General features: G+C 45.5%; 4 protein-coding genes across 10 annotated transcripts; 3 read left to right on the forward strand and 1 right to left on the reverse strand.

The window, feature by feature from the left end:
* The first annotated feature begins 17,482 nt into the window (after positions 1–17,482).
* btk (Bruton agammaglobulinemia tyrosine kinase) lies at positions 17,483–141,905 on the forward strand. Of its 3 annotated transcripts, none has more exons than XM_063060555.1 (18): positions 17,483–17,541; positions 59,663–59,812; positions 61,610–61,714; positions 69,692–69,773; positions 73,669–73,797; positions 74,721–74,788; positions 76,049–76,221; positions 77,400–77,462; positions 78,658–78,712; positions 79,689–79,768; positions 101,475–101,602; positions 102,557–102,631; positions 115,501–115,672; positions 129,834–130,050; positions 130,986–131,050; positions 131,766–131,884; positions 133,963–134,120; positions 141,610–141,905. In XM_063060555.1, the coding sequence occupies exons 2-18, from the start codon at positions 59,687–59,689 to the stop codon at positions 141,679–141,681; spliced, it is 1,887 nt and encodes a 628-aa protein (XP_062916625.1). In that variant the 5' UTR covers positions 17,483–17,541; positions 59,663–59,686; the 3' UTR covers positions 141,682–141,905. The 3 variants fall into 3 exon arrangements, with proteins under 3 accessions (XP_062916625.1, XP_062916627.1, XP_062916626.1); XM_063060556.1 differs by lacking the exon at positions 17,483–17,541 and adding an exon at positions 18,280–18,380; XM_063060557.1 differs by lacking the exon at positions 73,669–73,797.
* Positions 141,906–144,961: 3,056 nt separating this feature from the next.
* On the forward strand, positions 144,962–154,647 carry timm8a (translocase of inner mitochondrial membrane 8 homolog A (yeast)). 5 transcript variants are annotated; one of them, XM_063060563.1, is made up of 3 exons: positions 144,962–145,795; positions 146,909–147,086; positions 151,218–152,293. In XM_063060563.1, exons 1-2 carry the CDS (start codon positions 145,685–145,687, stop codon positions 147,077–147,079), a joined length of 282 nt encoding a protein of 93 aa, XP_062916633.1. In that variant the 5' UTR covers positions 144,962–145,684; the 3' UTR covers positions 147,080–147,086; positions 151,218–152,293. The 5 variants fall into 5 exon arrangements, with proteins under 5 accessions (XP_062916633.1, XP_062916631.1, XP_062916632.1 ...); XM_063060561.1 differs by having other exon boundaries at positions 146,949–147,086; XM_063060562.1 differs by lacking the exon at positions 151,218–152,293 and adding an exon at positions 152,303–152,400 and having other exon boundaries at positions 144,964–145,795.
* A 2,728-nt stretch (positions 154,648–157,375) lies between these two features.
* zgc:101583 (uncharacterized protein LOC494104 homolog) lies at positions 157,376–176,951 on the reverse strand. The gene is made up of 7 exons (XM_063060558.1): positions 176,919–176,951; positions 176,142–176,208; positions 172,027–172,174; positions 171,096–171,152; positions 170,504–170,594; positions 162,972–163,132; positions 157,376–162,156 (listed from the first exon to the last, which is right to left on the reverse strand). The coding sequence occupies exons 1-7, from the start codon at positions 176,936–176,938 to the stop codon at positions 161,585–161,587; spliced, it is 1,116 nt and encodes a 371-aa protein (XP_062916628.1). The 5' UTR covers positions 176,939–176,951; the 3' UTR covers positions 157,376–161,584.
* Positions 176,952–176,989: 38 nt separating this feature from the next.
* Positions 176,990–217,170, forward strand: taf7 (TAF7 RNA polymerase II, TATA box binding protein (TBP)-associated factor). Its single transcript, XM_063060559.1, has 12 exons — positions 176,990–177,101; positions 181,124–181,206; positions 185,820–185,898; positions 188,690–188,823; positions 189,510–189,630; positions 209,905–209,963; positions 211,076–211,148; positions 213,410–213,526; positions 213,627–213,827; positions 214,508–214,620; positions 216,065–216,124; positions 216,967–217,170. The coding sequence occupies exons 1-12, from the start codon at positions 177,095–177,097 to the stop codon at positions 217,009–217,011; spliced, it is 1,092 nt and encodes a 363-aa protein (XP_062916629.1). The 5' UTR covers positions 176,990–177,094; the 3' UTR covers positions 217,012–217,170.
* Positions 217,171–288,358: the final 71,188 nt, after the last annotated feature.

Here is a 288,358-nt window from a genome sequence, read left to right on the forward strand (position 1 = left end):
GGAGACATTGAGTTGGGGATCACTTTAAGAGCGAGGACTGACGTGATGATGTAATTATGTGAAATTTTTTTTACCGCATTTCATATTCTTTGTTTGCAGACAATAAAGCAGTTGAAAAAGGACCTAGTGTTTTCCTGGCGTATAGGACAAATAAACTCTTTGAAGGCTTCCATACCTGTATGATACCTGTACCCGGCTGGAAGCCTGAGAAGACACACACAAAAAATGTTGGTGAACGCAGCAGGCCAGGCAGCATCTATAGGAAGAGGTACAGTCGACGTTTTGGGCCGAGGGGTGCCTGGCCTGCTGCATTCACCAGCATTTTTTGTGTGTGTTGCTTGAATTTCCAGTATCTGCAGATTTCCTCGTGTGAGCTGAGAAGAGTTTATTTGTCAGAAAGCAGTTGTTACAGTTCCCCTTAAACTTAAAATGCAGCTGCCATTTTATTTCTGAAAACCTAGATTGGTGACCCGGATGATCTAGGACGATTCGAGAGTTATTCAACATGTTGGCCAACGCAGTAGCTTTGAAACTGACAGAGTTTTGGAACCAAAATTCTGTTGCTTGGTTTGTGCAAGCTGAGGCCCAATTCACGCTGAGAGAAATAGCTGCAGACGATACCAGATATTGGTACGTAGTGGTGTCGCACAGTAGTTCCACAGCAGCGAGAGTGGTGAGTCTGCTTGAACAAACACCTGCACACGATAAATACCAATCTCTGTAAACTCACCTTTTACAGACTTCTGGACAATCAGAGTCTAGGAACACCAAACGGTCACTCTCCTTGCCCAGCCTGGGGGATGCTAGGTCTTCAGAGCTGATGGACCACATGCTGCCTCTCCTGGGAAATCACCATCCTTGCTTTATTTTCAAACAACTCTTCATGCAGCAAATGCCTGATGGAGTTCACATAGCTCTCACCAGTGATCCCGTGAAGGACTGTAGGGAGCTTGCTAAAATGGCTGAGAGTCCACACTCAGCCAGGCAGCTGTGCATCATTCCTCCTTTCTCTATCTCAATAAACCTGGTTAGAGAGGCTCCCAACATAAGGACACCTGGGGCTGTGAAACAGAAAATGCCGGGTCTGTGTTTTTACCACACTCGCTTTGGTGAGAATGTAAGGAAGTGCTGACCACCTTGCAGCTTCGACAGTGCCAGCGCATTGGGACATCAGAGGTCTGTGAACATCAGAGGTATTAAACAGGAAATTAGAAATGTGTGCAATAAAGGAACAGCAGTTATAATGGGTGACTTCAATCTACATGTAGACTGGGTGAACCAAATTGGTAGAGGTGCTGAGGAAGAGGATTTCTTGGAATGTATGTGGGATGGTTTTTTGAACCAACATGTTGAGGAACCAACTAGAGAGCAGGCTATTCTGGACTGGGTTTTGAGCAATGAAGAAGGGTTAATTAGCAATCTTGTCGTGAGAGGCCCCTTGGGTAAGAGTGACCATAATATAGTGGAATTCTTCATTAAGATGGAGAGTGACATAGTTAATTCAGAAACATAGGTTCTGAACTTAAAGAGGGGTAACTTTGAAGGTATGTGTCGTGAATTAGCTAAGATAGACTGGCAAATGACACTTAAAGGATTGACGGTGGATATGCAATGGCAAGCATTTAAAGGTTGCATGGATGAACTACAACAATTGTTCATCCCAGTTTGGCAAAAGAATAAATCAAGGAAGGTAGTGCACCCGTGGCTGACAAGAGAAATTAGGGATAGTATCAATTCCAAAGAAGAAGCATACAAATTAGCCAGAGAAAGTGGCTCACCTGAGGACTGGGAGAAATTCAGAGTTCAGCAGAGGAGGACAAAGGGCTTAATTAGGAAGGGGAAAAAAGATTATGAGAGAAAACTGGCAGGGAACATAAAAACGGACTGTAAAAGCTTTTATAGATATGTAAAAAGGAAAAGACTGGTAAAGACAAATGTAGATCCCCTGCAGACAGAAACAGGTGAATTGATTATGGGGAGCAAGGACATGGCAGACCAATTGAATAATTACTTTGGTTCTGTCTTCACTAAGGAGGACGTAAATAATCTTCCAGAAATAGTAGGGGACAGAGGGTCCAGTGAGATGGAGGAACTGAGCGAAATACATGTTAGTAGGGAAGTGGTGTTAGGTAAATTGAAGGGATTGAAGGCAGATAAAACCCCAGGGCCAGATGGTCTGCATCCTAGAGTGCTTAAGGAAGAAGCCCACGAAATAGTGGATGCATTAGTGATAATTTTTCAAAACTTGTTTAGATTCTGGACTAGTTCCTGAGGATTGGAGGGTGGCTAATGTAACTCCACTTTTTAAAAAAGGAGGGAGAGAGAAACCGGGGAATTATAGACCGGTTAGCCTAACGTCGGTCGTGGGGAAACTGCTGGAGTCAGTTATCAAGGATGTGATAACAGCACATTTGGAAAGCGGTGAAATGATCGGACAAAGTCAGCATGGATTAGTGAAAGGAAAATCATGTCTGACGAATCTCATAGAATTTTTTGAGGATGTAACTAGTAGAGTGGATAGGGGAGAGCCAGTGGATGTGGTATATTTGGATTTTCAAAAGGCTTTTGACAAGGTCCCACACAGGAGATTAGTGTGCAAACTTAAAACACACGGTATTGGGGGTAAGCTATTGGTGTGGGTGGAGAATTGGTTAGCAGACAGGAAGCAAAGAGTGGGAATAAACGGGACCTTTTCAGAATGGCAGGCGGTGACTAGTGGGGTACCGCAAGGCTCAGTGCTGGGACCCCAGTTGTTTACAATATATATTAATGACTTGGATGAGGGAATTAAATGCAGCATCTCCAAGATTGCGGATGACACGAAGCTGGGTGGCAGTGTTAGCAGTGAGGAGGATGCTAAGAGGATGCAGGGTGACTTGGATAGGTTGGGTGAGTGGGCAAATTCATGGCAGATGCAATTTAATGTGGATAAATGTGAAGTTATCCACTTTGGTGGCAAAAATAGGAAAACAGATTATTATCTGAATGGTGGCCGATTAGGAAAAGGGGAGGTGCAACGAGATCTGGGTGTCATTATACACCAGTCATTGAAAGTGGGCATGCAGGTACAGCAGGCGGTGAAAAAGGCGAATGGTATGCTGGCATTTATAGCGAGAGGATTCGAGTACAGGAGCAGGGAGGTACTACTGCAGTTGTACAAAGCCTTGGTGAGACCACACCTGGAGTATTGTGTGCAGTTTTGGTCCCCTAATCTGAGGAAAGACATCCTTGCCATAGAGGGAGTACAAAGAAGGTTCACCAGGTTGATTCCTGGGATGGCAGGACTTTCATATGAAGAAAGACTGGATGAACTGGGCTTGTACTCGTTGGAATTTAGAAGATTGAGGGGGGATCTGATTGAAACGTATAAGATCCTAAAGGGATTGGACAGGCTAGATGCAGGAAGATTGTTCCCGATGTTGGGGAAGTCCAGAACGAGGGGCAACAGTTTGAGGATAGAGGGGAAGCCTCTTAGGACCGAGATTAGGAAAAACTTCTTCACACAGAGAGTGGTGAATCTGTGGAATTCTCTGCCACAGGAAACAGTTGAGGCCAGTTCATTGGCTATATTTAAGAGGGAGTTAGATATGGCCCTTGTGGCTACGGGGGTCAGGGGGTATGGAGGGAAGGCTGGGGCAGGGTTCTGAGTTGGATGATCAGCCATGCTCATAATAAATGGCGGTGCAGGCTCGAAGGGCCAAATGGCCTACTCCTGCACCTATTTTCTATGTTTCTATGTAACACCGTGGGTTCCAGCTGCCAGGTAATTTACTGTTCATTACAGACACCATTTCAGAGCAACCTCACTGGAGGCCACCAATGGCAGCAGGATTCAGACCTATGGGACATGACGGGTGACACTCTGCTTCAGTGGGTGATGTTACACATGGGTCTTCGTCCTGCCTGACATTGCTAGACCTTTGCTTGGCGCAGATTTCCTGTGTGCCCAAGAACTGTTAGTTGATCTTAAGAACTGCCAGCTTGTGGATGTCAAGGACTTTTGGGTCATTACCCTGCTCCCCCAGTAAGTTCCTCACAATGACTCTTTCAAGCGCATGTACCATCTCATGTGAGTTTCCTCGACTGCTGGGCGAATTCCCAAACCTCACCAAACCCACATTCTCCACTACAGTCACAAAACATGGGGTCACGCACCCCATTTCTTCTACTGGCCTATCAGTCCATGCCCTGCGTGCGTAGACTGGACCCAGAAAAGCTGGCAACCGTGAAGACTGAGTTCGCCAACTTCGAAAGGCTTGGCATTGTACACCAACTGAATAGCCCCTGGGTTTCGCCCCTCCATATGGTCCCTAAGGCTACCACCCCTGATCGTTACCCGGTCCCACACATCCAAGATTTTTCGGCATGTTTAGCCGGAAATTTAATTTCTTTTTCTAAAGTTGACTTAATTAGGGGCTAGCATCAGAGGGCATTCCCAAAATGGCTGTGATAACCCTGTTTGGCCTCCTTGAGTTTCTGCCCATGCTGTTTGAGCTGAAAAATGCAGCACAGACTTTCCAACAGCTGATGGACTCTGTATTAAAAGACTTCGATTTCCTTTTTGTTTACCTGCTGTCACGACATGGCCATGAGCGTGTCCATTCAGCTCTGGGTGAAGCAGAGGCACCTGCTGTCACTCCACCATGGAACACAGGACTCGAGCCGGGCTCCAGACAGACTCACAATGCCCGTTTTAGTGAATTCTGGGGGGGGAGAGGTATGGGGGCTGTATAGGGTAATGTAATTGGTGGAAACATACAGCATTCACAACTGCTGACATTGAGTTGGGGGTCACTTTAAGAGGCTGGTCTGTCGTGATGATGTCATTCTATTTTTTTTCACTGCGCTCTGTGTTCTGTGCTTGTTCGACAATAATTGAACTGTTACGATTTCCCTTAAACTTAAAATGCCTCTGCATTTTATTTATGAAAACCTACATTATGAGAGCCTCTGCCTCCACCACCCATTCAGCTCATTCCTGTATGTGAAAGGAATCCCCCACCAGATCCTTTAAAAGCCTCTCTCATCTGCCTCCTCTTCATCCCCTCCCACTGAACAGCATTCTCCCCTATCTACCCTCACCAGTCCTGAATAGTCTCAACCCAAAATGTCAACTGCACCTTCTCTGTAGCTGTTACACTTTACTCTGCAGATCGTTTTACCTTGTTCTACCTCAGGGCATGTTGTGATGATTCGATCTGTATGAACAGTGTGAACAATAAGATTTTAGACTTATCTCAGTGTATGTGACAATAGTAAACCAATTTCAATTCCAATTCCCTCCACAAATGCTGCCTGACTCATTGAGTTTTTCCAGTATTTTGTGTGTGTCCCTTCTCATAATTTGGTACACCTCTATCAAGTCATCCCACAGCCTATTCTACTCCAGAAAAATCAAACACAGTCTATCCAGTAAAACTCTGCAATCGAGGTAAAGGTCTTGTGAATTTTTCTTTATCTCCTCCAACAAATGTCCCTCAGTCCCTTTAATAGTCAGAAATATACAGATGAGCAAAGTCAGTGGCTGAGCCTCCACTCCCTTTGGGGTAGAGTATTCCAAAGAGTGAAGATCACATGCCTAATCATAAGTTTGCCGCAGAAGCCATTCACCGGGCCTGGGGAGTCGTTACTCCTGCCACCCTGTCGTGTGCTATATCCTGTGAACCTCAGGACTGAATATTGCCCACTTCTTGCTGCACCGAGTCTGTTCTGTACCAGAATGTAGCTGAAAATTGCATCAGCTGCTCCTGACGTTATGAGATATAACAGCGAAAGATAGCGGAGTGTGGTGCATTGCCCTTTGGAATCCCTGCAGTGATACCCTGGGTCTGTGATGGCTGACTTCCAATGGCCACAGCCATCTTCCTTTGTTCCAGGTATAACTCATGCCAAGAGTGGTTTCCCAATCATTCTTATTTCATGTTTTTCTTATCAGGGCTCCTTCACCCCACTTGCCTTGCAATGCTGTGTAATGTCAAGGGCTTTCACTCTCACTGCCCCTCTGAGATTCACTCACCCCTTGGATTCATATTTGGATTAAGGCTATGGTGAACTCTGAAACTACAGTATGTAGAAATCAGAAACACTCAGCAGGCCAGGCAGCTTCTGTGGGGAGAGAGACAGTTAAAGTCTTAGGCCATGGATGTTTTCAGCAGAACTATCTAATACAGGGTCTTTGACCTGAAAAATGAACCATTTCTCTTCTCAATGTTGCTGTTTGACCTACTGAGTTACCAGCATTTTTCAGTTTTTATTTCCAATTTCCAACACCTGCAGCTTTCTGGATTTTCGTGGAACTGTGCGGTTCTGGTAATTTCCCCGCTGTTGATGAACAGGAGCTGATCGACAGCACTCTCAATGATACCTTCCATCATTTAGCTGATGATTAAGATCGGCCTTGATGGTAGATATCAGAAAGAATGCAATGCCCTGCCCTTTGTAGAAGGGCCTGTCCACATTCTCTGGGGGTCGGGGGGGGGGGTGATAATGTTGCAAACTCGCTGAGACAGTTGTCTGGAGGGTCTTCTGGTTCTGGTTCTGGAATGTTGACTGCTCTCATAGCCTTTGCCACATGCAGAAGCCTTAGGCCTTTCTGACAGCTGTGACAATGATGGCTAGGACCTCATGAGGAAGCTGAGATGGATACCTCACCTAACATAAACATCAAAGATTTGGCAGATGCTGGAAATCCAGAGTGACACATACAAAAGTGCTGGAGAAGCTCATCAGGTCAGGAAGCTTCTATGAAAGGGAATAACCAGTCAACGTTTTGGGCTGAGACCCTTCACTCTTCTGGGATGAAGTTCTTTCATCTTGCCTTTGACAGTCACATGATAGAGAACAGTACCACTGAGAAAGGGACGTCCGTGAACAGCCCTCTTCCTGTTAGCTGCTTAACTATCTGCCACCATTCACGAATGGATGTAGCAGGACTTCAGAGGTTCAGTCTGATCCGGGGCTGCTTGCCTTTGTCTATTGCTTGCCATTTTGTTGCGTTGTTTATTACAGGTAAACAACAGCTTGCCGTCCATATCATACTGCCTGGCTTGCATATCTAGACAGCTAGGATGTAATATCCATGGTCAACCCTGACCGACAGAGGCCTTTCATACTATGTGCACAACCCTGCGTTGCCTGAAGACCCACACTCAATGTTTTAACGACAGCTTCTTCTACTCCATCATTGGATGTCTGAATGGTCCATGGACCCATAAAAATCATCTCATAATTCATTTATTGGTCAGGAACAATTATTATCCCTCAACCATCAGACACTGGAACCAAAGGGGATAACTTCACTCAACTTCACTTGCCCCATCATTGAAATGTTCCCACAACCTATTGTCTCACTTTCAAGGACTCTTCATCTCATGTTCTCGATATTTATTGCTTATTTATTTACTATTATTTCTTTGTTTTTGCATTTGCACAGTTTATTGTCTTTAGTACACTGATTGAACACCGAAGTTGGTGTGGTCTTTCATTGATTCTGTTATGGTTATTATTCTATAGATTTATTGATTATGTCTGCAAGAAAATAAATCTCAGGGTTTTATATGGTGACATATATGTACTTTGATATATGTGGGCACGTGGCCAAGTGGTTAAGGCATTGGACTAGCGACCTGAAGGTCGTGAGCTCGAGCCGCAGCCGAGGGAACGTGTTGTGTCCTTGAGCAAGGCACTTAATCACACATTGCTCTGTGGCGACACTGGTGCCAAGCTGTATGGGTCCTAATGCCCTTCCCTTGGACAACATTGGTGTCGTGGAGAGGGGAGACTTGCAGCATGGGCAACTGCTGGTCTTCCATACAACCTTGCCCAGGCCTGCGCCCTGGAGAGTGAAGACTTTCCAGGTGCAGATCCATGGTCTCGCAAGACTAACAGATGCCTTTATTTTACTTTATGTACTTTGATAATAAAATTACTTTGAATTATTATTTATTTATTTTTAAAACTTATGGTAATTTTTATGCCTTGTGCTATACTGTTGGCCAAAAACAACAAATTTCATGACTTATAAAGCTTTGGATGCAAGGAAGATGGAGGATATAGACATGGTATAGGTAGAAGGGATTCGTGTTTCAGAGTTTTTGATTTGCTGTATAGCTGGTTCAGCACAATGCTGTGGGCAGAATGGCCTGTTCCTGAGCTGTACTGTTTTATGTTCCATATGTCAGTGCTAATAAACCTGATTCTGATTCTCATTCATTCTTGGATACATCTGCCTTGACTCTCAGCATGCCTTTCCGCAGACTGTATTCAGTCTGGGTTGTTTTCCTGGAATAACAGTACTTGGGCCACAAGGTTACTGCTGCTGATGACAGAGCTTTGTGGGTGCTGCGTGATCCATGCCAACTGGGTAATCGGTATTCACTCTCTCCCGGGACCCCTCCATCCCCATTCTGCACACTGCACCCGGACCCCAAAGAGTTTCAACCAGTGTAGATTAGGAGCTCTGTTCCTGTCAGAGGGTCAGTGTTCGGGGGCAGAAATAGCTGGGAAGGAGGCTGAGACTGGGTCACAGAGTAAGTTATTGAGAGCGATAATGCACAGCATGAAAGGGTGATGGATGCTGATTCAGTATTAACTTCCAAACCAGAAGTAGGGTATTACCTAAAAGAGGAAAAACTGTTGCCAGACCCAGGAAGGTGGAACCAACTGGAATGACTGAGTGAGCTGCTGGATAGATTATAAACTGACTCATCTGTACTATATATTCAAATGTGCAGGATGTTAGAGTGGCTCTGGATTCCAGCCTGATAGGAATCTGATTCCAATTATGCTTATTCACATCACGCTAGGATCTAGCACAGCCCCACCATTCAGTTACTGGAAGAACTTTTGACCATTACAGCCCTAAACCCTGAAAATCTCTCCTTGCCTCATGACCTATCTCACACACCTTTGACTACGCAATCTCCTTATTCCAACTGTTGTGAGTCACCTTGAGAGGCTATAGTATATGCTATTAACCTTCTATGATTATAAAAGTCTTATTTTTAAAATTTTACTAATGTACATACAGCCACTTCCATTGCAAAGAATAATGCACTCCCAGAATGGCTAAAATGTTCGAAGGTTCATTTATTATCAAAGTATTCAACTCTGAAGTTCTTCAATTCGCTAGGTGTCCATGAAACCAAGAATGAAAAGAAAGGTGGCATGATCACTAACCCCCAAATCCTCCCTCCCCACAAAAAAACGAACAAAATGGACAGGCACATCAACACCCAAATCCCTTCTGAACAAAAACCCAGCAAGACACGTCAGGTACATTGACCCCCCCCCCCAAAATCCCTCCTCTTGCTCAAAAAAAATTTAAGAAAATGGATGAGGCACACTGACCCCCAAGTATCTCCTCCTGCACAAGAAAAACGAGAAGATTGAGTGAAAAACACAGAATATAAAAACTATAAGACTGAAAAGACAGTCTCTAGTCCAAGTCCACATCCAAAATGCAGAAACAACCTGGCAATACCCTCCAGGCACAGCGACAGGCTCTTTAGAGCAACCAATCAAAAGGCAAACAGACACTTATTGAGAAAAAAAAGCATAATTATGGAAATGTAAATCTTCCTACAGAATAACAATTTGCTGTTGGTTGGTTAATTTGGGTTCATTTGCATAGATAAAATATTTACTGTTTCTTTACTAGTGCTGTTGTTACTTTCTTTGCCTTGTGGCTTATCGGCTGGCAACCTTGCGTTTCTTTAGCATTTTTGTCTGTTTTTTATGAGGTCGAGATGCTACTCGATGCTCAACCCAGCATGGATGGAAAGCGTGCAAGGAGCTGGCTGGATTCGAACCCGAGACCATTTGCCTCTAAGTCCAGTGTGGATGGCTGGCTTTTACTGGTGTAGATCTGTTGAAACACTGGAATGTTGATACCATAAAGTATTAAAATTTCTTGTATTATAATCCAATCATATCATGTAGAAGCCACAATTCTTAACCTTAATGAATTGAGGAAAAAAGGCAGATTACTTTTCTAGTTTGGTTAGGCCCTTCCAGTATGTAATTAGTTATTATGATACTGTATTATATTTGACTTAAGTTTACAAATAGCGATCTGTAGTCAGAAACACTCAAAGTAGAATTTTGCCCCAGGCAAGATAAGGCACTATCGCAGGAAACAAATGTTCTGACCAGAATTTTTTCTCGGCTTTTATGCACAAATTTATCATGTCAAAACTAACCAAAGAGCTTTAGACTCAGTTCTGTACTTCTGTGCTGTGGTATTAGGGCAGCTGCAAGTTGCAGTGCTGTTGTTTGTGAAACAATTACAAATTAGTTTTACAATTTTTAAAAAACTGCAGACGTTGGAAATATGGAACAAAAATAGAAAATGTTGGAGACTTGCAATAAATCCTGCAGCATTGTGGAGAGAGACTGAGTTAAGTTACAGGTTGAAAATTTTTTATCGGAAGATAACATCTGAATTGTGCACAGCAAGCTCACGGGACCAGCAATGTGATAATAATCTGTTTATGTGTCATCGTCTGAGGAGCAAATAATGGCGAGCGAATATCATGAGAAACTCTACTGCTCTTCCACGAGGCAGGCCATTAACAACAGAAGAATCTCAAGAAAGTCAACAAGTACTGCAACTACTCTGCAGATCAGGCAGCATCTGTGGAGAATCAAATCTTTAGTGGATTGAAAAGTCAGCACACTCAAGGAAAGGGAGAGAGTTGGTACCTTCAGGGAAAAGATGAGAGAGTTGGTGCCTTCAGCGGAAGATGGTGGAGGCAGAATCTTCAGGGGAGGGGCAGTGAAAAGACATCAACATCTGGAGTCAATGGGCTTTCTTCCACACCAGATATAGAGGTGTAAACAGACAGGATCATTGAGAGGAAACAACAAGCAGAGATGTGATAGGAAGGCAAGAGGGAAAAACAATAAAAGGGATTATGAAAGGTAACAGTGAATGGTAATGGGTCAACTGAAACTATGAATATAAATAGCAGAATTACCATCCCAGGCTAATATCCAAAAATGGAAACACTACCTTGAAATCTTTGAACACAGCATGTAAAGTTCAAAGTAAATTTTATTATCTAAGTACATATGTGTTTACAGTTAATACAAAGAAACAAACAAAATCAAGCAAGATAATAATAAGTGATAGATATCAAGAACATGAGATGAAGAGTCCTTGAAATTGAGTCTGTAGGCTGTGGGAGCAGTTCAGTGATTGACCCTTTGGTTCAAGAGCCTGATGGTTGATGGGGTAATAACTGTTCCTGAACCTGGTTGTATGGGTCTTGAGGCTTCTGTGCCTCCTTCCTGATGGCAGCAGTGAGAAGAGAGCATGTCCTGGGTGTTGGGGCCTCTGATGATGGGTGCGGCTTTCCTATGTCAGATGTAGATTTACCTACTTATTTAATTATTGAGATACAGAGCAGAATAGATCCTTCTGGCTCCCTCGAGCCACGCCGTCCACCGATCCCCCGATTTAATCACAGGACAATTTACAATGACCAATTAACCTACCAACCGATAGATTTTGGACTCTGGGAAGAAACTGGAGCACCCAAAGGAAACCCACACGGACACAGGGAGAACATGCAAACTCCTTACAGACAGCGGCAGGAATTGAACCTGGGTCACCTGTACTGTAAAGCGTTGTGCTAGCTATTACGCTACCATGCCAGTACTCAGTGGTGGGGAGGGCTTTGCCCGTGATGGACTGGGCTATATCCATGGCTTTTTGTTGGCTCTTCCATTCAAGGGCATTGGTGTTTCTACAGCAGGCTGTGATGCAGCCAGCAAATATACTCTCCACCAAAAACCTATAGAAGCTTGTCAAAAATTTGGATGGCACACCGGTGACATAATCATCAGAACCAGCATCAGGTTTATTATCATTGGCTTATTCATTTTGCATTGAGATGTATTGGAACAGCAAGAGGAAGCCATAACCAAAACCCCAATACTAACACAAATTAAAAAGAAACAGGCTGCAAAAAGTGAACATCGGAAGTAAAACAGGAAGAGACAGAGAGGGAGAACATTCCACATCAAAGACCTACCATCAGAACAATCACCACCCGTAATTCATTCACTTGCCACTGTAATCCATACTCGAGAATGACGACTTAAAGGATGTCCTGACATCGGCTTCCAAGACAGAGATCACGGGGTCACCAGATGCTGCAGCGATTCGCACAGATGTAGTTTTATTCTCTCTTCCAGAGAATGCATGAAAGGAGTTGAGCTCATCTGGGAGTGAAGCATCACAGCCATTTATGTTATCAGGTTTTGCTGGAGAAAGTAATGGCCTGCAAGTTCTGACAGAGCTGATGTGCATCTGATTTGGTCTCTAGCCTCAACTGGGAACATTTTTTCACTCTTAAAATATCCTTCCATAAGTTGTACCTGGACTTCTTGTATAGTTCTGCATCACCAGTCTTGAATACTACAGATTTAGCCCTCAGCAGACTGTGAATCTCTTGGTTCATCCATGGCTTTTGGTCTGGGTATGTCCAGTATGTTCTCAGAGGCATACATTCAGTCCACACAGGTCTGGATGAAGTTGGTGACAACTATGGCATATCCTTTCAGATTTGAAGATGAAGCCCTGAATGTTGTCCAGTCTACTAACTCGAAGCATTTCCGTTAGTGCTCCTCTGCCTCCCCTGACCATACCTTTTTGGTCCTCATCACTGGTACTGACATCTTTATTCTCTGCCTATACTGGGAGTAGAAGTACTGCCAGGTGATCAGACTTTCCGAAGTGTCGATGTAGGACGCCCCCGGTAAGCATCTTATTGCTGGTATAACAGTGGGCAAGTGTGGTTCCACAGGTGATATGTTACTGTTTGTTCTTCAAACACTTCTTCAAGCTGGCCTGGTTGAAATCCCCCGCAATGATAGGGAAGACATTAGGGAGCAGTTTTGTGACTGCTGATCGCAGTGTCTAGCTCCTGCAGTGCCTGCCTGACGTTGGCCCAAGGTGGAATGTACACTGCAGCCAGGATGATGGCAGAAATCTCCCTCAGAAGATAAAAAGGATGACATTTGACCACTAGATCTTTTAGGTCAGGTGAGCAGAACCGAGAAACACCAGGTCCGTGCACTACAATGAGTAAATCATAGAGCATACTTCCACTTCCTCTACCTGTGAAAGACTGAACTGTCCTGTTTTTGTGGAGCATAGTGAAGCCATCGAGCTGCAGCACTGCATCCAAAATGGTGGGAGTGAGTCTTGTTTCTGTGAAGCAAAGTTCACAGCAGTCCCTGATGTCCCTCTGGTACTGCAATCTTGCTCTGAGTTCTTCAATTTTATTTTCCAGAGACTGTACACTTGCCAGCAGGTTAGTCAGGAGTGGGGATTGGGGGGTGGGGGGGGTCTGAAACCTCTGAATTTCAGTCGTACCTGTAGATCGGCATGCCTTCCCTGCTTCCGTTTTCTTAAAGAGGAACTGCACTCGCGACCTGAGTCTGCAGTCTGGGACTTTTTGATTTTGAGGATCAATAGATTTTTTAAACATGGTTATTAATGTGAATTTCAGCTGTAGTAATCTTAAACAGGATTATTTTATGATTCCCATTGGAGCTGCAAGCAAAGAGTCGCCATTTACTGGCACTCTCTTAAGATCCCTTTAGACCCAGTTACTTTAACCCTGCAGTAATCACATGTTCTCATCAACTCCTCCCCAGACGTACCACTTGAGGGTCATTTACTGTGGTCTATTAACCAACCACTTTAACAGTCTTTGGGGTGCTAAAACCAACACAGTCATAGGGAGAAAATGCAAACTTCAGACAAAGATCAGGATTGAACTAGATGACTCAGCTGTCAGGCAATGGTATGACTAGCCACATCATTACTGCCCATTATTGATTAAGGGAACAGCAGAAAGACTAGAACTTACACCTATTACTAATGTTATCCATTAATTCCATTGGCAGTTTAGGCTGAGACAACAACTTGAACTGAGTGAAGTTCAGTGTCCTGTCTCCTGTATGTTGGTTAAGCGAACACATCAGCTCCAGGCCCTTGATACAGTAGTTTTGTTCAATTCTGTTTGAAGGTTTTTATGTTCATAGATGTATAGTGTACCTCATGGCCAATCCCACTGTTAACAACCAATGTGTTTTTCTCTCAGTTTCACAGACATCTCCTCCTAATTCTGAATTCTGAGTGGCCTTCCTCCCTCCTAAACTACATCCTTTTTATTATGATTAATAAAGTGTAATTAAGGTCCCATCTCTCCAAAGCATGTTCCTGCTGGTCTGTTTTCCACCACCTTAAGGTAAAAGCTCATGCCCTAGCCTCTATGTAGATGTTAATGTGTGGGTCTTGAACCAAAACATTGATTGTCAATTTCCCTCCACAGATGCTACCTGTCTGTCTCTCTGTGTTTCTGCAGAATTTTTTTTTGCTCAAGATTCCAGTATTTGCAAATATTTATGTCTCCTGCATTTATTGTTCTCAGTTTGGTCTGCCCTATGCTGAAGAAACCAAACACAGGCTGTGCAATCACTTTACAGAACGCCTATGTTCAGTGTGCAGTGTTGATCATGAGCTTCTTGTTCCATGTCACGCCATCTAGAAATTTGCTGACAACACAACTAAGGGACTGGTTATGTCCAAGTATTTGGATAGCCAAGGACTGATTAGGATAGTCAACGTGGCCTTGTGAGTGATAGATCATGTTTAACCAATTTTATTGAGATTTTTGTGGAAGTTACCAAGAAAGTTGATGAAGGAAATGTAGTGGATGTTGTCTACATGGTTTTCAGCAAAGCATTTGACAAAGTCCTGCATGGGAGGTTGGTCAAGAATGTTCATATGCTTGGCATTCAAGATGAGGTAGTAAATTGGATGAGACATTGCCTTGTCGGGAGAAGCCAGAGAGTGGTAGTAGGTGGTTGCCTCTCTGATTGAAGGCCTGTGACCAGTGGTGTGCTGAAGGGATCGGTGGTGGATCCATTGCTGTTTGTCATTTATATCAATGATCTGGATGATTATGTGGTTAACTGGATCAGCAAATTTGAGGATGATACCAAGGTTGGGGGTGTTGTGGACAGTGGACAGAAGGATCTGGACCGGCTGGAAAAATGGGCTGAAAAATGGCAGATGGAACTTAATTCTGGCAAGTGTGAGGTGTTGCACTTAGGGAGGACAAACCAGGGTGGGACTTAGTGGTTGGGCTGACAGAAGTGAGTGGTTATGGCCCAAGTGTAGAGGCAGAGACACTGAAGCAGATGAACAGTTTACTGAGTTTAATAAGAACTATTCAGGAAAAAGGAAAAACAATAAACACTAGGGCCGTTAACTAAAACTCTCAAACTGAAAGCTAACATCAACACTGTGGCTAGGAAGCAGTAACTTATTACTAAAGGAATACTAGTCCATTACAGCATCAGTCAAAATGATAGTCTTCTTTCCTGGAACAAGGATGAAGGGAAGCAGGGAGTGTAGATGTTGCTGTGCTTTTGGCCAAGTCCTAACAAGACTGAAACAACAGGAAGGAAGTTAAATACTGCCACAATGAAACACTATTTGACTAGAATGTGCATACTCACAAGCAGGATTGCTAAACCTATTCCACCCTACCTGAGAGGGTGTGCAGACCCTGTGGCGGAATCTGTGGTTGTGACGAAGGCACTGAGGAGCGTGGTAGAACAGAAGGATCTGGGAATACAGATCCATAATTCCTTGGATGTGACATTCCAGGGGGAAAGGGTTGTAAAGTAAGCTTTTTTTTTGCATTGGCCTTCATAAACTGAAATATTGTGTACAGGAATTAGAATGTTATGTTGAAATTGGTGAGGCCTAATTTGGAGTATTCTGCACAGTTTTGGTCACCTACTGACAGGAAAGGTGTCAATAAGAATGAAAGAGTGCAGAGAAAATTTACAAGGATGTTACTGGGACATGACCTGAGTTATAGGGAAAGGTTGAATAGGTTAAGACTTTATCCCCAGAGTGTGAAGGAGATTGAGGGGAGATTTGATAGAAGTGTACAAAATTATGAGGGGTCTCGATAGGTTGGGCTGGCCAATGGTGTAGTGGCATCAACACTGGACTCTGAAACAGATGGTCCTGAGTTCGAAGCCAGGTGCCAACCTGGGTAGTACCTGTGCAGAAGAAAGGCCTGGAAATCTACTTCCCTATCTTGCCACTAAAACTCTTTGGACAACTACACTCTCCATAGGGTCGCCATGAATCGACGGCACTCTACAACAACAACATAAATGCAAGCAGGCTTTTTTTCCACTGCAGTTTGGTGAGACAAGAACTGGAGGTCATGGGTTAAGGGTGAAAGGTGAAATGTTTAAGGGGAACATAAGCGGGAACTACCTCATTCAGAGGGAGGTGAGAGTGTGGAATGAACTTCCAGTTGAAGTGGTGGATGTGTATTTGATTTCAGCACTAAAGAGAAATTTGTGTAAGTATAAGGATGGGAGAGGTATGAAGGACTGTGGGGTCCGGCTGCAGGACACTGGGACTAGGTAGATTAATAATTCAGCATGGTCTAAGTATTATTAAAATTAAATAATCTAGTCTATTGTCAAGTACATCTCTCCTCCCCCAGCTCTGCGCGGAAAACTGATTCCTTGCCCTCCATTTCCCCTAGTTCTGAGGCAGGGTCTCTCACCTGAAATATCAGCTGGTTTTTCTCTCCCTACAGATGCTGCTGGACAGGCTAATTTTTCCTGGTGTTTCTTGAGCCTGATGGCATGAACATCGAGTTCTGCCCCTTCTGGTAAATTCTTCCCCTTCCCTCCTTCTCTCCTTTACCATTCCTCATTCCTCACCCTCTCATCCTTTCTCTTCTCCTCGCCTGCCCATCACTTCCCCCTTCTCCTTCGCTTTCTTCCATGGTCTACTGCCCTCCTTTATTAGATTCCTTCTTCTTCAGCCCTTTTCATCGTCCACCTATCCCATCCCAGCCTCTTACTTCACCACCCTTTTCCCACCCACCTTCCCCCTCACTCGGTCTCTCCGATTGCTTGTACTCCTTCCCCCTACCCAGTTTCTTACTCTAGCTTCTGCCTCCTTCCTTACCAGTCCTTATGGAGGTCCTGACCCGAGACGTCAACTGTTTATCCCCTCCATAGCTGCTGCCTGACCAGTTGAGTTCCTCCAGCAGTTTGTTTGTGTTGCTCAAGATTTCCAGCATCAGCAGAATTCCTTGTGTCCCAGTGTTTCTGGTTTTGTCTCAGATACTTGTGACTGGAGTTCTATTTGTTTTCCCTTCTCTTGGGCTTAGCTGAATCCCTAAACCAACGATGCCTAGGAAATTGGGATTCACCTGTTATGGAAGCATAGTTAAAGCAATCCCTCGGCTCAGAGTAAGGACTTTGACCTGTTGTAATAAACACACCACATGCATAATATCAAACTGGAGGGGGCAGTAAGGGAATGTTCATTAAAAATATAATTTAAATGAATGAGGAACTTAGCTGGCTATGAGGTGGAGCTTAGTTGCTTAGTTTGAGAAACTAAATTAGTTACAGAGAGAGAGGGGAGAGCGAGAGAAGGAGTGCAGCTGATCATAGAAGTTGTTCATGGGCGGTCTGTAGGTAAGAGAAAGATTAAGGATTGGTGATTCTTTCTGGGATTGGGAAGGCTCACAACCTGTGTGCTACATTTCAATCAAGTGTGTCCGCTCATTGGTGGTGTTTTTGTGAATTAATTTTTGGTAATTGGCTCATTTTCCTCTCAGTTTGCATTTGGGGAACTGCAGAACTCAGAATGCATTTGCAATGTATTTCTGCCACTCAGCCATGTTGAGTGAATAGTGGAGAGGGTGTCCTGGTATTCTCTCGGTTCCCCTGTCTAATCTGAGAGTACGTCGTGAAGCATGTATTTCTGTTTAACCCTTTGTGGTCTCTCTTGCCTGTGCAACCTCGTCATCAATTCACTGCCTCTGCCTGAATTGTGTGCACCCTGGATAGAGTGAGCTGCTTAAATGTGTTGGATGTTTTCGGGACCATCAGCAAATGTGCAAACAAAACCCCCATTCTTTGGCATGGTTATTCAAACAGGGGCTGCAGGACTGTGCTTTCAACACTGTCGTCTCTCTTACTTTGGAGACGCTTCACCCTGAGTACATTATTTCCTTCCCAAGTATAAAGTAAGCCTTCTTTCAGTTAGTGCAAGGAATGACTACAGTGACAGAGCCATTAAACTAAAATACCAGCTTATCCTTGCAGGTTTATACAAGTGTAAGAAATGAGGGAAGGGGAAGGCATTGAGTTACTTAGATAAACCATGGCTAATCCTTGATCCAAACAACACCTTCTTCCCCATTCTCCTAGATTCCCTTAAAGTCTAATCTACAATCGTATTCTCAGGGATTGTTCCCACAGCCCTCAACAGCAGAGTTGAGAGATCTAAGAACTAATGCTCTGCAGCAGACGTGAGTGTTCCCTCTCTTAACCAACATCTTTAGCAAACTGTTTACCATGTCAATAGCACATTGGAGTTTGTGCAGATTTTTTTGTGCACAACCTGGTATTTTCTCGTATACAGTAACAATGATTAGAAATTCAAAAGTATAGCCCTGGGACATACTGAAGTTGGAGCGGTCCTAAAACCAGGAAAACTCTGCTCCACTTTTCCTGATTAAAAATCAGAGGACTCATAAACCAAATCTTCTGTCTGGAAATGCTGCTTGGTTTGGGTCAGGCAATCAATAGGTTCTATTAACCATCCCATGGGCTGGAATACATATGTCATCAGGCAGGGATCCTTGCTGAATGAATGGGCAATAGCGAACTTTGGTTTAAGCACAAGAGCTGAGGATCTCCGAGTAAGTTTGTGGATCTCATACACACAGAGTATGTAGAAAGACTAACTTTGTAAGGCATTAACGGAGAGCATTGTGAAACTGTTTATCTTCATGCCTGACCCCAGTGACTGTCAGCAGACGGTTACAGGTTATTGCAGCCAAAGAGAATTGCATTTGCTCTCAATAGCATTGGAGCTAGTATTAGAATTAGTTTCTTATTGCCACATAAACCAAGATTCAGTGAAAGGATTGTCTTGCTTACTCTACTCTTCATTCAGGTCAAATCATTACAGAATACATTGAGGTAAAATAAGATAAAATGATAAGAATGCAGATAAAGTGCAACAGCTACCGAAAATGGTTCCCTAGTACGATAAGACGGACTCGTGACCTTACAATCTGCCTCAGTCCGATCTCCACTTCATTGTTTTCCTGCACTGCACTTGCTCTGTAGCTGCTACGTGGCAATAATAACCGATTCCAATATTCTGCACAGAAGTTGCTCCTCTGGAACAGCAGTGAAATCAGGAACAAGAAACTTGTTATATTCCTGCCACAACTGCAGCTTCATCACGGTCAGCAAATTCAACAGGATTTCAAGTCTATTGAACCCCGTTGCCCTGGGACACAAGATGCTGCCCTTACTCACAGAGTGTATAGACATATAACGCTCTGAATTGCCTCGGGATATTTTGATTTGCTCTTTGCCCGAGAAATTACCCAGTATCTTAGTCCTCCTCTTGCCTCATATACACTCCCCTCTAACTTTGATAAATGCCCAGAATTTTGATCATATGCCACTTACTGCTTTTCAGTTAAAACAACAGTACGCGAAGATTAAAAGTAAGGGTGTGTAGAAATTTTTTCCCTCTGAGCTTGGTGAATCTCTGGAACTCTCTGCCCCGGAGGGTAATGGATATATTAGACATATATAACATTAGATATGCTTAAGGTGGAGATAGATAAATATGTGAAAGATTGAGGTTAAGGGGAAATAGCAGCGAAGAGCAGTTGGGGCTGGCGCATATCAGCCTTGAATGGCTGAGCAGGTGAGTGGACGACTCCTACTCATGCCTTCTTGTGTTTTTGTGTGTGGGTGTGACTGTGTCTAGTCAGGATCCTCTCTAGCCAGTCTAATTTTTTTTTCCAGCACCAGGTACATACGTAGTGGCATATATCTTTGTGTAACACCTCTTGGCACTGTTTCCAACATAAACTGGAGTTTACTGGTCCAGAAATGTCTGTCGACAGCCATCATGAATAAAGACATCCCAATCTGGTATCTGGTGTGTTGGCCATTTAGAGGGTAACTTAGCTAATCGTGGGAATCTTCACAACACAGCACCAAATTTCACTGGTGGCTGTGCCAAAACATTTCACATGCTTGCCTTTTGATAGAACTAACAGCCTATGCATTTTGGACCAATAAACCCTACTTAGCTATTTTAAAGGATGTGTGTGTGTTTCAGCTGCTGGCAATACTGCAGAACAGGAGTTTCAGTCTAAGCATTGCTTGTGGGGAAGGCAGCATTGAGGACCCAGGGGAGAAAGCAGAAGGATGCACGTGTGTGAAGACTCTATCCCCAGGGAATTTTCAAAGCCACGTGGTTTAATCTTAACTTTTCCGAAGAGCAGTGTCTCTGAAAGCTCCCTTTTGACATGGTGACCATTAGTGAGCTACGTGGCAATCTGGCAGGGAGACTCCAGCTGCTTACAGTACATGACCTGGGCTGGTCTAGATGTGGTGATGAAGTGATTAGGGGCTTTCCCAATATCCAGGCTACCAAGATCAGGAGAGGGAAGAGGAGCTGGAGGAAGGGGTAGAGATTAAATCTGGTTGGGAGGGACACCAACAAAAGACAAGACACAGAGGTTGAAAGCTGGACTGCACTCTCGTGTCTAAGCAAGGAACTCAGATTTTTTTATTCATAGATAGATACTTTATTGATTCCAGATGGAATTACAGTGTCACAGTGGCATTACAAGTGCACAGATATAAATATTAGGAGAGAAGTAGAAATAATAAAAAATAAGTTACCACAAGCAGTCTAACAGCAGGGGGTCATCACTTCCCTAGCTATAGAATAACTCTTTATAGAGACTAATGGCCTCATATAGCGCTCTTTGGAGCAGCGCAGTTGTCTTAGTCTAGTACTAAAAGTGCTCCTCTGTTCAGTTAAGGTGGCATGAACAAGGTGAGAAACACTGTCCAGAATTGCCAGGATTTTCCGTATGGTCCTTTGTTCTACCATAGCCTCCAGTGCGTCCAGTTTGACTCCTATAACAGAGCCAGCCTTTCTAATCAGATTATTGAGTTAAATGGTCTCTCTTCATTCAAGATCCAAGTAGCTGTTGTTTGTGACACACATTCCACCTTAGGTATGTCTGATGATCCAGACTGCGTGCCAGATTTTCAATTTAAGGAGTCTACAGTAACAGGCAACTTCAGCAGACAGCATTGCTCTGATGAATAAACATTGGGACTTGAACCACCAAGACGTGGAAGGCTGTGGGCCTAATGGAATTAGTACAGTTGGGTTCAATGGTTAGTGTGGACTGCCCTATCTAGTTACATATTACTACAAGACCTACACTACCAGACTCACGTCACCAGAAAGTGGAGACTACTGTCTACACCAAGCCAGGTTCTGTGCACTACCCTAGTCCAGCAGGCGTGGAGCCATTGTGACTCTTTGCTGTAGGCTGTCTGATTTCAGCAGTGCAGCCACAAGAGGAAGGTCAACAGGAACACAAGGAAGGGGAGGTGGATGAGTCTGCTTGAGAAGGTCACTATCATTGAAAGAGCCACAGAAGGACAGGAGCTGGGTCATATTGCTCAGCACAAACCACATCTGGCTGTACAGTCAGGGATCTTTCAGTAGCTAGGAGACTGCGTAAGAGAGCCAACCAATCAGCTATTATTTCCTTGTAAAGGACCATCCTCTGCACCAAACATGATCACCCAATGAGACCTCAGAAAGTCTGCACATTGCTGGGCAGGAATGTATTTCCTATAGAGCTGCAGATCTGGAGGGTCTGTGTAGTAGGAGATCATGGAGTGAGTTGGAGAGAGTTCCTTGTGGACTTTATACACCAGGTTTAAAAGGCGACTGGGACCTGTTGGAAATTGTCTGCACATTGGGAGATCACGGAGTGAGTTGGAGACAGTTCCTTGTGGATTTTACATGCAAGGTTTAAAAACAAGCTCGAGGCCTTTCAGAACTTTTTAGGAGACTGCAATCATAACAATCTCTTGGCACTTGGCAGTGGCCAATAAAAAAAAGCAGGGTGCAGGGGACAGGGTTTCAGATATATAGATAATTGAGATCTCTTCTGGAGAAGGTACGACCTGTACAAAAGGAATAGGTTACATCTAAACCCAAGAGAGATCAATATCCTTGCGGGAAGGTTTGTTAGAGCTATTGGGGAGGGTTTAGACTAATTTGGCAGGTGAATGGGAACCAGAGTGTTAGGATGAGGATGGGTTAGTTGGTATACAATTCAATGCAATGTGTATTAAGACCGTGAGGGTGGACAGGCTGATAATAGGGCAAAATTGCTGTCAGTGAGATGAGTTGAAGTGTAATATGCAGGCAAAATTGAAAAGGGTGATGAATACAGTACTGAAGGTGTTATATTTGAATGTATGCAGTGTGCGGAATAAGGTAGATGATTTTGTAGCACAGTTAGAGACCGGCAGGTATGATGTAGTCATCTCTAGGTCATGGCTGAAAGAAGGACATAATTGGGATCTTACAATCCAATGATAAACATTGTATCAAAAGGACAGGCAGGTAGACAGAGGAGATGGGGTGGCTCTGCTGGAACAAAATGAAAATAAATGCATAGGAACAGCTGACATAGGAATGGAAGACGTAGAATCCTTGTGGGCAGAGTTAAGAAACCTTAAGTGCAAGAAGACCCTGATGGGAGTTATATACAGCCCCTCCCCTCCGCCAAACAGCAGATCGGATGTGAGATACGAATTACAACGGGAGATAGAAAAGTCATGTAATAAAGGCAATATTACAATAGTCATGGGGAATTTCAATATGCAGGTAGATTGGGAAAATTAGGTTGGTGCTCGATCCCAAGAGAGAGGAATTTGTAGAATGCCTACAAGATGGCTTTTTAGAGCAGCTTGTGGCTGAGCCCACTAGGGGAAAGGCAATTCTGGACTGGATGTTCTGTAATATGCAGATTTGTTTCGAGAGCTTGAAGTAAAGGAACCCTTAGGAGGCAGTGATCATAATATGATAGAATTCACCCTGCAGTTTGAGAGGGAGAAAATAAGATCAGATGTATCAGTATGACAGTGGGTTAAAGGAAAATACAGAGGCATCAGAAAGGAACTGGACAAAGATGTTTGCAAGGGGACACTAGCAGGGGTAATGGCAGAGCAGCAATTGCTGGAGTTTCTGGGGCAATTAGGAAGGCGCAGTATTCCAAAGGTGAAGAAATATTCTAAAGGGAGGATGAGGCAATCGTGGTGACAAGGGAAGTCAAAGGGCAGCATTAAAGCAAATGAGAGGGCATACAATATAGCAAAAATTAGAAGTAAGAGGATTAGGAAGCTTTTAAAAACAACAGAAAGTAACTAAAAAAGCCATAAGCAGAGAAAAGATGGAATATGAAGATATGCTAGTCAACAATGTAAAAGAGGATACCTAACTTTTTTTTTAGGTATATAAAGAGTGACTCGGCTGGTGACGTAGTGGCTTCAGCACTGGACTTCGGGACGAAAGGTCCTGAGTTTGAATCCAGCCGGCTCCCCTGCACGCTTTCCATCATTGCTGGGTTATGATCTGGTGATCTCTTTGGAAACTCACCCAGCAGAAGGCAATGGCAAACCACTGCTGTTACTTGCCTCATATGTGATTCCCCACTATGGAGGGAAATCATCCGCTAACCGGAGAAAATCCGGATGTACCTTTCCTTTTTTATATAAAGAGTAAAAGAGAGGTGAGAGTAGATAACGGACTGAAGAATAATGATGCTGGAGAGGTAGTAATGGGGGGAGGGGCAAGGAAATGGCAGGTGAACTCAATAAGTATTTTGTATCAATCTTCACTGTGGAAGACACTAACAGTATGCCGGAAATTCAAGAGTGTCAGGGAACAGAACTGATCCTAGTTGCTATTACACAGGTGAAGGTTCTTGGGAAACTGAAAGGTGTGAAGATACATAAGTCACCTGGACCAGATGGTGTACACTCCAGTGTCCTGAAAGAGGTTGTTGAAGAGATTGTGGAGGTATTGGTAATGATCTTTCAAGAATCACTAGATTCTGGAATAGTTCCAGAGGACTGAAAAATTTTAAATGTCACTCTACTCTTTAAAAAGGAAGAGAGACAGAAGAAAGAAAATGATTGACCAGCTAGCCTGACTTCAATGATCGGGAAGCTGTTGGGTCCATTATAAAGAATGACGTTTTAGGGTACTTGGAGGCACCATCATATCATAAGTCAGCATGGTTTCCATAAGGGGATTTCTTGCCTGACAAAACTAGTAGGAAAGACAAAGGTTAGACAGTGGATGGCGTTTACTTGGATTTTCAGAAGGCCTTTGACAGGTCCTCAAATGAGCAAGATAAGAGCCCATAATATTAACAGGAAAAATACTAGTATAGTTAGAAGATTGGCTGACTGGAAGGAAGCAAAGAATGGGAATAAAGTAGATCTTTTCTGGTTGGCTGCCAATGACTAGTGGTGTTCCACAGGATCAGTATTGGGAATGCTTCTTTTCACATTCAAAACCATAAAATTTGGAAGACGTAATTGAGGGTTTTGTGGCCAAGTTTGCAGATGATATGAAGTTAGGTGGAGAAGCAGGTAGTTTTGTTGAATCAGAGAGTCTGTACAAGGACTCGGACTGATTGTGATAAGGGGAAGCGAAGTGGAATATAGTGTAGGGAAGTGTATGATCCTGCTTTTTGGTGGAAGGAATAAAGGCATAGACTATTTTCTAAATAGAGAGAAAATTCAAAAATCATAAGTGCAAAGGGACTTAGTTGAGAGTCCTTGTGCAGGATTCCCTGAAGGTTAACTTGCAGGTTGAGTTGGTGGTAAACAAGACAAATGCAATGTTAGCTTTTATTTCGAGAGGACTAGAATATAAGAACAAGGATGTAAAGCTGAGGTTTTATAAGGCATTGGTCAGACTGCACTTGGAGTATTGTGAGCAGTGTGGGCCCCTTATCTGAGAAAAGATGTTCTGGCATTGGAGACAGTCCAGAGGAGCTTCTTGAGAATGATTCTAGGTATGAAAGGGTTAATACATGAGAAAAGTGTAATTGCTCTGGGGTTGTACTCACTGGAGTTTAGAAGAATAAGGGGGTATCTCATTGAAACAAATTGGATATTGAAAGGCTTAGATAGAGAGGATGTGGAGAGGATGGGGGAGTCTAAGGCCAGAGGACACAACCTTGGAATAGAGGGATGTCCATTTAGAACGGAGATGAGAAAGAATTTCTTTAGTCAGAGGGAGGTGTATGTGGAAATCGTTGCTATGGACTTGCCCTGTGGAGGCCAAGGTATTGAGTATTTAAAAAACGGAGGCTGATAGATTACTGATTAGCCAGGGCATCAAGGGTTACTGGGAGTAGGCAGGAGAACGGGGTTGAATAACTCAGCCATGATGGAATGGCAAAGCAGACTCAATGGGTCCTATCTGCTCCTATCCTTATCATCTTATCATCCTATCCCTGACACTTGCACTTCACTCATTGTGATGTGATAGTGAACTCTCACAATGGATTCCAATGGTCAAGCGACTGTGACCACTGGCCAAATGCCTTCAAATACTGACCTAATGAACAGCACCCACGCTGGTCTCTTAATGCAGGAGTCATGGTAACCAAGAATAATGGTATGTCTAGTTGAATAGCCACAATGGGTAAGGGTCTACAATGTGAAGTTACCATTGTAAACCACTGCTCAACCAGCCATGGGAGAACCCTCATGGAAATTAACTTCATTCAGGAGATCAGGTTGAAATTATTAATGTAATTGAAACTTCTAAGAAGCCCAATGGAATCTAATGATCTCCAGAGCAGAAATCTCATTCTCTTCATACATTCAAATGTTAGTCTACGCTCAGGGTTGTTGCCAGAGACACCCAGCGTAGAGCATGGGGACCACACAAGGCTGAGGCTTACCAAAGGTGGTGCAGTAGTGAGGAGTGAGGAGCTATCCTTGCTGCTGCAGCCTTGCCCGCTGCCATCAGTCTTCGTGGATCACAGAAGGGTCAGAAATGATTTTTATTTCTGTAAGTTGTAGAATGAGGAATAGAGGTCCATTGTCTGTGGTCTGAGTGATCCTTGTTCGGGCCTGCATTTCTTGGAAGTCAGAAGAATGACCTTATTAAAATATATATGATTGCAACTAGCTTGACAGGATAGGTGTTGAGATCTTCCACTCATGAGAGTGTAACAAACATGGAACCATAATTACAGGACAGGAACTAGTACTTTAAAATTGAAGGGTGTAGAAATTTCTCTCAGAGGTATTCGTACTCAAAATTGTTTAATTCAAAATTCACGATCCAATATTGTTTAATGTAATTCCAATACACAAGTGTAAAGGAGAACAAAATAATTATTACTATAACTTTGATGCAGCACAAAAAACACAATAAGATAAAGAACATAATAATAATTTAAAAGCACAATAAATATAAATGCATTGGTTTATTGTCATATGAATCATGAAGCAGTGAAAAGCTTCTGTTTATACAGATCAAATCATTACACAGTGCATTGAGCTAGAATAAGGTAAAACAATAACAATGCAGGGTAAGTGTAAAAGCTACTGCAGTAAATGAAGTTCAAGATCATAACTAGGTAGATTGTTGGGCCAAGTGTCTATCTTGTGGTACAAGAGATCCATTCAAGAGTTTGATAACAGTTGGATAGAAGTTCTCCTTGAGACTGCATTCCGAGTTTTGTATCTTCTGTCCAATTGGAAAGGGGAGAAGGGAGAACGTCTGGGGTGGGTGGGCTCTTTGACCATGCTGGCTGATTTACTGGTACTGTGAGAAGTATACACTGAGTCCATAGACAGGAAGCTGGTTCCTGTGATGTGCTGATCAGTGTCCAGAAGTCTCTGCAGTTTCTTGTGGTGACATACAGAGCAGTTGCCATAACTAGCTGATATACATCCAGATTTATTGGACTTCTCTGTTCCCAAAGGCAGTGGAGGCCAGCTCATCAAGGCAGAGATTGACACATACTTGAAAAATCAAGGAATGCGGAGTGGCAGAGAAGAGGAGTTGAGGCTCGTGTAAACCAGCCTTGCTCCTACTGAGTGGGTTTGAGAGGCTGAATGGTCTACTCCCACTCTGGCTTACTTGTATTTTTCTGTGTGGATGTGACCGTGTCTAGTCAGGATCCTCGCTAGCTAACCTGATGATCTTCCAGCACCCGTTGCTTATGGAACAGCATAAATCTTTGTGTAACACCTCTCTGACAACAGACTGGATTGAGATTGGTTTAGTCAGATTAGGTGACACAGAACTTGAGAAGTGACTGTTAAAGAGGCTTTCTATAGAGATGGGGTGAGAACAGAACACCATCACAAAAACGGGAAATGATGAGAGAGTAGTTTATCTGAAGTTGGAGAATTCAATGTTCATTCTAGTAGCTTGAAAAGTGTTCTGTTGATAAGATGTTGTTCCTCGAGCTTATGTTAGACCTCACTGTGTGAGCACGTGGCCAGGTGGTTAAGGCATTGGACTAGCTACCTGAAGGTCGTGAGTTCGAGCCCCAGCCAAGGGAACATGTTGTGTCCTTGAGCAAGGCACTTAATCACACATTGCTCTGAGACGACACTGGTGCCAAGCTGTATGGGTCCTAATGCCCTTCCCTTGGACAACATTGGCGTCATGGAGAGGGGAGACTTGCAGCATGGGCAACTGCTGGTCTTCCATACAACCTTGCCCAGGCCCTGTAGCCTGGAGAGTGAAGACTTTCCAGGTGCAGATCCATGGTCTCGCAAGACTAACGGATGCCTTTACTGTGGCTGTAGGGGAAGCTGCAGACAGGTTGGAGTGCGAATGAAGTGAGGATTGAGAATGAAGTGGGATGGAACAGAAAGCTGAAAGTTTCCACCTTGGAGGATTACCCCTGAGGTGTGTTGGCTTTGCGGTTGCTTTACTCAGCCTGGTTACGGGTGCCGGCTTTTGAGAGTAGTGTTCTTTGGATTAGTCCTGGTGCCATGGGCTTGCAAGGTCAGAAATGGACGGGATGAAAGGTGGGTATGCGGATGAGGCAAGGATTCCAGTTCTTGGACTACTGGGATCTCCTCTGGGGTAGAAGTGGCCTGTACAAGAGGGATGAGATGCACTTGAACCAGAGAGTGACCAATATCCTTGCAGGGAGATTTGCTAGCGCTATAGAAAGGGTTTAACTTAGGTCAGCAAATGGTAGGACTCTGAGCAGGAGCAAGTCATGGGATGAAGCATTAGGGAGTGATAGCAAGTCTAGAAATCAGGAACGCAAACCAAACATTAAAGGAAGGAAAGGAATACTCAGGAATGCATTTACGTCAATGGTTGGGGTTTAGCAGGTAAGGCAGATAAACTCAGAGTGTGAATTGGCTTTGAAAACCAGGAAGTCACATTCAGAAGCATGTCTGCGAGGAAGGCAGGACTGGTAGTTCAATATTCCAGTGCTACAGGTATGACAGGTACAGGTAAGCAAGAAGGGGTGTCGTCTTTTTGATCACAGGGTACATAACAGCAATACTTAGAATTACATTGTCCACTGAGTCCCTACAGGTAAAACATAGAATTAAGAAGGGGATGTTCATTCCAGTGGGGCTGTATTGTAGACCCCCAATATTCAACTGGAACTTGAGACACAGGTGTGCAGAGAAATTGCTCATAGTTGTCAGAATAGAAGGGTTGTATTAATGGAAGATGTTAATTTCCCTGGAGCTGACTGGGCCACCAAGAGTGTCAAGGGCCTAGGTGGGGTGGAATTTGCAAAGTGTGGCCATGGAAGTTTCCGGAGCCAGTTATCGAGGACCCATCAAGGGAGGGTGCAATGATAGAGCTTCTTTTAGGGAACAGGAAAAGGCAAACAACTGAATTGGTAGTCATGGAGCAGTTTGGCTGTAGTGGCCAAAATTCTGTTAGTTTTCAGATAGTGATGGAAAAGGACAGGACAGGTCCACAAGCTAGGGGCCTAAACCTGGACAGGGCTAACTTTGAGGGAATTAGACAGGATCTCGCAGAGGTCAATTTAGTGAGCCTGTTTGAAGAGAAAGAGATGAATAGCAAGTGGGAGGGTCTAAGAGTGTGATATCAGGTTCCAGGAGCAGCCTGTTCCTGTGAGGCTGTAGGGTAAACCTGGCAAGTTTAGTGAACCTTGATTGACAAGAAAAAGAAAGAAGCATACCTTTGGTTTAGGTTGTTGGGGTTGAGCAAATCCATAATGACTGTAAAATTATTCAAAATACTATAAAGGGAAAATCAGAAAAGTGAAGAAAGGACCTGAGATGGTTGAGAAAAATCCCAAGAGGATCTTAGGAAGGATTTTTAATTAATATTTCCAGTGTCTAATGAGGAGAAAATCATGGTTGCTCAAGAAATACAAGAAACAAGTGGAGATGATTTGGTTTTTTAAGGTTGTTATAGCCGGGGAGGTAGTGGGGATAAGCTCCCACTACCTATTTGATGTTGCTGAAGGCGTGCATAGCAAATAGCCTCTGACAACCAAGTCCAGCTCCTGGGCTTCACATGAGGTTTTGCAATTAACCCTGGCGGAAACACCTCTACTGACAGGAAAAGGGGCAAAGGTGGGTTACTGCGTCTTAAAACCAGTTGCTTCAGGCAGATAGGGCTCATCAGCTGTGGTTGGCAGCTCACCCAGGAGAAGGAAAACTCTGATCTTATACCTCTGCTGCCTTACGGCAATACCCACTCATGGGGAAGGCTTTGGGAGTCAAGCCTGAGGAAGAATCTGGAGCAGGAGTCCCTAAGGCAGTCTTACGTTGAGTTCAATGCTGTCTGGCAACTCCTGCAGCACTGCTGGTACCAAACTGTATCGGTCTCTGCCTTTCCTTTTGATTCATCAGCTGCATAGAGAGGGAGAGCCTGCTACTGGGAAACAGCTTGCTCTTCGTGTCGTACTGCCTTCCCCTGTCTACTGGCTTGCGAATTACGTAGACAGCTGGGACGTAACATCCATGGTCTCAAAATTTGGAGGACATTCATGTTACTAGGGAGGAGGTATTTGTAGTCTTACAGTACATTAAAGATAGAGATCTTTTTTAAAAATAAAGATTAGCTTTTTTTGTCACGTGTACATCAAAACATTCAGTGAAATGCGTTGTTTGTGTCAAATCAAATCAGCAAGGGTTGTGCTGTGTCACCAGGCTTCTGGCACCAGCATAGCATGCCCATGACTAATTAATCCTAAAAGTTCAAAATAAATTTATTATCAAAGAAAATAGCTGCACCAGATACAACCCTGAGATTCAATTTCTTGTGGGCGTACTCAATAAATCCAATAACTGTAATAGAATCAATGAAAGGATACACCAACTGGGTGAACGACCAATGTGCAAGAGACAATAGATTGTGCAAATACAAAAAGAAAGAAAGAAAGAAATAATATTAATATAATAATAATAATAATAATAACATCCAAAGTCACTACACATTAAACAAATAGGCCTACACAGCAATATCTAAGTACATCTTCAGAAAGCCACAGTACTAAACACCACTAGAATAGTCCAAAGGTTTCTAGCAATTGAGAAATGAGTGTGATGGCTATGCCTGCACCTCAGGTTTTACCAGCTTGAGATGAGAAAAAAATACATAATAATAAATAGATCATAATGTGATAAAGGAAAAACTTTTGACAGAATATATTTCAAGGCTTCAAGAAATCTGTCACAGCTCAACAGTAAAAATGTAACAAAGGCAATAAACATTTTCACTGTACCCATATTAACGTATTCTTTTGGCATAATATCTTGGTCTGAAACCGATCTGGCAAATTTACTGCACTGAGATTAACACTACCTAGGACAGAAGGAGAAGGTGAGTACCAGACTTAAAAATCTACACAACCGTCAGATAAAACTTATGAGGATATACTTTCATCAACAGAAACAGGAATCAAGCACTGCACACGAGCATATGCAATTCTGATAAGAAGTACACACCACTAAACTTAAATGAGACCACAACCCAGAAAAAATGAAGACAGTATCACTATTGAAGAAAAGGTTAACCAATGGAAGAGCATGACTCTCCACTGAAGGCACCCCCATAATCTGAACAAACTAGATGTCAACAGGGAACCGTCGAGCACCTGGCTCAGAGTTAGAGACCTCTTCCCAGAACCAGAGGGGTTCCTTGTAGCAATTAAGGGCCATGTGGTTAACACAAAAAATGATCAAAAATACATAATAAAAGACCAACAAATTCAAGATGATAAATGTAGAAAGTGATAAAAAAAAAGCAGAAGCAATCCAACACCATACAGCATCCTGTAGCAGTTCACACAGGCACAATCAAGTGGCAAACATCCTTCACCAAAATCTTGCTTTAAAATACACCTGCACTGATGGAGATTGTGGAGGAGGTGTTGTTGTCAATCCGATCTGACTGGAGTCCCTGATTGCACAAGGAGGTACTGAGACCAAGGTTTTGAGGCTTATTGATTAGTTTTGAAGGGATGATGGTACTGAATGCCAAGCTGCAGTCGATAACGCGCATCCTGAGTTATGCATCTTTGTACCTTAACCATTACGCTGCCGCGCTGCCCCATGTGGATAAATCCTCAGACTTTGTGGGAGGCTAGGGAGGAAACTATCAAGGCTGTTGCAGAAATATTCTTTCGTCATTAGCCACTGGAGAATTTCCCTATGATTGGAAATTGATGAATGGAAAATGATTGGATAATGTTCTCACCTTGATTAAAAAGGGGGAAGGACAAGCCAGTGAGTTACAGGGTGGTCAGCCTGACATCAATAGTGGATAAGTTATTGGCGGGAACTCTGAGCATTTGGACAGACAGAGTCTGATTAGGAGGAGTCAGCAAGGCTTTGTGGGTTAGAAGTCTTGCTTGATGAACCCTTTAGAGCAGTGGTCCCCAACCACCGGGCCGCGGACTGGTACCAGGCTGCAAAACATGTGCTACCGGGCCGCGAATAAGCGATATGATTTGGCAATATGAAACGATATGAGTCAGCTGCACCTTTCCTCATTCCCTGTCACGCACTTTTGAACTTGAACATAAGGTTGCCAACTGTTCTGTATTAGCCGGGACTTCCCGTATATTGGGCTAAATTGGTTTGTCCCATACGGGACCGCCCTTGTCCCGTATGTCCCCTGCTAAGGTAGAGCATCGCTATGAAACCGTTCGTGCCGAAATGGCGTAAGCGAAGAAGCAATCACCATTAATTTATGTGGGAAAAAATTTTGAGCGTTCCTAAACCCAAAAAATAACCTACCAAATCATACCAAATAACACATAAAACCTAAAATAACACTAACATATAGTAAAAGCAGGAATGATATGATAAATGCACAGCCTATATAAAGTAGAAAAAGTGTATCTACAGTGTAGTTTCACTTAACAGAATCGGGAAGATTAAGCCAAAACCGATTTGTAGAAAACAAAATCGACATGTACACGTATGCGCACATAGGTGTCCACGCAAGGCTTCATGGTCACGGTAGTCTTTCTCAGGGTCAACACAAGTGTCCTGTATTTGACTGCTACTTTTGTCCTTTATTTGGCCCCTTCCACCCCGTCGGCCGGTCTGCAAGAATATGGTCAATAATAAACCGATCTGCGGTGCAAAAAAGGTTGGGGACCCCTGTTTTAGAGGTTTTTGAAGAGTTAACCAAAAAGGTAGATGAGGGTAGGGTATTGCTCAGAATGGAGGCCAGTGACCAGTGCAGGGGATGGAGTTGGGACCCCTGATATTCATTAATTATATAACTATGTTCACAAGGATTGATCAGTGAGAAATTAGGAGATGTTGCCAACAGTGAAGAAGGTTGTTGTAGAATACAGGAAGGGATATTGATCAATTAGAAGAGCACAAGAGTGGAAAATGATTTTCAGTACAGATAGCTGTGAGGAATAGAGTTTGGAAAGTCAAACCAGTGTAGAACTTACACCATCAATAGTAGGACACTGATGAGTGTAAGGGAGCAGAGGGACTTTGGGGTGTAAGTGCACAGTTTGTTGAAAGCAGCATCACAGATGAAAAAAGACACTTAGCATGTTGGCCTTCGTCAGTCAGTGCATCGAGTACGGGAGTTGGGACATTGTGTTGCTCCTGTATAAGTCATTGGAGGCTGCGCTTGGAGAACCATATACAGTTTAGCTCACTCTGTTAAAGGAAAAATGTGGTTAAACTGGAAAGAGTGGAGAAAAAATTTACGAGGATTTTGCCAGGTCTAGAGGGCCTGAGTGGTAGGGAAAGGTTGGCCAAGTTAGTTCTTTTTTCGTGCAATTTTGAAGAAAGAGGGGTGACTTTAAGAAAGGTTTAAAATTACGAGAGGCATAGATAAGGTAAGTCTTTTACTCAGGGCGGGGGAGTCCAAAACCAGGTGGCATAGAATTAGGGTCAGTTTGGGGTGAGTATACAGAACAAGCTGCCAAAAGAATTGAGACAAGTTCAATAGCTTCTCTTAAGAACCACTTGGACAGGTGCATGGTGGGGCGGGGCTTAGAGTGATATGATCCGAATGCAGGACTGGCTGAGTAAGTGCTGTGGTTAGCACACAGCAGTGGGGCCGAAGGGCCTGTTTCCTTGCCGTATTGTTTTATGATTTGATACTTTGTCCTGACACATGAATGCATGTAGGAATCCTATGATTGTTCTGCCAACCACACTCTGCATATGTTGATTGGATTTCTTCTGCTTTTCACGAACAGGCTGATGAACATTTATTACCCAATAGTCATTGTCCTTAAGGTTCTGCGTGATTGGTCTTGAGCAGCCTTTCTCCACCTTTCTGCCCTGGAGGAACCATTCAAATAATTTTCGGGTCTCAGGGAACCCCTGCATAAAAAAAAACATTCTATCTGCAGCTCACAGTATGTTAACGAGATCCATAAGTTGTAGATATAATAATCCAAAAATAATTGCCAATGCTCTTCTGAGTAGAGAATGAATTTTTACCCAACCCTTTCTTGAAAAAAAAACAGGGGGTTAAGCTTAGCTTTCCTTTCTTTAAATTAATCTTTCATAAATTTTAAAAGCTCATAAAGCAAACATAATAAATTTCTGTTAAATAACTGGCTGAAGCCAAAATGGGATTTAATATTTCCAAAGGTAGGCTCAGTAGATTTAATTGAAATAAAGGTTGTAATTGATTTTAGTTAGTGCTATTTGTAACATGAAAATTTGATGACAATGTTGAATAGTAAAGTTCCTAAAAACCATAAGCCAAAGCAATATGAATAAAAATATAGCCTAAGACACAATTTTATAAAAGACTTTGAAAAGACATTTTCTCACTAAGTGACATGATCAAGCTCAAGTATAGGTCTAGCATGTGAAACCTGTGCTTGTTGTTTGCTGCACAATTACTCATCTCTGGGTCGAACTTGAGATACGTGCTCAGAGGCTCGGGAGACTCTAGGGGATCCAGGGCAAGTGACAAATTGGATCAAAAGTTGGTTCGGCAAGGGTGGTGCCAGAGGTTGTTCTTGTGATTGAAACACTGATCCGTGGCAACCACAGGGATTGCTGATACATTTGGATGTGAACGTAGAGGTGTTGTGCTATTGCGGATCATGAGGAAGTTAACCAAGGCCACAGCAAAATGAAGGATTCTTGCCTTCATCAGCTGTAGCATTGAATATTTAAACTGGGGTAGCATATTAAACTTTAGAAAGCATTGTCCAGACCTCATGGAATTTCCTGTGCAGTTTTAGTTGTCTCACCAAATGAAGAATATAATTTCATCAAAGAAGGTGCAGCAGAGATTTACCAGGGTGTTTCCTGGACTGCAGCATTGTGGTTATGAAGGAAGATTGGATTTGTTTTTCCTGGAGTGAAGGAGGCTGAGTGATGACCTGATTGAAGTATATAAAGTCACGAGGGGGATGAATAGGGTAGGGGGTTAGAATCTGCTTCCTATGGTGGGGATGTCCAAGACAAAAGTCTATCGATTCAAGGTGAGAGGGAGGAGACTTAGAAAGAATCTGGGGGAGAATTTTTTCACTCAGAGGGTAGTTGGATTCTGGAGAGGTGGTGAAGTCAGAGAGTCACGATACTGGAGAAGCATTAGGCAAGTTGGCAAGGCATGAAAAGCAGTGGCACCAATGTAGGTAAATGGGCTGAGTGTAGATGAGCACAAAGGTCAGTATGGACGCAATGGGCCAAAGGGCTTGCTTCTATGTTGTAAAACTCTTTGACCCTATTTCAACGCAAACAACAGGAATTCTGCAGATGCTGGAAATTCAAGCAACATACATCAAAGTTGCTGGTGAACGCAGCAGGCCAAGCAGCATCTGTAGGAAGAGGTGCAGTCGACGTTTCAGGCCGAGACCCTGCGTCAGGGTCTCGGCCTGAAACGTCGACTGCACCTCTTCCTATAGATGCTGCTTGGCCTGCAGCGTTCACCAGCAACTTTGATGTATGTTGCTTGACCCTATTTCAAGGTGGAGTTTAGATGATATTTTGAGCTGCTGCAACCCTTCTAGTGTAGATACTGTTGAGCACATAGACTCAGTGATGAGAGCAGTGGTATATTTCAAAGACAGGTGGTAAAGAGCTTGCAGGTGTGGTGCAAAAGGCTTGCCCTTGGTGGTAGGGGTCTTGCGAATTGGAACAGCTTGGCTGGAGTCACGGTTTATCGTATAGCGCAGGTCTTTAGAACCACAGCTGGCATGATGTCTGGTCTCCGACTCATTGCTGCATCCAGTGCCCTCAGCCAGTTCCTAAGGTGATGTTGGATGCGTCGAACCTACCAAAGATTGGCTGCTGTGGAGATGCAGTCCTCATAAGTGAACCAAGATGGCTTAATCCACTCAGCTTCTAAAATGATTAGAGAATATTAAAGCTTGCCAAGTTGGAACAGGAAATGAGCTCTTAAAAATGACTTCTATCTGAAACAGGAAGAAACAACAAATAATTGCTTTGTAGGAATTTTTAAATAGTCATCTGTAATATCCAAATACTACTTCATGCAAATTCTACACACACCCTCATAGTCCCTCTATTAATGCAGTATTTGATATACAAAATGATTAGTTGTAAGTAAATTAATGATCGTCGGTATGAGAAATGCTGAGTTGTAAGGAGCTTATCAGTGTTTTAACAGATGGCTTAGTGATAATGTAATCTAGTGAGAGTAATCAGTTGAAGATGGTTTTGGACAGAGTTTTTCTATTAGCTGAGATGAGGGTGCCCTTGGAGCCTCGTCCTCCTGCTAGACTACCGTTTACAGATGGATCAGGGAGGACCCCAGAGGGATTTGACCCATTAGTCATGCAATTGTTTGGCTCAGTCTGTTTATACGATTTATCACCTATGGTGTCCTTTGGAGCTCCAGCAAACTTCACAATGGGGTTCCATGGTGTTGCCATCTGCAGCCATTGAAACAGGCTTGAAAATGATAGGAGGTCATCTTCTCCGTGAATTTACAGATGCTAGTAGAATTCTACCATATCACACAACCCAGCACTCTGTCTGGGCTTCCAGTCTTGTTCTGAAATGGTCCCACTGGGTCTAGGAGTAAGCTGTGCTCACACCTTCTACCCAGAGAAAAGAAGTTTAGTGGGGACAGCTCAACACTAGACTAAGTATTGGGATTACAAATGTTGGTCTTGCATAGTGCTGACCAATGGCAAATATCTTCCAGAGCTTTTCTTCCAACAATATTTGGTAACTTTGGGAAACCTCTTTCTTGTAGTGGATAAACACAGGAGACTGTGGCTCTGCAGATCCTGGCATCACAGGCAAGTGTGTGTCTGCAGATCCTGGTCTCACAGGAAAGTGTGTGTCTGCAGATCCTGGCGTCACAGGGAAGTGTGTGTCTGCAGATCCTGGCGTCACAGGGAAGTGTGTGTCTGCAGATCCTGGCGTCACAGGGAGGTGTGTGTCTGCAGATCCTGGCGTCACAGGGAGGTGTGTGTCTGCAGATCCTGGCGTCACAGGGAAGTGTGGGTCTGCAGATCCTGGTCTCACAGGGAAGTGTGTGTCTGCAGATCCTGGAGTCACAGGCAAGTGTGTGTCTGCAGATCCTGGCGTCACAGGGAGGTGTGTGTCTGCAGATCCTGGCGTCACAGGGAAGTGTGGGTCTGCAGATCCTGGTCTCACAGGGAAGTGTGTGTCTGCAGATCCTGGAGTCACAGGGAAGTGTGTGTCTGCAGATCCTGGCGTCACAGGGAGGTGTGTGTCTGCAGATCCTGGCGTCACAGGGAAGTGTAACTCTGCAGATCCTGGCGTCACAGGGAAGTGTGTGTCTGCAGATCCTGGCGTCACAGGGAAGTGTGTGTCTGCAGATCCTGGCGTCACAGGGAAGTGTGGGTCTGCAGATCCTGGTCTCACAGGGAAGTGTGTGTCTGCAGATCCTGGCGTCACAGGGAAGTGTAACTCTGCAGATCCTGGCGTCACAGGGAAGTGTGTGTCTGCAGATCCTGGCGTCACAGGGAAGTGTGTGTCTGCAGATCCTGGCGTCACAGGGAGGTGTGTGTCTGCAGATCCTGGCGTCACAGGGAAGTGTGGGTCTGCAGATCCTGGTCTCACAGGGAAGTGTGGGTCTGCAGATCCTGGCATCACAGGGAAGTGTGGGTCTGCAGATCCTGGTCTCACAGGGAAGTGTGTGTCTGCAGATCCTGGAGTCACAGGGAAGTGTGTGTCTGCAGATCCTGGCGTCACAGGGAAGTGTAACTCTGCAGATCCTGGCGTCACAGGGAAGTGTGTGTCTGCAGATCCTGGCGTCACAGGGAGGTGTGTGTCTGCAGATCCTGGCGTCACAGGGAAGTGTGTGTCTGCAGATCCTGGCGTCACAGGGAAGTGTGTGTCTGCAGATCCTGGCGTCACAGGGAAGTGTGTGTCTGCAGATCCTGGCGTCACAGGGAAGTGTGTGTCTGCAGATCCTGGCGTCACAGGGAAGTGTGTGTCTGCAGATCCTGGCGTCACAGGGAAGTGTTGGTCTGCAGATCCTGGCGTCACAGGGAAGTGTAACTCTGCAGATCCTGGCGTCACAGGGAAGTGTGTGTCTGCAGATCCTGGCGTCACAGGGAAGTGTGTGTCTGTGGAGTCTGGCAGCAGTCGGGATTTTGCTAATTTTGTCACTTTAAACAAATAACTGAAGTCAAAATGTCCCAGCGTAGTCTGCATCTACTTCCTACTCTGCAAGGGCTGAAACTTGAGTTGCAGCCCAGCAGCAACTCACACAGCTCCAGAACATACCATAGCTTCCAGCCAGCCCTGAGTATAAGAATAAAAGCAGGGACAAAAGAAATCTATTGACATCTCTCAAACCTCACACATCTCAACACATCCTAGGGCCAATAAATTGGTCCCTCCATTCATCAGTGCTGAACCTGTGGTCAGTATTTGGGCCCATTGGGGCAGTGTTAAACCAATGTTTCATATTAAACCAGTGCCGCATATGAATCAAATATTAAGTAAAAAAAAAGTGTTGCCTGTTAAACAAGTGCTTCACATTAAACTAGTGTTTTGCATTAAGCCAGGACAATGTGTAAAATAATGTTTCACATTAAACCAGCACTCTGCATTAAACTTTACGTTGTACTAAACACTACTGTGTTAAACCAGAGCTGACTATTAAGCCAATAGTATATATTGAAGCCATGCTGCATATTAAATCATTACTGTATGTTCATTCAGTGCAATGTACAATACATCTTTCTCATTTTTTTCTACCTCCCTCAAAAAATCGACTCCTTCCTGCATCCTAGGATTACTCCCAGAGCATTGAATAGGCTCCATGTTTTGCTGGCCACTCTCTGGGAAAATGCTGCTCAGTAAACAGGCAGCTGATGGTGTTGTTGATGCCTGGTTGTTACTGTTTCTCAAGGAAACACGACAGCCAGCCTGAACTCAGCCAGACATCCAAATTGTCTCTTCCCTCTATCTGTCAAAGGCAAATACGAACTGTTACACACACCAACCTGGACCTGGCCATTCTACTGAGCCTAAAGAAGCCTATTAAACTTGTGTAACAATTCAAACCAGGGCTGTGCATTGAATCAAACTGCAATGGGAACCAACACTGCTTGTTTGTGAGAGCACCCCTAAACCACATGGGACTCCTTCCCTTGCAAATGGCGGAGTGAGATTGACCCATGTCATACGAGTTGTGCTTTACGGGATCTTTTTAATGCCCCCATGGTCCACACATGAAGAAACTGCATGCATTTAGTGTTTGGAGTTTGTGTAGAGTTTCGTCATGGTGCATTGGTGAGCTGGACTTCATTAAAACCTGTGTGGATGAGAGTGTGCCTATGAAGACTTACCCTGCATTCCCAAACCAAAAGCCGTGGATGAACCAGGAGGTATGTTGTCTGCTGAAGGCTGGATCTGTGGCATTCAAATCTGGCAACCCAGAGAACCAGGTATGATTTGCAGAGGGGTATTTCAAAGGCGAAGAGACAATTTCAAACGAGTTTGGAGGTGACATCAGATGCACAGCAACTCTGGCAGGGTCTGCAAGACATTACTTCCTACAAAGTGAAACCCAATAGCATGAATGGCAGCGAAGCTTCACTACCAGATGAACTCATCACCTACTATGCACACTTTGAAAGGAAGAACACAACTACAGCTGTGAAGATCCCTGCTGCACCTAATGACCCTGTGATCTCCGTCACAGAGGCCGATGTTAGACTGTCTTTAAAGAGAGTGAACCCTCGCAAGGTGGAAGGTCCCGATGGAGTACCTGGTAAGGCTCTGAAAACCTGTGCCAACCAACTAGTCAGAGTATTCAAGGATATTTTCAACCTCTCACTGCTATGGGCAGAAGTTCCCACCTACTTCAAAAAGGCAACAATTATGCCAGTGCCCAAGAAGAATAATGTGGGCTGCCTTAATGACTATCGCCCGGTAGCACTCACATCGACAGTGATGAAATGCTTTGAGAGGTTGGTCATGACTAGACTGAACTGCCTCAGCAAGGACCTGGACCCATTGCAATTTGCCTATCACCACAATGGGTCAACGGCAGACACAATCTCAATGGCTCTTCACATCGCTTTAGACCACCTAGACAACACAAACACCTACGTCAGGAAGCAGTTCATCGACTATAGCTCAGCATTTAATACCATCATTCCCACAATCCTGATTGAAAAGTTGCAGAACCTGGGCTTCTGTACCTCCCTCTGCAATTGGATCCTTGACTTCCTAACCGGAAGACCATAATCTGTGCGGATTGGTAATAACACATCTTTTCGCTGACGATCAACACTGGCGCGCCTCGGGGGTGTGTGCTTAGTCCACTGCTCTACTCTCTATATACCCATGACTGTGTGGCTAGGCATAGCTCAAATACTATCTATAAATTTGCTGATGATACAACCATTGTTGGTAGAATCTCACGTGGTGACAAGAGGGCATACAGGAGTGAGATATGCCAACTAGTGGAATGGTGCCACAGCAACAACCTGGCACTCAATGTCAGTAAGACGGAAGAGCTGATTGTGGACTTCAGCAAGGGTAAGACGAAGGAGCACATATCAATCCTCATAGAGGGATCAGAAGTGGAGAGAGTGAGCAGCTTCAAGTTCCTGGGTGTCAAAATCTCTGAGGATCTAATCTGGTCCCAATATATCGATGTAGTTTTAAAGAAGGCAAGACAGTGGCTATACTTTAATAGGAGTTTGAAGAGATTTGGCATGTCAACAAATACACTCAAAACTTCTATAGTTGTACTGTGGAGAGCATTCTGACAGGCTGCATCACTGTCTGGTATGGAGGGACTACTGCACAGGACCAAAAGAAGCTGCAGAAGATTGTAAATCTAGTCAGCTCCATCTTGGGTACTAGCCTACAAAGTACCCAGGACATCTTTAGGGAGCCGTGTCTCAGAAAGGCAGCGTCCATTTTTAAGGACCTCTAGCACCCAGGCCATGGCCTTTTCTCTCTGTTACCATCAGGTAGGAGATACAGAAGCCTGAAGACACACACTCAGCGATTCAGGAACAGCTTCTTCCCCTCTGCCATCCGATTCCTAAATGGACATTGAATCTTTGGACACTACCTCTTTTTTTTTGATATACAGTATTTCTGTTTTTGCACATTTTTAATAATCTATTCAATATATGTTAATTGTTTTACTTATTTATTATTATTATTATTATTATTATTTTTTTTTTTTTTTTCCTCTGCTAGGTTATGTATTGCATTGAACTGCTGCTGCTAAGTTAACAAATTTCACGTCACATGCCGGTGAGAATAAACCTGATTCTGATTCCGATTGTGGGATAATGAACTCTGGAAGTATGGTCTACTGATCAGACTGTTCATGTGATAAGAATACTCCTGTAGACCACACTAAACCTTTCACATTTAGTGTCATAACAAGGTGCCCTCAAGGAGGGAAAGAGTCACTTCACCCAACCTCCAATAACCTTAAACTCTTAACTGAATCCTGAATCTCTGCTCATCAAACAAATCAAAACTACACCCTCCCCCCTGCACTTCGGGTGTCCCGAGTTTGAGTGGTATTGTCCTCAACATTCTCTCTCCAGTTTGGAGTCCAAAACTGTATCAAATAACCTGACCCCAGGTTTATCATAACTTTTTATTATTTAAAATAAATGTATTTTATAGAAAATATATATAGGAAATACAATACAAAAAGTAAATGTCTTTTTTTTAACTTTCAATGTTGCATTAGGCTGATACATTTTACGTACAAATCCTTATATTCCTTTCTTAAATAACACACCCTGCCAGTGTCTGTTACACTGGACCCAGACATTCAGTGTACAATGATGGCAGACTACCGACTTCCCTGAAAAGCCTTTGTGATGATTGCAACGAGCTTCCATGCATCTCCAGCACGCCTGGAATGTATGTGGCAGCCAGCGGTATTCCCTCTCCCAGACATCTTCTGCTCCTTCATGCAAACCAAAGTGTGTCTTTTGCCAACTTGATGGCCTTCCAGAACTTGGAGATTTGTCATGGTGTGCCTCCCTGGGGACAGCTCATACAGTAGATCAACAAGTCCTCTGTTACGCAGCTGCTGAGGATGCGCTTTGATAAGGATTCTTGCATCCTTTCCCAGATATTCATTACATTCACATGGTCCACCAAGAGGTAACCATAGTCCCATCCTCAGGGGAGCTGTCCTGAGGACAACGTGCTTTGGGAGTGGGACTCTGAATATGCAGGAGAGATCTGACAAGGCAGGCACTGTTTCACCACAACTTGGCTTGTGCTTTCTGCCCTGGTGTTTTATGGAGTATTATATGTTGATTGGTGAGGTCAAGAAGCACCTTGGCTCCAATACAGATCTATGACCAGAAAACCCGGGAAGGCAACTCAAGGCAGGGAATGTTGAGGGACCTGAGGATGTGATGTTTAGGATGAGGGAAAAGGCATTGACACCTCCTCTGTCCACAGTCCTCCTCCCCTTGAACCCCTCATCCTAGCACCCCCTCCCACTTCTCCCCTACCCAGACCCCTCCTCCTCATTCTGCAAGGGAAATGCTGCCTGCGCACATTATGTGTATTTTAACCTGCAGCTGCAACCCCGCAGTCTGAGAAGCACAAATGTAAACGTGTTGTTCATGTTTCAGGGAATGTAGTATTTGCAGGATTTCCTGCGGTAAGTGTTATCATAAACCCAAAGAGAATGCTTCTGCTGCAGATCTCATGACCTCAGATGCCTTGACCAATGAAGTTCCTTTTGAAATGTACATGTTCTGAATGAGGAAGTTGTCAATGCAGGATGAAGTGTCTCCCCAGTCAGACGTGACAGTAACTGGAGAGCACATACTTTGCCCCAGCCTCTGGGCCTAGGTGCTCAATAGCACTTAATATCGAAAGGCACCATTGGAAGCATATCCCAAGGAAACATTTTTTTCTATTTTTTTAAACTGAAAGACCAAAATATGCATATGTTCGTGCACAAATACAAATGCACATAGAACACACCATCTCTCTCTCTCTCTTGCACACACACACACACACACACACACACACACACACATCCCTACACGAACATACTGACTGTTAAACTTTTAAATGAATTTCATTAAGTTAAAACGAAGTTCTACTTCCCATTGTCCAACTACCCATGTTTTCCTGCAAGAAGCTGGCCCTAGAGTTGGGAAGTATGTAGAGGTCACCTTTTTCCTGTTAGATACTTTGTGTTTTGTGCTTCAGCCTGCGCTGGTGAAAGCCCAGTTAGCGACTAAAATCCTTCAGCATGGAGCCAGACCCTTTGAACCACCACCCCATCCCCCCGAAGTCTGCACTGAATCATCAACCACCATTTAAACTCTCCCATTATTTCATTATTTTCATAGTCTCATCAAGACTACCATTCTCTTTAAACAGCAAGGATAATTTAGAGCAGCCAATTAAACCATTGACTTCTACGCCTCTGGGATGTGGGAGAAAACTAGAGCTTTTAGAGGAAGTGACATGGCCACAGGGAGAATATGAAAACTCCACAGAGACAGAATCCGAGCAACACCCTCAAGTCGGGATGAAACCTGGGTCATTCATGCTGTGAGGCACTCTGATAGCTAAACTGCCCTCCTGCCTGTTTATTGGAAGGAGCCATGAAAAGCATGCATGGGAAAGGATAAACACAGCAGGGCTCTGGGAAAAAGCACCAGTCTGGGTCTGATTGGCACTTTGCTCATTGTACTGTGTATAGACTTCGATCTGCAAGCTTCATCAAGTATAGCGGAACACGGCAAAGAACGGGGCAAATGTTTTACACCATCTCCAAGTGGTAACGTGACAAAGCACTGGATAATTTCCCTTTAATTGTGTTACCTTGATTGGGGTGACACGTTAGCACAATGCTTTACAGTACAGGTGACCCGGGTGCATGTCCCGCCACGGTCTATAAGGAGTTTGAAAGTTTTCCCCATGACCGCGTGGGTTTCCTCCCAGTGCTCCAGTTTCCTCCTACTCTGCTTAGGCTTGGTCCACAGCACCTCCAAGAGTACTGTACTACCTCTGTGCTGTGGGTTTGGCTCGTGCATTTCCAGGATAACTGAGTCCCTGATGCTCTGACCTGGGAAAGCCTGACATCTGTCTGAGGCCCAGTTGACATGGAGCAGTTCTCTAATTTCTGCAAAACCTTTTCATCAGGCAGTGTGAAGGGCCAAGGGGGAAGTTACCCAGACCTTCTGAGAATGGCAGTGGTGTTCTGCACCAAGGCAGAGTTGCAGGCATAATAAAGTTGTCCAGCTAGACATGAACGTTTGGACTTGCTGCCCAGAGAGATTTCAGTCACAAACATCTTTAGCAGGAATAGTGGTGAAACTGGCTCCAACACTGTGGGTTTTCAATGCCTAAGGCAAAGCACACTGCCTGTGGTGTATTCACCCTTACAGGCAGATAACTCGCAGATGTTAACCCATTGATTGCCTTTTCCAACTGTCTGCCAACCTTACCCTGCTTTGACCAGCAGAGAATGAGGGAAACTTTGTCAGGACTAAACAGAGCAAGAGAAGATCAAATGTTTCTCCAGGGCACACGTGTGGAGAACACTCTCCCTGTAAAGCCTCAGTGTTGAAATCCTTGGCTCCATGCAGAAGTTTTTTAAGCCAAGGAAATGCTTCCTCTTCATTTTCCCTTTTAAACAATGTCCATTTAAACCACATCCTACTCACAAATCATTTTAGGAATCGTCAATTTGATCGCTATTTAATCTTATGGACTGAAGAGAATGCAAGACCATGTAGAGAAACCAGTCCACAGGTTCCTTGTTCCAACATTATTATGGGAAGCCTGCAGTGTAGTCCTGCAGAAGATAGACCTGTCCAGCAATGATGATGAAAGTACATTTATTATCAAAGTATGTATACATTGTACAACCTTGAGATTTGTCTCCTTACAGGCAGTCACCAAACAATGAAATCCAACAGAACCCAATAAAAAAAAAGACTGACAAACACCCTGTGTGTAGAGAGAGAAAAACAAATCATGCAAACAATAGAAGCAGGCAAATAACTTTCAGAACTAAAGTTCATGAAAGTGAGGAGTCCACCGCCATGAGGACGGTCTAGAAACCTGTTAGCCTCAGTTCAGCGCAGAGATGAGTAAACCTCACAAGCAGTGAGCTGAACATGGCTTGTCCCTCGTCTCAGGCCCTGACACCCTGACCTTTTCAATCTGGCCCGGCACTTAAATCGGTCAAACATCGGCTTGTTCCTCTTGGGCCCAGCCCTGCTGCCTCGCCTTAGTCCTGCTGCTTCAAATTGGCTCCAAGTCCGCTCCAGCAATGGCCATTCCCCGCTCTTGGTTCCAGGCCGTGCCGCCTCGACTTGGCCTGTACACACCACTCTGCAACCATCCTGCACCTTTCAGACTTCAGTTCACACTGCGAAAATGAGAGATTGTTCTAGTGGTTCAAAAGCTTAGCTCCAAAAGGGAAGTTACAGGTTATTAATTGCAGAGAGCAATTTTGAGAAAAAGTGTGATTAATAGAGTACTTAGTAGTTCTGTTTGCTGCCAGTAAGTCATCGCTGTGCTTCACCAGCACGATCTTAAACCGGAGTGACCAGAGACAGCTCCAGCAGAGTAGATGCAGAGTGATCAAGATGCTGGACAATTGAAGTGGGACACATAAAGCCACAGAGCGGTAATGTCTGGCCTGCACAGCAAGCACCTCCCGGCTTCCACTCAGCTAACAGGAGTCATTTCCAAATCATAACCTGCAGCCTATTTAAACCCAGCTCTCAACCACAGTCCTTTGTTCACTCATGGAACCAGCCAGCCTCAACCAGTTTCTCCTAGCCGTCCGTTACCTTGTTGCCTTATCAAGTACCTGTCCTCTTTTGTTTTGTGGCCCCTCGTAGCTTGTTATTTTGCAGTTCATTATTAAAATGGAGACCCATGTGTCGTTGGGGAGTCGGAACATCTGCTGTGTGCCCTAGGGACCTGGGATTTTTGCGATCTTCAGGCACATAGCTTGAAAAAAGCAATGTAATGGACTTTTAACATTGTAAACCAGCGAGTTGTTTGTTATGTATCCCCACTTATTGGAAAATGGAGTCACCTCTTTCTCCCTTATTAGGAGAGAGAGAGCCTGCAGCATATCGAATTATCGGGTGAACAATATAGTCTTTGGTGTAACTGCAAGTCTTGTGTCTTTGCTATTGCTTTGCTCACGCTTCAGTGCTGGTAGCAGGTACGCTTATTTTTGCCGTGGGGGGAGGGGGATTGTTGCTCACTGCTCGAGGGGGCGGAGCTGGGGGGGTGACTTTGAGGTTCTAACACTTAACTGTCGTTCATTCTTGGGGTATTCTTCTGTTTTCATGGATGTTTGTGAAGAAAAAGCATTTCAGGATGTATATTGTATACATTTTTCTGACATTAAATTTCACCTTTGAACCTTTGAAATGATCACTCTCCACAAAATCGTCTCCACTGCTTTGTGTTTGGGCCAAGCCTCCTCTACATTGCCTGGCACAGGTAAGGCCTGGGAGCAGCTCCTTTGGGCCAAGAACCATGGGGAGAATGAGAAATCGTGTGTGTAAGTGAGAGTGGTTGATGGTCTGAAGGACTTTTTAATCGGGTATTTAGCTTGGCCCAGTGGCCTAGAGAGCCAAACCACCGACTCATAGTCCAGGGCTCGATTCTGGCTTCAGGTGCAATAGATGTGGAATCTGTACATTCTCCTTGTGTCATGGGTTTTCCACTTTCCCCTCACATCCTCAAGGCATGAGGGTCGGTGGACTAATAGTCCACTGTGAATTGTCCCCTATGTATGGGTGAAAGAATTGATGAGCATGTGGGGAAAATGAAAAAAATCCAAAAAGAAGGAGAATCCTATCTGCAGGCTGAGAATAAACGGGGAAGACATAAAACAAGTACAGAACTTCTGCTGCTTAGGAAGCTGGGTGACATCAGATGGCAGGTGCGACATGGACATCAAAAGAAGAATAGGGATGGCAAAAGACACCTTTACGAGAACAAAGAGTATACTGACCAACACTAAACTAGGCATGATAACACGCCTCAGAGTACTGAAATGTTATGTTTATCCAGTTATGTTATATGGCTCAGAATGTTGGGCAATATCTAGGAACATGAGGAATCTAATTGAAGCAGCAGAGATGTAGTTTTTGAGGAGAATGCAAAGAATATCATGGACGAAACGAATATCTAACGAGGATGTCATGAACAGAGCAAACACAAAAAGAGAAATAATGTGTGAGATCATGAAAAGGCAACGTAACTTTGTTGGACGTGATTAGGAAAGAGGAGTTAGAATGCACGGTAATTATGGGAAAGATTGAAGGGAAGAAAGCAAGAGGAAGACAAAGACAAATGATGATGGAGACAGCAGCCAGAGAACTGGAAATGAATACAAATGAATTGATCCACTTGACCCGAAACAGGAGTGTGTGGGCCATGGCAGTCAAAGCTCACCTGCTGATGATGATGATGTGGGGAAAATGAAACGGGTTAGAGTAGGATTAGTGTAAATGGATGATTGATGGTTGGTGTAAATGCACAGATTCACAAAGAGGTACTGTAAGGTAGCAAGGTCATTTGGCCCACTGCATCTGTGCTAACCAACAATCACTAGTTACATTCATCCTCAGATAAAAATGGGATGAATGGAACTAGTGATTGTTGGAAACAGGTCATTTAGTCCATGTTGCCTCTCTCCATATCTCTATGTGTCCTGCTGAGTACTCTCAGCCCTTCACTGTGGCTGTCCTACAAATCATTTTTGGGCTCCTGGATTTCAGTTCTTGTGCCTCTGCCTCTTCCTTAGAGTTTCCAGTCTTGTCGACTTCACCTTCCTGGGTGATCTCAGGAAACGGCGTTCTCTGCACGGCCATCGGTGCTAAGCCTTATTTTGTCTGTGGGGAGCTGGAGGGGAAGGAATGGAGTAGAAAGGCAAGCTAAGGAAACAGTCTCACTCACCCTATCTGCCCTTGCAGCAGATAGAGTAGGGAAGTGAACTGGATTCAACTGCTCTGACTGAGGGGCACCGATGATGGTTTTGATCATCCAACAGCTGAGACTAGGAAAGAAAGCAGATTATGAGTTATCAGGGACCTAAAGTGGGTAAGTGGGAATAGTGTAGGAGTGACAAGTCTCTAGTGTTCCTCGAGCCGGAGTCATACAGCACTGAGCCCTACCTGTTGCCTCTTTGTCCATCTACTGTAATCTCATTTGCCCACATTAGGACCATACCCTTGTGTACTTGGACCCTTAGCTCCTAAATAGAGCATAGGTCATCGATGACCTTCCATCTCCATCATCCTCTGAAGTCAATGGTATGTTTGGAATTCATCAATGTTTGTGTGATCCGCTGCATCCCCTTATACAGGGGTAGGCCTATACAGCTCCTGTATCCGATCCCGTCAACATCCAGGTCGGAAAGTTCCAGATGTCAACCATTCTTTACATGAAGAAAACTTGCCATTCAGATCCCTCTTAAATCTTCTTCCTTTCACCTTAAACTTTGTTTTTGATAACTTTACCAAGGGGAAACTTTCTGACTTTTCTAATTGTGCTTTTTGTAATTTTATCTACCTCTGTCCGGTCACTTCTCTCCGTCCTTCGCTCAGGGAAAACAAACCTAGTCTACCCTATGTTTCCCCATAAACATTTCCCCAAAATTTCCCCACAACTGCATCCTCAATCCCGGTGCATCCTGACTATAAGAAGAATATGGTGCCGCAGAAGAGGTTTACCAGCATGTTTAGATTAGACAGCATGTGTGATAAGCAGAGTTTGGACAAGCTTAGTTTGTTTTCTCTGGAGAGGCAAAGGCTGAGAGGAGACCAGATAGGAGTTTGTGAGATTATGAAAGGAATAGAAAAAGTAGACTGTCAGTGTATTTTCCCATGAATGAAATATCTAATACAAGAGGGCATGCGTTTAAGTTGTTCAACAGAAATGAGCTTTTTCACACAGAGTAGCAGGTGCCTGGGATGTACTGCCAGGGTTGGCAGTAGGAAGCAAATCCAACAGGGGCACTTAGGAAACTCTTAGATAAATACATTGCCGGCCGGTGGTGTAGCGGCATCAGCACCGGACTTTGAGACAAGTGGTCCCAGGTTCGAGTCCGGCCGGCCCCTTGCACGCTTTTCATTGAGCATTGGGCCAGTGACTTGGCCTCGTTAAAAAGCAGACAAAATGATAAGGAAGCGGCAAAGTTGCCGCCCGATCCACAACAAGGCGTGGAGAGGAACAACAACGACAAGGTAGGCGCATGGGTGTTGCGGAGAATTCGGGGATATGCACATTCTGTAGGCAAGAGAGATTAGTTTAAATACGAGTTTATTTAGTTTGGTTCAACACCGTAGGCCAAAGGGCCTGTTCCAGTGCGGTGATATTTTTGGATCTACAGTATGTATCCCGGTGAATCTCCTTTGAACCCTTCTACTGTACCCTTTTTACTGTAAAGCTCCCGAGTTCTGAGTTGAGGAAGTCTAGCAGTCAGCAGGTTTGGGAAGCTGTCTGTTTTGATACTGAAGTTACTTCCTCTTCAGAAACTCCTGCTTTGAGTAAATTGGTGCATCAATTAGAATCAACTGCTGCTTGCAAGCGAACAGATGGAGGTGTGAAAGGGGACATCAATTACTACTCTGTACACTTAGAGGAATCTTCATTGCATTCAACATGATTGTGGCTAATAATTAAACTGAAACTGTTTGAAACAAGAAAAACTTTATATTATGTCTTTCCTGTTTTCCATTCATGCTAAAGAGATGAGATACCTGCCATTGGTATCATTAAACTCGGGCAGCTGGCTTGTGCACTGCAAGCTTGCACTAGGAACAGTGTGAAAGTGAGTGGAGAGCCCGTTTTTGGTCTAAGTTTGGATCAGTTGTTGGCCAGGGCACTGGGGCAATCTGACTTCTTGACAGAAGGTGGCCATTAGATCTACATCCCCCACTCTCCTCCCAGCCATCTGAGAGAGCTTTGTAATGCAGACAGGGAGCATGCTGTCAGTGTTTCAATGGTTCAATTTAATATCAGAGAATATATACGGCATAAAACCTAAAATTCTTACTCTCCACAGACATCCACAAAACAAAAAAACCCCTAAAGAATGAACGACAGAAACATCAGAACCTAAGACTCCCCTCTCCCTTCACACACACCAAAGCATTGACACCCTCTCCCCGCTTGCCCCAGCAAAAGTACCAACCCTCCTCCCCCACCATACGAGCAGTAGCAAAATCCCCCAAAGGGCACATTGATCCAGACTGTATCAAGAACTACCGTCCATCCCAACACTTTGGTATCTCAGACAGGCTCTCCCTCACGAGCGAAGGAGAGAGAGATGGCTCCTGCAACAATGTTCCGAGGTTAGCATCTTCTGCGTCACTTTTCCGACTCCCCCATCAGAGAGAGAGAGAGGATCGCTCGAGTACTGGGGCCTTCTTCTGACAGCAGCGCAAACCACCATGTTTCAGTCTCCTGCGACACTTCAGTTGGCGACATGGGTGAGGAACCAGGTCATCTACAGGGCTGCACACATGTGGTTTACATGAGAGATCAGAGAATATGACCTTAATGCTGTGACTGCCTCTAGAGGGACACGAACGGCAAACTGGATAATGTAACTTATGGTAAAGAAGCTATTTATTTTAAGGAGTAACAAATGATCAGCTGAAGAACCGGGACAAGCTGTATGGGAGGAAAGAAGCCCCTGTACGACAGCGCCTCTATTTCCTCCGGAGTCTGCGGAGGTTTGGCATGATTGTAAACCTTGGCAAACTTCTATAGATGTGTGGTGGAAAGTGTGCTGACTGGCTGCATCATAGCCTGGTATGCTTTTGGATGGAAAATCTTACAGGAGGTAGTGGATTTGGCCAGAACCTCACGGGTAAACCCCTCCCCATCATTGAGCACATCTACATCTCACTTTAAGGTCTCTTCATTTTGTGTTTGTTGTTTTTTGATATTTATTTATATTTGCCTTTGCACAGTTTGTTGTCTTCTATGGTCTTGCTCTTTCACTGATCCTGTTTACAGTTACTATTCTATAGATTTGCTGAGTATGCCCACAGGAAAAAGAATCTCTGGGTTGTATGTGGTGACATGTATGTACTCTGATAATAAATTTTACTTTGAACTCTGAGCTGTCGACGTTTTGGTTTGAAATCCCGCATGGTGACAGAATCTTTTAAAGAGTTATTTCGTTGACAAGAATTTCCACTGCACTCCAAGAATGGGATGTGGGAATAGAATTGTGATGTGGATGGGGGAAGTAGTGTACTTCAGCATGTCAACAGGGGTGAAGGAACCAAGAACTGAGATGGCTGCTAACCTCTCTACTTGACATTGGGGAATTAAGTCCATGTTGCCCTGGTAACTCCTGAGGGGTGGCACTCCCAATCCAAAGGACAATGAGGAAAGGTGTTATCACTCACAGAACCCCTACTTTATAGACAAGAGAAAATCTGCAGATGCTGGCAATCCGAGCAACACACACAAAATGCTGGAGGAACTCAGCAGGCCAGGCAGCATCTATGAGAAAGAGTACAGTTGATGTTTTGGGCCAACACCCTGCAGGCAAGACTAGAGAAAAATAGATGAGGAGTAGATTTAAAAGGTGGGGGGAGGGAAGGGAGAAGTACAAGGTGGCAGGTGAAACTGGGAGGGGAGGGGTGAAGTAAAGAGCTGGGAAGTTGATTGGTGAAGGAGATACAGGGCTGGAGAAGGGGGAGTCCTATAGGAGAGAACAGAAGGCCATGGAAGAAAGAAAAGCGGGTAAGGGCACCAGAGGGAGGCAATGGGTAGGCAAGAAGATGTGGTGAGAGAGGGAAAGTGGGGGGAATGGTGAAGAAGGGGCATTACCTGAAGTTCAAGAAATCTAAGTTCATGCCAACAGGTTGGAGGCTACCCAGACGAAATATAAGGTGTTGTTCCTCCAACCTGAGCGTGGCCTCATCACCACAGTAGAGGAGGCCATGGATTGACGTACTGGAATGAGAACAGGAAGTGGAATTAAAATGGCTGGTCACTGGGAGATCCCACCTCTTCTGGGGGATGAAGTGTAGATGCTTGATGAATCTGCTCTCATTCCAGAATGAAGATGTCCTCCATTTTCAAAGAAAGGGGTTTCCCTTCCTCCACCATCTACACTGCCCTTAACCGCATCTTTTCCATTTCATGTATGTCTGCCCTCACCTCATTTTCCTGCCAGCCCACCAGGGACAGGGTTCCTTTTGTCCTCACCTACCACCTCACCAGCCTCCGCATCCAGCACATAATTCTCCAGAACTTCTGCCACCTCCACCAGGCACATCTTTCCCTCTCCCCACTTTCTGCTTTCTGCAGGGATTGCTCCCTACACCACTCCCTTGTCCATTCGTCCCTCCCCACTGATCTCCCTCCTGGCACTTACCCTTGCAAGTGGAGCAAGTGCTATACCTGCCCCTACATCTCCTCCCTCACTACCATCCAGGGCCTTAAACAGTCTTTCCAGGTGAGGCGACACTTCACCTTTGAGTCTGTTGGGGTTATATACTGTGTCCGGTGCTCCCAGTATGGCCTCCTGTAAATTGGTGAGACCCGATGCAGATTGGGAGATCGCTTCGCTGAGCATCTATGCTCTGCCTGCCGGAAAAAGCGAGATCTCCCAGTGGCCACCCTTTTTAATACCACTTCCCATTCCCAATCGGATATGTCCAGCCATGGCCTCCTCCACTGTCACAATGGAGGAGCAACACGTTATATTCTGTCTGGGTAGCCTCCAACCAGATGGCATGAACATTGATTTCTTGAACTTCTGGTTATGGCCCCCCTTCATTATTCCCATCCCCTTTTCCCTCTCTCACCTTATCTCCTGACCGGCCCATCACCTCCTTCTGGTGCTCCTCCCCCTTTCCTTTCCTCCATGGCCTTCTGTCCTGTCCTATCAGACTCCCCCTTCTCCAGCCCTGTATCTCTTTCACCAATCAACTTCCCAGCTCTGTACCACCCTTCCCCCTCCAGGTTTCACCTATCACCTTGTGTCTCTCCCTCCCCTCCTCCACCTTTTAAGTCTACTCCCCTGTCCTGCCGAAGGCTGTCAGCCTGAAACTCTTTTCTGTAGATGCTGCCCTGGCCTGCTGAGTTCCTGCAGCATTTTGTGTGTGTTGCTCGCTTTTTGGAGACGCTGAGTTTCTGACATGGCTTACTTGGGCTTTAGTTAACTTTACTTTGAGTACTACTGATGGGATCAGGATGATGCAATCCAGTTCCTTGGCGTGTAAGGCTCATAAAGGAGAAGGCAGTGTGCTAAACAGGACAATCTTATCTCAGTGTAAGTGTAAAAAGTGGCTTCCATGCCTTGTCATTGTTAGAATTGAACAGAATAAAACTGTTCGTGGCAGGGGTGTCTAAGTATCACTCGTCATACGGAAGACAGTTTCAAATCCTCACCAGTGAGGAACGGTGACACTGCTGTTGGAGTCACTTCCTCACAGTGTCAGAGAGTCGAGTATGTTCCCGACCCCGCGTGCTGCCTGTGTGCAGTTTGTTCTTCCTGTGACTGGGTGGGCCTCTCCTGGGAGCTCGAGTTTCATCTCACACCCCAAAGATGTGCAGCTTTGTGGGTTAATTTGCCCCTCGTGTGCCTGAGGGTGGTGGAATGGTACCAGTGTGGATTTGAGTCGGTGCGTGGCTGATGTTCAGTGTGGACTGCATTCTGTGCTGTATTTCTCGAGACAGTGGAACCGGCCTTCAGTGCAGCGAGGAGTGGGAGAAAGCAAAAGCAGTGGCTCTGTTTCCAGTCTACATGCTGGCTTCCAGAATATGTTGCAGATGAGTTCAGGTTTGAGGACTTGGCAGGGACTGTTCTCGAATTGGGGATCTGACTCTGATTCTAAGCTGAGCAGGCCGTTGAGTTCACCATCATGACACCGATAACAACCTCCACGTCAGGAGCAGGGGAAGGCCACCCGGCCCATCGCTGCTACTCCACCATTTGTTGGCGTCATGGCTGACCTGCTTTGTAAATTCAGCTCGGATTCCATCCCCCCCCACCCCCACCGCCAATCACCCTATCCCTAGTAACATTTCACCCAGCCCTCCCACTACCCCATTCACCAAACATCACCTCTCACTGCTTCAAAATTATCCAAAGACTCTGTTTCCACGGCCATGTGAGAAGAGAATTCCAAAGACTCACAGCCTCGGGAGAGGGAAAAGTTGCTCAAGTTGGATTAGCGTTATATGGAATGGTAGATTCCAGATCTGATAGTTGTAGGAAAGTGGTTGTTCCTTTCTCTACAACCTAAAATCAAGTATTCTCTAATATTAACTGGTTCCTCTCTCCACGGATGTTACTTGACTGGCTGAGTTCTTCCAGCAATCCTCTTTGTGTTTGAAGTGCTCCCTCACTCATCTAAACTCCTCCAACTCCTCAGAATTTTCCCGAGTGCTCTGTTAGAGGGAGCACCCCACTGCCTTGGGCAAGGCATGTTGGAGTGTAGAGAGGAGGAAGTGAGGAAGATCAGCACACTTGGAGGGAGGTTCTGAGAAAATCAGGCAGTTTTGAAGATGCGGCAAAGGGGCCAGTTGAGATGCAAAGAAAAGATGCAGATACTGGAAATCTGAGATAAAGATAAGAAAATGCTGGAAACACTCAGCAGGTCAAACAGCATCTGTGGAGAGGGAAACACTAAAAGTTTCAAGTCAATGTTACAATGTAAGTGTGTCATAAGTAGTGGAGAAGGGCGAGGGGCAGAGAGAACAGGGGGACTGTCCGTGCGAGGGTGGGAATCCTGAGAGGCTGAATAATGCAGGGGCAGGGAGAGAGTTTTAACCATGGCCGTTCTGTCAGGGGGACACGGATAGGGAGAGAGAAATGAGTACCATGAGAGGGGGAACAACTTTGGAGCCATGAACAAGAGTCACATAGAATGGCAGGTTATCTGAAATACACAAGTAAGCTAGGAATAACCAGAGGTCAGGCAGTGTCTGTGGAGAGAGAAAGTCACAGAGAGTGCTGCACTGTGGGAGGGGTGGTATTGAGAGAGTTCTGATCTCCCAGTGGCCACACATTTTAATCCCACATCCCATTCCCATTCTGATATGTCTATCCGCGGCCTCCCCTACTGTAAAGATGAAGCCACACTCAGGTTGGAGAAACAACACCTTATATTCCGTCTGGGTAGCCACCAATCTGATGGCATGAACATCGACTTCTCTAACTTCCGCTAATGCCCCACCTCCCCCTCATATCCCATCCGTTATTTATTTATATACACACATTCTTTCTCTCTGTCTCCTTTTTCTCCCTCTGTCCCTCTGACTATACCTCTTGCCCATCCTCTGGGTTTTCCCCCCTCCCCCTTTTCCTTCTCCCCGGACCTCCTGTCCCAGGACCCTCTCATATCCCTTTTGCCTATCACCTGTCCAGCTCTTGGCTCCATCCCTCCCCCTCCTGTCTTCTCCTATCATTTTGGATCTCCCCCTCCCCCTCCCACTTTCTACTAGGTCTTCTTTCAGTTAGTCCTGACGAAGGGTCTCGGCCTGAAATGTCGACTGTACCTCTTCCTAGAGATGCTGCCTGGCCTGCTGCGTTCACCAGCAACTTTGATGTGTGTTGCTTGAAATTCCAGCATTTGCAGAATTCCTCGTGTTTGAGTTCTGCATTGTTGGTGGAGCAGCACTGAGGGAATAGAGACAAACATCCGGTGCTGCTGGTAGATCATCAACTCGGTGAAAGATGCTCTTTGGTCGGCCCGAAACTTGATGATCTACCAGCACATGGAGATGTTCGTGGGAGAATGCTGCTGACTGGCACATTCTGGCTGCAGGAGTACGTGCTGAGGGACGCACTGAAACTCGGTGCAGCCACCGCAAGGGCCCGGTGGGGAAGGACCACAGTATCGGTTTCTCCACCCGTGGGAGTGGGAGGGGTCAGGAGGGCGGGGAGTATACCCCTCAACAATGATATGGTAAACTGAACTACTGGAGCGCCACGTGGGTGGCTATAAATACGGATATGTACTGACTATAATGGAAACGTATGTAAAGGATGGAAAGTTATTGAATGGTTTATTGTATATATTTATTTTTGAATAAAGTATATTTTGAAATAAAAAAAATACTGCACTGTGGGAGGGACGGTACTGAGGGAGTGGTGTTCTCCTGGAGGGACGGTACTGAGGGAACGGTGTTGGAGTCATGCATCGCAGAATCTCAGACATGTCAGAGTGGCAGTGTGGTGCTGAAAACACTCCCTCCAAGTATAAGTGACAGTGCAGGTTTAGGGTCAACTTCATCCGGAGTGAAATAATTGTCGAAAATGTGTACTTATGGAAAGGCACCGCATTTCTTCCATCCCTCCATCTCTGTCTCTCTATCTCCCCCTCCCTTTCTCTCTCACTCCCACTCTTTCTTGCTTTCTCCTTTTCACTTTCTCTCTCTCTCTCAGTCAGCACCTTGTTTTCCTCCCTGTTTTTCTCGCATTGTAACCACCTGTGCAAATGAGTGTCAAGTAGCTTATTTTAATATTTTGGTATTCTGATTTGGGCCAAGTGTTATTACATGGAAGCATATAAAGCCTCTGGAAACAAAGTGCTGATTTGAATAGTTTCTGTTGAACTACAGTAGTACTGAGAATTTGTAACCAGGAGTCTGTTGCAAACTGTCACCTCATTGTTTCTGATACTAATCGATGTGAAGACTGCTAGAAATTAACTGAGTGATTAGAATCAAAATGCAGAAGCTCTAACCACAGCAGCACAGAGCTCACAGTGAGGGCACTAAATGCGCTGTGAGGCAGAGGCTCTGTCACAGAAGTGGGTGTGGGCCTCTTTCACAGAGGCCTGGGGGCAGGGGCCCTGACTACTCTGAGGGTCTTTCTTCCCCCTTCCCTCCCATCATTCTCCCCTGCCTCCCCCTCCTCCTCTCCAGCTTTCTCTCTGACTGTTCTCTTTCTTTCGCTAGCTTTCATCTGTTCCATCCCATTCCCCCTTCTCCTCCTATCTCCATGCGATTTCTTCACCTGCTCTAGTTCCCTCATCCTTCTGCCTCCTGTCTTCCTCTCCCTGCAGCTTCCTCCCACGCTGGTCAACCTGTCCTGATAGGTGCAGAGTGGCAGCGGTGTACAGGACGGCTCTGCAAGGGCGCTGCATGTGTGCGAAAGGCCCCGGAGCCCCCCCGCCCGCCCCGTCGGTGTGGTGACTCGCTCTGCAGGTGCTCCCACCGACAGCTGGGATCTTGTTACCCCGAGGCCCAGAGGAAGTAGCTCAACGTAAAGGGCTGTGTGCACTTTTGTAAAATCAGGAAGGTCCTCGGCTGAGCACTGAGCGATTTTACATGGATGCATTCAAAGGGGAAGCAGACTTGAACTTGAGCAGATTTGGTTTCCGAGACCTTTGTTAGTTCACCAGTTCAGTGCAAGCCAAGCCCAGTGAGGGGAGCATGTACCCTGCTGAAATCAGGAGGTGTTTGGTTGGAATCTCTGGTTGTGATCCTACTAGCAAGACAAGAGGCAATGTAGACAATAGACAATAGGTGCTGGAATAGGCCATTCAGCCCTTCGAGCCAGCACCGCCATTCACTGTGATCATGGCTGATCATCCACAATCAGTATCCAGTTCCTGCCTTATCCACATAATCTTTGATTCCGTTATCTTTAAGAGCTCTATCCATCTCTTTCTTGAAAGCATCCAGAGACTTGGCCTCCACAGCCTTCTGGGGCAGAGCATTCCATATATCCACCACTCTCTGGGTGAAAAAGTTTTTCCTCAACTCTGTTCTTAATGGCCTACCCCTTATTCTTAAACTGTGGCCTCTGGTTCTGGACTCACCCATCAGCGGGAACATGCTTCCTGCCTCCAGTGTGTCCAATCCCTTAATAACCTTATATGTTTCAATCAGATCCCCTCTCATCCTTCTAAATTCCAGTGTATATAAGCCCAGTCGCTCCAATCTTTCAACATATGACAGTCCCGCCATCCTGGGAATTAACCTTGTGAACCTACGCTGCACTCCCTCAATAGCAAGAATGTCCTTCCTCAAATTTGGAGACCAAAACTGTACACAATGTTCCAGGTGTGGTCTCACCAGGGCCCTGTACAGCTGCAGAAGGACCTCTTTGCTCCTATACTCAATTCCCCTTGTTATGAAGGCCAGCATGCCATTAGCTTTCTGCACTGCCTGCTGTACCTGCATGCTTGCTTTCAGTGACTGATGTACAAGAACATCTTCGACCCGCATAACTCTTTGTAATACTGAAGCACCATCTGCTTTCTAATACTGTATCGTCATTCCGATATTGCCTTTCACTTTAATGGTATGTGTTACTCACTGACGTACTTACATTTGGAGTGGTCTATCAGGACGGCATCCAAAACAAAGCTTTTCACTTTATCTTGGTACATGTGCCAACAATAAGCCAATTACCAAATACCAGTTACCGCCAGGGTACCGTTCGACACAACAGAGAGCCCAAAATTGTTTCACACTGACTGATGTGCTTTTGGAGGGTGATGTCGGGAGCAGAGACCAATCAGAGAGCTGCAAGGTCACAGTCGAAGTTTGTTACCTTCTGCACAAGAACGTGTCTGCAGACTTGCTTGCCACCATATTAGAAGCATGTTGCATCATATCAGTGTTTGGAATGAACATATAGCTGGGGTGAGTGGGTGGGGGAATTCCTGGTCGGGAGCACCAGGTTCAAATTGGACTGGACTTTGTGATATTATGGAGAAACACAGAGGGCTTCACCCAGAGAAAGGTTCCTGTGGTAGTGTGGCCCTCTTGCAGTGGGGTGGTCTAGATCAGGCACAATGACTGAGCTTTGGGCCGAGTAGTGCTCACACTGCCTGAACCGAGACCTGAGGGCACTGTGTGAAACTGTCTGTGGACCAAAGAAACGTGTGGGGCCAGAGCCAGATCAATTCTTCAATCAGAAATGGGAGGGCTGCGTATCCAGTGAAGGCAGGTCAGGGACTTGAGGGCCATCTGCGACACAGAGCTCAGGGTGTACAGGATATGAGCACCATTAGTTCAGCTGTGAGGTTCATTGCTGGCCTCCCCAACAGTTGTTCACAGTCACTGAACAACAATGACCTGAGCACGGTAACTGAAAGATGTCTCAACCTGGAGACTGTGACAAGAGGAAAGAGAATAATCCATGGCTGGGTTATAGGGCAAGAATGGACAGGCTAGAACTTTATTGCTTAGTGTGTATGAGACTGAGAGGTGATCTTATAGAGTCATATGAAGCCATGAGGGGCCTAGATTGCGTGATTGTATTCAGTTCTCTTTCACAGAATTGGGGAATCAAGAACTATAGGGCATGGGCTGAGGTGAAAGGGCAATGACTTAGTAGGGATCTGAGTGGCAACTTTTTCAACGAATGGTGATGTGCATGGAACGATCCACCAGAGGCAGTGGTTGAAGCAGGTGCAAAAGTCATTTGGACAGGTACATGGACAGGAAAGGTTTAGAAGGTTATTGGCCAAATACAGGCAAATGGATTAGCTTGGGTGGAGCATCTTGGCTAGCAAGGACCAGCTGGGCTGAAAGGCCTCCTTGCTGAATGACCAGAGGAGAGAAAGTTGGTACCTTCAGGGGATAAAGGAGAGTCTCAGCACCTTCAAGAGAGGGGAAAGTCAGAAGCTTCAAGGGAGGGGGGGAGAGGGAGAGGGAGACTGCAACTTCAAAGGAGGAGAGAAAGGATCCCCTCCCGGGCTTTGGGAGGAGGCCTGGTGAGCGGGTGTGTTTCTGTTTCTACTTGAGATGCATTTCCTGTGTATTTGGGGTTAATGTGTTTTGGTGGTTTCTCTCTGAGCAGACCTACCCCCCTTCAGACAGAGTCATGGAGGAAGTGTTCATTAAAAGGTCGCAGCAGAAGAAGAAGACCTCCCCACTAAACTACAAGGAGAGACTGTTCATTCTGACTGACACCAAGATCTCGTACTATGAGTATTTCAGTGAGCGGATGGTAAGTGAAAACTTTTTAGGAGTTGACTCTGGCACCAATCAGTCGAATCACTAAACAACAGTTCGTTCAAAGATCAGCTTCCATAGGATCTCTCAACAACATTCAGTCTGCACCATTTGACCTCTCTGTCTATGACTTCCCGCCCGGTTACAACAGGGCCCAATGTAAGCTTGAGAAACAACTTCTTATCCTCTGTCAGGGCACGTTACATAACCCTGCAGGGGCCAATAATGAATTTTCCAGCTACAGATAAATTGCCACGTGTTGTCAATCTTCTCCCTCCTTTCTCTTCCATTTGTATGTCCTGACCCGGCCAGCACCTCCAAGAGGGCTGGGCTGTACAGCTTCACCCAGGCTTCCCAACATTAGCACCTTGCTACCCAGAGAAAGGAGTTAACTGTCTGTGTACTGGGTGTTTATTATTTCACCCCCTCACATTCCATTCCACTCACATTCCACCCACTCCCCTCTGCCAACTTCTCTACCACCTAGATTAACTCAGTTTCTTTCTTTCCCAGTTCTGGTGAAGAGTCCCAACTTGAAATGTGAACCGTTCCTCTTTCTGTAGATATTGCCTGATCTGCCAAGTGTTTCAGACAGTTTCTGTGTTTATTTCGGGATTCCGGCATCTGTGTTTTGATTTGCTTTGCCTTGTTTGACATTCAGTCCCACCTTCTTTTAATAATAATAGATAATAATAACTTTATTTATATAGCACCTTTAAGACGCTGGCTCAAAATGGTTTACACAGATTGTAGAGATAAATCAATATAGTGATAAAAACGGAAGACAAAGTTAGAAGCATTATATAGAATAAAATATAATCGAATATACCATATAAATGTATTCAGTGTTAAAAGGCATTAAGTGATCCTATAAGTAAGCTGAATTAAAAAGGTAGGCTTTTAGACAGCACACATAAAAAATGCTGGTGAACGCAGCGGGCCGAAGTGTTTTGAAATGACCCTTTTGTTGCTTATCCGGTTCCTTATCTCCTCCCAGCTCAGGACTGGCTCGTGCTGTGCAGGGTTACCCCTCCATCACTGAGCAAGAGCCCTGGCATCTCAGAAACCATGGAGAAAGGAGTACCTTCTTCAAGCACTGGAGATCTTAGGGGGCTTCACCGGTCAGATGTTGAGATGTTTCCACTTGTGGGACAGAGTTACCCGATCAGGGGCTGGTCAGTGGAAATTGAGCTGAGGAGAAATGTCTTCACTCAGAGGGGCTTAGCATTGGAACTCTGTCCCCAGAGGCCAGATTATTAAATAAATTTAAGTGGCGATGGAGAACTATTTGAGGAATAGAGGATTTGAGGTTATGGGGAACAGGCAGAGAAGAGGAGTTGAAGACAGCACAGACTAGCCATGATCAGATTGAGTGGTGGAACTGACTTGAGGGGCTGAGTGGCCTCCACCTGCTCTTACTGTCTCCTGTTCTTGTTTTGGTTCCAGGCGGCCTGAAGGAGGTGGGTTTGGGTTCCAGTTAATCTGCTGCTGGCACCACTGTCTCTGTATTGGCTTCAACACCACCTGTGGGTGTTATGTATAACCGTGACAAAGGCAGGGAGGGGCTGTGATACTGCCTGCGACGACAGATCAGATGCAGAGCAACCGCTCAAAAATGAACTGAGGTTTCGGCAGTGTCACAACTTTATGAAGAGGCAACCTGTGACCGGCATCTTTATGGAGAGTGGTCAGTGCTGAGGCAGCCTGTGAGCGAGCTGTACAACTCACAGAGAACTGAGCAACAGCCCAGGAGCAGGTGCAGTCACTAAAGCTTCATCTGTTTTCCCTCCAGAAACGGGGAGGCAAGAAAGGTTCGATTGAGCTGGACAAGATCAAGTGCGTAGAGGTGGTGAGGGCTGAGGAGAACTGCCCGATCGAAAGGCAGTACCCATTCCAGGTCAGTCAGCATCTATCAGCTTCCTGAAGAATCACTCTCATGATACTGGGATACAGTATTGGAAAGGCACACCTCCCTCCCCCACCAAAAGGTCATAGCTGATCCACCCTCGCTTTTGTCTATATCACTCAATATTCCAGCGATCTCTCTATCATCTCCTGGGATCCACAGCCTCTGGGGAGATACTGTTTCATTTCAACCTGGAAACGTGCTCTGTGACATTAACACTTAGTGCTTGACCAGGCCCTTTGTGTAGGCTTATCCAGAGGATTAAGATGAATGGGCCCACAGGCAACTGGTTATTTGCTTATTTATTGCCATACAGAGCGAAATAGGCCCTCCCGGCCCTTTCAACCATGCTGCCCAGCAATTTAACCCCCACCTAATTACAGCACAATTTACAATGACCAATTCATCTATCAACTGGCACGTCTTCAGACGGTGGGGGGAAACCAGAGCTCCTGGAGGAAACCCCCGTGGTCACAGCGAGAACGTACAAACTCTTTACAGACAAAATTCAGAATTGACAGATGGTAGCGGTTAATGGGACTTACTCTGGCTGGAAGTCCATGACTAATGGTGTTTCGCAGGGACCTCTGTCGTTTGCGATTTATGTAAATGACTTGGATGAGAACATGGACGGGCGGGTTAGTAAGCTTCGCAGTTGGTGGTGTTGTGGCTCGCGGGCAATATGGTGGGATATAGATCAGTTGCAGATATAGGGGGAGAGATGGCATCTGGAGTTGAACCTGGCCGAGTGTGAGGTGTTGCACTTTGAGAAGTTCAAGGAGCAGTACACAGTTAATCAAGTTTGTTGTCATACACATGCATCCTGCCAGATGAGACGGGACCCTTAACAGTGTTGATACACTGAAGTCCAAATCCATACCTCCCTTAAAGTGGCTGCACGGGTTGATAGGATGGTAAGGAGAAGGCACATGGCATACTTGCTGTTATTAGTTGAAACATTCAGTTCAAAATTAAGCTGTGTTGCATCTTTATCAAGCCCTGGTTAGGCTGCATCTGGAGGACAGCTTTCAGTTCTTGTCCTAGTATTGAGAGTATGTGGAACCTTTGGAGAGGCTGCAGAAGAGATATACCAGGACGTTGCCTGGATCAGAGGGCATCTGCTACAGAAAACTTGGGTTGTTTTCTCTGGAGTGGCAGAGACTGAGGAGAGACCTGACAGAAGTTTATATTATGAGAGACATTGATACGGTTGTCTCGTCGTTGTGGCTATCCCTCGAGGTCAAGGATGATGGTCTTCATTTTGAAGAAGTGGCCCACAGAGTGAAGATGCCTGTGCGTGTATTTGTTTAACATGTACTTGATGTTGCACTCCAAGAAGCACACGATACTTTACAAATCAACCAACTGATTCCAATGGCAAGGAAACCACGACGATCAGAGCTGATAGATTTGTTGCAGCCTTCATTCACCTTCACAGCCGTTGAGTTCGAAGTAACTTTGTCCGCCTGTTCCATCGTTGAGGTCTTGGTTGGATTGTTCTTTGTCAGAGACCTCACCCTCGACCTTACCACCATGGGCGACCCTACCAGGAACATAGCTCCAGATGGCATTGCTCTCGGGATCACAGGACCACACAAGCTTCTCCACCACGACAAGGTGACAATCCACGGAGAAGACTGATACGGTAAACAGCTGGTATCGGTCCAATATATCAAAATGTTTAATTCCAGAGGATGTGCATTTCAGGTGTCTGCCTGTTCAAAGGAGATGTATGGGGCAGGTTTTTAACATAGAGACTGGTGAAATGCACTGGTGTTAGTGATAGTTAAGGCAAATATAATAGAGGCATTTTGCTAGGCACATGAATGTGTAGAGCATGAAGGGATATGTGTTGGAGACTAGTTTAGTTTCTAGTTTAATTAGTTTAGCACAACATCGGCCTGTTCCTGTTCAGTGATAGCCCTGTGCCATTTCTATCTTGTCCTCTGAATTCTAGCAGAAGAATTCGCTTTTCAGTAAACAGACGATCATGCCTGGTTAATGAATAAATCAGATTCTGTTTGTCTTGTGAGCAACTCAGGGGACATTGGAACATTAGGGTTCAACATTGCCAATTATTGGCAGCTACATCAAGCAATTGTGAAGGTACCATCATCAGAGTCTAGGATTGACTGAGTTAAAATATTTATTGATCTCATGTTGTCACAGCCGGGGGTGGTAGTGGGGATAAGCTCCCACTACCTATAAAGTGCTCCAAGTGGCGGGCGACTCTAACAGCCTCTGACAACCAAGTCCAGCTCTTGGCCGTCACATGTGGCTTAGCTACCAGGCCTGGAGGAACAGTTTCTACTGACAAGAGAAGGGGCACTGGCGCCTCAAAACCAGTTGTTTCGGGCATGTGGGGCTCGTCAGCCTTGGACGGCAGCCAGCCTAGGAGAAGGAAAATTCTGATTTCAAACCTCCGCTGCCTTGCAGCCATACCCACCCATGGGAAAGGCTTCAGGAGTAATCCCCGAGGAAGAAATCTGGAGCCAGGGTCCCTAAGGCAGTTTGATGTTGTTTACAACTTCACTCTGGCAACCTCTATGACGACGCTGGTGCCAAGCTGTATTGGCGCTTGCCCTTCCCTTGGACTACATCAGTGACGTGGAGAGGGGGAACTTGATGCATGGGCAACAGCCGGTTCTTCAAATCTTCCGGCCCTGGAGAGGACACAGTCCACCAGAGGCCCATGATGCCCTGGGATCGACGGCTGCCTGTTACTGATCCCGCTAGGACACGCCCAGGCCCTGTCTAAACAGTAGCACGTGTCCTGGGTATTTGACTAAAACAACCTTGTCCTTGTCCAGCCTTGAAGTATCTGGTCCATTTTCACCCAGCCCCTGAGTGTTGTGAGGGCTGAAACACACCCATCGGAGCGGTAGTTCACCTGAGATTTTGTGTTCGAACTGATGGGGGGGAGAAACACTGCAGAAGCTGGGAACATGAAATCAAACCAGCACCCAGAAACACTCAGTGGGTCTGCATCTGGGATGAAAGGGACAGAGCTAATAATTCAGACTGATGATCTTTCATTAATACCAGACAGTATCAGCAATGAGTTCTGCCTCAGAGAAGTGGTGTGGTGGAGAGAGGGGAGGGTGGGGACTCAGAGACGGGGGGGGGCATGGGTTGTTCATTGTGGGTGGTGTAATGAAGAGTGGAGAGAGAAAAAATAACCATGTCAGTGAGGGTCAGGGTACTTGCTGGAAATCAGAAAAGGATAGGCCAACCCACCTCAGACAGATTAAATACCAATTGCAAGTGTGGGATGATGGCATTGCGGAACTGCTCAGCAGGAAGGGTAACATCCATCACTGAGCAGGCCAGATCTGACAGAAACTGGAAAAGATGCTTACCTGAAGTTGTAGAGTTCCTTGTTGGGTTCCGACAGGTCCAATGGAAGATAAGATGTAGAAACTTCAGCTTGCACGGGGTTGCAGTTGGTCAGACTAGGTTTACTGGGCCTCACCTAGTACGTGGAACGGCTTACTGCTCTACACCTGGCTCACACCTGACAGGCAGACCACAGTTTGCGTGGCTTCAGAGCTGTGTGTCAGACATGGCTATAAGCAGCATTGGGACCCCACAGGGGACTGTATTGGCTCCCTTCCTGTTCACCCGGACTTCAGATACAACACTGAGTCATGTCATCTGCAGAAATTCTCTGATGACTTACCAGTAGTTGAGTGTATAAAGGGAGGATGGGAGGATGAATACAGGGCCCTGGTGGAGGACTTTGTCTATTGGTGCAAGCTGAATCATCTGTAGCTCAACATCAGTAAGACAAAGGAGATGGTGATGGACTTTAGGAAGACCAAGCCTGCACTGCTCCCTGTTACTATTGATGGTGAGGACGTGGATGTGGTGAGGACCTACAAGTACCTGGGGGTGCACCTGGATGACAGATTTGAGTGGAGCACCAACGCAGAGACAGTGTACCAGAAGGTCCAGAGTCACCTCTACTTCCTGAGGAGACTGAGGTCCTTTGGAGTTTGCAGGCCTCTCCTTCACATGTCCTACCAGTCTATTGTCACCTGTACAATCTTCTATGCGGTGGTGTGCTAGGGCAATGACATCAACATGGATGATGCCAACAGGCTCAATAAACTGATTAGAAAGGCTGGAATCAAACTGGACACACTGGAGGCTGTGGTAGAACAAAGGACCCTACAGAAAATCCTGGCAATTCTGGACAATGTTTCTCACCCTCTGCATGCCACCTTGGCTGAACAGAGGAGCACTTTCAGTAATAGACTAAGACAACTGTGCTGCCCCAAAGAGCGCTCTATGAGGTCATTCTTACCCTCGACCTATATAATGAGTCAACTTATAGCAGGGGAAGTGATGACCTCCTCCTGTTAGACTGATTGAGGTAACTTATTTTTTATTCTTTCTTACTTCTCTTCTAATATTTGTATATCTGTGCACTTGTAATGCTACTGTGACACTGTAATTTCCTTTGGTATTGAAAGAGTATCTGTCTATCTATGATTGGGCACTGTTCTGGATTTGGAGGCTGGGACTGGACCCTGAGTTTTGAGATCCCCATACTTAATCTGCTGTTCCTTGTAAGGGAGAGGCCTGTAATCCCACTCAGAGCCCCTGGAAAGGGATTGATTCAGCTCTGACACCATGCCTCTCCAATTCAGAACCTCCTCTGAAAGGAAGCAACACATTCTCTCCAATCTAGTGTTGATGGAGGAGATTGTTTTACTTTCCTAATGTGGATACTGTCCTGGGGATCAACTTGAACGATGCTGTACCTCAGAATGGTGAAGGATCAAGGGCACAGACTCTCTTCCTTGAAGTCCAGTTGTAAGGGGGTGATTAACTAACCTGCAGTAAATATGCGTTCTTGGAATGTAATATTTTCCTGGATATTCTAAGGGAGTATCTCACCACCTTGCACTTGGATCTGGTGCCCCTGATAAGGATTCAGAACTCTCATCTGGGCGGAATTGAGCTAGGACGGGGGGGATAATGCAGTGTTTAATGTGTGAGGTGATGAGCTGATGGAAGGCTGAATGGTCTTCACAGGGTCCTCAGTTGGACGAGGAGGACCGTGCAACCACAAGGAGCCACCAGCTGATATCCCATACAGTGAGGGGACACCACAGCGGGATTACGTGCTTGGCTTGAGTGGGGAGGGAGTCATGAAGGTGATGACCTTTCTGTTGGGCTGAGCTGACCCAGAGGCCCCCTGACCCAATCCGAGAGCCTAGGGCAGGCCTATAGACACGGGAAGACACACAGGCATACCATTCTAAACTGATCCAAGCAAACTACCCTCAAGCCTTCCCTCTCTCCTCCTGATCCACCCAATTCCTCAAAGATCCGCTACACCCCATTACTTTGCCTTTCTTCTTATTTCCCCTCCTCCACCCACTTTATCTGCCTATCACTCACACACTCTTCCCCTAGGTCCCCTCCCTCAAGCGTTCCATACACTCACTCCACTTCCCTTGTTTCATTCCACGCTCCACCTTCCTCTCCTTTCAGGCTCTATCATCGGCAGCCGTTTGGCTGGTTGAGCAGCATCTGAGTGAGAAAAGGAATTGTTGATGTTCTATGTCAAAAATCTGCATCAGGACTGGTCTATTCTTTCAGTCCAGGTGAAGGGACTTAACTGGAAACATTGACTGCCCATTCCGTCCACAGATGCTGCCTGAGCCTCCGAGATCCTCCAGCAACCCCCTTGTTGCCCTTCTTTCAGGGAAGAGAGATGGAAGCCAGAAGGGTTGCCCAGAAACACAAGAGATTCTGCAGATGCCGGAAATCCAGAGCAACGCACACAAAATGCTGGAGGAACTCAGCAGGCCAGGCAACATCTGTGGAAATGAATAAACAAGCTGAGACTCTTCATCAGTACTGGAAAGGAAGGGGGATGAAGCCAAAGTAGGAACGTGGTGGGTGGGAAGCACGAAAACTAGAAGGCGATTGTGAAGGCAGGTGAGTGAGGGTGGGGGGGGGTGAAGTAACAAGCAGGGAGGTGTTAGTTGGAAAAGATAATGGCTGAAGAAGAAGGAATCAGATAGGAGGGGGAGTGGACCATGGGAGAAAGGGGAAAAGGAGGGGCACCACGAGAAAGTGGTATGCAGGTGAGGAGAAGAGATAAGAGGCCAGATTGGGGAATTGAAGAAGGAAACGGGAGGGGAAAATAGAAATAAATTACTGGAATTTGGAGAAATCGATGTTCATGCCATTAGGTTGGAGGCTACCTGGACAGAATTGAGGTGATATTCCTCCACTCTGAGAGTGGCCTTGTTGTGGCAGAAGGAAAGGCCATGGACTAACATGTCAGAATGGGAATGGGGATAGAAATGAACCTCATAGAAATGAAGCTCATCAACCTCATCAGCTGTGCCTTCAATGTCCACCCTGTCCTCAAATTTACTAGCAGCTCTCTCCCCTTTATCAATCTCTCTGACTTCATCTCTCACTACCGATATCTTTTATAAACCTTCTGTCCCTCACAGCTATGATAACTGTACCTCTTCCCACCCTGTCAAAATGTACTCCCTCATAAAAATGCGATTCCCTTTTCTCAGTTCCTCTGTCTCCACGGCATCAGGTCTCAGGATGAGGCTTTTCTTTCTAGAACATCTGAAACGTCTTTCTTCAAACCATAGGGTCTCCCTCCCTCTGCCGTCGACACTGCCCTTACCTGAATTTCCTCCATTTTCCACTCACTCCATCCTCTCGACCGGCATAGCAGGGGTAGGGCTTACCTATCACCCCGCAAGCCTTCGTAACCAGCATATAATTCTCTGTAACTTCGGCCATCTATGATGGGATCTTACTACTAAGCTGATCTTTCCCTCCCCCACCCTCACTCTCCACTTTCGCCAGGGATCGCTCTCCATGAGACTCCCTCGTCCACTTGTCTTTCCCGACTGACCTCCCTCCTGGCTCCTCTCCCTGCAAGCTGCACTTCCCCCCTCACCACCACTCAGGTTCCCAAACACTGCTTCCAGCTGAGGCGACACTTCACTTGCAAGTCTACTGTATTTGGTGCTCCCGGTGACACCCGGGGTAGATTGGGCAGTAGCCTTGTCAAGCTCCTTCACTCGGTCCACCACAAAAGGCTGGATTTCTCAGTGGACACCCGTTTTAATTCACCTTCCCATTCCCATTTCAACTTGTTAGTCCATGACCTCCTCTACCGCCACGGTGCAGCCAAACACAGGTTGGAAGAGCAGTACCTCATATTTTGTCTGGGTAGTCTTCAATCTGATGGCATGAACATTGATTTCAGTAACCCTCAGTAATTTCTCCCCTCTCCCTTCTTTCTTTTTCCATTCCCCAGTCTGGTTCCACTCTCACCCCTTCTCTTCATCTGCCCATCACCTCCCTGTAGTTCCCTTCCTCCTTCCCCTTCTTCCGTTGTTCACTGTCCTCTCCTATTAGCTTTTCTCTCTTTTTGTCCTTTACCTTTTCCACCTATCACCTCCCAGCCTCTTACTTCATCCCTCTTCCCCTCCCTCCCTACCTGGTTTCACCTGTCAGCTGCCAGCTTGTACTCTTTCCCCTCCCCCCCACCTGTTCTTGACCCTTACCTTTTCCAGTCCGGACGAAGGTTTTGGCCCAAAATGCCAACTGTTCATTCCCCTCCATACTGTAAATGAACGGCTGAGCTCCTCCAGCATTTTGAGTGTGTTGCTCAAGATTTCCCACATCTGCAGAATCTCTTGTGTGTTCTTGCATCCAGATAGGATGCTTTCTGTGGTGCATCAAGGAAAATTGGTGAGGCTTGACGGAGACATGCCAAATTTCATTGGCCTCCTTAGGAAGAAAATGCATTAGTGGGCTTTCTTGGCTGTGGTGTCTGCGTGGGGAATGGCACGGTGAGAGTCCAGGCCGGTGACGCTGAATCTGCTTGTAGCTAGTGGTGAGTCTGAGAGCTGAGGTGAGTGTCTGTGTCTGGGGGCTCTGGCTTTTACTTACACCTGACCTCCTCTTCCGCAGATTGTGTACGACGAAGGCCCTCTCTACGTGTTTGCAAAGAACGAGGACGTGCGCAGCCAGTGGATAAAGGAACTGAGCAGCAGTTACGTCATGTCACTTTACTACACTGCACGGTCGCAGCCGATTACTGTTAGATGGCCAAAGCCCTTTGCAGGCTTCTATTCACGTCCACTGGGAGAGCCTTTCCCTCTCGCCTTGTGCTGAGATGTTTAGGAATCGCTGGAAGTTCTAGTCACAATCCAGAGCAGGGTGGCCGTCCCCTGCAGACACTAAATGTCAGCTTAGATCCAGCTTTGTGTTTTCTTGCTTGCTGACAACGGCACCTCGAACACACTAATAATTAGAGGAACTCAGAGGGGCAGGCAGTGTCTGTGGAGAGAAATGGACAGTCAGGGACTTTCATCTGGACTAAAAGATAGAGGGGAGATACACAGTATAAAGATAGGTGGATCACTTCCAGCTATCATCTCATAGAACATAGAAATCTACAGCACATTACAGGCCTTCCAGCCCACAATGTTGTGCTGACCATGTAACCCGCTCTAGAAACGGCCTAGAATCTCCCTACCGCATAGCCCTCTATTTTTCTAAGCTCCATGTACCGATCTATGAGTCTCTTAAAAGACCCTGTTGTATCTGTCTCTACCACCTTCACTGGCAGTGCATTCCACACACCCACCATTCTCTGTGTGAAAAACTTACCTCTGACATCCCCCTTGCACTGTACCCACTTTCAGGCATCTTAAAACGGTGCCCCCTCTTGTTAGCCACTTCAGCCTGGGAAAACACCTCTGGCTTTTCAAACGATCAATGCCTCTCATCATCTTGTACACCTCTATCAGGTCACCTCTCATCCTCCATCGCTCCAAGGAGAAAAGGCCAAGTTCACTCAACCTATTCTCATAAGGCACGCTCCCCAATCCAGGCAACATCCTTGTAAATCTACTTTGTACCCTTTCTGCGGTTTCCACATCCTTCCTGTAGTCGACATCTCGGGCTGAGACTCTTCACCAGGACCGGAAGGGAAGGGGGAAGAAGTCAGAATAAGAAGGTCGGGGGAAGGGAGGAAGGTGGAACTGGGAAAGGGGGAGGGTGTGAAGTAAAGAGCTGGGAGGTTGGTAGGTGGAAGAGATGAACAGCTGGAGAAGGAGTAATCTGATAGGAGAGGGTAGAAAACCAATTTAGAAAGGGAAGGGAGAGAAGCACCAGAAGAAGGTGATGGGGAGGTGAGGAGATAAGGTGAGGGAGGGAAATGGGATGGGAAATGGTGAAGGTGGTGGGGGGGGGAGTCAGCTACTGGAAGTTTGAGAAATCGATGTTTGTGAGACCAGGTTAGAGGCTACATAGATGGAATAGAAGGTGTTGCTCCTCACCTCCTCTCTTGGCCAAGCCCGTCTCCCTTAGCCATAAGAAAATAACACTTACCCCTAAATCGATGCAATTGACAGGAAAAGTGTTGCGTTGGGAGCACTCTGGGGAGAACACAGAGGAGATTCACTGGGACATGGCTTGGACGGGAGGACTGGAGATTAGGGTAAAGTGGATAGGCGGGGTCATATTCCCTCGAATGAAGTAGGCTAAGGAATGACCTGACAGGTAATAAGAGGCATGGATGGGTTAGATAAGTCCGAATCTTTCTTTTCCCCATGGCAAGAGGGCATCAGTGTGAGAAGTTTTAAAGGGATATGAGGAATTTTTTTTAGATACAGAGAGTGATTGGTATCTAGAACATGTTGCCAGAGGAAGTGGTGAACTCAAACACGATCACTTCATTTAAGAGACATTTAGACACATACTTGAATAACCAAGGTTATAGGAGGATGCAGTTCTCATGTGGGCAGATTGAATCAGCGTGGGTGGGCAAAAAGGTCAGCACAGGCATGATGGGTTGAATGGCCTTCTTGGCATATGGATCGACGCCTCCAATTAACCATATTTATGTTAGCTTGTTTAAAACTGACAGTGTTAGTCTTGGTGATAACTAGCATCTTGATAATCTCTGATCATTTACAATGAGTTCATCATTGTATAAGCAAGCAGTGAGTTAATAATCTTAGAGATAGTTTTGCTTTGTTAATCTCTCTGACAACCTATATTAACCACAGTCTCTCTGAAACTACAGAGGTGCTAACAACTCAATATTGTGCTGGGGTTTGCTCGGTGTTAATTGCTGAGAGCACCAGGGCTGATTAAGTTCCAGCAACACACACAAAATGCTGGAGGAACTCAGCAGGCCAGGCAGCATCTATGGAAAAGAGTAAACAGTCGATGTTTCAGGCTGAGACCCTTCGTCAGGACTGGAGAAAAATATGAGGAGTCAGAGTAAGAAGGTGGGGGAGGGAAGGAAGAAACACAAGATGAGAGGTGAAACTGGGAGGTGGGGGGAGGGGGAGGGGTGAAGTAAAGAGCTGGGAAGCTGATTGGTGAAAGAGACACAGGGCTGGAGAATGGGGAGTCTGATGGAATAAGACAGAAGCCAAGGAGGAGCACCAGAGGGAGGTGATGGGCAGCCAAGCAGATAAGGTGAGAGAGGGAAATGGGGATGGAGAATAGTGAAGGGGGCGGGGCATTACCGGAAGTTTGAGAAATCAATGTTCATTCAATCAGGTTGGAGGCTACCCAGACAGAATACAACGTGTTGCTCCTCCAACCTGAGTGTGGCCTCATTGCGACAGTAGAGGAGGCTGTGGACTGACATATCAGAATGGGAATGGGAAGTGGAATTAAAAAGTGTGGCATTTCATTGTTCATTAGGGGTGTTAATCCATTGCAGGTCTTATCCTAGATATTAGTCAAACTGGGTAATCTGTTTGATGGTTGGTGGGACAAATTAGAATGTCGACAATAAATGTGGAATAGGATAAAAAGTGAAGTTAGAAGGAAAATCAGAAAAAGCATAAAAAAATCTGAGCAAATACTGAATGCTAATGGTTTAGGTCTGAATGTGGGAGAAGTTTCGGCTGGGATTGGTCTGTGATTGGGTGTAAGTATCAAGTGGTGTTGGTCAATGAGTCTCAGGGTGTAAGAACCTGTGTAGTTTTCAAAATATGATAATATTAATATTAATGTTTCTTAAGCTCTCGGATCATTTGTAGGCAGTGAGTGTGTCATAGTTTTACAGCACAGAAATGGGGTATTCGGCCCATCACATCCATGCTGATCTTTATTGCCCGTCTACATCAATCGCACTTGCTCACATCAATTCTGCACCCTTCTGTGTCTTACCTATCTAAATACCGGTCAAAATGTCTTTTAAGCATAGGGATTGTATCCTATTCCACTACCTCCTCTGGTAATGAGTTCCAGATAGTAACCACTCTGTGTGAAAAAGAAAACTTACCCTTCAGATCCCTTTGATACTCTTTTCCCTTACCTTAACCTATCCCTCCTTGTTTTTGATACCCTTACCATAAAAAGGGAATAAGGAAAAACAACAGGGGGAAAGATCTTTACTGTCTCCCCATCCTTGCCTCTCATAGTCTTATATACCAGCCTCGGGCGAGCTCTCATCCCCTTTAACTTCATGGAAGACGAACCCAGACTGTGCAATATCTCGCCCCACTTGAGATAACGTGCCAATGTATCTCCTCTGCACTCTCTCCCAGTGCAATCACAGTTTCTCTATAATGTGGGGATCGGAACTGCACAGTAAGTGGGGCCGAACCAGTACCATGATTTCCCAGTAATGATGCCCTGTGCTCTGACCAGAGCAGGCAAGCACACCATGTGCCCTATCTACCTGTGAGGCCACTCTCAGGGAGTCGTGGGCAGACCCCGAGGTCTCTCTGCTCGTTACTATTCCCCCGGTGTCTCACCGTTTCCTGTACATGTCTTACCTGTGTTTGACTTATGGTTTTGGTTGCAGGCACAGTGTTCTGTGTGATCTGGGGAGTTTGATTACATTTGGGTCAGGGTGTGGAATGGATGGGGTGAGACTGCCACCTCTTGTACTGAATTGATCCCTGTCTCGGTTTCAGGGATTCGCTTCAACCAGGAGCTCATGCAGAAGTACCACCCATGTTTTTGGATAGGGGGAGAGTGGTCCTGCTGTCAACAGTCGGCCAAAAACGCCCCTGGATGCTGTGTTATCCAAGCGATGAATGCATGTAAGGGTCCCCTGCTTTTCAAAATCATGGCAGGTTCTGCATCCTCCTCCTTACCTGCTGTCCCCGTGATTGACACAGTTTTATCCATGGAGTCAGGACCATACCGGTGGAAACAGGCCACTTGCACCACTGTGTCTACGGCCGACTGGTTGTCCCATCTGCCCACATTTAGCTGACCGCTCTCTAAACTCTCCTATCAGTGCGGCACTGAGGGAATGCTGCACTGTGACAGCATGAAACGGGCCCTCCGGCCCATCGAGCCTGCATCGACTCTCTTCCACTATTTACCACTCATCCGACCCCCATGATGTTTTATTTTCATGAAGTTCCCCCCACCCCGATTCAACCTTTCACCTACCCACTCGGGGCAAGTCACAGCAGCCAATTAACCTACCAATAGGATGTGGGAGGGAGCAGGAGCAGCCGGGGTCACAGGTCAGCATCGAACCCTGGTCTCCGACACTCGGAGGCTGCTGCTCTGCCACGGTGTCCTGAAGCCGGATTAAGGCTGCTCAACAACCTGTAGAAGTGGGGCAGAGGGTGAAACCCAATGTCTCGGGAACCACTCTGGAAAGAATTCCTCCCCCCACCCCGTGACGTTAGGGCATTCACAGGAAACACCGAACCAGTCTGTGCACAGATGCTCCCACAAGGTTGAGGGCAGGAACTACTGGGGGAATTCCTCTGATTTTAATGTTAACAGTGCGGGTATCTACTATACAGAGGCAAAATGGGATTTTAAATGTAACGGGTTATTGAAGGAAACTCTCAGAGCTGCACTCTGTGACAGGGTGTGGTGTTCCCTCAGTAGAACCAAGGTCTCTTCCAGTGGGACTGCGCCGAGCTAACAGTTCACACTGGAGGGAAAGTCTTTTAAGGAAGGAAAGATATATTATAGTAATCCCAAGATATTTTGCTTGCAGTTCAGACATCTGGAACCTCCCGGCGTAAATCCAGGAAGCCCCTCCCACCAACCCCGAAGGAAGAACAGGTAAATGATTGCCCTCTGGAATTCCCTACAATTCTCTTTCTGCACACACCCTCTGGATTCCCCCTAATGTTTGACTTTTCTGCTGACACCGTATCCCTGACATACTGCCTCTCCACCCTGATCTCACCTTCTCTCTCCTCCCCACTGTCTGTAGCCGCCAACCGTCCTCTCAGGGGGTGCTCCTGCCCCTAGATCTCAGTGCTACCAAGCCACTGCTGTGTGAGGTGTGAGTTAATCACCAAACCCTAGGTGTTTTGGAGAGTCCACTCAGGAGAGGTGATGACTCGTGCCCCCCCCACTCCTGGGAAGATCTGGCGTGTCAGGGTGGGGGGGGGGTTTTGGCTCCGTCCAGTCTAGCCGGGAGTGTGTGATGGTGTCCCGTCTAAAGTGGGCACCGTTGATCAACAATACCCTGCACCCACAAATTCCCTGCACCTGGAGCGGGAGGGAGTAGGGGAGGCATGAAAGACTTGTGTGGGGCAGGAAGCCGGCAGCTCCAGAGAACAGTGGAGACAGGCCAGAGTTGCTCCCCCTGGGGCGAGGTTTGCACTCCTCTCCCCTCCCACCATCCTCCTGCTCCCTGTATCGGGTGTACCCTGCTTAACTAGACCCTTTAACCCCAGTCTCATCTCCCTCCCTCCCTGTAAATTGTACAGTTATTAGAAAGTAGTCATGAATATCTTAGTAAATAGAACCATAGAGCCATAGAACACTACAGCACAGAAAACAGGCCATTCGGCCCTTCTAGTCTGTGCTGAAACTTTATTCCGCTAGTCCCATTGACCTGTACCCAGTCCATAACCCTTCAGACCTCTCGCATCCATGTACCTATCCGATTTATTCTTAAAACTTAAGAGTGAGCCCACATTTACCAGGTCAGATGGCAGCCCGTTCCACACTCCCACCACTCTCTGAGTGAAGAAGTTCCCCCTAATGTTCCCCCTAAACCTCTCCCCTTTCACCCCAAAGCCATGTCCTCTCGTATTTATCTCTCCTAATCTAAGTGGAAAGAGCCTACTCGCATTTTCTCTGTCTATACCCCTCATAATTTTGTAAACCACTACTAAATCTCCCCTCATTCTTCAATGCTTTTAAATAGATATTAAATGACTGATATCTTGGCTACTATCTGACTACTCAATGGTAATTTGTATGGTTAATTTCTAATGGGGAATGAGGTAATGTTAGTTGACAATGATTAACCAGCGAGTGCTACTGACTTGATGATAATGTGGCCATGCTTCCTGGTTCCCCTCACAGGCAATGAGACAGGCACCTGCTCCACAGCCCACCTCAGTACCCAAGAAGGTGGTGGTGGCCCTGTATGACTACCAGATCATGAACCCCGAGGACCTACCCCTGCGCAAGGACGAGGAGTACTTTGTGCTCGACCACAGTGACCACAACTGGTGGCGGGCGCGAGACGCTCATGGGTGCGTGTGCTTCGGGCGCTGGGGTTGGGGGCAGCCGCGGGGCGGGGGAGCAGGTATTGGGCTCGGGAGGGACCCGTTAAAACCATCTGGGCAGCCCACAGGAGAGTAGTACCTGGGCCAGGTGGGTGATGTGCCACGCCCAGGAACACATTGGGAGCAACGTTCTCACGTTGAATTGTAGCGGGAAAGCTTAGCCTTTCCGCATCTCCCAGCTTACGTTCCCTGTGGCGTCTTTTGCCTTTATGTCAAATAACAGAGTGTTGTTGATCTGAGCTCAGCAATAGGGAATAGCTGTGAGTGTGAATCGGAATTAGGTTTAATATCACTGGCATATGTCAAGAATCTTGTCTTGTTGTCTTGCAATACATAATAATTAAGACTATAAATTATAATAAGAAATATATATATATAGAAATTAAATTAAATGAGTAATGCAAAAAAGGGAAAAGAGGAAACAGAGAGGTTACAAGCATGCGTGCATGGTCCATTCAGAAATCTGATGATGCAAGGGAAGAAACTTTCCTGAAACATTGAGCGTGTGTCTTCAAGCTCCTGTACCCGCTCCTCATGGTAGCAATGAGAAGAGGGCATGTCCTGGGTGATGGATGCTGCCTTTTTAAAGTATGACCTTTTGAAGACGTCCTCAATGCTGGGGAGGCGAGTGCTCATGATGGAGCGGGCAGACTTTGCATCTTTCTACAGGATTCGTTTGCACGCGTGCACACTTTGTATGTGTGCAGATCTGTAGATATTCTTGCGTTTGAGAGTGCACGTGGCTGTATTAGTGCGTACAGGAATGTGTGTGTGTAAATTTGTATCTGCAAATGTGTGCTAGAGTGTGTAAATCTTGAAAAGGCTGCTTTCGGTGAGCTCCGTTTCACCTCTGCCCCGTCTCTCGGCTACTGCTGACCGGTCCGGTTGGGGGAAGTGTTTACGGGGAGATGGGGAAGTGGATTCCAGGGGTCCAGGACCAGTGGGTTGGGAGGGAGGACTACAAGATGAGTGAGGGGGAATGGATCAGGAATGATCAAGGAGGGGATCACCGGGATCGGTGGGTGGGGAGTGCGATGATCCACTCTGACGAGGGGCTGGTGAGTTTGCTGTGGTGTTCATGGCAAGAGGAGGAGTGGTTGAGGGAAACTGACCACTTGCTCTTTCTGTTCTGTTCTGTTCTGCAGGAGGGAAGGTTTCATCCCCAGTAACTACGTGGTGGAGTCTATAAACCAGCTGGAAACCTACGAGTACGTTGGTGCAGATGAGGTGCCCATTACACCGGGCCAGAGTCAGCGCACGGCGGTACCCCGGCACTACACTGTGCTTGTCCCCGTCTTCCAGTCGTCTGGGCCTGGTTTCTTCCTCAGCCATCTCCCCCCAGCCTCTCGGACTGTAACATTCTCCCACAGTACAACCCTTCTGACTGTAACATACCCCCACAGTACAACCCTTCTGACTGTAACATACCCCCACAGCACAGCTTCTCAGACTGTAACATTCTCCCACAGTACAACCCTTCTGACTGTAACATTCTCCCACAGTACAACCCTTCTGACTGTAACATACCCCCACAGTACAACCCTTCTGACTGTAATGTTTTACTACAGTACAGTCTCTCTGACTGTTCCATACTCCCGCAGTACAGTCTCTCTGACTGTTGCATACTCCCACAGTAAAGTCTGTCTGACTATTCCATACTCCCACAGCACAACCTCTCTGACTGTAACATTTTCCCACAGTACAGTCTGTCTGACTGTTGCATACTCCCACAGTAAGCCTCTCTGACTGTTCCATACTCCCACAGTACAGTCTGTCTGACTGTTCCATAACCCCACAGTACAGCCTCTCTGACTGTAACATTCTCCCACAGCACAACCCTTCTGACTGTAGCATTCTCCCACAGTACAGCCTCTCTGACTGTAACATACACCCACAGTACAACCCTTCTGACTGTAACATTCTCCCACAGTACAACCCTTCTGACTGTAACATTCTCCCACAGTACAGTCTCTCTGACTGTTCCATACTCCCGCAGTATAGTCTGTCTGACTGTTCACAGCCTCTCTGACTGTTCCATACCCCCACAGTACAGCCTCTCTGACTGTAACATTCTCCCACAGAACAGCCTCTCTAAGTGAACAGCTCACACCCACAGTACCAAGCCATGTCTCGGTCTGGATTCTGTGGCTGTGTCTCAAGAGGGCTGAATCCCACAGTCCCATGACTCTGCCATGAATTCTTCAGTGGTGAAAGGTCCTGTACAGTAGTCCTGACTCTGGGATCGGCACACTTCCCACGGCAGGCCCCTATCTGAGCAGAAGCCGAGCCAATTCCTCACTCACTCTTTCCTAAGGGAATAGCATGTGTAAATAGGGGCAGACGTGCAGGGTAGTATTGTGTGGGATGTGACCAGAAGCTTCATTCCTTCTTCCTTCGTTGCAGGTGGTACAACAAAGAAATCACAAGAAGTAAAGCAGAGCAACTTCTGAAGCAGGAGGTAACCTTTACCCCCCGTCCCTCTCCGGGCCACGCGCCAGTAGAGTTGAACAGCCAGTGAGGAGCGAGACAATGGGAAGCATTTGAGAAACAAGTGACGCCCAGTTTACTGTCTGACCTTTCCAGGGCAGGATGCCAGAGGTCAGATCCCCTCTGTAGAGCCCTTCATGGGCCCCGCACAGGGTAAATCATCTCTCGTGATGTCACGGGACTGTGCAGAACCCGACAGGCTTTCCAGCGATCATGTTGCTGACCTTCGGCCCGAGGATTCGGTCTGTCTGGGCCGGGGTGGGGTGGGGGGGAAGGGGGGGTGGCACTCAGTGCAGCTTCTCAGAAGCGACTGCAGTGTTGATGCTGCAGACCGGGTATGCCAGCCACGGCTGCTTGTGTCTGTATACCCGGTCAGGTATTGTTCCACATGTGATTGCTTCGAGCTCAGCTCACACTTCCCCGAGCCCCCTGCAGCTTCCCTAAATGAAGGTTATTTTCAGCCTGTGCTGTCAACAGCCTAGTTGCTCTTGTCCTGGTGCTGTGTATGCCATTGTAAACCCCCAAACACACCAGGAGTAGGCTTACTGTTTTGTGCACAAATTGATGCTCCAAGATACCTTTTGACTTGTCCAGGTCTTCATACTTTTAATAGAAAGGAGGCTTAATAACATACTTACAAAACCTCAGTTCTGTATTTACTAAAAGGATGTCAATATAGAATGTGGCATCGTTGTTCTGGATGCCACTGTGGTGCACAGCAGTCCCAGAATGTCTCCAGAGAGACCTTGGACACCCTGTTCTCCTTCTCCAGATACACGGATGTGTTCTCTGAAGTGAGTCAGGCCGTCAGCTCAAGCATAACCCTTCCTTGAGGGCCTGCTGCCTGGAGCTGTGACTAGCTAGGCCCAGGGGCAGACCGGTGAGGAGGTGCACCAACTAATCTGCCTTGTGTCAGTCAGCACAGTGATGCGTGCTTTCCTTTGTAGGGAAAGGAAGGTGCCTTTCTCCTCAGGAACTCCAGTCAACCCGGGAAGTACACAATGTCCGTGCTCAGCAAAACACCAGGGTAGGTCAATCTGTTTTTACTTCTACTGTTTGACTATGTGGCAACTTTTCAGAGAGAAGAAGCAGCAGCAATGCCAGCCCACTCACAGGGGGACAGATTTATTACAGGAGATAAAGACCAACCTGCTTCACGTTGCTCCTTGATGGAACTATAATGGGGATGTTGACTTGTATTGTCGGTCAGTCAACTCAGACAAAGGGTGAGGAAACGGCTGGTGCTGGAGAGCTTTGAAGATCATGATGAGACATTGCGTGCCTTTTGCACAGATACGTTCACCACATGGCTTGTCTCATTTTACCTCAATTTGTATCATCACATGTTATTTTCTGAATCTGAATTGCATCCACCATCTCCCCAGAGAGTCTGTTCCACTCTCTCAACATGGGGGAGTCAGGAACTTTGTGTCCTCTGATTCTGGTCCTCCGACCAGGGGTGTCACGGTCAACCCTATTGGAGTTATTAGACACAGATCCTCTCAGCCCTCTCTCCGGGGGAGAATATGCTCTTCCTCTTAATAACATCAGGAACTTGTCACACGTCCTTTAGAAACCCCTGCAGTTCTCTATTGTCCCTCTTTTCACTCACAGTTTACAGTGAGAAGATTCTTTTTGTTGCTTAATTCCTTCTCATGAGCAGGTCATAGAGTCACAGAGCTCTACAGCACAGAAACAGGCCCTTTGGCCCATCTATTTCATGCCTAGTCCTATTGACTGCATTTAAACCATAGCCCTCCATACCCCTCTCATCAATGTACCTATCCAAACTGCTCTTAAATGTTGAAATTGAACTTGCATCCTCTACTTCCACTGGCAAACCAAACTTCCTTTGAGTGAAGAAGTAACCCTCCCCTCATGTTCCCTTTAAACATTTCACATTCACCCTTAACCCATGACCTCTAGTTCTAATCACACCCAACTCTAGTGGGTGTGATTAAATCATGAGTGTAATTTGTCTCCTGACTTTGAGATAGCAGTTGTATGAATGGGTTTCAGTGATTAATTAAGGAGCTTAAGGTAAAGGAACCCTAAGGATATTTAATATGATAGATTTCACACTACAGTTTCAGAGAGAGAAGCTAAGTATTACAGTTGAGTAAAGGTAACTACAGAGGCATGAGAAAGGAACTGGAAGGGGACTCAAGCAAAGATGACAGTAGTGTAGGGATGGCAGGAGTAGCTGGGAGCAAGCTGGAAAATGCAGGGTAAACTCATCCCAAAGAAGACATTGTCCAAAGGGAGGATGAGACAACTATGGCTGACCTGGACAGTGTAAAACCAAAGAAGATACAAAATACAATATTGCAAAAACTAGTGGAAAGTTAGAGCACTGGGAAGTTTTAAAGGCAACAGAAGACAAGTGAAAAAGGGGAGAAAGGGTGAAATATGTAGGTAAGACAGCTAACAAAAGGGAATAGCAAACATTATTTTCTGGTACCTATAGAGTAAAACAGAGACAAGAATGGACACGGACTGCTGGAAAACTATACTGTAGAAGTAGAAATGAGGAGCGGAGAAATTGCAGATGAACTGAATAAGTATTTTGCATCAGATTTCACTGCAGAAATCACCAGCAATGTGCCAGTAATTCAAGAGAGTCAGGAGGCAGAAGTGAGTGTACTCTATTATTCAGTAGAAGGTGCTTGGGAAGCTAAAAGATGTGAAGGTGGTTAGGTCATCAGGACCAGATGGACTACACTTCTGGATTCTGACAGAAGATTATGGAGGCATGAGTAGAGATCGTTCAAGAATCACTAGAGTCCGGAAAGGTTTCAGAGGACTGGAAAATCACAAATGTCACTCCAGTCTTTAGGAAGGAAGGGAGGCATAAGACAGGAAGTCATAGGGCAGTTAGCCTGACTTCAGTGGTTGAGAAGACTTTAGAGCCCATTATTAAGGATGAAATTTCTGGGTACTTGGAACCTAGTTCATAGTCAGAATGGTTTACTTAAGGGGAGATCGTGCCTGGCAAATCTGCTGGAATTCAGTGGATATTGTTTACGTGGATTGGTCGAAGGCTATTAACAACGTGTCATATGTAAAGCTGCTAAATAAGATAAGAGCCTATGCATTACAGGAAAGACCACAGTGCGGGTAAAAGATTGGCTGACTGGCAGGAGGCAAAGAGTGGGAATAAAGGGGGCCTATTCTGGCTGTCTGCTGGTGACTAGTGGTTTTCTGCAGGGGGTGGTGTTGAGACCACTTCTTTTTACATCATTTGTCAATAATTTAGATGATGGAACTGATGGCTTTGTGGCCAAGTTTGTGGACATACAAAGATACAAGTAGTGTTGAAAAAGCAGGGAGTCTGTGGAAGACTTAGATTAAGAGAATGGGTAAAAAAAAAATGGCAGATGGACTACGGTGTAGCAAAGCATATGGTCATGCAATTTGGTAGAAGGAGCAAAGGTGTAGATTATTTTCTAAGTGGGGAGTGAATTCAGAAATCAGAGCTGTAAAGAGACTTGCAAGTCCTAGTGGAGGATTCCTGAAGGTTAACTTGCCACTTGAGTCAATAGTAAAGAAAGCAAATGCAATGCTAGCATTTATTTGGAAAGGACTACAACATAAGTGCAAGGAGGTGAGGCTGAGGCTTTAAAAGGCTAAATATCAGACCTCATTTAGATTACTGGGAACAGTTTTGTGCCCCTTATCTAAGGAAGGACATGCTGGCGTTGGAGAGGGTCCAGTGGTTTAAAGACTGATTTGGAGAATGACAGTGTTAATATGTGAGGAATGCTTGATTGCTCTGGGTGTACTGACTGGAGTTTATAAGAATGAGGAGGAAGTCATTGAAACCTATTGAATGTTGAAAAGCCCAGATTGAGCGTATGTGGAGAGGACATTTCCCATAGTGGGAGAGTCTAGGACCAGAGGGCATAGCCCCAGAATAGAATTCAGGACAGAACGAGGAGGAATTTCTTTAGCAAGTGGTGGTGAATCCGTAGAATGCAATGCCATAGATGGTGATGCAGGCCAAGTCATTTAAAACAGAGGTTGATAAGTTCTTCACTAGAAAGAGTGTCAAAGGTTATGGGGAGAAGGCAAGAATTTGGGGATGAGAGGGAATTATAAATCAGCCACAAATGAATGGAGGAACAGACTGAATGGGCTGAATGGCCTACTTCTGGTCTTATGTTTATGGTCTCATGATCCCAAAAACATTGCTATCAATTGAAAGCAAGGGCAGCAGACCCATGGCACACAATGCAGAGGATAGTATCTGATGAGGGAATCATCTCAGCTCCATTACGGTGCCATGGGAACTATTTTGGGCAGATAAAGGCCCATCCGTCTTCAACAGCTTCAGCAACTCGTGCAGAGGTAGGCATATCAGGAGCTACCCTGTTCTGCTTGTCATGTGCAAACAATGTTCTTGCACGGATGGATTTCTGCATGTGAGCATCTCCAACCATAGAATCTGTGCCTAGCACTGACACTCAAAAGCATCCCCCCACCCCCACCCCCTGACCAACAATGTCCAGGCCCAGGGAGGGTTACTACTGACCAAAATGTAGCAAGATTGTCAGTCTAATTTGTGTGGTTACAGTGGTAGTACATTATTCTCTAGGCTCATAGGCGAGGTAAAGATTCAGTATCACTTGTTTCCTCTATCTACGACATCTATAAGCCTGGTTATAATACAATAGTCTCCACTTGCTCGCTGTCTGTGCAGCTCCCTCATTTTCATAAAGGGTCAATGCTTACAGTCTTTTTCCCAGGGATCTGGGAAGCATAGATTTCTAGATGAGAGGGAAAAGATTTAATAGGAACCTGAGGGACAATATTACTTTTCTTTCAATATTTTTATTATTAATTTCTACATAAAGAATACAGAGTACAAGAAGTATATAAGTCAAAAAAAATCAATACATATTTGAATCACACTTGCAACTTAATTACTCTGTATTCATGTAAATTAAATTAAATCATAATATTGAAATATGATAATGTTATTATGAAACAGAAAAGAAAATCTAAACCCACTACCAAGATCGAAGATGCTTGGTAAAGAAAGAAAGAAGGGAAAAAATCCTTATCATATAGTGAAATATGTTATCAGCCAACATCTGTACTTTAACAACAAATCAAAGTTTTTGAAAATAGTTCAAAAATGGTCCCCACAATGTGTGGAAGTCTTGGCTAGATTCAGAAATTGAACAACGGATCTTTTCTAAATTTAAACATGACATAACATGACGTAACCATTGAGCGTGAGTAGGTGGAACGACATCCTTCCATTTAAGCAAGAGTGTCCTCCTAGCTATAAGAGAAATAAAAGCAGATGTCTCCAGAATAATATTTTTTTCTCCAACAATACTGAATAAAGCAGTCAAAGGGTTAGGCTTAAAATTTACTTCGAAAAGTATGGAGAAAATTTGAAATACTTCCTTCCAGTATTTCCCAAGACTTGGACATGTCCAAACATATGAATTAGTGAAGTTTCTCCATTATTACATCTATCAGAAAAGGGAGATATATCCGAATGAAAACGAGATAAGCTATGTGGTCACGTGGGCCCTATGGACCACTTTAAATTGTAAGAGAGAGTGGAGGGCACATAATGATGAAGTGTTAACCAGTTTTAAAATTTCATTCCAAGTTTCCTTGGAAATTGAAGTCTGTGAAGCTTATTCCCAAAGATTTTTAATTTTGTCTAAAGGAGCATTTCTCATTCCCAGCAACATACCATAAATATTAGATATTGAACCATAATAAAAAGGTTTCAAATTAAAAATTACATCTAATAAGTTCTTATTGGGACTTTTAGGAAATGTATATAATTGAGATCGCAGGCAGTCTCTAATTTGTAGATATCGAAAAAAGTGGGCTTTTGATAAGCTATACTTAGCTGACAATTGCTCAGACAAAAAGAGACTTCCTCCAACAAACAAATCCTGGAAGCATTTAAAACCCAATCTATCCCATTCTTTAAAAACTAGATCGGTCATAGAGGGTTTAAAAAATAATTAGAAAAAGTGGGACTAGAAAGAGAAAATCTCAATAAACCAAAAATATTTTCTAAATTGTACCCAGATCCTCAAAGCACAGTTACTTAAAGATAAAGGAAGTGAGGATCCAAGAAGAGAAATGATGGAAAATTTATTAACAGAGTGAGCTTCTAAAGAAACCCATACTGGACAGTCCTCACGGTTAATATAATATGACCAAAATGTAAGGTTTTGTATATTGACAGCCCAGTAATAAAACCTAAAACTGGGTAGGGGCAACTTTTTAAACGCAGAGCATGCTGCGAATATGGAATGAGCTATCAGAGGCAGGTACATTAACCATATTTAAAAAGCATTTTGACAGGTACCTGGATAAGAGAGGCTTGGAGGGATATGACCAAATGTGGGCACAGGAGACTAACTGAGATGGTATTCTTGGTCTAACTGCATTAGTTGGGTTGAAGCCCCTGTTTCTGTGCTCAATGACTCCATGACACTCTGTAATTTACCAGTAAAAAGCTTCCACTTTGCAGACCTTCCAGCACCTGAACAGTTTTTTTTCCACTGACTGCAGTGGATTTATTGGTCATCACTCACAAAATACACTGCAGCAACCATCAAAGATGACTCTGGCGTATCTGCCGTCACCAGAGGAACAAGGGGAGCAGGTACAATAGAGAAATCAGCTCTTCTATCCTGGGACCAGGGGGATCAGGTACAATAGAGACACAAGCTCTTCTATCCTGGGACCAGGGGGAGCAGGTACAATAGAGAAATCAGCTCTTCTATCCTGGGACCAGGGGGATCAGGTACAATAGAGACACCAGCTCTTCTATCCTGGGACCAGGGGGATCAGGTACAATAGAGACATCAGCTCTTCTGTCCCGGGACCAGGGGGATCAGGTACAATAGAGACATCAGCTCTTCTATCCCGGGACCAGGGGGATCAGGTACAATAGAGACATCAGCTCTTCTATCCCAGGACCAGAGGGATCAGGTACAATAGAGACATCAGCTCTTCTATCCCAGGACCAGGGGGAAAGGTACAATAGAGACAACGGCTCATCTATCCCGGGACCAAGGGGAGCAGGTACAATAGAGACATCAGCTCTTCTATCCCGGGACCAGGGGGATCAGGTACAATAGAGACATCAGCTCTTCTATCCCAGGACCAGGGGCATCAGGTACAATAGAGACATCAGGTCTTGTATCCTGGGACCAGGGGCATCAGGTACAATAGAGACTTCAGCTCTTCAATCCCGGGACCAGGGGGAGCAGATACAATAGAGACATCAGCTCTTCTATCCCAGGACCAGGGGGTCAGGTACAATAGAGATATCAGCTCTTCTATCCCGGGACCAGGGGGATCAGGTACAATAGAGACATCAGCTCTTCTATACCAGGACCAGAGGGATCAGGTACAATAGAGACATCAGCTCTTCTATCCCAGGACCAGGGGGATCAGGTACTATAGAGACATCAGCTCTTCTATCCTGGGACCAGGGGGATCAGGTACAATAAAAACATCAGCTCTTCCATCCCAGGACCAGAGGGATCAGGCACGATAAAGACATCAGCTCTTCTATCCCAGGACCAGGGGGATCAGGTACAATAGAGACATCAGCTCTTCTATCTCAAGACTAGAGGGATCAGGTACAATAGAGACATCAGCTCTTCTATCCCAGGACCAGGGGGATCAGGTACAATAGAGACATCAGCTCTTCTATACCAGGACCAGAGGGATCAGGTACAATAGAGAAATCAGCTCTTTTATCCCGGGACCAGGGGGATCAGGTACAATAGAGACATCAGCTCTTCTATCGCGGGACCAGGGGATCAGGTACAATAGAGACATCAGCTCTTTGATCCCGGGACCAGGGGGATCAGGTACAATAGAGATATCAGCTCTTCTATCGCGGGACCAGGGGATCAGGTACAATAGAGACATCAGCACTTTGATCCTGGGACCAGGGGGATCAGGTACAATAGAGACATCAGCTCTTCTATCGCGGGACCAGGGGGACAGGTACAATAGAGACATCAGCTCTTTGATCCCGGGACCAGGGGGATCAGGTACAATAGAGATATCAGCTCTTCTATCGCGGGACCAGGGGATCAGGTACAATAGAGACATCAGCACTTTGATCCTGGGACCAGGGGGATCAGGTACAATAGAGACATCAGCTCTTCTATCGCGGGACCAGGGGGACAGGTACAATAGAGACATCAGCTCTTTGATCCCGGGACCAGGGGGATCAGGTACAATAGAGACATCAGCTCTTCTATCCCAGGACCAGGGGGATCAGGTACAATAAAAACATCAGCTCTTCCATCCCAGGACCAGGGGGATCAGGTACGATAAAGACATCAGCTCTTCTATCCCAGGACCAGGGGGATCATGTGCAATAGAGACATCAGCTCTTCTATCCTGGGACCAGGGGGACAGGTACAATAGAGACATCAGCTCTTTTATCCCGGGACCAGGGGGATCAGGTACAATAGAAACATCAGCTCTTCTATCCCGGGACCAGGGGAACAGGTACAATAGAGACATCAGCTCTTCTGTCCCGGGACCAGGGGGATCAGGTACAATAAAAACATCAGCTCTTCCATCCCAGGACCAGGGGGATCAGGTACGATAAAGACATCAGCTCTTCTATCCCAGGACCAGGGGGATCATGTGCAATAGAGACATCAGCTCTTCTATCCTGGGACCAGGGGGACAGGTACAATAGAGACATCAGCTCTTTTATCCCGGGACCAGGGGGATCAGGTACAATAGAAACATCAGCTCTTCTATCCCGGGACCAGGGGAACAGGTACAATAGAGACATCAGCTCTTCTGTCCCGGGACCAGGGGGATCAGGTACAATAGAGACATCAGCTCTTCAATCCCCGGACCAGGGCGATCAGGTACAATAGAGAAATCAGCTCTTCTATCCCGGGACCAGAAGGAGCGGGTACAGTAGAGACATGAGCTCTTCTATCCCGGGACCAGGGGGATGAGGTACAATAGAGACATCAGCTCTTCTATCCCAGGACCAGGGGGATCAGGAACAATAGAGACATCAGCTCTTCTATCCCAGGACCAGGGGGATCAGGTACAATAGAGACATCAGCTCTTCTGTCCCGGGACCAGGGGGATCAGGTACAATAGAGACATCAGCTCTTCTATCCCGGGACCAGGGGGAGCTGGTACAATAGAGACATCAGCTCTTCTATCCCGGGACCAGGGGGATCAGGTACAATAGAGACATCAGCTCTTCTATCCCAGGACCAGGGGCATCAGGTACAATAGAGACATCAGCTCTTGTATCCTGGGACCAGGGGCATCAGGTACAATAGAGACTTCAGCTCTTCAATCCCGGGACCAGGGGGAGCAGGTACAATAGAGACATCAGCTCTTCTATCCCAGGACCAGAGGGATCAGGTGTAATAGAGACATCAGCTCTTCTATCCCAGGACCAGGGGGTCAGGTACAATAGAGATATCAGCTCTTCTATCCCGGGACCAGGGGGATCAGGTACAATAGAGACATCAGCTCTTCTATACCAGGACCAGAGGGATCAGGTACAATAGAGACATCAGCTCTTCTATCCCAGGACCAGGGGGATCAGGTACTATAGAGACATCAGCTCTTCTATCCTGGGACCAGGGGGATCAGGTTCAATAAAAACATCAGCTCTTCCATCCCAGGACCAGAGGGATCAGGTACGATAAAGACATCAGCTCTTCTATCTCAAGACTAGAGGGATCAGGTACAATAGAGACATCAGCTCTTCTATCCCGGGACCAGGGGGATCAGGTACAATAGAGACATCAGCTCTTCTATCGCGGTACCAGGGGATCAGGTACAATAGAGACATCAGCTCTTTGATCCCGGGACCAGGGGGATCAGGTACAATAGAGACATCAGCTCTTCTATCGCGGGACCAGGGGATCAGGTACAATAGAGACATCAGCTCTTTGATCCCGGGACCAGGGGGATCAGGTACAATAGAGACATCAGCTCTTCTATCGCGGGACCAGGGGGACAGGTACAATAGAGACATCAGCTCTTTGATCCCGGGACCAGGGGGATCAGGTACAATAGAGACATCAGCTCTTCTATCCCAGGACCAGAGGGATCAGGTGCAATAGAGACATCAGCTCTTCTATCCCAGGACCGGGGGATCAGGTACTATAGAGACATCAGCTCTTCTATCCTGGGACCAGGGGGATCAGGTACAATAAAAACATCAGCTCTTCCATCCCAGGACCAGGGGGATCAGGTACGATAAAGACATCAGCTCTTCTATCCCAGGACCAGGGGGATCATGTGCAATAGAGACATCAGCTCTTCTATCCTGGGACCAGGGGGACAGGTACAATAGAGACAACAGCTCTTTTATCCCGGGACCAGGGGGATCAGGTACAATAGAGACATCAGCTCTTCTATCCCGGGACCAGGGGAACAGGTACAATAGAGACATCAGCTCTTCTGTCCCGGGACCAGGGGGATCAGGTACAATAGAGACATCAGCTCTTCAATCCCCGGACCAGGGCGATCAGGTACAATAGAGAAATCATCTCTTCTATCCCGGGACCAGGGGGATCAGGTACAATAGAGACATCAGCTCTTCTGTCCCGGGACCAGGGGGATCAGGTACAATAGAGACATCAGCTCTTCAATCCCCGGACCAGGGCGATCAGGTACAATAGAGAAATCATCTCTTCTATCCCGGGACCAGGGGGATCAGGTACAATAAAGACATCAGCTCTTCTATCCCAGGACCAGGGGGATCATGTACAATAGAGACATCAGCTCTTCTATCCTGGGACCAGGGGGACAGGTACAATAGAGACATCAGCTCTTTTATCCCGGGACCAGGGGGATCAGGTACAATAGAGACATCAGCTCTTCTATCCCGGGACCAGGAGAACAGGTACAATAGAGACATCAACTCTTCTATCCCGGGACCAGGGGGATCAGGTACAATAGAGACATCAGCTCTTCTATCCCGGGACCAGGAGGATCAGGAACAATAGAGACATCAGCTCTTCTATCCCGGGACCAGGGGGATCATGTACAATAGAGACATCAGCTCTTCTATCCCGGGACCAGGGGGAGCAGGTACAATAGAGACATCAGCTCTTCTATCCCGGGACCAGGGGGATCAGGTACAATAGAGACATCAGCTCTTCTATCCCAGGACCAGGGGCATCAGGTACAATAGAGACATCAGGTCTTGTATCCTGGGACCAGGGGCATCAGGTACAATAGAGACTTCAGCTCTTCAATCCCGGGACCAGGGGGAGCAGGTACAATAGAGACATCAGCTCTTCTATCCCAGGACCAGGGGGATCAGGTACTATAGAGACATCAGCTCTTCTATCCTGGGACCAGGGGGATCAGGTACAATAAAAACATCAGCTCTTCCATCCCAGGACCAGAGGGATCAGGCACGATAAAGACATCAGCTCTTCTATCCCAGGACCAGGGGGATCAGGTACAATAGAGACATCAGCTCTTCTATCTCAAGACTAGAGGGATCAGGTACAATAGAGACATCAGCTCTTTGATCCCGGGACCAGGGGGATAAGGTACAATAGAGACATCAGCTCTTCTATCGCGGGACCAGGGGATCAGGTACAATAGAGACATCAGCACTTTGATCCTGGGACCAGGGGGATCAGGTACAATAGAGACATCAGCTCTTCTATCGCGGGACCAGGGGGACAGGTACAATAGAGACATCAGCTCTTTGATCCCGGGACCAGGGGGATCAGGTACAATAGAGACATCAGCTCTTCTATCCCAGGACCAGGGGGATCAGGTACAATAAAAACATCAGCTCTTCCATCCCAGGACCAGGGGGATCAGGTACGATAAAGACATCAGCTCTTCTATCCCAGGACCAGGGGGATCATGTGCAATAGAGACATCAGCTCTTCTATCCTGGGACCAGGGGGACAGGTACAATAGAGACATCAGCTCTTTTATCCCGGGACCAGGGGGATCAGGTACAATAGAAACATCAGCTCTTCTATCCCGGGACCAGGGGAACAGGTACAATAGAGACATCAGCTCTTCTGTCCCGGGACCAGGGGGATCAGGTACAATAGAGACATCAGCTCTTCAATCCCCGGACCAGGGCGATCAGGTACAATAGAGAAATCAGCTCTTCTATCCCGGGACCAGAAGGAGCGGGTACAGTAGAGACATGAGCTCTTCTATCCCGGGACCAGGGGGATGAGGTACAATAGAGACATCAGCTCTTCTATCCCAGGACCAGGGGGATCAGGAACAATAGAGACATCAGCTCTTCTATCCCAGGACCAGGGGGATCAGGTACAATAGAGACATCAGCTCTTCTGTCCCGGGACCAGGGGGATCAGGTACAATAGAGACATCAGCTCTTCTATCCCGGGACCAGGGGGAGCTGGTACAATAGAGACATCAGCTCTTCTATCCCGGGACCAGGGGGATCAGGTACAATAGAGACATCAGCTCTTCTATCCCAGGACCAGGGGCATCAGGTACAATAGAGACATCAGCTCTTGTATCCTGGGACCAGGGGCATCAGGTACAATAGAGACTTCAGCTCTTCAATCCCGGGACCAGGGGGAGCAGGTACAATAGAGACATCAGCTCTTCTATCCCAGGACCAGAGGGATCAGGTGTAATAGAGACATCAGCTCTTCTATCCCAGGACCAGGGGGTCAGGTACAATAGAGATATCAGCTCTTCTATCCCGGGACCAGGGGGATCAGGTACAATAGAGACATCAGCTCTTCTATACCAGGACCAGAGGGATCAGGTACAATAGAGACATCAGCTCTTCTATCCCAGGACCAGGGGGATCAGGTACTATAGAGACATCAGCTCTTCTATCCTGGGACCAGGGGGATCAGGTTCAATAAAAACATCAGCTCTTCCATCCCAGGACCAGAGGGATCAGGTACGATAAAGACATCAGCTCTTCTATCTCAAGACTAGAGGGATCAGGTACAATAGAGACATCAGCTCTTCTATCCCAGGACCAGGGGGATCAGGTACAATAGAGACATCAGCTCTTCTATACCAGGACCAGAGGGATCAGGTACAATAGAGAAATCAGCTCTTTTATCCCGGGACCAGGGGGATCAGGTACAATAGAGACATCAGCTCTTCTATCGCGGTACCAGGGGATCAGGTACAATAGAGACATCAGCTCTTTGATCCCGGGACCAGGGGGATCAGGTACAATAGAGACATCAGCTCTTCTATCGCGGGACCAGGGGATCAGGTACAATAGAGACATCAGCTCTTTGATCCCGGGACCAGGGGGATCAGGTACAATAGAGACATCAGCTCTTCTATCGCGGGACCAGGGGGACAGGTACAATAGAGACATCAGCTCTTTGATCCCGGGACCAGGGGGATCAGGTACAATAGAGACATCAGCTCTTCTATCCCAGGACCAGAGGGATCAGGTGCAATAGAGACATCAGCTCTTCTATCCCAGGACCAGGGGGATCAGGTACTATAGAGACATCAGCTCTTCTATCCTGGGACCAGGGGGATCAGGTACAATAAAAACATCAGCTCTTCCATCCCAGGACCAGGGGGATCAGGTACGATAAAGACATCAGCTCTTCTATCCCAGGACCAGGGGGATCATGTGCAATAGAGACATCAGCTCTTCTATCCTGGGACCAGGGGGACAGGTACAATAGAGACATCAGCTCTTTTATCCCGGGACCAGGGGGATCAGGTACAATAGAGACATCAGCTCTTCTATCCCGGGACCAGGGGAACAGGTACAATAGAGACATCAGCTCTTCTGTCCCGGGACCAGGGGGATCAGGTACAATAGAGACATCAGCTCTTCAATCCCCGGACCAGGGCGATCAGGTACAATAGAGAAATCATCTCTTCTATCCCGGGACCAGGGGGATCAGGTACAATAGAGACATCAGCTCTTCTGTCCCGGGACCAGGGGGATCAGGTACAATCGAGACATCAGCTCTTCAATCCCCGGACCAGGGCGATCAGGTACAATAGAGAAATCATCTCTTCTATCCCGGGACCAGGGGGATCAGGTACAATAAAGACATCAGCTCTTCTATCCTGGGACCAGGGGGACAGGTACAATAGAGACATCAGCTCTTTTATCCCGGGACCAGGGGGATCAGGTACAATAGAGACATCAGCTCTTCTATCCCGGGACCAGGAGAACAGGTACAATAGAGACATCAACTCTTCTATCCCGGGTCCAGGGGGATCAGGTACAATAGAGACATCAGCTCTTCTATCCCGGGACCAGGAGGATCAGGAACAATAGAGACATCAGCTCTTCTATCCCGGGACCAGGGGGATCATGTACAATAGAGACATCAGCTCTTCTATCCCGGGACCAGGGGGAGCAGGTACAATAGAGACATCAGCTCTTCTATCCCGGGACCAGGGGGATCAGGTACAATAGGGACATCAGCTCTTCTATCCCGGTACAAGGGGGATCAGGTACAATAGAGACATCAGCTCTTCTATCCCAGGACCAGAGGGATCAGGTACAATAGAGACATCAGCTCTTCTATCCCAGGACCGGGGTCAGGTACAATAGAGACATCAGCTCTTCTATCCCGGGACCAGAAGGAGCGGGTACAGTAGAGACATGAGCTCTTCTATCCCGGGACCAGGGGGATCAGGTACAATAGAGACATCAGCTCTTCTATCCCGGGACCAGGGGGATGAGGTACAATAGAGACATCAGCTCTTCTATCCTGGGACCAGGGGGACAGGTACAATAGAGACATCAGCTCTTTTATCCCGGGACCAGGGGGATCAGGTACAATAGAGACATCAGCTCTTCTATCCCGGGACCAGGGGAACAGGTACAATAGAGACATCAGCTCTTCTGTCCCGGGACCAGGGGGATCAGGTACAATAGAGACATCAGCTCTTCAATCCCCGGACCAGGGCGATCAGGTACAATAGAGAAATCATCTCTTCTATTCCGGGACCAGGGGGATCAGGTACAATAAAGACATCAGCTCTTCTATCCCAGGACCAGGGGGATCATGTACAATAGAGACATCAGCTCTTCTATCCTGGGACCAGGGGGACAGGTACAATAGAGACATCAGCTCTTTTATCCCGGGACCAGGGGGATCAGGTACAATAGAGACATCAGCTCTTCTATCCCGGGACCAGGAGAACAGGTACAATAGAGACATCAACTCTTCTATCCCGGGACCAGGGGGATCAGGTACAATAGAGACATCAGCTCTTCTATCCCGGGACCAGGAGGATCAGGAACAATAGAGACATCAGCTCTTCTATCCCGGGACCAGGGGGATCATGTACAATAGAGACATCAGCTCTTCTATCCCGGGACCAGGGGGAGCAGGTACAATAGAGACATCAGCTCTTCTATCCCGGGACCAGGGGGATCAGGTACAATAGGGACATCAGCTCTTCTATCCCGGTACAAGGGGGATCAGGTACAATAGAGACATCAGCTCTTCTATCCCAGGACCAGAGGGATCAGGTACAATAGAGACATCAGCTCTTCTATCCCAGGACCGGGGGACAGGTACAATAGAGACATCAGCTCTTCTATCCCGGGACCAGAAGGAGCGGGTACAGTAGAGACATGAGCTCTTCTATCCCGGGACCAGGGGGATCAGGTACAATAGAGACATCAGCTCTTCTATCCCGGGACCAGGGGGATGAGGTACAATAGAGACATCAGCTCTTCTATTCCAGGACCAGGGGGATCAGGAACAATAGAGACATCAGCTCTTCTATCCCGGGACCAGGGGGATCAGGTACAATAGAGACATCAGCTCTTCTATCCCGGGACCACGGGATCAGGTACAATAGGAACATCAGCTCTTCTATCCCGGTACAAGGGGGATCAGGTACAATAGAGACATCAGCTCTTCTATCCCAGGACCAGAGGGATCAGGTACAATAGAGACATCGGCTCTTTGATCCCAGGACCAGGGGGACAGGTACAATAGAGACATCAGCTCTTCTATCCCGGGATCAGGGGGATCAGGTACAATAGAGACATCAGCTCTTCTATCCCGGGACCAGGGGGATGAGGTACAATAGAGACATCAGCTCTTCTATCCCGGGACCAGGGGGATCAGGTACAATAGAGACAGCAGCTCTTCTATCCTGGGACCAGGGGGATCAGGTACAACAGAGACAGCAGCTCTTCCTTTCCAGGCACATAAGCTCCTGATAAATATAAACTCAGGGTTTGCTCATCCCTCAGGGGCCCAAGTAACAAATCTCTACACACACCATCAGAGCACTGCCACTTCTTGAAGGCCAATTGTTTCAGCCTTGGCAGCTACAATTGGGTTCTTGGTATGAATAAAAGGAAATCATAGCTTCTATACTTCTGCCTCCAACTCACTTAGATTCCAGCCTACATCTCCACCCCCTTCCCAATCCGATTTTACCATCAAATGTAAATAAGATGTAGCTAGTGCAAAGGGTATTTGCATCAAATGAAAGAGCCTGTGTTCTTATAATGGAAATATATTTTCCTTTGCCAGGGTCTTTGCATACTGGATTCAATGTGGTTACAGCAGGAGGTTCAGTACTGTAGAGCATTTACCCAGGGTGAAAAGCGTAACAAATCAGTCACTATTCTACAAATATTCTTCACCCATATTGCACCCAGCGTGAATTCCACAGTGCTGGAAAGAACAGTTCCTTGTGGGGTGGCCACTGTCATTGTCCCCGTACTTCCATCCTGCTCAGTAGCACAATTAACATCAGCGCTGTAAATTTAGTTCAAAACCAAAGTCAAGTCGATTGTTATATGCAGGAAATAAGGTTGAAAGAGCACGGAAATAATTTACAAGTATGTTGCCGGGTCTGGAGGACACGACTTGTCAGGAAAGATTGAACAGTTTAGGACTTTATTTTGTGGAATGTTGAAGATTGAGGGAAGATTTGATAGAGGTATACAAGATTATGAGAGGTATCGATAGGGTAAATGCAAGCAGGCTTTTTCCACTGAGGTTGGGTGGGACTACAACTGGAGGTCATGGGTTAAGGGTGAAAGGTGAAAAATTTAAGGGGAACGTGAGGGGAAACTTCTTCACTCAGAGTGTCGTGGGTGTGCAAGTGGTATATGCAAGCTCAACTTCAACATTTAAGAGAAGTTTGGATAGGTACATGGATGGTAGGGGTATGGAGGGCTATGGTCCTGGTACAGCTCAATGGGAGTAGGCAGTTTTAATGGTTCGGCATGGACTAGATGGGCTGAATGGCCTGTTTCTGTGCTGTACTTGTCTATGACTCTAAGTACAATGTAAAACTTTCAGCAGCATCGCAGGCACCTGTCATCAAAGACACAACGTTCACAAGAAAATCATAAATTAATGTACAAAATTATCCGAAGAACACAATTATAACAAAAGGGAAACACAAAGTCCCTTGTCGTGCAGTGTCCAAAGTGGTCAGAGTGTTTCAATACTGAGGTAGTGATTTGGGTTGTGCAAGCAGGCACAACTGAATGGTTGAAGGGAACTTGAATCTGCTGGCAAGGGACTTGAGGCTTCTGTATGTTCCCCTCAGCAGTCGCTGCAAAAAGACGGCATTGCCCGGACAGCGAGGATTATTGACGTTAGATGTTGCCGTCTTGAGGCAGTGCCTCATGTGGATGAGGAGGGATGTGCCCGTGATGGACTGGACTCACTCCACAAGCTCTGCAGTTTGCTATGTTTCTGCACATTCAAAGTGCCTCACCATTAATGATGCAACCAGTCAGGATACCCCCAGTTTTACAGCAAACCACAAGTGTTCACACCTCTGTGAAAAGAACAGCAATTTGTTTTTTTTTTATTATTCAAGGCTAGATATGATCCCTCCAGCTCTGTGGTTGATGAAGTGTGTGAGCATATCCTGAAACTGCTGTTTTGAACATGCCGTAACACACAGGCAGCCAGTGCCAGCTGGAGCCAGGTTTGAAGTGAAGGGGGTGGCGGGGGATATGAGAGAGACCTGGGGAACAGCTTCTTTCACACAGTGGGCGCTGAGTACATGAAACAAGTAGCAAAGGCTGGTACAAAGCAGCATTTCAAAGATACTTGGAGAGTAACATAGATAGGAGAAGTTTAAAAGGATATGGGATAAACATAGGCAAATGTGCGGTTTGAAATGAGCTGAGAGAGACATTGGTAGAGGTGGGTACAATTACAATAATATAAAGGTATTTGGACAGTAACACGGATAGGAAAGGTTTAGAAGAACATGGGGCAGACCAAGGGTGATGGGATTAGCTCAGTTAGTCAACTTGATTGGTGTCGATGGGTTTGGCTTCAGGACCTGTTTCAGGGCTCTGTAGATCTGTGACTGTGCTCTAACCAGACCAGGTGATGACTTCGGACCAAGTCTGGGTGGTGGACAGGTCACATGAAAAACAGCAGCTGGTAGACTGTGGCTTGTGCTTCAGCTGCAGAGTGCCAACGATGCTGGAATTGGCACTGATCAAGTTCATGTGGCAGATGGAGACCAGTTCTCCTTAATACTGACATCTCCATCCTATCAACATACCCCTCCATCACTATCACCCACGCCTTTCTCCTGAGCGAATCCAGATAAGGAGTATTCATTCAGGCCCTTCCCGTATCCTCTGGCTCCATGCAAAGATTACACTTTGTACTAAGGAGACCATTCTTTCCCTATCTACTGTCTTGCTCCTAAGATAGATAAGAAGGGTTTTGGATATAACCAGCCAGAGGAGTTTCATTTGCCTCTGACTTCCCCTGTTTAACACTCTGCTCCACTGTCCATATTCCTCCGGGTTATTACAATGGCTCTGGTGTCATCTTTACATCAACAGCGGAAGGAGGGAGATAGAAAAGACTGTGGATACTGGAATCTGGAGTGAAAAAACAAGATGGTGGAGGAACTCAGGGGGTCAGGAGTATCTATGAAGGGAAATGGATATAACAGGAGATATATCAGGCTGAGATTCATCATCTGGACTGAAAGATTGAGGGGAGAGAGCCAACAGGAAAAGATGAGGGGAAGGGGTGGAGTAAGAGACAGCAGGCGATAACGACAAGAGCTGGCTGGTGATAGGTGGAGGTGACACAGAGCTAAAGATGATGGAATCTCATGAGGGAGGTGGGGAGGGCGGAGGAGAGGGAAAATAGTGAGAAGAGTGTGTGGGTGATGGGCAGAGGGAGAGGGTGAATGAGGGGAAAGAAATGGATGTGGGCTAGGGTGAACTCAGTAGATGAGGAGGTGATAGACAAAGGGGGAGTGGAATCAGTTCACCAGAAACTGGAGAATTCACTGTGCACGCCTTTGGGTTGTAGACTACTCAGGCAGAAGATGAGATCCTGTTCCTTGAGTTTGTGTTCAGACTCAGCAGAGGCAGCTGAGGACAGATTCCCTTCTCTGAAGGACGTTGGAAAATCAGTTGGGTTTTATTCCAGTCAGTGTATCGTGAGGGCGCTGCTGGTGATTGCAGTTTTCAAAAACCAGCTACTGTCATGGGATTTGAATTTACATCTTTGGATTAGCCACCCAGCAACACAAGCAGTGTGCCGATCAGAGAAAGTGCTTAGTGAAGTGATGTGTAGTCAGAGGTGGCGGAAAAGCATGTGAGATTTTGGGTTTCTGTCAATTCATCGAGTGACAATCTGTAGCCGGTGGTGAGGACTAGGAGTTTGTTTACTTACTGATTGAGATACAACGTGGAACTTGCCCTTCCAGCCCTTCGAGCCACGCTGCCCAGCAACCCTCGATTTAACCCCAGCCTAATCACGGGACAATTTACAATGGTCCATTAACCCACTAACCGGTACGCCCTCGGACTGTGGGAAGAGACCAGAGCACCCGGAGGATACCCACGCATCTCCGTGGGGAGGACGTACAGACTTCTTACAGATGACACTGTCAGAATTGAACTCTGAATTCTGACACTCTGAGCTGTAGTAACATTGTGCTACCATGGCAACCAAGTTGGAGGGTAATGGAAGAATGGTGGGGTTGAGTGAGGAGATAGAGACTGGGGGGAACCTTCAGTAGGCAGAGTGATTGAAGAACGGGAATGCTGTCGAATCACTGTAGGCTTTGTGGGCTGCTGTTCCTCAGCTTGCAGAGCACCACAAGCAAAGTCATAAAGCAAGAGGTTGTTTGTGAGGCTGCTAATTCGGGACATCCTGTGCACAGATGTCAGTCTCAGGTTCCGCTCAACTAGGCCAACTGCACCTTGCCCCTTGGCATCTTCCTGCGGCAGAGAGGCAGCAGACCATGAAAAAGGGGGAAGTGGAACCATGAACTAGTGCTGATTTTCACTGTGAAACATCCACTGCCAGCAGCAGATTTACATTGTAAATTAACGACCCACAACTCGCTGGCTTTACGTGTGATCCCCCATGATACTGGGTGACGGGCACACCACATTTTGCACTGGCAACACTCAAAATGCTGAAGGAATTCAGCAAGTCAGGCAGCACCTACAGAGAGGAATAAACAGTTAACGTTTCAAGCCAAGATGCATCATCATTATGAGAATCCAGAGAATCTCTGGTGTTTACACTGACAATGGAACAAAGAGCTTGTAGTTGGACATCAGAAGGGGCATGTATCAATTTTTCTGTCCTGGAATTCCCCTTGTTCCCTTCTCCACACCAACAAACCCCAGAGGTCTCACTGATTCCAGGCTCTGACCCCCAAGTATTGGGTGAGAGCTGAAATGCTTCTCTTGTGAAATAAACTGCATTTGCTGAACACTCAGAACTAGCTGCAGCAGAGTCAGGTTTCTGCAAGCATTAATAACCATTTGATTTACATAATCAAACCAATGGTGACTGGTTTTAAATAGCATCGAAATTTCCCTTCTGCACCAGCTCTCCTTGAGTACGGAGAAAAAAATCATCGGGTGCTTTTGGAAAGTGTCCTTCCCATTCTAACCATCTCCCAAGGCTGCTCAGAGCTGGGGAGCCTGCTCGGATAGGCACCCACAGATGGGAACCAGCTCTAGTTATGGGATAAACTTAGGCGCCAGTATGTAGCAGAACACCTCTCCAGATGTTGTTTCTCTGTACTTTTCTCCTTCACATACTAATGACACACAGCTGGCCACTGGTGTACTGGCATCTACACTGGACTTCAAGGTGAGCAGTCCCGGGTTCGAACCTGGCTACCTTATAACTCTCAAGAGCTCTCTCTGATTCTTGCTTCTTAAATCTTAAGTATGCTTCCTTCTTCCTTTTTACTAGATGTTCCAATGTTTTTGGTCACCATAGATCCTTCCCCTGCTTCAATGGGGCAACCTATTTCAAACTCTATGCAAGTGCTCCCTAAACAATCTCACATTTCTGATGTGCATCTCCCTGAGTATATCTGTTCCCAATTTACACTCTCAAGTTTCTGCCTAATAGCATCATAGTTCACCCTCACCCAATTAAATACTTGCCCACACAAAATGCTGGAGGAACTCGGTGAGCCAGGCAGCATCTATGGAAAAGAATAAAGTGCTTGGGCTGAGACCCTTCATCAGCACTGATCTGTTGAGTTCCTCCAGCACTTTGTGTGTGTGTTGCCTTGGATTTCCAGCATCTGCAGATTTCCTCCTGTTTGTAAATACTTTTGTGTACCATCTGCTCCTGTCCCTGGCTAAAGCTATGCTAAAGGTCAGGGAGATGTGGTCACTGTCTCTGAAATGCTCACCCACTGAGAAATCTCTCACCTGACCAGGTCCATTGCCTAGTACTAGATCCAGTATGACCTCTCCTCTAGATGACCTGTCCACATATTGTGACACATCAAAGAAGTGCTGACCCATCAAAACCTTTGGCACTAAGAAGGCACCAATCAATATTAGGGGAGCTGAGGTCACCTATGGCAACAACCCTGCTATTTTTGCACCTTTCCAAAATATGCCCCCTGGTTTGCTCCTCAGTGTCTTTGTTGCTATTGGTGATGGAGCTGGGGGTGGTGGTGGTGAAGTCTATAGAATACCCCAATAGAGTGATTGCTCCCTTGCTATTTCTGTCTTACACCCACATGAACTCATTATGCCATCCCTCCAGGATGTCCTCCCTTTCTGCAGCTATGATATTGTCCCTGATTTTTGTGCAGGTAGTATGCATTGCAGCCACTATTCACAGGCAAAAGTTTGAAGTACATTTATTATCACAGCATGTATACAAGGTGTTCGTCTAGTGATTTGAAGGTCGCTAGTTCGAGCCTTGGCCAAGGCAGCGTGTTGTGTCCTTGAGCAAGGTACTTAACCACACATTGCCCTGCGATGATATCGGTGCCAAGCTGTATGGGTCCTAATGCCCTTCCCTTGGTCAACATCGGTGGCATGGAGAGGGGAGACTTGCAGCATGAGCAACTGCCAGTCTTCCATACAATCTTGCCCAGGCCTGCGCCCTGGAAACCTTCCAAGGTGCAAGTCCATGGTTTCACAAGACTAATGGATGCCTATATAACATATATATTATACAACCTTGAGATTCATCTCCTTACAGGCAGGCACAAAACAAAGAAACCCCAAAGATCGGGTGTTGATCATTATTCTGGATAACTTTGTAAGATGAACGTGTTGGGGGAATGTGTGGAGAATAAATCAGTCCACGTAGGATGAGGGTAAATGTTCCCATGCTGTACCTGCCTACAACTGTATGACTTTGGTTTCCAGATAAGGGTGAAGTATCCATCACATTCCTCTACTTGCTGTGGATCAGGTGAAATTCTGTGTTACTGAGCACTGATACTGGCCTTCTCTCCACGTTCTTCTTTGCCACCAGGGATCAGAGCGGTAAAGTCAAACACTACACAGTGTGTGTGACACCCAACAACCAGTACTACCTTGCAGAGAAACACATGTTCAACACAATTCCCGAGCTGATCAACTACCACCAGCACAATGCAGCAGGTACAGTCAATGATAGACCTCCCCGACTGCCCCGTGCAGCTCAGTACTGATAGTGTGTTTTCCAGAGGGTAATATTCAGAATCAGAATCAGGTTTATTATCATTGAAATTTGTTGTTTTGTGACAGCAGGATAGTGTTATGCATAAAAATATGTTATAAGTTTGTTTATGAAAAGTTAGTGCAAAAACAGAGCAAAATGGTGAGGTAATGTTCATGAGTTCAAGGACCATTCAGAGATCTGATGGCAGAGAGGAAGAGGCTTTTCCTAAAATGTTGAGTGTGCATCTTCAGGCTTTTGTACCTCCTTCCTGCTGGTAGTAAAGAGAAGTTGTCATGACCTGGGTGGGACTCCTTAATGATGAATGCTGCCTTTTTGAGGCATCAATGTGAAGATGTCCTTAGTAAAGGGGAGGCTAGTGCCCATGGTGAAACCAGCTGAGTTTACAACCCTCTGGTATGTGTTCTCCTGACTTCTCCTTCCTGAAGTTCACAAGTCAATTCCTCGTTCTTACTGACGTTGAGTGCAAAGTTGTTGTTGTGACGCAACTCAACCAGCTTCCCTATCTCACTCCTGCTCGGCATTGGCTGAGTCAGCACCAGCAGCCTTCTCTCCTGAGGCTGCAGGTTGGAGGATTAAGTATAGCAACATGTGAGAGGCAGAGATAGGGTGGACAGTGAGGGTCTTTTTCACAGGGTTGGAATGCCAAATACTAGAGGCCACAGCTTTGAGGTGAGGAGATTTACAAGGCAAGTTGTTTATACAGGGAGGGGAAGGTGCCTGGACTGTGCTGACAGCGGAGGTGATTGGCCCAAAAGTGCTCCACGTTGTCCCAGCGAGGCTGGCTGCAGTGCAATGTTGAGTGCTGAATTTGGGGATCTCTGCTGTCTGCTCTTGATGGAAACATTGCTCCTAGCAACATTTGATGAACACACTGTTTTGTTGGTCCACTGCAGGTCTTGTTACGAGGTTACGTCACCCTGTATCCTGGCAGACGAAAAAGGTCCCTTTGACAGCAGGATTTGGTTATGGTAAGACTCTGTTTTCATGCTTCAAATTTTCCCCAGAATTCTATATAATCCACAATACAGGCTCAGGCTATTTGGTACCTATCCTTCATTCAGTCCCCTTATCTTTCTTTGTATTAATCCCACCAGTGCTGTTGTTCAGAAACACAACACTTCATTCCCTTCTCAGCCAATCAGTGATGGGCAATGAATGAGCAGTGGAATGAAGGATTCTGGCAGGAGTTGTATTTGGACCCCGCTAGCAGCTGGGAGCCATGGAATAGCAGAATTCGACATGCATACATTTGAAAGACAAATAACAAGACCAAAATGGCTTAAATTGGGGTGTCCTCGACATTAGCAAATTCATCGTGTTGAACTGGAAATTCCTGGAATGTGTCCATAGATTATACCGCAGATCAAGGTCATTTAGATCACCACGTTCACGCCAACCATCAAAGACCCAGCTAAACTAATCCCATTTACCAGGACTTGGTCCATCGCCTTCAGCATTAGCAGATTCAGATATTGCTTAATTATTGTGAGAGTCATTGCCTCCACCACCCCTTGTAACACTGTGTTCCAGTTCCAACCACACTTTGGGGAAATAATGTTCTTAAGGTCTCCTCTGAATCTCTTACTCCTCACCTTAAGGTTTTTCCCTCTGGCTGTAGACCATTTGTAGATGTAATTCTTATTTTCCTAAATTATTGTGTGTTATATGTGTGTTACCTGTACTGCAGTGCTTTACATCCTGGTCTGGAGAAACATTGTCTTATTTGACGTGATACATGTATATTGTTGAATGGCAGTAAACTTGAATTGACTTGACTTGACATCTCAGTTACGGGTAAAGGTTTCTACTGCGTTTATCCCTTTCATGGTTTTGTGGAAGCCTATCAGATCCCTTCTAGCTTCCTGCACTCAAGGAAAACAAACATTTGATATAATTTCCATAAAAAATATCCCAGCATCAACCAGGAGTCAGTCTGCATCAGATTTAGTCTTTGGAAGTGGATTAGAACTGTAACGACGTTTTGGTGTATGAATGTTTATCTGAAAGGGACCATTATTATAGAATATATTGCATGCATTTGCTGGTTGCCGTACTTTAAGAAGGATCTGGCTGGAGAGAGTGCAGAGGACAGTCACCAGGAGAAGAAAGTGCTTGAAAGGGGATCCGCAGGGTAAGTTATTCTACACAGAGCAACGTTAATATTTGGGACATGCTGCTGACGGAGGTGGTGGAATCAGATACAATTACTGTGTTTAAGAAACATTAAGACAGATACCTTCCACTAACCCTGTCCCCAGGAAGCCAGTGTGTCCTTTCTATTCCAATGACTGCCACATCAATTTCAGGATCATTAAGCAAAGTCAGATTTACTTATTGCGAACATGAGAAAGTCTGCAGATGCTGGAAATCCAAAGCAACACCCACAGAACACTTTGAACTCAGCCGGTCAGGCAGCATCCATGGAAGTGACGTTTCAGGCCGAGACTTTTCTTCAGCGGCATTTCTTTGTGCTACCTAGTCTTGGTTTTCTTCTGACTTGTAATCAAAATACCCTCCTTGTCCAGCCCCATTTGAAGGAACGCTCCTAAATTCACACCATTTGCTAGCCTTACTAATCTTAAAACTAACACAGTTCTGAATTTTAATAAAGTGTAAAACCACAAAGAAAATGAAGCATGTATGACTATAATAATGAAAATATATTATAATCCCTTTAGTTGCACATACATTTTTTTGTGAACAGCTTTAGTAAGTTTCCTCAGTTCTTGCTGAACCATCCGCCACCAGCGTTCTAAAATTCCTGCATTTTTGCAAAACCAGTAGTTAAAAAATAAAGTTAACTTTTATCAGTGTTTGGAACCATTGTGCTGGGGAAGATTGAGACCGATAGGCTCAGGCATTCTTCTTTTTGAAAATCCATAATGAAGTTTTGCATTAGGATTGAGAATTGTGACATTGCCTCTGCAGTGGTGTCTTTGGCAAATGCAGTTCTGTAGGATCTGGTGCAACGTTTAACTCGCAAACCGAGTTCGATGCTTGCAGAAAGCATGCCATTGACACATTAGCTGAGATCCATGGTGGTTCATTGTGCTGGTAGGCAGCTGCAAATCTCCCAGTTCCTTGTGAAACCCAGAATGCGGAGGAGAAAACTCACGACAACCAGCAAGGGTTCAAGGAAAGGGCAAATACCATGCTTGTGGGAAGAGGAGGCCCAGATCAAACGAGCTGCAAAGTCCAACTCGCCTGCTGATTTTGATTAGACGTTACCCTTCATTTAGTGGATATGCGACCTAGCACAAGCACAGACAGTGAATTGAAGAACCCCAGCGGCAGGGTATCATGGACAAAGAAAGATGACATGTTGATATTAGCATGGTGTACCCAGTGTGGCCACATGGAGCCTGCTCTTGCTGTTTGCTTCTGAAGTGAAGTTTCTTGTGAGAAGTTTTGAGATGTTAGGCCTCAGCAAGAGGAGGTGTGAAATCAGCTTCGGCTGTGGGCAGAGTTCTATTTTAGTCACTTACTCTGCTCATAATTGTCATCACATCATGCAACTATCCTAATAAATAATTGATTCTTTGCATTTTTATGAGAATGAGCCCCATGTTTAGTCTTTGAAAGTGCAATCTTCATCCATATTGCAGAGAATTCAGTTGCCTGCATATATTGTAGAAAATTTCATCCCTGTGGATACAATAGAGCAGTGATTCTGAACTGTTTTTTGGCCTTAGGAGCTCTTCTCAGGTTCCAGGGCCCCCCTTCAAACAGGGATACAACACGAACAGATAGAGAGAAAATCATTTATTATTGAACACCACGAAAACTTGAACATTCCGACATACTGGACAAAATTTAAGAAAAGACTGTATGAAATTAGACATCTATCAGGCCTAATGCAATCCTAGACCTTGGTGCTTTTCTGCAAGTTTCATGGTATCGGGTTCCAAATTAGACAATGACAGTCGGAGGTCATCTCTTGCTGTGATACCAATTCTGTTCCTGGATTTTGTCAAGGAACTACCTTGCAGAATCGGCTCTCAACCAAATATGTTGAGAGAAAGGCAGTAAAATATCTTAGGGCTTTTTCCCACAGAGTTGTATATTTATTTGGCAGATCACGCTTGATCCAAAAATATTTTTGAAACTGACTGAACTGATGATGTGCAGTTATATCACTCTGAAGATCAATCAAACGCTCTTGAATTTCTGCCTCAACTTGGGTGGGTTGTACTTCACCCAGAGCCATAGATTTTTTTCCCTGGTGACTTCATATGCAGTAATAAACACTTTTCACAACCTACCTTAACGTATAATATATCCAAACACATATACTTCAAAGTTACTAGGCTAAAAAAGGCCTAGCAAGACACGCTGATCTTCGGAGAATGAAGTATGGAGATAATGGCTGTGCGAACCCTTGACTGAATACGTGCAGTCTGATTTGTGACTGACAATGAAGTGAGGCTGTGTGGGAGGAGCTTAAGCAATGAATTTACCAGGAGTGCCAAATTCAAACGGCGTGTTGGAAAGATATTATAAATAGGATGGAAACTATTGACTCCAATGAAAGTTGCTGCTTGGGTATTTCATCAGTTCAATTACCAGGGCCCCCATAAACCCTTGGGGCTCCACTTCTCACAGTTTTCAGTCAGTGGCTCCCTTCAAATGTGCCAGGGCCCCCACTGAGAATGGCTGCTATAGAGAATCTCATGTCTCTGGATATTGTAGAACATCTCATCCCATGGATATTGTAGAGAACCTCATCCCCGTGGATATTGTAGAGAACCTCATCCCCGTGGATATTGTAGGGAATCTTATCCCCGTGGATAGTGTAGAGAATCTCATCCCATGGATATTGCAGGGAATCTCATCCCCGTGGATAGTGTAGAGAATCTCATCCCCGTGGATAGTGTAGAGAATCTCATCCCATGGATATTGTAGAGAATCTCATCCCCGTGGATATTGTAGAGAATCTCATCCCCGTGGATATTGTAGGGAATCTCATCCCCGTGGATATTGTAGAGAATCTCATCCCATGGATATTGTAGAGAATCTCATCCCCGTGGATATTGTAGAGAATCTCATCCCTGTGGATATTGTAGAGAATCTCCTCCCCATGGATAGCGCAGAGAACCTCATCCCATGGATATTGTAGAGAACCTCATCCCATGGATATTGTAGAGAATCTCATCCCCATGGATATTGTAGAGAATTCCATCCCCATGGATATTGTAGAGAATCTCCTCCCCATGGATAGTGTAGAGAATCTCATCCCATGGATATTGTACAGAATCTCATCCCCATGGATATTGTAGAGAATCTCATCCCTGTGGATATTGTAGAGAATCTCATCCCATGGATATTGTAGAGAATCTCATCCCATGGATATTGTAGAGAACCTCATCCCCGTGGATATTGTAGAGAACTTCATCCCCGTGGATATTGTAGGGAATCTTATCCCCGTGGATAGTGTAGAGAATCTCATCCCATGGATATTGTAGAGAATCTCATCTCCATGGACATTGTAGTGAATCTCATCCCCATAGATATTGTAGAGAATCTCATCCCGTGGATATTGTAGAGAATCTCATCCCCGTGGATATTGTAGGGAACCTCATCCCCGTGGATAGTGTAGAGAACCTCATCCCCGTGGATAGTGCAGAGAACCTCATCCCATGGATATTGTAGAGAATCTCATCCCATGGATATTGTAGGGAATCTCATCCCCGTGGATATTGTAGAGAATCTCATCCCATGGATATTGTACAGAATCTCATCCCCGTGGATATTGTAGAGAATCTCATCCCATGGATATTGTACAGAATCTCATCCCCGTGGATATTGTAGAGAATCTCATCCCCGTGGATATTGTAGAGAATCTCATCCCTGTGGATATTGTAGAGAATCTCCTCCCCATGGATAGCGCAGAGAACCTCATCCCATGGATATTGTAGAGAACCTCATCCCATGGATATTGTAGAGAATCTCATCCCCATGGATATTGTAGAGAATTCCATCCCCATGGATATTGTAGAGAATCTCCTCCCCATGGATAGTGTAGAGAATCTCATCCCATGGATATTGTACAGAATCTCATCCCCATGGATATTGTAGAGAATCTCATCCCTGTGGATATTGTAGAGAATCTCATCCCATGGATATTGTAGAGAATCTCATCCCATGGATATTGTAGAGAACCTCATCCCCGTGGATATTGTAGAGAACTTCATCCCCGTGGATATTGTAGGGAATCTTATCCCCGTGGATAGTGTAGAGAATCTCATCCCATGGATATTGTAGAGAATCTCATCTCCATGGACATTGTAGAGAATCTCATCCCCATAGATATTGTAGAGAATCTCATCCCGTGGATATTGTAGAGAATCTCATCCCCGTGGATATTGTAGGGAACCTCATCCCCGTGGATAGTGTAGAGAACCTCATCCCCGTGGATAGTGCAGAGAACCTCATCCCATGGATATTGTAGAGAATCTCATCCCATGGATATTGTAGAGAATCTCATCCCCGTGGATATTGTAGAGAATCTCATCCCATGGATATTGTAGAGAACCTCATCCCACGGATATTGTACAGAATCTCATCCCCGTGGATATTGTAGAGAATCTCATCCCGTGGATATTGTAGGGAATCTCATCCCCGTGGATAGTGTAGAGAATCTCATCCCCGTGGATATTGTAGAGAACCTCATCCCATGGATATTGTAGAGAATCTCATCCCATGGATATTATAGAGAATCTCATCCCCGTGGATATTGTAGAGAATCTGATCCCGTGGATACTGTAGGGAATCTCATCCCCGTGGATATTGTAGAGAACCTCATCCCATGGATATTGTAGAGAATCTCATCCCCGTGGATATTGTAGAGAATCTCATCCCGTGGATATTGTAGGGAATCTCATCCCGAGGATATTGTAGAGAACCCCATCCCATGGATATTGTAGGGAATCTCATCCCCGTGGATATTGTAGAGAACCTCATCCCATGGATATTGTAGAGAATCTTATCCCCGTGGATATTGTAGGATATCTCATCCCATGGATATTGTAGGGAATCTCATCCCATGGACATTGTAGGGAATCTCATCCTCATGGACATTGGAGACAATCTCATCCCCGTGGATATTGTAGAGAATCTCATCCCGTGGATATTGTAGGGAATCTCATCCCCGTGGATATTGTAGGGAATCTCATCCCATGGATATTGTAGAGAATCTCATCCCCGTGGATATTGTAGAGAATCTCATCCCCGTGGATATTGCAGGCAATAGGAATCCCAGTATATTTTGTAGGAAATAATAGTTTCTGTGAATACTGTAGAGAATCACAGTCCCTATATACTGTACATTGTAGGGAATGTTTCATTATATAAGTGTAATGCAGATAAGTAGTCTCTTTATTTGTTGATTGATTGCAAAGACTATCAATCCAAAATTCAAAGTACATTTATGACGAAAGTACGTTTGCGAAAAACAGCCTTGAGATCTGTCTCCTTACAAGCCGCTGCAAAATCAAGAAACCCAATAGAACCCATTTAAAAAAAACATCAACACCCAATGTGTAGAAGAAGGAACAAGTTGTGCAAACAATAAAAGTAAGCAAGTAACATTTAGATCTGAAATTCACAAAAGGGAGTCCACAGCCGCACAGCTGGGCATCACTGCAGCTGATCCAGGAGCCCGTTAGTTGCAGGCCACAGCCTCGAGTAAAGCTCGCAAGCAGCAAGCTGTATGCCAGCCCCGAAACCCTGACCATTTCAATCCGGCCAAGCCTCAGGTCATTCCTCATTTTCGGGTCCGGGTCCCACCGCCTCATTTTGGCCCATGCCCGACCTTTCTGATCTGGCTCTGCATGTAAACTGGCCAAACATCGGCTTGTTCCTTGCTCTGAGGCCTGGGCCCCTCCGCCTCACCTTGCCTTGGTTCTGCCACTTTGAATCACCACCAAGCCTGCTCCAGCAATGGCTAAACATTGGCTCATTCCCAGCTCTCGGGTGCAGGAGCCACTGCCTCAATTTGGCCCATACACGTCACACCCCACCATAGTGCACCTTTGAGCCTTCAGTTCACACTGCCAGGTCTACAGACGGTTAAAAAGCTTAACTCCAAAAGGGAAGTTACAGGCTATTGATGGCAGTGATTGTATCCTCGGAAAAAGGGTGATTAGTAAAGTGAGTAGTTAATAGTTTTGTTTACTGCCAGCAAATTGTCACTGTGCTTCACCTGTGTCATCTTTAACTGGAAGGCCTGTGTACAGTACATTGTGGGAGAAAACAGCCTCAGTGTTTGTTGGAGGTGTTACGTACCCCGTAACTGGGTTGCCAAACCAGCAGAAATGGATCACTCAGTTGGAGTCTGGATTACTAGAACTAAGAAAGTTTTATTAAAGAAACAAGCAACACAGTACTCTAATCAAAAGGATAATGAATGCAACAGTTCAGCAATGATAAACATACATGTACACAGAATTAAGATAACAGGATCAATCAAGCTCTATCGTTGTCTAGGGGTAAATGACCAGTTTCAAAGTAACGCAAAGTTCAGTTCAGTTCGCAGTAATCGCTGCCGTGGCGATGGACAGTGGGGGGAAGGAGAGAGAGAGCAAAAACGAATGAATATTCAAGGCTTCCACACACAGACCTTCGCAGTCAGCTTTCGGGCGAGTCCTTTGTGATGTCATCTGAGGTCACCGACCGTGACCCCTCCGTTTCCAGACACGATCGTTTCCCTGCGGTGAACCTGGCACCCAGGCAAGGGTGGACACACACCAGGTTCCCGCCGATCGTACCTTTCCACCCTGTGCGTTTATGGCCCGGTACTTCCCACCGACTTGTGAGAGACGCACCGCTTCCAGGGTCTTGTTACCTCGGGGTGTCATGTGTGTCCTGCCTTAGCAAACCTGTCCCTTTTTATCCCCCTGCTGGGGTATCGTCTGTCCATCACTTCAAACAGTTCAGGGTTGAAAGGGGGAGCTGCTCTTGACAGGTCTCCTTCCTTCATTAACATCTCCACATGCTGCTCCATTGTTTTCCTTATCTCTCTCTCTCCTGAAGACAGGTGGCAGACCAACTGCTGATTCCATGGGACAGCTAACATCTTAATCTATGTGTATTCTTGTCACACTTCCCCCCTTTAAGGATTTTTACCGGGGGGGTAAAAATTACAAACATGAATACATTATTTGATACACACACAAATATACATCTTTATCAGCTATTTGGCTAATACAGCGAGTTTGAAGTTGTCAACACCTGACAGACAGTCAGCCATCACATTTTCTGTTCCTTTTATACGTTATCAATAATCCCTTAGACCAGGCTCCAACTTAGCAAACTTCATAGTGGCCAAAAACACTGATGAATTGCGATCAATGTAACCTCTCGTTTGGTTTTGTCCCGGACCACAATAACAAGGGTCGTCCCATTCCGACTTAGCTTTCTCTCGCAAGGGCTTAGTAGGAGGGGGAGGGGTAGTGACCGCAGAGTTATTGCAAAACTTCCTACAGTACCCCACCATCTCCAAGAGCCTTCTGAGGGCCCTCTTGTCTGTTGGGGTTGGGAGGTCAGCGATAGTCTGCACTATAGCTTGCATCGCTGCCAGCTGCCCCTGTGTCACCACAATTCCCAGGTAAGTGACCTTCGTGTGGCTGAACTCATTTTTTTCAAGGTTCACTATCAAACTGGCTTCAGACAGCCGTATTAAATTGCCAATACACACCTCTGTGTTCGTCAGCCCTTTAGTCAATGAATTACTCATTCTATATGAATGTTGCTTGCTGGCTGACCTAGTGTAACAGACACCACCCAATGTCCCAGTTCTTTGCATCGCCTCGGGACAATTAAACACACAGGTGCGAGTCGTTTAATTACTTCTCCTAAAGAGTCGCTTTGTTCAGGGATTAAGGGAAAGACCTTATCAGCAGACCTGGCCAAAACAATAGCCTTCTCCCATCTGGTCGATACCATACTCATCTTTTCAAAATGGTTTTTTTCTCTTATCGGGGGGACCTTAGCTTCATTGATTTCCGTGCTAACATCAACTAGGTTTGTTAGCATATCAAAAGCCTGTGACCGTCTCAGTTTGCGTCGGTCATAATCAATAACATCCTTTCCCCTGGGCAGCCGGTAAACCTCTTTCATGGTTCCACCAACTATTCCCTTCAGTACTGCAAAATGTCCACCGGGGGGTCCCTTGTGGGCCAGGTTAAAAACCTCATCCCCATAACACTTTTGCACCACCCCCCATTCCTCATCTGCGGGCACGGCACTTGGTCTCCCTTGCTTCCTTAGCACTTCCTCCTCCACACAATAGCCTACTAGTTCCCTTGTTAAGTCTGTGTCAGAGAGAGCTGTCTCTGCCAAAACCATCAGCCCCTCGTCTCGCTCCTGTGTCTGCACAAATTCTTTCCTGGCTACTGCTACGTCTGTCCCAGCTCCCTCACTACCTCTTGTCTCACTACACTCCTTCTTTTCACTTTCTACCCCCTTCTCGTACAAGGCTGGCAGAAATGTCTCAGCTAAATTTACTACCGCGGTCCCGTGATGAACCTGTGAGTCCATGGGCGGGGCCTCAATGCTGGCAGGCTGACCTGTCAATCTCACGACTGGGAACATGATTCCCCCCGCGAGGTCATTACCGAGCAAGACTTCCACACCTTTCATCGGTAATTCGGACCTCACCCCGATCATGATTAGTCCAGAGACCAGGTTGCTTTGTAAGTGTATCTGGTGCAAAGGCACAGCTTACGTCCCTTTTCCAATGCCTTTGATCACGCTGACCTCCCCAGTCTCGGTCTCTGAGCTAAACTCTAATACACTCCTCAAGATCAGTGACTGACACGCTCCCGTGTCTCTCCAGATCCGTACTGGAACTGGGTTTAACCCCTCCTTCACCGACACCAATCCGGCCGAGATAAACTTCTCGCGCCCTTCCTGAACTTTGGCAGACCTGTCCTTCCCTAACAGTTCATTTACCAACTCGATACAGCCAGTCAAAATCGCCGTTTTTCCTTTTCCTGTCTCCTTCTTTGGGGCAAAGCACCTGGACGCAAAGAGTCCGACTTTCCCGCAATTATAACAGACGACCCCAGGAGACTTCCTACCAGACTGCTCCCGGTCTACCTTATCCTTTTACTAGTCCCCGGCTTACTTTCTGACTTTTCCGGCGGACTCTCCCCGCCGTCCTGACTACCCTTCTGGTAGCCTTTACTCGGGGCAAACTTCATTTTATGCGTCAACGCATACTCATCCGCTAACTTAGCAGTTGCGGCTAACGTGGCTGCCTCTTTCTCATCTAGGTAGAGTCTCATACCCTCAGGGACACAACCTTCAAACTGCTCAATCAGGATCAGCTGTAGCAGTCTGTCATAATCCCCCTCTACCCCCTTTGAGGTGCACCAACGCTCACAATATGTCTGCATCTCACTGGCAAACTCTAAATACGTGCGGTCCCACTGCTTCCTCGCATTCCGGAACCTCTGCTGGTATGCCTCCGGGACCAACTCATAAATCCTGAGGATGGCCTCTTTCACCACCTCATACCTCTGGGCATCTTCTGCGGACAAAGCTGAGTAAGCTTCTTGGGCTTTCCCTTTCAGTACACTCTGAAGCAAAACAACCCACTTATCCCTCGGCCAGTCCTGACTTATAGCAACTTTTTCGAAATGGAGAAAGTACCGATCCACGTCGGTATCGTCAAATGGGGGAACCAGCCTAACCTCCTGGGTCACCCGGAACCCTCCACCTTGGTTCGGCACGGGCCCCTGCTCTGCCCTTATCCTTAAATTCTCCAGCTCGAATTCCCTTTCCCTCTGTTTCTCCAACTGCCTCTCTTCTCGCTCCAACTGCCTCTCTCTCTCTTGCCTTTCTAACTCTCTCTCTTTCCTTTCTAACTCTCTCTCCTTCTCTTCTCGCTCCAACTGTCTGTCCCTCTCTTTCTCTTCTTGCTCCAACTGCCTTACCCGGAACTCGTGCTCGAGTCTCAGTTTTTCAAGCTGCACCTGTACCACGTCTCCGGCAGGTTTTTCAATAGACACCACCTCCAGCTCGCCTTGGGGAAACACACCTTTAGATACATAGTGCTTTACGATAGCTCTGTGTATCTCCTCTCTCCCCATTGTCGACTTCCCCGTAGCAAGATTCAACAGTTTGGCCACAGCTACCAATTCCGATTTCCTGGCATCCTCTAATGCCTCCAAGGTCGGCACCTTTATAAATTCCTCAGCCTCCATTTCTGCTGTTTGACTTTTCTTTCTTTCGGGTATTTTGACCCAATCAATTTACTCCGTCCCAAATTTAGCGTTCAAAATCGTGGACGAGAACCCCACTTATGTTACGTACCCCGTAACTGGGTTGCCAAACCAGCAGAAATGGATCACTCAGTTGGAGTCTGGATTACTAGAACTAAGAAAGTTTTATTAAAGAAACAAGCAACACAGTACTCTAATCAAAAGGATAATGAATGCAACAGTTCAGCAATGATAAACATACATGTACACAGAATTAAGATAACAGGATCAATCAAGCTCTATCGTTGTCTAGGGGTAAATGACCAGTTTCAAAGTAACGCAAAGTTCAGTTCAGTTCGCAGTAATCGCTGCCGTGGCGATGGACAGTGGGGGGAAGGAGAGAGAGAGCAAAAACGAATGAATATTCAAGGCTTCCACACACAGACCTTCGCAGTCAGCTTTCGGGCGAGTCCTTTGTGATGTCATCTGAGGTCACCGACCGTGACCCCTCCGTTTCCAGACACGATCGTTTCCCTGCGGTGAACCTGGCACCCAGGCAAGGGTGGACACACACCAGGTTCCCGCCGATCGTACCTTTCCACCCTGTGCGTTTATGGCCCGGTACTTCCCACCGACTTGTGAGAGACGCACCGCTTCCAGGGTCTTGTTACCTCGGGGTGTCATGTGTGTCCTGCCTTAGCAAACCTGTCCCTTTTTATCCCCCTGCTGGGGTATCGGCTGTCCATCACTTCAAACAGTTCGGGGTTGAAAGGGGGAGCTGCTCTTGACAGGTCTCCTTCCTTCATTAACATCTCCACATGCTGCTCCATTGTTTTCCTTATCTCTCTCTCTCCTGAAGACAGGTGGCAGACCAACTGCTGATTCCACAGTACAGTTACATCTTAATCGATGTGTATTCTTGTCACAGAGGGAATGCCAACTTCCAGAGCTGAAATACTGTGTGGAATAGCAGTTCTTATTTGCTTGATAAAAGGGGTTATTTCTGAAGACCAAAAGCTATGGATAAATGTTATCTTACTAAATTATGCAGCAAATAGTTACTGATTTGGAAACTATCTCTTCACTTACCCAAAGAGGCTACGAGATTTGAAGCATGGCTATAGGTTGTCAACCTGAAATTCTAGCCATCTCTCTGCCTCCACAGTTGTTGCCTGACCTGATGAGTTCCTCCAGGACTTGATTTTTTCTTCAGATTCCAGCATCTGCTGTCTTTTGTGAGTCCACACATTCCTGCCATTGGCTCCCTGATAGCCTCCCCCTTCTGTTCCATCTACCCACCATCTGTCCCTCACCATTTCCTTACTTATCAGAGTCCACAATGGGCAGTTCTTTGTTTTGTCCATGTATCACCTCACCATCTCCAACTCTCCCTTCCCCACCTGACTCCATCTGTCCATCAACCCCTCCCCTCCTAGATCTATTTATCACTTGCCACCTCATTCCTCCCTTCACTCCTCTACGCTGCTATCTCCTCTCCACACTCTCAGTGACGACACAGCCTCGGCCCAGGATGTCAACCATCTCTCTCCCTCCACAAGATGTTGCTTGTCCCACTGAGTTCCTCCACCAGTTTGTTTGTTTTTGCTCTAAGGATGTTTGTTCTTTGTTATCAGGTGCCTGGGAGATCAATCCAGTGGACCTAACATTCTTGAGGGAGCTGGGAGATGGGCAGTTTGGTGTTGTGAAACATGGGAAATGGCGAGGGCAATATGAGGTGGCAATCAAAATGATCAAAGAGGGCTCCATGTCTGAGGACGACTTCATCGATGAGGCGGAGACCATGATGTAAGTATTAAAACTTCCAGAAATGTGGGACTTTCTCCTCTAGACCTGAAGTAATGGTGATGTAACTAGTGTGGGGAGAGTGGAGAGGAATCTTCTCAATATCCAATCTCAGCTGCTCCTGTTCTGGCAGCGTTTAATGAGAAGACCACTCTGTTCCTTTCTTGTTTGGCAGCACTATATTTTTTCTTTTCTGTGAGCTTATTTATTGTTTATCGACATACAGCGAGGAATTGGCCCTTCTGGCCTTTCGAGCTGCGCCACCCAGTGACCCCCGATTTCATCCTACCCGAATCACAGGACAATTTATACTGACCAAGAGGTACGTCTTTGGAATGTGGAAGGAACCCACATGGTCATGGGGAGAACGCACAAACTCCTTAGAGAGTGGAGGCAATTGAACTCGGGTCATAGTTACTGTAAAGCATTGTACTAGCCACTACACTACCGTGCTTTCCCTGTTCCTGTTCCCTTGCTTTGGCATGATGGATTTCAACTGGCAAATGAGGATAATCTGGAATCTCTGGAGTTCGGACCGTCCTTACCCATTATCCCCTTCAGTGGAGAAACTAAACTCTGATTATATTCCAGCTAGGTTCAGACACTAGTGCCTACGTGTGAAGTCCTGATGCAGGGTGTCATCCTGAAACATTAGCGGGGGCTACTGAGGTGACTTTAAACTAGAACGGTTGGGGGGTGGGAATCAAATTAAAGAGGCTAGCCGTGAGGAGGTTAGTTCACAACAGAGGGATGGGAACCAGTGCAGAGAGACAGAGGGGTGTAAAGTGAGCATAGAAGCAAAAAGTACAAAGGAGAAAAGTAAAAGTGGCAGGCCGACAAATCCAGGGCAAGCATTAAAAAGGGCCACTTTTCAACATAATTGTACAAGGGCTAAGAGAGTTGTAAAAGAGCGCCTGAAGGCTTTATGTGTCAATGCAAGGCGCATTCGTAATAAGGTGGATGAATTGAAAGTGCAGATTGTTATTAATGATTATGATATAGTTGGGATCACAGAGACATGGCTCCAGGGTGACCAGGGATGGGAGCTCAACGTTCAGGGATATTCAATATTCAGGAGGGATAGACATGAAGGAAGGGGAGGTGGGGTGGCGTTGCTGGTTAAAGAAGAGATTAACGCAATAGAAAGGAAGGACATAAGCCGGGAAGATGTGGAATCGATATGGGTAGAGCTGCGTAACACTAAGGGACAGAAGACGCTGGTGGGAGTTGTGTACAGGCCACCTAACAGTAGTAGTGAGGTCGGAGATGGTATTAAACAGGAAATTATAAATGTGTGCAATAAAGGAACAGCAGTTATAATGGGTGACTTCAATCTACATGTAGACTGGGTGAACCAAATTGGTAAAGGTGCTGAGGAAGAGGATTTCTTGGAATGTATGCGGCATGGTTTTTTGAACCAACTAGAGAGCAGGCTATTCTGGACTGGGTTTTGAGCAATGAGGAAGGGTTAATTAGCGATCTTGTCGTGAGAGGCCCCTTGGGTAAGAGTGACCATAATATGGTGGAATTCTTCATTAATATGGAGAGTGACATAGTTAATTCAGAAACAAAGGTTCTGAACTTAAAGATGGGGAACTTTGAAGGTATGAGACGTGAATTAGCTAAGATAGACTGGCAAATGACACTTAAAGGATTGACGGTGGATATGCAATGGCAAGCATTTATAGGTTGCATGGATGAACTACAACAATTGTTCATCCCAGTTTGGCAAAAGAATAAATCAAGGAAGGTAGTGCACCCGTGGCTGACAAGAGAAATTAGGGATAGTATCAATTCCAAAGAAGTAGCATACAAATTAGCCAGAGAAAGTAGCTCACCTGAGGACTGGGAGGAATTCAGAGTTCAGCAGAGGAGGACAAAGGGCTTAATTAGGAAGGGGAAAAAAGATTATGAGAGAAAACTGGCAGAGAACATAAAAACGGACTGTAAAAGCTTTTATAGATATGTAAAAAGGAAAAGACTGGTAAAGACAAATGTAGGTCCCCTGCAGACAGAAACAGGTGAATTGATTATGGGGAGCAAGGACATGGCAGACCAATTGAATAATTACTTTGGTTCTGTCTTCACTCAGGAGGACATAAATAATCTTCCAAAAATAGTAAGGGACAGAGGGTCCAGTGAGATGGAGGAACTGAGTGAAATACATGTTAGTAGGGAAGTGGTGTTAGGTAAATTGAAGGGATTGAAGGCAGATAAATCCCCAGGGCCAGATGGTCTGCATCCTACAGTGCTTAAGGAAGTAGCCCAAGAAATAGTGGATGCATTAGTGATAATTTTTCAAAACTCGTTAGATTCTGGACTAGTTCCTGAGGATTGGAGGGTGGCTAATGTAACCCCAATTTTTAAAAAAGGAGGGAGAGAGAAACCGGGGAATTATAGACCGGTTAGCCTAACGTCAGTGGTGGGGAAACTGCTTGAGTCAGTTATCAAGGATGTGATAACAGCACATTTGGAAAGCGGAGAAATGATCGGACAAAGTCAGCATGGATTTGTGAAAGGAAAATCATGTCTGACGAATCTCATAGAATTTTTTGAGGATGTAACTAGTAGAGTGGATAGGGGAGAACCAGTGGATGTGGTATATTTGGATTTTCAAAAGGCTTTTGACAAGGTCCCACACAGGAGATTAGTGTGCAAACTTAAAGCACACGGTATTGGGGGTAAGGTATTGGTGTGGGTGGAGAATTGGTTAGCAGACAGGAAGCAAAGAGTGGGAATAAACGGGACCTTTTCAGAATGGCAGGCGGTGACTAGTGGGGTACCGCAAGGCTCAGTGCTGGGACCCCAGTTGTTTACAATATATATTAATGACTTGGATGAGGGAATTAAATGCAGCATCTCCAAGTTTGCGGATGACACGAAGCTGGGTGGCAGTGTTAGCAGTGAGGAGGATGCTAAGAGGATGCAGGGTGACTTGGATAGGTTGGGTGAGTGGGCAAACTCATGGCAGATGCAATTTAATGTGGATAAATGTGAAGTTATCCACTTTGGTGGCAAAAATAGGAAAACAGATTATTATCTGAATGGTGGCCGATTAGGAAAAGGGGAGGTGCAACGAGACCTGGGTGTCATTATACACCAGTCATTGAAAGTGGGCATGCAGGTACAGCAGGCGGTGAAAAAGGCGAATGGTATGCTGGCATTTATAGCGAGAGGATTCGAGTACAGGAGCACGGAGGTACTACTGCAGTTGTACAAGGCCTTGGTGAGACCACACCTGGAGTATTGTGTGCAGTTTTGGTCCCCTAATCTGAGGAAAGACATCTTTGCCATAGAGGGAGTACAAAGAAGGTTCACTAGATTGATTCCTGGGATGGCAGGACTTTCATATGAAGAAAGACTGGATGAACTGGGCTTGTACTCGTTGGAATTTAGAAGATTGAGGGGGGATCTGATTGAAACGTATAAGATCCTAAAGGGATTGGACAGGCTAGATGCAGGAAGATTGTTCCCGATGTTGGGGAAGTCCAGAACGAGGGGTCACAGTTTGAGGATAGAGGGGAAGCCTTTTAGGACCGAGATTAGGAAAAACTTCTTCACACAGAGAGTGGTGAATCTGTGGAATTCTCTGCCACAGCAAACTGTTGAGGCCAGTTCATTGGCTATGTTTAAGAGGGAGTTAGATATGGCCCTTGTGGCTACGGGGGTCAGGGGGTATGGAGGGAAGGCTAGGGCGGGGTTCTGAGTTGGATGATCAGCCATGATAATAAATGGCGGTGCAGGCTCGAAGGGCCGAATGGCCTACTCCTGCACCTACTTTCTATGTTTCTATGTTTCTATGAAACGTCGACAGCTTCTTTCTTCCCACTCAGTTCTTCCAGTAGATTGTTTGTTGCTCCAGACACCTCCATCTGCAGTCTCTTGTGTCTCCTCCCAGATATACCTTGCCAGCAAGGAAGGATTTACCAGGATAAAAGGAATGCATTTATAATGAGGTTAAACATCTGATACATTCCTACAATAATAAAGGCCGGCTATATCACCCAAACGGCGCCCAATATCTCTTCCAGAACTCACTGATCTGCACTCTACACACTGGTCTTTCCCAAAGAAAGATTGCTGATTATACCAGTTCATATTTCTGCTGGTTTTATGCTGGAAAATGTGATTATGTATTTATTTATTTTCAAAATCTATAACAGCATTAGAAATAGCAGCAGGAGCGGGCATCTTGTACCAGATCCACCATTCAGTAACCTTACACCTAAACAACTTATAACCAGTTGTTTATCTTGCTTTCTCTTGACTGTCTATCCGTCTGTGTCTGCTTTTCTCTGGGTAACAGATCCAATCAGATCCCCTCCATCACCATGCTCCTCTGTCTGGCAAAACTGGTGCTCACTCCAAACAACTCTTTCGGACCCTCCACACCAAAGTTGTAGCCATGGGCCCCAGCTTTGCATGCTTTTTCAGTTTCTAAGTGGAATAGTTCATATTCCAAACCAGAGCTGGCAACACTCACCAACTCTTTCTCTGCTACATCGACAAATGCATTGATATTGCTCTCTGCACCCATGCGGAACTTGTCAATTTCATCAGCTTTACCTCCAGCTTCCACCTGTCCTCAAATTCAGTTGGTTCCTCTCTGAAACCTCCTTCCCCTTTCTTGATCTCTCTGCCTCCTTCTCAGGAGACAGATTGTCCACCCACATCTTCTCCAAACCCATTGACTCACACAGCTACCTCAACTACACCTCTACCCATCGTTCACTCACTGGGATGCTATCTCCTTCTCTTGGTTCCTCCATCTCTGCGAGATCTGTTCTTATGATAAGGTTTTCCATTCCAGGACATCCAAGATGTCCACTTTTTTTTGTAAAACAGAGATTCCCTCCCACTGCAATTGACATAGCCTTCATCTATAATTCTTCTATTTCTATCCCTAGCCCATTAGCCCTCAGGCATATCAGGGGTAGAGCAGAACTTGTTCTCACCTACTACCTTATGAGCATCTGCATCCAGCATATCATTCTCCACAACTTCTGACATAATCCCACTAGCTTCCCTTCCCCTCTCCTCTTTCTGCAGGGATCACTCCCTCTCTCTCTCTCTCCGACTATTCTGTCTGCTCAGTGCTCCCCATCCAGGCAGTTATCCCTGTAACCATCTCAAAAGTTACCTCTGCCCCTACATCTCCTCCCTCACCTCCATTCAGGGCCTTAAGCATTTCTTCCAGGTGAGCCAGTGCTTCACATGTAAATCCATGTATTGCATCAGGTGCTCCTGGTCTGTTCTCTACATTGGTGTCCTAACGCAGACTGGAGAACACTTTATTAAGCAGCTTCGCCCCATCCACCATAACAGCCAAGATCTCCCAGGGGCCGGCCATTTTAATTCCACTTCCCATTCCCCAATAAGGTGTCTAGCCATGATTTCCTCTACTGCCAAGTTGAGGCTAGATGCAGATTATAGGAACAGCAGTTTACAACCTGCTTTGGTAATCTCCAGCTTGATGGCATCAAAATTGACTTCACGAACTTGTGTAACCATTACCTTTTGTTTTCCCTTATTCTGTTACTCCTTCTCTGTCTTTCCCACCCTCTCCATCTTCCATCGTCCATACCATCCTCCTTCCAGTTCTCCTCCTTACTGCCTTCACTTTACTCCACAGTATACTGTCCTATCACTTTCCATCTTCTTCAGCCATTTGTCACTTCCACCAAAAACCTTCAGCTTCTTATATTAACACTCTGCCCCTCCCCCCACCCACCTATATCCACACACTACACACCAGCACTTATTCCACCTGCCCTCCAGCCATCTTCCCTCTTTCTTTCCAGTCCCGATGAAGGGAAACACCGATTGTCCATTTCCTTCCATAGATGCTGCCTGACCTGCTGAGTTCCTCCATCTTCTGTGAGTTGCTCCAGATTTCTAGCATCTGCAGTCTGACTTGTCTATCTCTCTTTTTGTCTGTCTGTCTGTTTCTGTCTCTCTGTCTGGGAGCAGGCCTCTCTCGTCTCATTGATAGTGTACTGAAGGCAGAAAGCCATGGCTTGAGAAGGGCAACACTACGCTGGGGCATCTCCAGCTGTAATTGCAGCAACACACATTTCCAACAAAGAAGGAAGAGACAGCACAGTTTGAAGAAGTTGTGTAAAATCCCCTCAGACTATTTCCTCCTGTCCAATCGCATCACCTGAGGTTGGTGTAGCTCGGCAGATGAACCCTGTCACTGTACTGATTGGCTCAGTGGGCACCCACTGACACATGGATGGGTGGATGTAGGAACAGTTCAGCTGCCAACCTTGCCCCATCTTCACAGGAAATCAATTCCAAATTCAAGGTTTGAAGTTGGAACACCTTTGAAATCCACCACCCTTTTGGCCCTCCTGAGGCAGAACTGAGTTCTTGGAGAGCTCATCTTTTAAATGAGATTTTAAACCCTGGTCTTAAGCAAGAAGAGTTTGTATGACTGGATACAGTGATGTGAACCTTGGCTGTGTAAGTCTGGGGAGGACACTCTCCGGTCCCACCAAACCCGTGAGATTGAGATGGCTCTCCCATCCCGAACCCCGGTTTGTGTCGATGCTGTGTAATTTGCTACCCTATTACAACTCAGTGCCAGGAAATAACAGACAACACTCTGCATACGACTGAAGGAATTATATTTATGAAACCTACTTAACTAAAGGGTTAGTAAAGAAAAGAAAGAAAAAACAAAAAGGGCCCATTTATAATTAAACAGTCAAAAGTACACAAGTTTGAGCTCAGCTTGAACTTCTCTGTCACTCACACGCTGGGCCCTCGGTCAACGTGAAAGCACGCACCACCTACCAAAGGACGCTCGCAATCCTTCTTGAACAAACGGGTCTCCCATTGGGTCGTATCCTATAACCAGTTCCCCCCTCCGCGCCCCCCCCCGTGTCTCCACTCTTCATCTCCTCTCAAACAAAAGCTCAAGACCAACCTTACTGTCCCTCACCAGAAAAACGTTCCCTCAGCTCTCCCATCCTAATTGGATGGCACACATTTCTCCTCATCCCTTATCTTCAACAATAACTCAAACAGGCTGAAAACAGAACAGACTGCTCTTACAGGATTGCCTAAAGTAAATGCATACAGCGTAACAGTAAAGATGTGAACCAGGGCATTACAGATGTTTCCTAGTTGCACTAGTTCTGTTTCTCGTAGTGATCCACAGTGAGTATTGGAATAACAAAGGATCTTTTCTGCAGCGTTCGATTAAATTGAATTAAACTATCATTTCAGTTTCTTGTATCCTGATTAACTCAGCAAGGTTACCTCTTCCCCACACACCACAGACCTTCACAGTAAACCAGTGTGTGTAGGTGCTCTGGAGAGTTTGCATTGACGTTATCGGATTCTTCAATAGTGAAGAAATCTTTCAGCACTGACTGGCTCGTGAGTTGTTCATCCCAGTAGAGTGCTCCAACTCCAGCTTCTTCTTCTATCCCACTAACGTACAGGCTGCAGTAGATCGCCCCTGCGTGAGGGTGAGCAGAGAATCTGGGAGGAGGTGATGGGAATGTGGGGAGAATAAAAGGGGATTGAAGAAGGATTAGTGTAAGCAGGTCTTCAATGTCAGAACAGACTTGATGGGCTGAAGGGTCTGTCTCCATCTTGTACTTCTCTGCAGAAACAGACCACAATGGACCACGAAAGCTACAGAAATTGTAAACCCAGTCACCTTCATCATGGGCACCAGCCACCAGCTTCGGCAGTCTCCTGAGAATACATATATACCACAAACAGTCGAACTGGAGGGGGCCATCACTTCCCCAGTCATAAGTTGACCCATTATAGAACCTAATGGCCGAGTGTCAGATAACCTCATATAGCGCTTTTTGGAGAAGCACAGTTGTCTCAGTCTATTACTAAAAATACTCAGTCACATTACAGACTCAGCTGCCTTGCAAATGCTGAAATGCCAACAAAAATTCTACACCAGCTAAAACATCGCAAGATCCAGCAATCCTTACCACACCGCCGTCATGGCAGGCTTCAGCAAGCTTTGTACCTTGCACATTCTCTCTTACTGACACATAGACTGCAATACAGAATCAGAATCATTATCACTGACACATGGTGTGAAATTTGCAGCAGCAGCACCCCGCAAAGAGAGGTGAGGGGTGGGGTAGGGCAGGCATGGGGTCGGCCCCTGAAGCATTGTCAGGGTCAGTGACTGATCTCCTCAGCTAGGCCTAGTTGTGAGGAGGAGGCCCCGCCTTTGAGCCACACTCCTGGATCCGAAGATGAGGAGTGTGGACCTGAGGCATAAAGAGAACACGTGGAACAGCCCACAAAGTACTGCAGGAGCTCAGCAGGTCAGGCAGCATCTATGGATGGGAGTAAACAGTCAACATTTCGGGCCGAGATCGCTTCTTGGCCAGAAACGTTGACCATTTATTTCTATTTCTAGATGCTCCCTGACCTGCTGAGCTCCTCCAGCACGTTGTGTGTATTGCTCTAAATTTCCAGCATCTACAGTGCCTCTTGTGTCTATGTTGCCTCTTGTCTCTTGTCCCTCTGTTACCAGAATCTGTAAAAACATGGGACACAGGCTCATGGGTTGTTCATTACGGACAACCCATGAACCTGCTTAAAACATATTGTGTTGGCTTTGTTCTGGCCACTACTGTCTACTCCTACTACCCCAAGATAAAAGAGTAGGATTCCCAGATAAAGTCCTTCTGCTGGCCCCTTACCATCATGCTGTGCCTGGACATCAGATGCGATTGAGGGATAAACCATCCTGGATGGGTTGTGCGATGGCACTTGAAGCTGTCTCTAGGATTTGGCTTCAGTTGTGAGAGGTTGTCTCCCAAGGAGCACTTTGGTCCAATGAGCAATTGTGTCTGAGCAATGGGGATCACTGAATATTCTATGCTGATGGTAAGGTTCAGCAAGTAACACAGTTCTGCTCCTTGATTCCCCACACCCAGGACTGAGTAGTCAGTCACACCACTACCGATGGATGTCAAGTCAAAAAGCTTGCCTTCCCACCACAGGATCACTACGACTTTGCTTTTCAGAATTCTGTGTGTTTCCAGCCAGAGGACGTGATTTCTGCAGAGCTCTCCCTTTGCACTTGCTGGCTGAAGAGGTCTTCACGTCCCGGGTGCCAGCAGCTCAGTGAGACAGGAAAGTCCTCATCTTTTCCCACAGTCAATCACTGCCAGTGCTGGTCCATGTCAATGACTCTCGCATGGCATGAACTGAACTCACACTCTGGGCAAGGGACAGCACTGGAAATCCTACCAGAGGAGCCTCCAAGGAGATGAGGGAAGTACAAAGATATCCATCCCCTCATGGGTGTGGATTCCATTATCTGCCACTGATCACTGTCCTCCTCACTGCTCACCATTACTATGCCAAGGGTATTCATGAAGAATATTGATATTCATGTCCACAATCTTAACAATGTTGACAATAAATGTAGCACAATACATGCGACAGTAACGTCTATTGACCTCATTGACTATACACACAATTCCCACCCCACTCCTGAAAATTGATCCAGGTTGGTTGTTGGTCCTTTGGATCCCATTGACTGAATGACCCCAGTGACATTGAACCTGGAGCAATTGGAATTGCCTTCATATATCTATCCTTCTTTATTTGGCTGCAATAACATCTGCTGTCAGGGATACTGCCCCTGTGACCTCCCCCACCCCAACCTGATAAGTGCCACTTCAGGTTCGACCCTTCCCACCACAGGAAGATATCCTCACAATCCAAGCTACTCCCTCTCACTCTCTGGGACAACTTTAAAAACATTGGTGAAGCTGGACCTACCGCTTTCTCTCCTGGTAGGAACCTCACACATACCTTGGCCACGAAGGTCCAACAGCTAAGAAACCCAGTTTCAGTGAGACTAGCAACACACATCAAAGTTGCTGGTGAATGCAGCAGGCCAGGCAGCATCTATAGGAAGAGGCGCAGTCGACGTTTCAGGCCGAGACCCTACTCTAATCTCCATTTAGCTGAGAATGTATTTTGATGCAAAAGGTTTGTTCCTATGAACAATGGCACAATAATGCAGCAATAGCAAACACATCCTCAAAAGTTGCAATGTATTAGAAATGCAAATGCAGATTCAGAAACTGCAACTGAGAAAAGCTGTGGTTTAATGTACAATAACAGAATGTGAAGTGATTAGTATGCCATCTTGATAGTTAGCATTAAGTATAAAGAGCCCTCTTCAGCCCTCAATCTAAATCTTGACGCCTGTCTCCTGTTTCAATATCCTCCAAATTCCTCTCTATAGAGCAGACCAGTTAATCTTCCTGGGGGTTAGGTGTCAGATTCTTGATAATTTAAAACATCATGTCACCCTCCAAAGCCACATTAATTCTTTCTGGCTGTGCTGTTCTTGAGGAACTGTGAAATGTCTGAGACCCACAGCTCAGTGTAATGTCATCATGCATTGTCATACAAAGATAACTAATACACAAGTAACCACATGTGAAAGCACTCTGTCCATTAGCTCACACGTCACTTGAACCCTGTCCAAAGTCTTTCAAGTGACCTAATTTAGAGATCATGAGTCTGAAGATTGTGACTATAACTTTCTACTTGGTGCTGATGTGTCTAATCTATTTCCTGGGAGTGTGTGATAGGACAGTGTGGAGGGACCATTGCTCTGTGCCTGGCCATTTCCCCTCATTTTCAAAGCAGTTTTATTCCATGATTACAATCATTAGATTAGTATATTATTTCAGTATTCCATTGTTCACACAGACTTCAAATTACATGGTCTGCCTTATTTAGGATGCACTCCAGCCACTGAGGCACGCATCAGTCCCCAGACAAACTTCAAAGCCTTCAGGTGAGGCTCCAAGATGATCACTCGTTCTCATGCCACTGGATCTTGCTCCTTCTCCTGGTCAAACTCCACGCACACTCAGGACAGGACAGGAAGATGTGAGCCTTACTCATGCTGTACCATAGCCTTAAAGCTCACCTACTCTTTTCACCAAGTCTTCCAAAACAGTTGGAAGGCATCTTAGACTTGGCTGTCCTCCAGCAACCAATTGCTAAAGTTTCCCTGTGTGTCCTGTCGAAGGGTCTCGGCCAGAAACGTCGACTGTACCTCTTCCTAGAGATGCTCCCTGGCCTGCTGCGTTCACCAGCAACTTTGATGTGCGTTGCTGTGTGGACCATGTTATGTTTTGTAACTGCAAAGCATAAAAATTACTTGAAAGGAAAGCAAGGAAGCCAGGTGATAACTCCTGTATGTTTGTTTTTACTTTAAGCAAGGTGTGCACTTATCACATGGTAGCATCATAACATATACAATTCATGTATTATTTCACATAACCTGTAAAGAATGAGTTAAAGAAATAAAGAATACTTACTCAAACAATGTATTTACAATATTACTGAAATATTAAATACGCAACACTCTTCTCTGCTTAGCTATAAACTCCAACTCAATATCGAATGCATCTCAATGATACTCCCAGTGTACCATATAATACAACTACAATACAGACATCCACAGCATAGTAAATTTTAAATTGACCCATTCAGATCTAAAGATTTAACAACTGTGGAAGTATTCTTACTCTTGAGAGATAACATTTTTCCTGACAAGGGAGATCACTCTGTTTGATACATGATATATATGGTCAGTTTCTGTTTAGATGTTGCAATTTTGTTCTCGCTCACTTTCGTTCCAGACTGCAACTCAATTGCATTTCTGTCTGTTGTATCCACTGACTTCAATGGATACAGCGATTTCAACTGCTTTTTAAAATGTGAGTTGTGCTTCAGTTTGGAGCCATTTTTGAATGCTTCCTTGCGAAATCCACTAGCTAAATGGTCTCTCAGTGCATCATTATGCCCATCACTGAACTGACACTGCTCAGACAATATCTTCAATTCAGCCATGTACACTGAAATGGATTCCCCTTGTGAAACCCAAAGTATTCTCCAGTCAACAATAGTTTCAGTTCTAAATGCTCCTGCACTACTTTCACAACATCAGCAAAGCTCATTTTGGCTGGTTTGGTTGGAGCAGTTAGACTTCTGAGGAAACTTTATGTCTTTAAATCCAATGCACTCCGCAAAATCGGGACTTGCTTCTCATTGGCTATTTCATTTACTTCAAGATACTGCTCAATTTGCTCAGTATACAACACCCAGTTATCTCTTGTGCAATGAAACTTGTCAATCTTTCCAATGTAGCCAGTCATTACTGTTCTTTTTAATTTATGATTTTTATTATCAGGTACTCTCTGAACCATGAATTTGTCCATTTTCTGTCTTTTTAAAAACTCTCTCCCTTCTGAAGAGACATGTGCTGCACTGTTTTTTTAACTCAAGTGTCTCGCTGCACTTCAACAGGTAGGAGGTTGTCTCGGGTTCGTTTTCAAAGGTTCAAAGGTCAAATTTAATGTCATAGAAATGTATACGATATATGTACACCCTGAAATGCTTTTTCTTCGCAAACATCCACAAAAAACAAATTACTTTGTCACCACTATTCTGTTTTGTAACTCCAAAATTTAAAAACTACTTAAAAGGAAAACAAGGAAGCCAGGTGATAGCTAGTGTACAATCATTTTTACTTTAAGTTAGGCGCACAGTGATCATGTGGTGGTGTCACGACTATTGCAATTCAGATATTTTTACATTAAACTCATAATGAAATATTTAAACAAATAAAGAATGTTTACTCATATATTTACAATATTACTCAAATATTACTGAGCTCTGCCCATACCAGATCATGCTCTAAGCACAAAGCCAGGCACATGGAGGCCGCTGAGATGCAGGAGACAAACAGATGGTCAGTTTGAGAGTGTCTGCCTCCTGGAGAAGGGTCTCAGACCGAAACATCAACTGTGTGTGTTGCCTGGGGGTGTGTGGTGGGACAGTGCAGAGGGAGCTCCACTCTGTGCCTCACCCTGGGGGTTTGTGATGGGACAGTGCAGAGGGAGCTCCGCTCTGTGCCTCACCCTGGGGGTGTGCGGTGGGACAGTGCAGAGGGAGCTCCACTCTGTGCCTCACCCTGGGGGTTTGTGATGGGACGGTGCAGAGGGAGCTCCACTCTGTGCCTCACCTGGGGGTTTGTGTTGGGACAGTGCAGAGGGAGCTCCGCTCTGTGCCTCACCCTGGGATGGGACGATGCAGAGGGAGCTCCACTCTGTGCCTCACCCTGGGGGTGGTGCGGTGGGACAGTGCGGAGGGAGCTCCGATCTGTGCCTCACTCTGGGGGTGTGTGCTGGGACAGTGCAGAGGGAGCTCCACTCTGTGCCTCACCTTGGGTGTTTGTGATGGGATGGTGCACAGGGAGCTCTACTCTGTGCTCACCCTGGGGGTGTGCGGTGGGACAGTGCAGAGGGAGCTCCGCTCTGTGCCTCACCCTGGGGGTGGTGCGGTGGGACAGTGCGGAGGGAGCTGCGCTCTGTGCTCACCCTGGGGGTGTGCGGTGGGACAGTGCAGAGGGAGCTCCGCTCTGTGCCTCACCCTGGGGGTGTGCGGTGGGACAGTGCAGAGGGAGCTCCGCTCTGTGCCTCACCCTGGGATAGGACGGTGCAGAGGGAGCTCCACTCTGTGCCTCACCCTGGGGGTGTGTGGTGGGACAGTGTGGAGGGAGCTGCGCTCTGTGCCTCACCCTGGGGGTGGTGCGGTGGGACGGTGCAGAGGGAGCTCCGCTCTGTGCCTCACCCTGGGGGTGGTGCGGTGGGACAGTGCAGAGAGAGCTCCACTCTGTTCCTCACCCTGGGATGGGACGGTGCAGAGGGAGTTCCACTCTGTGCCTCACCCTGGGGGTGTGCGGTGGGACGGTGCAGAGGGAGCTCCGCTCTGTGCCTCACCCTGGGATGGGACGGTGCAGAGGGAGCTCCACTCTGTGCCTCACCCTAGGGGTGTGTGGTGGGACAGTGTGGAGGGAGTTCCGCTCTGTGCCTCACCCTGGGGATGGTGCGGTGGGACGGTGCAGAGGGAGCTCCACTCTGTGCCTCACCCTGGGATGGGACAGTGCAGAGGGAGCTCCGCTCTGTGCCTCACCCTGGGGGTTTGTGATGGGACGGTGCAGAGGGAGCTCCACTCTGTGCCTCACCCTGGGGGTGTGTGGTGGGACAGTGCAGAGGGAGCTGTGGGAACTGTAAGAGGGCTGGCAGGTGCATTGTTGAGTTGGTAAGCCACCATGTCCAATGTTCTGTCTTGATAGGAAGCTGAACCATCCCAAGTTGGTGCAGTTATACGGTGTTTGCACTAAACAAAGACCCATCTACATTGTCACTGAGTTTATGTCCAATGGCTGCTTGTTGGACTACCTGAAGAAATGTGGAAGAAAGCTGAGTAGCCTCCAGCTGTTGGAGATGAGCAAAGACGTATGTGAGGCCATGGCTTACCTGGAGTCTTACAAATTCCTGCACAGGGACCTGGTAAGGATGGAGGGTCAGAGTGTGGGTTGTCCTCCCTCACAGTGAGGGAGTGAGAAACATGTGGGGTCAGCAAGGGATCAAGGGAAGAAGGAATGTTTACAGTATAGTGGAGCAAGAGGTGACCTGTCACAATCTGCCAATGTTCTTTACCTGTGTCCAATTACCATAGTTACCAGGATCTGGGGTTGTGGGTTGTTAGTCAATCAGACAGAAAACCCTCAGGGTTGAGACTCCTGAGGGACAGCAGGAGGGGGCGTGAAGAAAGGGGGCAGAGTGGGAGCGGATTGACCCTTAGCGAGGGTAGGAGTAGGAAGGGGGCAGAGAGAGTCCATGGTTAATGTATGGACATGGGAACGGAATGGGGAGCAGATGTCAGTGAGAGTGGGTGAAGAGGGAGGGTTCTGATGGGAGTGGTCCCATCTCCAGTGAGAGAGGGAGCAGGAATCTCATACAGTGAGCAGGGTTGGACTGTTCCCAATGTTCCCACACTCTTGGGGAGTAAGGGGAGAGTGGACTAAGACACAAGGGATGAAGGGGGAATCAGAGAATGGGAAACAGAAAATGTCTCGGGGGGCTGGGATTAGACCAGGAGAGGATGCAGTTAACCTGAGGAAGGCACCACCGAGTGAAATGAGGAGCTATGGGGGTGGGGGGAGGGAGTAACAGAGGGGCCCTCAGTGTCTGTGTGATGAGGGAGGGAGTGGTTAGAGGGAATGTTGGAAGGGAGGGGTGTCAAGGGCAGGGGCATCAGCCACCTGCCTTACTGGGGCTCAGACTTTGCAGATCTGCAGATCAGAGGCTGTGGAGTAGGGCTAGAGGGGAAAGGTGATGGTGCTGTCCCAGGGCAGCAGATAGTGACCAGCAGTCAAACTGGCTTTGACCAGGGGCCAGAGACCACGCTCTCACTCCTCCCCTTTTCTGCTCTTACACCGCAGGCAGCCAGGAACTGCCTGGTGGACGAGGCAGGCACGGTGAAGGTGTCTGACTTTGGGCTGAGCAGGTGAGCACATTCAATGCACTAGGATTATCACTGGGGAAGGGCACTGCTCCCTGCTCTGCTTGTAGAGAGCACGTATCAGGTTCCGGGAAGGGTGGGAGGACATCTCAGTGGTTTTGCCAAGTTCGCCCTCTGCATAACCTCTAGCCTCCAAGAGGACCACAGCCTTGTTGTAGGGTTTGGAGGTTGCATGCCCCAATGACCCAGAGGGCTATGTTGGCTGGAGTTGGCCTTGTGCTTTGGCTCTTGGTAGGGCCATCCATGCCAAACAGGTCAAAGGGTAGCAGCCAGACTAGGAGTGGTCCATCAGTCCTCTAGCTTTGGGGGTTCAGCACAGGGTTTACAACCCTGATTGGTAAAACAAAACTGTTATGGAAACAGCAATGAAGAATCCTTCTACATCTGAGTGTGACGGTATTCCTGAGTCTCCACCCGGGACTTTCATGACTGACATGGTGAAGGAAGCCGTGAACTGCTGAGATAGACACCTTCACTGCTGCCCTAATACCAGCAGCGTGAGGGGCAGTAGGGTTATACACCTCTACTCTGAAATCCCCTGCCCCTTTTTGCCCAGATGACTGTTCCATGGACCCTCACTAGATTCCCCAGCTTCTTTCTCGGCCCATCTGCCAACAACTACATCACCTTTCCCGCTGGAAGTACGGTGAGGAGGGAGGGCTACAGCGGAGCCCCGTGACTACTGGTCTCTTTGCCTTAGGTATGTTCTCGACGACGAGTACACCAGCTCACAGGGTTCCAAGTTCCCCGTGCGATGGTCTCCGCCTGAGGTCCTCAACTTCTCTCGATTCAGCAGCAAGTCTGACGTCTGGGCCTTTGGTGAGTACTCCATGGAGACCAGTCTCTGCATGACCTACGGACTGTAGGGCCTCCACCAAAGGGGCGGGCAGTGAGTGAGGAAGGGTGTAGTCTGTCTTTATTCTGGTGTCTGTCCTTTGCCACTCTGCCCGGTTTCTGAGCCACATCACCTGCAAATGTTGTAGTTCTGTTCACCTGTTCCCCACGTGTCAGTGTCTAGTGCACTGAAATAGGCCTTTGGGTCCCAATGGTCACTGCCAGTCTGGATTCTTATTTTACCTGGTTCCACTTGCTTGTGTTTGGTCTATAACCTTCTAAATATTTCCTATCCATGTTTCCATCCAACTGTCTTTTAAAAGTTGTTACTGTACCTGACTTAACCTCTTCCAATGGCAGTATGTTCCACATATACCTCCTCTGTGTAAAAACAAAATTGCCCCTCTAGTTCCTTATAACTGTTTCCCCTCTTACCTTAAACCTAATCCCTCTTAATGTGCTACGTATCACTATCCAATCTAGTATTGTCCTTGTGCACTGATATAAGAGTTGGAGACATGATCTATCAGGAGCCTACGCATCCATTGGGGTTGATCAGAGCTGATGCAGACAGCTGCTGGCCCAAACCATGCACATGGTTTCAGTCCCGGCGGTGTTGCAAACACCATGGAGTGGCACATAATCTGTGAGCAAGAAGATATGCAATGTCCTCCCCCTCCCCACCGCACCAGTGCTTGAGAACCCACCCACAACTCCCACTGGCCCTGTGGGCTAAAAGGGTCTGATGAGGAAAGCTGGCAGTTGGTTCGGGTTGGGGATGGGCACTGTTGTGACAGCGTGACTCATCACAGAATACTTTGAGGGCAGGGGTATCAGAAAGGGCAGCGGATCAGGAACCAGCCAGACTATGGAATGGGGAGATGGAAGCTCATGACAGGATATAATGCAGAGTGACCTGGAATTGATATGAGAAGTATCAGTTTTTAATTAAATAATGCTTAAGTATACAGCAACCTGCAATTACATTTCCAGGAATCTCTGGTTTCTACAAACTGGAAAGAACGTGTCACTCAACATTCCCATCAATACCTCCCAAGTTCCATACACCAGGGGCAAATCACAGTGGTTAATCAACTCACCAACCTGCAGCCCTTTGGAATGTGGGAGAAAACCAGACTACCGGGGGGAAACTCACACAGTCCATAGAAAGATCATGCAAACTCCGTGCAGACAGCGTCCAAGGTCAGGATTGAACCTGGGTCTCCTGTACTTTGAGGCAGCGGCTCGACTTGCTGCATCACTGAGCTGCCCTGAAAGGAAAAGGAAAGGGTTTGAGGGTAGCGTGTGCAGGGCCAGAGAGGAGGTGTTAGCAGGTTAAATAGTTTATTACTGTCCAGTGAAAAGCCCTTCTCTGCATGCCATCCAGACAGGGCATTCAATATGTAGGCAGAACAAAAGAAGAATTAAAGAACAGTGTTTGTTACAGAGGAAGTACTGTCAACATAACGAAGTACAACAACCCCGTCTCCCTCTCCCCTCACCACCTTATTCTGGCATCTGCTCCCTTCCTATCCAGTCTTGATAAAGGGTCTCAGCCTGAAATGTCGGCTGTTTCTTCCCTTGCATGAATGCTGCCTGACTTGCTGAGTTCCTCCAGCTTTGTGTGTGTGGTTGAGGAAGTACAGTGCCAGTATACATATAAAATGCAAGGGCCATGACGAGGTAGGTTGGGAGATCGGGAATATATTGAATGAAAGGTCCATTCAAGAGTCTGATGATTGAGGGACAGAACTTCGCCCTGAACGTGGTGGCATGTGCTTTTGTGTCTTTTGAGTGATGGGAAAGGGTCGAAGAGAGAATGATCAGGGTGGGAAGAGTCTGATTGTGTTGTTACAGGACTGACAGACAAATAAGCCTAACTATAGGCTGAGACAGTTGCAGCATTGGTTAGAATGAGAAGCACCATGAGAAACAAAGGTCAAAGGTGATATAGGCACTGCATTCCTGTTGGAGTGAGGTGAATTGGTTGTTTAAACCATCACTGGAGTTTACTGGTGGTGTCCTTGCTATCATTTTATTGAAGTGTGTATTCTGTTTCACAGGGGTCCTGGTGTGGGAGATCTTCTCCCTGGGAAAAACTCCGTATGAAAGGTTCAGCAATGCCGATGTGGTGGAGCACATCATCCAGGGTCGACGCCTGTACCGGCCACAACAGGCCACTGAGCACGTCTACAACATCATGTACAGCTGCTGGGATGAAGTGAGGGCCTGACCTATTTCGGTGTTAACCCAGTGCAAGCTCACTACCCTGTACAATCTTGATGTCCATTCTTCCCTGTCCTCCTGACCCTTGGTTTTCTACACCAGCAGCCCCTTCCTTCTGGATCTTCCATTTTCCCTCAGCTGAAAACCCTCCTCTCCCTCCTTCACCTTTCAGCACCAACATGCCCTCACTCTCCAGGGTAGGATGCCATCTTTTGCAAACCACAGGTTCTTGAAATGTTCTCGGTGGCTCTGATATTTGCCTCAACCATTCACTGCAGGTGCTTGAACCAGGCCCGCCTGCAGGACAGATTCCACAGGCACGCATCCCTCAGTTCCAAGGGCTGTGGCATTGCACAGGGGCTCACCCGAGGGAAATGGTTTACAAGCACTGCACAGTTACTCACTACAGGTATTCGTTAGAGGTGCAGACATCAGTGTGCACCTCAAACCAACAGCTCAGGTCCTGAGCTAGCAATCCTACCCTGCTGGTAAGTCTGTGGGGATATCATAAACAGGACAAGAGGGCGGTCATTTAAAACTGAAGTGTATAGAAACTCCTTCTCTTATTGTGGAGATGGATACATTTTAGAATGATTGAGGGATTGAGGGTTACGTGGAACTGGCACAGAAGAAGAGGTGGGGCCAGCACAGATCAGGCACGATGCTGGTGGGGGAGGCTTGAGGGGCTGAATGGCCTTTTCCTGCTCTTACTTTGTTGTGTTCCAGTGAGTGGTGGAAGCCCTTCCAGCAATCCAAAGAACACAGGTCAGGTAAGTGTCAGTATCAGTGCCAGAGTGGGCCCTCTTTGTTAATGAAGCCAGCTCACAGAATCTATAGCAGGAGAAAGAGCTTCAACCATGGCTCCTTGCAAACTCTAATCACTGTATCTGCCATGGAACCTTAAATCTGTCTCTCCCACCATAGATGCTGCCTGACCTGCTGAGTATATTCCAGCACTGTTTTTTATACCTACATGGTATTCCTTGAATCCTCGTGTGTTATCTAGCTTTGCTTTAAATGCTGGTACTTAATGAGCCATGGTGATCAGCTACACAGTACAGCTGCTCTCTGAGTGATGGCATTTCTCTTGGATTCCATTACGTCCATCCATGATTATCTTGTTCATGGCTCCAGAAGTGGCACCCTCGAAATGGAGGCATTTCCAATCAAACCCTGGGCAACTCAGTCAGACCACTGCTCTGTGTCTATTCTGGGGAAAGAACACCTCCTCCTGCTCCAACTCTCCAGCTGTTTCAACCAGCCTATAATTATTGTAGCTGAGACAAACACAAAATCCGATGTTGAGGAACAGAAAATGTTCAGTTTTATAGTTCTGATATACGAAGTCAGAAAATTGCAGAGAATTAGGTTTACCTCAGCAATGAGTAAAATGGGAGTGGAGCATCCCATTTCCCAGGCTGTGGAATAAAGAGTGAGGAGTATGGAGAAAGAGGAGCAGGGTGTGTTATTCCTTCTTTATATTCACCTTTCTCTTTCTCTCCTTCCATTTCTGCTTCTTCATTGTTTCTTCTGTTCCTTTCTTGTCATTCCTCTTTCCCTCTCCTCCCACTACCTATTTTTATCCTTCCCTCCCCCATTCTCTCCTCTCCCTTCCCCACCAAATTTCTAGAAGAAATGGGTGCTCAAGAAGCGAAGCTATTTGCAGCGATGGACAATGTTGTTTTCCTGAGATAGTGGTAGACCTGTGGTCACGGGCTCAGTAGCAGATGAGAGGAAACCACTAGCTCCCAGTTAACAGGGTAGTGCAGAACAGAAGATGAATAGTGAGCAGTCCTCTGAAAATAGCATGGAGAGAGCTGGAGACGGGGTCACATTCACGAGAAGACATCAGAGTATGAATGGAGTGTAGAGCACAAACCATATGGGGATAATGGAATGAGAGGGAGGGAAAGAGTTGGAAGAGGTAGTGAAATGATATATCAAGCTTAGTGATAATTGTCTGTTTCTATTTGCTCCTTGGACTTCTGACTAAGTAACTTTGCTTGCCTTAAATTCAAGGAACAATGAGAAAAGTTCATAGGATCTGTGCTGGAGTGAAAGATTGGGAATCAATAAACCAGCACAGACTGGGATCTAACCAGGGCTTTCACTGGCCTGGATAACTGATAACTTACGTAGTTTGAAAGGAGACTATCTTAGAACAAGTAATTACAGGCCAGTTAGTCTAATGTCAGTGGTAGAGAAATTCATGGAAAACATTCCAATGTGCAGGATGAATCTATACTTGGAGAGCCATGGATCAATCAGGGGTAGTCAGAACAGATTTGTTGGTGGGAAATCCTATCTAATTGAATTGTGTTTCTTGAAGGTTAATAAATTGATGAAGTCATTGGAGCATGTGGTTTACATGCACAGTCCCACGTGAAGGGCTGGTTCAAAACATTAGAGCTCTTGGAATCTAGGTTATAATAATAGCTGATTGGCACTGAAGGTGTTAGTGGATGTCTACTTTTGTGATTAGAAGCTTGTGACCAGTGGTTTAATACAGGGATTAGTGCTGGGACCACTACTCTCTGTTTAATGGGTATGTCAGAAATATGTAGATGACATAAGGACTGTTGGTGGTGTTGAAAGTGAGGTGAATGGTTGTAAGCTATAGAATGATATTGATTAGCTGGTAAGATGAGCAAAGCAATGGTAGATGGAATTTAACCCTAAACAATGTGAGGTGATGCGTGGAACACACACAATGAATCTCAGGACTCCAGAGTGTACTGAGGAACAGGGGGACCCAGGTGAGGAAACCAAGGATCCCTTAATGTGACGGCACTGGTGGGCAGCTGGTTTACAAACCGAGGCAGTGTGTACTGAGACTGCTAGCAAGGACAGGCTGATGACAGGGCAAAACTGCAGGATGAGTTGCAATGTAAAAGGGGGGCAAAATCAAAAAGGGTAATGAATGCAGGACTGAAGATGATGTATTTGAATGTGTGCAGTATACAGAAGAAGTGAGATGAACTTGTAGTAAAGTTAGAGATTAGCAGGTATGACATTATGGGCATCACTAAGTTGTGGCTGAGAAAAGATTATAGCTGAGAGCTTAACATCCAAGGATACACACCGTTTTGAAAGGAAAGTCAGGTAGGCAGAGGGGACAGGGTGGTTATTTTGGTTAAAAAAATGAAATTAAATCCTTAGAAAGAGGTAACACAGGGTTGGAAGATGTAGAATCCTCGTGAACAGAGCTAAGAAACTGCAGGGGTAAAAGGACCCTGAATGGAGTACTAAAGGCAGTATGACAGAACCGCGGCCGACAAGGGAAGTCAGGGCCAACATAAAAGTCCAAGTGAGGGCAAAAATTAGTGGTAAGTTAGAGGATTGGGAAACTTTTAAAAACCACCAGAAGGCAACTAAAAAAGCCATAAAGAGGGTAAAGATGGAATATGAAGGTAAGCTAGCAAATAATATTAAAGAGGATAACAAAAGTTTCTTCAGATATATAAGTAAGAGAGAGCCGAAAGTAGATATTAGCTGGAAAATGATACTAGAGAGGTAGTCATGGGGTGCAAGGAAATGGCAGATGGATGGAAAAATTATCTTGCATCAGTCTTCTCTGTGGAAGACACGAGCAGTATGCTGGAAGTCGAGTGTGTCAGAGGACAGAAGTGAGGGAAGTTCCCATTACTCGAGAGAAGGTGCCTGGGAAACTGAAAGGTCTGAAGGTAGATAAGTCACTTGGACCAGATGGTCTACACCATAGGGTTTTGAAGAGGTAGCTGAAGAAATCATGGAGGGATTAGTAATGATCTTTCAAGATTCAGTAAATTTTGGCAAGGTTCCAGAAGCCTGGAAAATTGCAAAGTGGAACTCCACTCTCCAAGAAGGGAGGAAGGCAAAAGAAAGGAAATTATAGGCCAGTTAGCCTGACCTCATTGGTTGGGAAGAAGTTGATTGATAAGGATGTGATTTCGGGGTACTTGGAGGCACCTGGTAAAAAAGGAAAGATATGAGATTGACTCGAGAATTGGCTGATTGGCAGGAGGCAAAGAATGGGAATAAAGGGAGATTTTTCCCTTTGGCTGTCAGTAACTAGTGGTGTTCTACAGGGGTCTGTTGGGACCATTTCTTTTTACGTTATATGTCAATGATTTGGATGATGGAATTGATGGCTTTGTGGACAAGTTTGCCAATGATATGAGGTAGTGTTGAGGGAGCGGGGAGGCTACAGAATGACTTAGACAGATTAGGAGAATGGGCAAAGACGTGGCAGATGGAATACAGTGTCAGCAAGTGTATGGTTATGCACTTTGGTAGAAAAAATAAAAGTGTAGACTATTTTCTAAATGGAGAGAAAATTCAAAACTCTAACTTGGGAGGCCTCATGCAGGATTCTCTGAAGGTTAATTTATAGTTTGAGTCTGTGGTGAGAAAAGTAAATGAAACTTCTAGAAGACCAGAATATAAAAGCAAGCATGTAACTTTGAGGCTTTATAAGGCTCTGGTAAGGCCTCACGTGGAGTACTGTGAGCAGTTTTGGGCTCTTTATCTAAGAAAGGATGCGCTGACATTGGAGAAGGCCCAGAGGAGATTCACAAGAATGACTCTGGGAGCAAAAAGGTTACCACATGAGGACCGATGGTTGGCTCTGGGTCGATACACTGGAATTCAGAAGGATAATGGTTGGGGCGGAGGCGGAATCTCATTGAAACCTATCAAACGCTGGAAGGTTAGATGTAGAGAGGATGTTTCCTGTGGTGGGGGAGTCTCGGACCATAGGGCACGGAGACATCCATTTAGAATGGAGGTGAGGAGGAATTTCTTTAGCCAGAGGGTGGTGAATCTGAGGAATTCATTGCCACAGGTGGCTGTGGAGGCCATGTCATTGGTAGAGGTTAAGGCAGAGGTTAATAGATTCTTGATTAGTCAGGACATGAAGGGATACAGGGAAAAGTCAGGAGATTAGGGCTGAGAGGGAAATGGATCAGCCACGATGAAATGATGGAGCAGATTTGATGAGCCAAATGGCCTCACTCTGCTCCTATATCTAATGGTCTTATAATGTTGTTTGGTATGGCATTCATACTTCTAATTGAAGTGTGGCCCGGGAGGGGCAGATGCGAGCCTGTCTGTTTGGGAGCCGGGGTTGGGTCGATCTTTGCCTGCATCTCGCCCACAGGCGTTCCAACATGGGTGGTCCTGAGATGGCATCGCCTAATGGAGTCCTTGATCCACATGAGCCTCCACACAATGTCAACGTGCTGATCCAGGTCATGGAGCGCCAGAGAGCTTGCAGAAGGACATTACCTGAGATTAATGGTTTTATTTATCAGGACAGGTTGTGAGGGTTGATATGTTTACCCTGAACTGAAGGGGTCTGAGGTTGATAGATGAAGCCAGGTGGGTGAGAAAGGTGGCTGGCAAAACAGGGTAGAGAGCAAGAAACATTTCCTTACGGCAGAGGTGCAGGCATATAGGTTTAATAGTCGGGGGGAAGGAATTTCTATAGGGGATGTTAGAATGAATATGGAATAACATACACAAAATGCTGGGGAACTCAGCAGCCTAGGCAGCAACTATGGAAATGAATAAACTGTCGATATTTTGGGCCGAGGCCCTTCTTTAAGAATGGAAATAATGGGGGAAGACACCAGAGTAAAAAGGGTGGGGGGGGGGAGGAGGATAGCTGGAAAGTGATAGGTGAAGCCAGGTGGGTGGGAAGGGTAAAGGGCTGGAGAAGAAAGAATCTGATAGGAGAGTGGACCATGGGAGAAAAGGAAGGTGGGGCATCACGGGTAGGTGAGGAGAAGATATAGGAGGCCAGAGTGGGGAATAAAAAAGGAGGGGAGGAGGAGGAAAAACTTTCTGGATGAACAAATTGATGTTCATGCCATGCCATCAGGTTGGAGGCTATCTGGATAGAATAGGAGGTGTTGCTCCTCCACCCTGATAGTAGCCGCATCGTAGCAAAAGAGGAAGTGCTCCTGGGCTGACGGGAATGGGGACAGGAATTAAAATGCTTGTCTACTGAGAAATTCTGCTTTTGGGGGATGGAGCGGAGGTACTTGAGAAAGCTGTCTCCCAATTTACGTCGGGTTTCACCAATGTAAGAGGAGGTAAAGATATTTTTGGTGGTAGGATCCTGTTGAGGTTGGTGGAAGTTGCAGAGAATGATGTGTTAGATGCAGAGGCTCAAGGGGTGGTGGTCAGGACAAGAGGAACTCTATCCGTTAGGGAGGTGGGAAGATGGGGTGAGCATGGATGTCCAGGAAATGGAGGAGATGCAGGTAAGGGTAGCCTCAGTGGTGGAGGAAGGGACACCTTATTATTTGAAGAAGGAGGACATCTCTGAGCTCCTGAAAAGGAAAGCCTCATGCTGGGAATAGATGTGGCAGAGATGAAGGAACTAAGAAAAGGGAATAGCAGTTTTACAAGAAACAGGGTGGGAAGAAGTGTAGTTAAGGTAACTGTGGGAGTCAGTAGGCTTATAAAAGATGTCGGTAGACAGATTGGTTTCAGAGATAGAGACAGGGAGATCAAGAAAGGGGACGGAGGTGTCAGAAATGGACCAAGTGAATTTAAGGGCAGAGTGGAAGCTGGAGGTGAAGTTGATGAAATTGATGAGCTCATCATGGGTGTATGAATCAGCAGTAAAGCAGTCATCGACACAGCACAGGAAGAATTGAGAGTCATTACCTGGGAAGGCTTGCAACGTGCACTGTTCCACGTAGTCAACAAAGAGACAGGCATAGCTGGGGCCCATGAGGGTGCTCAAGCCTACCGCGAGTTTGGAGAAAGTAGAAAGAGCTATACAAGAAACTGTTGAGGGTAGGACCAGTCATGCCAAACAGAGGTGGGAGGTGGAGGGGAATTGGTTGGATCTTTTGTGGAGGAAGAAGTCGGGAGCTTTAAGGCCTGCTTGATGGGGGTTGGAAGTGTATAGGGACTGGGCATCCATGGAGAAAATTAGGCGATCAGGGCCAGGGAATTGAAAGTTGTGGAGATGGAAAGCATATGAAGTATCGTGGATATGGAAGCCTCTCGGCTCAGTCCCTTTCCCCGAAGGCTGGCTGGAATCTGGAATGAACTACCTCAGGGGTGCTGGAAGCAGAGCATCACAACATTTAAGCAGCATGCAGATGAAGACTTGAATCACCAAGATATAGAAGGCTGTGCACTAAGTGCTGGTAAATGGGATTAGTGTCCTGATGAAGGGTCTCAGCCCAAAACATTAACTCTTTTCCATAGATGCTACCTGCTCTGCTGAGTTCCTCCAGCATTGTGTGTGTGTCGCTTTGGATTTTCCTTGTGTTTTAGATGGATAATTTGGCTGGTATGACAGTGGGGGCAGAAAGTCCTATTTCTGTGTTCTATGACTCCGTAGGTATGATGGCCTGGATGCTCTGTGTTCGGTGTTGAGCTTGAATCATGGCTCTGCTGTGTTTGAAGTGAATTCATCTGATGTGTCAGTTCTTTCCTGGGCTGGCTTTGCCTAATTTTTTACTGATGGTTTCTTTCTGTTGCAGAAAGCAGAAAATCGACCTACCTTCAGTTTGCTGCTCAGTAACATCCAGGAGCTGGTGGAAGACGACAGCTAGATATGAGTAGTCCGACCACAGTTGGTCTGACTGCAGAGAAACCTTTGTTTAACCCTTTGCAACCATTTTGCACGGTGATACAAGACAGCAACGTTTAAAAACTCACAGTCTACTTCTATGAACAGAGTTTTGAGCACAAAGGCATTGCCACACACAAAGTACACGCGCACCCTCACTCAAAAGCACAAACATTGAGCAAAATAAATCCTCAGTTCTATTTAAAAAGGCAAGCACTGTGTTATTAATATTGTTTCATGTGTGGCTGGAATGCAGGAGGCTCGGATTCCCACCTCCTGGAGATGGGAAGCATCCCAGGAGCACAGGTCCAGCCAGGGAATGATTGCTAACATTTGAGGGATCCAAGGATTGGAGAGGGTTGGGAACATGGGATAAATGTGGAATCAAAGTTCAAACTACATTTATTATCAAAGTATGCATAAATTATACAACCTTGAGGAGGACAGGGAGGGTGCGAGGCGAGGGGGAGGGCTAGGAGAGGGGGAGGGGGTGGGCGAGGAGAGGGGAGGGGGTGGGCGAGGAGAGCGGGGAGAGGGCGAGGAGATGGGGAGAGGGGGAGAGGGGGAGAGGGGGGAGAGGCGGTGGGTGAGGAGAGGGGGAGGGTGCGAGGAGAGGGGGAGGGCGAGGAGAGGGGAGGGGGCGAGGAGAGGGGGAGGGGTGGGCGAGGAGAGGGGAGGGGATGGGCGAGGAGAGCGTGGAGAGGGCGAGGAGATGGGGAGAGGGTGAGGAGGGGGAGGGTGAGGAGAGGGCGAGGAGAGGGGAGAGGGTGAGGAGGGGGGAGGGGGAGGAGAGGGGGTGGATGAAAATGATGTAAATGATGGAAGTGGGACAAGGCAGGCTCAATAGGACCTTAAGTGTTGATGGCAGGTTTTGAAAGAAACAATAATCGGCAGTGAACATTATGTAGAATAGGAATGGAAATAGTGATAGATCAGGAATGAATGCTGAAAAGGCTGATTGGGGAAAATTTAAAGAAATAAATTACAGAATATTGAAATCAATCAGGATGTGGATCTTTTGTGACAAGATTGGAGAAGGGATAATGACAGTGGCAACAATAAATGTACCAAGGAAATGGAATAGAGTTGAGAAAATGGTGCCATGGTTGACAAAAGAACGCGGGGAAGCAACAAGACATTGTAATAGAGCATTTAGAATGTTAAACAGCACACACAATTTTCAAAAATTAATTGAGTATAAAAAGATGCTAGCAATAGTAAGGAAGACAATTTGAAAGGTGAAACAGGAATACTGGGGGAAGTTTTGGGAATCTGTAGGAATATAAGTACCCATTGAAGGAGTTTGAAAGATGATAAAAAGAATGAACGGGATCACCAGGGAAAGTGGATACTCAGTGTGATGTGATGGGGAGAGAGCTGCAGTATCGAACGTTGAGAAAGCAGAAATGCTCGTGTAAACTTTAGTTAAAATACAGTTCTGACAATATGAGTAATGAAGGAAAAGCAGAAGAGAGGAAACATTATTAGGGAACTTGCAAGCATTAAGTAAGTAAGCATTAAAGATGGACAGAAATTTTGAGGGTGCATTAAATGTGATGTTCACCATGACAGAATTGAAGAGTGTTCTTGGGAAGGCAAAGAAAACATTCCTCGGGAAGGATCATATATGTTATGTTATCTAATTTGAGTGAGAAAGGCAAGGAAGTTATTTTAAAATTATTTCATTATGTATGGGGATAAAGGAAATTGTTCTAAAGCATGAAAAGAAGCAATCATAGTTCCAATATGTAAACCAGGCAAAAATCCTAACAATCCAGCAAGTTATAGGCCAATAGCGTTCACCTCACAGACTGATATATTACATTGAAACAAGATGGAGTATTTTTAAATATCAGAGTGGGCTTAAGAAGAGGAACCACAGATCCAGTTTTATGTCCAGAACATGAGGTGAGGAGGGCTCAATTGAACAGAGAAAGCATAGTAGCATTCTTTTTTTGATGTAGAGAAGCATATGGATATGATGTGGAAGGAAACTTTGATCATTAAATTATGTAAATTGGGAATTAGAGGTTGAAAGCTAAATTTGATAGAAAGATTTTTCAATTGATGTGAGTAGGGAAATCTATGTCAAGTAAAGAAATTGAGGAAAATGGAACCCCTCAGGAAATTATTATTTATCCATTATTTGCTATAATAGTAAATGATATATTTCCTAATCTAAATAGTAGTATCAGAGTATCACTATTTTTGGATGAAGGAACGATGTGGAAGAGTGGGGAGGGTATGTGGAATTTATAACATATATTCGAGAGTCAACAGTTAAGGTGGAAGGTTGGGCATGAAAATGGGAATTCAGATTTTCAGCTGAGAAATCTAAAATAATGTTTTTTACAAGGAAGATGATAGAACAACACTTGAAACTAAAATCTTTTGCAATAGAATTAGAGAGTGTGGATACCTTTAAATTTTCATGAATTTGGGTTGATAAAAGAATCACATTAAGGAAATAATAACCAGAAGTAAGAACGTGTTAAATGTTGTGAGGTGTTTAATAGGAAAGAGAAATTAATATGATCAATACTGGACTATGGAAGTATGGTATATAGATCAGCATCACACTGTGTGTTTAATAAACTGGATATAATTCAAAGTCAAGCATTAAGGTTAAGCTGTGGGGCAGTAAGGACAACATACCAGTGGTGGCGATGCAGCTGGAGTTGGGAGACACCTCTGGAACTGAGAAGAACACAGCTTGTGTTTACATATTGGATAAACTTATAAGGGCATGGAGAAAATCATCCAACGAAACAGCTTTTAGATCCATGCTGGGAAAAGGAAAGAATGGAAATCAGAAGTTTTGCATGGACTATTGACGTACAAGCAGAAAGGACAGGGATTAGTAATAAGGCAGTGAATGCTACAGTGGCTTTTTCCTGGGTGCCTCCATGGCTGTGTGAAGCACCAGAAGTAGATCTTAAATTATTCAAATTGAGACAGAAAAATAGAGAAGTGATTTAACTCAATACATAGCTGAATCTTATGTAAAGAATGATTATGGATATTTACCAATATACATAGATATCTCAAAAACGGTAATAGTAGATTAGGGATGGATTGGTCGTGTCTGATTTTGACATGAAAAAGCAGGTCAGGATAAATGATGAATTCTCAGTGTATACAGGTGAAATGACAGCTGGACTATTCCCTTTGCAGTGGGTGGAGGAAGTGAGACCGATGTGACTTGTAATATTGTAGCACAACAATCAGAAATCTAAGATTTACATCCAGAGACAAGACCAGACATTATGTGCCAGATAACACCAACTTTATTTAGAATTAAATGATGGGGCTCTGTATACGTTTTATGTGGACTCCAGCACACGTGGGAATGTGTAAATGGATAAATTAGTAAAGGAGTCAACTAGACCGGCAGGAGTGGACAATCAAATAAATTACAGTAAAAGAGAAATGAAAAACATTTTAAAAGCGAAATAATATAATAATAATAATAATAATAATGTGGCGAAAATAACAGAAAACTGGAAGATATCTTTATAATATCCAGAACGAAGTGAGAACGCAGGAAAGAACAGGAGGGAGAAGGTGATCATATCGAGATTGAGGTTTGGCACACAGGGTTAAATGGTACATTTTTAATGAAGAAACACGATAATGGGAGGTGTAAATATTATAATTAGCAAGAAATTGTTGAGTATGTACTGCTGCGGTCTCCGAGATAAAATCAAGAGAGATATTTTATCAGAACCTGATGAAGAGTCTCGGTCCGAAATCGACTGTTTATCCGCTTCTGCAGTTGCTACCGGACACGGAAAGTTCCTCCAGCAGTAATCTGTGAGCGTCCAGTATCTTGTGCCCACGCATTGGGGTCAGCGTGCGAACTGGGGGCTGCCATGTTGAGGTCAGCGGGCTGTTTCCGGTTCCGGGTGGCGGGCGGCTGAAGGTCGGCTCACCGGCGTGGTGGAAACTCGGCCTCGGAGCTGGTGGTCGGAGGGCGGATCTGCGTAATGGAAGCCACGGGTCTGTCGGCAGACCCGCACCTGCAGCAGTTCATCGAGGTGGAGAGTCAGAAGCAGAAGTTCCAGCAGCTGGTGCACGGGCTGACTGAGCTGTGCTGGGTAACTAGTGTTAAATCATCGGAATTCGCACCTCACTAGTGGTGATCGGGGCTGGATACGAGTGCCCTACTTACTAAACCAGCGCCTAACTAGTAATAGCAGGGGCTGCGTAATTAATACTAACACCAGCACGAGTTCCTAACTCGTGGTGTCTGGGGCTGGGTTACTGAGGCTCCTCTTTCTGGAGCTGGAGTCTACCTGAAGGTGACCAGGTTTGAGAGACTGGACGCAAACTGCGAGTGATGCTAGTCCCTCTGCCTCGTCACAGCTTCGGAGACCGGGGTTCCGTCCTGGCAGCTTCAGTTTCCACTCACATTTCAATGATGTGAAGGTTGGTAGTTTAATTGTCCCTATTGTGAGTGAGTAGGAGATGGTAGTGGGGGGGAGGGGTAGATTAATGTGGGGAGTGAAAACAGGAGCAGTAGGGTCAAATCAAGTTTCTCCATGATGCAGCATAGGCAATGGGCTAAATGGCCTTGCGTGTTACATAGGTGTGAAGAAGAGCCCCACCTCAGTACCACCCATACTGTCAGCAAATCCTAGTCCTGTGGTCATTGGCCTAGGTGTCACAATATTGGGTTGGAGACCACCAACATTAGAGCAGAATTAGGCTATTTGGCCCATCGAGTCTGCCTGCCCTTTTATCATGCCTGATCCTTTCCCCTCTCAACCACATTCTGCTCCCTTCTTCCCGTAACCTTTCATGCCCTGACTAATAACGAACTTAACAACCTCCACTTCAAACGAACCCAATGACTTGGCCTTCTCAGCTACTTGTGGCAACAAATTCCACAGATTCACCAGTCTCGTGCTCAAGAAATTCCTCATCTCCATTCTAAATGGCCGTCCCTCTATTCTGAAGAAGTTTCCTGTGGTCTCCCCCCACCACAGGAAACGTCATCTCCAATCCTAGTCTTATCAAGGCCTTTCAACATTTGATAGGTTCCAATGAGATTCCCTCTCTTCTCCCCCCCCCCGCCCATTCTTCTAAATTCCAGCAAGTAAAGGCCCAGATTCATCAATTGTTTCTTATATGATAAGCCCTTAATTTCTGGAATCATTCTCGCTAACTTCCTCTGAACCCTTCTCCAATGTCAACACATCCTTTCTTAGATAAGGAGCCCAAAACTACTCACAATATTCCAAACAACAGGAATTCTGCAGATGCTGGAAATTCAAGCAACATACATCAAAGTTGCTGGTGAACGCAGCAGGCCAAGCAGCATCTATAGGAAGAGGTGCAGTCGACGTTTCAGGCCGAGACCCTTCGTCAGGACTAACTGAAGGAAGAGTGAGTAAGGGATTTGAAAGCTGGAGGGGGAGGGGGAGATGCAAAATGATAGGAGAAGACAGGAGGGGGAAGGATAGAGCCGAGAGCTGGACAGGTGATAGGCAAAAGGGGATACGAGAGGATCATGGGACAGGAGGTCCGGGAAGAAAAACAAGGGGGGGGGTGACCCAGAGGATGGGCAAGAGGTATATTCAGAGGGACAGAGGGAGAAAAAGGAGAGTGAGAGAAAGAATGTGTGGATAAAAATGAGTAACAGATGGGGTACAAGGGGGAGGTGGGGCCTTAGCGGAAGTTAGAGATGTCAATGTTCATGCCATCAGGTTGGAGGCTACCCAGACGGAATATAAGGTGTTGTTCCTCCAACCTGAGTGTGGCTTCATCTTTACAGTAGAGGAGGCTGTGGATAGACATGTCAGAATGGGAATGGGGCCGTGGATAGATATGTCAGAATGGGAATGGGACTCACAATATTCCAAGTGAGGCCTCACTAGTGCCTTACAAACCCTCAACATTACATCCTTGCTTTAATATTCTAGCCCTCTTGAAATAAATGCCAACATTGCATTTGCCTTCCTCACCACTGACTCAACCTGCAAATTAACCTTAAGGAAATCCTGCACAAGGACTCCCAAGCTCCCTTGCACCTCTGTTTTTTGAACTTACTCCCCATTTAGAAAGTAATCTAGCCTTTTATTTCTTCTACCAAAATGCACGACCATACACTTCCTGACACTATTCCATCTTCCACTTCTTTGTCCATTCTCTGAATCTGTCCTTCTGCAGCCTCTCTGCTTCATCAACACTACCTGCCCCTCCACTTACCTTTGTAATGTCTGCAAACTTGGCCACAGAGCCTTCAATTGTCATCCAAATCATTGATATACAACGTAAAAATCAGCAGTCCCAACATTGAGCCCTGCGGTTCACCATTAGTCTCCGGCAGCCAATTGGAAAAGGCTCCCTTCATTCCCACTCTTTGCCTCCTGTTAATCAGCCAATGCTCTAAACATGCCAGTATCTTTCTTGTATTACCATGGCCTCTTAAGAGTCTCGTATAGCACCTGAAAATCCAAGTACAAAACTTCTACTAATTCTCCTTTGTCTATCTGCTTGTTATTTCCTTGAAGAATTCCAACAAATTTGGGATTCCAACAGATTTCCCATGAAACCGTGCTGATCTTGGCCTATTTTTATCATGTGCCTCCAAGTATCCCAAAACCACATCCTTAACAGTGGACTCCAACATCTTCCCAACCACTGAGGTCAGACTAACTGACCTATAATTTTCTTTTTTCTGCCTCTCTCCATACTTGAAGAGTGGAGTGACTTTTGCAATTTTCGAGTCCTCCTGAACCATGGCAGAATCTGTTGATACTTGAAAGATCATTAGTTATGCCTCCACAATCTGTTCAGGTACCTCTTTCAGACCCTGGCATGTAGACAATCTGGTCCAGGTGACTTATCTACCCTTGGATCTTTTAGTTGCCAAGCGCCTCCCTAGTATTAGCAACTGCATTCATTTCTGCCCCCGACGCTCTTGAACATCTGGCATACTGTCGGTATCTTCCACCGTGAAGACTAATGCAAAATACTTATTCAGTTAATCTGCCATTTCCTCATCCTCCATTACTGCCTCTCCAGCACATTTTCCAGTGGACCAATATATAATTTCGCTTCTCTTTTACTCTTTATATATCTGAAAAAACATTTGGTATCCTCTGATATTATTGGCTAGCTTACCTTAATATCTCATCTTCCTCCCCCCCCACCATGGTTTTTTTTCAGTTGTCTACTGTTGGTTTTTAAAAGTTTCCCAATTCTCTAACTTCCCACTCATTTTTGCTCTATTATATACCCTCTCTTTTGCTTTTATGTTGGCTTTGACTTCTCTTGTCAACCACAGTTGCGTCATCTTGCCTTTAGAATACTACTTAGGGATGTATCTATCTTGCGTCTTCCGAATTGCTCCCAGAAACTTCAGATATTGCTGCTCTGCCATCATCCATGCTAGTGTTCCTTTCCAATCAACTTTGGCCAGCTCCTCTTTCATGCCAATGTAATACTCCTACATCTGACTTTAGCTTCTCCCTCTTCAATTACAGGGTGAAGCTCCCTAATCAAATCTGGTTCATTACACAACACCCAATCCAGAATAGCTGATCCCCCAATTGCCTCAACCACGAGCTGCTCTAAAAAGCTCTCTTGGGATCCACCACTAACTTGATTGTCCCAATATACCTGCATATTGATATCCCCTAAGACTATTATAACATTTCCCTTTTGACATGCTTTTTCTATCTCCTGTTGTAACGTGTAGCCCATATTTTGGCTAGTGTTAAGAGGCCTGTATATAACTCTCAACAGGGTCTTTTAAACCTTGGCAGTTTCTTAAATCTGTCTACAAGGATTCTACACCTTCTGAACCTTTGTCTCCTCATTTTAAGAATTTGATTTCATTTTTTTAACCAACAGAGCCATCCCAACCCCTCTGTCTACCAATCTGTCCTTTCGATACAATGTGTATCCTTGGACGTTAAGCTCCCAACTATAATCTTCTTTCAGCCACGACTCAGTGTTTCCCACAACATCATACCTGCCAGTCTCTTAACTATGCTACAAGATCATCTACCTTATTCCGCATACTGCGCGCATCCAAATATAGCACCTTCAGACCTGTGTCCATCACCTTTTATGATTTTGTCTCTTTTTTTACACTGCAACTCACCCACTGACTTCAATTTTGCCCTATCATCTGCCGTCTTACTGCCTCTGCCTGTAACCAACAGCTGTATCCTCAGTCCTATCACTCCAGCTCCCATCATCCTGCTAAATTAGTTTAAACCTTCCCCAACAGCTCTGGCAAATCTGCCTGCAAGGATATTGGTCCCCCTCGGGTTCAGGTATTTAATGCCAGTGTGCCTTCTCCTCTTCACCTGCCTAACCCCAGGTAGCTTCCTGTGACACAGCATGTCGTCATCAACCCATGGTATCCTCTACAATTAGAGCATTTGCTTGTCTGGGCCCAGGACTGAGTGAGCCAATGAGAACGTCCTCCTCTGTGCAACTGGATGTTGGACTTTCCGACGACAGACCTCAGATGATTAGGATGCACAACTGCCCCTCTCACCCCACCATCCTTAACATGGGTGCCCCCAGGGGCTGGCTGCTGAGCCCATTGCTGTACACTCTGCTCACGCATGACTGCATGGCCAACCACCCGAGTAATCACACTGTCAAGTTCGCCGATGGTACAACAGTCTCATCACCAACAATGGAGGCGTAATACCAGTCCTCTCCCTCATTGTCAGTTAGACAAAGGAGATGGTTATCTACTTCAGGAGAAGCCACACCACTCACACCTGTTTCTGCTTTGGTGGCATAGCAGAGTAAACTGCAAACGGTTTCGAACTCGGGCGTGCACATCTCACACAACCTCTCATTGTCCCAGAACGCATCCTACACAGTCAGGAACGCTCACCAACTCCTCTACTTTCTGAGGAGGCTGATGAGAGTTGAACTGTGCACATCTATACTCCTGACCTTTTACAGATGCGCAGTAAAGAGCACCCTAACAAGCTGCATCACTGCGGCAGACAGTAAGACAACGGGTAGTCAAAACTGCCCAATGCGTCACTAGCACCAGCCTACCCTCCGTCAAGGTTATATATACAGAAAGCTGCCAGAAAGAGCCCGATGAAATCATAAATGATCTCACCCACCCTGTTCAAGGACCTTTTCTCCCACTCCCATCAGAGAGGAGGCTTTGTAGCACCCATGTCAGGACCACCAGAATCAAAATCAGTTACTTTCCTCAAGCAGTGTCTGATCAACACCTCCACCGACTAACCCACCCTCCACATCAGTTCCCCCCGCCCCCCACCTCCACTTTGTCATTTCCTGTTGGTTACCTTATGTACAGACACTCCTGTGTCTAGTGACACTTCACAGACATACAGTCAATTACATACTGTATAATAAGCTATCGTTTGAATTTATATTTATTGTTCTTTATCATTGTGTTCTTTACTTTGTGTTTTTTATGCTGTATTGGATCCAGAGTAAGAATTATTTTGTTCTCCTGTACACTTGTGTACTGGAAGTGACATTAACCGATCTTCAATCTGCACACAGGAGAGCGGGCTGCAGACAACTGTGACGGATCTGGGACTGAGCAGGGTGTAGAGAGCATTGGGAATGGATTCCAGTGGAGGCTGGGAGTGTTAACAGTGAAAGGTGCCAGAGTTTGCAGGACACTTGGTGCGGATTCAATGTCTGGGGACACAGAAGGGTGCCTTGTGCTGTTCTGTTTGGTGAGGTTTATGAGTGTGTGTTGGGGACTGTGGTTCTCTGTCTTGGTGATCGCAGGAGTGGAACTGTGTCCTTTGCATAGGGTGATCCTAATTTTACTTCATGTCAAACAAGGTGTTTGCGAGCAGCATCTTTGGGGCTTTTACCTGTGGCTCAGTTTGAATTACGGAATTGTTTCGGCAAAGGAGACCTGCTTTATGTGAGAGTACTCCCAATCCCGCTGCACTGCCTTTTCCTAATTGCCCTCCCAAGTTCTTTTCTTTCAGGCACCAATGTACTTCTTTGTTCCTAGTATTCAGCAAAATCAGGTACTTTGGCTACTTTACACAGAAAGTTGATATGCAGCAACTTCTGCTTTCTGTAAAATCACAATGAGTAACCATAACAACCGTGGACTAGTTCAACTTTTACCTGCTTCACTTCTTTGAAAGTCTCTTCCCTTCTTGCATATTCATAGACACTTTCTGTCCTTCTGCCACCCTCAATGTGTTTTTTTCCACCACTGGGCGGTGCCTCCCACAAACAAATTGTTTTGGTTAGTAACAAACAAGATGCTGGAGGTGGGCACACAGCCAATGAGGGAAATGGATATCTGTCATTTTGGGTTGAGATTGTTCACCAGTCCAGATGAAGGATCTCAACCCAAAATGTCAATTGTCCATTTCCCCTCTTTAGATGCTGCCTGACTTGCTGAGTCATATTTTTATATTTTTATGTTGCTCTTAAATTCCATCACTCTGCAATCTTGTGTGTGGTATTAGTTACTGCTGTGAGCACTTTGAAAGCCACATGCAACATTCCAGTTCTACAGCTGACTGATACCCTAGAAGCTTGTGCCTGTGAGTCTCTTTGGCTAGACCCAGAATTTCTGCAAACCTCTCAGTTGCTTATCTTTCTCTCCCTGGTAGGACAAGTGTATGGATAAACCAGGCCCACGGCTTGATAGCAGAACAGAAACCTGCTTGGTTAACTGCGTGGAACGTTTCATTGACACCAGCCAGTTCATCCTCAATCGACTAGAACAGACACAGAAAAGCAAAATGTCTTCCGAGAGCTTGAGTGACTAATTGGATGGTCAAGTGGGAGAGTTGATACCACAGATCGCCACACTATATGGGACAGGCACCAGTGCTCTCCGATGGTGGTGAGAAGGCACTGGAGCAACTCCACTGGGCTTGGTAACCCAGAGCTGCTCTTAAATGGATCTTATATAATGGTAATGTGTCTCTGAGACAGAGTCTAAATAATATCCTGAAATAAAGCATGGTGGAATTTTTTTACAATAAATTGTGCATAATCATAGCAATGACATAATGTTTCAGGAGTTGTTTCAAAATTATTCATGTTGAGAGCAAATAAAGAAAGTAATTTTTATCTTTGAAGAGAGTTGACTGAGATCCTTGGGAGGTGACTGATATTGGCAGGAATGGCATTTCCTGGCCTCCTTATTATCTTTGTGAAGTCAGTGGTGGTACGCTGCTTTCTGGTGAAGCTACTATTATGGCGCAGTTGAATAGCGGATTCTGGGATTTAGAGCCAGCAATCCAATTTCCAAGTGCTGTTTAACTTGGAATAGGATCTGTAGTTGTGTTCCCGTGTTTTTACAGCCATCTGCCTTGGCAGTTGAGTGCTCAGGTTTGGGCAATGCTGTCGCGTCGACTAGATGAGTGACTGTAGTATGTCTTGTAGATAGTGCAGTGGTGAAGGATGGTAAATGAGCTACTTTATCCTGGTATTATCGAAGGTCTCGCCCTGAAACATTGACTGCCCTCTTCCCTCCACAAATGCTACCTGAACTACTGTGCTCCTGCAGCATTTTGTGGGTTGATCCAGGAGAGGTCACGGGTTGAACAGGAGATTGATGAAGTTGATGTGATGACTTAGTTTCAGTGACCAGGGGTTGGAGGAAGGTAGATGGGTTGGCTGCTGAGAGACTGGTTTTGATCCAGGAGAGGTCACGGGTTGGACAGGTGATTGCTGAGTAGAAGTGATGACTTGGTTTCAGTGACCAGGGGTTAGAGGAAGGTGGGTGGGTTGGCTGCTGAGAGACTGGTTTTGATCCAGGAGAGGTCACGGGTTGGACAGGTGATTGCTGAGTTGAAGGGATGACTTGGTTTCAGTGACCAGGGGTTAGAGGAAGGTGGGTGGGTTGGCTACTGAGGGGCTGATGTTTCCTGGGCGATGTCAAGTTTCAGTGTAGTTGGCTGCATGTTACTTTCAAGTTGCATATGTTACATCACTTTTGTGCTTGGTGGACAATGGAATATCATTGGGATGTTGAGATTCTTGCAGTGGAATAACCAATCTGTTTAATAGTTTCAGCTTGCAGCCATCAGTAAACGTAAAGTGAATAAGTGAGCTCAGAGAAATTTGCTTACTGTTGAAGTTCATGGGATTTGAAGTTGGCCTGCATCCTAAAGTTCCCAAGGTGGTGACTGTGGAAATGACAGATACATTGGTTGTCTTCCAAAATTAGTTTCAAGAATTTCTATCAATTAGAAAGAACCTAGATGTAGTGCTGTTATTTCGCAAAGAAGCAAGAAGAAATGGAAACATGAGAAAACGCTGGTACCCTTGTGTCTCACCCTATCTTATCAAATAGGGTGACTATTGTTACTTCCAGTCTGTGTGAACCATTCTTGATTCTTTGAAATTTGAGATGGCAATCAATGCATTATTAGTGAAGTGTTAGGAGTTTAAACTGGTGAGGCAGCAAGCGAGACCCAGATGACTGTGCAGCAGGTGAGGAGACTCACTCCAGTGGACAGAGCAGACAGGGAAGAGGGGAAGCACAAGAGGGCTGGTGGCTTAACCGTATTTACCTTAATGCAAAGAGCCCCATGGATCAGCACAAGGGGTGGTATTATTGTTGTGACCATGGAAATGTGGTTTTGGGAATAGCAGGACTGGAAGCTGAATGATCTGATGTATAGAAGTTACAGGTGCAAAAGGGGAGGAGTTGTACTGCTGATCAGCAAGAGTACTACAGTGAGGATATCCTGGAGAGAGTGGCCAGTGAACTTAGATGTGTACAACTTCAGAATGAGACAGAGGCTGTCACTTTGGGGTTTACTATAGGCTTCCCAGTAGTCAGTCGGAATAGGAACAGAAGGCCATAAAGGCAGTAAAGCTGTACTAGTAAAGGAAACAACAGGAACTCTGCAGATGCTGGAAATTCAAGCAACATACATCAAAGTTGCTGGTGAACGCAGCAGGCCAAGCAGCATCTATAGGAAGAGGCGCAGTCGACGTTTCAGGCCGAGACCCTTCGTCAGGACTAACTGAAGGAAGAGTGAGTAAGGGATTTGAAAGCTGGAGGGGGAGGGGGAGATGCAAAATGATAGGAGAAGACAGGAGGGGGAGGGATAGAGCCGAGAGCTGGACAGGTGATAGGCAAAAGGGGATACGAGAGGATCATGGGACAGGAGGTCCGGGAAGAAAGACAAGGAGGGGGGGTGACCCAGAGGATGGGCAAGAGGTATATTCAGAGGGACAGAGGGAGAAAAAGGAGAGTGAGAGAAAGAATGTGTGCATAAAAATGAGTAACAGATGGGGTACGAGGGGGAGGTGGGGCCTTAGCGGAAGTTAGAGAAGTCAATGTTCATGCCATCAGGTTGGAGGCTACCCAGACGGAATATAAGGTGTTGTTCCTCCAACCTGAGTGTGGCTTCATCTTTACAGTAGAGGAGGCCGTGGATAGACATGTCAGAATGGGAATGGGATGTGGAATTAAAATGTGTGGCCACTGGGAGATCCTGCTTTCTCTGGCGGACAGAGCGTAGATGTTCAGCAAAGCGGTCTCCCAGTCTGCATTGTCCCCATTCCAACCTCACTCCTTCGGAACACTCTGCTCTCCACTCCCTCCGCACTAATCCTAACCTTATTATTAAACCCGCTGATAAGGGGGGTGCTGTTGTAGTCTGGCATACTGACCTCTACCTTGCTGAGGCGCAGTGACAACTCGCGGATACCTCCTCTTATTTACCCCTCGATCGTGACCCCACTAAGGAGCACCAGGCCATTGTCTCCCACACCATCACCGACTTTATCCGCTCAGGGGATCTCCCATCCACTGCTACCAACCTTATAGTTCCCACACCCCGCACTTCCCGTTTCTACCTCCTACCCAAGATCCACAAACCTGCCTGTCCTGGCCAACCTATTGTCTCAGCTTGCTCCTGCCCCACTGAACTCGTTTCTGCATACCTCGATCACCCCTTGTTCAATCCCTTCCGACCTATGTTCGTGACACTTCTCACGCTCTTAAACTTTTCGATGATTTTAAGTTCCCTGGCCCCCACCGCTTTATTTTCACCATGGATGTCCAGTCCTTATATACTTCCATCCCCCATCAGGAAGGTCTCAAAGCTCTACGCTTCTTTTTGGATTCCAGACCTAATCAGTTCCCCTCTACCACCACTCTGCTCCGTCTAGCGGAATTAGTCCTTACTGTTAATAATTTCTCCTTTTGCTCCTCCCATTTCCTCCAAACTAAAGGTGTAGCTATGGGCACCCGTGTGGGTCCTAGCTACGCCTGCCTTTTTGTTGAGTTTGTGGAACAATTCTGTTCCATGTCTATTCTGGTATCTGTCCCCCACTTTTCCTTCGCTACATTGACGACTGCATTGGCGCTGCTTCCTGCACGCATGCAGAACTCGTTGACTTTATTAACTTTGCCTCCAACTTTCACCCTGCCCTCAAGTTTACCTGGTCCATTTCTGACACCTCCCTCCTCTTTCTAGATCTTTCTGTCTCTGTCTCTGGAGACAGCCTATCCACTGATGTCTACTATAAGCCTACTGACTCTCACAGCTATCTGGACTATTCCTCTTCTCACCCTGTCTCTTGCAAAAACGCCATCCCCTTCTCGCAATTCCTCCGTCTCCGCCGCATCTGCTCTCAGGATGAGGCTTTTCATTCTAGGACGAGGGAGATGTCTTCATTTTTTAAAGAAAGGGGCTTCCCTTCCTCCACTATCAACTCTGCTCTTAAACGCATCTCCCCCATTTCACGTACATCTGCTCTCACTCCATCCTCCCACCACCCTACTAGGAATAGGGTTCCCCTGGTCCTCACCTACCACCCCACCAGCCTCCGGGTCCAACATATTATTCTCCGTAACTTCCGCCACCTGCAACGGGATCCCACCACTAAGCACATCTTTCCCTCCCCCCCTCTCTCTGCATTCCGCAGGGATCGCTCCCTACACAACTCCCTTGCCCATTCGTCCCCCCCCATCCCTCCCCACTGATCTCCCTCCTGGCACTTATCCGTGTAAGCGGAACAAGTGCTACACATGCCCTTACACTTCCTCCCTTACCACCATTCAGGGCCCCAAACAGTCCTTCCAGGTGAGGCATCACTTCACCTGTGAGTCGACTGGGGTGATATACTGCGTCCGGTGCTCCCGATGTGGCCTTTTATATATTGGTGAGACCCGACGCAGACTGGGAGACCGCTTTGCTGAACATCTACGCTCTGTCCGCCAGAGAAAGCAGGATCTCCCAGTGGCCACACATTTTAATTCCACATCCCATTCCCATTCTGACATGTCTATCCACGGCCTCCTCTACTGTAAAGATGAAGCCACACTCAGGTTGGAGGAACAACACCTTATATTCCGTCTGGGTAGCCTTCAACCTGATGGCATGAACATCGACTTCTCTAACTTCCGCTAGGCCCCACCTCCCCCTCGTACCCCATCTGTTACTCATTTTTATGCACACATTCTTTCTCTCACTCTCCTTTTTCTCCCTCTGTCCCTCTGAATATACCTCTTGCCCATCTTCTGGGTCACCCCCCCCCTTGTCTTTCTTCCCGGACCTCCTGTCCCATGATCCTCTTGTATCCCCTTTTGCCAATCACCTGTCCAGCTCTCGGCTCTATCCCTCCCCCTCCTGTCTTCTCCTATCATTTTGCATCTCCCCCTCCCCCTCCAGCTTTCAAATCCCTTACTCACTCTTCCTTCAGTTAGTCCTGACGAAGGGTCTCGGCCTGAAACGTCGACTGCGCCTCTTCCTAGTAAAGGAATGAAGTTTCTCAACATTGAATGAGATTGCTTTAGTTGAAAATGCTTTCAGGTTTTTCTGAAGCAACATGCACAGAGTCGAACTAGAGATGGGTTGAACTAGGGAATACAGATGTGCAAATGATTGAAGAGATTGGTGGAGCTCTCTGGGATAAGTTTGGCAAGCTGGTAATGAAAAACAATAAAATAGTTCCCTTGAGTTTGGAGCGTAAGTTAGGAGAAGGCAGTTTTCCATACTGTGGGATGGTACCTGGGAAAGGCAGATTTGGAGGAACTGCCAGAGGGAAACACATTTGGTAAATCCAGCGATTAGAAGTGAAATGACAAGAATTCGGAGTCCCTGTAAGAGATAATGAAGGATATTGAAAAACTGATCGGTAAAAGGAGGCATGTGTCAAATGTAGGAAGTCACCAAACAAGTCATTTGAAGTTCATAACAGACAGAAGAAAATGGAAAAATTAGGGCAAAAAGGAGTCATGAACTGTCCTTGGCAAGAATAATTACAGAATCGTAAAAATATATTAAAGCAAGAGGATAGCTAAGGAAGGAACTAAGGGATGATCTAAGTGTGATCCTAAATGAGTAATTTCCATTGGTATTCACCAGGGAGGTGAATTTGTGGGCTCTCTAAAGTTGAGAGGGCTATAGTGGTTTGGAGCTGTAATGTCTGACTCAAAGGATAAGATTACTCTTCTCATCACTAAGGGGCCCAATTCCTTCTTAGCTAACCTCTTGTTTCAGTATGAAGGAGGTGTAAGAGCTAGAAATATTTGTGCACCTTAAAGTGGATTGATCCTAGGACAAAGATGAAAGCAAAAATGGAGATTACTCAGGCCTTGGAGATGTTTGCACTTTGTTAGTCATATGTATGGTACTATAAGACCGGAGGCAGCTATTGTGCTTTTATTTAAAAAGGGCAGCTGAGACAAGCCTGGAAACTACAGGTCAGTGAACTTTACATCAGTGGTTGAAAACTTGAAGGTTCTATGAGACCAGGATTTATATTCACTTGGAAAGATGGGACTGATTGGGAGTTGCTATGATTTGTACGGAGGAGATCAAGTCTCAATTTTTTTGAGGAGGTAGCCAAGGAGTTTGATGAACAGTTTGGTAGATATTTCCTATATGTACATTAATAAAGCTTTTTACAAAATAGGCTGGCCTAGAAGGTAATGGTATGATGAAAGGTGCTGATGAATTGGGTCCAAAATTGCCTGAGTGATATGAGACAGGGTAATGGTGAAAGGGTGTTTTCTGACTGGAAACTGTGTAACAAGTATGCACTTCCCATCCTGCAGGGATGGTACTGGGGTCTTTGTTCATAATATATAGAAATGACTGGGCGTATGATTAAGCTTGCAGATAATATGAACATTTATGGAACAGCAGATAGTGAAGGCTGTTTAAAGTGATGGTGGAACATAATCAGACAGTTGAAGGAGAATGGCAGGTGGAATTTAATCCGACCGAGTGTGACTTGTGGTTAAATTTTGGGTGAACATATGGAGTAAATGTCAGGGATGTTGTGAATATTGATGTAGTTAGATCTTGGGGTACCAGTCCATTGCTTCCTGAAAGCTCTGAAACAAGTGGATAGGACAGTAAAGAAGGCATTTTGTATGCTTGTTTTCATTGAGCATAAGAATTGGAACATCATGTTACAGCTTTAAATATTTAGACCACACTTGGATCATAATTGTGTACGGTTATGGTTGCCACACAAGAGCAAGAATATGATAGCAATAGAGAGAATGCAGAAGAGATAAAAGCCCATTTGCATCATCTTGGTGAGAATAGATACACATCTCAGTGGGGTGAAGGGCCTGTTTCTGTGGTGATCTTGCCAAATGGCCTACTGTTAATGAAAAGCTTATCAAAGTGCTAACTGTAAGTATCAGTTTGTTGGAAAACCTTTTCTTCAGGGTAGGAATTTCGCATCCTCACTTAATCTGGGTGTATATGTGAGCCCAGACTCACCAGTGACTCTGAGCTGGCTCCTCTGTACAGGTACAAGAAATGCCAGTGACATCAACATCCCAAGTTAAGCTCACAATCCAAGAATAGGGAGTATCCCTGAAAGACATGGTGTTAGAAAGATCCCATTTGCTTAGTCTTGTATTTCACTGCCATCCCCTCACAAGAGGTTTTCCTCTACAACAATGGGATGACAGTGACTCAATCCCTGAGCTGCTCCTTGCTGCTTTACTAAATCTAGGGGAAGCCCCTGGTCACGTTGTTCTACCTTTGTCCAAGTAAAGTGATTAAAAACCTCCACAGTATTATCAGCACTGTAAAAATATATTTAATGTAAGACATTTTTCAGTCACTTAAATTAGAACAGTAGCTGGACTAAGTCGCAAGTGCCTGGGACTGATGAGAATTGTGTGTTGTTAGTTCTACGCTCTGTATAAAGGTTTCTCCTTTTGATATTTCTGATGAAAAGTACGTGCCGAAGAGCATCATCATGGAGCGTCCCTGAGGTGAAACGTCAACTGTTTCTTTTCTCACAGATACAACCTGACATGCTGAGTGTTTCCAGCATCCACAGTATTTTGACCTGCAGTACATTTACTGTTTGGACAAAGGCTGTGCCAAGCAGGTAGTTTTTCAGTAGCATCTAGGTCTGATTACTTTCCAACAGCTTGAACTATTCAAGCCTTGCGATATGTTTGCAATGCTCATAGCTCCAGGTCTGCTTTCATCACCAGCCTAGCTCCAGGCAAGTGATGGGTTCACGTGCCAGAATATTAAAGCACTTTGAGCAACAGTCTGGACAGAGCACTTCACTGCATGGGTGATAAAAGTGGAACTCCTTGTTTCTGTAATCCAGTAGAGCTGCTACCTCAACACAAGAGACCAGGGTTTGAGATCTAATGTAGGATTAATGTAAGTAGGGGATTTGATGGTCAGTGTGGACACTGGACAGTAGGGCGTCTTGCTGTACTTTTCTGAAATCAACCCTGAGCTCCTTAAAGTCCCTTCTGCAATGCTCCAGTACGTACTTGCAGAGCAGGTCTAGCACTGGAATCAGTAAAAAGATGCTGATAAACTGTTGTACGTATTGTGTCACAGTCTACTGTGGTGGAGAGCTCAAGACTCCATTAGTGTAAGGAGAAGTCTTTCTACAGGTTGAAACTCTGGCCCAGCAGCATTTAGATCTTTAATACAGATCTGTACTAATTGGCTAATTCTAAGGACTAAAATTAACTAAGATCTGTACCTGATTAACCTACCAGTGTAACTTTTACATTATCAGCCAACAGCTTTCCCAAATTAGGGAAAATTTGAGTTACCAATAGTTCTTGAGAACAGAACCCTCACTAACTGGGGAGTGTCCTGTACTTAAAAGAACAGTCCTGATTAGTGGTAGATAATTGGGACAGTTTTATTGTAATCTGGCACCAGACAATCCTAAAGTGCTGAATCAGAGAGTTTCAACGTGTGACTAATATGAAATACCTGGATTATGGTCCTTGCTATGTTGTGCCCAATGGAGATTGTGTTGGCATGTGAAAAATATGACCTCATAAGGAATGCTACTGCTAAGATCAACGATGAGAAAGAATACAACGGTACCAACTTCTAAGTAGTGCTTTTGGTCCTCTTCCTCAAACCTCACTACCTTCATTCTCTGAGTAGACTGAGGACAAGCATTGTCAAAATGAGATCCTTACATGGTGAGAGCTGGATTCTTTTGTTTGATTTGGTGACCCAGGTCTTATGACATTATACCTGTCATGATCAAATTATTGAAACCTTTTACCCTTCCTGTCAAGACATGACAGTATTTCAAAGATAAATTGCCTGACACCCGAATTCCACACAGACACACACACACACACACACACACACGCACGTGCGCGCGCGATCATCTGTTCCCCCCCCCATATTTAACAGTGCTGGGTAATGGGACACTCACTAGGACCAGCAACTTGGAACGAGTGAGTCCTTCTTCAGCTCAACATCATACTTGGAGAGGCAGCTCCGCTAACGTGTACCAGCTAACCATGAGGTGGATGGGAATGAACTCCAATATGATATTGCAGCCTGGGGAGGAATGCTAAATAAATGTGTGTGGACAGATCAGAAGGGTTTTGAACACACTGTCCCTGATCCTTCCAACTCGGCTCCCAGGTGAAGCTATGCATTGCTGACTTGGAGTTAGCAGCTGGGGCTTTCTGTCCCCTGGGAAGGCAGGGCTTGGTAAGGTTGGCTTCGGTCCACCCTGGGCTTGGCCTTCCTGAGGAACAGAGGCAGGATGCTAGGAGTGAAACTGATGTCCTTGAAAGAATGCAGCAGGAAGATACCAAGGACGATAACGAGGAACCCACTAATTGTGCCCACAATGTTGTAAATGGTCATGTGGTACCACTCCTTGAACAGAATGACTGAGCAGGTCATCACAGCAGTGGTAAAAAAGACATAGTAGATAGGAGTTACGATGGAGGTGTTGAAGATGTCGAGGGCTTTGTTCAGGTAGTTGATCTGGGTGCTGATGCAGACTATCAAGAAGACCAGCAGGATCCAGGTCATTGGGGATGATAGCACACGGTGGCCCACAAATAGCTCCTTAATGGCGATGCCCAGACCCTTAACACACGAGACAGAGAGGGAGCCAATGATGGAGCAGATGAGGATGTAGACCAGGACATTCTTCTGGCCGTAGCGGGGGGTCACCAACAAGATCAGGATCAAGCAGCTGACCACAACACACACAGCAAAAGCAATGAAACCTGCAAGGCAGAAACAAGGCTGGATTTAGATCGGGATGCAAGGTGTGTATGTGCACAATAAACAAAAAACCTGGCAGAACCAGTCCTGCTTTAAAAACACCTCCAACCTGGCACTAACTTGAAATGTGCCAGGTTACAGGGAAAATCCAGAATAAGCCAGAAATGCTGGAAGAACTCAGCCAGTTGGGAAGTTTCTGTTGGAAATAAACCAGTTAACATTTGCATTCAGAACTATGAGAGGGTGTCAGTGTTAAAAGCAGAGATGGAGAGTAGGAAGATGGGGGACTAAACACTAGAAGGGGCCAGGTAAAGGTGATGAGCATGAATAGGATGGCGTGAGAAAGGGACAGGGTGAGATGAAATGTTGGGCCACAGTGTGGTAGTAGAGGAAGCCAAACACAGACTAGAGTGGGATTGGGAAATAAAATGGCACAGGGAGAATCAATGTTCACTTGTGTGGCTGGTAACCAGAGCAGCCAGCTTTGACTGGAAAATGGGTGGATTTCCTTTGCTTTTGAAACTGAGTTTGTCATCACATGGAGTGTCATTCCTGAAAGGGTACTGACAGCAGAATTAAGTGATTTTTTCAATAGGGAACTGGATAAATTTATAGTTATAAAGTCTGCAGCACCAAGCAGAACCTAGAGTGAAACAGCTGCCTCACAAAGCAGAGCCTGGCCAATCCCATGAAGGCCTTGACCCATCTACTGGAATCTATGATTCTGCCATAATTGATGGAGATGCATCTGTCCTGCACTGACACCTGTTGTAGTGGAAACAAAGTATTCCACCAGATTTTACCCAATTTGTTCTACCTGGATCCTTCAGCTTTTCCACCATTTCAGCCAAGGTTCCGACCTCCTCCTCCTGTGGGGCATGGATGACCATCACCGTTGATCCCAGGATACTCAGAATGCAGCCCATCTTTCCGTGAAGGTTCAGCCGCTCATTTAAAAAGTATGAAGATAAGATAGCACTGAGGGAGAGTAGTGAGATTGTGTTAGGAATTCCAAAGACTGGATAGGAAACAGTAATAGAATTTACAAATTCCTGATCATTCTCTTTCTCTAGAGTTTCTTTAGAGTTTGTATCTGCTGCTACCTGCCTTGCCTTGAAGAGCAATATTTTAAAAGAAAAGCCTGGCCCCATTGATAGTTTTTGCTGTATCCATGCTCAACTCCCAGACTCTCAAACAGGTTTTATTTATCATTTACCACACAAAATGCACAATCAAAGTAACTGTACCTGACCCCATGGGGTAATGTGAAATGTCTTAAAACCCATGTCTAAAAGTAATCTATTTAAATTAATCTAAAAATCTGAATGAAAAAAGTTGAGAATACTCAACCGGACAAGACTGATGGAAGGTCCTTGCCTCTGCTTCTGTCTCCATTCATGCTGCCTGACACACCGAGCAATGCCATCCTCTTTCTCTTTAAGATGGAATATTATAAGACAGTGATAAAATGGGAAGTGAGAAAGACTCAGACGCTAGCAGTGTTGCAATGGGAGATGATGATGGGGGAAGGAAATGCTAAGGGCTGCACTGATGAAAAGATAGTCGGGTGTGAATACTGGGTCGCACCTGCTCTTTCAGATTCAATTGGGAATGGGGTCAGGCTTCAGTGGGCTGCAGGAGTATTGTCTCCACTCTACCCCAGCTCAAGTTGACACCAACATTGAAGTGACTGAATAGCTTCACTGCTGAACAACTCTTGCAGATCTCCTTGCTCAGCAAGAACCTGCTTATAGACTGTTTGTCCCACTCCCATTAGTGAAGAGGCCACACAGCATCTGCGCCAGGATCACAACAGTCAAAACCAGTTACTTTCCCCGAACTGAAAGGCTGCTCAACCCCTCCATCCATTCTCCCACCCCCACCACCCCCTTCCATTACATCTACATCATCCTCTCCTCTCCACAGCCCCTCCTTCATACCCCCACACACTGCCACTTGTACATTGTATTTTATAGGATGACCTTTGATTCTGGCATGGTTCCAGATTGGAAAATTGCAAATGTCACTAAACTCTTTAAGAAGGGCAGAAGAAAGGAAATTATAGGCTAGTTAGCCTGACCTCAGTGGTTGGGAAGATGTCAGGAGTCGATTATTCAGGATGTGATTTCAGGATACTTGGAGGCACATGATAAGATAGACCAACGTCAGCATGGTTTCCTCAAGAGAAAATCTTCCCTGACAAACCTGTTGGAATTCTTTGAGAAAATAACAAGCAGGATAGACGAAGGAGAATCAGTGGATATTGTATACTTGGATTTTCAGAAGGCCTTTGACAAGGTGCTGCACATGAGGCTGTTTAACAAGAGCCCATGCTATTACAGGAAAGATATTAGCGCGGATAGAGCATTGGCTGACTGCCAAGAGACAGAGTGGGAATAAATGGAGCCCCTTCTGATTGACTACTGGTGACTAGAGGTGTTCTGCAGGGGTTGGTGTTGGGACCTTTTCATTTTACGTTGCATGCCAATGATTTGGATGATGAATTGATGGCTTTGTGGCCAAGTCTGAGGACGATACAGAGATGGGGGAACAGCAGGTACTGTTGAGGAAGCAGGGAGACTGCAGGTGGACAAATTAGGAGAATGGCAAAGAAGTGGCAGATGGAATACAGTATTGGGAAGTATTGGGTGTCACGAACTTTGGTAGAAGGAATAAAAGCACAGACTATTTTCTGAACAGGGCAAAAATTAAAAAATCTGAAGTGAAAATGGACTTGGGAGTCCCTGTGCATGATTCCCTAAAAGTTAACTTGCAGGTTGAGTCAATGGCAAGGAAGACAAATGCAATGTTAGCATTCATTTCAATAGGATTATATAAAATCTGAATTTTTAAGGCATTGGTGAGGCCTTGGAGTATTGTGAACAGTTCTGGGCCTCCTATTTAGTAAATAGGACTCTCCTATTGAGAATTATTTCAGGCATGAAAGGCTAATCATACGAGTAGCAATTGATGGCTCTGGACCTTTACTTGCTGCAATTTAGAATGAAGCTGGGATCTCATTGAAACCTATTGAATATTGAAAGGCTTAGATAGAATGGATTTGGAGATGATGTTTCCTCTAGTGGGGGAGTCCAGGAACAGCGTCAGAATAGAGGGTCTTTCATTTAGAACAGTGACGAGGAGGAATTTCTTTCGCCAGAGGGTGGCGACTCTGTGGGATTCAATATCACAGGTTGTTATGGAAACCAGGTCATTGGGTATATTTAAGGCAGAGGTTGATTAGAGAGTGAAAGGTTACGGGGATAAAACAAGAGAATGGGGTTGAAAGGGAAATGGATGAATCCATGGTGAAAGATTGGAAGGAAGAAGTTCAGGCTGAAAAAAATAAAATCATATCCTTGCCTGTAAAGACTTTGCAAAGTGTTGCTTAGAAGATACTGTAAAGATGTGGGAAAATGTCTTGTGGTCAGATGAGCAAAGAGGAACTTTTTGGCCTGAATACTAAACATTACACGGGTTGTAAATCTAATACTGTGCATCAGCCAGGTAACACCATCCCTATTATAAAATATGGTGGAGTAGTATGCTATGGGGATGCTTTTCAGCAGGAGGGGCTGGAAATCTGGTCGGGATTGATGGGAGGATGAATGCTGCTAAACACAGAGATTCTGGATAAAAACCTGCTTGCCTCTGCCAGAAAGCTTAAACTGGGGAGGAAGTTTGTCTTTCAGCAGGACAACAACCCAAAGCACACTGCCAGAGGAACCATGCTGTGGCTTCAAATGAAGAAAATTGATGTCCTTGAGTGGCCCAGTCAGATCCTGATCTTAACCCAACTGAACACCTCTAATAATTCCTCAAGATTGCTAACCACTGCAGTCTTGCTCCTTCATGTTGTGGAAAGCTAATAGAGGCTTATCCAAAAAGACTACTGGATGTAATAGCTGAGGGAGGTGCTGAGCAAAGAAGAGTGAATACTTTTGAACTGCTGACATTTCAGTTTTTGAATCTTTAGCTTTTCTTATTTTACAATTTTCCCTGTTTTTTGGACTCTACTGTGAAACAAGGAGCATGTGATTCACATATAAAATTCTCAGTTAAATTGATCAAAATCCTTGCTTGTAATACTGGTTTATGTGAACAAAGGTTGGGGGGCTGAATACTTTTACCATATATACCAAATTTCCCAAAAGCTGTCCCACTGTTTGTTAATCCTGTTGGAGAACTGTGCACTGTATTCTGTCTCTGAGATAAGGCTGTATTTCTCATAATCCTTTTACAGAAATATTCAATATTCCCATAATATTATAAATGTTTCTTTATGGAAAAATGCAAAGTGAACTTTGAACCATACCATGAAAATGATGGGATGTGTAGAAAGATTTCTACACATTTCTAACATATGCTAACCTGACCTTGAGTCATACATCACAGAAACAAATTCTCCGGTCCACCATGTACATGTTTGTTCTCAACTACATTATCCCATTTATCCACATTAGGCCCATATTCTATGCCTTGACAATTCCAGTGTCTAAACACCTCATAAACACAGTGACTATAACTTCTTCCACCACATTCTTATGGAAGCAAGTTCAAGATATAAACCACTGTGTGAGGAAGTTTCCCCTCTAAAACCCTGCCCACCCTCCTATAGTGTGGCTGCCAGAAATGCACACAATACCCCCAAGTGTAGTGTTATTTGCAACAAAATGTTCCAATGTTTATATTTCTGTCACCTGACCCATGAACAAGTATTCCAGGTACCTTCTTCACCACTCTATCCAGCTGTGTTGCCATTTTCCAGAACCCTTGGGTGTGAACCGTTTGGTCTCTGTTCATCTACCTCCATTAGTGCCCTACAATTTATAGGTCTTACCTCTATTTAACTTTTCAAGGTGCACAACTTTGTAGTTGTCGTGAGTATTGTTAATGATTTTGAGCATCTGAATCTCAGTTCTTGTTGGGAATGCTGGAGTTACTTGGCCTTGTGAGTGGGGATAATCGTGATGAGGCCATGTCTCTCCTCTGTGTATTGGTGCTGCCTGCTGTTTGGTTTGTGAGCTGGATTGAAGGGTGGAGGGTCTCACACGGTGAAACTGCCTGACTGTGATTACACCGTTCAGGTGTTTGTAAAGTCAGTGTATGGGGAATGGGAAACCAGAATCAAGGCATTTAGAGTCAGATTGCACAGAAACAGGCCATTCGGCCCATTCTAACCAGGGGCACCCATTCCTTTAATCCCATCTCTCAGCAATTGGCCTGTAGCCTTACCAGGTAATTCAAGTGCTCATCTAGACACCAATGCTGTCCGCATCTCTGCTTCCACCTGTCTCAGGCAATCAGTTTGCATACTCAACACTCTAGGTGCAAAGGGTCCCCTTAAGATCCCCTCTGAATTTATTTGACCCCCCCCCACCCTAAATCTAAGACCTAGGTCAACGGCAGATGCCATCTCTCTGGCCCTACATTCCTCTTTAGAACACCTGGAGAATAAAGACGCATACATAAGGCTCCTTTTCATTGCCTGCAGCTCTGCCTTTAATACCATCATTCCAAATAACCTGATTCCTAAGCTCCGGAACCTGGGCCTTAGCAGTTAGATCTGTAGCTGGATCTTCAACTTCCTCACAGACAGGACCCAGGCTGTAAAAATAGGGGACAAGCTCTCCTCTACAATCACTCTGAGCACTGGTGCCCCACAAGGCTGTGTACTCAGCCCCCTGCTGTACTCACTGTACACCCGTGATTGTGTAGCCAAGTTTCCATCAAACTCAATATATAAGTTTGCTGATGACACAACAATTGTAGGCCGTATCTCAGGTAATGATGAGTTTGAGTACAGAGAGGAAATTAAGAACCTGGTGGCATGGTGCAAAGACAATAACCTATCCCTCAACGTCAGCAAGACGAAAGAATTGATTGCTGATTTCAGGAGGAGTAGCGAACCACACAACCCAATTTACATCGGTGGTGTGCAAGTGGAACAGGTCAAAAGCTTTAAGTTCCTCGGGGTCAACATCACAAATGACCCGACTTGGTCCAACCAAGCAGAGTTCACGGCCAAGAAGGCCCACCAGCGCCTTTACTTCCTGAGAAAACTAGAGAAATTTGGCCTATCCCCTAAAACCCTCACTAATTTTTATAGATGCACCGTAGAAAGCATTCTTCAAGGGTGCATCACAACCTGGTATGGAAGTTGTCCTGTCCAAGACTGAAAGAAGCTGCAGAAGATCGTGAAAATGGTGCAGCACATCACATAAACCAATGTTCTGTCCTTGGACTCACTTTACACCGCACGCTGTCGGAGCAGTGCTGCCAAGATAATCAAGGACATGACCCACCCAGTCAACACACTTTTCATCCCTCTTCCCTCCGGGAGAAGGCTCAGGAGCTTGAAGACTTGTACGGCCAGATTTGGGAACAGCTTCTTTCCAACTGTGATAAGACTGCTGAACGGATCCTGACCCAGATCGGGGCCGTACCCTCCAAATATCCAGACCTGCCTCTCAGTTTTTTTGCACTACCTTACTTTCCATTTTTCTATTTATGATTTATAATTTAAATTTTTAATATTTACTAATTTTTACTATTTTTAATATTTAATATTTGTAATCCAGGGAGTGGGAGCGCAGAATCAAATATTGCTGTGATGATTGTACGTTCTGGTATCAATTGTTTGGCGACAATAAAGTATATAGTTTTACCTACCCCTGATATGGATAATAGTTTTCCACATCTCCCCCATCTGTACCAGTCATACTTTCATACACTTCAATTATGTGCCCTCTCAAGTTCCTCTGCTCCAGTCTTTCCTCATCACTGAACTGCTCCAACTCAGGCAACATCCTGAAGAATGGAGCCACAACAACAGCCTCTTACCCAGTGTAGCAAGACCAAGGAGCTGATTATCATGTCGGAGGACCTGTCCTGGGCCCAGCATGCAAGTGCAATTATGAAGAAAGCACATCATTGCCTCTGCTTCTTTAGGAGTTTGTGAGGATTTGACATGACATCTGAAACTTAGACCAACTTCTATAGGTGTGTAGTGGAGAATATATCGACCGGTTGCATCACTTCCTGTCATGGAAACACCAAAGCCCTTGAATGGAAAATCCTACAAAAAGTAGTGGATACGGCCCAGTCTATCACAAGTAAGGGCCTCCCCACCATTGATCACATCTGCATGAAACGCTGTCGCAGGAAAGCAAACAGGGACCCCACCACGCAGGTCATACTGTCTTCTCACTGCTGCAATCAGGAAGGTGGTACAGGAGCCTCCGAACTCACACCACCAGGATCAGGAACAGTTATTGCCCCTCAACCATCAGGCTCTTGAACCAGAGATAACTTCACTTGCCCCATCACTGAACTGTTCCCACATTATATAAACTCACTTTCAAGGGCACCATCTCATGTTCTCAATATTTATTGCTTATTTAATTAATATTTCTTCTTTCTATTTCTATTTGTAGTTTGTTGTCTTTTGAACACTGGTTGTCTGCCCTGTTAGTGCAGTCTTTCATTAAGTCTATTATAGTTATTGGTTTTATTGAGTATGCTGACAAGAAAATGAATCTCAGGATTGTGACTGGGGATAATAAATTTACTTAGAACTTTCACAAAACGTTGGAGGAACTCAGCAGGCCAGGCAGCATCTATGGAAACGAGTACAGTCAACGTTTCAGGTTGAGTCGAGTGTTTACTCTTTTCCATAGATGCTGCCTGGCCTGCTGAGTTCCTTGAGCATTTTATGTGTGTTGCTTGGATTTCCAATCTGCAGATTTTCTCTTGTTTACTTTGAACTTTGATCATTCACGCAAGAGGTAAGCTACACTGTATGCAGTACTTCAGCTAAGGTCCAATCAATGTTTTATAAAATTGGAGCATAATCTCCCTGTTCTTCTATTGAATGGTCCAAGTAATGAAGACCAGTATCCCATACACTGCCTTAGCCATGTTATCCATCTGTGCTGCCACCTTCAAAGGTCACTGGAATTGCTCATCAATGTCTCTCTTTTGTTAGTAATAGGCTTAAACACCACCATTCAAGGTGCCATTCATACCCCTCACCTCACATTAAACTCCATCTCAGCCGACTTCACCAACATATCAATATCACCCTGTAGCCCAGACTATCCTCCATAATGAACAATCTGTGTCCATAGTGATCACGTCTACATCCACATGCATTGTCTACATTACAAACACAAAAGATCTCAGCACCGATCTGTGACACAACAGAGGTCAACGGCCTCCAAATCACAAGAACAGCCTCCACCATTACCCTGTTCTCAATGGTGAAGACAATTCTAGATCTAGTTTACCAGCTTGTTGGGAGGGTAGGAAAGAGGAGACCGTGAGCTGAAGGACATTGGGTTTGCTCACCTCACAAGAACGCTGAGGGCTCCCAGAGGTGTGACTAGAGTTGCTGGGGCAAAGGCATAGGCAGCAAAATTGGCAGCTTCTCCCAAACCCACTGCAAAAGAGGACAGGCAGAGTTAGAGAGCGAACCAGGTGCTCAATGTACCCGGTGCTCAGTCATCACACAACCCACACAGACAGTGACAGGCCAGAGAGGAGTAAAGGGACCCCAGGGTGAGAGGGTGGATGGAATCTGCGGGTGGGGTGGCAGAAGGGGATCGGAGTGGAATTGGCAGATGCGGAGGGCTGGAAGAATAGAGATGTGGCGGGACCCATTTGGGGGAGAGTATTTTGTGGGGGAAAGAGTGGTGAAAGAGGGGTGGAGTGGGCAGGAGGGTGAGTGGGGTCGGGGTGTTAGGATACCGGGATAGGTGGAGGGTAGGTGGTCAATGGAGTTGTAAGGTAGGAGGACACTGCCCACCCTCTTCTTGACCAAGAGAACCGATGCATGGCTGCTGTCCCGGTGTGAGCTCCCGTCAGTGGGAAGTTATGTAGCAGCTCCCTGGCAGGGTCGACTCCACCCCAAAGGTAGGAAGATTCACTGTCCGACACTCACTTGTGAGAAGCCCGGCCCACCAAAGCCACTCCTTCAGGTATGCGTGTCCGCCCTGGCCTGTGGAAAAAGCAGATGGCGATTAAACACGGCACTCAAACAGCCAGCCCCACCTAACTCACATCACCGGCTGTACCTCTCGGCTAGGGGCTTGCAGGCACTGGGATTGGGTAGGATAGGGAAGTGCAGCCAGTCGACCTGACACCAGGAGTTCACGGTAACGGTAACTGAGCCAGCAGAAAGCAATATGCTGCAGCCACTACGGTTGCTGCCTCATTGCGCCAGCGAGCCAAGGTCAGTCCTGACTGTGTGGAGTTTGCACGTTCTCCCAGTGATCCTGTGGGCTCCCCCCTTCCCCCCCAGTACTCACACTAGTTTGCTCCCACATCCCAAAGATGTGTCAGTTAGTGGGCTTTCTGGCTTCTGTAAATTGTCCCAGTGTGTAGGTGCGAGGTAAAATCTGGAGGAAATTGATGGGAACATGAGGCAGATTAAAAAAATGTAGGATTGGTGTAAATGAGCTGTGATGGTCAACACAGACTCAATGGCCAAAGGGCCAGTTTCAGTGCTGTACGACTCTGATTCGATTATCTCCTCTCATTGGTATGTGTGAGCTCTCCTGTGGAGACTGATAAGAATTGAAACGCAGTGTCACCACACAGAACACTGTGTTGGTAGTAACTGCTCCTTCCTGTGGCCAAATGGAGAACTGTAGCAGCACTGGACACTGACAGGTGGACATCACCTCCCCGAACCTGCCAACTTGTTCTCCCGTTCTCCTATGAAGGCCCTTACCTCCCCTTTCCCATAAGAGGGGCTGACTCTCTTACCCCCACCCCTCTGCAGTTCCTGGAGCAGAGACTCGTCTCTCTCATCCCAGCATTATTCCACTTGAGACCAGGTCACACAGTCCAGCTGCAGGAAGGCCACTTACCTGCTCTTACCGCTGACTTCCCGGCTAGGCGCAGGAGTCCCTTCTTCTTCAGGATGAAACTGCTCCCAATGAAGATGCTGGAGCTAATGGCAAGAGCAAGCCCCAGGTAGAAGACATAATGCCCAGTGCTGCTGTCAGTGGCTGGAAGCTGTGGGGCACAGGGCTGAGTTTACCGTTAGCTACAAAAATACAGGGAGCTACCATACAGTGAAAAACCTGTTTGCAGTATAGCCAGCAAGTAGGTTCAGACAACATATAATATCAATTAGACATGAAATTATACTATACAGTGAAATAAAATGTCATGCAAAGGAAAACAAAGACACAATTGAAGACGTTCATGACAGTACAAGACGTGGTCCATGTTATTCCATTGCTGAGGTAGGAGTTGAGTTATGCAGGTCCGTTGAAGAATTGTCATTGTGAGGGAGGGGGAGTTGGGGGTTCTAACTGTCATTCATTCTTTGGGGCACTTCTCTGTTTTTGTGGATGTCTGAAGAAGAAGAATTTCTGGATGTATATTGTACATATTTCTCTGACATTAGATGTACCTTTTGAACCGAGTGGAAGTAGGAAGGCAGCTGCTCTTGAATCTGGTGGTGTGGTTCTTCGGGCTTCTATAGCTCCTGCCTGACAGTAGCAGTACAGTGGGGAAGCAGGCTCAGCACTTGCTCTGTCTAACATGGGAAACAGAGATATCCCTGCACCATAGAACAACTTATTCCCCATAATGGACCAAGGAGGTGCTGACAAACCCGATACCAAACAGCACAGTGACATCAGGCAATGGGGACGGTGCAGGTAGAGCCATGACCCAGGTTTAATCCTGACCTCGGTCGCTGTCTGTGTGGGGTTTGCACGTTCTCTCCGTGAGCCCATAGGTCTACCCCACCCCTACATCCCAAAGATGCACAGGTTGTTGGATTAATTGGTGCTGGAACGTGTGTCTGCTGTGTGTGTGAGTGGTAGAATCTGGTGGGGGCTGGGGGAAGGGAAGCTGCAGAGTATGCGGGCAGAAAAAACTCACAATGTGGAATTAGTGTAAATGGGAACTTGTTAGTTGTCACACTCATTGAGTCGAAGGGTCTGCATCTGTGCAGTTGACTTTACAACTCTAATGGTCACTGTCGTCTGAGAATGACATACGTGTTTCCGAGCTGAGAATATAAGTGCCATGTCACATGACATGAGCGATCATGGTCTCATGATCACGATTGTTCTTGGCAAACTTTTCGTCAGAAGTGGTTTGCCATGACCTCCTTCTGGGCAGTGTCTTTACGAGGCAGGGGACCCCAGCCATTATCAACACTCTTCAGGGATTCTGTCTGCCTGGCGTCAGTGGTCGCATAACCAGGACTTGTGATATGCACCGGTCGTTCATACCGCCATCCACCACCTGCTCCCATGGCTTCACGTGACCCAGATCGGGGGTGGGGGGTGGTTTAAGTAGGTGCTACACCTTGCCCAAGGGTGACCGGCAGGCTAGCAGAGGAAAGGTGTGCCTCACACCTCCTTTGGTAGAGACGTATCTCCACCCCGATACCCACCGAGCTGGGAAGGAATTAGAAATTAAGTTGGTGAAGCAGAGAGGAGGGAGGACCTTGAAGATCTGGGCAAGTGGGTTGAAAGGTTATACTCAACAGAACTGTGCTCAAAGTCCTTAAATAGGGTTTAAACAGCGCTGTGAGAAATGTTCAAACCCGATTATTACAGGTACAGCAAAATGTGGGAGACAAACATTTAGAACATAGGGTAATTTAAGGTGGGGGGGGTTATATGGGAGGCAGAGTTTAAGGGTCAGCACAACACTGAGGGCCGAAGGGCCTGTACTGTACTATTCTATGTTCTATGTAATTCAAAGCAGAGAGTGGACAGAAAATGGGATTACAATTGAGGCACTTTTGAAGGGATTTTAATATTTCTAAATACACTCAATTCTGCAGGAAGTCAAGGAGTTGGAGGTAATTTTAAACAAATAACTGTCTACATGCAGAGGGATGGTACAAATGTGCTGTCCAGTACTCCATCCATTAAGTATTACTGTAGTTAGTTTAGTGCAAGTTTCTGAACAGTAATAGGGAGACTGTGAGGTATTCTTGAAGGCAATTTACAGAGGGACACCAAAAACGGCAGAAACTGATTTGCCTATCACCACATTTGGTCTATGGTGGACACATTCTTACTGGCTCTCCACTCAGTTTTGGATCAGCTGGACAAAAGCAGGCTGCTGTTTATTGATTACAGCTCAGTGCTCAACACCATTTTACCCTCGGTACTAATCAACGAGCTCCAAAACGTGAGCCCCTACACCTCCCTCAGTATATGGAGTCTTAACTTTCTCATCGGGAAACCATAATCATTGCAGATTGGAAGTAACATCTCGTCCTCACTGACAATCAACACTGGTGCACCTCAAGGAAATATGCTTATCCCAGTACTGTACTCTCACTACAGCCATGACTGTGTGGCTAGGCACAGCTCAAATGCCATCTATAAATTTGCTGACAAGACAACTATTGTTGGCAGAGTTTCAGACGGTGACAAGGAGGTCACCATCAACAGACTATCTGGCTGAGGGGTGTCGCAGCAACAACCTTGTACTCAATGTCAATAAGACCAAGAAATTGATGGTGGACTTCAAGAAGGGGAAGTTGAGGGAAGACACCCAGTCCTCATCAAGCAATCAGAAATAGAAAGGGTGAGTAGTTTCAAGTTCCTGGGTATCAAAGTCTCTGAAGCTCTATCCTGGGCCCAATATATTGATGCAATTACAAAGAAGGCACAACAGCAGCTACATTTCATTAGGAGTTTGAGGAGGCTTGGAAGGTCACCAAAGACTCACAAATTTCTGCAGATGTACCCTGGGGAGCATTCTAACTGGTCGCATCACCGTCTGGTACGGAGGGGCCACTGCACTGGATTGGTAAAAGCTGCAGGAAGTTACAAACTTAGCCAGCTCCACCATGGGCACTAGCCTTACCGGCATCAAGGATATCTTCTAAAGGTGATGCCTCAGAAAAAGCGGCATCCATCCTTAAGAATGGCCAATATCCAGGGCATGCCCTCTTCTCATTGTTACCATCAAGGAGCTGGTTCGGGAGCCTGAAGACACACACTCAACATTTTACTAACAGCTTCATCCCCCCTGCCACCATATTTCTGAATGGAAAATGGACCCATTTATACTACCTTATATTTTAGCTCTGTTTTTGCTCTACCTATTTAATTGTATATTGCCTATTTTTTATAATTTTATTATGTATTACAATGCACTGCTGCCACAAAAAAAACAAATTTCATGCAAAATGCCTGTGATATCAAACATGATTCTGAATCAAAGGAGGAATTGATGAGCACATGAGAGAGAAAACATTGCAGGGGTAAATTGAGAGAAGTGGGACAGTTGGGATTCATTCATGGGAGCTGGCATGAACCTGTGGTATGAAGGGCCACCTCTTGCATTATATCAGTATTTCTCTCCTAAAGTGTACAAGATAATAAGAGGAATAGATAGAGTGGATAGCCAGTGCCTCTTCCCCAGGGTACCACTGCTCAATACAAGAGGACATGGCTTTAAGGTAAGGGGTGGGAAGTTCAAGGGGGATATTAGAGGAAGGTTTTTTACTCAGAGAGTGGTTGGTGCGTGGAATGCACTGCCTGAGTCAGTGGTGGAGGCAGATACACTAGTGAAGTTTAAGAAACTACTAGACAGGTATATGGAGGAATTTAAGGTGGGGGTTTATATGGGAGGCAGGGTTTGAGGGTCGGCACAACATTGTGGGCTGAAGGGCCTGTACTGTGCTGTACTATTCTATGTTCTATGTAAGTTAGATTTCTGATAAATGTGAGTTATTGAAAAAATGTGAATATTGTTCATTATCCTTTGCATGAATTACATTTGAGCAGAACACAGGTCCAAGTGATGTCCCTTGAACAAAGTTAGTAAAGATACTGCGACTGTGGAGTAAACCAACTGATTCCTTGACAGAGTTGCAGAAATTTCTCTGCATCAACTTTCCTCAATTAACATCAGTTTGCAGTTCCAGCTTCACATCAGTGGCAAATATATCAAGTGTCTGCTGACTGCACGTGCAAAGCTACCTTTCATCACCTACCGAGGCTGATGTGGAGATCGGTTCTGGCACCAGGAATACTCCACCAAGAGGAATTATCTCCATTCTCCTGGGACATACAAGAAGCGTCAACCGTTCCAGAAGGCAGGAAGAGGAAGTGACACAAGTATCACACCATCCTTCCCGGACAACAGACCCTTAATATGATGTAGTATTGCCGGCCCAACCTTACCTCTGCCTTCCATACCTCTGTCATCCTCCCCACCCTTCCCTCCATTACCTCACTTACCCATCTCCTCATTGCTCCAACACCCAACCTGACCCCATACCCTTCTCTTCCCACATTCCTAACCTTCCGACCCTATGGACGCCCCTTCTATGCATCCCACCTGACTCCGCCTTCCTTCTCTACCCCTAGCTCTCCTTTTGCTCCTCTGCCCGCACCCCCTTCCTCCCTAGACTGCCACCCCGTCCCTCCTTCCTTCCCAGCTCCCAACACTCTCTAACCCCGGCCCTCCTTTTACCTCCCTACCATGGAGCCATCCAAACCCGACCACCGTATTCCCTCCTATCCTTGAACCCCTCTTCTCTCACAACCCCAATTCCAGCTTCCTTAATTATCTCCTTACCCCTGACACTCCTCCCTCCTCACCCAATTCCCCTTATTCCTTACAAACTCCAACTCTCCACCCCACCCCATTTCCTCCGTATCCTGAACCACCACCCCCTTCCCTCCTTCACCTCCGAACAGCGCCTCTTTCCTATCTATTCTCAACTCCTGTAATTCCTCCTTCACCACCCGTCCCCTTTACCCCGCACCTCACTGACAACTTCTCCATCTTCCGATCCGCCGCTCCAGCCGTCCCCCCAGCCCACTTCCGCTCTGCTGTGTGCATCCCACATCTGCCTCCCGGGTGGACTTCCGGCATGCCGGGTGAGGAACCGACGCCGTCCCGCGGGTTATGGACAGGAAAAGCTCTGGCAGCTAGAACAAGATGACAGGTGGGCGCCGGGGATTGGGATTTCTCCGCGGCGATGTTCTCCGGGGAGACCGGGAGGGCGTTGTTCCCACCTCTGGAGCAGTTAGACATCTCCTGTAGTCTTCGGTACTGGAGTACAACACGGGAATCAGTCCTTCGCACGTTATGGGAATACCGGCCCCTTCGCCCATCCCATTAGTCCTCCCCGGATTTTGAGAGACCTCAGAAGCGCCCAGGAGGCCTCTCGGTGCTTTGGGTCTACGCCAGTTAACTCTCAGTCCCGTGTGTTTATTCTCTCACACCCATCATCTCTCATTTGATTCTTTTGTCATTAATCTGTACTCTAATTAATCTGCCGGTTACCAGTGGTGTTCCACAGGGGTCCGTGTTGAGGCCACTTCTTCTTACATTGTACATCAGCGATTTGGATTATGGAATAGATGGCTTTGTGGCTAAGTTTGCTGACGATACAAAGATAGGTGGAGGGGCCGGTAGTGCTGAGGAAACAGAGAGTCTGCAGAGAGACTTGGATAGATTGGAAGAATGGGCAAAGAAGTGGCAAATGAAATACAATGTTGGAAAGTGTATGGTTATGCACTTTGGCAGAAGAAATAAATGGGCAGACTATTATTTAAATGGGGAGAGAATTCAAAGTTCTGAGATGCAACGGCCCTTGGGAGTCCTCGTACAGGATACCCTTAAGGTTAACCCCCAGGTTGAGTCGGTGGTGAAGAAGGTGAATGCAATGTTGGCATTCATTTCTAGAGGAATAGAGTATAGGAGCAGGGATGTGATGTTGAGTCTCTATAAGGCGCTGGTGAGACCTCACTGGGAGTACCGTGGGCAGTTTTGGTCTCCTTATTTAAGAAAGGATGTGCTGACGTTGAAGAGGGTACAGAGAAGATTCACTAGAATGATTCTGGGAATGAGATGGTTAACATATGAGGAACGTTTGTCCGCTCTTGGACTGTATTCCTTGGAGTTTAGAAGAATGAGGGGAGACCTCATAGAAACATTTCAAATGTTGAAAGGCATGGACAGAGTGGATGTGGCAAAGCTGTTTCCCATGAAGGGGGAGTCTAATATGAGAGGGCTTGACTTAAGGATTGAAGGGTGCCCATTCAGAACAGAAATGCGAAGAAATTAGTTTAGCCAGAGGGTGGTGAATCTATGGAATTTGTTGCCACGGGCAGCAGTGAAGGCCAAGTCATTGGGTGTATTTAAGGCAGAGATTGATAGGTATCTGAGTAGACAGGGCATCAAAGGTTATGGTGAGAAGGCGGGGGAGTGGGACTAAATGGGAGAATGGATCAGCTCATGATAAAATGGCGGAACAGACTTGATGCGCCGAATGGCCGACTTCTGCTCCTTTGTCTTATGGTCTTACTTACTTACAGCAAACAATTACCCAACCGGCCTGTGCGTCTTTAGGATGTGGGGGGAAACCTACACAGTCACACACAGCAGCGGATGGTAACAGTGAGAAAAGGTAATGTCGTGGGTGCAAGAGGTCCTTTATAATGGGTGCTGCCTTTCTGAGACACTGTTCACTTTGTCCTGGGTACTTTGTAGGCTAGTACCCAAAATGGAGCTGACTAGATTTACAACTTTCTGCAGCTTCTTTCGGTCCTGTGCAGTAGCCCCTCCATACCAGACAGTGATGCAGCCTGTCAGAATGCTCTCCACAGTACAACTATAGAAGTTTTTGAGTGTATTTGTTGACATGTACTTGCATTGAAGGCCGCTTGTATAGACCTGAGCTGCCTTCAATTCCACAATTCAGCTGCTGCACATCATAAAATCGCAGCTCATCCTTCCTTAAATATGTTCTTAGTACCTTGGCTGTGGTTTCATATTTCCCTGCAATAGTGAAGTGGAGGTGATGCCAAATGTCTTCTCTCAGAGGTGAGTCGATGGAATTCTTGACATGGAGGATTGTCGAGGGGCAGACATTGAGTATATTCGAGGTAGCAATTGACACACCTTTAAAGTGTATTGTGAACAGTCAAGTGGTACTGGGAGAGTGGTGTGTGTTGAAGACTGGAAGGCTGTGATGTTGTTAAATGACCAAGCAGGTTGGAGTGTTTGACTGATAGGCTACTGCTTCTATTCCTTCTGGTCTTGCCTTCTTAAGCGACTAGAATAGCGTGACCTTTGAAAGCCGTGTTGGTGGTGTCTTCTCCACTCATCTCAGTGGGTTCCAGCGCAAGTTCTCTGTATTGCTGCAGTAGGAACAGGGAAGTTTTCCTGTTTTTTCTGTCAATATTTGCGTCGATAAACACAATTAGAGATCACCTGACAGTTTACCTTATTGCTGTTTATGGGATCTTGCTATGCACAATCAATAACTGGATTAGACAATGGGCAATAGACAATAGGTGCAGGAGTAGGCCATTCGGCCCTTCGAGCCAGCACCACCATTCACTGTGATCATGGCTGATCATCCACAATCAGTACCCCGTTCCTGCCTTATCCCCATAACCTTTGATTCCGCTATCTTTAACAGCTCTATCCATCTCTTTCTTGGAAGCATCCAGAGACTTGGCCTCCATAGCCTTCTGGGGCAGAGCATTCCATATATCCACCACTCTCTGGGTGCAAAAATTTTTCCTCAACTCCGTTCTAAATGGCCTACCCCTTATTCTTAAACTGTGGCCTCTGGTTCTGGACTCACCCATCAGCGGGAACATGCTTCCTGCCTCCAGCGTGTCCAATCACTTAATAATCTTATATGTTTCAATAAGATCCCCTCTCAGTCTTCTAAATTCCAGAGTATACAAGCCCAGTTGCTCCAATCTTTCAACATATGACAGTCCCGCCATCCCAGGAATTAACCTTGTGAACCTGCGCTGCACTCCCTCAATAGCAAGAATGTCCTTCCTCAAATTTGGAGACCACAACTGCACACAGTACTCCAGGTGGTCTCACCAGGGCCCTGTACAGCTGCAGAAGAACCTCTTTGCTCTTATACTCAATTCCCCTTGTTATGAAGGCCAGCATGCCATTAGCTTTCTTCACTGCCTGCTGTACTTGCATGCTTGCTTTCAGTGACTGATGTACAAGAACACCTAGATCTCGTTGTGCTTCCCCTTTTCCTAACTTGACTCCATTTAGATAATAATCTGCCTTCCCGTTCTTACCACCAAAGTGGATAACCTCACATCTATCCAGATTAAACTGCATCTGCCATGCACCTGCCCACTCACCTAGTCACCCTGCATTCTCATAACATCCTCCTCACATTTCACACTGCCATCCAGCTTTGTGTCATCAGCAAATTTGCTAATGTTACTTTTAATTCCCTGATCTAAATCATTAATATATATTGTAAACAGCTGCGGTCCCAGCACTGAACCCTGCGGTACCCCACTGGTCACTGCCTGCCATTCCGAAAGGGACCCGTTAATCGCTACTCTTTGTTTTCTGTCAGCCAGCCAATTTTCAATCCATGTCAGTACTCTGCCCCCAATACCATGTGCCCTAATTTTGCCCACAAATCTCCTATGTGGGACTTTATCAAAGACTTTCTGAAAGTCCAGGTACACTACATCCATTGGCTCTCCCTTGTCCATTTTCATAGTTACATCCTCAAAAAATTCCAGAAGATTAGTCAAGCACAATTTCCCCTTCGTAAATCCATGCTGACTCGGACCAATCAAATGTGAACCAGTGGCTGACTTTCAGAAGTACTTCAGGATTGAACTTTGATGTTCTTTGGGATGGCAATAGATTGCAGGAGTGTTTTTATCAATGCAGTTGTCTTCAATAAAAAGTCTAAACAAATTTTCAAAACGGTTAAAAGTAAAGTTTACTGTCATATGCACAAGTAGGAAATTGAGTATCCATTTGCAGAGGAATGGGTCTTGAAGCTCAATGATGAGTCTGGATAGTATATTGTGACATCATGTGCACGTGTACCCACACCCGCACGCTCACAAACTCTTTCTCTCTCCTGCTCTCAGCCTTATTTGTGATTTCCCTTTTGTTCCCTGATGGTAAGAACTGGATGAATCTGACCCGCTCTATTTGTGATTTATATTTCAGCTAAAGGTCAGAAGCAGGGCTCAAAGAGCAAGGAAGATGCTCCGTATGAGCTGGAGAGTCAGTACATCCTGAGGCTGCCACCGGTGAGTGTGTCAGAGCGTCAGCTTCCGGCTTCAGGTGGAAATTGATTTTAAATAATGTTTTGTAACCTGTTGTCAAAGTTTAATCCTTTGAAATGAAAGCTGTCCTGGTGAAAGGATGTGAATTGTTTTCCAACAATATAATCATCCTGACTGGTGGTGCCCAGCACTGAAGATGGTCTAATCTGAAGTTTCTATCACCAAAATACTCTCCACCCCCTTTGTGTACCAGCCTACAGGCAGAGGTCAGCATCCATTAGTCTCTGTAACTGGTGTTGGCATATCCTTCCCTCTGCCTCTACACCCTATATCAGTGAGAGGTATGGTCCTGCAGGGAAAAGGACCAGGCCAGTTTGGTGAAGCTGCGGTGTAGGATTCCACGCATTCTTAACAGCAAATGCTGGGGACTCACCTAACGAATCAGATCGAGGTTCTGAGTCCTGCCACATACAGCCATGAACTGTAGTGGACAGTCAAACCGTTAATGGAGAGAGGAGGAGGCACCTCGTACTTCTCCATCCTCAATGATGTCAGGGACCATTGTGTAAGTCCTAAAGGCTGAAGCATTTGCACTTATGTTCGGATGATCCATCCGACTCTCTGTCACAGGTCAGTCTTCAGTGATTCAGTCTCTACATCTGGAAATGGTTGAAAGCACTGGATGCAGCAGAGGCTCTGGGACCAGACAACATCCAGGCTGAAGTGTTGAAGTCCTGCACTCCTGAGCTCATCCTGCTTTCAGCAAAGTTACAGCACTGGCATCTACCCAGCTGTGCGGGAAGTTACAACACTGGCATCTACCCAGCTGTGCAGAAAGTTACAACACTGGCATCTACCCAGCTGTGCGGGAAGTTACAACACTGGCATCTACCCAGCTGTGCGGGAAGTTACAACACTGGCATCTACCCAGCTGTGCGGGAAGTTACAACACTGGCATTCTCACAGCTGTGCGGAAAGTTACAACACTGGCATCTACCCAGCTGTGCGGGAAGTTACAACACTGGCATCTACCCAGCTGTGCAGGAAGTTACAACACTGGCATTCTCACAGCTGTGCGGAAAGTTACAACACTGGCATCTACCCAGCTGTGCGGGAAGTTACAACACTGGCATCTACCCAGCTGTGCGGAAGGTTACAACACTGGCATCTACCCAGCTGTGCGGGAAGTTACAACACTGGCATTCTCGCAGCTGTGCGGAAAGTTACAACACTGGCATCTACCCAGCTGTGCGGGAAGTTACAACACTGGCATTCTCGCAGCTGTGCGGAAAGTTACAACACTGGCATCTACCCAGCTGTGCGGGAAGTTACAACACTGGCATCTACCCAGCTGTGCGGGAAGTTACAACACTGGCATCTACCCAGCTGTGTGGAAGGTCGGCCAGGTGTATCCCGTTTACAGGGAGCAGGATAAATCAATGTAACTGGCCCAGTCAATCTGCTGCCAATCATCAGGAAAATGATGGAAGGTAGCAGCAGCCACAACACTTGCACACGGGAACTGCTCACTGATGTTCTGTTCGGGATTGCTGAGATGTCTTCACTCCAGGCCTCAATACCAAGGCAGTATTTGACCAAGTGTGATGTCAATGAGCCCTGGTAAAAGTGAAGTCTCTGGGCATTAAAGGGAAATCACTCCAGTGACTGGCATTATGTTTTATGCAAACAAAGATAGTTGACATCCCAGCCCTAGGATCTCAGGGCAGTGTCATAGGCCCAGTCATTTCCAGCTGCTTCCTTCCCAATCAGAATCAGCTCCATTATCTCTGACATAGGTCATGAAATTTGCTTTGCAGCAACAGTTACAGTGAAAGCCATTAAAAAATTTTGTTACAAACTGAAATAAAAAGTGCAAAGGATGAGTAACGTGGCAGTGTTCATGGACCGTTCAGAAATCTGATGGCAGAGGGGAAAAAGCTGTGCCAAAAATGTTGAACGTTGGTCCTCAGGCTTCTGTACCTGCTGACTATATCACTCGCAACTCTGCAAGCGAAGTAGCCTATGCTTGTATAGTCATAGTCATACTTTATTAATACCGGGGGAAATTGGTTTTCATTACAGTTGCACCATAAATAATAAATAGTAATAAAACTATAAGTAGTTAAATAGTAATATGTAAATTATGCCAGTAAATTATGAAATAAGTCCAGGACCAGCCTATTGGCTCAGGGTGTCTGACCCTCCAAGGGAGGAGTTGTAAAGTTTGATGGCCACAGGCAGGAATGACTTCCTATGACGCTCAGTGCTGCATCTCGGAGGAATGAGTCTCTGGCTGAATGTACTCCTGTGCCCACCCAGTACATTATGTAGTGGATGGGAGACATTGTCCAAGATGGTATGCAACTTAGACAGCATCCTCTTTTCAGACACCACCGTGAGAGAGTCCAGTTCCATTCCCACAACATCACTGGCCTTACAAATGAATTTGTTGATTCTGTTGGTGTCTGCTACCCTCAGCCTACTGCCCCAGCACACAACAGCAAACATGATAGCACTGGCCACCACAGACTCGTAGAACATCCTCAGCATTGTCCGACATGTTAAAGGACCTCAGTCTCCTCAGGAAATAGAGACGGCTCTGACCCTTCTTGTAGACAGCCTCAGTGTTCTTTGACCAGTCCAGTTTATTGTCAATTCATATCCCCAGGTATTTGTAATCCTCCACCATGTCCACACTGACCCCCTGGATGGAAACAGGGGTCACCGGTACCTTGGCTCTCCTCAGGTCTACCACCAGCTCCTTAGTCTTTTTCACATTAAGCTGCAGATAATTCTGCTCACACCATGTGACAAAGTTTCCTACCGTAGCCCCTCAGCCCCATCTCCCTTGCTGATGCATCCAACTATGGCAGAGTCATCGGAAAACTTCTGAAGATGACAAGACTCTGTGCAGTAGTTGAAGTCCGAGTAGTTGAAGTCCGAGGTGTAAATGGTGAAGAGAAAGGGAGACAAGACAGTCCCCTGTGGAGCCCCAGTGCTGCTGATCACTCTGTCGGACACACAGTGTTGCAAGGCCTAGGCGATGTTCAGGCATTGACTGGTAAAAGGCATATAATTTTCATGTTGCATATGTACTGAGCAATGATCAGCTCCAATGAGAGGGATTAACTACCTATCGTTGATGTTCAATGGCATTACCGTTCCTGAACTCCCCCAGCGTCAGTATCCTGTGGGCCATCAGTAAGACGAAGATGTTTCCCTTCCTTTCTATTTTAATTATACTGTAAATAGATTGTAAAACTGAGTCCCCGGTACAGACCCTTGGAATTGCTACTACACCATGCTTCCAAATACAAAACTGTTCTTTATAGTCATGGGATTGTACAGCACGGAAACAGGACCTTCGGACCGCCACATCCACATCACTAATGAGAGAAAATCTGCAGGGGCTAGAAATCCGAGCAACACCCACAAAATGCTGGAGGAACTCAGCAGGCCAGGCAGCATCCATGGAAAAAAGTACAGTCAACATTTTAGGCCGAGACCCTTCAGCCGGACCTTCAGCAGCTTGTCCACATCGACCTTTGCCCTGACTACATTAATCCCATTTGCCCACACAGTCCCATGTGTCTTTCTGTGCACTGTCTATTTAAGTGTCTGTCTAAATGCCTCTTACACATATTTCATTTATATCATCTCCTAGCAGCACATTCTAGATATCAATTACTCTGTGTGTGAGGAAAAACTTACTCCTCAGATTCCCTCACTTGAAACCAATGCCCTTCTGTTTTTGATATCTCTTCCATGGGAGTCAAACAACTGACTATCTTGTAATCTTGTGTACTTCTGTCAGATCTCCTTTAATGCCCAGTTTACTTTGTCCTTCAATCCAGGCAACATCCTACTAAATCTCCTCTGCACTCTCTCCAGCACAATCACACCCTTCCTCAGTGCCTCATAGTATATAGCAGGATTGCACAAGTGGGGCCTGACCGGTTTTTGTATGTTGTAGAATGATGTCCCATCTTTTATATCTTATGTCGAGACCGAGGAAAGCAATTATATCATACACCTTCTTCACCCTATCAACCCGAGAGAGAAGTAGTTTAAGGTGAGAGGGCAAAGATTTAAATAGGAACTTAATGGGCAACATTTTTTTTACACAAAGTGTGGTATCTGTGTAGAATGAGCTACCAGAGGAAGAGTTTGAGGCAGGTACGATAACAACTTTTAAAAGGTGGCCAGGTACGTGGATTAGAAAGGTTAGGAAGGTTATGGGCAAATAGGCCCAGTTTGGATGAGGGATATTGGTTGACATGAACCAAATGGGCTGAAGAGGCTGTTTCCATGCTGTATGACTTTGACTTGATAACCCTATCAACCTGCGTTGCTACCTTCAGGGAACTATGGACAGACTCCAAGTTCGGTCTGTTCATCAGAGTTTCTTAGTGTTCTTAGCATTCCTCATCAAGCCATTTGCTGTTTGCATCCTGTCCCTGTTGTGCTTCCTACACTTGAGTGCCTCGCCTTCAAAGTAATGTTTGTAGAAGGGAGAGAGTTGCCTTCCATGTAATGTGATTTTTGTTGCAGTCCAAGTAAGATGGGTAATTTTAGAAGGGGCTGAAGGGTTGGAGGACTGCCTAGTAAAATTTGGAGTTGGTCTTATTTCTCCACAGGAATTTGCAGCCACTGTACGGAGAGCAGTGCAGTCTGGGAATGTGAACCTGCGGGATCGACTTACCATTGAACTACACCGTGAGTACTTTGACCCAGCATCTGCGCTTAAAGAAGTTTGAGTTACTGTATACTGAATCTTATCAGACCTGTACAAGGCCATGTCTAATGATCTGGGAAAAATAGTCTTTATTTCTCTCCGCTTCGGCATCAACCAATGTTGTAGCTGTCCCTCTGATGTCAGTTTTGTGTTGGAAAGAGACAATGCGCAAGGAAATGGGAGCAAGAGGAGGCCATTCAGCCCCTCAAGACTGCCCATCATTGAGCATGATCATAGCTGTTCTATGCTTGCCTCAACTCCTCTTCTGTACCGGTTCCCCATAGCACTCAGTTTCTCTATCTTTCAAATACTTCTCTATCTCCACCTTAAATATATCTGGCAATCAATCTCCCCCAGCCTTGGGTGCAGAAAATTCTAGAGGTTCAGTATCCTCAGAGATTTCTGTGTACATCAATTTTGAACGTCTGACACTTACCCTGTAATTATGTCTCTTGTTCATCACTCTCACTAATGAAAACTTCTCAACATTTACCCTGTCTAGCCCCCATGGGAGCTTTTATGTTTGAATGATTCTTCTAAACTGCAAGGAATGCAGACCCAAACTGTTCAGCCTCTCAATAGGGCCGCTCTTTCACCCCACGAATTCGTCTGGTAAATCTTTGGATTCTAATGCTAGTGGTCTGTTGTATAGGTAAGGAAATCAAAGCTATGCCTCACCAACAAAACCTCCCTATTCTTAAACTCCAACCCTTTTGCAATAAAGGCCAGAATGCAGTCTGCTACCTTCACTATGTGTTGGATCTACCCGGTAACCTTTGCAGTCATACACACTGACACCGAGGTCCCTCTGAACTTTACCTCTCGGTTAGGTAATCATCCACCATTCTTTTCTAGTTTATGTCCCTAATGTAAGCCCTGGATGGTGACTCAACTTTCAATAACCCCGACATTAGAGGTATTATTTATCATTATATTAAAGCCTCTATAATGAGGGTTAGCTATTCTACTCACTCGCAGTGTGAAGGAGTCATCTTCACGACGTTCTCCACTGGTCTCGTGATTGACACAAATCTCATAGATGAGTAACTAGACTTCCCACCAAGATTGTCGCCAGGCTATAGAGACTGTTTCCAGGAACTCCCCCACACCCTGGTAAGATTCTTGGTGTATATCATAATTGTATTCAGTGCTTCAACAAATTTAAATCAGTGGCTCAGCGTGCTGAAACCTTAAAGGTTCCCGCAGCCCACAGTGTGTGTGGTTGTCAGATATGTAAATCCTGCACACACTTGTGAAAATAGTATGAGAAAGGCAGGACACCATCCTTTTAGGGATGCCTGACACCTCACATCTCATGTAAATGAGCCTCATTTGAGCTCCGCACTCACCCCATCTTCCCACTGCCTTAACAGTGATAGAGTTCCTCTCATCCTTACTTACCACGCATGAACCTCCCCATCCAACACACCATTCTCCGCAACTCCCGCCATCTCCAAAGGAATCCTACCACTAAACATAGACTTATCTCTCCCTGTCCATGTTGCGCAAAGATTGCTCCGTCTGTGATTCCCTTGTCCATTCGTCCCTCCCAGTGCTTATCCCTGCAAGCACTCAAAGTGCCACACCTACCCATTCACCTCCTCCCTCACCTCCATTCAGGGCCCTGAACAGTCCTTTCAGCTGAGGCAACACTTCACCTGTGAATCTGCTGGTGTTGTCTGTTGTGTCCAGTGCTCCCAGTGCAGCCTCCTCTACATTGGTGAGACCTGTCATAAATTGGGGGACTGCTTCATCAAGCACCTCCTTTCTGTCTGCCAAAAGCAGAACTTCCCGGTGGCGGAATATTTTAATTCCGATTCCCATTCCCGTTCTGACGTGTGGTCATGGCCTCCTCATGTGCCATAATGAGGACACCCTCAGGGAGGAGGAGCAACACCTTATATTCACTCTGGGTAGCCAGAAACCTAAATGCATGAATATCAAATTCTCCTTCTGGTAAACATTCTTTTCCCCCCCCTTCCCCTTTTCTTCTGTTCCCCAGTCTGGCCTTTTACCTCTTCACCTGCTCATTACTTTCCCCTCGGTCTGTTCCTCCTCCCCTTTCTCCTATGGTCCTCTCTTCTCTGCTATCAGATTCATTCTTCTTCAGCCCTTTACCTTTCCCTCCCACCTGGCTTCACCTATCATCTAGCTAGCCTCCTTCCCCTCCTCCCACCTTTTTATTCTAGCGTCTTCCCCATCATTTCCAATCCTGAAGAAGGGTCTCGGTCCAAAATGTTGATTGTTTATTCCTCTATGTCGATGCTGCTTGGCCTGCTGAGTTCCTCCAGCATTTGTGTGTGTCGCTTTGGATTTCCAGCATCAGCAGACTTTCTTGTGTTTACAATGTTGACTCTGTTTCCATGGGTGAAACTAGTCCTGCTTGACCTGTATGGAGTTAAAACCAAGGCTAACAACTTCTCATAAGCTTTAAATTTCTTCTGGGGAAGGACGGTGCCAGGATATGACATCGTGTTTTTCAATCCTTATTCAAATTCCTTAACAAACTTCATCCAACTTCCCTTTAGGATTATATTTGAGCATCAGTGTCAATGTGCAAACCATTCCCTATTCCATTAGGGCCCAATGTTAATATTGATCACAGCTTTGCAATGCAAATTTTGTTGTCTCAGTTGCCTCTGCTCGCGGTTATTACCGTGCTATTAAGATTGTTTCTCTGTGGACGGATGCCTCACATGGCAGCTGCCTTTGGGTGAGGAAGGCACACGATGAAATGACCAGCTGACGAGGTTTCTCTGCCCTCTTCCACAGCGGACGGTCGACATGGCATCGTGCGAGTGGACAAACAGCCCTTGGCTTCCCGGCTGGTTGATTTGCCCTGTATCATTGAGTCACTGAAGACCATCGATAAGAAGACTTTCTATAAGACTGCAGATATCTGCCAGGTATGCAGATCCTCCTGTTTATTTCATGCTTTCTGAATTTGACAAAATGTTGAGATTGCATTGGCCCAAGGCTCTAAGATAAAACTGCTTTCAGCTCTATGCCTGTGAGCTGGGCTTCTTATCCATCTACGGCTTGAATGAGAGAATGTAGTTACATGATAAATCCTGTCACTTAAAGAAGAGGTGCATGGAAATCTCTTCTCTTCAAGGATGGTGAATCTCTGGAATTCTCTGCCCCCATGGGTGGTGGGGGCAGGATCATTATTGGAGATGGATAAATATTTGAAGGATTGAGGAATGGGGAGGAATGGGAGGTTATGGGGAACTGGCACAGAAGAGGAGATGAAGTCGGTGTTGATGCCCCATGATCGTATTGAATGGTGGGGAATGCTTGAGGGACCGAGTGGCCTTCTCATCTTTTCTGGGGATCTTATGCTGAATATTGATTTGAAATGGTAGTAATAACTAATCCCAGTAACTGAAGGGCAAAACGTTCCCCGATGGAGTGGTGAGAGCGGAGGGCAGCAGTGAGTAGTGTTCAGGGCTCTTGTGTGGATTCCATTTCTTGGTCCTTGGGACATGGAGGAAGGATGTGTGTTGAGAGGTCTGAGATGAGAGGAGGGCTGACTGGATTTTGGAACAACAGGTTCAGTTGCATTTTTTGTGTTCTGCCTCCACCATTCCAGATGCTGGTGTGCACCACAGATGGGGAGTTGTACCCTCCACAGGAGGAGCCTGTGCCAGTGGATCCCAAAAACAAGAAGAAAGACAAAGACAAGGAGAAGAAGTTCCTGTGGAATCATAGCAGTGAGTCTCCAAAGTATCACAGACTATAGCAGTAGCAACCGGATGGTGAGCCTTGACATTTCTAGCCCAGGGAGCAAATTCACCCAAATGGTTAAGCTCCTAACTGTTGTGTACTGACTTCCATAAGGATTTTATTGGTATGGACATGCCTCAAATAGTCTGATTGTCTATACTTTCCAAGAAGGTACAACTACATTTATTTATTATCAAAGAAAGTATAAATTATACAACCTTGAGATTTGTTTGCTTACTGGCGGCCATGAAGCAAGAAACCCGAAAGAACCCAATTAAAAAAAAAGACCAACACCTGATGCACAGAGAAAGGGAAACTAAAACACAAATCATGCAAATGATAAAAGCGAGCAACAATGTTCCGAACCAGAATGAGTCCTTGGGTCCGAACCCCGAGCAGCCCGGACTGGACCCGAAGCCCCAGTATCAGTCCATCACATTAGCACAGCAGCCCGGACTGGACCCGAAGCCCCAGTATCAGTCCATCACATTAGCACAGCACAGAGCAGCCCGGACTGGACCCGAAGCCCCAGTATCAGTCCATCACATTAGCACAGCACAGAGCAGCCCGGACTGGACCCGAAGCCCCAGTATCAGTCCATCACATTAGCACAACACAGAGCAGCCCGGACTGGACCCGAAGCCCCAGTATCAGTCCATCACATTAGCACAGCAGCCCGGACTGGACCCGAAGCCCCAGTATCAGTCCATCACATTAGCACAGCACAGAGCAGCCCGGACTGGACCCGAAGCCCCAGTATCAGTCCATCACATTAGCACAGCACAGAGCAGCCCGGACTGGACCCGAAGCCCCAGTATCAGTCCATCACATTAGCACAGCACAGAGCAGCCCCGGACTGGACCCGAAGCCCCAGTATCAGTCCATCACATTAGCACAGCACAGAGCAGCCCGGACTGGACCCGAAGCCCCAGTACCAGTCCATCACATTAGCACAGCACAGAGCAGCCCGGACTGGACCCGAAGCCCCAGTATCAGTCCATCACATTAGCACAGCACAGAGCAGCCCGGACTGGACCCGAAGCCCCAGTATCAGTCCATCACATTAGCACAACACAGAGCAGCCCGGACTGGACCCGAAGCCCCAGTATCAGTCCATCACATTAGCACAGCACAGAGCAGCCCGGACTGGACCCGAAGCCCCAGTATCAGTCCATCACATTAGCACAGCACAGAGCAGCCCGGACTGGACCCGAAGCCCCAGTATCAGTCCATCACATTAGCACAACACAGAGCAGCCCGGACTGGACCCGAAGCCCCAGTATCAGTCCATCACATTAGCACAGCACAGAGCAGCCCGGACTGGACCCGAAGCCCCAGTATCAGTCCATCACATTAGCACAGCACAGAGCAGCCCGGACTGGACCCGAAGCCCCAGTATCAGTCCATCACATTAGCACAGCACAGAGCAGCCCGGACTGGACCCGAAGCCCCAGTATCAGTCCATCACATTAGCACAGCACAGAGCAGCCCGGACTGGACCCGAAGCCCCAGTATCAGTCCATCACATTAGCACAGCACAGAGCAGCCCGGACTGGACCCGAAGCCCCAGTATCAGTCCATCACATTAGCACAGCACAGAGCAGCCCGGACTGGACCCGAAGCCCCAGTATCAGTCCATCACATTAGCACAGCACAGAGCAGCCCGGACTGGACCCGAAGCCCCAGTATCAGTCCATCACATTAGCACAGCACAGAGCAGCCCGGACTGGACCCGAAGCCCCAGTATCAGTCCATCACATTAGCACAGCACAGAGCAGCCTGGACTGGACCCGAAGCCCCAGTATCAGTCCATCACATTAGCACAGCACAGAGCAGCCCGGACTGGACCCGAAGCCCCAGTATCAGTCCATCACATTAGCACAGCAGCTGGGGGCATTCTCCATAGCTTCAAGTGGACCATTTGAAGGAATATAGACTGTTGGGATGTAGAGAGAGAAGTTGTGAAGAAAATCTGGCTCATGAGCTCCAGATGGTGCAGGTTTGATATTAGAGTTTCTAATTTGTAGTATCCTTTTGGAGACAGATTACACTCTTTTAAGTTTCTGTCAAAGGGTGAAGAGTTGTATAAAATAGGCTGGTCAAACAGAGCTACAGATGGAAGCTATTAAGTGGACTATTCTTTGCAAAAACTGTTACAAGTCTCTTGAATATATGTAAGTTCCTACAGTTGAACTGTGGCAAGGTCCCAGGGTTAGAATGCAATATTTCTTTCTATTAAACTTTTTTTGTAGATAACAGTTCTGAGAGTAGAAGGAACTTAATTCATCCCACAGAGTTTCTGCCAGCTCTCAGTACAATTACATCAGAGAGTTATATAGAACTCCAGCCCACAGTCTGTGCTGACCATCAGCCTTCCATTTACACTAATTCTACAGTAGTCATCGTTTCGTTTTTATTCTCATATTCCCATCAATATGAGGCGCTGGAGTTTCAAGTTCAATCCTGATGCCATCTGTAAGGAATAAGAGCTGCATGGAATGTGTTTTTTTCTGGCTGCTGTGGTTTCCTCCCATGGTCCAAAGGCATAGGTTAATTGCTCACTGTATATTGTCCTGCCATTCGGCTGTGGTTAATTGGTCACTGTATATTGTCCTGCCATTCGGCTACGGTTAATTGGTCACTGTATATTACCCTGCGATTCGGCGATGGTTAATAGGTCACTGTATATTATCCTGTGATTCTGTGATGGTTAATTGGTCACTGTGTATTGTCCTGCCATTTGGCTACGGTTAATTGGTCACTGTATATTGTCCTGCCATTCGGCTGTGGTTAATTGGTCACTGTATATTGTCCTGCCATTCGGCTGTGGTTAATTGGTCACTGTGTATTGTCCTGCCATTTGGCTGTGGTTAATTGGTCGCTGTGTATTGTCCTGCCATTCGGCTGTGGTTAATTGGTCACTGTATATTGTCCTGCCTTTCGGCTGTGGTTAATTGTGGTTTGTTGGGAGTTGCTTGGCAGTGCAGCTCCAAGGGCCGGAAGGCCTATTCCATGCTGTGTCTCCAAATAACCCCCCCTCCCCCCCAAGATTCTCATTCTCACCTACACGCTGGGGAGAATTTACAGTGGCCAATTAACATACCAACTTGCAGGTTTTTGGGACGTGGGAGAAACCTGCGCACTCAGGGGGAAGCCCATGCAGTGACAGGAAAACATGCAATGGATATAATGAATAATGCTGGAATGAGCTTCCAGATTGAAACTTTACTAGAGCAGAGAATCAGAGAGTTCAACGTTAACTGTTGAAACCACAAGTGGTCATTAAGGAGAAGAGGCATGAAAGGCTGGGTTATTGAAGACAATGCTCAGCAGAGAGAGTGCAAGGTAGAACAGAATGAGGAGCTGTGTGGTAGATGGCAAGCTAACAATTCAAGCGAGAGTGAAGGTGAATTTTGAAGGATCAGGTGAAAAGTGCGAATAAAGTAAGACGAGTAAGTAGGAATATACACAATCAAGAATCCAGGAACATTGTATAGGAATATAAGGAATAGTGGTGGGAAAATTAGGGCCAAAAGAATATACAAAAATGGAAGACATGGCTGTGAGTACAAGTGGCCCCCGTTTTCCAAACTTCAGCTTTACGACACCTTGCTGTTACAGAAGACCTACATTAGTTACCTGTTTTCGCTAACAGAAGGTGTTTTCACTGTTTTGAAAAAAGGCAGCGCGCGCCCGACCAGCCAAGCTCCTCCCCCAGAACTGCATTCTAGCCGGCTTTGCTTAAACACGTGCTTTATCTCGATTAGCTTTGTGCATCCGTTAGCAAGATGAGTTCTAAGGTATCAAAAAATCGTAAAGAGCTTGTGAGGGTGTTACACTTAGCGTAAAACTAGACAGAGTTAAGCATTTCGATCATGGTGAATGAAGTAAGGACATTGTCCGTGCATTGAATTTGCCTGCGTCCACCATTCGTACTATTAATACGCAGAGAGAAAGAATTTTGAAAGCTACCGATGTTACTGTTGGTTCTGCTCGTAGCAAAGTGGTCTCTCTTAGTCGGCATCCAGTAATGGATAAAATGGAAAGTTCTATTGCTTGAGTGGATTGATGGGTATACAAAGTGTGGTGTTCTGTTAAGTTTTCTTATACTTAAGGAGAAATCAGTCAGTCTTTTTAATAAGCTGAAACAAAGCACTGGGTGATGGTAATGCAAGTGTTGCGAAAATGGAATTTAAAGGTAGTCATGGGTGGTTTGATCGGTTTCTGAGGTGAGGGCAGCTTCATAGTTTAAGCAGTGGTCCCCAACCTCCAGTCAGCGGACTGATACATTGCCGTGAAGCATGCAGGGGTACAGCGGTAGTCGGAACGCACCCAGCACATCTTTAAAAAAAAAGCCGAAATAAACAAGCTAATTAATTAGGTGCCGCCCGGCACATTAATGTTGGCCCAGATCAGAGGTGACTGCTGATTGCATCAGGTGGTTATTCGTATAAGCAAGTGTTTAATTGTGACAAAACTACAATTTATTGGAGTCCTCCCGATTCCGGTAAGTGAAACTACACTCTACAAACATTATTTCTACTTTATATAGGCTGTGTATTTTTATGTGTTATTTGGTATGATTTGGCAGCTTCATAGCTTAAAGGTTACTGGAGAGAGTGTTTCTGCCAAGAGCGCTTGCGCCATGTTTCTGCCGAGTGCGCTTCCGAGAGATTTTCGCTGTGCTAGACAGTGCTGCAGAAAAGTATTTCTACTTTATATAGGCTGTGTATTTATCATATCATTCCTGCTTTTACTATATGTTACTGTTATTTTAGGTTTTATGTGTTATTTTGCATGATTTTGTAGGTTATGTTTTGGGTCTAGGAACGCTCAAAAATTTTTCCCATATTAATAAACAGTAATTTGCTTATTCACTTTACGATATTCTGGTTTACGAACCGTTTTATAGGAACGCTCTACCTTCGGATAGTGGGAGAAACCTGTACAGGTGTCCCCACTTTTCGAACGTTTGCTTTACGAAACCTCACTGTTACGAAAGACCTACATTAGTTAGCTGTTTTCGCTAACAGAAGGTGTTTTCACTGTTACGAAAAAAGGCAGCGCACAAAAAAAGTCAGTGCGTGAAAAAAAGGCAGCGCGCGCCCCGAGCAGCCGCTTTTCCCCGGATTTGGAACGGCATTCTCGCCGGCATTGCTTAAACACGTGCCTGTGAGCAGCCGTTAGCAAGATGAGTTCTAAGGTATCGGAAAAGCCTGAAAGAGCTCGTAAGGGTGTTATACTTAGTGTAAAACTAGATCGCGTTTCGATCATGGTGATCGAAGCAAGGACAAAGTAAGTTTGGCTTGTGGAAGTTGACGAAGATGATGTTGAAGAGGTTTTGGCATCCAAAAAAATTGCTGATGCAATTGGAAGAGGAAAGGATAACAATCGAAAATGAATGCAGTAATGAACGGACTGAAAGTGAAGTCATCCAAGAATTGAACGTGTATAAGCCAACCCCCCATTTTCAAGGTTAAAAAAGTGACTTTTTCATGTTACCTTTGTATAAGCTGACTCCTTTTGTAGAAGTTTTTGATTTAACCAGAAAAGATCACAAGATCTCACATGACGGTTCTCAGCTTTGACGGATCCGGTTCCTGGAAATTTTCTGAACCAGTACCTGCTAAGAAAATAGGCCTACATATTATAGAGTGTTATAAGTGAATTCTTAATAAATAAATCAGGGAGGGAAGTTTTGGATTAGGTTCTCAATGGTAAAGAATCCTCTGAAATGTAACCCCCGTGAAACCATTTAGTGCCCATCGTATTCTCGTTAAAACATAACACGGGGTGGCGGGATCAGTATGTGTACTCAGTATTGAGTTTGCAACCACCATGTACAAAAGATTAAAACGAATGCGATATGATGCTGGCTTCAAGCCAAAGGTTGTTGATTTTGCTAAAGGAACGAATAATTCTGCAGCTGCTAAGAAGTTTTGTGTAAATGAGAAACAAGTGAGAGAGTGGAGAAGGCAGAGGACTCGCTGAGGGAAATGCCAGAGATGAAATGTGCAAACCGCAGGAAAACATGTCAGTGGCCAGAACTGGTAGAAAACGTTTTAGAGTGGGTGAATCGCCAGCGATCGTCTGGATACATTGTTACCAGAGAAATGATTCGAGTTCAAGCGTTGAAATGGGCTGAAAAACACGGCGAGGTCAGTGGAAATTTCAAAGCTACGCGAAGTTGGTGCACCCGATTTATGAATAGACGTGATCTTGTGTTGAGACAAAAAACGAAGATTGCTCAGAAGTTGCCAGGTGACCTTGAGAATAAGATTATGGCCTTCCAATCGTTTGTAATCAAACATCGAAAGGCACATTCTTACCCGCTCTACCTGATTGGTAACATGGACGAGACACCAATTTTCTTTGATTTTGCTGGCAACTGCACTGTCAATCAGAAGGGGGAGAAAACAGTCCTTGTCAAAACAACTGGACACCAGAAGCAACATTTTACTGTCGCGTAAACGTGTATGGCTGATGGGACCAAACTATCACCGATGGTGATTTTTAAGAGGAAAACATTCCCAAAGAAAGAAGAATTCCCGCGGATGTTGTGGTTTCCATTCAAGAATGCGGCTGGATGGACGAAGTGGGTTGCTTGAAGTGGGTTAAAGAGGTGTGGCATCGACATCCGGAAGGTTTCAGGAAGGAAAAGTCGCTACTTGTCTGGGACATGTTCAAAGCGCACTTGTCAGGTGAGACAAAAGCGACATTGAAAGCTGAAAATACGGACATAGCAGTCATGATATGGTGACTGCCGAAGATTTTCGTGATTTTGACGTGATTTTCGGAGAGTCAGATAATGAAGAGTATGAGAGTTTCAAGCTCTGAACGTTTGACGACAACAGTGTGTACAAGTAAATTAAGAAACAGAATGTGTTTTGTAGACCTTTTCTTTTGTATAGATTTCATAAACTTTTGTATTCGATTCAAAAACAGCCAATAAATACGACCACAAACACGAGGAAATCTGCAGATGCTGGAATTTCAAGCAACACACATAAAAAATGCTGGTGAACGCAGCAGGCCAGGCAGCTACAGTCGATGTTTCAGGCCGGGACTCTTCGTCAGGATTAATTGAAAGAAGAGATAGTAAGAGATTTGAAAGGGGTAGGGGGAGATCCGAAATGATAGAAGAAGACAGGAGGGGGAGGAATGGAGCTAAGAGCTGGAAAGGTGATTGGCAAAAGGGATATGAGAGGATCATGGGACGGGAGGCCCAGGGAGAAGGAAAGGGGGAGGGGGGAAGCCCAGAGGATGGGCAAGGGGTATAGTCAGAGGGACAGAGGGAGAAAAAGGAGAGAGAGAGAGAGGGAGAAATAAATATGTGTGTGTATATATATAGTGACAAGAATACACATAGATGTTAGCTGTCCTGTGTGATCAGCAGTTGGTCTGCCACCTGTCTTCGGGAGAGAGAGAGATAAGGAAGACAATGGAGCAGCATTTGGAGATGTGCAATGAAGGGACGGGAGAGAGAGCTGTCTAGAGCGGCTCCCCCTTTGAACCCTGAACTGTTTGAAGTGATGGACAGGCGATACCCCAGCAGGGGGATAAAAAGGGACAGGTTTGCTAAAGCAGGACACACACACACGACACCCGAGGTAACGAGACCCTGGAAGCGGTGCGCCTCTCACAAGTCGGTGGGAAGCTTTTGGACGGCTGATCGCGGGATCAAGCCTTAGACGCACAGAGTGGAAAGGCACGATCGGCGGGAACCTGGTGTGTGTCCACTCTTGCCTGGGTGCCAGGTTCAGCGCAGAGAAACGGTCGTATCTGAAAACAGAGGGGTCACGGTCGGTGACCTCAGATGACATCACAAAGGGCTCGCCCGAAAAGTGACTGCGAAGGTCTGTGTGTGGAAGCTGTTTTGAATATTCATTCGTTTTGCTCTCTCTCCTCCTCCCCACTTCACTGGCCATCGCCATGGCAACGATTACTGCGAACTGAACTAAATTGAACTGAACTTTGTGTCACTTTGAAACTGGTCATTTGCCCCTAGACAACGATAGAGCTTGTTTGATCCTGAATTCTGCGTACATGTATGTTTATCATTGCTGAACTGTTGCATTCATTATCCTTTTGATTAGAGTACTGTGTTGCTTGTTTCTTTAATAAAACTTTCTTAGTTCTAGTAATCCAGACTCCAACTGAGTGATCCATTTCTGCTGGTTTGGCAACCCAGTTACGGGGTATGTAACATAAGTGGGGTTCTCGTCCGCGATTTTGAACGCTAAATTTGGGACGGAGTAAATTGATTGGGTCAAAATTCCCGAAAGAAAGAAAAGACAAACAGCAGAAATGGAGGCTGAGGGATTTATAAAGGCGCCGACCTTGGAGGCATTAGAGGATGCCAGGAAATCGGAATTGGTAGCTGTGGCCAAACGGTTGAATCTTGCTAAGGTGAAGTCGACAATGAGGAGAGAGGAGATACACAGAGCTATCGTAGAGCACTATGTATCTAAAGGTGTGTTTCCCCAAGGCGAGCTGGAGGTGGTGTCTATTGAAAAACCTGCTGGAGACGCAGTACAGGTACAGCTTGAAAAACTGAGACTTGAGCACGAGTTCCGGGTACGGCAGTTGGAGCGGGAAGAGAAAGAGAGGGACAGACAGTTGGAGAGAGAAGAGAAAGAGAGAGAGAGAGACAGTTGCAGCGAGAGGAAAAACAGAGGGAAAGGGAATTCGAGTTGGAGAAGTTAAGGATAAGGGCAGAGCAGGGGCTCGTGCCGAACCAAGGTGGAGGGTTCCGGGCGACCCAGGAGGTTAGGCTGGTTCCCCCATTTGACGATACCGACGTGGATCGGTACTTTCTCCATTTCGAAAAAGTGGCTATAAGTCAGGAATGGCCGAGGGATAAGTGGGTTGTTTTGCTTCAAAGTGTACTGAAAGGGAAAGCCCAAGAAGCTTACTCAGCTTTGTCCGCGGAAGATGCCCAGAGGTATGAGGTGGTGAAAGAGGCCATCCTCAGGATTTATGAGTTGGTCCCGGAGGCATACCGGCAGAGGTTCCGGAATGCGAGGAAGCAGTGGGACCGCACGTATTTGGAGTTTGCCCGTGAGATGCAGACATATTGTGAGCGTTGGTGCGCCTCAAAGGGGGTAGAGGGGGATTATGACAGACTGCTACAGCTGATCCTGATTGAGCAGTTTAAAGATTGTGTCCCTGAGGGTATGAGACCCTACCTAGATGAGAAGGAGGCAGCCACGTTAGCCGCAACTGCTAAGTTAGCGGATGAGTATGCGTTGACGCATAAAATGAAGTTTGCCCCGAGTAAAGGCTACCAGAAGGGTAGTCAGGACGGTGGGGAGAGTCCGCCGGAAAAGTCAGAAAGTAAGCCGAGGACTAGTGAGAAGGATAAGGTAGACCGGGAGCAGTCTGGAAGGAAGTCTCCTGGGGTCGTCTGTTATAATTGCGGGAAAGTCGGACACTTTGTGTCCAGGTGCTTTGCCCCAAAGAAGGAGACAGGAAAAGGAAAAATGGCAATTTTGACTGGTTGTATCGAGCTGGTACACGAACCGCTAGGGAAGGACAGGTCTGCCAAAGTTCAGGAAGGGCGCGAGAAGTTTATCTCGGCCGGATTGGTGTCAGTGAAGGAGGGGTTAAAACCAGTTCCAGTGCGGGTCTGGAGAGACACGGGAGCGTGTCAGTCACTAATACTGAAGAGTGTATTAGAGTTTAGCTCAGAGACCCAGACTGGGGAGGTAAAGGTCAGAGGTGTTGGGGAAGGGACAGAGTCAGTCCCTTTGCACCAGATACACTTACAAAGCAACCTGGTCTCTGGACTAGTCACGATCGGGGTGAGGTCCGAATTACTGATGAAAGGTGTGGAAGTCTTGCTCGGTAATGACATCGCCGGGGGAATCGTGTTCCCAGTCGTGAGATTGACAGGTCAGCCTGCCAGCATTGAGGCCCCGCCCATGGACTCACAGGTTCATCATGGGGCTGCGGTAGTAAATTTAGCTGAGACGTTTCTGCCAACCTTGTACGAGAAGGGGGTAGAAAATGAAAAGAAGGAGTGTAGGGAGACAAGAGGTAGTGAGGGAGCCGAGACAGACTTAGCATTAGCCAGGAAGGAATTTGCGCAGGTGCAGGAGCGAGACGAGGGGCTGATGGTTTTGGCAGAGACAGCTCTCTCTGACACAGACTTAAGGGAACTAGTAGGCTATTGTGCGGAGGAGGAAGTGCTAAGGAAGAAAGGGAAATCAAGTACAGTACCCGCAGATGAGGAATGGGGCGTGGTGCAAAAGTGTTATGAGGATGAGATTTTTAACCTGGCCCACAAGGTACCCCCCGGTGGACATTTTGCGGTGCTGGAGGAAACAGTTGGTGGAATCATGAAAGAGGTTTACCGGCTGCCCAGGGGGGAGGATGTTATTGATTATGGCCGACGCGAACTGAGACGGTCACAGGCTTTTGATATGCTAACAAGCCTAGTCGGGGTTAGCGTGGAAATCAATGAAGCTAGGGTCCCCCCGATAAGAGAGAAAAACCATTTTGAAAAGATGAGTATGGTATCGACCAGATGGGAGAAGGCTATTGTTTTGGCCATGTCTGCTGAAAAGGTCTCTCCCTTAATCCCCGAACAAAGCGACTCTTTAGGAGAAGTAATTAAACGACTCGCACCCGTGTGTTTGATTGTCCCGAGGCGATGCAAAGAACTGGGACGTTGGGTGGTGTCTGTTACAATAGGCCAGCCTAGCAAACAACAACCATATAGAATGAGTAATTCATTGACTAAAGGGCTGACGAACACAGAGGTGTGTATTGGCAATTTAATATGGCTGTCTGAAGCCAGCTTGATAGTGAACCTTGAAAAAAATGAGTTTGGCCACACGAAGGTCACTTACCTGGGAATTGTGGTGACACTGGGGCAGCCGGCAGCGATGCAAGCTGCAGTGCAGACTATCGCTGACCTCCCAACCCCAACAGACAAGAGGGCCCTCAGAAAGTTCTTGGAGTTGGTGGGGTACTGTAGGAAGTTTTGCAATAACTCTGCGGTCACTACCCCTCCCCCTCCTACTAAGCCCTTGCGAGAGAAAACTAAGTCAGAATGGGACGACCCTTGTTATTGTGGTCCGGGACAAAACCAAATGAGAGGTTACATTGATTGCAATTCATCAGTGTTTTTGGTCACTATGAAGTTTGCTAAGTTGGAGCCTGGTCCAAGGGATTATTAATAACATATAAAAGGAACAGAAAATGCTAGACGCACAGGGTGGAAAGGCACGATCGGCGGGAACCTGGTGTGTGTCCACCCTTGCCTGGGTGCCAGGTTCAGCGCAGAGAAGCGGTCGTATCTGAAAACGGAGGGGTCACGGTCACTGACCTCAGATGGCATTACAAAGGGCTCGCATGAAAGCTGACTGCGAAGGTCTGTGTGTGGAAGCTGTTTTGAATATTCATTCGTTTTGCTCTCTCTCCTCCCCCCCCCTCCACTGTCCATCGCCATGGCAACGATTACTGCGAACTGAACTAAATTGAACTGAACTTTGTGTCACTTTGAAACTGGTCATTTGCCCCTAGACAACGATAGAGCTTGTTTGATCCTGAATTCTGCGTACATGTATGTTTATCATTGCTGAACTGTTGCATTCATTATCCTTTTGATTAGAGTACTGTGTTGCTTGTTTCTTTAATAAAACTTTCTTAGTTCTACGCAAACAGGAATTCTGCAGATGCTGGAAATTCAAGCAACACACATCAAAGTTGCTGGTGAACGCAGCAGGCCAGGCAGCATCTGTAGGAAGAGGTGCAGTCGACGTTTCAGGCCGAGACCCTTCGTCAGGAACGTCTTTCTCTCCCCACCCCTCTGCTTTCTTAGTTCTAGTAATCCAAACTCCAACTGAGTGATCCATTTCTGCTGGTTTGGCAACCCAGTTACGGGGTACGTAACAATATATGTATTGCCACCTCCAACAGGATCCCACCACTAGGTACATCTTTCTCTACCCACCCCTCTGCTTTCCGCAGGGATCGCTGCCTACGCAACTCCCTTGTCCATTCGTCCCCCCCATCCCTTTCCACCGATCTCCCTCCCGGCACTTATCCTTGTAAGCGGAACAAGTGCTAAACATGCCCTTACACTTCCTCCCTCACCACCATTGAGGACCCCAGACAGTCCTTCCAGGTGAGGCGACACTTCACCTGTGAGTCGGCTGGGGTGATATATACTGCGTCCGGTGCTCCTGGTGCAGTCTTCTATATATTGGCGAGACCCGACGCAGGCTGGGAGGCCGTTTCGCTGAACACCTACGCTCTGTCTGTCAGAGAAAGCAAGATCTCCCAGTGACCACACATTTTAATTCCACGTCCCATTCCCATTCTGATATACCTCTTCCTATAGATGCTGCGTGCCTGCTGCCTTCACCAATAAATACAACCTGTCTTCTGTGTATTCGTTTTTCCAAAGTTGGCACCCTCTGTATAAGCCGACCCCTTAATTTTAGGACCAAAATTTAGGGCCAAATTCTTGGCTTATACACCAGAATTTACGGTACTTTGCATCTAGCTTTAATGAATCTGACATTTGAATGGGTTCTGGTGCAGGAAAGGAGTAGAGGGTTATGGGTTTAATGCAGGCAAATGGGATTATCCAAAAGCTTGTGTGGGTTGGAGAGTTAATTTCCCACTGTAAATTTCCACTGCGTAGGTGAGTGCTAGAACCTGTGGGAATTGTTAGGAATAAAATGGGATTAGTGCGATTGACAGTTGTCATCAACTCTGTCATCTATTCTGTCTCTGTACTGCGTTTCTCTGTGACTTTACGTCCTCCTGAGTGCGGGGATTCTGCTAAAGGATAGATGGCTGACATATCGGGTAAACCAAAACCAAAATAGGTACGGCACAGCAGATAAATTGCTCAGTCTGGATAGGCAACCTCACAGGTTGCTAAAGGAAAGCTAGAAAGTGAAGAATTGTCAAAGCATCCTGTGTTCCTCAGAGGGGAGAAAATTTGCAAATATTATCTTGTGCACAAATTGATCCAAGGATTATCCCAAGAGCTCCAGATCAACGAGGTAAACCTTGGTGTTGAGAAATCTCCCAAGAGAGTAGAAAAGAGAGTACAGTGGAGGTTTGTGAGGATGCATATGGAATACTTGAGTAAATTCGGGCTGTTTTCTTTGTAACAGCGGAAGCAGAAAGGAAGATTAACTGAGACACCGAGGAGAGCAAGTAGAAATGACCTGTTTCCCTTAGCTGATAGGCCAGAAGCCAGCGGCAGAGATATAAAGCAAATGGTAGAAGGATTAGAGGAGCATTAAAGGAAAGTGTTGTCATGTAGAGGATGGTGATGTCTGGAACCTGCTGCCCGAATACGTGCATCACATTTACATTGTACCCAGGAGTCGTAAACTGCAGGCCATGGGCCCAGTACTGGAAGGTGAGGTGAGGCGAGGTTAGGCAGCTCTTCATCAACCAGAACAGATGTAGTGGGCTGAATATTCTCCTGTGTCATAATTATTAATGATCATTTGGGCAAACTATGCATTAAAGCAAAGGGATACAGCATAGCTCTGTTAAAGGTAAATTGTGCTTAACCAACTTGAGTTTCTACCCGATGAGTCAAGTAAGTTTCTTGTCATTTAACTATATGTATGTATGCCATCAAATGAGACAACGTTTCTCCGGACCAGGGTGTAAAGCACAAAACACACAATAATCTAGGAAAGTAAGTGAGAAAGGTTTTAGTGCTTTCCCAGCATATATGATGAATAAACTCTTCTCAGGCTTCCAGCTGGGTACAGATATAAGGTACTGGTGACCCCGGTTTCCATCCAGGGGGTCAGTGTGGACATGGTGGATGATTACAAATACCTGGGGATACAAATTGACAATAAACTGGACTGGTCAAAGAACACTGAGGCTGTCTACAAGAAGGGTCAGAGCCATCTCTATTTCCTGAGGAGACTGAGGTCCTTTAACATCTGCCAGAGGATGCTGAGGATGTTCTACGAGTCTGTGGTGGCCAGTGCTATCATGTTTGCTGGTGTGTGCTGGGGCAGCAGGCTGAGGGTAGCAGGCACCAACAGAATCAACAAACTCATTCGTAAGGCCAGTGATGTTGTAGGGATGGAACTGGACTCTCTCACGGTGGTGTCTAAAAAGAGAATGCTGTCTAAGTTGCATGCAATCTTGGTCAACGTCTCCCATCCACTACATAATGTACTGGTTGGGCACAGGAGTACATTCAGCCAGACTCATTCCACCGAGATGCAACACAGAGCATCATAGGAAGTCATTCCTGCCTGTGGCCATCAAACTTTACAACTCCTCCCTTGGAGGGTCAGACACCCTGAGCCAATAGGCTGGTCCTGGACTTATTTCATAATTTACTGGCATAATTTACATATTACTATTTAACTATTTATGGTTCTATTACTATTTATTATTTATGGTGCAACTGTAACGAAAACCAATTTCCCCCGGGATTAATAAAGTATGACTATATCAATTTTAGTCGACATTTCGATGACAAACTCAGCCATCTTCATCAGCGATCATACCTGGGCATGTCTAGTCTGGTGGTATATATACCCCCATAGTCTGCCCCTCCTGATTGGTTAGTCCTCATCCAATCAGGTTTCTGCTCTCCCACCTTGTTTGCAATTGAATTCTAGTTCTTACTTAGAGCGAGACCTTTGTCTTTGTTAAAATTCTTTTCCCCTAGTTTTTTTTTTTCAATGGTTTCCTTTACCACAAGGTCCTAAAAACCATTGGCGTGGCACCATAGTTTTGTGCTGTCAAAGTCAATCCTATGGCCGTTGCAAATGCAGTGTTTGCCGCCGCTGATTTCTCTGGGTAACCCAAATGGACACACTTCCTGTATTCCTTGACGCGAGTTTCTACCGTGTGTCCCATCTGGCTGATACACACTGCTCCGCATTTACAGGGAATCCTGTAAACACCAACCAACCTGAATCCCAGGTCATCTTTGACCCGCGTGAGCTGTGGTTTGAGCTTCCTTGCGAATTTGTGGATGGTATTAATCCATTAGTTCTTCAGGATCCTGGCAATCCTTCCAGAAGCCATGGAAGCATAGGGAAGACAAGTGGTAGCGAATGGGTTCCTCCTCATTGTTGGGTTTCTTGGTTTTTCCCTCGGCCCTTTTAAAGACCCAATTAATTTCCTTCACCTTGTAGCCATTCTGTAGGAATGTCATTTGTATAATCATCTTACTTCCTCTGGAAGACTCTCTGGGTCCAAAATAGTTCTTGCGCGGTTAATCAAGGTAGAGAGGACCGCACAACATTGGGAGGCATGATGGTGGCTGTTATTGTTGAACTACAAGTCCGTGTGAGTGGGTTTCCAATAGACCCCTTGCCTGAGGTTACGGTCTGATTTCTGTCGTATTAAAATGTCCAGGAACGGAAGGCAACCATTCTTCTTCATCTCCATTGTAAGTTGAATGGTTGAATGTAAAGAGTTCAGATTGTCGTGGAACTGTTGAGTGTGCCTGGAGTCCATGAAACCACATTACGACGGTGTCATCGACATATCTGAAGAAGCATTTGGGGTGTAAGGGTGATGAACTCAGAGCCCTCTTCTCAAACTCCTCCATGTAGTAATTAGCAATAGCTAGTGACAAGGGGGATCCCATGACCAATCTGTCCATTTGTTCATAGTAGTTCTCCTTATAGCTGGAGAAACTATTTCCCATCCTGACTGTTCTTATTTTTATTCATTGGAGTCTCCTGCCTGATCGTAGTAAGTCAAAGATGCTGGATGAATGGGTAGGATCCTTGATAATACCAAGGGCCCTGCATATGCAGTGCTCCTGATAAATGTCCCTAGTGGATTGTAGGGAGACCCCTATGATCCTCTCAGCCATTTCACAGTCCTTTGTAGGGAGTTCCAGTCCAATGCTTGGCTTCTCCTATACCAGAAGGAGATATAGTTTATCAGAGCGTTCTCAATGGTGTTCCTGTAAAATTCAGTTAAGATGGAGGCGGGGAGCCTCGCTTGTCTCAATCTCCTTTGAAAGTGGAGGCACTGCTGTGCCTTCTTGTTCAGGGAGGTTATATTGAGGGACCAGGTGAGGTCATCTGTGAAGTAAACTACCAAGAACTTGGTGCACTTAACTCCCTCTATGGAGGAACTATGTATTTGCAGAAGGGGTTGGTTTATCTGTACCTTCCTGAAGTTCACAATGATTTCCTTGGTTTTCTCCACATTTAGCCTTGGGTTGTTCTTCTCACACCAGTCCAATAGCCACCCCACTTCCTCTCCGTACTCCGACTCATCATTGTTGTTGATGAAGCCTGCTACTGTTGTGTCACCTGCAATCTTGATGACTCGGTTTGAGCTGAATCCCGTAATACAGTCATGTGTCAGCAGTGTGAACAGCAGCGGGCTGAGCACACAGCCCTGGGGAGTGCCAGTGCTCAGCGTAATGGGACTAGAGATGTTGCTGCCCACAAGGACTGACAGAGAATTGATAATGGCAATGTTGTTTGAATATTGATTCTCAGAAGGCTCATCAGCAAAGTTAAATCCTGTGGAACAGAAAGACTGATGATTGCGTGGGTAAAAAATTGGCCAAGGGTTTTTTTTTCAGCAGACGGAGAAGGGATGGTCTCCAGGTGACGTTGACCACTGCTTTTCTATATCTATATTTATGACTTAGCCTTAGAAATACAGGGTGATTTTAAAGTTTGCAGATAACTCAGAATATGCTAAATACCGCAGATCAAAAGGGGCAAAGATGGGCTGGTGAAAAGGGCAGATGAAAATTAATGCCTGATATAAAGGCTGTAAAGAGCATGCAGAAAACTGAATGTTTATCTTTGAAGGCTGTACCACCTTTTGTATCTTCTTCGAGGTTCTGGAACATGTTATTACAACAATGAGATCTGCATTAAGGACGGGGGCAGAAAGCTGAAGGTTATGTTTATGTACGCTGAAGTAATATTTGGTCAGAAGTGGAGATCTGTGTCCATTTTTGGTCACCATTCTTCAGGATGGATGTGAATGTGTAAGAGAAGGAGCTGGACGTTGGGAGGGTGAGGCACGTAAGTCTGCGAAAAGTTGGGATTTGCTGTCTTGAGAGAAGGGTGAGGCGGGAATTGAGAGAAGTGTTCAAATTTAAATAGAACTTTACATGATTACATATGATCAAACATTTCCAATTGGGCAAAAGTCAGGATCCAAAGGCAGTGGTTAAATTGATGAGCAAAAGAGCCAAAGAGAGCTGCAGAAAGCAGTTACAATCTAGAAATCACTGGAAAGGATGGTAGAAACTGTTTCATGTGGTTCTCCGAGTCGAAATGGAATGATATTTTTTCAAGAGAAATAAACCACGGTGATTAGGAGTAAAACAAATTAGCAGTGTTTCTCATTGGATTGTTCTGATAAAAAGCCTGAAAATTCTATTCTGCGATTTATGATTTAATAGTGCAGATTGAATCTGAATCAGAATCAGGCTGAATATCAGTGGCATATGTCGTGAAATTTGTTGTTTCATGGTAGCAGTATGTTGCAATACATAATAATACAAACTATAAATTACAATAAGAAATAGATATAAAAATTAAGTTCAATAAGTAGGTTCATAGTCCATTCAGAAATCTGATGGTGAAGGGAAAGTAGCGTGTGTCTTCAGGCTCCTGTACCACCTCCTTGATAGTAGCAATGAGAAGAGGGCTTGTCCTGGGAGGTGGGGGTCCTTAATGATGGATGCTGTGTTCTTGAGGCACCACCTTTTGAAGGTGTCCTCAATGCTGAGGAAGCCTTGTGTCCATCATTGGTGTGTTAGTTCTTGGCTGGTGTAAACCCAAGCTAATTCCTCACTCTTTCCTATAGTTCTGTACCAATCCCACAGCCCACATTGCTTTGTGGGGCTGCCGAGCTAAACAGACTACTGTACTCTCAGTGTAGACTAAAATCAGTCCAAAAGTAATTGCAGACTACACCAATCACAGTTCTAATGTAGGGTCCCAGACGTATACCCTTCACTAATTTTCTTTCCAAAGATGCTACTGATCCTGCTGAGTAAATGAAAACAGCATTTTCTGTTTTATTTTGCTGATTACAAGTTGATCCTGCTTCCCACACACAACCCTGCCAGTACATCATTGCTCTGCTCTTTAACTCATAGACACACGTTAATCTGAAAACTAATCTCACTACTTCAGTGTTCCTGAACTCCATCAATCCCAAGCTATTGACACTGTACAGTGGCATTGTAAGTCGAACCACTGTCTCGTAGCCCCAGAATCCGAAGTTGAATTCTGACCTCGGGTGCTGAATACGTGTGGATTTTGAATATTCTTCCCGTGACTGCATGGGTTTCGTCCGGGTGCTGGGTGTCCTCCCACGTCCCGGAGATGTGTGTATTATTGCCCCCCCGCACCCCCCCCCCCCGTGCAGATCCATGGTGGAAAGTATAAGAAGTTAATTGGAACATGATGAACATTTAGTTATCTATTTTATTTTAGATATACAGCTCAGAATAGGCCCTTTGAGGTCTGCTGCCCAACAACCCATTAAATTACAAGACAATTTATGAGGAGCAGTTAACCTACTAACTGGACTGTGCGAGGAAGCTGAAGCCTCCGGACACACGGGAAGGAATGGACATAGTTGCTTACAGAGGACGTCGGGATTGAACTCCATACAACAATGCCCCAGACTGTAGTAGCGTTGCACTCACCATTGCGCTCTCCTGACTTGAACATGCAGCCTGAGGCAGACTTGCCACCCTTGCACCATGAGGTCCTGAAAAGGGATTAATACTGGATTAAAAAATGATGGTTAATGGTCAGTTTGGATTTGATTTGCTGAAGGGCCTGTTTTCATTTTGCATCTCTTTGATGCTATAACTAATCCCATTTTGTAAAGTTGTTATAAATCTAAAATTACCTCAGTGTAGCCAGGTCACCCAGATTCAGCATCAAAATAATCCGGCTGCTCTGTTCTGTATGCCTAGTGGTGAACCATTTAAAGAGAGATCCAACTGGTCCATGTTGTTCCACTGCCCATTACCTATATTGGTGTTACAATTCCAAATGATTCCCATTTTCCAGACACTCTCCATTCTTACGAAAAATTCCAGATCTAATCCTACTATTGACTGCCAAAAGGCTCACAATAATACTGAAAACTTGCACTCAGTCCTCAATCACATTTTATTTACTCATGCACAGCCATTGCCACTGCACTGTTCTAAGTTTGAACAAAGAAATGACTTTTTATATAGAAGCTGACAAGCTGAATACAGATATTGACCAGTTGGTAACCTGTGCAAAATCACCAATCACACTATGATAATACAAGTCAATAACCAATAGACTCTGTGCATTAAAGGCCAATAATATATAATAACATAAAGACCTTTAATAATAGACGTAATACCAATACCAATGTCCTCATAATCTAACCTAATACAGGTTGAGTACCTCTTATCCGAACTGCCTGGGGCCAGATGTATTTTAGATTTTGGGTTTTAGAATATATAATGAGATAGCTTGGGATAGCCTGACTGAGTTTATGTGCTACTGGTTGGCAGTATTTGTCTTACACTTGTTCATTGTACATATGTACTAATGCAGCTATTCAGTGTGTTAGATTTTCATCTGTGATGATCCTGGCAAACTCATCAATGTATTTCTCTGTTGCTTCACGATCAGCAGACACTTTATCACCGCAAAATCTTTATTTTTTTGTTTTTTTTCTATTTTTCATTAACTTCTGTTCATATGTGAAGTCACTCTCTGAATTGGCTGGTGTGCAGAGACCTGTGCATCACCTGGGAACCTTCCTAGTACCTTGTGCAATTTTCCATTTGTGACGTCATGTCAGTGTTCAAAAAATTTTTCAGATTTCGGAGGTTTTGGAGTTTGAAATTTCAGATAAGGAACTTCTAACAATAATAATTGAGAAAGATTATTATAATACCTTTACCGTGAACAATAAAGACCTTTCTCACCTGGATAGACTGCACACTATCTGTAAGCCATTCTTGCTTGCATATTATCTTAACCCTTGCCTTGCTGCAACTTCCACACTAATGAAAAAGAATCCCAAGGAACTATCTGCTGAATGCAAGTTTAATTGCTGTGACTCAGTCCCTCCTGATTGAGCTGAACCAACTCAGTTACTGATAAGTGTTAAGTAAAATTGGAATGGTTGCAGTAATTTGGAATTCAGGGTAATATATTTTTCAATGATTTTGGGGGATTTTCAATTTCAATAGTTAGAATCAGGTGGTCAAAATTCAACACAGCTTTTTAAACTCATCTGTTATCCTTCAATTTCAGTCACTTGCCCTCTAAAAAATGTCCGGAAGAGGAGGTTCAGGAAAACTGCAAAGAAGAAGGTAAGAATGAGGTGGAACTATTTTTAAGACCTACCCCTTGAGCTGTATGTTTAATATGTGCGGATTCTGCTCTGAAGGCTCGGTGTCACTTGATTGCTTTTTCCCAGATGTAACATGGGCAAGTGTGGGAGAAAGTTTCCCTAGGGAGAGTTGGGTGGCACTGTGTATAGTTTGCTGCTAAATTCTCCTGTACCTGCTCTACGTTCCTTTGATCTTCCTTTTCCTAGGCTGACCGGATCTTGGTCTTGACTCCCCTGCCTGATCCAGAGAACCCAAGATCCTCATGCGATCCAAAACCGACCACCCTTGAATATGCTTTGAGTATGTCGGGAGTAGAGAACTCCAAAGGTTCACAACTCTTTGACAAAAGAAATTTCTGCTCACCTCAGCATTACTTTGCCAGCATTCGTCTTACTATGTTCCTTGTTTACAACCTTGGTGATCTGTTTGGTGCCAAGTTGAGCTTCCAGCCTCAGGTTTAACCATCTTTACGATTACCCTTTTCCAGTTATTGCTGCTCATAACTCATAGTTTATTTCTCTGTCTTTCTTATGTTAATGACTCTGTCTAAAATTCTCAGTGTTATTTAGAGAGTGATGTGGTTTAAATCCCCAATCCAGGCATCTGAAAAAATCATTAAATTTACTGCAAGAGAGCCTTGATATACTGAGATTACCCCAAACCTCTTTCCTCCTTAAAATGCTTTGTAAGTTTTCTGTCTATGACCAAGCCTTTGGTATTCTTCGAAAGCTTGCCTGCAGATTTTGAGTCTAGCATCTTGAAAAGAGCTTGAGATTTTAAATATGTTTGTGGCATAATCTTAGCTCAGGATGCTATACTTTGCCAATATTGCATCTGCTGGTGGTTGACGGGGCAATGCAGAAGCAGCTGTATTCTGTTCTGAGGTCTGTGAGTGAGTTACAGGGGTGTACCAATGCTTTGCCTTCTGTTTAGAGGGAAGTTTTGACTGTGTATACAGCCTTTGGAATTTCACTATTGGGCAGCACATTCAGCACAAAACCCATGTTGAATGCCAGGCCAAAACTGAAAGTAAAGGTTATGTTGCTGACAGTCACAAATCAAATGTGTGACCTCTCTGTTTCTGTTCACAGTATATTGAGTCTCCAGATGTGGAGAAGGAAGTGAAGCGACTGCTGAGCACAGATGCTGAAGCTGTCAGTGTCCGTATCCTTTCTGATCAAGTAGGGGGTGGATTTGTGTATTTGGTGCAGCTTGGGAAAGTCCACCTTTCACAACCTGTGGACTGCAGTAGTATGGAAAATGGAGCAGTAGGATAACAAGCAGCAAGCTGTCAGGGAAAGCAGGTTGTTTCAGAGATATTTACTGAAGGAGACCTTTTATTGAAGCTTAAAGAACTTAAGATAGAGGAGCATTCAATTAAATCATTGCTGTTTTGAGTCTTTGCCTCAGCTGCTGCTTCCTCATATTCCCATCAGGTTTAAAGAGATATGGGCAAATGCAGACAGAGTTTCTCAAGACACCCAACACCACCTCCTCCTTAACACCAACATCTAGAATATAGAGTCATAGAAAAGTACAGCACAGAAATAAGCCCTTCGGGCCATCTAGTGTATGCCAAAACCATTTAAGCTGCCTACTCCATGACCTGCACCGGGACCATAGCCCTCCATATCCCGACTATCTATGTACTTCTCGAAACTTGTTTAAGTATTGAAGTCAAGCTGGCATGCAACACTTGTGCTGGCAGCTCATTCCACACTCTTGCAACCCTCTGAGTGATGAAGTTTCCCTCATGTTACCCCTAAAATTTTCACCTTTCACCCTTAACCCAGACCTCTGGTTGTAATCCCACCCAACCTCAGTGGAAAAAAGCCTGCTTACATTTAGCCTATCTATACTCCTCATAATTTTACATATCCCTATCAAACCTCCTCTCAATCTTCTATGTTCCAAGGAATGAAGTCCTGACCTATTCAACCTTTCCTTATAACTCAGGTCTTCCGGTCCTGACAACATCCTTGTAATTTTTCTCTGTGTTCTTTCAGACTTATGTACATCTTTCCTATAGGTTGTTGACCAAAACACACAATACTCCAAATTAGGCCTCACCAATGTCTTATACAATTTCAACATATCATCCCAACTCCTATACTCAATATTTTGATTTATGAAGGTCAACATGCCAAAAGCTTTCTTTACGAGCCTATCTCCTGTGACAGCACTTTCAGTGAATTATGGACCTGTATTCCCAGATTCCTATACTCTTCCATACTCCTTGGTGCCCTGCCATTCACTGTGTAAGACCTACCCTGGTTGGCCCTACTGAAGTACCTTGCACTTGTCTGCATTAAATTCCATCTGCTATTTTTCAGCCCATTTTCCCAGCTGATCTAGATCCCTCTGCAAGCTCTGATCGCTTTCCTCACTGTCCACTACACCCCCAATCTTGGTGTCATCTGCATATTTACCGATCCAGTTCACCATTATCATCCAGGTTGCTGATATAGATGACAAACAACAGCGGGCCCAGCACCGATCCCTGTGACATTCCTCTAGTCACAGGCCTCCAGTCAGAGAGGCAACCATCTACTACCGCTCTGGCTTCTCCCATAAAGCCAGTTTACTACATCATCTTGAATGCCAAGTGACTGAACCTTCTTGACTAATCTCCCATGCGGGACCTTATCAACAGCCTTGCTAAAGTCCATGTAGACAACATCCAGTGTTTTGCCTTCATCACCTTTCCTGGTAACTTGCTCAAAAAACTCGGTAAGATTGGTTCGACGTGACCTGCCACGCACAAAGCCATGCTGACTATCCTTAAATCAGTCCACGTCTATCCAAATACTCATGTATCTGGTGCCTTAGAATACCTTCCAATAACTTTCTCACAACTGATGTCAGACTCAGCGGCCTATAATTTCCTAGTTTATATTTCGAACTTTCAATATACCCCTTGCTAATCTCCTCACTGACCTAACTATCATCCATATACTTCTCCTTGGTGAATACTGATATGAAGTACTCATTAAGAATCTCACCTGCTTCCTCTGGCAGCACGAATAAATTCCCTCCTTTGCACTTGAGTGGACCTTTTCCCTAGATACCCACTGTTCTTAATCCTTGTACAAATTGCCTTTGGGTTCTCCTCAATCCTGATCATCAAGGACATTTCACTCCCACTTCTTTATTGTTTTCCTGTTTTTTTTTCCCCTGAAGAGCCTAGTCCAATTTCAACTTCCTAAACCCTGAATATGCTTCTCCTTTGATTAAATTTGTAACATCTCCCTTCATCCAAGATTCTCAAGCCTTGCCATCTTGTCTTTCACCCTTACAAGATCATGAGAGGAAACGTTCTCTGAGAATCAACTCCATCGGGCAGCTTCCAGGTCCGATTCATTTCATTGAGGTCAGATGTTGAGCACAGGTCTGGGTGTGTGTTTCTTGACTCAAGCCTTTCTCAGGATGGGAAGTGATAGCCGAGGATGAAACAAAGGAAGTTGAGAACCAGGGATCACTGCCAAACCTCGACAGCTCTTCACCAGGATCATCTGGGCACAAGCAGGGACACACCTCGGCAGGTAGAGTATTTGTGGAGAGAGCTTGATGTGGACTGGTGTCTGAGTCCATCGGCCGCAAATTCCTCTGCTGAATCCTCTGCACGTTTGATCTTTCTTTCAGTGGAAAGAGATGAGTTACGTGAGATCTTCAATGACATCAGCAGCAGCAGTGAGGAGGATGAAGATGAAGGGGACCGGCACGACGATGAGGACCTGAATATTATGGACTTGGAAGAAGACCTTGCCAGGCGACCGCAGCAAAAACACGATGAAGGGGATGGTCAAATGAAGCCAAAAGAAGATTCAAACCAAATGGCTAAAGGTAGTGGTCTGTACTGCTGGCCGGCCTTCCCTCCTTGCGCCTACAGTGACACAGCTGGTTGAGCCATTGCTTCACATTTCACTCCTGACCTTTGGGCGCTGTCTATGCGGAGGTGGCACACTCTCCTTGTGATCACGTGTGCTTCCCCTCCCAGTGCTTCAGTTCCTTCCACATCATGTTAATTGGCCACTGTAAATTGTCCCTGGTGAGTAGGTGAACACCTTGGGGGGGGGGGGGTTGATGAGAATGTGGGAAAAGAAAACTGGATTGTGTGGTTGATGGTCAGCTGTTTCCATGCTATATCTCTCTATGACTGTGGCTACAAACCTGTCCTTTTTCATAACCAAATGTGCGAGCTATTCATTAGGTATTATTTTAATGTGATTGACAGACACTGCCCTTGTCCAGTTGCTGCATTATCTTATAGCTCGACTGTGGTCTCTGAAGGTTACTGACACGGAATACAGTGTACACACCAGGTAAAACCCATGTGAGTGTCAGCTGTGAAGTCGATTCTCCTGCAGGTTTGTCCTGGTTGAGGATAATTAGCCCATTCTTTTGGTTGGTCCAGTGATCACGTTTTCACTTTCAGCTGTTCCCTTGTTTTTATTTTCCGGTCTCGGGCTTGTAGCGAGAGTGGGTTGCAGTAAACTCTCATAACCTCTCTGCTTTCCCAACAGTGGCAGAGTTCAGGTACGAGATTGAGAGCCTGCAGAAGAAGCTGCAGCTGACCCAGGAGAAGAGGAAACGACAGGAGGACCTGATCATGAAGGTGGAGAACCTGGCATTGAAGGTGAGTGTTGGAGTATTATGCTCACTTCCTTGTCCTTGTTTAGCACCCACTGGGACACTTGGTCCATTCCCTGTTCTCCTAACAACACTCATTTCTCCATACAAGGCTCCTTCATTTTCTGCATTAGTTGTCCCCAGTCTGTCCATTTGGCTTTCCCACTGAAACACATTCCCATCCTCTTCACCAAATCTCTTCTGATGTCTGTCGCCCCAATTCTCCAGCTCCATTCCAAACATTGCCTGCCTACCAGTTGCTTCCAACGACCAGCCATCTTCCACCACTTGTCCACCCCCACTTCACTTGTGTCCATTAGATCCTTTGCCCCTCTATCTCTTTCTTCCCCTTTCCCTCTTTCTATCTTCCTTCATTTTCCAACCCCGTCCATCTCTCTCTCCCTCTCAATCTCTCTCTTTCTTTGTTTCTCCTTTCCCTCCCTCCTTCTCTTTCTTTCCCCTCGCACCTGCACTCTTGGTTTGGTTTTTCCCTTCCTTACTCATCTCACTTTCTTCCCATTTTCTCTCCCTCTCTTTTTCTTTCCATCCCATTTTTCCTCTCTCTCTCCATTTCTACCTCTTGCCTCTTTCCCTTCCCCCCTTCTGCCTTCTCTTTCCTTCCCTTTCTCTCTTCCCTTTTCTCATTTCTCTTTCCTGCCTCTCTCCCCTCCATCCTCTGCTTGGTTTGCCTACAGTGAAACTTGAATGTTCAGAACTTCAACCTGAATGCCACAGGGGTATTGTTCTTGTCTGTCTCTGTGGCGCTGTGATTTAGTTGGATACTTATTGAGTACAATACTGTGAGGTGATGGGAATTGCTGGGTAAACCAGCCATAACTCTCACTGCTGGCTTTACAGAGGTTGTTTTGCCTTTCACCTCTCTGAAGGCTGATTTATACTTGTGCGCATGGGCTACACTGTAGTCTGCGCCGTAGGCCTGATTTATACTTTTGCGTAGCCCTACGCTGTAGCGAGCATGTGTAGTTGTGTCAGTGTCGCTCTGCAATTCACTGCCAAAACGCTAGCTGGCGGTGGGGTTTCTGTGTCACTGTGTTGCGTTTCTTCCTGAGAGACATGGACGAGGAAATGCGTTTCAAATATTTTCGCATGTCGGCAGGTAGATTTGATGATTTGGTTCTTCGTCTCCAACTATTTATTTCGCTTCAGTGTACAGACGTGGCGGAGAAAAGCAACCGGAAATGCAATGCTACCAAGCGGACCAATCACAGTTGTTGTGGTCTGCGTCGCTGCGGCGCGTGAGTTACATTTTTGGGGAGGTGCACGTCACCCTACGGCGTAGGGTACTCAGTACCTACGGCGTACATTTGACGCTGAAGTATAAGTTGGGCTTTAGATCTTGACACTGATTGACCACTTGTTAATATGACTGCTGTGAGTTGCCTACATGTTCAGAATTTCACACAATCAACACCCTTGTGTTTCTCACCCAGAATCGTCTGCAGGCCGTTGTTGATGAGATCAAACAACAGGAAGAGAAAGAAAAGCTTCAGGTGAGACTTATCGCACACTCTCCCTCCCCTGCCTCTCATTCCTCTCCATCCTTGTCCCTTTACCTCACCGCCCCTTCCCTTCATCTCTCCTTTTCCCCTTGCCTCTTCCTCCATACTTTCTCTCACTTCACATGTCCTTCCCCACCTCTCACTATCCCTCCCCACCTCTCACTATCCCTCCCCACCTCTCACTATCCCTCCCCACCTCTCACTATCCCTCCCTTACTTTTCCCTCCCCCTCCCCCTGCCTTTTACTGCTCCTCCCTGCTCAAAGTGAGCTATTCATGTTTGCAACTTGCCCATCCTTTGGGTTTTTTCACCCCTCCCCCTTTTCCTTCTCCCTGGGCCTCCTGCCCCATGATCCTCTCGTATCTCTTTTGCCAATCAACTGTCCAGCTCTTGGCTCCATCCCTCCCCCACTGTCTTCTCCTATCATTTTGGATCTCCCCCTCCCCCTCTCACTTTCAAATCTCTTACTAACTCTTCCCTCAGTTAGTCCTGACGAAGGGTCTTGGTCGGAAACGTCGACTGTACCTCTTCCTAGAGATGCTGCCTGGCCTGCTGCGTTCACCAGCAACTTTGATGTGTGTTGCTATTCATGTTTCAAGCTTCTCTGATAATCAAACAAAATAATTGGGATTTTATTTGTGCATCGTTATTCTATATTATTGTTTTTATGTTTGTTATTTCTGTCAGGGACGGTTAAAGTTGTGGAGAGTAGGTCGGGTCGGGCTTTTTTTTCTCTATTACTGCTACTATTGTCAGAGAGATTTATTTGTGAATAGTTTGTCACCTTTTGCATCCATTGCAAAATTGTAACACCTTGTCACTTCCTTTTACAGCTGGCTTCTTTACAGACACAATTGGAGACCCTGCTGAATCAATGACCAAAATTGTCTCTGTAGCTTTCGTATGGACAAGCAGGATGGACAGTTTACTGCACACAGTGCCCGAAGTTTATTAATGATCAGAATTGGTTCTGTGAAGTGTGCAGGAAATGTACATAAGCTCAAGGCAAAACGCTAATAAATAAGTTTTTGAAGAAGAATGACAGTATGTTTCTGCATTTTATTCCTTTCATACTCTAAATATCAGCATCTAAGTAGGCTCTCATTGAATTGCCTCCTCATTGACATGGCATATTAGCTAAGACATCTCACAACCTGAAGTCAGTGGCAGGGAAGTTCTGGTGGTTTCCACACTGTGGTTGTACATGACTTGCTATTGGTGATAACTGGGGCTATGCAAGTAGGAAGTTTGTTGAAGTCTCTGATGCAAAGTACTTTGTGCAGTGTTTTCAGTCTCAGAGGGTACTATGCACAGAGGATATTATCTGTGTTCTGACCAGTGCTGAACTGCTCGAGTGTTCTAGTACAACACAGAGGGGGCTAAATGTCAGAAGAGAGCCACATCATTGAAAACCCACACTTTAATTCAAATAAATGCAAACTATTGCATTGTGGGAAGACAAACCAGGGCAGGACTTGCACAGTGAATGGTCAGGCTCTGGAGAGTGTTAGCACTAAGAGAACTTTAGTTTATTGTCGCCAAGCAATTGATACTAGAGTGTACAATCATCACAGCAATATTTGATTCTGTGCTTCATGCTCCCTGGAGTACAAATCGATAGTAAGTAGTAAAAAATTAAATTATAAATCATAAATAGAAAATAGAAAAGGGAAAGTAAGGTAGTGCAAAAAAAAAACCGAGAGGCAGGTCCGGATATTTGGAGGGTACGGCCCAGATCCGAGTCAGGATCTGTTCAGCAGACTTATCACTGTTGGAAAGAAGCTGTTCCCAAATCTGGCCATATGAGTCTTCAAGCTCCTGAGCCTTCTCCTGGAGGGAAGAGGGACAAAAAGTGTGTTGGCTGGGTGGGTCGTGTCCTTGATTATCCTGGCAGCACTGCTCCGACAGCGAGCGGTGTAAAGTGAGTCCAAGGACGGAAGATTAGTTTGTGTGATGTGCTGCGCTGTGTTCACGATCTTCCGCAGCATCTTCCGGTTTTGGACAGGACAACTTCCATCCCAGGTTGGAACTCGCGTTGCAGTTAGATAGTTCCTTCAAAAGTAGTGATAAAGGTATCAGAGGAGGTGTTTGGCGCGCTGGCCCTTGTCAGTCGGAATATTTAGTACAGGAGTTGGGACATCATGACAGGACTGGTTCAGAGGAGAGGCACTTTATCTCCCTCAGGTGTAGAAGACGAGCGGTGACCTGACAGAGGTTTAGAACATCACGAGGGGCGAATAGCCAAAGTAGGGGAATGCAAAACCAGAGGGCAAAGCTTTAAAAGGGACCTCAGGGGCTGTGGGTATATGGAACAAGCTGCCGGAGGAAATGTTGGCGGTGGGTACAATGACATTAAAGAGTAGCTTTATTTGTCACATGTACGTTGAAGCATACAGTGAAATGTCAATAACCAACCCAGCCGAAGCTGTGCCGGAGGCAGCCTGCAAGTGTCGCCAATGTAGTATGCCCACAACTCACTGACCCTACCCCTAACCGCGAGGAAAGCGGAGAGCCCAGAGGAAACCCATGTGGTCACAGGGAGAACATTAAAACTCCTTACAGACAAAGGTATAACCTGCGTCTTGATACTGTAACGGCCTTATGGGAACTGCTACACTTCCGTGACAGACAGCTAGACTTTTGCCTAGATAGAAAAGATTTAGAGATATGAGTCAAATTCAGACAAGTGGGACGAGCTCAGTTAGGCAGCTTGGTTGGCACAGATGAGCTAGACTGAAAGGCTCACATCCCTTTTGCTGTATAACTATGATTCTCCCTTCCATAACTCAAACTGCACATATTAGTTTACCATAGGTGTGCTGCACTGAAGGGCCCATTTTTGTGCTGTTCTCTGAATTGGAGAGTTTCCCGATCGAACCCCTCCTGCATTTGCAAGACTCCCCCAGTTGGTCCCTACTGCTTGCTTCTAGTGTTTATCTTTTGGAAGTCCTTCTTGCAGCCATTTCCACACTTTTTGAGGCAGTATTCCAGAGAGTAATAAGCAAAGTTCCACGTCTTCTCGAGCAGGTCAACCAGCACCTACGGAAGGAAATGAACCATTGCCCCTTCGGGCTAAGACCCTGCATCGGGACTGGAAAGGAAGAGAAGAGAACAGAAGCTGGAATAAAAGGGTAAGGAGAGAGTAGGAGCACAAGCTGGCAAGTGATGGGTGAATCCAGGTAAAGGGGAGAAGGCAGGAGAGCGGGTGAGGAGGGAGGAAAGGGAATGGTGTGAGGATCTGGGAGGTGATAGACAGGTGGAAGACGCAAAGATCTGAAGAAGGGATGTTCACAATGGGCATCCGGTCTCTGTACACTTTCATCTCCTATTAGGAACGCCTCAAGGATCTCGTCTCTTTTCACAACAGACCCAACCAGTACCCTTCCTCCATTAGACAAAACCGGTACTCCCTTACCAACTATTCTTTCAGCCCTCCCCACTTTCTCCAGACCAAGATGTATACATGGGCACCTGCATGGATCCCAGCTGTGCCTGCTTTTCAGTTGGCTATTTGGAATATATCATGTTCCAAACCTACACCAGTAATGCCCCCCAACTCTTTTCTCTGCTACATCTACGACTGCACTGTTGCTGATTCCTGCACCCATGCGGAGCTTGTCAAATTCAACAACTTCACCTCCAACTACCACTCTACCCTCTCATTCACCTAGTCTTTCTCTGACACCTCTCCCCCCATTCCTGATTTCTCTGCCTCCATCTCTGGAGACTGATAGCTACTGCCATCTTTTACAAACACATTGACTTCCACATTACCTTGACTACTCCTCCTCCCACCCTGTCACTTGTAAGGATACTATTCCCTTCTGTCAGTTCCTCTATCTCTGCTGTTACCACCGGCATCTCTCCCATTTCCCACACATCTGTCATCACCCCATTCCCCCTCACCAGAACAGGGATAGGGTTCTCTTTGTCCTTGTCTTACCATGAGTCTCTGTACCCTGCACATAACTTGCTGGAACTTCTGCCATTTCTAATGGGATCCCACCACCAGGTACATCTTCTCCCCCCCTTGCCTTCTGCAGGGAAATGTTACAGCTGCCCCTGCAGTTCTTCCCTCACCACCATTCATGGTGCAGCTGAGGAAGCATTTCACATGTGAATCAGTGCCATTTATTGTATCTGGTGCTCCCACTGTTGATTCCTGGTGTAGATTAGGGAACTACTTTGTCAAGCTCCCTTGCTCCATCTGCTGCAGCAAGGAGGATCTCCCGGTGGTCACCCATTCCCGCAATGTCATGTCTGTCCACAGCCTGCTCCACTACCACGTTGAGGCCATACGCAGATTGGAGGAGCAACACCTTGCATTCCGTCTTGGTCGTCTCCAACCTAATGCCAGAAACATTAATTTCTCTAACCTCCAGTAACCATTCCTCTCTGTTTTCCCTGCCACCTTTGCTTTCCCTTGCCCCCGTGACCCTTTACTCCTTCTTCCTTTCCCCTCCCTCATGAACTGCCCATCAGCCTCACCTTTCCCCACCTCCTTCCATTTATTCCATTGTCTACTGTCCCCTCCAATCAGATTCCTCCTCCTTCAGCCCGTTGCCTCTTCCTCCTCCCAGCTTCTCATGTCATTCCCCTCTTTTGCCCCACCCTCATCCTCCTGCCTTTCCTCTCCCACCTAGATTCATCTGCCAGCTCCTGATTCTCCAACTCCCCCACCCTTTCATTCTCACTTCCCCCTCTTCCTTTCTAGTCTTGCTGTGCCCGAAATGTTGTTCATTTTTCTCCATACATCCTGCCTGACCTGCTGAGCTCCTCCAGTCTTTTGTGATCACTGCTACAGATTTCCAGCATCCGCAGTCGTCTTTGTGTCTTGCCTGTCTTCTCATTATCCACTAATCAAATTAAATTTTATCATGATACTTATGTCATCTAATCTGTTAAACCTCCCATTCTTGTGGATCTCTTAAATCACCACTAAATCTCCCATAAATGTTCTCCGCTCCACGAGCAAACCAGCTGTTTAATATACTGTAAGAGAGTGTGGGTATATACAATTAATATATGGTCAGAATGTGACAGATTTATTTCACTATAGGTTGTAAACAGGAGAGGTTAGTATTAAATTATCCACATTAAACTGTCGGTGGTATGGACAGAGAGCAGGATAGTCTCAGGCTACAGAACACGTTTCGTCAGCTGCTGAAGTGGGTAGAGCAATGGCAGATGGAGTTCATTTCTAATGCGGAAAGTCAAGGAAGGGGAGAAAAGGCAAACTGAAGGTGGGGCTTTAGGAAGCATTGAGAAATAAGGAGATCTTGTGTTCAAATCCACCGATCCCCGTCGGTAATCCTTTCCGTACAAGACTGTGTGGGGGTATGCATAGAATATACATGTAAGCCAAGGAATCCCTGCACATACAGTCATGATGAAGGGTCGACTGTTTGCTTCTCTTCATAGATGCTGCTTGACCTGCTGAGTTCCTCTTGCCTTTTGTGTGTGTTGCTCTGGATTTCCAGCATCTGCAGAATCTCTTGTGTTTATATAGGATACTTGCTTTCATTAGCTCGGGCATTAAGTATAAGAGCTGGGAGGTTATAGCACTGCATTATAAAATGGGCAAGGCCCCAGTTGGTGTTCTGTGTGCAGTTCTGGTCACCTCAGTCTAGCAAGGTTCTGATTGTGCTGGAGAGGGTGCAGAGGAGGTTCACCAGGACCTTGCCTGCAGTTCACCAGGAGTTTCGTTTATGAGAAAAACTTGAAGAGAGCAATGCATGGTGCGCACACACATCCTTTGCTACTAGCGCACAAAGGAATTTAACCTGCACACAAAAGGTTGTCACCCTTCACCTCATTGGCATGTTAAGTATGTTTCACGATGGTACACAATCACATTTCATTTTGATATTATTACATGCTGTTGTATAGTATATGAGAAATAAGGCCCATTGATGTGTATTATTTTATTTCTTTTAAACAATGAGCAACAGACTGGACTTGGTACTTTATTATCCTTAGAATAGTTCCAGGTTTACATCCCCTTAAAACTTCAGTGCGCACATAAATAATCTTCCAGTAATAGTAGGGGACAGAGGGTCCAGTGAGATGGAGGAACTGAGCGAAATACATGTTAGTAGGGAAGTGGTGTTAGGTAAATTGAAGGGATTGAAGGCAGATAAATCCCCAGGGCCAGATGATCTGCATCCTAGAGTGCTTAAGGAAGTAGCCCAAGAAATAGTGGATGCATTAGTGATAATTTTTCAAAACTCGTTAGATTCTGGACTAGTTCCTGAGGATTGGAGGGTGGCTAATGTAACCCCACTTTTTAAAAAAGGAGGGAGAGAGAAACCGGGGAATTATAGACCGGTTAGCCTAACGTCGGTGGTGGGGAAACTGCTGGAGTCAGTTATCAAGGATGTGATAACAGCACATTTGGAAAGCGGTGAAATCATCGGACAAAGTCAGCATGGATTTGTGAAAGGAAAATCATGTCTGACGAATCTCATAGAATTTTTTGAGGATGTAACTAGTGGAGTGGATAGGGGAGAACCAGTGGATGTGGTATATTTGGATTTTCAAAAGGCTTTTGACAAGGTCCCACACAGGAGATTAGTGTGCAAACTTAAAGCACACGGTATTGGGGGTAAGGTATTGGTGTGGGTGGAGAATTGGTTAGCAGACAGGAAGCAAAGAGTGGGAATAAATGGGACCTTTTCAGAATGGCAGGCGGTGACTAGTGGGGTACCGCAAGGCTCAGTGCTGGGACCCCAGTTGTTTACAATATATATTAATGACTTGGATGAGGGAATTAAATGCAGCATCTCCAAGTTTGCGGATGACACAAAGCTGGGTGACAGTGTTAGCTGAGAGGAGGATGCTAAGAGGATGCAGGGTGACCTGGATAGGTTGGGTGAGTGGGCAAATTCATGGCAGATGCAATTTAATGTGGATAAATGTGAAGTTATCCACTTTGGTGGCAGAAATAGGAAAACAGATTATTATCTGAATGCTGGCGGATTAGGAAAAGGGGAGGTGCAACGAGACCTGGGTGTCATTATACACCAGTCATTGAAAGTGGGCATGCAGGTACAGCAGACGGTGAAAAAGGCGAATGGTATGCTGGCATTTATAGCAAGAGGATTCGAGTACAGGAGCAGGGAGGTACTACTGCAGTTGTACAAGGCCTTGGTGGGACCACACCTGGAGTATTGTGTGCAGTTTTGGTCCCCTAATCTGAGGAAAGACATCCTTGCCATAGAGGGAGTACAAAGAAGGTTCACCAGATTGATTCCTGGGATGGCAGGACTTTCATATGAAGAAAGACTGGATGAACTGGGCTTGTACTCGTTGGAATTTAGAAGATTGAGGGGGGATCTGATTGAAACGTATAAAATCCTAAAGGGATTGTACAGGCTAGATGCAGGAAGATTGTTCCCGATGTTGGGGAAGTCCAGAACGAGGGGCCACAGTTTGAGGATAGAGGGGAAGCCTTTTAGGACTGAGATTAGGAAAAACTTCACACAGAGAGTGGTGCATCTGTGGAATTCTCTGCCACAGGAAACTGTTGAGGCCAGTTCATTGGCTATATTTAAGAGGGAGTTAGATATGGCCTTTGTGGCTACGGGGGTCAGGGGGTATGGAGGGAAGGCTAGGGTGGGGTTCTGAGTTGGATGATCAGCCATGATCATAATAAATGGTGGTGCAGGCTCGAAGGGCCGAATGGCCTACTCCTGCACCTATTTTCTATGTTTTCTATGTTTCTATGTTGTTGTCACTGGTCAAAAAAATTGCACAGCACAAGATTTTTGCGCACGCTGGTCATTACAAATTAGAGTGAACATTGCACAGGAGTGGTCTCTTCAGGCAACCATGTCTGTGCTGAGCATGCCCCGAAAGCCCAGCTCCATGGTCGTGGTCTATATCCCCCAGTTCCCTACCTGTTACATTTGTCAAAATGCCTCTTGAACATTGCTTCTACCACTGTCCCTTTCCCATTCCAGCGTCTACTACCTTCTTGACATGTCAATCAAAGAACGTTTATTATCAAAGTATGTATAAACTATACAACCTTGAGGTTTGTTTGCTGACGGGCAGCAACAAAGCAAGAAACCTGAAGAGCCCAATTTAAATAAAGAGCAGAAACACCATAACCACTAGGCAGAGAAAGAGGAAAATGTAATCAATAGCATTCCAGACCAGATTGAGTCCTTGGATTCGCTCCCTGGAGCAGCTGGTGTAGTAGACCCAAGCCTTGATCTCGTTGATCAAATTAGTGGGACAAAAATGCTGCTAAACTCGCAGAGACGGCCAGCAGAGAGAAGAATGAACACCACAGGAGAGCGAGCAAGATCAGCCCAACCCTCACCTCCATACTTGAGCTTTCCATTCTATCTGGACCAGCATTTAAATTGCCCAAGCACAATGAGCAGTGCCTTGCTCTGGGACCCAGGTCCCAGCACAGTGACACGCTGGGGCCACACAGCCCACAGTCGTTATCAATCTCACCAAATCAGCTCGCGCGCTCGGAGTGATCGAACCTCACAGTCTACAAAGCTCTTCCGCATCGACTCCTCTCCAAATCATTCACTCCATCAGCAGCCACATCTCAAACACGCTGTTGCATTCCAGCTTTGTGATGCTCCCGCACGGCCCAACCTACGAATCAGTTTCTACCCAATTTCTGCCTCTCTCAATTTCACACTGTGCTGTCGTGTTGCCCCTCTGCATCCAATACTCCACAGAAACAATCCAAGTTTGTCCAACTCCTCTTTATAGTTAGTACTCACCAATCCAGGTAATATCCTCCTGAATCTCTCCTGCACCTTTTCCAAAGCCTCCACATCCTTCCTGTAATGCGACAACCAGAAATGCACACACACTACTCCAAAAGTGGCCTAACCCAAGTGTTATACATGTAACATGCTGTAAGGTTTCACTGCTAATGTCATGGTTTCTCTGTAGCAGCAATGTTTGGGTTATGACTAGAGATAACGAGGGCTTTGGAATGTGTGCCGTCCAATGAGAGACATATTGCTTCTTTCTTGTGGGTCTGAGAGAAGGGGTTCGCAGTCTTTTGTCGGCGAGAGATGAAGAGAGAAAACGCAAATGGAGATGGTTAGTAGACCGCGGGGTGGAGTGGACTTGGAATGAGAGTCCGAGGGTTGGCAACGCTCGGAGGAGGTCGACAGGAACGAACAGATGGGAAAACCAACGTGAGCTCCAACGTTGCACATTAGACTGTTTCATGAGAATGGGCTCTTTTTCTTTTTTGTTTCTTTACTAACCATATAGTCAAATTAAGAATTATAAACCTCAATTGTTTAATCGCATATTGTGTACTGTTTGTTATTTCGTGGTACTGATCTGTAACGGGGAACACATCACGCAGTGTCCACCCAAACAAGATTTCTCAAGTTTGGCCGGGCCGGAGGCTGTCTACCCGTAGATTAAGCTGCTAGCTGAACCTAAGGGTTACATGCAGCTGTAACATGATTTGCTGACTTCTATACTCATTTCCTTGACTGAAAAAAGAAAGTTTCCCATATGCCTTTTCTTAACCACCCTACCCACTTCTGTGTCCTCTTTCAGAAAGTTACAGACTTGCAGTTAAAGATTCCCTGCACACCAATGGTCCTGAGGGTCCTGCAATTTGCTGCTACTTTTCTTTTGCACGTGATCTCTCAAAATGCATCACTTCACGCTTGCCTGGATTAAACTTCATCTGCCATTTCTCTGTTCAGCTGATTTATATCCTGAATCCTTTGATCACCTTCCTTACCCTCAGCTAATTTTTGTGCCCTTTGAAAACAGCATCTACATTTTTTTATTCGGAGTTCCAGCACAGCTCCATACCAATAGTCAGGGACCTCCAGACTGAATAATGTAACTTCCCATCACCACTTCCCTCTGTCTTCCATGAACAAGCCAATTGTGATCCCAATCTAACACATTCCCATTGATCCGATGTGTCTTAATCTTCTGGATCAGCCAACTGTAAGGGACCTTTTTGAAAGCTTTATTAAATTCCAGGTAGACAAAATCCACTGCCCTAATACCCTTCCAGATGCAAGTAGATTCTGTTTCTAAGAATCTTCAATAACTTTCCTACCACTGATGTGGTAATTTCCTGGTTTGTCCCAATTCCCCTTTACCAAAGGAAAAAAATTGGCCATGCCCCAGTCCTCTGTGATCTTGCCTGTGGCTAAGATCATCTGAGCAGCTGACTTTTTTAAAAAGACTCCTGCTCCTACAGGAGAATGAGGTGATAGATAAGAGCTACTGGGAAGTAGACACCCCAGGATTGCAGGAGACAGGAAACTGGGTGACTGTCGTGAGAAGGAGGGGGAATGCACAGCCAGCGCAGAGTACACTTGTGGCTCTTCCCCTCAATAGTAAGTACTGTATACAGCTTCAGATACTATTGAGAGGGATGACCTACCGGTGGGAGGGTGGGGGAGAGCCACTGTTACTGGGTCTCTGGCACTGTGTCCGGTGCTGTGGCTCAGAAGAGCGGAGAGGTGAAGGGGACTGCAGTGTTGATAGGAGATTCCCTAGTCAGGAGAATGGATTCTGTGGGTGCTACAGAGACACCCGGATGGTATGTTGCCTCCCTGGCACCAAGATGAGGGATGTTTAGGATCGGGTCCGTGGCATTTTAAAGGGCAATGGTGAGCAACCAGAAGACTTGGTGGATACTAGAACCAACGACACGGGTAGACAAGGTGAGGAGGTCCTGGAGGGATTTTAGGGAGCTAGGTAGAAAGCTGAAAAACAGGACCTCCAGGGTAGTATCGCTGGATTGCTGCCTGTGCCATGCTCCAGTGAGGGTAAGAACAGGATGATTTGGCAGGTGAATGCATGACTGAGGTACTGGTGCAGGGGGCAGGGGTTCAGACTTCTGGATCAATGGAATCTCTCCCGGGGAAGGTAGCACCCGTACAAAAGGAACGGGTTACAGCTGAAGCCAAGGGGGACCAATATCCTTGTGGGCAGGTTTGTTTGAGTTGTTCGGGAGGGTTTAGACTAATTGGGTGGGGGATGGGAACCGGAGTGATAGTGCTGAGGATGAGGTAGTGGGTTACAAACAGGGGCAGTGTGTTGTGAGACTCCTAGCAAGGGGAGGCTATTGTCAGGGCAAAATTACAGTCAACAGGATGAGCTGCAACGTAAAAGTTGGACAAAATTGAAAAGGGTGAATACAGGACTGAAGGTGTTATATTTGAAGGCGTGCAGTATACGGAATAAGGTAGATGAACTTGTAGCACAGTTACAGATTGACATGTATGATGTTATAGGCATCACTGAGTCATGGCTGAAAGAAGATTATAGCTAGGAGCCTAATATCCAAGGATACACATTGTATCGAAAGGACAAGCAGGTAGGCAGAGGGGAGTGGTGTGGCTCTGTTCGTAAAAAATGAAATCAAATCATTAGAAAGAGGTGAGATAGAGTCGGAAGGTTTTGAGTTGTTGTGGGTAGCCTAAGGATCTGCAAGGGTAAAAAGACATTGATGAGAATTTTAAACCCAAATTGTAGTAAGGATGTGGTCTACAAATTACAATGGGAGATAGAAAATGCATGCAAAAAGTGCAATTTTACAATCATCATGGGGATTTCAATATGCAGGCAGATAGGCAAAATCAGGTTGGTCTTGAATCTCAATAGAATGCCGACAAGAGGGCTTTTTAGAGCAGCTCGTGGATGAGCCCACTAGGGTATCAACTATTTCTGGATTGGGTGTTGTGCAATGAACCGGAATTGATTAAAGAACTTAAGGTAAAAGTACCCTTTGGGGTAAGTGATCATAATAAGATTGAATTCACCTTGAAATTTGAGGATAAGCTGAAGTCAGATGTATCAGTATTACAGTGGAGAAAAGAGAATTAGAGGCATGAGAGAGGAGATGGCCAAAATTGATTGGTAAAGAACACTGGCAAGGATGACGGCAAAGCGGCAATGGTAGAACTTCTGGAAGTCTTTTGGAAAGCACAGGATATAAGAAGTATCCTGAAGGCAAGATGACACAACCATGGTAAACAAGAGAAGGCAATGCCAACATAAAAGCCAAAGATAGGGCATATTATAGAGCAAAATTAGTAGGAACTTAGAGGGTTGGCAAGTAGTTAAAAAAACAACAGAAGGCAACTGAAAAACTCATTAAGAAAGAAATGATGGAATATGAAAATAAGCTAGCCAATAATATTCTAAAGAGGATACCAAAAGTTTCTTTAGATATATAAAGTGTAAAAGAGAGGTGAGAGTGGATGTGAGACCGCTGGAAAATGATGCTGGAGAGGTAGTAATGGGGGACAAGGAAATGGCAGATGAACTGAATAAGTATTTTGCATCAGTCTTCACAGGGAAGACTCTAGCAGTATGATTGAAGTTCCATTGTATCAGGGTTCAGAAGTGTGCGAAGTTGCTAGAATTTAGAATTTAAAATTTACTTAAATCTTACATCCATCCCACAATGTGAGGGTGTAAAAATCTTTGCGTTATGACTCGTTGCAATGTACAGACATGAATTTAAACGTCTCATGGCTTGTAGAAAGAAACTGTCCCATAGCCTGTTGGTTCTGTCTTTAATGCTGCGGTACTGTTTACCAGACGGAAGCAGTTGAAACAGTTTATGGTTGAGGTGACTGGTGTCCCTGATGATCTTCCAGGTCTTCTTTCTGCACCTGCTGCTGTAAATGTCCTCAGTGGAGGGAAGTTCACATCCACAGATGTGCTGGGCTGTCGGTACCACTCTCTGCAGTGCCCAGTGATCAAGGTTGGTGCTGTTCCCGTACCAGGCTGTACCACCAGTCAGGATGCTCTCAATGGTGCCCTTGTAGAAGGTCTTGAGGATTTGGGGGCTCATGCTGAACCTTTTCAGTCGCCTGAGGTGGAAGAGATGCTGTTGTGCTTTTTTTAAACCACAAAGCCTGTGTGCACAGTCCAGATGAGATCATTGGTGATGTGTATACCGAGGAACTTGAAACTACTCACCTTCTCAACTGCAGACCCATTGATGTTGAAGGGGTCGAGCCTGTCTCCGTTCCTCCTGTAATCCACAATCAGATCTTTTGTTTTTTGGACATTGAGGGAGAGTATCAACCTCTCCTCTGTAGGTTGTCTCATCACTGCTAGAAGTAAGGCCATTCAAAGTCGTGTCATCTGCGAATTTGATCAGCAGATTGGAGCTGTGGGTGGCAGTACAGTCGTGGGTGTAAAGGGAGTAGAGGAGGGGACTCAGAACACAACCCTAGGGGCACCTGTGTTGAGGGGCAGAGGGGCAGAGGTGAGGGAGCCCATCCTGTCGGCGATCTGATAGGAAGTCTAGGATCCAGCTGCACAAGGTGGGGTGCCAGCGGAGGTCTCTGAGCTTCCGGTCTAGTCTGGAGGAAACTATGGTGTTGAATGCTGAGCTGTAGTTCGGGTGTAGCATTTTAATGTTCAGTATGCATCCCTCTTCTCCAGGTGTTATTACTAGGGAGAAGGTTCTTAGGAAACTGAAAGGTCTGAAGGTAGATAGGTCAGCTGGACCAGATGGTGTACACCTCAGGAGATTGTGGAGGCATTAGTAATGATCTTTCAAGAATCACTAGATTCTAGAATGATTCCGGAAGCAAATGTCACTCCACTCTTCAAGAAGGGAGAGAAGCAGAAGAAAGGAAATTATAGGCCAGTTAGCCTGATACTCAGTGGTCGGGAAGATCTTGGGGTCGATTGGTTTCGGACACCTGGAGGCACATGATAAAATAGGCCATAGGCAGCTTGGTTTCCTCAAGGGAAAATCTTGCCTAACAAATCTGTTGGAATTCTTTGAAGAAATAACAAGCAGGATAGACAAAGGAGAATTGGTGGATGTCGTGTACTTGGATTTCCAGAAGGTCTTTGATAAAGTGCCACACTTGAGGCTGTTACTCCAGGTTAAGAGTCCATGGTATTACAGAAAACATACTAGCATGGATGGAGCTTTGGCTGATTGGCAGGAGGTCAAGAGTGGGAATAAAGGGAGCCTTTTCTGGTTGGCTGCCAGTGACTAGTGGTGTTCTACAGGGGTCTAATTTGAGACTACTTCTTTTTAATGTTATATGTTAGTGCCTTGGATAACAGAATTGATGGCCTTGTTGCAAAGTTTGCAGATGATACAAAGACAAGCTGAGCAGCAGGTCATTTTGAGGAAGTAGAGAGGCTACAGAAGGACAGACAGATTAGGAGAATTGGCAAAGAAGTGGCAGATGGAATACAATGTCAGAAGTGTATGGTCGTGTACTTTGGTAGAATAAATAAAATTGTGGATTATTTTCTAAATGGACAGAAAATTCAAAAATCTGAGGTACAAAGGGACTTGGGAGTCCTTGTGCAGAATTCTCCAAATGTCAATTTGCAGGGGCGAGGAAGGCAAATGTGATGATAGCATTCATTTCAAGAGGAATAGAATATAAGAGCAAGGATGTAATGTCGTGGCTTTATAAAGCATGGGTGAGGCCTCACTTGGAGTACTTTGAGCAGGTTTGGGCCTCCTTTCTCAGAAAGGATGTGCTGGCACTGGAGAGGGTTCAAAGGACGTTCATGAAAATCATTCCAGGATCGAATGGCTTCTCATATGAAAATCATTTGATGGCTCTGGGCCTGTATTCACTAGAATTCAGAAGAATGGGGTTTACCTAATTGAAACCTATTGAATGGCAAAAGGTCTCAATAGAGTGGACGTGGGGTGGATGTTTCCTATGGTGAGAGAGTCCAGGACCAGAGGACACAGCCTCAGAGCTGAGGGGCCCTTTTAGAACGGAGATGAGTAAGAGTTGCTTTAGCCAGAGAATGGTGAATCTGCAGACTTTGTTGCCACTGGTGGCTATGAAGGCCAAGTCGTTGGGTATAATTAAGACAGAAGTTGATAGATTCTTGATAAGTCAAGGCATGAAGGGATATGGGGTGAAGGCAGGAGATTGGGGCTGGGAGGAAAAATGGATCGGCCGTGATGAAATGGTGGAGCAGACTCAATAGGCCAATTCTGTTCCTATATCGCTTGGTCTTATGATCTTACATCAGATGTAGACCTCTCCACTAACAGCTGCCCCCAATCTACTCTCTGCAGTTACTGTAAAATGCATTTGTGTTTGGACTTCTCCCAGGTTATTACTTTCCTCTGAGGCTCAAACTTATACACTATTATCTGAAAAACATACATGTTCAGATATTTATGATCACATTCCCAAAATTCTCTGTCATTGAAACTCCAACCACCTGGCCAGACTTATTTTCTGGTGTAAGGTCCAGCATAGGACCTTCCCCGGTGGGATGCTCGAAACATTCTAGGATGCACCTTATAAATTCTGCCCCTTTGAATCCACTGGCTCTAAGGGAGTCCAGTTAATATTGGGGAAACTAAAATCACCCACTAACCTGTCGCTTTCACAATTTCTCATAATGTTATCTGTTCCTCCAACTTCTGCTGGAGTCTATAGTATAACCCATCTGCTTTGGCTGGGTTTGCTTACCTCGGAGAAGGTGAGGCTGAGAGAGGACCTGACCAGTATACATAAGTATGAGGGACTTGGAGAAGATTCATAATTTTCCCCCGCCAGGGTTTGTCCATAATCAGAGGGGGTGTAAAGAAGAATTTTTCACCCGGGGTGGTTGGAACCTGGAACGCCCTGTTTGAGGGAATGGTGGAAAGAGAGACGCTGACAGCGTCGAAGTAGTATCTAGATGAACACGCATCACCAAGTTACAGGAGACTGAGGATCAAGTGCTGGTAAATGAGATCAGTATAAATGGGTACCTGTTGGTTGTGGGCCAAAGGGCCTGTACCCAATAACTCGGCATTCAGCTGGTCTGGGAGATCTCTGTCTTCCCTTGATCGAGCCACACATGGGTTTTCTGATTGATTCCTGCTTGTGCCTTTCTTCAGCTTAACCAACCCTTTCACCAAAAAAGGACTTACTTTTTCCATTATGAGTCCAGAGCATTAAGCTTCACTATTGTCCACTTCTGCAGAGCCCTCTACTTCCAGCCTGTGCCTTGTCATTGGAGTCTCTCTCCACTGGGTGGCAGTAGCTGATCAGGCTACTGGCAGTTTCTGTACAATCTCTCAGAAAGTGACTGCACTAACCTGAGGTACAAAGTAGCAGGGAGACAGACTGTTGCTTGATCTCTGCTGCTGTCTATATCGGGGGAATTGTAATGAGGTGCTCCCCTCGGAAGCTGTGACAAATAGAATTTCAACTGGATGGACTGTGAGAGTGAAACCTCTCCGACTTAGCAGATCTGTAAGCCTCACGCTGAGGATGGTGAGAGTGTCTCGCCTATGTGACAGAAGACTTGTTCTTTTTGAAATTTATTCATGGTGCCTGTTTCTAATTTCCCTGAGGGCAATTAAAGGCATTATACGAAAACACACAGCACTTTATGTCAGGATTGTGAGAGAAGATGCGGAGAGAACGTTTCCGCTTGCTGAGGTCCCCAGGACCATGGCTCACAGAATTAGGTGACGTCCACCCAGGGAATGTTCCTTCAGCGAGTGGGTGGAGAAACTTTAAATCCACTTCCTAAGGGCTGTGAGGCTCAGTCACTGAGTTATTCATGTTTGATGTTAAGTGAATCAAAGCACATGGGATGGGTGCAGGAGTGCGGTGCTAAGACAAAGGAACAGTCGTAGTCTTACTGAGATGCAGAACAGGTACAAAAGGCTGAACGGCCAGGTGATCTTTCATTACAGTCGTCACCGTTACAGAGTGATTTAATTCCAATCTTTACTTCAATTCAATTCAAGTTGAATTGTCATTCAGCCGTACATGTATACAGCCAAATGGGACAGCGTTACTCTGGGGCCAAGGTGCAAAACACAGAACCAACAGTCACACACAGCATAAAGCACACATAGCGCATGGAAGACAGTAAGCACGTGTAAGGTATCAGTAAAATGCAGCCATGCAAAAAAACAAATCCTGACCCTGAGTCCATGAATGCCGCAGAAGTCTGTAGTGTATCACAATACAGCTTGTTTCCCAGTGAGCGAACACTGGGGGGGCGGGTGGGGGGTGCAGCACCATCTCCAGCCTGGACACCGCCCCATGCTGGAGTGCACCGGCTTCAACGCCTCTCTCCTGGTGCCTATAAACTAGCAACACCGCAGCTTGAGGCCGTGAGTCTGTGAATGTTGCGGAAACATGCAGTTGACCACAATGCAGCTTGTTTTCTGGTGAACACTGGGCAGGGGGTGGCAGCACCAGCTCCAGCCTGGACACCGTGCCACACTGCCTCCAGAGGAGTGCACCAGCTTTGACACTTCTGGCGGCTGTGAGCAGGCGATGCCTCGACTTGAGGCTTAGTACCCTCTACAACAGAGACCACGCAGTTTCCCTCACCATCCACCCCTGCTGTCCGCCAGTAAGTCAGAGATTTGGACTCGCACAGTACCAATGTCCAAAAGGGTCTTGCAAACACAAGAAAAGCGACTAAGATGGTCACTCACTATTTCACTGCGCGTCTTCTTTGCGCACAGACTCCTCCGAAGTCTCTCTGACACAAGCAGCAGCCCAATATGCACCAAGTCCAGCTGCTTTTAATTAAAATATCTGCTTTAAAATAAAATAATTTTAACTCCACAAGAGCCTTGATGGGATTTAAATGTGCGCCTCCAATCCACAGTCAGAATCTGAGTACCTACTCTGCTATTAACATTAACAAATATATTTGCAAGCAGAATCTGCATCTGAGGGGTAATTAATTGTCTGAAAGATCAGCCACCTCCTGCAAACCACACCCCCCGCCTCACTCCCCCCCTGCTGATCTCTGAATTCTTGCAGCTGTACTAAACCTTGGTTAAGCCACAGTTGGAGTACAGTGTGCAATTCTGACGGCCCCATCACAGGAAGGATATGGAGGCCCTCTTTGGGACTAAGAGAAGATGTACCAGGATACTGCCTGGAATGGAGAGTATTAGCTGTAAGGGGAGGTTGCATGAACTGGGATTGTTCTCTTTGGACTGCTGGAGGGCAAGGAGAGACCTGGGGGAAGCCTATGAAGTTATGAGAGGCAGGGCAAGGGTAGACGGCCAGAATTGTCTTTTTTTCCCCTGGGTAGAGATGCCAAATGCTAGGTGAGAGGGGGGAAATTTTAAAGGGGATGTGCCTGGAGTGTGCTGCCGAGGGGTGGTGGCAGAAGCAGATATGATATTGGCATTCGAGAGGCCTTTAGATGGGCAAGTAGCTATGCGGGGGTGGAAGAATATGGATCACGTACAAGAGAAGGAATTAGTTTAATCTAGCATTGTTTTGGCACAGAGATTATGGGCCTATTACTGTGCTATACTGTTCCATCTTACTAGGAGCATCTCTGTTTTTGAACACCTTCCTCTGAGGGCTGTGCCTTTAACTATCACGGTTCAACATTCGGAGGCAGCTGCCGAGTTCCTCTAGCATTTTGTGTGAAGGTTCCACGTTCACCCTTACCTCTGAGCAAGCTGCGGCCTCGTTGCTTGGGTCATCTTGTCTGACATCTTTGTAGCTCTGCAACAATTTACTTTGTTAAAAAAAGTTACCTTGTTTAAATGCCAGCCCAGATTTATGAGAAAGACATTGCTTGCTTCCCTCTGCTTTCTCCATGGCGCTGAGACGATGAAGACTGCCCTGGTTGGTGTGCTCCATGCCTGCATATCTGGCGGACTGATACTGAGGCTTTCGGCCTGCTCCAGGATTCAGATATGAGGACTCAATTTGGTTTGGAATGTTGCTGCTCGCTTCTAGTGTTTGCGTGGTTTGTGTTTCCTCCCCTTTTCTCTGAGTATCAGGTGTAGGTCTTTATTTTATTATTTTAATTTGGTTCTTTTGAGTTTCTTGCTCTGAGGCTGCCTCTGAGCAAAGAAGTCTCCAGGCTGTATTATTTATACATTCTTTGATAATAAATGTACTTTGAAACTTTGAGATAGATGCAGGTGGTGCAGCGATGCTGCTTTGGTCCCAGCTCCTGCTTTTACTCAAATAAAAAATCAGCCGCTGTTGCGCTTTCTGGAGGTGCTGGTTCTATCATTAATGTGAATGGTGGCTTATCGCTATTCCAATATCTCACAGCCCAGTGTCACAAAGAGCAGCCTACTGGGGGGAGCTGTGGGTTAAGGGAGGGGGTGACAATGGGACAGCACGAAAATTGCCTGTGCTGACTATTAACCACCCATCTACACTAATCCCACGTCATCCTCTCCACCTTTCTATCACCTCTGCCAGATTCTGTTGCTTGCCTACACGGGCAGCTAATTAACCATCTCTCTGCACATCATCTTTGGGATGTGGGAATGAAATGGAGCTCTGGGGGGAGGCAAAGCTACACGATCATAGGATGCAAACTGCACATAGAAAGCACTCGAGTCAGGATTGAGCCTGTGAACCTTCAGCTGGGGTGGGGGGGCGGTGGGTTTGCAATGGCGCTCTGAGCTGCGGCACTGCACCGACAGTCTGCTCTGAGTGTTGAGGAGGGGAGATAGGGAGAAGGTGACCGTGGGCCGTATCAAGGAGATATGGCTAGGACAGTGTTATGGAGAGCCAGTGGTTATTAGTTACTGACTGAGCTGCAGTGCGGACTTGGCTCTTTGAGCCACACTGCCCAGCGATACCCCGGTTTAATGATCGCCTAATCACAGGGCAATTTACAATGACCAACTAACCTACCAACCAGTACGCCTTTGGGCTGTGGGAGGAAACTGGAGCACCCGGAGGAAACCCACGCGGTCACGGGGAGAGCTCACCGTAGCGGCAATTGAACCCGGGCTGGCTGTACTGTAAAGCGCTGCGCTAACCACTAATCTAAATCTAACCACTACGCCACCGTGCCGCCCCCGTAAAAGAGTTTGGGATGGGAACGGTAAGAGGGGGAGAAAGCAGGCTTTGAATATCAAAGGCCAGACACAGCTGGCGAGAGGCAACAGGGAAGATGGAGGAACTCGAGGGAGGGTGGAGACTGGAGAGGAGTCTCGGGGCAGAGGGGGATCAGGGCGATACTGGGCGATGGAAGAACAGAAATAGACTAGAAAGCTGCTGTTGGGGCAGCTGAGGAAAGTGAGTGAGAGAGGGGAGGCTGAGGGACTGGAATGTTGGTGAGATCCGATGCTGAGAGCGAGTGTTGAACGAGTGTGGGATCCGGAGGAATCACAAACACGAGACAATCTGCTGATGCTGGAGATCCACGGCAGCACACACAAAATGCTGGAGGAACTCAGCAGGCCAGGCAGCATCCTCCCCTCCCCCATCCCCTTACTCTGACTTCCCCCCTTCCTTTCCAGTCCTGAAGAAGAGCCTCGGCCCAAAGGGCCGACTCTTTACTCTTGTCCGTAGGTGCTGCCTGGCCTGCTGAGTTCCTCCAGCAGTTTGTGTGTGTTGCCTTAGATCCAGTGGGACTGATCTGGGACTGCTACAGCCGCTGATTTAACAAGCTTAGTATTGCTCTGCCAATTTATGTTCTATTCTGTACCTCGTGTATCAGTGATGTCGTCATTAATAATTGACAAGTTATTAATATCTCCAAAGTACATTCCTGTAATTCACGCTGGTGTGGTCGTCTGTCATTTCCCCCCAGGAGCTGATTAATAGGGATGCTGATTATATTTCATAGCTGAAGTATGGAGCTTTCTGAATCTGTACAACAAGATTAACATGTTTGTTGCAGGAGACAGCTTCCTCCTGACTCGGTGTATTGGTGCTGGGCAGCAAGGTGTGAAATCAGAGTCTGCCTGATGCAGTTTGATGGAGGTCTTGGTTAAAGCAGTAACATTACAGGAAAGTGATCATTTAACACAATGTTGATTCTGAGCAGTAATATTAACATGGAACTCCAAATTATGATAGTTTAAAATCCACGTCTGGATCAGTGCTGGTCTTATTTAACCGTCCCTACTCAGAATGGTCTATCAGCTTCTATCTGCTTGTTTGATCTATAATGCCTTTGAACTGGTTAGGTGAGACACAAGAGTAAATACTGAGAGACAGTAGCTGCTCATTTTGTGTGATGCCCAGAAAATCATTAGACATAGGAGAGGAATTAGGGCATCTGGCCCATCAAATTTGCTCTGCCATTCCATTATGGCGGAGCTATTATCCCTGTCAATCCCATTCTCCTGCCTTCTCCCCGTAACCTTTGACACCCTCACTAATCAAGGACCTGTTAACCTCTGTATTAAATATACCCAATGACCTTGCCTCCACTGCCATCTGTGGTAATGAATTTCACAGATTCACCATTCCTGGCTAAAGAAATTCCTCTTCATCTCTGTTCTAAAGAGATATCCTTGTATTCTGAGGCTGTGCCCTCTGGTCTAAGACTTCCCACTACAGAAAACATCCTCTCCACTTCCACTCTATCTAAGCCTTTTAATATTCAATAGGTTTCAGTGTGATCCCCCTAGCGAGTACAGATACAGAGCCATAAAACATTAACCCTTTCATTCCCTGAATCATTCTCATAAAACTCCTCTGGACCCTGTCCAATGTCAGCACATCCTTTCTTAGCTAAAGGGCCCAAAACTGCTCACAATATTCCAGGTGTCTGATGCCTCCACCATCTCTTCAGCTTCATCTTTCAGAACCTTGGTGTGTAGTCCACCTGGTCCAGGTGACTAACCTACCTTCAGACTTTTCAACTTCCCAAGCACCTCCTCCTTAGTAATCGCGACTACACTCACTTCTGCCTTTTGACACGCAGGTTTATGGCATTCTACTGGTGTCTTCCACAGTGAAGACTGATGCAAAATACTTATTAAGTTTGTCTACCATTTCTTTTTTGCCCCTTTACTACCCTTCCAGCAGTCCAATGTCCTCTCTTTCCTCTCTTTTTCTCTTTATGTATCTGAAAATCTCTTGTATCCTCTCCTCCTGTATATTATTGGTCAGCTTACTTTTATATTTTATCTTTCCTCTTCCTATAGCTTTTTAGTTGCCTTTCGTTGGTTTTTAAACACAGCCCAATCCTCTAGCCACCCACTAATTTTTGCTATATTGTATGACCTCTTGCTTGTATGTTATTTTGCTTCCCTTGTCGGCCATGGTTCCCTCACTCTCCCTTCAGAGTACTACTTCTTTAGGATGTATGTATCCTGCGCCTTCCAAATTGGTCCCAGAAACTCTACCCATTGCTGCTGTGCCGTCATCCCCATTGGCGTCCCTTCCTAATCAACTTTGGCCAGCTCCTCTCTCATGCCTCTGTAGTTTCCTTATCTCCACTGTGATACTACTACAACTGACTTTAGCTTCTCCCTCTCAAACGGCAGGGTGAATAGTCATATTATGATCACTGCCTCCAAAGAGTTCTTTTACCATAAGCACTCTAATCAAATCTGGTTCATTACACCACACCCAATCAATTCAGAATTGACTTTTCCCTTAACCACAAACTGCTCTAAAAAGCCATCACATATGCAGTCTACAAATCTCTTCTCTTGGGATCCAGCACCAACCAGCCTGATTTTCCCAATACTGAAATCCCTCATGACTATCGTAACATTGCTCGTTTTAAAAGCCTTTTCTATTTCCTGTGGTAATTTGCACCTTATATCTTGGCTACTGTTTGAGGCCTATGTATATAAGTTCCATCAGGGTCTTATTACCCTTGCAGTTTCACAACTCTACCCACAAAGGTTTCACGTTTTCCTATCCTACATCGTCTCTTTCTGAGGATTTGATTTCCACACCTTGCAAATGAGTAATGAGACACTGAGCTACCTTAAGGACACAAGACCTCAAAAAAATAGGATCAGGAGTAGGCCACATGGCGTGTCAAGCCTGTTGCACCGTTTAACATGACCATGGCTGATCTATGGTAGCCTCGTCTCCACTTCTGTGCCAGTTCCCCATAATATTCAGCTCCTCATTCTTTCAAATACTTATCTATCTCCACATTAAATATATTCAATAGCTCATCCTCCGCCACTCTTGGGGGCAGAAATTTCCAGAGGTGCACCAACATCTGAGAGAAGAAACTTCTACACATCTCAGTTTTAAAGGACCACTTTCCTAATATTGTTTTTATTTCCCCTCATACATTACTTTCCCACCAATGCAACCTTTACCTTGTCAAGTCCACTTATGATCCGATATGCTTGATTACAGTCACCACTCATTCTAAACTTAAATATAGATCCAAATTTTCTTGCCTCCCTTGATCGATCAATCCTCTCATCCTAGAAAATTAGCCTGGTAAATCTCCTTTGGACTGTTTTAATGCTACTATAACCGTTATTAGGCAAGCAACCAAAAAGAGTCACTGAGGCCTCAGCAACATCTGAGCAATGGTAACAAAACCTCCCTTTCTTAAACTCCAACCACTTCACAGCAAATGCCAGAATACAGAATATTAATCTGCAGCATTATCGGCCGGAGAAGTGTCTATGTTGAGCTGTATTAATTTACTGCATCAATTGGAACAGTATCAGATTGAGTTAATGGTTACGGTAATATTGATTTGTGTGTGGTACAGTTTTACAGAAGCAATTAAATCAGTATTAAATCACTGAAATTACAGCATACTGGGGCAATTCCTATTTGGAGTACTATTCTTTGAAAATCAGTTAGTTGGTTTGAAAATCAAAAAATTGCAGACGGAGTAAATTGCAAATAAAATCAGGAAATGCTGGAAATATTCAGCGGATTTGACCGTGTCTACAGAGAGAGAAACAGGGTTACTCTTTCAGGTTGATGATGGAGGTTGGAGATAGTGATCTCAGGTTAATAACGTTGCAGGGGAGACCCTTCCCGGGAAGCATTGTGTCTGTGTTCCCTCACAGACCGGTAGAGAGAGGACTGACGTCGGAGGCTGGGGAGCCGTCACAGAGGAGCTGATGTTGAGGGGTTGGGCTGTGGGGGCTATTAATATAGGAGGGTCAAAGGCCAGTGGGCAATGGCACAGAGCCAGAGGCAGTGAGATGGAAGATTTGGTTAAGTAGTCAGGACAACTGTAAGTAGATAGGAAGGACGGTGCTGGCACAGGGAGGAACTGGGAGGAAGGATAGAGGCTCAGTGTGCAGACAGGTAGGTGGAGAATGCTGTCTTCATCTCATCTCCCGACTGACACAAGGAAGTGTGCACTGTTGGAAACTGGGTGGTGAGTTTGCACTTTCCCCAGTCCTGCCGAAGGGTTTCGGCCCGAAATACCAACGGAGCTTTTTCCCACAGATGCTACCCAGCCTGCTGAGCTCCTCCCGTGTTTTGTGTGTGTCGCTCGGATTTCCAGCTCCTGCAGATTTTCTCTTTGTGGTGAGTTTGCCCTGGCAGCTTCCCAAATTGACAGCCGCGGTGGGGAGCTGTGTGAGAGCTTTACCCAACCTCCCTGGAAGTGTCAGATAAAACAGTACACATAGCCAAAGCCCTGTCCATTCGCCGGTTACCTGCGATCTGCATTCCCTGGCACCCTGTACAAAATACAAGGCGGCACATAAGTTTATGGACTCTTTGAGGTATCTGAGAAGGCTCAGCACGTCCACGAAGATTCTGTAGAACTTGTACAGATCTTCTTACCGGTTGCGTCTCCGCTTGACATGGAAGCTGGTCTGCTGTGGCTGGATGGGAGCCTGCAGAGTGGGTAAACACTGCTCAGTCCATCGCAGGTTCAGGACTTCCTTCCATTCAGTCCCTGTGCACAAGAAGGTTAATCATACTGTCGAGGTTGTTTGCCACTCTGTCTCTCCTCTGCTTTCAATGAGAAGGTGCAGGAGCCTAAAATCCTGGACAACCAGACATGTTCATCTCCACTGCTATTAGACTTCTGAACCAGTGACCTATTTCATGCCTCTTCCCTCTGCTGCCATGTTCCTGAATGCTTCCTTGCTCTTGTCACTTCAGTATTTCTTTTTGCACTACCTCGGTTTTCACTATTCTGTTGTTTTTCTATCGTTTCTGTACTTCCTGTATTTATTACCATCAGGTAGGAAGTATAGAAGCCTGAAGGCACATACTCAACGATTCAGGAACAGCTTCTTCCCCTCCACCATCCGATTCCTAAATGGACATTGAAGCTTTGGACACTACCTCACTCTTTAATATACAATATTTCTGTTTTTGCACATTTTTAATAATCTATTCAATATACATAATTGATTATGTTTATTTATTATTATTATGTTTTATTTTATTTATTTCTTTTTCTCTCTCTGCTAGATTGTGTATTGCATTGAACTGCTGCTGCTAAGTTAACAAATTTCACGTCACATGCCGGTGAATAAACCTGATTCTGATTGTTGCCATGTGCACTGTTCACTCTGAGCTTCACGCAAACAAGAGCTTTCAGTGCATCCTGCTGCATACGACAATAATCTTAATCTAGCCCAACTCTTCTCGACTGTGGCCACCGTCAGGTAGCAGAGAATCCAAGTCACTGGGGAAGGGAACAACCCAGTGGAGTCTCCTTCTGCTGTTGGCTGTGAGTTCAGTAAGAGTTGGTTCATGAAGTGGAGCTGGTTCCCTGTGATCAGACACCTTCCCAATCTTCATTATTTTTCATGCTTCTGACAAGAAGTGGATTGAATTTACCTGAATACTGTGATCTGCTCAATCATGTATTTAATGCAGAATAACCTAGGCGACTGGTTTGCATTTAAGTTCACTGTTCCAAAATAATGATTTGCATTTTCACAGATTTGGGACATACTGAACAACTTCCTCACCTATATTGAAACTCTCACCAGCCTACGAATAAAATTCTCTGTTCTTCAGGCAGAACCTCCCTGATCCACAGTATGTTATACAATCATCTACATCTAATGGAGAGGCAGGGGGCACTGTGAATTAAATTCTCCCCTCAGAGCTGGCAGCTCACCACTCCCTTTAAAGGTATATACCACAATGCCTCAAAACTGCCCCTACCATAGTGTGGCACTCAATTAGTTCTGCCCCTCCCACAGAGTTTTACTCCCTCGATACTGCCCCTCCCACAGAGTTTTACTCCCTCGATACTGCCCCTCCCACAGAGTAGCACTCCCTCGATACTGCCCCTCCCACAGAACAGCACACCCTCAATACTGCCCCCCTCCACAGAGTAGCACTCCCTCAGGTCTGCCCCTCCCACAGTGACAATTCTCGTCACTGTACTGGAAGTGTCCCCCAGGACAGGGTCTGTCTCTAAGGGAGACAAACTTCTGTAATGGTCACCTATCAAGCCTTTTCCATTTAGTTGTGTAACAACTGTCCCGTTCTCAGCCCTATCAGACGGTTCCCATTCCTCTGCCTAATAAGATTAAACTGTCGAGCCAACTTACCCGCAAGGATATTGGGTTCAGGTGTAACCCTGCCTTCTTGTACAGGTCATTCCTTCTGCAGAAGAGATCCGAGAGATCCAGAAATCTGAAACTCTGAGAGGGAAAGGGAATAGGCAGCCAGTACGGAGTACCCCGGTGCTATTCCCCTCAGTATTAAGGGTACCACTGTTGTGGGAGGAAACGACCTACCAGGGGAAAGCCACAGTGACCACATCTCTGGTTCAGAGTCCGGCTCTGTGGCTCAGATGGGGAGGGAGGAGAAGAACTGGAGAAGCATAAAGCGGATTCTGTGGATGTGAAAGAGACACCCAAATGCAGCCCCCAGGGATGCCTTGCATCAAGTCACCAGCATTCTAAAGATAGAGCGTGAACAGTCGGTAGTCATGGTACATATTGTTACCAACGACATAGGAAGGTAAAGATGAAGAGGTCCTGAGGAGAGAATATAGGGAGTTAGGAAGAAAGCTGAAAAGCAGGACCTCTAACATAGTAACCTCAGGATTGCTCTTTGCAAGTAAGGTAAGAATTGGATGACTTGGCAGATGAATGCGTAGCTGAAGGACTGTTGCGGGGGGCAGGCTGTCTGCAGAAGGACTTTGACAGATTAGGAGAATGAGAAAAGAAGTGGCAGGTGGATATATAGTGTGGAGAAGTGTGTGGTCGTGCACTTTGGTAGAAGGAATAAAGGCTATTTTCTAAATGGGGAGAAGATTCAAAAATAAGAGGTACAAAGGGACTTGGGAGCCTTTATGCAGGTTAACTTGCAGGTTGAGATGGTGGTGAGGGAGGCAAATACAATGTCGGCATTCATTTTGAGAGGACTAGGTTATAAAATTAAGTCTGTAATGCTGAGGTTTTATAAGGCACTGGCCAGACCACAGTTGCAGAACTGAAAGCAGTTTTGGGCCTCTTTTCTAAGAGTAAATGTGCTGGCATTGGAGACCGTTCAGAGGAGGTTCACAACAATGATCCTAGGAATGAAATGGTTAATGTATGAGCAGTGTTTGATGGCTCTGGGCCGGTACTCGCTGCAGTTTAGAAGAATAAGGGGAATCTCACTCAAACCTTTTGCATATTGAAAGGCCTAGATAGAATGAATGTGGAGAGTATGTTTCCTATAGTGGGTGAACCTAGGACAAGACGGCACAGCCTCAGAATTGAGGCATGTCCATTTAGAACAGAGATAAGGAAAAATTCTTTAGCCAGAGCGTGGTGAGTCTGTGCATTGCCACAGACAGCTAGGGTTGCCAACTTTCTCACTCCCAAATAAGGGACAAAAGTAGCAGTCAAATACGGGACACTTGTGTTTACCCCGAGAAAGACTACCATGACCATGAAGCCTTGCGCGGGCATCTGTGTGCGCATGCGTGACGTGTGCATACATGATGTGTGCATGCGTTTACGTGCTGATTTTTTTTCTACGAATCAGTTTTGGCGATTCTGTTCAGTGAAACTACACTGTACATACATTATTTCTACTTTATATAGGCTGTGTATTTATCATATCATTCCTGTGTTATTTGGTATGATTTGGTAGGTTATTTTTTGGTCTGGGAACGCTCAAAAATTTTTCCTATATAAATTAATGGTAATTGCTTCTTCGCTTTACGCCATTTTGGCACAAAAGGTTTCATAAGAACACTCTACCTTAGCGGGGGAAGCACAGGACAAGACCGGTCCCGTATGGGACAAACCAATTTAGCCCAATATACGGGATGTCCCGGCTAATACGGACCTTACAGACAGATGTGCAGGCCAAGTTGTTGGATATATATAAGGCGGAGGCTGATGGGTTATTGATTAGTCAGGACTTTGAAGTTACATGGAGAAGGGTGGAGATTGTGGTTGTGAGGGATGGTGAAGCAGACAATGGGCTGAATGGCCTAATTCTGCTCCTATGTCTTACAGGTTTATGGTCTTATTTCAGCTATGACACAGTTAGTAAGTAGCTGTGCATGGAATCAAGCTGTTAGATCTGCTTGGCATGACACCCCACTTCCCTATGTTAAATACTAAAATATTTCCAATTCCATTCACATGGGGTGCCCCAGTGTAGCTCCATTGTCTGCCCTGTGAGCCAGAGTGGGTCACTGTACCTGGAGAGACTATTCCAGGTGAGAAGGGGCCAGCCATGCAGATTGACGGTAAGGGTGCTGCAGAGCAAGATCATAGTGCCCGGTAGAGATACAGCCAGTGACAGGCTCCTTAGTGCACTGTATCCATGCTGAAGATCAACCGCCCATTCTCACCAGTCCTGCACCCATCCCATTTTATTCTCCTCACATTCCCATTGATCCCCCCAGATCCTACCACTCCCCTACACTGGGGTCAACCTACAGTGGCCAGTTAACACACCCACCCGCAGGTCTTTGGGCTGTGAGAGGATACCGGAGTGCTGGCTGGAACAGTGAGAGCATACAGTTGTCATACTTTACTTACTTACTCACTCTACTTTATACTTCATTGTCACCAAACAATTGGTACTAGAACGTGCAATCATCACAGCGATATTTGATTCTGCGCTTCACACTCCCTGGATTACAAATATTAAATATTAACAATATTAAAAATAGTTAAAATTAGTAAATATCAAAAATTTAAATTATAAATCATAAATAGAAAATAGAAAAATGGGAAGTAAGGTAGTGCAAAAAAACCGAGAGGCAGGTCCAGATATTTGGAGGTTATGGCCCAGATCCAGGTCAGGATCCGTTCAGCAGTCTTATCACAGTTGGAAAGAAGCTGTTCCCAAATCTGGCCGTATGAGTCTTCAACCTCTCGAGCCTTCTCCCGGAGGGAAGAGGGACGAAAAGTGTGTTGGCTGCGTGGGTCGTGTCCTTGATTTTCCTGGCAGCACTGCTCCGACAGCGTGCGGTGTAAAGTGAGTCCACGGACGGAAGATTGGTTTATGTGATGTGCTGCACCGTGTTCACGACCTTCTGCAGCCTCTTTCGGTCTTGGACAGGACAATTTCCATACCAGGTTGTGATGCCCTGGAAGAATGCTTTCTATGGTGCATCTATAAAAATTAGTGAGGGTTTTAGCGGACAGGCCAAATTTCATTAGTTTTCTCAGGAAGTACAGGTGCTGGTGGGCCTTCTTGGCAGTGAACTCTGCTTGGTTGGACCAAATTTTCAACAAATCAAGGAAAATCTCATGTAGGTAGAAAGCCATTAAAGGAATTAGATTCCATTAACATTAGAGGAGGTGTTCTGCCTTTCTCTCCTAATCAGGTCTTTTTGTGTTACTCCAGACCCAATAACGAGGTCAGCCCTTAACAATGCCACCCACCCCCTTTTTACAGGGGCAGTTAAAGATGAGTCACAATCCATGAAGGGAATATTTTCATTTTTCTCTGCCATAGTTGGATGCATCAGCAAGGGAGATGAGGCTGAGTACAGGGCTTTTTGTTAAATACACCGCTGTTTTTCAGTCAGAGGATTGTAATGAGCTTTTTGGGTCTGTGTGGGGCACTGGAAAGCATTGGGCTCTGAGGTCTTTAGAACAGCAGAATTAGTTAATTATTGTTTAATGAGTGTACAGTACGTGTGCTTGCAACACTGTGTGTCCGACAGAGTGATCAGCAGCACTGGGGCTCCACAGGGGACTGTCTTGTCTCCCTTTCTCTTCACCATTTACACCTCGGACTTCAACTACTGCACAGAGTCTTGTTATCTTCAGAAGTTTTCGGATGACTCTGCCATAGTTGGATACATCAGCATGGGAGATGAGGCTGAATACAGGGCTACGGTAGGAAACTTTGTCACATGGTGTGAGCAGAATTATCTGCAGCTTAATGTGGAAAAGACTAAGGAGCTGGTGGTAGACCTGAGGAGAGCTAAGATACCGGTGACCCCTGTTTCCATCCAGGGGGTCAGTGTGGACATGGTGGAGGATTACAAATACCCGGGGATATGAATTGACAATGAACTGGACTGGTCAAAGAACACTGAGGCTGTCTACAAGAAGGGACAGAGTCGTCTCTATTTCCTGAGGAGACTGAGATCCTTATAACATCTGTTGGACAACGCTGAGGATATTCTACGAGTCTGTGGTGGCCAGTGCTATCATGTTTGCTGTTGTGTGCTGAGGCAGCAGGCTGAGGGTAGCAGACACCAACAGAATCAACAAACCCATTCGTAAGGCCAGTGATGTTGTGGGGATGGAACTGGACTCTCTGACGGTGGTGTCTGAAAAGAGGATGCTGTCGAAGTTGCATGCCATCTTGGACAATGTCTCCCATCCACTACATAATGTATTGGGTGGGCACAGGAGTACATTCAGCCAGAGACTAATTCCACCGAGATGCAACACAGAGCGTCATAGGAAGCCATTCCTGCCTGTGGCCATCAAACTTTACAACTCCTCCCTTGGAGGGTCAGACATCCTGAGCCAATAGGCTGATCCTGGACTTATTTCCTGGCATAATTTACATATTACTATTTAATTTTTTATGGTGCAACTGTAACGAAAACTAATTTCCCTTGGGATCAATAAAGTATGACTATGACTATGACTATGACTATATAGTTAAGGATGATGGTGAAGTGTTCATTAACTAAGTCTGGAGACCTTCCTATCCTGAATGGCCATGGTTGGAGGTATTTCCCATCATCCTGTGGGATTTAACGTTCAGTGCTGCTCTCACTCTGACCAGTGGAATTGTCCTAAATAACTACACCTGGTTTGAACTGTCAGAGACAGCAGAAGCCATTCAGCCCCTCATGTTAGCTATAGAGGACAAAAAGGGGCCTTTTCACCCCTTTGCTCTATCATTGAGTACAGGAGATCTTAGCTCCTGGACCTCCTCATGATTAGATATGCCCATTTGTCTCTATTTTTGAAACCTTTTTCCACATTCTTCATCTTTCTACTAGCAAATGTTTGTCCAGCTTGGAAAGTCGAGTAACAAACCCTCCAGTAGGGTGCGGTGTATGGAAACCTAAGGGGACAGTAGAGGTGTGGAGGGACAGGCCCAGGAGGGATGTACAAACTCTAAACTCCTCAAGCGGAGTGTAGCCCAGCACATAGTCAAAATAAAAGTTCAAAGTAAACTATATTATCAAAGTAACACACATCAAAGTTGCTGGTGAATGCAGCAGGCCAGGCAGCATCTCAATGAAGAGGTACAGTCGACGTTTCGGGCCGAGACCCTTCGTCAGGACTAACTGAAAGAAGAGTTAGCAGGAGATTTGAAGGTGGGGGGGGAGGGGGAGATCCAAAATGATAGGAGAAGACGGGAGGGGGAGGGATGGAGCCAAGAGCTGGACAATCACCAATCAGCTGTGCTATGGCTCCCAAGCTGACTCACAGGAAAATGAGTGAGAGACACAGAGTAGTAATCATGAAGGATATCAGCCTCCTCAGCACTAATAGGATGAAGGAGGGAAGGAACAAGGTGGAGAGGGTTGCTTTCCAATCCAATCCCTAAGCAATCAAAGGGGATTTGCTATTGGCTGGAGTACTGAGGAATAAGCAGAGCAGACTGGGTAAGGGAAAGCAGTTGAATACTATCTCCTAAAGATGCAAACCGATGTAGATGTGAGTCGCAGGTGACAGCATGGTTAATCAGTTGGTGAAAAAGTCAATGCTGAGGGATTAAAGTTAGACCAGGAAGATAAAACAGGCAGAATATCAACAAGCAATGACGCAGGAAAATGAAAAACATTTGAGACAGCTTGAAAAACATGAAGGAATTCCTGCTGAAAGGAAGGAACAATTGTGAGCTTCCACAGGGAGGTAGGTGGGTGGGGCAATGAATGAGTATGATGAGAGGGAGCTACTGATCATGGGAATGCATGGGAATGCATGGAACAGCATGGGAATGCATGGAAACAGCGTGGGAAGAGGGCACACAGTAACTTGGAAAACTCAAAAAACAATCAGGATGCACAGAGGAAACAAGTAATGACAATACAGAGGAGCATTAAATGGCAAGATATTTTACGGATATTAATTATCGAAAGGTTGTGATGAAAACAGAGCCATTAGACAGATAATAACCATGAATAGAAGACAGCAGGAATATTAAGACATTATTTTTCTTCAATACCTATGGGGAAGATCGAACAAACGGACATGACATTGGATGATGTGATGACTAATGCATTTAAAAAAGAAAAATGAGGTATATTAAGTAGGCTAATCACACCCAGAGATGATAAGTGCCCTGGTCTAGGTGCATTATATCCATGTAATTTCAGTCAGGTACCAAGGACATTACTGCACGTATTTAATAATTCTTTAAAAAAAGTGTTGTGCCAGAGGACTGGAATATTGCTCATGGTATTCAGAATTTAAGAAGGATAGATTTGAATTATACAGCGGTCAGTTTAACATCACCTGCAGGAAGAACGGGACGATTCCAGCTGAAGGAGAAATGAGAAGGACACTGAGATGCAAGAAATATATTTGAAAAAGCTGCCAGTTCTTTTGAAAGATTCCAAATCTGAAATGTTGACTGTTTCTATTCCCATCTGATCTCAGCTGGCCGATCTGCTGATATTTTTATTTTAGATTTCGAGCATCAGCGGTTTTCTTTTGAATTTTTCCAGTGAGTATTCAGCATGGATTTCAAAAAGGAGGGTCTTGCCTGACTGACCTTCCTGGAGCTTTTGAGTGGGGAGCAGAGAGAGGGAATGATGGCAGTTTAGTAGATACCTTGATTTTCAAAGAGCCTTTGATAAGGTGCCCAGTGACAGAGTGTTGAAGGAATGTAGCAGTGAGTGACAAATCATGGGACAGATTATTGTCTGAATCCAGGAAGGAGTTTGGCAATAGATTTGGGCACCGCTGATGCCGACAGTTTCCATAAACTGTTTATATCTTGGAATTAAGAATGCAATTTCTCAATTTGGTGTCAGATTAGGGAATGGGGATGTTGTAAGAGAACCAAAATGAATGTGCAGAACGTGTAAGTAATGGAGAAATGCCAGGTAGTGTATTAGGAAGAAAAGAGACAGAGATTGCAAATGCTGGAGTGTGGAGCAAAAGTGAGGCTTTGGAAGAAATCAGCATCAGGCAGTATCTGCGGAAGGAAATGGACAGCCAATATTTTGGGTCGAGACTCATTTAGGCTGAAAGGTTAGAGGGGAGTTAGCCAGTGTAAAGAGTTTGAGGGAAAACAGTGGGACAAGAGCTGTCAAGTGACACTTGTATCCAGATGAGGAGGTGTTGATGAGGTGGGCGGATGGAGTGGTGAAGTTAGCAACAGAGGCTTGGGGTAATAAGTGGAGGCAAAAAGGAGCTGCAGATTATAGGACATTTCCAACCACAGATGCTGCCTGACAGGTTCAGTTCCTCCAGCATCTCATTTTTCCTACTGCACGTAGAGAAGGGAGATCACTTATTACTTGAAAGTGTGAGTTTGGGTGGGGCAAAGGTGCAAAGAGATATTGGTGAACAAATGCACCAAGCCCTCAAAGCCAGACCACAGACCATCAAAACTATGAAGAAAAGCAAACCAAGCCTTTTTAATGTATTTCCAGAGGGAAGTTAGACTCACTTAGAGAACTGCAATGAGAAATTAATGAACAGTGGATGTTGGAAATCTGAGATGAAGGTAGAGAATGCAGATCAGGCAACATATGTGGAGCGAGATACAGAGTGAATGGTCCGGATTCAGACACAGGGAATGGGAATGGGAGAACTGGGAGTTCAGATGAAAGGTCTTCTGAAACTCTGCTGTTCTCTCCAATGCTGACGAGTGACTGATGAATTTCCTGCTTGAGTTTTTTTCACCCTGGAGTTCTGCATTCAATTCTGCTTGTCATTAAAAGGATGTAGTAGAGCCGGAGAGGGTGCAGAGATGACTTGCAAGGGTGGCGGCAGAAATGTCGGAGAAAACATTTTAGGCAAGTGAAACAGGTTCACAAGGGAAGAAGACTTCTGGTATTCCTGTAAAATGATGGAAGGTTTCTATAGAGGAACTAAGAAAGAAGGTTTCTTTTTGGAATAAAAGTAGAGGCAATTGATAGAAGAGTCATCTGGAAACCCAACAGAGTAGCTTCTTTCCTCAAAATGTGGGGAGAATGCAGAGTTCCCTCATGCAGGGAGAGGTTAGGAATGATTTGGAGGTTTCGTGAGAGCCTGGAGGAGGAGGGAACAGAGGGTCACACTGATAGACTGAGATGGGAATTAACAGGAGGAGCAGACACACTAGCACGCACTGGCTGGCCAGAAGGGCTGTTACTGTATATATCCCATGGAATGCTTTGCCAAATCTGAGTTCTGATCTGAGGGGGGACTTATGGGAATGGCACATTGGCACGATTTTCATTCTATACCCACTCAATGTTAACAATTGAATGAAGTGTGTGGTGGATTTGGAGTCGGAGTGAACCACCAGGGTGTTGCCTCCCAGCCCATGGTGATCACCAGCTATTTATTGGGAACCGGGGCTCCTCTTTATCTTTGCACTGCGAGCTACAGCTGTCAGCTTCAAATAAGATGAGTATCTCAGCAGTGAGCTGTGTGAGAAGCCACGAGTTCAGTCACCTTCCAGTGCTGACCAGCAGAATGTGTGGTTTACGTTTTATGAAGCAGATTAGATGAAGAATCTCCGGAAACTATTTCAACAGTCCGGCAGCTGCAATCGGGTTGTAGTGCAATGGACTGGTAAAAGCTTCCATGCAAGAAGTAATCTGGTGCTCTGTCTCTGTGCAGTCTGTTAGTATTTTTTTACTTCAGACACATGTCACTCTGTGATAGAAGCAAGTCAGGATCACTGAAAAATAGATGACAAGCAACAGGAACTCAAGCTGTTAATATCAGAGAGCTTTCAAATATCCATGGGGATCATCCTTTGCTTGGACCAAGCTTTCAGATCTCTTCAATTATACATCTCCGATCCACTGTCCTCCTAGTCACATGCTTGCTTCCAGAGCTCTCTCCCACTCCCGGCTGGTGGCCAGACTCTCCAAAGACTGTAAACTCGAGGACAGATACTTGGGCTGAGGGAACCCCTTCCACAAAGCTCAGGGAGTTTAAGGAGTGGCTGGGTAATGATTGACCCCATGGCCTGTGGCACACTCACGAGTGCTTTTACTGTTTGAGTCAAAGGTTGTACTGTGGATGGGACATTTTCTTGTGGAGGCACAGGTGAGCTCCTACTATCTTGTGCAGTTGACTAATACTTTGTTTTTTTTTACAGGATCTTGCTGTGGGTATACTGACAGCCATGTGCCCCACACCATGACAGCAGACACAGTTTAAAGACACCTCTGAATGTGCAGCTTTCGGGGTCATGAGGAACCACTGCTCTTGCATTCTATCTCTCTCTCTCTCCCTCTTCCGACCAGCTCTTCAATATCACCCTCTCAGTGACAGTTCTCGCCTCTCTGCAAACTGCTTTCAGGTCAGGGGCCTGTGCTACCCCTTAGTAAGTGTGATTGCTGGGATAGAGTGACTCTTCGGAGAAGCTACAGGAGACTTGGAGGTCATAGTTGCTTTAGAGTCACGGAGTCATTCAACATAGGAACAGGCCCTTCTGTGCCAACTATCAATCCCATTTTATACTGCTCACGCTCCCAACAACCTGTCACTCACACTCTATGGGCAATTTACTGTGGCCAATTAACTACTGACCTCACACGCCTCAGCACGTGGCTGGAAACCAGAGCCCCTGGAGGAAACTGACACAGTCCAAGAGAGAACATGCAAACTCCACACTGACAGCACTCAAGGTCAAGACTGAACCTACTTCTGACCTGGGAGGTTGTGGCTGCAGCACTTTGCCACCTGTACATGATAAAATTCTGATAAAAGCACTCTGATAAAACTCTCCATTTACCCCCAATGACTGGTTCTTCCCCACAATCTGTGATATTTTCCTTTCATTCCTACCACTCTGTTGATTGGTTCCTAATGCCCCTCTTTCTTTAGTCAAATGCCCCAAGTTTGCAGTCTTTGATCACCAGCCTTCCTGCCACTAGAAATAGAAGAAGGCCGCACATCATTTTGAAGTTTTCTGTGGAATCTGCCCCTAACATTTTGTGAAAAAAAAACCACACACACACAGAACACTGGAGGAACTCAGCAGGCCAGGCAGCATCTATGGAAAAGAGTATAGTCGATGTTTCAGCCCAAAACGTCGACTGTACTTTTTCCCATAGATGCTGCCTGGCCTGCTGAGTTCCTCCAGCACTTTGTGTGTGTGTTAATTGGATTTCTAGCATCTGCAAATTTTCTCTTGTTCTGTAAAGAAAACATTGTGACATTGTGCTGGGACATTATTATGCATAAATAATGGAATCAGAACACAGTTTCTAAATCATGGACAACCCCGATTAGATGAGGCAGCGTTGGTGGGTGATAACCAGTGGGGACGGGCATCTTCTTCAACGATTGACACACTTACAGAATGATAGTGTTTGCTAAATAACCATTAGCAAAGGTCACTCTAAGACATTTGATACTGATGATAAAAATGAGGTCATGCATTGTTTGGAAAATAGGTTTCAAATGGTGGCAAAGGGATGGGTAAGCACAAGTACATTAATCATTCAGAGTAGGACAGAAATTATATTTTTTCCTAAAGTAAGCATGAGTGTTTATTTCCATAAGGATGTAACTGAAAAGCTGAGGAGATGAGCAACTTCAGGCAAAGTTAGACCCCAAGTGGCACTCTGCATAGTTCCATCTGACATCTTACAAAGTGCTACAGACACACTAAAAGGGTACAAGATAGATTGAGGACGTCAACTCTGTGCTGTGAGATTTCACACATCGCTGAGGGAGGAGCAGATAAGCTCTAATTTCAATAGCTCCTCTTGTTCCATATAGGAATGTAACTACCACTGGCTAGACAGAGGTCCTGAGTCCAGAATTTTGAAAATAAATGGGCAAAATTCTGTCTTCTGTGGGTTGAGGGATTAAGGGATGTTTCCTGCGGGAGCGTCGGGATAACTCCATGTCCTACCATGACTCCTCATCTCTGTGAGGCGCAAGTTCCAGTCATTCCACAATGACAATAACTTTGTGGCCGACAGTTTACAACATAGAACATAGAAATCTACCGCACATTACAGGCCGTTCGGCCCACAATGTTGTGCCAACCGTGTAACCTACACTAGAAACTGCCTAGAATTTCCCAGTCGCATTGCCCTCTATTTTTCTAAGCTCCATGTACCTATCTAAGAGCTTCTAGAAAGATCCTACTGTATCGTCCTCCACCACCATTGCCAGGGGTGTATTCCTCGCACTCACCACTCTCTGTGTGAAAAACTTAGCCCTGACATCCCCTCTGTATCTTCTTGCAAGCACCTTAAAATTATGCCCCTTGTGTTAGCCATTTCAGCCCTGGGAAAAGCTTCTGGCTATCCACACAATCAATGATCACTTTATGCACCTCTATCAGGTCACCTCTCATCCTGTGTTGCTCCAAGAAGAAAAGGCCAAGTTCACTCAACCTATTCTTATAAGATACACCCTCCTAGGAGGGGCTATCCCCTCCCCCACCCCGGCTAGACGTTTCCTCTAGCTCAACCCAGGGTCACTTAGAGACCCCAGCCTTGGAATCACACCTTCGTTTTTTTTTAATTATTCGCTCTTATTTGTTCAGGGAGTAGATCGATTAAATTATATTCTGCAAATTTCAATGATATACTAACAGATAAATACACATGGCTAAAGACAAAGTAAAATTCATTTCTTTTAATGTCAATGGGCTGTTGAATCCAGTCAAGCGCAGTAAAATACTATCAAAAATGAAAAAAGAACAAGCCCATGTAGTATATTTACAGGAAACTCACTTAAGTGATAATGAGCATGGAAAATTAAAGAGAATGGGCTTCACTAATTTGTTTTTCTCCTCATATAAATCAGGACATAGAAGAGGAGTTACTATTCTCATCTCAAGCAAACTAAATTTGAAAAAATATTCGAAATGGGAGATAAGGAGGGCAGATGTATTCTGGTAAGGGGGAATATAGATGGAAATCCAGTTACTTTATTGAATATATATGCATCCCCAGGAAGTGATATTAGTTTCTTCCAGAAAATCACTAATATTATAGTAACGGAAACAGAAGGTCTCTTGATATGTCGGGGAGACTTAAATTTACAATTACAACCAAAGTTAGACTCTTCCAATAGAAAAACTTATGAAACAAAGTCCTTACATAAGAAAGTTAACACTCTTTTTGAGGATGTTGGTCTAATTGATATATGGAGGGACCTTTTCCCCGACAGAAGGGATTACAGTAATTATTCTGGCCCCCATTCTGTACATACAAGAATAGATTATTACATAACATTTGGAAAAGATAGAGATAAAGTAGTCGCCTGTGGAATTGGGACAATAGATGTAAGTGACCATGCACCTATATATTTATCTGTTGATTTTGACTTACAACCAAAGAATACTATTTGGAACCTAAATTCAAGTCTACTCAATGATCCCTATTTTAAGGAAAAAAATTAAAAAAGAAATTGGCCTTTACTTAGAATTCAATGATAATGGAGAGGTTTCACCTCCTATTCTATGGGATAGTCTGAAGGCTGTCTTAAGAGGGAAAATTATAGCGATTTCTTCATATGAGAAAAAAATAAGTAATAGAACATTAGAGGAATTACAAAATAAACTGAAGGAACTAGAAAAAAAGACACAAATTGAGTTTGGCACATGACACACTAGAGGAAATTTTAAAAAATTAGGAATGAAATTAATATTTTGGCTACACAAGAAGTTAGAAAAAAATTAATGTTTCTGAAACAGAGACACTACGACAGTGGATCTAAATCTGTGAAAATACTGTATGGAAACTGAAAGATAGCGGAAAATACAATTCATAGAATTAGGGATCCAAGAACAAAAGTGATAAAAAATAAGCTAAGTGAAATTCATGAAGCTTTTGAAATGTGTTACAAAACTCTGTATTCCAAAGTTCCAGGGGGAAGTATAACCCAAATTGACACCTTCCTGAATTCTTCAGAGTTACCCACTTTAAGCAAAGAACAAAATAGAACGATGACTGCTGACATAACTGAAGCTGAACTAAAAACTACAGTTAGTAGGCTTAAATTAAGCAAGTCACCAGGATCAGGTGGATATATGGCAGAGTGGTATAGAGAGTTTAGAAGTGGGTTAATCCATGTTTTGCTCCCCACACTGAACTGGGCTCTAAGAAAGGTGCAAATGCCACCCAGCTGGAAGGAGGTGATAATCTCAGCTATACCGAAAGAAGGCAAGGATAAAATGGAATGTGGGTTATTTAGACCAATATCTGTTCTTAATGTGGATTATAGAATATTTACCTCCATCTTGGCCAAGCGATTAGAAGAGTTTCTACCCACACTGATACATAACGATCAGACAGGTTTTATACAACAATGCCAAACACAAGACAAATATACGAAGGACATTTCACATTATGGATCATATAAAAAAAGTGAAATTGAAGCAATAGTGATAAGCGTGGAAGCTGAAAAGGCATTTGATTTGGTTAATTGGAATTTTCTTTACAGAGTTAGTCTACATGACACAATTATTAAAACTATACAGGCACTATACAACAATCCTCCTGCCAGAATTAAAATCAATGGATATTTATCTAATAGTTTTACCCTAGAAAGGGGCATGAAGCTGGGTTGTGCATGGTCACCGCTACTCTTCGCATTGTATCTGGAACCATTAGCTCAATACATCAGACAAAATGAAGATATCAGGGGATTTACTGTTAAAGGGACAGGGCATAAATTGGCCTGTTACATGGATGGCATTTTGATCTATCTAGGGCAACCAACATACTCTTTACCTAAACTGATGCAATCCTTTGAACAATATGGCCAATTATCAGGATACAAGATCAACATAGATAAAACCGAACTACTTTCATATAACTATAGCCCACCAAGAGAAATTGAAAGTAGATATCCTTGGGCATGGCAAACAGAGTCCGCCAAATATTTGGGCATCATTATGCCAAAAGATTTGGCAAAATTATCAGAATGCAATTATCAGCCTTTATATAAAAAAATTAAGGAAGATATAACAAGATGGAACCTAATTCCTTTTCTTGGTCTCTGTTCAAGGATTGAATCTATTAAAATGAATATACTGCCCAGACTACTATATCTTTTTCAGACCCTACCAATAGAGATTAACCAAAATCAATTCAATGAATAGAACAAGATGCTATCAAGATATATATGGCAAGGTAAAAGGCCTAGGGTTCGTCTCAAAACTTTGCAATTAGCCAAAGAAAAGTGGGGATGGGGCCTACCTTCTCTTAGAGATTATTATTTTGCAGCACAGTTGAGAGCCGTGATATGCTGGTGCAACCCATCATATGACACTCAATGGAAAAACATTGAGGAGAGGATTCTTCCCATCCCCATACAGGCAATTTTGGCTGATAACAACCTACAAAGTTACATAAATAATATTGACAACTCGTGGGTGAAATGGACTCTTAAAATATGGAAAACTATTATAAAAGAATATAAACTAGAGAGAGACATTGCAATTCTTAAATGGTGTGCATATGACTCGGATTTTACGCCAAATGAACCGGATGCTAGATTTAAGGACTGGACAGCTAAAGGAATAACAGCTATTTGCAATATAATGAAAGAAGGAACACTGTTCAGTTTAGAAACGCTGAAAGAGAAACACTTATTAGAAAGACAAAACTTTTACCGGTATTTACAGATGCACCAGTATGTTATTAGGATGGTTAAAAATGTAACCAAGGCAAGTACATGTCTGATAGAGTTATTTAGAAAAGCATATAATTCAGACAACGGTAGCAGAATAATTTCAAGCGTGTATAAGGGTTTGCCAAATCTTAAAACACATTTGACTTCATACATTAAAACAAAATGGGAGAAGGAAGGAGGGATAATAATATCTGAGGAAGACTGGACAATGATATGGAGGTATCAATGGAAGTGTACCAGTTCACAGAAATGGAGGGAGTTTGGGTGGAAAAACTTGGCAAGATATTTTATTACACCCTCTCAGAAACCCCATTATGATAGTAACCCCCCTGTTTGCTGGAGAAATTGTGGAAATAAAAAAACAAACCATTATCATATTTTCTGGGAATGTCCCATTATCAAAGACTATTGGAGTGGGATACATAATGCCCTAAAGGACATCTTTAAATGTGAAATACCCTTAGAGTAAGACCATATATTTTGGGTATATACCTCAAGAATGGTTGAAAAGAGATAAATATTTAATGAATGTACTGCTGGTGGCTGGTAAAAAGACCCTTACCAGGAAATGGTTATCACAGGAGAGCCCAGCTTTAAATGTATGAATGGAAATTACAATGGACATTTACAAAATGGAGACGATAACAGCATCTGTTAATCATAAGTTGGAAGAATTTGACTCATACTGGAAAAAATGGGTTAACTACATAAGACCTCATAGGCCTGATTTTATTCTCACAATGAATGTTGTTAAAAAAAGATCACTCCCTACTCTGTACATAGTTTTCTTCTTTTGATTGTTCTTCTTTCCTCTCCTTTCTATGTGTGTACCTCAGATAAATATTATGTGGAGATTTGTGACAAATATAATTATATGATATATATGTACAGTATCTGAAATACATCTTATGGAAATGTTTGTTTGATGATGAAATTCAATAAAAAATAAATTACAAAATAAAAGATATGCCCTCCAATCCTGGCAAAATCCTTGTGAATCTCCTTCTATAGTATCTGCATCCTTCCTGTAATGAGGTGAACAGAAATGAACACAGTACTGCAAGTGGGGTCTTATCAAGGTCCTATATAGCTGTAACGTTACCTCATGGCTCCTAAACTCAATCCCATGATTGATGAAGGCCAATGCACCGTATGCCTGCTGAACCACAGAGCCAACCTGCGCAGCAGCTTTGAGTGTCCTATGGACTCGGACCCCAAGATCCCTCTGATCTTCCACACTGCCAAGAGTCTTATCATTTATACTATATTCTGTCTTCAAATTTGCCCTTCCAAAATGAACCACCTCACACTTATATGGATTGAACTCCATCTGCCACTTCTCAGCACAGTTCTGCATCCTATCGATGTCCCGCTGTGACCTCTGACAGCCCTCCACACTATCCACATCACCTCCAACTTTTGTGTCATCAGCAAATTTACTAACCCATCCCTCCATTTCCTCATCCAGGTCATTTATAAAATTCACAAGGAGGAGGGGTCCCAGAACAGATCCCTGCGGAACACCACTGGGTCACCGACCTCCATGCAGAATACAAACTATCTACAACCTCCCTGTGCCTTCTGTGGGCAAGCCATTTCTGGATCCACAAAGCAAGGTCTCCTTGGATCCCATGCCTCCTCACTTTCTGAATGAGCCTTACATGGGGAACCTTATCAAATGCCTTACTGAAATCCATATACAGTACATCCACTGCTCTACCTTCATCAATTTGTTTTGCTTAATATAAGCTTTCTCGTAAATTTCCAGCCCCAGGAACAATAGGAGCTTGTCCTTTGGTCTGACTGAGGCTTTCCTACGGCCCTCCAGTCCCAATCTGAGCAAACACCGATTCTCCTCTCTGGAATAATACCAGTGCCAGATGCTTCACATGTCTTCAGATGTTACAATATCACTGATATCTCAACTATAACAGGCTTTACAATGAGTGAGTAAATAAAACCTTAAAACCTTCACACTGACCAATGACCCTGCTGTGGCAATGAACCAGCTTACTGGAGTGAGATGGGTCACGTGGTTGAGTGGCACGCAACAATAACCTCTCACTCAAACTCAACAAAACTGAAGTGCTGATTGTTGACTTCAGGAAGAGGAAGGAGGGCAAAAATGTGCCAGTCTGCGCTGGGTGGATCAGTGGGGGAGAGACCCAGCAGCTTTAAATTCCTGGCTGTTAACGTATTGAATGAACAGTCCAGGGCCCAATACATAGACGCAATCAAGAGGATAGTGAGCCAGCGTTGCTACTTTCTTAGGAGGGTGCGGAGGTTCAGCTTGCCACTGAACACTCCAACAAACGTCTACTTATGTACTGTTGAATGTGTCCTGACTGATTGCACCATACTCTGGTAAGGCAAATCAGATACTCAAAAACATAAAGAGCTGCAGAGAATCATGATACTTCACTTGCAAAATCGATAGGGGTCATCTACTGTATCCGGTGCTCATGGTGTGGCCTCTTGTATAGAAACATAGAAACATAGAAAATAGGTGCAGGAGTAGGCCATTCGGCCCTTTGAGCCTGCACCGCCATTTATTATGATCATGGCTGATCATCCAACTTAGAACCCAGCCTTCCCTCCATACCCCCTGACCCCTGTAGCCACAAGGGCCATATCTAACTTCCTTTTAAACATAGCTAATGAACTGGCCTCAACAGTTTGCTGTGGCAGAGAATTCCACAGATTCACCACTCTCTGTGTGAAGAAGTTTTTCCTAACCTCGGTCCTAAAAGGCTTCCCCTCTATCCTCAAACTGTGACCCCTCGTTCTAGACCTCCCCAACATCAGGAACAATCTTCCCGCATCTAGCCTGTCCAATCCCTTTAGGATCTTATACGTTTCAATCAGATCCCCCCTCAATCTTCTAAATTCCAACGAGTACAAGCCCAGTTCATCCAGTCTTTCTTCATATGATGATCGGTATATCGGTGATCGGGAAACCACTTCACCAGCCACCTTCCCCCCCCCCACCCCGCTTCACCATTCCCTATTTCTGTTCCCATCTCTCACCTTATCTCCTTACCTGCCCATCACCTCCCTCTTCCCTTTCTTCCAAGGTCTTCTGTCGTCTCCTATCAGATTCCGCCTTCTCCTGCCCTTTATCTCATTCACCAGTCAGCTTCCCTGCTCTTTATTTCACCCCCTCCTCCTCTCCCAGTTTCACCTTTCACCTACCAATTTGTACTTCTTCCTCCCCTCCCCCCACCTTCGTACTCCGATTTCTCCCCTTCCTCCACAGTCCTGGCGAAGGGTCTCAGCCTGAAACGTCGACTGTTTACTCTTTTCCAGAGGTGCTGCCTGCCCTGCTGAGTTCCTCCATAGTCTGGTCAAGAAATTTGAACGCACAGAAACATAAAAAGCTGCAGAGAGTAGTGGAATCTGCCCAATGTATCATGAACGTATACCTCCACTCTGTCCTCAAGAAGGAAGTATCCATCGTCAAAGACCCCCACCTTCTGGACCATGAAATTTATTTGCTACTACCATTACGCAGGAGGTACAGAAACCCCAAGTCTCACATCACCAGGTTCATGAACAGTCAGAAACAAGAGAAAATCTGCAGATGCTGGAAATCCAAGCAACACACACAAAATGCTGGAGGAACTCAATAGGCCAGGCAGCATCTATGGAAATGAGTACAGCCGACATTTCAGGCCGAGACCCTGCAGCAGGACTGGAGAAAAAGATGAGGAGTCAGAGTAAGACAGTGGACAGTAATTTCCCTTCAACCATTTGGTGTTGAACTGAGCAGAAAAGGCCAAACCACTACAGCTTAGTAACATTATGATGACATTGATCACTTTGCATTAAAATTGATCTAGTGCAGTTTTTTGTTCTGATTATGTTCATTCTCGTATAAGAGTGAATAATTTATGTTTATTTCATGTTTTCTTTTCTCCAGTGAATGCTACTTGTGTGAAGCTGTGAGCCCATGAGGTTGCTTTAAGTAAGTTTTGTATTACACCTGTGCATACATGTACTGGTGCAGATGACAATAAATTCAACTTTGAATTTGACACTTACATTTTGTTATTGAACCAAATTAAACCTTTGCCTATGCCTATAGACACTTCTGTGCACAGACCACTCCCTGTACTCAGACAATTCCCACACACAGACCACTCCCTGTACACAGACAATTCCCACACACAGACCACTCCCATCTACACAGACAATTCCCACGCACAGACCACTCTCTGTACACAGACAATTCCCACACACAGACCACTCCCTGTACACGGACAATTCCCACACACAGACCACTCCCTGTACACGGACAATTCCCTCACACAGACCACTCCCTGTACACAGATAATTCCCACACACAGACCACTCCCTGTACACAGATAATTCCCACACACAGACCACTCCCTGTACACAGACAATTCCCACACACAGACCACTCCCTGTACACAGACAATTCCCACACACAGACCACTCCCTGTACACGGACAATTCCCACACACAGACCACTCCCTGTACACAGACAATTCCCACACACAGACCACTCCCTGTACACGGACAATTCCCACACACAGACCACTCCCTGTACACAGACAATTCCCACACACAGACCACTCCCTGTACACAGATAATTCCCACACACAGACCACTCCCTGTACACAGATAATTCCCACACATGGAAGGTTCCTGTACTCAGACCATTCCTGTATACAAATCACTCCAATACACAGACAACAATCATACACAAACAATTCCCATACACAGAAAGTTCCTGTACACAGAGCATTCCTGTACACAAATCACTCCTATACACAGACGACAGGCATACACAGACCATTCCAATACACAGACAACAGGCATACACAGACCACTCCTATATGCAGACAGTTCCTGTACACAGTCCACTCCAGTTTCTCTGAGATTCAGACATCAGGAATCTCAGACTCTGAATCACCTATGTCATGAACATAGACCACTGGAACATAAAACAATACAGGACAGGAACAGGTCTTTCGGCCCACAATGTTGTTCCGAACCAAATAAATTAATAATCAAATGGCCACTAAACTAATCCCTTCTGCCTACACAATGTCTATATCTTTCCATTTTCCTCACATTCACTTGCCTATCTTAATGTCTCTTAAAAGTCTCTAATGTTTCTGCCTCTACCACTTCCCCAGGCAATGCATTCTAGTCACCCACCACTCTGTGTAAAACTTGCCCCTCACATCTGCTTTGAAATTACCCTCTCTCACCTGAAATGCATGCCTTCTGGTATTAGACAGTTCGACCCCAGTGAAAAGATGCTGTCTACTCTATCTATGCCTCTGGTAATCTTACGCACCTCTATCAGGTCTCTCCTCACCCTCCACCCTTCTAGAGAAAACAATCCAAGTTTGTCCAACTTCTCGTTATAGCACATGCCCTCCAATCTAGGTAACATTTTGGTAAACCTCCTCGGCACCCTCTCCAAAACCTCAGCGTCCTTCCTAAAGTGAGCAACCAGACTGTATGCTACTGTACACTCCAGTGCGGCCTGACTAGTTTTATAAAGCTGCAACATTATTTCCTGACTTTTGGACTCAATGCAGGCAAGCCCTCTTAACCACCCTATCATTCTATGCGGCCACTTTCAGGGAGATATGAACTCGGACCCCAAGATCTCTCTGTTAAGGACCTTAAGGACAGTGCACTGTCTCTTTGCGTCAGCACTGCTAAGGGTATTTGTTATTTTGTAACAGCAGTGCAATGCATAAAAAGTTACTGTCAGTTACAATGAGAAATATTAAAACATTAATAATTAGTGCAAAAAGTGAGGCAGTGCTCATGAGTGGGTTCATGGTCCATTCGGAAACCTGATGGCAGAGGGGAAAAAGCTGTTCTGAAGACATTGAATGTAGATAATCAGGCTCTTTTACTTCCTCCTCGATGGTACTGATAAGAAGAGGGCCTGGTCCTGGATAGTGAGGGGCCTTAATGATGAAGGGTTCTCTATTTTCCTCCAGTGCTGTGAATTTTTGGACTATTGGATGCTGAAGAAATCCTGACCTCTCGTACTGTCACACGACAGTTTTGTTGTTGCCCTTGTGCCCAGGAAGAGCTTCGGTTCCACAGGACCTGAATTCTGGGTAATTTTCACATTGTGTGTGCAAACTCTCCCCTCCTGCACATTCCCCAAGTCCTGTTCACTGTGGCTACATACCGAGAGCTGGTTTAGTCGGCCCTAGAACGGCGGGTGAGGAAAAAGCCACACGAGTCGCCAGCAACGGGGAAAACCACTGCAGGTGTTGAGAGGTCAGAGGTGAGAGGGGGGACAGGAGGGAAAAGCAAACTGCGGCAATGGTGGACTTGGCGGGGGCAAAATGGAGGAGGCTTAAGTTTGACATGGACTAGATGGGCCGAAGGACACTATGACTCTATGAATGACACTATAAGTGGACCAGAGATCTAGCATAAACTATCTGGGCTGAATGGCCTAAGCTTGGGCTAGGGGCAACATGCAGCATAAACTATACACGTAGAATGTAACATACAATATGTAACACACAACATACAGAATACAAGCATTGTGTAACCCATGCCATGTAACAAAGAGCACACAACATGCAACATACAACAAACATGCAACTTGCAACGGGCAACATGAAACTCTGGATCTTCGTCTGAGGCAGTACTCTAGTTGGAATCTCTGCTTTTGTCTCTGGCTGTCATTGCCTGCAGCTGCTACCTCTCTGCCAACACCACAACCTGCTTTTGCTTCCCTGAAGTCTTGTGTTACTCCCCACATTTCCCACAATTCCCTCTTTCTTGCAAACACGAGGAAATTTGCAGATGCTGAAATTTCAAGCAACACACATAAAAATTGCTGGTGAGCGCAGCAGGCCAGGCAGCGTCTCTAGGAAGAGGTGCAGTCGATTTTTCAGGCCGAGACCCTTTCTCTTTTATCTGTAAACTTTAAAGTTATGCCCCTGTGATCAAGACAAGGTGGCAAATGTCTACCCAAAGCTTCAGACCTGCAGGGGCGGACAGCTGAGGCAAGTATCTACCCAAAGCTTCAGTCCTGCGGGGGCGGACAGCTGAGGAACACCCACCTCCAATCTGAGATATCTAGCCTTAACACTCTGGGGTCCTTCTTAGTTCTGTGTCTCTGCTGCCATTAAACCCTTTGGGCTTTGATAAAAATTTTGGAAAGGTATGTGTTGAATCCATTTGATAAAGTGGTGGGTTGCTTGGTGAGGCAGTGTAAAGTAAACTTTACATTGTATCTTACCTGTTCTATACCAACTGCAGAAGAGCTTGATGGGACAGTTTAGATAGAGAGAGAGAGACTTTTATCTAACTCACATAGTGCTTAATAAGCACAATGTAGAAGATTTATCTTGTATTTAACCCTGTGCATCTGCCTTGAGAGTATTTAACTTGGGAGAGGAAAGGATGTAACATTTTGAGTCATAGAAAAGTACAGCACAGAAACAAGCCTTTTTGGTGCATCGAGTCCATGCTGAACCAGTTAAACTGCCTACTCCCATTGACCTGCATCTGGATCACAGCTCTCTATGTCCCTTCCATCCAGGGCCGGATTAACCTAGTAGCAAAAGTAGCATATGCTACAGGCCCCGCGTTTTCGAGGGCCCCGCCCACACTGAATGCTTGCAAGCTGCAGTCTGGTGAAATCGGCATCTCACCATATTCTCATGACTGCTAGAGTGACTTTGGGGTAGACGATTCATTTACACTTAAATAAATGACTTCAGCCAGCAGTCTTCTGTTCTTTGACAAAGCACTGTGGATTGAGTTCATAACAATGCATTTCCTAAAAGCTGTGAACCCAGTTTCATTTGTAACAATGCATCTCTGGCACCTCTGAGACAAGAATGCTAAGTTTACAGGTGGTTGCGAAGACACCATATCTATGCTTTTTGAATATGAATTGTTCTCTATGTTGACACGTAACGTATTATGGATTTTAACTTACATTCCTAAAGGCCATGAATGCCAGCTTAGGCATACTGGCGCCGGTAGAATGAATTTAATCAAAAGATGTGAAAACTTCAAACAATTGTCTATACTTGTAATTACGAACTGTTCTTTCTGTTTAGCAAATAAATATCGAGCCTCAATCACAAGGCAGTTAGACCTGTTCGGCCAGGGATCTCTGCCTGCCGTAACCTTGTTTTGTCGAATAAAGAAGCTGCCTTGTACCTACCGGTAACACAATGCTCTGTGATTTCATCCATGCCACAACAATGATGATCTGGCAACGCTGTTGTTTTCATGTCGGGGGAGCTGCATGCTGCATGCTACAGTATGTGTGTGCAGGTGTATGTTGGCTCCTTGCTGTGTCGTGGTATAAATGCTCATGCAAACCAAGGAAGGGGACATAAATCATACCTATCTAAAACAACATGTGAGGAATTCATCAATCTGATTGGATCCAGTATACTGGATCACTTTATCGGTGAAGTGAAGAAATACAGGTATTATTCTGTTTCATTGGATTCTACTCCAGATATAGAATCCAGAGGTCATTCCTGCCTGTGGTCATCAAACGTGCAGCTCCACCCATGGAGGGTCGGACACCCTGAGCCAATAGACTGGTCCTGGACTTATTTTCCATCTGGCATAGTTTGCATTTTGTTGTTTGATTGTTTGTGGTTTTTGTATTGCTATATTTATGCTCTATTCTTGGTTGGTGCGGCTGTAACGAAACCTAATTTCCCTCGGGATCAATAAAGTATATCTATCTATCTATCTATATCTAATGTGGACCAGCTGACTTTGACTGTGCGCTATGTTTTGCCGTCTGGACCAGTTGAAAGATTTATGAAGCTTTTGGATACGGAAGGTTATAGTGCTGAACAGCTCGCTCAAAGTTTACTTGACTTTTTAAAGGAAAATGACATTGATATAAAAGACAGCTGTGATCAAAGTTATGACAATGCCAGCATCATGAATGGCAAGTATAGTGGTTTACAAGCACGAATTAAAGAGCTGAATGAGTTTGTGGATTACATTCCATTTTGACATTTGAAATTGATACCTACATGTAAGTAATACTATTACTGAAGTGTCAGACATTTGTCGTATTATCTGGCTGTACAGCAAATGAAAAAATTGAATTACTTTTCTATGCAAGTAACTAATTTATGTTTTAATACTTATGTGCATTTTTAAAATTTAAGGCCCCTTTATAACATATGCTACAGGCGCCGCACTAGCTTAATTCGGCCCTGCTTCCATCCATGTACCTATTAAATTTGTCTTCAACCTTGAAACCAAGCTTAAATGCATTACCTGCACGGACAGCTCATTCCATATGCTCACGAGCCTCTGCGTGAAGAAGTTTCCTCTCATGTTCCTCTTAAGCTTTTCACCTTTCACCCTTAACCCATGACCTCTAGCTGTAATCCCACCCAACCTCACTGGAAAAAGGCTGCTTACATTTACTCTATCTATACCCCTTATAATTTTGTATACCTCTATCAAACCTTCCCTTAATCTTCAACATTCCAAGGAATAAAGTCCTAACCTATTCATTTTCCTTATACACCAGGTCCTCCTTGTAAATTTTCTCTGTACTCTTCCAACCTTATTGAAATGTTAGAGCAAAAACAGAAGGTACAGTCCCTCCGGCCTGACATGACATTCACTAAGTCCAATGTTGAATCTCCTATAGATTCTAGTATCCAATAATCTCCTGTAACCCTCACCCCAAATCCCTTGATTCTAATATCCAACAATCTCCTGTAGAGCCCACCCAAATCCCTTGATTCCAATATTCAACAATTTCCCGATCTCAATTGTAAATTAACTCAATGACGAAAGGTTCATAGCCATTGGACAGACGAAAGTCCTCATCTCAATCTTAATTGGACGTCACAGCAGCATCATGGTTAGCGTGACACTGTTACAGCTCCAGGTCTTCTGGCATTCAGAGTTCAGTTCCGGTGCCATTCTGTAAGGAGTTTTTTTACATCCTACAAATTTCCCTGGGTGCTCTGGTTGTCTAGTAAGGGTTAATCGGGGTTGTGGGGTTGCGGGGTTGCTGAGTTGGTGTACCTAATTAGCTGCACATCTATTCTTAATGAGTTACCCGAACCTTGCCCAATTACTCCTAGCCAGCTACCAATCTATCTCCCGAAAGCTATAAGCGTCTTTAGTTCCTAGATTCAGAGACTAGATGCTTAATTGGAAATCATCAAGGGAGCTGAACTGTGTTCTCCCTCTCCTCTCACTACCCACTAGGGCCGGGCAGAGAGAGTATTGCTCCACATCCTAGGAGAGTCTGCTGGTTCTTCTGTGAGACGGGAAGGGACAATTCCCTCAAGACCTTCATTCCTCACCCAACAGACATGACATTTTATATATAATTAACAGCCCATTTACAGTAACACACAGTATCTTGAGCTGAGGGGATTAGAATTCCCTCTCCTGCTATCTTTGGAGCACATATTAACATATTTCCAGCAAATTGCCATTGTTTTGTTAACATATGCTGTAGCCTATTTTAAAATAAACAGGCAAAGAGTTTTTTATTTCAAATGAATAAGATGGTAGAATATCAAGTGATGGGTCTGCTTTTAACTGTACTAGATTCAGTTGGACAAGGGATGGGGAGAGGGAATTTTTCACGTGTGGGAGTCATAGTCCTTTGTTTCTGCAGTCTAGAATTAGTGCTAGGAATAACAATGGCAAGAGGCAAGGAGGGCAGGTAAGAGGAGAATCTGCACCTGGGACTCCCCTAACAACAATGGAAACAGGCACAGCAGTCAGCCATCCAGCCCTTCGAGCTGCCTTTCTACTCATCAAGATCCTGCCTGATCACCTACCCTAGCCCCGTTCTCCTGCACTGTCCGATATCCCTTGATTCCCATCATGTTCAGAAATCTGTGGATCTCAAAGTCAAAGACAAAGTTTTTGTCGTATGTGTTGAATGAAGTCAGTAAGTGAGCTGCAACTCTCTCGAGGGGAGAGAATTCCAAAGGTTCATTTAGAGTCCAAAGGTCTCTGAATGAAGACCCCTTATCCTAAGACTGTGTTCTTGTCCTAGATTTCCCATCCTGGGAAACATACTGCTTTACTCAGTCTGCTAAGCTGTAAGAGTTCTTTATTCTTCAAAACTATAAGAGGTTTAAAAGAGGTCCTGACCTTTGAATCACACAGTAACCCAAGGACCCAAGGACTTTCTCAGCTGGGTGCAAAGGATCTCTCTGGATTATTTTGAAGACAGCCAAGGTTTTCCCTTGTGTCCTTGTAAGTTTTTATCACCAGTTACCATCAAATTATCTGGTCATTATATGGTTGTTATTTGTTTGAGAATTTGGAGATACGTGTCTGATAGAAACAGGCACTTGAGCCCACAAGTCCGTGCTAACTCTTGTCCTTACCTACACTAATCCCATTTATGCATGTTAGTGCCATAACTGTCTTTTCCTTGCATATTCAGGGGCCTGTCTAAATGCCTTTTAAACATAGTGATTGTACCTGATACCACCACCTCAAGCATCATGTTCTAGACATCAACCATTCTCCGTGTGAGAAAAGCTTTCTTCTCAGGTCTTCTTTAAAACTTCTTCCTCTCACGTTAAAGCTATCCCTTTTGTTTCTGATAGTTCTACCATGGAGGAAAAATCCTAATCCTCTACCTTATCTTGTTCATAATCTTGTACACTTCCATCACGACACCACTCAGCCTTCTTCATTCCAAGGAAAACAAATATCCTACTCATTCTCTCCCCTGAACTAAGGTTCTCCAACCTAGACAACATCACGTGATATTACAACTTAAAGTGATATTTTCCTGCTTGAGCAGTCTCTTTGGAGGTTTTAAAGTGGAGAAGAACTTCCTTTCCTTCTTATCCCGGGAATGAAAGGGTCAATGTTTGAGGTCTATTTGATGGCCCTAGGCCTGTACTGCAGGGGTTTAGAACGATGGGATCTCCTTACAACCCACTGAATATTGAAAGGCCTGGATAGAGTGACCGAGCAGAGGAAGGGCACAGCAGTCAGGTCTCTGGCACTGAGTCTGGCATTGTGACAGAAGGGAAGAGGGGGGCAGGAGAAGGGGCGAGCTGTGGCAATAGGGGATTTGTTAGTTAGGGGAACAGAATGGAGGCCCTGTTGTTGAGAATGAGATTCCGGATGGGATGTGACTCCTGGGTGCCAGGGTCAGGACATCCCAGATCGAGTCCTCAGTGTTCTTAAGTGGGAGGGTGAACAGCCAGTGGTCGTAGTCCATGTACAGTAGGCACCAATGACGCGGGTAGGAAGAGCGATGAGTTTCTGCAGAGGGAGTTCAGGGAGTTAGGTGCTAAGTTAGAGGGCAGGAACTCCAAGGTTGTGATCTCAGGCCTGCTATCCTAGTGCTATCCTACCCTACCTCACTGCCACATGCTAGTGAGGCCAGAAATAGGAAAAATATGCAGTTTAATACATGACTAAGGCATTGGTGAAGGAGGGAGGGCATTAGATTTTTAGATCATTGGGTTCCCCTCTAGGGAAGGAAGAGACGGTTTGTACCTGAACTGGACGGGGACTAATATCACAGCAGGAAGGTTTACTAGTGCTGCACAGGGAGTCGAGAGGGGTATGGTGGAGGGGTTTAAACTAAAGTTGCAGGGGATGGGAACCAGAGCGCGAGAACAGATAGTGGAGAGGTTGTAGAGAAAGATGTTAAGCCTACATACAAAGTCAGGAATCAAAAGGTTGAGCATGGTGTGATTACTGTCCAGAACGGCACATATTTCAATGCAAGAAGAAGAGAAGGAAAGGCAGATAAACTCAGGGCATGGATCAACACCTGTAGCCATTAGTGAGACTCGGCTGCAGGAGAGGCAGGACTGGCAGCTTAATGTTCTCCATTCCGTAGTTTTAGACAAGATAGAGGGGGGGGGGGTTGGGGGGCTGGTAGCATAACTAGTCAGAGAAAATGTCGCGGCAGTTCTCAGTCAGGATAGACTGGAGAGCTCGTCTAGCATGGCTTTATGTGTGGAACTGAGGAATAAGAAAGGTATGACCACATTAATGGGGCTATATTATAGACCACCCAACAGTCCGCAGGATTTAGAGGAACAAATCTGTAGAGAGATCACAGACTGTTACAAGAAAGGTAAGGTTGTGATAGCAGGTGATTTTAACTTTCTACATATTGACTGGGACTCCCATACTGTAAAAGGGCTAAATGAGATAGAGTTTGTGAAATGTGTTCAGGAAAGTTTCCATAATCAGTACGTAGAAGTCCCAATGAGAGAGATTATGATACTTGATCTGCTATTAGGCAATGAGACAGGGTAGCTGACAGAAGTTTGTGTAGGGAAACATTTTGCATCTAGTGAGCATAGATCTTAGATTGGAAAAAGGCTAGCTTTGCTGGTATCAAAAAGAATTTGGCAAGTGTAGATGTACAGGTGTTCTCTGGCAAAGGTGCACTTGGTAAGTGAGAGGCATTCAAAAGTAAAATTCGGAGAGTACAATACTAGTATATGCCTGTCAGAGTAAAAGGTAAAGATAAAAGGTTTAGGGAAACTTGGTTTTCAAGAGATATTGAGGCCCTGGTTAAGAAAAAAGGAGGCATATAGCTGATATAGGCAGGTAAGAACAAATGAGGTACTTATGGAGTATAAAAAAATGAAAGAGAACACTTAAGAACGAAAGAAGGCGTGAGGTTGCCCAAGCTGACAAGGTGAAGGAGAATCCCAAAGCTCAGAGTAAAAGGATTGCAAGGGACAATATTGGTCCTCTGGAAGATCAGACTGGTAATCCATGTGTAGAGCCAAAGAGATGGGGGAGACCTGAAATGGATTTTTTGCATCTGTATTTACTCAGGAGATGGACACTAATCTGTAGAAGGGAGGCAAAGCTGCATCGACTTCATGGATCCTATGCAGATTAGAGGAGGAGGTGTTTACTGTCTTGAGGCAAATTAAGGTGGAAAAATCCCTAGGGCCTGATAATGTGTCCTTTCGGACCCTGTGGGAGGCAACTGCAGAAATTACAGATGACCTAGCAAAGATATTTAAATCATCTTTAGCGATAGGTGAAGTACCAGAGGATTGGAGGATAGCCAATATATGAGAAAACTCTAAAAATAAACCGGGAGGTTATAGGCCGGTGAGCCTGACATCAGCAGTGGGAAAGTTATTGGACGGTATTGTAAAAGGAAGGATATATGAGCACTTGTAGAGACATGGACTGATAAGGGGTAGTCAGCATGGCTTCATACGTGGCAGGCGGTGTCTATCCAATCTTACTGAGTTTTTCAAGTAGGTTATAGGAAAGCTGATGAAGGCAAGGCAGTGGATGTTGTCTACATAGACATTAGCAAGGCATTTGACAAGGTCCTGCATGGGAGATTGGTCAAGGAGGTTTAGTTGCTCAGCATTCAGGATGACGTAGTAAATTGGATTAGACATTGGCTTTGTTGGAGAAGCCAAAGGGTGGTAGTAGAGGGTTGACTCTCCGACTGGAGGCCTGTGACCAGTGGAGTGCCACAGGGTTCGGTGCTGGGTCAGTTGTTGTTTGTAGCCCATATCAATAACCCGGATGATAATGTGGTTAGGAGCTTAGGAGGATCAATGGCACCTAACGGCAACTCCTTTGCTTACATCGCTGGAAACAGCTCTACTTCCATCTTTAATATCTCTATTTTTACCTTTCAAGCTTATTTTGAAGACCCTGACCTGGAGTTACACACTGACTTAGGTTCTTTGCCGGAATGGGACCCACTCTCAGGGTTTCAAGAATGGTCATTATTCAGCATGCCAAGGGCACAACCTAGGAGCTTCGCTAATCTTTGAAGGTCTGAGATTTCATGGCTCTGGTGATGGGGGGATTGGAGGTTGGTGTCCGAGCAGGAGATCAGTGTATCATGGAAGATGGAAGATCTCAGGTTATGTGCCCAGAGACCCGAGATCTTTGAGCACAGAGCTCAGAAAAACCAACACAATGGACTTTTAACATTGTAAACCAGCAAGCTGTTTGTTATGTCTCTGTGAAGCAGAGACATCTCTTTCTCCCTTATTAGGGAGAGAGAGAGTCTCTGGTATGTCGAATACCGGGTGAACAGGTTGCTTTGCTCATGCTTGAGTGCTCGGCGGCTGGTGCCGATGTTGGGGGAGGGGGGATCATTGCTTGCTGCCGCTTACGCACGGAAGGGAGGGGAGCTGGGGAGGTACTTTGGGGTTCTAACATTTAACTGTCATTCATTCTTTGGGTGCACTCTTGTTTTCCATAAGTGCATATGATATAGGAGCAGAAATAGGCCATTCGGCCCATCGAGTCTGCTCTGCCATTCAATCACGGGCTGATCCAATTCTTCCAGTCATCCCCATTCCCCTGCCTTCACTCCATACCCTTTGATGCCCTGGCTAATCAAGAACCTATCTATCTCTGCCTTAAATACACCCAATGACTTGGCCTTGACAGCTGCCTGTGGCAACAAATTCCACAGATTTACTGCCCTCTGACTAAAGTAAATTCTCTGCATCTCTGTTCTAGTACATCCTGAAGTTATGCCCTCTTGTCCAGGATCCCCCCCCCCCCCACCATGGGAAATAACTTTGCTATATCTAATCTGTTCAGGCCTTTTAACATTTGAAATGTTTCTATGAGGTCCCCCTCATTTTCCTAGACTCCAGGGAATACAGTCCAAGAGCTGTGCACCTTCTCAGTTGTAATCTTCACTGCACGTACTTCACTTCCCTGGCACTCCTGAATGTCCAGTTTACTGCAAACGTCTTCCACTGTGAAGACTGATGCAAAATGCGCATTAAATTCCTCTGCCGTCTCTGCCTCTCTCATTACAATTTGATGGATGGTTGTGAAGAAAAAGCATTTCAGGATGTATATTGTATACATTTCTCTGACATTAAATGTACCTTTGAAACCTTTGGTTAGCTGGATCCACAAATTTGCAGATGACACCAAGATTGGGGGTGGACGGTGAGAAAAACTATCAGAGTTTGTAGTGGGATCTGGACCAGCTAGAAAAATGGGTTGAAAAATAGCAGATGGAATTTACTGCAGACACGTACGAGGTGGTTCACTTTGGTATGACCAACCAGGGTAGGTCGTACACAGGGTAGGGCACTGATGAGTGCAGTAGAACAAAGGGATCTGGGAATGCAGATTAATTGAAAGTGGCGTCACAGGTAGATTGGGTTGTAAAGAAAGCTTATGGCACAGTGACCTTCATAAATCAAAGTATTGAGTACAGAGATAGGATCTTATATTGAAGTTGTACAAGACATTGGCGAGGCCTGACTTGGAGTATGGTGTGCAGTTTTGGTCACCTACCTACAGGACAGATGTAATTAAGATTGAAAGAGTACAGAGAAAATGTACAAGGATGTTGCTGGGTCTGGAGGACCTGAGTTATAAGTTTGAATAGGTTAGGAGTTTATTCCCTGGAACGTAGAAGATTGAGAGGAGATTTATTAGAGGCATACACAATTATGAAGGGTATAGATAGTGTAAATACAAGTAGGCTTTTTCCACTGAGGTTGAGTGGGACTACAACTAGTGGTCATAGGTTTGGGTGAAAGATGAAAAGTTTAAGGGGAACATGAGACAAACTTTCTTCACTCAGAGGGTCATGAGAGTGTGGAATGAGCTGTCAGCACAAGTGGTGCATGTGAACTTGATTTCAATGTTTAAGAGAAGTTTGGAGAGGTACATGGATGGTAGGGGTATGGAGGACTATGCTCCCAGTGCAGATCGATGGGAGTAGGCAGTCTAAATGGTTCAGCACGTGCTAGATGGGCCAATGGGCCTGTTTCTGTGCTGTACTTTTCTATGACTCTATGAGTGGATGTGGAGACCATGTTTCCATTGGTGAAAGAGTCTAGAAGTCACAGCCTCAGAATAGAAGGGCAAGCTTTTAGAACAGTGACGTGCAGGATTTTTTTTAGCCAGTGTATAGTGAATCTGCTGAGTTCTTTGCCACGTACAGCTGTGGAGGCCAAGTCTTTGGGTATATTTATAGCAGAGGTTGATGGAATCTTGATTAGTCTGAGTGTCAAATTTATGAAGAAAAAGCAGGTGAAAGAGGTTGAAAGGAATAATAAATCAACCATAATGGAACAGCAGCGTAGACTCGATGGGCTGAATGGTCTTATTGTGTTCCTATGTCTTATGGTCTTATGCTTGTAACACCTTGGTTAAGATTTTTACCGCTATGCTGTAGGTATTTCATTTTAGCAGTTCTGTAAGAGCAGTCTGTTCTGCTTTCAGCTTGTTTGGGTTTGAGCTGAGATAAGAGGCTTGTTATTCGATTTAGGAATCCAATCAGGATAGTGGAATTGGGAGAAGGTTCTGGAGAACACTGGGTTGAAGGTCCTTGTTTGGCGGGAGCTGGAAGAAGATGGGGGAAAAGATGGCTGAAGACGCTGTTCCCGTTGGACAAGATGCTTTGTGCAGCTGACTGGCTTTGAGAAGGAAGAACCAACGCTTGCGTGGGAGACCCGCTTGTTCGGGATGGATTTCGAGCGAAGTTTGGAAGGCGGTGTGTGCTTTCACACAGACTGAGGGTCCAGCACGTGAGTGACAGTCAAGTTCAAGATGAGCGCCAACCTTTGTGAATATTTGACTGTTTAAGAGTAATGGGCCCTTTTTCTGTTTTTTCCTTTCACTTAGTGACTGTTTGCTTAAACGAACATTCTTAAATATACTTCTTATTAATTGTGTGCGGTGTACAATCTGTTATTTCTTGCTGGTGGCAGTAAATCACACGACATTCACACAAATCGGGGTTTGGGTATGTGAGACATTGCAACCTCGTGGATTTGGTGGGACCAAAGTTGTGTATACACTAAACACAAAATACTCTGCAGATGCTGGGGTCAAAGCAACACGCACAACATGCTGGAGGGATTCAGCAGGTCGGGCAGCACCCGTGGAAATGATCAGTCAACGTTTCGGGCCGGAACCCTTCGTCAGGACTGAAGAGGGAAGGGGCAGAGGCCCTATAAAGAAGGTGGGGGGAGGGTGGGAAGGAGAAGGCTGGTAGGTTCCAGGTGAAAAACCAGTAAGGGGAAAGATAAAGGGGTGGGGGAGGGGATAGGCAGGAAAGGTGAAGAAGGAATAGGGGAAAACACAATGGGTAGTAGAAGGAGGCGGAACCATGAGGGAGGTAGTAGGCAGCTGGAGAAGGGGACAGAGTGAAACTGGGATGGGGGAAGGGAGGGGAGTAAGAAGGGCTCTTACTCCCCCTGGCTGCCCAGTACAACCCTGGGTCCCTGTGGTCAGCCACATCACTTCAGCGATGGCCTGGGGCAACACTGGAGGCGCGGGGAGTGTGGAGCTCAGCAGCACTACTTGGCTTCAGCATACCTACTGACCCACGAAAGTTCTCAGCTGCTGAAAGATAATTCGGCAGAGTCATTTATCTCTTCCTGCACCAAGTAATTAAATGTTCAGCTGATGAAGTGTCACCCGGACTGCTCGAAGGTGGGAGACTCCAGATGGATGCAAGCTATTCTCACTCTAATGACATTCTTGCTAATATGGGAAATATCTCGAGCAGTTTTGTTTTACTGACTTCAATAAACTTGGCAGAAGTGACACCAGACTTTTATACCAAGATAGAGGACGAACATCGTTTATTTGGAGAGAGTCTTTGGTGCACATTCTAATGAGCTTCCATCCTCGAAGAAATCAGGCACCTGATGACACACGCACACAGAGACAACATGATGTCAATCTGATGATAGGGCTGGCTGCAATATCCAATAAAGTACTACTTGTCTTGTGCGCTTATGTGAGGGACGGGGACGCACCTACCTGAACTGGATGACAGCGCACCACTCCACAACCACAGGCACCACAGCAACTATATATGTGACCAATCTGTGTACATTAAGGTTGAAGCACTGGGGGGTGGGTGGGGTTGTGGGAGAAGAAAAAGTCTGAGTGTGTGTGTGTGTGTGTGTGTCTACATATCAGTGTTGGTGAGTATGTGCATCTGATGGTTTTAGGGATTTGTGGATAACATCTATCCCACCTTGTCCTGGAGTATGTGAAAGCTCTCTTTGAGTGTGGGACGCTGTCCCTCATCATCAACCGGGCTCAGGAACTCAGGAGGCTAAAGAGGTCTAACCCCTGCAGAGGGAGACAGGGTTATGAGCTGTGGCTTCTCACTGGAGGGGGGTTGAGAGGAGCTGTGGCTGGGTTCCAGTGCGTCTGATGATGTTGAGCACGACACCCCGATCAGACAAGCAGAACCAGAAGACACAACCACTCCTTGAAGGAGTAAAACGTGCTAACACACTGACAGTGAGGAAGTGACCAGTGTGTGGAATGAAAACACTCTCTGGGGAGGCAATAGATGAGGATGCCACTGGTTCCATCAAATGCAAATCAGATAGTTTCAGAGAATAACATGGAGGGACATAAAGTGGACATGTGGTGATTATTTCTGCTTGGGAGGAGCACACAATGTCTTGGCATGATCCCCATGGGCTCTTCAGCGGACTGATTCTCAGTCTCTAATCTACAGAGGCTCTCAGTCTGAGCCAATCACTCCCTACTGTGTTGTCAGGAGATTATAGTGTGGCTACGTGCAAGGCCAGTAGACCTCCTGCATCTGTACAAATCACTGGTATTGGATTTTAAAAAAAAATTTTGTCACGTATACTGAGATACAGTGAAAAGTTGTTCATACAGATCATATCATTATACAGTGCATTGAGATGGTACAGGTGAAACAATAACAGACAGCAGAATGAAGTGCCCTGACCCAAAACTGTGTTTTCTTTTCAACAGATGCTGCTTGACTGAGTTTTTAACATCTGATCTTTTTAAAATTAACTTTTGAATTGATCTAGAGTCACTAGTAAGGCCGGAATTTATCGCCCACTCCACAGCACCCGTGAGAAAGTGGTCCCGAGTCGCCATCTTGAGCTGCTGTACTCCTTCTGGTGGAGGAGTTCCCATGGTGCCTTTGGGGACTTTGGTGAGTCCTGACGAAGGCTCTCGGCCCAACACAGTCACTGCTTACCTTTCCGTAGATGCTGCCTGACCTGCTGAGTTCCTCCAGCGTTTTGTGTGTGTTGCAGCAGAGATATATTCCCAAGTGGGGATGGTGAGAGAAGCCTGCAGACCGTGGTGTCCCCAAGTACTTGTCGTCCTCTGCCGAGGTCAGGCAATGGGAAGTACTGTGGAGAAGTTCAGTGTATTTTAGAGGTGGGGTATGCTGCAGCCGCTGTGTATAGATAGTGCAAGGTACGAATGGTTAAGATGACAAGGTGAGGCTGAAGTGGTGATGAAACCAATCCTACCGGATCTTCCATCAAGAAATTATGTACTTAAATCGAAAGGAACGCGGTCTATAAAAGGAGTAAAGATTGTGGATCCATGAGAAAATAATGATCCTTATATGTAATAAATCAAAGTGAGGCTCCTGTGAATATATTAGAAAGCTATTGAATGTTTGGCCATTAAGTCCCAAAGTTAATTTTCTTCCCACACAGCGATAGGATTTTGTCCCCTAAAGGTTCCTGTTCCTTCTCGCACATTCCCCATTGCTGGCACTGCACAGCATTTCAATTACAGTACTGCAGAATTAAAAGAGAGAGATAAGAGCCAGACTTTTGATGGAGCTGAGCCTGTCTTCAGATCTCCTCTGTAAGAGGGACGGGGCAGTTTCTGTAATTGTTGAGCGGTGCAGTTTAACAGGAGATCCAATTATCTTGCTCAGGGCCTCACAGCTTTTTATTATATTCCAGGTAATTGCTTTGCTGGCTTGTACCGTGAGCTGTGGGGTTTTTCTGTGGGTTTGTGATTGATGTTTTATCCAGTACGAGGCAATCCAAGAATGACTTAACCCTGATTAAATAGCATAGTCATCATTTCCAGGTGCAATTGCACCAGTTGTGGAATTGGTGTGGGCAGCTCTGATCCACGTCGAACGCCTGACTTCTTCACAGCATCACGAGCACACTTACTGACAGCAGGAGCCATGTAGAGCCTGGTTCTCATCATAAGCTGGAGCTCCCACCATTTGATAGGGAAAAGAAATGAAGGAGAGGCAATCTCTCCGACCATTCAAATCCAAGGTACCTTTTGCTGAGAATGAATTACATCAAAGTTCACTGGAGACCTTTACCAAACGTCAGGGTGCTCAATCTGGACTGAAGCTGGAATCTCATTGATTGTACTCCTAATGACAGCACTCATTGCAATCTTTCCCAGTCAACCACCTGAGAGGGAGCTCTACACTTGATGTGGTCGTGACTACAGGAAGCTCATGGTCTCAGAGGAAGGGGTTAAAGAAATGCATGTATATGCAGAACCTCTTCCAAGATGCAAGATCTGATCGCACAGTGGTCGGAATTACTGCCTGGGTTTGATCCTGACCTCAGGTGCTATTTCGCTGAATGTCCTCCTGAGCATTTTACGGGATTCCTCTGGGTGCTCGGCTTTCCTCCCACATCATCCGGGCTGGTGGGTTAATTTCTGCAAATCTCGCTTGGCTGCAGGTGAACGGTAAATCCGGGAATGAGAAGAGGACAAGGTTTGGGATTAGCGGTTGATGGTTAGAACAGACTTGGTGGGCTGAAGGGGCAGTTTCTGTTACCCTTTCAAGGAGCAGCACCTCAGCAGTTTATGGCTTTCAGAGGCAGCCACTGCAGTTCGTAGAGTCATAGAACCATAGAAAAATACAGAACAGAATCAGGACCTTCAATCCATCTACTCTGTGCCAAACCATTTGAACTGCCTTCTCCCATCGAGCTGCACCAGGACTATAGCTCTCCATACCCCCACCATCCATGTACTTATCCACACTTCTCTTAACTGTTGAAATCGAGCTCGCATGCACCACTTGTGCTGGCAGCTTGTTCCACACTCTCACTACCCTCTGAGTGAAGATGTTTCCTCTCATGTTCCCCTTAAACCTCTCACCTTTCACCTTTAAACCATGACCACTAGTTGTAGTCCCTCTGAAACTCAGTGGAAAAAGCCTGCTTGCATTTGCCCTATCTATACCCCTCATAATTTTGTATATATCCATAATATCTCAATACTCTATATTCCAGGGAATAAAGTTCTAATCTATTCAATCTTTCCTTATAACTCAGGTCCTCTAGCCCCGACAACATCTTTGTACATTTTCCCTCCACTCTTTAACCTTGTTTACATTTTTCTTGCAGGTAGGTGACCAAACGTGCACACAATACTCCAAATTAGGTCTCACCAACATCTTATACAACTTCAACATACCATCTTAACCCCTGTTCTCAGTACTTGGATTTATGAAGGCCAACGTGCCAAAAGTTTTCTTTGCAAACCTATCTACCTGTGCCCCTGCTTTCAATGAATTATAGACCTGTATTCCCAGATCCCTTTGATATACAGCACTCCTCAGTGCCCTAGTGTTCACTGTGTAAGACCTACCCTGGTTGGTCCTACCGAAGTGTAAAACATCGCACATGTCTGCATTAAATTCCATTTTCCATTTTTCAGCCCGTTTTTCCATCTACTTCATGAGGCACTCTGTAGAAATGTGGATGGACAGCTCTTAGTGTGGAAGTATTCTATCGTTTATGCGCCTTTCCAGGGAGCCATTACTGACCTCCACCTCCCCTCAGAGTTTGCTGTTCTCTGCAGCACTGGAGGAAGCAACATCACCTACAAAGGGCAATGATGGGTGCATCGATGGCGTGGGTGAGAAGAGTCTTTGCTCTGGTTGATCCATTGATGACATTCATGTGAAATGGCAGCGTGCTTGGTCACAGTAGTCGCACCAGGCACAACAAATGGTGCAAATGTGAGTCCTGCCAAAGGGTCTTGGCCTGAAATGTCAACTGTACTCTTTTCCATAGATGCCGCCTGGTCTACTGAGTTCCTCCAGCATTTTGTGTCGCTTGGATTTCCAGCATCTGCAGATTTTCTCTTGTTTCCAAATGTGTGTCTTAAATGTTTTTCTTGTGATCACAAGACCCTTTTGGAAATTGATAATATAGTATACCGCAAGTTTGGTTCATTGTTTTATTGGTGAGATTGACAGCGGAGGAGCTGTGTCAACCAGGTCCTCATGCCGTGGCATCACCTGTTACAGCCACCCAGGGGAGGAGGTGCCGCAGGCAGTATGGGAGAGAGCAGATGTGCGGCGGGCAAGCTGGAATCCATGCTGGTTGAGGGACGGCCCCTCCCGTTAGGGCTTCCCTCCAGTGTTTGCTTCATGGATCACCCGTGGCTGCAGTGTGAGATAATTTGATTTACCTTCATCCGCGGAAACAGTGCGAGATGAGCAACTGCTGTGTACTTGCTTTGCAGAAATATGGCTCCAGTGCACCATCAATCTTCAGAGCGTGCCACTCAGGGACATGTGCTAACATTATTTCTTGTGCTGTGTGACTGTTTGACTGTATGTATTGTGAGCTGCACCTTGACCCCAGGAATGCTGTCACATTTAGTTGTGAACAATACATGTGTGTGCTTGAATGACAATCCAACTTGAACTTGAATTTGTTATGTTCTTGACAGAACCGAATGCCTGTGTGATTAAATGCATGATTAGAGCACTTAATGAGCTTATTTGTACAAATTCTGTGGAGGGCAAAAATAAGAAAAGTATTTGTATTTCTCCTGAATCTTTCACAGTGCTTGGACCATTCCCAACTATGTCAGTGCTGATAACTAGTCAGTTTTGTTAGTGAGGCCACAAGAGTAGAATGTGGTCAACGCACTCTACCTCCCCATTTCTCCACACTCGTGCTTTTGCATTTGTGTTGTTGCTTTTGCTCAGGCCACTTCTAACATATTTATCTTGATTGAGAGATAAATGATGTGCAAGTGATTAACAATCCACCGTTCTTCAAAACCTGTGAAGATTTATCCAAAGAGGCGGGTGAATCCTGGGTTTAACATCTCATCCGTAACGTTGCTAGGCTCCCCAGTGCTGGCTTGGGTTTCTGTGATCGAGTGCTCAAAGTGGGTGGAGCATCACAGCTAGATTTGGCAGATGCTCTGCCCAAGGTCACAACAAGAAATCACAGATTTATGAACAATACATTATAAGGACCCCTCCCGCCCCAGTCATCCTCTCTCCTCCCCACTCCAGTCGGGCAGAAGATGGAACAGCACCAATACCAGGCTCAAGGAAAGCCTCTATCCTTTTGTTATCAGTCTCTCAAATGGACCTCTCATGCTAACAATGAACTCTTTGATTTCCCAATCTACCTCTTTGTCACCCTTACACTCTATTTGTCTACGTGCTCTGCACTTTCTCTGTAACTGGAACACTACGGTCTGTTTTCTGTTCTGTTGTATTACTTCAACATACTTACTTATGGCATAACTGTTCTGGTGACTTGCAAACATAGTTTTTAACTATATTTTCTTACAATTGACAATAATAAACCAAGTATCAATACATGAGATTTGGAGATTTGCACCTTTCTCCTTTGATTCTGATTTCCAGGAGCATATCTCACACTTCCACTTTGTCCTTTCCTCTGTCCCCATTCACCTTCCTCTGTTTGCATGCCATCCAGACAGATAAACCATAATTCAAAGTCCATCCCCACAGTCTTTCAGCCAGCACCACCACCCTGATGTCGGCTGCCCTCCCTCAAACTCCACCCTCTCACAGACACTCCCTCTGCTCTCTCTACCCCTCTTCAACTTATAATGAGCTTGATTTCTAACTTTTCCAGTTCTGATGAAAGATCAGTTTCCTGAAGCAATAACTGATAAACACACGGACTCTGCAGGAGCTGGAAGTCTTGAGCAACACACACTAAACGCTGGAGGAACTCAGCAAGTCAGGCAACATCTATGGAGTGGAATAAATAGTTAACGTTTTGGGTTGAAACCCTTCATCGGGATTGGAAAGGAAAGGGGGCAGAAGCCAAAATCAGAAGCTGGATGGAGGGGAATAAGTACTGGCTGGCAGGTGATAGGTGAGACTAGGTGAGGGGAAAGACGGGTGGGTTCAGGAAATAAGAAGCTGGGAGGTGCTAGATGAACAAGGTGGAGGACTGCAGAAGAAATCTAACAGGAGGAACAGTGGACCATGGAAGAAAGGGAAGGGGGAGGGGAAACTAAGGAAGATGATGGGCAGGTGAGAGAGTAACCAGAACAGGGAATGGAAGGAAAAAGGGAGGGGGTGGTGTTGGACAAATTACTAGAAGTCAATGTGATGCCATCAGCTTGGAGGCCACTCAGATGGATTATAAGATGTTGCTCCTCCAACCTGAGTTTGGCCTCATCATGGCAGTAGAGGAGGCTGTAGACAGACATGTCAGAATGGGAATGGGCATTAATTTTTTTCTCTACACTGTTCCTGTCCAACCTACTAAGTACTTCCAGAATTATATGATTCTTTTTTCTCACAACTTCAGCTTTTTACTGAAAATGAGAGAACCGGGGTAAGATCCTTAGATTGTTATCCCGGTCAATACCTCAACTCCACCAGTATCTCTGTTTCTCCTCCATTCTCACCCTGAGTACCGGCGTGCCTCAAGGCTGTGTGCTGAGCCCTCTTCTCTTCTCTTTCCAATATTTTTATTAGTTTCTACATAGAAGAATACAGAGTACAAGAAAGTATATATAAAAGGTCAAAGAAGATTTTAAAAAACTACCAATTACATTATATCTATTCATAATAACAATTTCGTTACCCCGTATTCATGTAAGTTAATCAATAGTTATATGAAAATATACTAATTTATTGCAAAAAAGATTGTAACCCCTACCGAGACTGAAGCTGTTTATTTAGGAGGAAAGAAGGTAAGATACCTACTCATATAATAAAAGTTAATAATAACTAACATCTGAATTTAAACAACAAATTAAAGGTTTTGAAAGTTTTAAAAATAATTCAAAAAGGGTCCCCACAATGTTTGAAAGTCTTGACGAGATTCAGAAATTGAACAACAAATCTTCTCTAAATCTAAGCATGACATAACATTGCATAACCACTGAGCAGGAGTAGGAGGAGAAACATCTTTCCATTTAAACAAAAGTGCCCTCCTAGCTATAAGAGAACTAAAGGCCAAAATATGTAAATCAGATGTCTTCAGCTTGATATCTTGTCCTGCAGCAATACCGAATAGGGCCGTCAGAGGATTAGGCTTAAAATTGACTTTGAAAAGTAAAGAAAAAGTTTGAAAAACTTCCTTCCAATATTTTTCAAGACTCGGACAAGTCCAAAACATATGAATTAATGAAGCTTTTCCATTATTACATCTGTCACAGTAGGGAGATATATCCGAATAAAAATGAGAAAGCTTATCTTTAGTCATATGGACTCTATGTAACAGCTTAAACTGTATGAGGAAATGGCGAGCACATGGCGATGAAGTATTAACCAGTTTAAGAATTTCATTCAACACACATCAAAGTTGCTGGTGAATGCAGCAGGCCAGGCAGCATCTCTAGGAAGAGGTAACAGTCGACGTTTCAGGCCGAGACCCTTCGTCAGGTCTAACTGAAGGAAGAGTTAGTAAGAGATTTGAGAGGGGGAGATCCAAAATGATAGGAGAAGACAGGAGGGGGAGGGATGGAACCAAGAGCTGGACAGGTGATTGGCAAAGGGGATATGAGAGGATGATGGGACAGGAGGTCCGGGGAGAAAGACAAGAGGGGGGGAACCCAGAGGATGGGCAAGGGGTATAGTCAGAGGGACAGAGGGAGAAAAAGAAGAGTGAGAGAAAGAATGTGTGTATAAAAATAAATAATGGTTGGGGTACAAGATGTTTCCTCAGATATCGATGTCTGTAAATTCGTTCCCAGAGATTCTTAATTTTGTCTAAAGGAACATCCCTCGTCCCCAATAACATACTATAAATATCAGATATTGAACTATTATGAAAAAATGTAAAAATAAAAATTACGTCTAGTAAGTTCTTATCTGAGCTTATAGGAAATATGCATAATTAAGATCTTAGAAAGTCTCTGATTTGTAGATATATCTAATAAAGTGAATTTTGGGTGAACTATATTTAGCTGACAATTGCTCAAATGAAAAAAGATTTCCTCCAGCAAACAGATCCCAAAAACATTTAATACCCAACCTGTCCCATTCTTTAAAAACTAAATCAGTCATGGAGGGTTTAAAAAAATTAGAATAAGTGGGACTTGAAAGGGAAAATCTCAATAAACCAAAATGTTTTCTAAATTGTATCCAGATCCTCAGAGTATGTTTAACTATTAAATTATCAGTTAGTTTACTTACAAATAAAGGAAATGAGGATCCAAGAAGAGAAATATTAGAAAATTTATTAACAAAGTTAGCTTCTAAAGAAACCCATACCAGACAGTCTACACAATTGATATAATACAGCCGATACGTAAGATATCATATATTAACTGTCCAGTAATGAAACCTAAAATTAGGTAAGGCTAAACCTCCAGACTTCTTAGGTTTCTGAAGATGAACTTTATTTAAACAAGGACGTTTATTTTTCCATATATAGGAGAAGAAAATAGATTCAAGAGAGTCAAAAAAGGATTTAGGAATAAAAACGGGTAAAGCCTGAAAAAGATATATAAATTTAGGTAGAATATTCATTTTAATAGAATTAATTCATCCAATCAACGATATTGAAAGATGTGACCAATTTAATGATATCCTTTTTTACATGGTTCAATGAAGTAAGAAAGTGGGGGAGGGGAAAGGTGAAGAAGGAATAGGGGAAAACACAATGTGTAGTAGAAGGAGGTGGAACTAAGAGGGCGGTGATAGGCAGCTGGGGGAGGGGGCAGAGTGACATAGGGATAGAGGAAGGGAGGGGGAGGGAATTACCGGAAGTTAGAGAATTCTACGTTCATTCCAAGAGGTTGGAGACTACCTAGACGGTATATGAGGTGTTGCTCCTCCAACCTGAGTTTAGCCTCATCATGGCAGTACAGGAGGCCATGAATGGACATATCCGAATGGGAATGTGAAGCAGAGTTGAAGTGGGTGGCAACTGGGAGATCCTGTCTACAGTGGCGGATGGAGCGGAGGTGCGCGACGAAGCGGTCCCCCAATCTGCGTCGGGTTTCACCGATGCAGAGAAGGTTGCTCCGGGAGCACCTGATGCAATAGATGACCCCAAAAGACTCTCAAGTGAAGTGTTGACTGTCCACTGACATTTTCTACAAACCCACCGACTCTCATAACTACCTCGACTATACCTCTTCCCACCCTGCCACATGCAAAAATGTCATTCCCAATTCCCAGTTCCTCTGTCTCCGCCACATCTGCTCCCAGTATGAGGCTTTCTGTTCCAGGACATCTCAAATGTCCTCTTTCTTGAAGGATCATGGCAACTCTTCTGCCGTCATCAATGATGCCCTCACCCGCATCTCCTCCATTTCCCTCACTTCGGCCCTCAACCCATCCTCCCGTCACCATAACAGGGACAGAGTTCCCCTTGTCCTCACCTACCACCCCACTAGCCTCTGGATCCAGCACATTATCCTCTGTAACTTCCACCACCTTCAACAGGACCCCACCACTAAGCACATCTTTCCCTCTCCACCCCTCTCTGCTTTCCGCAGGGATCGGTCCCTCCGCGACTCCCTGGTCCACACGTCCCTCCCCATGGATCTCCCACCTGGCACTTATCCCTGTAAGCACAAGTGCTACACCTGTCCCTATACCTCCTCTCTTGCCACCATTCAGGGGCCCAAACAGTCCTTCCAGGTGAGGCAACACTTCACTTGTGAGTCTGTTGGGGTCATCTATTGCATCCAGTGCTCCTGGTGCGGCCTCCTCTACATCAGTGAAACCCGACGCAGATTGGGGGACCGCTTTGTTGAGCACCTCCGCTCCGTCCGCCACAACAGACAGGATTTCCTGGTTGCCACCCACTTCAACTCTGCTTCACGTTCCCATTCCGATATGTCCATACATGGCCTCCTCTACTGCCATGATGAGGCGAAACTCAGGTTGGAGGAGCAACACCTCATATACCGTCTAGGTAGTCTCCAGCCCCTTGGTATGAACATAGAATTCTCCAACTTCCGGTAATTCCCTCCCCCTCCCTTCCCCTATCCCTATTTCACTCTGCCTCCTCCCACAGCTGCCTATCACCTTCCTCATGGTTCCACCTCCTTCTACTACCTATTGTGTTTTAGACCATAAGACCATAAGACAAAGGAGCAGAAGTAGGCCATTCGGCCCATCGAGTCTGCTATTTTATCATGAGCTGATCCATTTTATCCTATTTAGTCCCACTGCCCCGCCTTCTCACCATAACCTTTTATGCCCTGGCTACTCAGATACCTATCAATCTCTGCCTTAAATACACCCAATGACTTGGCCTCCACTGCTGCCCATGGCAACAAATTCCATAGATTCACCACCCTCTGACTAAAAAAATTTCTTCACATTTCTGTTCTGAAAGGGCGCCCTTCAATCCTGAAGTCATGCCCTCTCGTACTAGACTCCCCCATCATGGGAAACAACTTTGCCACATCCACTCTGTCCATGCCTTTTAACATTCGAAATGTTTCTATGAGGTCTCCCCTCATTCTTCTAAACTCCAAGGAATACAGTCCAAGAGCAGACAAATGTTCCTCATATGTTAACCCTCTCATTCCTGGAATCATTCCAGTGAATCTTCTCTGTACCCTCTCCAACGTCAGCACATCCTTTCTTAAATAAGGAGACCAAAACTGCCCACAGTACTCCAAGTGAGGTCTCACCAGTGCCTTATAGAGCCTCAACATCACATCCCTGCTCCTATCCTCTATTCCTCTAGAAATGAATGCCAACATTGCATTCGCCTTCTTCACTACAGACTCAACCTGGAGGAGAAAAGTAAAAGTGGCAGGCCGACAAATCCAGGGCAAGCATTAAAAAGGGCCACTTTTCAACATAATTGTATAAGGGCTAAGAGAGTTGTAAAAGAGCGCCTGAAGGCTTTATGTGTCAATGCAAGGAGCATTCGTAATAAGGTGGATGAATTGAAAGTGCAGATTGTTATTAATGATTATGATATAGTTGGGATCGCAGAGACATGGCTCCAGGGTGACCAGGGATGGGAGCTCAACGTTCAGGGATATTCAATATTCAGGAGGGATAGACATGAAGGAAGGGGAGGTGGGGTGGTGTTGCTGGTTAAAGAAGAGATTAACGCAATAGAAAGGAAGGACATAAGCCAGGAAGATGTGGAATCGATATGGGTAGAGCTGCGTAACACCAAGGGGCAGAAGATGCTGGTGGGAGTTGTGTACAGGCCACCTAACAGTAGTAGTGAGGTCGGAGATGGTATTAAACAGGAAATTAGAAATGTGTGCAATAAAGGAACAGCAGTTATAATGGGTGACTTCAATCTGCATGTAGACTGGGTGAACCAAATTGGTAAAGGTGCTGAGGAAGAGGATTTCTTGGAATGTATGCGGGATGGTTTTTTGAACCAACATGTCGAGGAACCAACGAGAGAGCAGGCTATTCTGGACTGGGTTTTGAGCAATGAGGAAGGGTTAATTAGCAATCTTGTCGTGAGAGGCCCCTTGGGTAAGAGTGACCATAATATGGTGGAATTCTTCATTAAGATGGAGAGTGACATAGTTAATTCAGAAACAAAGGTTCTGAACTTAAAGAGGGGTAACTTTGAAGGTATGAGACGTGAATTAGCTAAGATAGACTGGCAAATGACACTTAAAGGATTGACGGTGGATATGCAATGGCAAGCATTTAAAGGTTGCATGGATGAACTACAACAATTGTTCATCCCAGTTTGGCAAAAGAATAAATCAAGGAAGGTAGTGCACCCGTGGCTGACAAGAGAAATTAGGGATAGTATCAATTCCAAAGAAGAAGCATATAAATTAGCCAGAGAAAGTGGCTCACCTGAGGACTGGGAGAAATTCAGAGTTCAGCAGAGGAGGACAAATGGCTTAATTAGGAAGGGGAAAAAAGATTATGAGAGAAAACTGGCAGGGAACATAAAAATGGACTGTAAAAGCTTTTATAGATATGTAAAAAGGAAAAGACTGGTAAAGACAAATGTAGGTCCCCTGCAGTCAGAAACAGGTGAATTGATTATGGGGAGCAAGGACATGGCAGACCAATTGAATAGTTACTTTGGTTCTGTCTTCACTAAGGAGGACATAAATAATCTTCCAGAAATAGTAAGGGACAGAGGGTCCAGTGGGATGGAGGAACTGAGCGAAATACATGTTAGTAGGGAAGTGGTGTTAGGTAAATTGAAGGGATTGAAGGCAGATAAATCCCCAGGGCCAGATGGTCTGCATCCTAGAGTGCTTAAAGAAGTAGCCCAAGAAATAGTGGATGCATTAGTGATAATTTTTCAAAACTCGTTAGATTCTGGACTAGTTCCTGAGGATTGGAGGGTGGCTAATGTAACCCCACTTTTTAAAAAAGGAGGGAGAGAGAAACTGGGGAATTATAGACCGGTTAGCCTAACGTTGGTGGTGGGGAAACTGCTGGAGTCAGTTATCAAGGA

This window comes from Mobula hypostoma, chromosome 10 (genome assembly GCF_963921235.1).
Source record: "Mobula hypostoma chromosome 10, sMobHyp1.1, whole genome shotgun sequence".
In the NCBI taxonomy this organism is placed as follows: domain Eukaryota; kingdom Metazoa; phylum Chordata; class Chondrichthyes; order Myliobatiformes; family Myliobatidae; genus Mobula; species Mobula hypostoma.

Coding starts and splice junctions, on each gene's coding strand:
- taf7 (XM_063060559.1), top strand. Junction 181,207..185,819: donor ACATCCTGAGGCTGCCACCG/GTGAGTGTGTCA, acceptor ATTTCTCCACAG/GAATTTGCAGCCACTGTACG. Junction 213,527..213,626: donor GCAGGGACACACCTCGGCAG/GTAGAGTATTTG, acceptor TCTTTCTTTCAG/TGGAAAGAGATGAGTTACGT.
- timm8a (XM_063060560.1), top strand. CDS start 145,685: ATGGAAGCCACGGGTCTGTCGGCAGACCCGCACCTGCAGCAGTTCATC. Junction 145,796..146,948: donor GGCTGACTGAGCTGTGCTGG/GTAACTAGTGTT, acceptor TCCAAACAACAG/GAATTCTGCAGATGCTGGAA. Junction 147,087..152,302: donor CAGGACTAACTGAAGGAAGA/GTGAGTAAGGGA, acceptor TCTCCCTGGTAG/GACAAGTGTATGGATAAACC.
- zgc:101583 (XM_063060558.1), bottom strand. CDS start 176,938: ATGGAGAAGTTGTCAGTGAG. Junction 171,153..172,026: donor GAAGTCAGCGGTAAGAGCAG/GTAAGTGGCCTT, acceptor CTTTTTCCACAG/GCCAGGGCGGACACGCATAC. Junction 162,157..162,971: donor GGAAAAGCTGAAGGATCCAG/GTAGAACAAATT, acceptor TCTGCCTTGCAG/GTTTCATTGCTTTTGCTGTG.
- btk (XM_063060555.1), top strand. CDS start 59,687: ATGGAGGAAGTGTTCATTAAAAGGTCGCAGCAGAAGAAGAAGACCTCC. Junction 78,713..79,688: donor AGCAACTTCTGAAGCAGGAG/GTAACCTTTACC, acceptor TTTCCTTTGTAG/GGAAAGGAAGGTGCCTTTCT. Junction 79,769..101,474: donor GTGCTCAGCAAAACACCAGG/GTAGGTCAATCT, acceptor CTTTGCCACCAG/GGATCAGAGCGGTAAAGTCA.